Source organism: Peromyscus leucopus, chromosome 14 (genome assembly GCF_004664715.2).
Source record: "Peromyscus leucopus breed LL Stock chromosome 14, UCI_PerLeu_2.1, whole genome shotgun sequence".
NCBI lineage: Eukaryota > Metazoa > Chordata > Mammalia > Rodentia > Cricetidae > Peromyscus > Peromyscus leucopus.
In genome coordinates this window covers 17151365-17439722 of record NC_051075.1, presented here as the reverse complement: position 1 = coordinate 17439722, position 288358 = coordinate 17151365, and positions in this window count along the sequence as shown.

Below are 288358 nucleotides of genomic sequence, written 5' to 3'. Positions count from 1 at the left end.
CATATGGAGTAACCAGCACTAAATTGAGACTCTACATCATACCCTCTCTCCCCAAGTTTGAGAGATCAGCATGGAACAGGCAATAGAAAGACAGTTAGATGAAAAGTTGGTGGAGGGCTAAATCTATACATAAATATTTTTATTAATTTATTCTAATGTGTGTGTGTGTGTGTGTGTGTGTGTGTGTGTGTGTGTGTGTAGACAAAATGAGAAGCACTGCATTCCACAAAAGGGAATGGCAACAACACATGTAGGATAAACAAAATATTCTCAAGCTGAGTTAACTCAAGGGATAGAAGAACTTGGGATCAGAAAACAGCATGAAAATTAAATTCCGGAAACCTTGATCATCTTCTAGATAGTCATTAAGTGTCAACATTAGATTTAAGTGACTTTACTTGATGCTAGAATTATAACAGCTATCCTGAAATTAGGGGATACTAAATAAACATATCAAAAGCCATGTAATGCAGGATTGGACAGATATCTCAGTAGATTGGAAAGATATCTCTTGCAGAGTGCCTGGGCGTTTGGTTCCCAGCACCTGCATGACTGCTTACAATCTCACAACCTTCTGTAACCAGATGTGCAGGGCATCTGGTGCCTTCTTTTGACCTCCACAAACATCAGAAGTTCATGCAGAACACATACATTCAGGCAAAGCACTCATACACACTATAAAAGTTAATGAATCTTTAAAGTCATGTCATGGAGATTTAGGGCTCTGTGTATCTGTGTCTGTCTCTATCTATCTTTCTGTCATTCTGTTTATCTCTCTTTTTCTCTCTCTATCTTTATCTCTCTCCCCTCTCTTTCACTTTCTCTCTCTTTGTCTCCCTACTCAGACTTCAAGTAAAACATACTTCAAATCCCAGCATTTGGGAGGTGAAGGAAAGAGTATCTTGGGTTGGAGACTAGACACAATAAGTATATATAGAAAGACCTTGTCTTTGTACACTGGGGCTGGGGATTTGTAGCTCAGTAGTCGAGCTTTTTCTTCACATGTTAATCACCGGCACTGAAAAATAAAAATAAAGCTTCAGATACTAATGCTCACTATTTCCAATTTCTGTAGCTTGCAAGTGGACCCTCAGGAAACAGATATATATACAAAGCATAATAATAAAAAGACATGTTTAGAATTTAGAATGAATAATTTAGATATATTAAAGCTATTCATTAATTGATACTGTGTTAACAATATTGTGTCAGTGGCTCCAAATATATTCTCATGTAAGATGTTAATAATAAACTTTTGTATAGTTTAGCAATTCTGTAAGCATATAACTTTTCTCAAGTTAAAAGATTACCTAAAATTGCAAGTGAAATTAAAATTTTGCTGATGTTAAAATGTATAATATGTCCTATGTGCTTGCATTTTTACAAACATGCTCGATACAAATTAAACATCCCTCAGATATATGTATGTATGCTCAGTGGAGAATACACTAATTGGTAGTGTTGTCATATTGAGCTCTGCAGACTCTGTTTCTTAGACAAAAGGAATTGATTATCTTGTCATCTTAGAGGCTGGAACCAAGATCTAAATGTTGGTAGAGGTGGGCTGCTTGCATTCTCTGTTCCTTCTCCATGTCATGTGCAGTCTTCCCTTTGGTTTTGGCTAGTCGTCCGTGTCTGTTTATAGTGTTTTTATATCAGCTTCTTCTAAAGACAAGAACCATATTGGATTAGGACCTCCTCTAATGACTTCAAATTACCTTCATTTCTTCTGCAACAACCCTACTTCAAAACAGTCATACTCTGAGGTATCAATCTAGGCCTTTTCTGTGAATAAAATTTAGTCCACAAATGAAATGAGAGAAGACATATCAAGATACTAAGAGATACTGCTATCTAATTCATAGTAGAGGAGAGCATACAATTCTGTGTCTTTTATCTTGAATGCTTGTGGACTTAAGTAATGTATAACTCTTTGTGATTATTTTAAGGATCTTATTGGTAAAACACACAGTTCCCAACTGCTGTGAGAATAATTATTTTTTCAAAGACAGCATATGTTGATAAACCAAGAGCATTTTGGATGTATATCCCAGTTACATAAGTTAGAAAAAGTGCATCACTCTAATGTGTTCAAGTTAATAATATTAAAATCTAGAATACTAAAAATTAGATCAAGACCATTGACTATATGTAAATTTAACATCTTTCAGTAATAACCAAACTCAAAGAAAAATCTACAACTACATGTATTAGAATTCTGTCTTCCACTAGAATGAGACCATTTGCTCCAGTTCTCAGAAAAAAAAAGTAGAGTAGCCATTATTACTAGAGCAGGAGAAATGACTCTTTATCTAGGAGCTCTTACTGCTCTTCCAAAGCACTTGAGTGCATTTCCCAGCATCCAAGTCAGGTGGCTCACAGTTGCCTGCATCTCCAGCTTTAGAAAATCCCCTGGTCTCTCTGGACTCCTTGGACATGATCCCTCACATGCAAATACCTACCCAAAGAAACATAATTGAAAATAATAAAATAAATATTTTTTTAAAAAATGTTACTGATAATTAAAAGTGCATTTTGTGAGATTGTGGTTATAAGTTATTGGTAGATCTCATGCTTAGCATGTGGTAGGCCAGAGGCTGTTTAATCCTCAGCATCTCATACAAAAAGATATTTTATAACTATTGATTTGTTGTGTAATAGTTTCCCTAGAGATCGAAACATTGCATTGTTCTGAGAAGATTCATAGAAGGAAGATAGACAACTCAAAGTGGCTTCAGAAGTCCCTGAAACTGACTAGATTCACTAGGGCTCCCCCTACCAAAGTAGACAACAAAAGTTGAGAATACCTCTCAGGCCAACAAAGCAATGAAGGCTCTCAGACAAGCAAATCTGTCTGTTCAGAAACTCTGAGACCAGATGAGCTGCCTGGAAGAAACAGAAGCCAGACCAGCTCCTTAGAAGAGGTTTACACCAATATGGCACCTAGAAAGGACACTTTCCAACCTATTGAGCTGCCTGCAGACTGTGTAGTATACTCCAAGTTCCCAGGTTTGTGAGCTTTCACCCATGCTGGGGTAGGCTGTGTTGATGAAGCTGTTTTGGGTTATTTCTGCTCCGATAAGTAACCCCTCACCCAAACTCCTATAAGTAATCCCAATTAAACCCATTGGTTCACCAGGTGGGCCTTGGTGATATCCATACTTTGGAGGTCATGGACTCTATTTAAGTGTTACAGCTTTGAGGGAGAAAGCTTCCCCACTTGAGGCATTGCGGCTCTAATGGGGAAATTTCTCCAATGGAAGTGTTACAGCTTTGAAGGGGAAGGCTTCCCTGCTACAAGGATTGCAATCTGGAAGGAACGGTGTTGGGACATCCCAGAGCCCTGGATAACTGACATTACGGAATTCTTCCCTCTCCCTGGTGTTCTGCCTTCTATCAATGAAGTCAGTGCTTATGTTTCTTTTACAACAAAACATTGAGGCCAGGTCAACCAGATTCTCTGAAGCTACTAGTCAAAATTACCTTTTCCTCTTACAAAATGCTTTCTCTTGTTTTGTTTTTATTATGGTAAGAGAAAACTGACTATCAAAAGGCTGAAAATTGTGGGACATTTTTAAATAATTTGTTTAATACCTGACAGAATGAGCAGAGAAAAAAATCAATATGCATTTGAAAAACTCAACTAAACATCTTAAAGCAAGTGAAAATTGGAAGGTTGTATTAAATACTGCTTATCTTCTCTTGAAGATTCTTTACTGAAAATAAAAAATCCCACCACACTCTAACCTACAAAGCTAGCAGCAGTAATTCTCAAATGAGTGGGATATACAGGTTTTTATACCACCCTCATACACTTAACAAACCAATCACCTGTTTTTGCCTTGTTGGTGGACTTATCAAATATCCAAAGTAAGTAGTATGATGAGTGCCTTAGGTATTAGAACAGAACACCATCTGTCAGCAAATACAGCACAGTTATACAATGAAGAGAATAATACTAGAAAGGTTTTGACCTCTTGTCAAATTTATCAATTATACAGAAACATACATTCATAATATTACAAATTAAAAAAAAATGTTTACTTCTGCAAAATGGTGTCTTCTGGAGGTTATATGATCCTTGCTTACATGAATGGACAGCAGTCATGGCAGACTGTATGAGAGCATACCAAACAATACAAAAAGATGGATGAGGGAGAGGAGATCACATCTAATCTCTAAATGAGAATTATTGGCACTTGATGACTGTTTATTTTTCTTCATGGGTGTGACCTTGTGTAGGTTGCCCAAGTCCCAGTGGATAGCCCTACATCAGGACATGTATGGGCATCTCTAAGTGCAGTAAGTAGTTTACACATATAAAAGAGATAAAGAACATGAATTGGAAGGAGAAGAAGGAGTATGCTCTAAGAGAAGATTGTGGAGGGCAAATGTGGTAGATACGAGTAAAATATGTTATACATCTGTATGACATCCTCAAAGACCAAATAAAGAAAATTGAAAAAAATCTTTCTTAAAAGTAATAATGAAAATTATAAGAGAGTTAGATAGTTTGATTAATGTACACAAAGTGATATTTAAAATTAAAAAGAAAAACTAGCTGTACTATGGAAAACTTTATGATGATTGATTTCATAAGTTACATAAAAAACATTTTATGGGGAAAATGCAAATTACAGCCACTGGCACAAGAAAGGAGATACATATAAAACTCAAAAAGTTGTAAACCACAAACAAGGGGCCTGCTTATTTTATGGTTGAGTTTAAGTCATACGGGTAATTTTTAAACTAAATCTTATAGATATTATACATGTAATAAAAACTAATGTTGACCAATGTAAGTCTAGTGCTAAGAGATTGTTGACTCTAAAACTATGGGTAATTCGATGAGAAAGTACGATATAAATGTAGCAGAATAACTTTCAATTTTAAAATGTAGTAGTATATAGGAGATAATGCATTTTAATTTTTAAATTTTATTTCTGTAATGTATATGCAGTAACATTATAAAAAATAAGAAATTACTTTTAAAAATATTTTTTTTGCATTTAAAAATTGTTAAGAAACCCTACATAACCGGGATCGACCTGGTAGACTCAGTCCAGGCAGGTCCAGTCCCCCCGTCCCAGACCGAGCCAAGCGTCCCTGCGTAAGTCCCAGGATTCAAACAGCCAACTCATGCAACGAGCCCAGGACCCGGCACCAACGCACAGCTGCCTCCCAAACAGATCAAGCCAAATGACTGTCTCACCCACTCAGCGGACCTGATACAGTTGGGGGCCCCTCAGCCTTTGGTTCATAGATCCTGTGCTTCCATTCATTTGGTTATTTGTCCCTGTGCTTTATCCAACCTTGGCTTCAACAATTCTCGCTCATATAAACCCTCTTCTTTCTCACTAATTAGACTCCCAGTGCTCCACCAGGGGCCCAGTCATGGATGTCTGCATCCAGATTCCTCAGTCCTTGGATGGGGTTTATGGCACAACTATCAGGGTGTCTGGCCATCTCATCACCAGAGTAGGTCAGTTCCTGCCATCTCTCGACCATTGCCAGCAGTCTTTTGCGGGCGTATCTTTGTGGATCTCCGTGGGCCTCCCTAGCTCTCTGCTTCCTCCCCTTCTCATGTGGTCTTCATTTACCATGGTCTCCTATTCCTTGTTCTCCCTCTCTTTTCTTGATCCAGCTAGGGGAGATCTTGATCTGGAGGAGTGGGAATGGGGGTGGGCTGGGGGGAGGGGGAGGGGAGCGAGAGGGGGAGAACAGGGGAATCTGTGTCTATTATGTTGAACTGAATGGTGTTGTAAAATAAAAAAAAGAAGTGTTCTAACATAAAAAAGAAACCCTACATAAACAAAATATAAAGTATCATTATAAAAATTTAATGTCAATATATTTTATGAAATAGATGAAATTTCTTTTAAAAGACTGAGTAAAACTGACCTAAGAAAAGCAAAAAATCTATAGTGCCCTGATTACTGTAACATAAATTGTCTGTATAAGTCAAATGTCACTGGACAATATTCCCTGACTATGTTGGATCTCCACTGAGTTTTCACATTATTAAGGAGACTGTAATATCAATATGTGTGCCTGGTACAGGGCATGGTAGAAGAGGACATTGGATCCCCTTGCATGTGTGTGTGCTGGAAGTTGAACCTGCATTTCCTGGAGTAGTAGGCAGTGCCCTTCACTCACAATTCAGTTTCCAAGCCACTGTACTGAAGATTTTCGAAAATTAAAATAGAGTTAAATTCTCCTAACTTGTGTTTTGGGGTCATCTTCATCACCTTTTACCTGAAGTTGATAGATGCCAGTGCTTAGAAGGAAACTTAAAGCCCGTGTCTCTATAAACGATGTGAAACATCCCACAGAAGATAAAATGAATTCTGGTGATATATGAGAACAATAAGTCATGAGAAGCTAATATTTATTTTAGAAAAAAGATTAATAATCTTTTAAATGTTATTGTACTTCAATATATTAACAGAAAATAGGAAAATATCTAAGGAAAAAGAAGAATTTGAGATAATTAATATATTCAAAGTGTTCCAAATTATGCCAACAAAATTTTCTTAGATGAGAGAGAAAAATTATTACTTTGACAAGATTATAATAAAGCAAAAATTTAACAAGAAACTAATAATGCTGTGTTTTGTTTTGATATATTAAAAGCATTTATCACTGGTGTCAGAAGGCACCAAAGATTGTTCGCCATTTTTATACTTTTAAATATTTTATTGGAAGTAAAGTGAAAGAACTAAAATATAAAAAGAAAATTCATTGTATATGTGCACAAATTTATTGTATTTTATATTTTTACATCATTTATAAAAATATTTGAACATAAATAAAAACATCACACACACACACACACACAGGTTAATCAGATCCAAATACTATACAGCTTAATGAGCCTATACTCAACTCAGTTATAATGGGCATTCTAAACAGAAGCTGTGAAGCTTAACATTAAACAAGTTGTTATTTTCAGTTTTAAGTATGTTTTTTCAAAATTATTAAAAGATAAACCATATTAAAAGAAAAATGAATCAAATTTAAATTGTTTGAAAAATGAGGAAAAGAAGTTGCAGTCAAAGATGTTTCAATTGTCTTATACAGAATAATACAAAGAAGAGACAAAAATGTTATCAGAATAGTAACTATTAATAAGCATACATACAATGTTTTTGAATAGAAGGTGAAATAGTAATATTATTTTATATGCCTGTGATAAATAAATTGGAAATAGTAAATTACCATTTCTTGTAGCACAAATCACCAAATGCTTAGGTCTACACTTGGGTCCTGAATACCAGAGTCTAGTCCCAGCCAGCTACCATACAGAATTTCAATTGGCTTTAAACTGTATCTAGTAATCTCTGATAGGTTCCCTGTAACTGTGTGATACCTTATCTATGGCCCTTCAATTTATTTTATTATTTTCCTTCTAGCTTTGCACCAGTTATTAAAACTAGATCAAATTATTCAATCCCATGAAACCTGCAAAATCATTTATTACAAAGAAATTCTGGAGAAATTAAATGAAATAGTTGAGGAGATTCAACATAGAGCCTCTGTTCTGTGTTCTTTCTTTGCCTTTGCTGGCTTGTCCTCCTTTGCAGTCTTTGTACTCCTGTCAAATTGTCACAGTTCTTTGGCTTCCTTAGAGAGCTAAATTACTTGAACAGCTTGATTATTAAATCAGTTTGAATATTTCTTAAATGTATACCTCTAGTATTGACATGTAAACACAGGAATGGTTTCTTACTGTCTACAAAATGTGCATTTTCATATGTCTACCACCTTCGTGTCTATAAATATTCCAACTATTTTTTTTTCACTTTATCCTGTTAATCATTTCTCCCAGAAAATATTCTCTTCTAGTGTGATGCATTCGGATTCTTCATCCAGGGGACCTAGGTAATGTTCAGTTCTTATAATAATTATTTCAATGTTAAGACAAGGGAGTTGTTAGGACAGCTAACTTTCTCTTTTTATACAACTTAAAACATCCTAATGAACACAGAATGTTCTTAGATATCAGCTATTAACTGAAAATTTAAATGCACAAGTGACATCTCATTGAAGCATCAAATAATCTGTTTACTTCATTGTAGTCAGAATAAAATCCTGTCTTAAAGTGTAGGGGAAAAATGGTGTCAGGGAGCTAGCAATTTTGCTGAAAAGAATATCCAAATTCAGAGACACAAGACTACCAAGCCCTGAATATCTTAAAAAGACAATTACACAGGCTTTAGAGGTATTTTCTAGTTTGTAGTGTAGATCACGCAATCACCAGAGTCTTTGTGCATTTATAACTGCCTGGAGAATAGACTAACGTGGAATGATAATGTGTGTATATTTTAGCTAGCAATTCTTTTGATAAACCTGGGAAGAAGATGGGGAATTAGAGAGGCGAATGAGAGATCCTCTGTGTGCTGGGAATAGCAAATGAGCACACTGCTATTGCTTCCATTTGGATAATGGGGCTATCTGTGACCACTGTTATCTACTCTCCAGGCAGCTGGATGGCAGCACAGAGGTAAAGCTGCTATATTCTTCCCTGATTTTTTTTTTAAAAAAAAAGTCTTTCTAAGCTCTGTCCCTAACATCCGCGGGCTATTTCCAAATTGCAGTGAGAAACACCACTCATCTGGTATAAGCCACTTGCCATACACAGTAGCTTTGAACAATTCCAATATATTCTCCTGAAACATCCAGGCATGTGCTCACTGTCTCACAATGCTGTCATTAAAGGAAAATCATGCAAGATAAAATGCAGAATAGGTGGACCTGTAATAGCCAGCATCTTCACAATAGCCAAAGTTCTGCATGGATTAGCACTCATTTTCTGTAAAAGCTCACAATGAATAGGAAGGGAATTTAGGGCATGAAAATGAGGGTGCAGTGTACTGTGGAGTTGCTCTAAAGCAACCACGTCTGTCACATGCATCGGCTAGCTTCAACTATTTCTTCTTTAATGTGTAAGGAAAAACTTAAAACATCAAATCTGAAAAAACTGAAAAAAAAATCAAAGTGACTTGAACAGTTAAACTTTTTCCTCTTCTTGACCTTTATTTTTATGCAACCACTGCTTTTCTAATTCCACAATTGCTAAAACACTGCATATAACAATAACTACTAAAGCTTATCATCATATTAACAAAGCATGCATCCTCATTTCTGCATCTATTTATGTGTATGCATTGCTATATTTCATATACATATATTGTAAATTACAATTACTTTAAAAATATTTGATGTGAAGGAGAAATAGCACAAAATGGGGCAGTCAGAGAAAGGTAAACTCTTGAGGCTCACTGGTCAGCAAGTATAACTTGGCAAGTTACAATCCAGTATGATAATAAATCTTAAAAAAATAATGGAACTAGTACCCAAAAAACAACATCCGAATACACACACACACACACACACACACACACACACACACACACTCACACACCCCTCAGTTTCTGATTTGCTGATAACCAATTCTCAGTTTGGTTTGAAAGTCAAAACAGGAGTCACTTAGAATAGTAAAGTTTGCATGCATATCTTTAACAATCAAGCAGCCAGTTCAACATGATTACCCTAAAACAACCAACAAAATTGCAGATTTGTCAGGTCAACAATGCATATGAATCTGATTGTCTCTACCTTCCTTTCTTTGTTGTGCTATAGGCTGAAGACCTAATCCATTATATTTTTGGTAGCCCCAGCAATAAAATAACAAGAGAACAAGATTATTCTTTCAAAGTGAAAAATAATTCTCCATTCTAACATTATAATGCAGTGGTACATATTTGAAGAAACATGCACAAAGTGCTACTGGCATATTTAATTGGTGACAACCATAGAGGCATAGCTTCATTGACAGTCCTCAAGTAGACTGATTTGAGAGGCAGAGAGGCTGCTCTCAGCAAAGTAAGGAAGTGGGTGCTGCCTGTCTTGTAAACTTGTATATAGCCTAAATGTAGATAGACATACGTGTCTATATATGCATTTTGCATATAATTTCCCCTCCTCATAAAATATGAGATCCATGGACCAAAATAATTCTGCAAATTATCCAAAAAGAGATTCATAAGAACTTGGTAGTTCTTATGTTCCTCTTTCCCAAAGACAATGTCCACATGAAATGATGGAATCCACACCAAAAGCTGGAACCTTTGTTTGGCTGATACCACCTCCCCTTCTCTCTTCCAGAAAGTCACTTTATAATGATTTGAACAAATACTTTCCTGTTAGTCTGTACCCTGGAATACACACACACACACACACACACACACACACACACACACACACACACACACACTTACACTCTTTCCCCTGCCTGAGGCTATGTGTGCATGTAGTTAGAGCAGTGTTGCACACAACAGGAGGAGCAGCTGGATACCAAATAAGATGTGAACTATCATCAAACCCAACTGGAAAGTCCTTTTTTCACAAGTGGACACAGATAAAATCCCAAGATAATGTTAAGATAATGTTGTGTGGCTAAAAGGATAACCCTGCACAATAGCATATTATTTTGTTATCATTAAAAAGCAGTGAGTTTCTCTGAATAATATACAGTAGTAATCCAGATAGCACCTTCATTCTTAGTTACCTAATAAGCTAATTTAACTCCACTGCTTATTTAATTAAACCATTTTCATACAAGTGAAGTAAGTGGTGATGTCATGGCATAAATTAAAATCTGAGAAACAAAGGTTACAAACATTATCCACAGAAGCTTTTTGCTAATTTAGGTTGATAGCATTTATATTTATATTTAAGTTGTATTCATAATTATCATGATAAATGCTGAAACAGAGTGCTGGCATGCATCATCTCATATTCTATCTTTGGATTAAAAAGAAATACTTCTAAAGTGATCCTAATATGTATCTAAAGTAGAGAGCGATCAATGTCTTTACAGGATAGATTATTGCAACATCCCTTTCATTTGTAGTATTGGTTCAATAGAATGTCCAGTTTCAAATATTAGCAATTATTTTTAATTAAAACGGTCTTAATCATAGACTTTTCTGCCCAGGTGGAGTCAGCCTTGGGAAAGATCTGAGTAGAGAAAATGTCAAGAGTCTGGCTCTTGTCTGTTTTCTACCTACCTCCTTCTCAAATTCTAAGTTGTTATCTGTCCCCAACTTTCTGAAACCTAAAGGGCATTTGTTTTTAGTTCATCTATAAGCAGAATATATGGCACCTCTACTTGCAACTAATTTGCTCTTCTCCTAAATATCCCCAGAAAGACACAAGCAGTATTTACCCAGTCCAGCACAAATATGGGCCCGTTTCTCAGCTGAATTTCATGTTTGACATACATCCCAAGCTAGTGTGTCTGTTGGCTTTAAATTTCCAGACAGAAGTCAAGTACTAAGCTACTCTGTGTCCTGGAAACAGGAAATAAGCATGTGCCTAATGCTTGAGTGGTGACCTAAATGATTACTACCCTTCCAATTTGGAGTTACTAGACCACTAGGAATTCACCCAGCACCAATTCCAAGTCATCTTCATAATGGTCACTTCTCCAGACATACTGTTGATGTGGAGTTAGCAGTCATCAAGGTTCTGGAAGTAATAACTTTATATTTTTACCCTAGTATATTATCACACTGTACAACTAATAGGCACATTTCTAAATTTATCACAGAAAACAGAATGCATTTATATATACCAGGTAAAAAGCACACTATAATTATTTAGTGTAGCTTTAATAAATATAACAAATAGTTAATATTATCATAAATATTTTCATAAATGTTGCTGAAAATATTTATGTCCTGAGTGGGACTGTGTTACAAAATCAGTATTAGTGCAAACATCAGAATGACATGGAAGTAAATATGATTTCTTGGGCACTACCATCTTATAATACTCAACACAAATATCAAAGGGCTAATATTCTTACACAGATGGCACAGTTGCTTGGAGATCTCTTCCTTCTGAATGTTTTCCCCTGAGTTCAGCAGCAAAGGGATTTGCTCAAAAAGGCACCAATATCACTATAAGCTTGGCATCTCTGCCTTGCTAAAATAGCAGTAAACCATGATTTTATAATAATCTTAATTCTTTAAAGCATTTAACATCTGTTCTTGGGTGAGAAGGTAAATGAAGAGGAAATATCCACATAAGATTTTGAAGCGAAAGGGGAAATTAGCAGATGTGCATGTATTCCTCTGAAGGATGGATGGAAAAAGTCTTTCCAGATTTACATAAATTAGCCTAAACAGCTGCCTCCTGTTCCACTAGTTGATCCAATCTGAAACTGAGGAATTGGAAAGGAAGAGTAAAAGATATAAAAACCATTACTCCTCACAAATGATATTAAAAGAAACATTCTGAGTTAATCACTCATGGCAATGTATCAGGAGCAATGACTTTGATCATTTCCTTTTGTCTCTTCATAGACTTTTTCTTTTCAAAGAAAATCTTTTTTTTCCTTTGAACTGTTTTCAAATTTATAATTGAAGACAGAAAAAGCATGTTAGTGGACAAAAAAAAAAAACACTGAAAAGTTTGAAATCAATGTGCCTTTAATATTCGTGAAGGGTATTTGCAGTTTGCAGGCAAATACAGTGGGGTAGGACAGAGAACAGAAATGAGAGCAAAATCACATATAAATTGCAACATTGAGGACGCCATTTTGGTCTTCAGGGAACCATTTATCTTCTCCATTTTTAGGCATTTGGTTTGTTACATTGGTTTATAAACATTAGCTTAATGAGAAAAAGTAAGAATACAGTAATAATGTTTATGCATTGGCTACAAAAATGTACATCTTGAAATGTTTATATGCTCTCATCATTCTTCATGAACTCTTACGATAGCCTCCTGCATTACAAAGCCAGATAGATGAAGTATACAGGTAGCTTCCAGCTTGGCTACATAAACTTATTATTATTTTTTTGAAAACCGTCTATTTTTTTGTGGACAACTCTGAACAGATTTCATTGTTCACTACTCTTGAAAACATGGGCATCATGAATGTGTTACTAAGTACAACACCCTAATCAGCATTTGTCATCCTTTCCCACTAACTGTTGATACTGTCAATGTATCATTTTGTGTTGACAGTACTGTGAGAGTTTCCCAATTAGTTGTCCTGGTTTGTTTTGGTAGAGTTTTGCTATCCAAAGCCTTATGTGACAGTGTGAATTGGAAGGTTGTTAATTCATTTGAAGTACTGTGGAAATATAAGGGGCTCTGGAGACTAGTAAATCCAAGTGCATTAATTTGCTTTAATTGTCAAGTAACAAAAGTAAAAATGTGAAGTCCCGTATACTGTCAAGTCTTCAGGTTTGTGTCTGCTTCATCTTAATCATGGAGACTATTTTTTATTGTTCTTAGGACTGTCTTCATGTTACTCTTCAACTTCAGAATAATAATGTAAACCCCTGCAGGGATCTTCATTTGTGAATCTCAGTCACTATGAGGATGAGCTCCTGTCTTTGTTTGGTAGGTGGGTGCCCCACTATCGAAGCATAAAGTGGGCGCATTAGTACAGAACTTCCAGCCTTGGAGCCCCAAACTATCGTGCTCTCCAGTCCCTGATTAAAGAGCATTTTCCAAAACAGGGTAGGTTGCTTGCCTCTGAGAAAAGTCTCTACATTAAGGAATGGAATGGTATTTGGCTCCTGTAAACATCTTGAAAAACAGAACAGGAAGAGGCAGTCTGTATTCTATTGCCATTTTAATGGGTGTAAATTCAGTAATATAAAATTACTCCAATGTCTGTGAAAGATTTATTGTTTGTAAAATTAATTGACATAGTTATGGCTTATTTTAATCTTTCATCTTAAATCTTTCCCCCATTAAATTGTCTGCCTCTTTATTCATTCCAGGTCTTACTAAGATAAGTCAATTCCAGCATGGAGAAGGTGACCCTTTGGTCTGACATCTAAAGCTGAATACCCAGAATATAAATATTATTCTTACTTGAAAACATTTTTCTCTCTTCTTCTTTTGACATCTTCTTTAAAATGGTTTATAACTTCCATTTATAATTGACTTATTCTTTCCATGGTTTTTTTAATAAAAGTTATACTTAATATTTGATCAAAAATTTCTCTTATGAATCACTAGTCTATCAATACCATGAAGGGAATTCCAATTTTGTCCCTGAAAGTATATATAATATGCTATATGTTTTCTTTATCCTTTCCCATCAAGATCATTCTCGACACCAAAATCTGACAAAGGAAACTTTACTCCCCTAGATTCAAATAAAATGACAATTCCTGTTAGTAACTAGAAGGTTGTGAAGCTGCTTTATACACCAAGGATCTTATGGTTCATAAACTACTGTGAATAAACCTGGAACCAAACAACATAAGCAGAGGAAAAGCGAGTGTGGCTTTGTCTTGTGCACTCACCAGGCATTTTTCTTCCACATATGCTGTCATATTCATCAGATGAGAGGGCCAGCTGTGGTTATAGATGGATATTAAGGAAGACATTTCTAATTTTCTTCACTAGAGGAAAGCAGGTGTAACCTTACCAACATAATAACTGAAAAAAAATGAGTGAAAAGAAATCATGTTTTATAATAACATTTTTCATGTAGGACTAATATGGAATATTCTCTCATGCTGCACTGCTAAAATATAAAACCATGTTTGAAACAATTTATAATAAACTTTACAGTGAGACTTTCATTTACCATGTTAAGAAATGCTACACACTTATGATTAAATTCTGTTCTTAGAAGTTAATGCACAGTACATTTGGAGGGAATAAATATGGAAACATATGAAACTTTCAATGATACCTCAAGGCCTGTCTCACAAAGGAACAAATTGCCATTTGAATTCCATGGGCCTGCCTGTTGATAACATTCTTAGCTCACGTGGAAAAGAATTAATTAGTTTAACAAGATATTCCTTTATTGATAAAGGACACTCAGGAAAAAGAGTCAAAGGGAAGTTAGAATACTGGAAGTCTCTACAGAGGACATATTTTTATCTGCAGATTAGATTAGGATGCTGATACGGCAAGCTTTACAACATGGGGTTGGCTAATGGACTTAGGAAATATTTGAGTCTGGAGCCTTTGGGAATGAAACTCAAGAAAATGTCTGGGACAATTATCTTTCTCTTTTGTAATCTGCTCTTTGTTATTGTGTTTAGATTGATAGTGGGCTTTCTGCTAGACCAGTGGCCTATGACAACAGGCTAGGGAGATAACAGCGATGCGAGACTGTGAAGACTGCAGACAAAATGTGTAGCTGACGAAAATGACAAGTCTGTACTGATAACCAGAATCATAAAATGGAATCCATTCCCAATGTCCCTTAGCAATAAACGTTGAATCAGAACGTATAATTCTACAAGCTTGTTGGACAAAACTGATGAAAACCCCCACGTTCTGACGTTCTTTCAACCACTAAGAATTCCACAAGTGACCTTACAGCTCCAAGAATGGCTCACTTTCCCTCAGTGTATCACATTTCTTTTCTGTCTTCACTTGTACTGTTTTGTGTTTCAATGAAATAATTTTGATTCTATGATTTACTTTATATTGCGGCATGGTCAATAATGTTGCTTATCATTTTACAGCAAGTGTATTAGTCTATCAAAGCATGAACTTAATTTAAGAAATTATGGGAAGCCATTACACAGTTAACTGAGAATTTACTTCATACACAATGGTGCATTTTCTATTGTGAAATTAATCCTTTTTGTTCCCATCAGAGTACTCACTTCAAAAATAAAAAGCAATATGAAAACTCTTCATTGCACTTTAATAACCCCTAGTCCCCTTGCATTTGAGACAGATGGCTGCTATGTGATTAGTAATAGACTTATCAGTTTGATATATGTGTTAGATAAAATTATTAAATTATGAAGAATACAGGGAAGACAGTATGGTAAATTTCTTAGTTGATAATCTGCATTGGTTTTCAATTTATGTTAAGTGATTAATGTGAAAATGCAAGGTGGTTAGAGACACAGGGCCCCCACTGAATGTAGAACATATGGGTGGAAAATATCACTCAGAAATCACTAGTTCATTAATACCATGAATGGAAGTGTACACTGTCAAATCATAAAATGCTGAAAGACAAAATTCAAGTTCTATATAAGTAAGAAGATATTTTGTATCTTGAACTCAAAGCCACAACACTGTAGAAATGCCACTTCTTAATTTGTCTCATAAATTTAGTGATTGTGTTAGTTTGGCTATGAAGTACATGTGTTAAAAGCATGGTGCCTAGATGGTGATGGTATTTTGAAAGGTTTTAGAAATATTTGGAAGTGGAGCCAAGTTGAATGAAGTAAGTCACAAAAGGTGAGTGAGCACTTGGGGTATAGTATCCTTCATCCTTTCCGGCCATGTCTTCTGGTTCTTATCCAGCCACAAAGTAAATGTCTCTCCTTTCTGCGTGCTCCTGATACCACCATATTCTGCCCAAGCACATGGAGTGAGCAATCATGGAATGGAGCCTCTGAAACTGTGAGGCAATCAATCAGTCAATTAATCAATCAAACCCCCAAACAAAACAACAACAACAACAAAACCAAAACATTTCCTTCTTTTTCTGTAAGGTATTTATTTTATAACCATACTGAAAAATTAACAGTAACAGTTTCAGCACTTTTCAGATGTTCAGTTAAAAAAAAAAACCTAATCACAAATAGCAACAAACTAGTAACAAATTTTGAATGAAAGAGATACAGAATCATCAATGTAATTCTGAAAAATAGAAAGAAAAGCAGATGGAAGCCTCATTTTTTTTTTGCGTGCGTGTGCGTGTATGTGTGTGTATGTGCGTATGTGTGTGTTGTGCATGTTGTGTGTGTGTGCTGTGTATGTGTATGTGTTTGTGTTGTGTGTATGTGTGTGTGCTGTGTATGTGTGTTCTGCATGTTGTGTGTGTTGTATATGTGTGTGTTGTGTATGTGTGTGTGTTGTGTGTGCTGTGTATGTGTATGTGTGTGTTGTGTATGTGTATGTGTGTGTTGTGTATGTATATGTGTGTGTTGTGTATGTATATGTGTGTGTTGTATATGTGTATGTGTGTGTGTTGTGTGTGTATTGTGTATGTGTATGTATGTGTGTTGTGTATGTATATGTGTGTGTTGTGTATGTGTGTGTGTTATGTGTGTATGTGTGTGTGTGCACGTGATGAAATTGCAGTTATGAAGAAGGCATTCCATTTTTGAAAGACAACACACATACATTATGAGACACAAAAGGGACACCAAATGGGAATCAATAGTGGACCCAGAAGGAAGAAAACCTCTAACAAAAGAGCTAAAACAATCAATTGGAAAAGGTGTTCTTTCCTGGAGGGTGTCTGGACAATTAGACACTGATCCAGAAACAGGTAGCCTCTGTGGTATAAAGCAAAACAAAAGATTGTGCCTAAATATAAGACACAAAACTGAAAAGTTTCTAGGAGAAAAAAATAGAAAAGGATTGTGGTGTGTAATGTTTATATTTCTTAATGGACTTTTGATGTAAATTAGACAGAATTTAATGAACTTTATTGAAATTAAAACATTTACTCTGTGAAGAAAACTAGTGAGAGTAAGAAAGGTAGCGCATGCAAACAGGAGTATATGCAACATGTTTGATGAGGACCTCAGAAATAAAACACATGTAAACAGCTTCTCTCCAGGTTCCCCAAGCCCCGCAGTCCCACAATCCACTTATAAAATAATCACTCAGACGCTTATATCACTTATAAACTGTATGGCCGTGGCAGGCTTCTTGCTAACTGTTCTTTTATCTTAAATTAACCCATTTCTATAAATCTATACCTTGCCACGTGGCTGGTGGCTTACCAGAGTCTCTACATGCTGCTTGTCCTGGCGGTGGCTGCAGTCTCTCTCCCCCAGCCTTCCGCTTCCCAGAATTCTCCTCTCTCCTTGTCCCACCTACCTCCTGCCTGGTCATTGGCCATCAGTGTTTTATTTATATAGAACAATATCCACAGCACTTCCCCTTTTTTCTTTTTTTTAAAAAGGAAGATTTTAACTTTAACATGGTAAAATTACATATAACAAAACAATTACCGAGCAAGAATTATAGTTACAATATTAAAGAAGATGTCCTATCTATCTTATATTTGTGAGTCTAAGGTTTTATATCTAACTTATCTTTTATCATAACTGAGGAAATTACAACTATCTAGTTTTCAACCACATCAAAGACCTGAGAAGGAACATAATGGTACCTGAGAAATGGTAGACGGATGCAAGCAACTTCGGGAATCTTGCAAGAGTAGACCAAGACAGCTGGCAGCCTGGACAATCACCTGATGTTTCTCAGCATTGTTGGTGCATTCAAATTGGCTACAGGCCTAGAGTATCTGACAGACCATTTTCAGAAGCAGGAATTCTGAAAGACCATCTTACCCTGTCTTGGCAGAGTACAGTGGTCGCTTTCCTTGTGTCCCGCTTGTCCAGAAAGGACAGCATTGCATTTGTACTGTCAGCCGTCAAGGCAAGGGCAGTTCTTTGCCCAGTAGGCCATTTTGTGCCAAAAAGACAAACTTCCAAATGGAAATGTCTTAGAAGCCCAACATTCTCTCGGGATCAATTGGTGCAGCCAGGAGCAATTGTGTCTCACATCAACAGAATTTTAAGTTATTTAAATGCCATATTCTCTAGGTCTATGAAGTGTTTGAAGATTACCTATCTATCTGAAATATATCTATGTATACCTAGAAGACTTAACTAACATGGCTACAAATATGATTATCATAGATGACTGATTATTAATCTATTTTTAATCATCCATTACAATTTTAAATGAGTTAAACATAATACCTCAAACAAGAATAGAAATATATATATATACAGTATAACAAAATTAACTTTAAGTTTGTATTAATAAACTAAAATTTTTACCAATGTAAAACATTTTAAACATAAACTAAAATCTATACCAATGTAAAACATTTTAAACAAGTTGTTCTTTAAAAGTAGGTTCATTAATCTACCCTTTTATCTTATCATCTCCATATCCTCTTATATATCTATATTATATCCCCTTTTCTTTTTTAGAAAGAGATCACATTTATAATCAACCTGTTTTAAATAAAAATATTGGTTTCTCTCTGTCCCACACCAGAGGGCTCTTCTGATTTGGGACACAAGAATCTCTTAACCATTTTTTTTTTTTAAAGCAATATGTCTGGGTTTAGAGGGGGAATGAGCCAATTCTACCTCTAAAGCCAGCTTGGTATATTTGGGAATTTGGGCGTAGCATGTCTTACTACTTCCTGCTGGAGGGGGCGCTGTATCTTATGGGGATGCAAAGAAAATTTTAGACCTATGGGGTAGTCCGTGAGGCTGTATTGTTCAAACCAGTTGCCTTGAAACCGCTCTGGATGTTGGATCATCTGGGCCATGGTGTCATCGGAGACCTTTCAGGGGGTCTTGGCTGGTGAAACCTGATGTATCTCAATCTGGAACAAATCCATAGCCTCTGGCTTTCTGTGGAAACAAAAGCAGAACCTCTTTTCCAAAGCAACATATCCTTAAATCCAAATTTTGAAGTCAAGTTACCTTTAAAATATACATATTGGTTTAATTCAACATCTTTTTTGATCAAATGTTTTTTTGCAGTTAAAAATACCAAAGACAACACAATCCAGATTGTCTGTGTAATATTCATCTTTACGTGTCTTTTTACATTAATTTTTTGTCTCTTTCAAGCCTACGTATATTTTACACACATTGTAAACGATGTTATCTGAATCAGTCTTTTTGTGAGCCTATTGCTTTAAACTGCATCCTTCTAAGCCTGAAACAGCGCTGTGGCTGCTGGCTCCGCCCACTTCAGCTTCCCAACATGGCAGTGGTACGTTTTCCGCCAGCTCTGGGAGTCATCAAGTCTCAGAAATAGTGGGTCTAAGCTTTTATCAAAGCAGCATGTAGCCCAGAAACCTTTTTTTAAAAAAAATACTAGTAAAGACTAAATCTACTACACAGCATAATGTGCCTCTGGCAGACCCCTCATTCCCGCCATACTGCCGGTCAAACACACTCGCCAGGAACCCGCCAGTGTTCAAACCTGCGTTTTGCGGCGTCTACCTGCTCATATGAGACAAGAAGCAGGAACCTGGTTTTGGCTCTGTTTAGAATTGGTTATTAAATATTCTCAAGTTTAAGGTGGAAACTCGAGACTTTGGGCGCCATTTGTAGCTGGAGGGCTTCTCTCCAGGTTCCCCAAGCCCCGCAGTCCCACAATCCACTTATAAAATAATCACTCAGACGCTTATATCACTTATAAACTGTATGGCCATGGCAGGCTTCTTGCTAACTGTTCTTTTATCTTAAATTAACCCATTTCTATAAATCTATACCTTGCCACGTGGCTGGTGGCTTACCAGAGTCTCTACATGCTGCTTGTCCTGGCGGTGGCTGCAGTCTCTCACCCCCAGCCTTCCGCTTCCCAGAATTCTCCTCTCTCCTTGTCCCACCTACCTCCTGCCTGGTCATTGGCCATCAGTGTTTTATTTATATAGAACAATATCCACAGCAAGCACCTCTTGCTTCCATCCATCCCTGGTGCATGAGCAGGCTTTTTGGAACCCACTACCTATGATGGGACACCTTGCACCGTCTTGAGGCTGCCTCAAGGAAAGGGGCTTGGACCTGCCTTTACAAAATGTGCCTCCCCATGGGAGGTCTCACCTTCTTGTAGGAGGGGATGGGGAGTGGGTTGGGTGGGTGTGGCTGGAAGGGCGGGAGGAGAGAAGAGGGGGATCTTTGAATGGTATGTGAAAATGAATTTAAAATTTTTTCTTAGCAAAAAAAAAAAGAAAATTAAACAAACAGTTTTAACAATTAAAAAGAAACTCAAAAAATGATCAGTGATCACTTGGAAGTGGACAACACATCAGAAATGTACCTCTCACTATAACCAGTAGATGAGGCAAATTGAGAATAATATAAAAATCAGAATTAGCTGAAAATTAGTGAAAGAATTTCCACTATTAGATTGATACAAAAATAAAAAGATAAATAAATACAGAAAATATGTACAAAATGAATTTTTCTCAATCTGTGGAAATACAAGACGGTTACTGACTCTTTAAGAGTTTGACAATTTCCTAAAAAGCTAAACATAGTCTTAGCATTTTATCTAACATTCACCTTTTGATCTTTTGTAATGAATTTGAATTTACACTTATTCTTGTAAAATCCAGCATAAGTGTTACTGGCAGCTTTGTTACTAAATAAAAATCTAAGGTGGAATATTGAGAAACAAGTAAACTGTAAACAAGTTACCTCTAAAACTACTTTCGGAAACATCACACTTAACTAGAAAATATTAGTTGCATTGTGGGGGCATCATTTTGCCTTCAATGATTTTATTGTGAAACAATAATAGGATAGACACACTATGAACAGATCATGAACAGATGGCAAATTCTTATGTATTTTTAGATACTGGCAAGTGTTATGATGAAAATTAAAATGGGAAGCCGGGGTGGTGGTGGCAGCGGCGGCGGCCGGCGGCGGCGGCGGCGGCGGCGGCGGCGCACGCCTTTAATCCCAGCACTCGAGAGGCAGAGGCAGGCGGATCTCTGTGAGTTCCAGGCCAGCCTGGGCTACCAAGTGAGTTCCAGGAAAGGCGCAAAGCTACACAGATAAATCCTGTCTCGAAAAACAAAAAACAAAAAACAAAAAAAAAGAGAGAAAGAAAAAGAAAAGAAAATTAAAATGGGAGCACACATTTGAGAAAGACATAAAAAAGAGCCTCAGAGACTAACTTCAGATAAGATGGTAATCCAAATTCTATATTCAGAGAAGCAGCTGAGCAAAGGGTTCTGTTTCCTTCCTGTCTTAGTTAGGGTTTCTATTGCTGTGAGGAGACACCATGACCACGAAAGCTCTTATAAAGGAAACCATTTCATTGGCGTTGACTTACAGTTCAGAGGTTTAGTCCATTATCGTCATGGCAGTAAGCATGGCAACATGCAGGCTGGTTGGTGGTGGAGAGGTAATTTGCAGCTCTACATCTTGATCTGCAGGCAACAGGAAATGAACTGTCACACTTGGCATGGCTTGATTATATATTAGACCTCAAAGCCCACCTCCACAGTGACACGCTTCCTCCAACAAAGACAATACCTCCTAATATGTGACTCCCTATGTGCTAAGCATTCAAACACGTGAGTTTAAGGGAGCCATACCTGTTCAAACCACCACGTTTCCAAAGTGCAAAACATGGAAAAGAGAAAGAGACAAGCCTTGCAGTAGGAAAACTAAACAAATACTATCATATCCTTTGTATCATCCCCGTTATAAACTTAAATGGAATGAAATGAATAGAGTAATGAACCAGTTTTCTAACTCAAGATATTAGAAGAATAATAAGCCTAACTTATAACAAATGAAACCATGTGAGATTGGGTTTATTGGTATAAAGATATTTTTACACTGTGGTGGTTTGAATGAGAATGGCCCCATAGGCACATAGGCTTGAATAATTGGTTGCAAGTTGGTAGACCTCTTTGGGAGAGATAGGGAGGTGTGGCCTTATTGGAGGAGGTTTGCCATGGAGGCTGGCTTTGAGCTTTCTAAGGCCTCCTGCCAGTCCTAGTCTGCCCTCTACCTCCTGCTTGCAGTTTGAAATGTGAGCTCTCAGCTCTTCCCCCCACCATGCCTTCACTTGGGACATTTTGGACTCTAACCCTCTCAAACTATATTCCAAATAACACTTTCATTATAAGTTGCATTGATCATTGTGCTTTATCACAGCAACAGAGAAGTAACTAGTAGGTTCACAAAAATATCCAAAACCAACCAACCCAGAATGACCTCAAGAAAAGTAATGGTATTGTTAAATGACAGACAAGATTAGCTGAGAAGATTCTCTAGACAATTTTAGGAATGAATAATTTAGACATGGTGAGTGAGAGGAATTGAGAGAATAAGTAGAAATACTGCCATGTATATGGAGCATCAGATATTTTCAAAGTAATTATGGGGACTTTTTTCCATTTTTCTTAAAAACAAATTCTAGAGTATTTTAAATTTCTCTTAGGGCATAAGTGGTGTTTTTACAGATGACATTAATGTGAAATGCTTACCCAAATTAAATTGAAAAATGTGACTTAAATGGAGGCCATCAGTAAAGTATATCTTTTTGTTGTTTTGTTTTTTAAGATGGGGTTTCTCTGAGTAATAGCCCTAGCTGTCCTGGAAATCAGTTTGTAGACCAGGATGCCTTGAACTCAAAGAAACCTGCCTGCTTCTGCCTCCCAAGTGTTGGGATTAAAAGTGTACCACCATACCTGGCAAGTACATCTTATTACAGTTTTTAAACAGAAAATTCCTTTGAATTTTACTAATTCAAATTTATTAATTTCTAATTTTAGAACTTGTAAATATTCTTGCCTTATAGATCACTACAATTTGAAGATCAAAAAGTTATTCTTCACAAGTGTTTCAAATAACACCAAGAACAATGTGTTTTTATAAGTCAAGTCTTCAGACACTCCATAGATAATTATTTAATATCCTGATGTCCCATACTCCCTTGCACCTACTGAAGATAAGTTGATGAGCATGGCCAATTTTATTTGCCCCAGTGATGCTTATAGGTGTTCATTACTGTAAGGGAGACGTATAGCAGACAAATAGTGAATTGCATGTTGTGATGAAGAATCAAATAGCAACACAAGCTTGAAAGTGACCTGAAGAGACAACCTAAAAGTGCAGTTTCAGATAACTCCATAACAAGGTTAAACTACAGGCTAAGTCATCTAAAACTTTGGAAACTGAGTTCCTGGCCACAAAGGCAATAGGATAAAAATATGTTTAAGGTATTTAAATGACCAGGTCAGTATTGCAGCATAGTTGCCAGGATACAGAAGGTGAGATAAAGAGTTCATTCATCCACTAGATGAAGGAAAGGTGGAAGATTCTTGAAAGGAGAGCAAACATAGTGTAGTAGAAGAAACATGTTTTCTGACTTTCCAGCAAGAGATGGTGAATTGAAGAAAAGAGACAAGTGGTGGGAAGAAGGTTATTGTCTCAGAGGACAAAGAAGTAAGATGAATTGTGCTTACTTTTGCATTAATCCACATGTAGACTGAGAATATTTTATGTTTTCTTAGAAAAGTGCAATGATTAAACAGGATACTTCCAGGAATAGGTCTGAAATGATAAAATGCCATGAGGAGATGCCAGAGAAAATTTTCATGGCTGGTTTCACACCACAGTGCTCTTTTAGTTTCCACATAAACTTAAAGAAGGTTGTGTGGAAGCCTTCCTGTCTCAACTAGCATGATCTGTCTTTTGCTTCTAATCCTGAGAGGTCCCAGAGTAAAGTCCATTCAAATAAGAAACATGAGTCAAATGCCAGAATAGGAGACCACCCACAGATAGAGCCAATAAAATGCCACCTTAGTGTTTCAGCAGTCACATATTTTCCATTAGAGCAGGGAAAAAAAGAATGTGTAGGTAAAAAACAGGCTGTCACCTCCCAAGAAAGGAAAAGGGCATCTCAGAGATCACACTTCAACTGGAGCTTGTTCTACATCAAATTGACTTACCAGCTTTTGCCAAAATCTGCCTACCAAGTAAGTTAGGAGATTACACAGAGAGGAAAGGCATTGGGAATCACATTTAACTGCAATGTGTATTGTTAACATGAAAAGTGTTGTTTTAAAGAAGAAAGCGACAAACATTTGTGTGTCACTTTCAGAAGCATGTGATTCATACTTCATTGTCTAGTGAGAGAGAAACTGCAGCATACAGGCAGGTAAATAAAAAAAGTAGCATATGTTTTCAAAAATCTTAGAGTTAATTAATGTGTGAAATTTTGAGCCCATATAAGATGCTATCTTATGAACTATATTGCTAACTCAGACTTTTCTCCTTCCTTTTAGTCTTTCTCTGTGTCTGTTTTTCATTCTTTCTCTTAAGAGGAAAGTTTTATTTGGATTCACAATTTCAGAGCACAACCAGTAGCATATTGCCTAGGGCTTGTAACAACACCTGGTGATAGAAGCATATAAAATAATTCCGTATATATCACAGCTAGAGGACAAAGACAGGGGAAGAAAAGAGAGGTCTGGTGTCCCACAATCTCCTTTCAGGCTACACCCCCAAAGACCCAAAGGATCCTACTAGGCCAGACCTTTCCAAGTTTCACTGCCTGCCTCTGACAACAGAGAGGAATCTTCCAGATTCACACATTAACAGTACTGGGACTGTAACTTGTGAGGATAACAGCCTTCATTGGAACCTCTGCTGATTGCTTTCTACTTGCCACTTAAGCTAATTCCTAGCATTCTGAAAAAACAGTCAATGTCTACAGCTCCCCCCCCCACACACACACACAAGGAATCAGGAACTGTCCTTGTTGACTCTCCTATCCTTCTGTTGTATAGACATATTTTGATATTCTAATTAAAGTGAAGAAGTGAAACAATCATATTTCTAACTACAGTATTCTCAGAAGCTGCTCCGTTATTTTAGTGACTGCCACCAAACAGGTAAATGAGTTAAATGACAAAATCCTTCATGGGTGCCAAACAATTTGTATTTTAAAACTAGCTTCTCTGGGCCAGAGAGAGGTTGCCTCAGCAGTTAAAAAGCACTGCATATTTTTCCAGAGGATCTAGGTTCGACTGCCAGCCTCCGTGTCAGCTCACAAACATTTGTAACTCCAGGTCCTTAAGATGCAATGCCCTCCCCTGGCCTCTACAAGCATGGGGCATGCACATAGTCCACATCCAGTGAGGTGATAATGTGATTTTTGTCTTTCAGGCTTTTTTTTTTTAATGTACTAGATTACATTTATTGATTTATGTATGTTGAACTCGCCCTGCATCTCTGAGATGAAGCCTACTTGATCATGAAGATGATCTTGTTCAAGTATTCTTGAGTTCAGTTTGCAAGTATTTTATTGAGAATTTTTGCATCTACGTTCATGAAGGAAATTGGTCTGTAATTATCTTCATTTGTTGGATCTTCATGTGGTTTACGTATCAGTGTAATGGTGTCTTCATAAAATAAATTGGGGTATTGTAGCTTTGTTTTGAATTTATAGAATTAATTTGAGAAGCATTGACATTAACTCTTCTTTGAAAGTCTGGTAGAATTCTTCCCTAAAACCAACTGCCCCTGGCCTTTTATTTTTGGTTAGTAGACTTTTAATTCCCGTTTCTATCTCACTGGTGTTATAGGTCTATTGATATTGATTATCTGATCTTACTTTACTTTGGTAGGTGGTATGGATTAGTTATCCATCATTTTTTTTGGCTTTCTAATTTAGTGGAGTATAGGTTCTTAAAGTATGTCCTTTAGATTTTCTATTGTATGTGTTGTTATGTCCCTATTGTCATCTCTAATTTGGTTAAATTGGATCTTCTGTATCCACCTTTTAGTTAGTTTGGTTAAATGTTTATCAATGGCAATGATTTTCTCAAAAAATGTTTGTTTTATTGATTCTTTGTTATTGTTTGTTTCTAGTTAATTGCTTTAAGCTCTAAGTTTGATCATTTCTTGCCATTTACTTCATTTAGATATGATTTATTCTTTTTGTTCTAGAGCTTTGAATTATCTTATTAAGTTACTAATATGTGATCTCCCCAAATTTTTATTTATTAATTTTTATGTAGGCACTTAATGCTGTGAACTTTCCTCTTAGAACTGCCTTCACTGTGTCTCATAAGTTTAGTTATGTTGTGTTTAATTTTAATTCAATTATACCAAGTCTTTATTTCTTTCTTGACCTATTTTTCCTTCATTAATGAGTTGTTCAGTTTCTATGACTTTTTAAAGTTTCTGTTATTGTTAATTTCCAGCTTTAATCTATGGTAAGTGGATATGATGCATGGTGTAATTTTCAGTTTATCGTTGTATCTATGAGACTTGATTTGCATCCAAGTATGTGATCAATTTTGTAAAAAGTTCCATGAGGTGCTGAAAAGAGGGTATATGCATTTGCATTTGGGTTGAAATATTCTATAAATATCTGTTAGGTTCATTTTGGTTTATAAAACTTAGTTACCTTAAACATTTCTCTATTTTTTTTCTTTATGACCTATCTATTGATGAGGGTGGAGTTACTGAAGTCTCCCACTATCAGTTTTGTGGTTGTCAATATGTGATTTTAAGCTGTACTAGTGTTTCTTTTATGAACTGGTGTGTCCTTGTTTGGTACACAGATGTTAAAAATTGCAATGTCCTCTTGGTGGTTTTTTCTTTGATGAATATGCAGTGTTCTCCCCTATCTCTTCTGATTAGTTTTGGTTTGAAGCATATTTTGTCAGATATTAAAATGAACTACACCAGCTTCTTTTCTCAGGTCCATTTTCTCAGATTATCCTTTTTCCAACACTTTTAGCTTGAGTTAATGTCTATCCTTGATGTTGAGGAATATTTCTTGGTTTCAGCAGAAAGAATACATGTTTTTGCACCCATTCTGTTAGGTTGTGTCTTTTTTATTGGATATTGAGACCACTGATGTTAAGAGATGTCAAAGACTAATGATTGTTGATTCTTGTTATAATTTTTTCCCTCTTGACTTCTTATCTAGGATTATTTATTTCTTTTGCTTACTTGGATGTGGTGAACCTCCTCAGGTTGAAGTTATCTTTCTAATACCTCTTTGGGATTAGATCTGTAGATAGACATTGATAAATTTGTTTTTTGTTTGTTTGGTTGATTGGTTTTGGGTTTTTTGAGGCAGGGTTTCTCTGTGTAGCTTTGTGTAGCCCTTCTGGGAACTCACTTTGGAGACCAGGCTGGCCTGGAACTCATAGAGACCTGCCTGCCTCTGCTCTCCCGAGTGCTGGAATTAAAGACATGTGCCACCACTGCATGGCTTAAATTTGTTTTTTTGTTTTTGTATTTTGTCATGGAGTGTCTTTTTGTCTCCATGTATTGTGATTGAGAGTTTTATGGAGTACAGTAGCCTGGAATGGCATCTGTGGTCTCTTTTAGTTTGTAGAATGCTTGTACAGACCCTTATGACTTGGAGAGTCTTCACTGAGAAGTCAGGTGTTATTCTAAAAGGTCTGTCTTTATATGTTACCTGGTCTTTTTCCCTTGAAGCTTTTAATATTCTATCTTTGTTCTGTATGTTTAGTGTTTTGTTTATTTTGTGCTGAGGGGAATTTCTTTTCTGTCCAAGTCAGTTGTGTGCTTGTTATCCTTCTTACATCTTTATAGACATCTCCTTCTTCAGATTAGAGAATTTCTCTTCTATTACTGTGTTATATTACTATTTTCTGTGCCTCTGACTCAGAATTTTATCCTTCCTCTATTATTATTATTCTTAAATCTAGGTATTTCACAATGTTGCAAATTTCCTGAATGTTTTGTGTCTAGACTTCCTTGCATTTAATATTTTCTTTGACCAAGCTATCCATTTTTTCTATCTTGCATTTAATTCCATTTATCTCTTTTGTCTCTTGAATTCTGTTGGTGAGGCTTGCCTCCAAGGTTCCTGTTTGAGTTCCTAAATTTTGCATATCTAGATTTTCCTCATTTTTGTTAGTTCTTTCTACTTTAAGTTCTTGAGCTGTCTTATTCATTGTCTTCCAACCCTTGTCTTTCTTTTTCATAGATTTCTATAATGAATTTATTCATTTCCTCTTCAAGAATTTCTATCATATTCAGAATGGCTATCTTAAGACATTTGTCTTAGATTCAAGTTACGTTGCATTTTTCAGGGCCTATTCTAGTAGGGTTACTAGGTTCTAGTGGAGACCCTTTGTCCTGGTTGTTTTTATGTTTTTATGCTGGCACCTAGACATCTGATTTTGAAATGGTTGTAATTCTAAGTGCTGATACCTGATTTTGTCATTGTTGGGTATGTGTTTTGTTCCTTGGATTCTGTTGCCCTCTCTGGTTCTTAGGAAGCTGTAGTGGCTATGTATTGCATGGTAGGGGATTGTATTGGGATCCTCCTAGAGGTGGTCACTGAAGGATTGGGATAGAATGTGTTTCTAGGTATTAGGAGCTGACACTTCAGAATGAGAATAGACTTGGGTAGGACTGAGGGGAGGATTGAAAGCAAAGTATTCCACCAAGATCTTCTTCTTCTTCTTCTTCTTCTTCTTCTTCTTCTTCTTCTTCTTCTTCTTCTTCTTCTTCTTCTTCTTCTTCAGAATGAGACAGAAAAATAAGAAAAGATTGACCATGTAATCTGCTCTACTTGCTTCTCTGGAAGACTTGGCTTGTATGTTTCCCAGGGAATGCCTGCTGGAGTTGGACACTGAGACAAGATACACAGGGAAGAAGTTTGAAAGAGAAGATATGGCTGATCTAGAGAAAGGAGGAGGAGGTGTGTGTTTATGGGGAGAGCTGCAGCAGGTGGTCAGTTATAGGACTGTGGGCCATTATTGGGAACTGAATTTGAGGAAGTGGGGGGAGAGGTGAATATCTGCAGTTAGCCTACTGGCTTCCACAGTGGTATGGCAGGTGAGTTTGCAGGGAATGCCTGCTGGAGTTGGGGTTGCTGCTAAGTTTCTAATGGTCTTGATCCTTCATATAACTGGACAGTCAGTCCCATTTCTCATGCCTTACCATGAGCTACCAGATAATTGAATGCCCCTAGCTTCTCCAGGCACCCATAGTATAACAGATGATTTGTGCTCTTTACACACAATCTCTGTCCTACTTAGGAAAACTGATTTAATTCTAGTGTTATCATGATTGACAATGAGCACAGTATCAACACAATGGAAGAAAAGGCTGATACAGTCTTTATTAGTTAGTGTAAGACAGTTAAAGAAACTGAGCAATTTAACAAAGGAGTTAAATTATGAAATTACTTGTACCAAGTAGTTAAGAAAAAAGTTGGGATAAAAAATGAAAATATAAAGGTCATTACTGAAGTTGTCTGACAAGTTTGTTGGCTTTCTGTACTTGTGAGTTTGCAGTTGCATTCTATAGGCAAACTTTTAATTATGTAGAAATATTTTCACATATTAACATATTTTGTCTTAGCATTTATTTTTTTTTCTGTTTTTCTCTTTCTCTTTGTTTAAACCAATTAAAAAGTGAAGTAAATCTTACTCTTTTGCTATGATAGTTTGTAGAACCGAAAGTCAGACTGAGTTAAAATATGCTGCTGATGTCATGATAATAAAGTACCAAGGTTTAAATAGTTTAAATACTAGAAGTTCATTTTCTTACTGTGGAGTCTGAACACCTGATATTGAGGTGTTGTCAAGAGTTCTTTGGTAGATGATCTTGGCTGATAGGTGGGTGATTTCTTTCTTTGTCTCATACTGCCTTCCTCTAGGTGGGTGCCTAAAACCCTCTTCTTTTGGTAATAGCAGTAATATCAGAATAGTGTCCTTCATCAACAATATCTTAGTTTAGCTTAAAAACTGCTTTAAAGATGTGATCTTCTAATTCATATTCAGAGATATGGGATATTTATGACTTTGTATGTAGAGGAGGAAGACATTCTACAGTTTATTGTAGGGTTTCTACCTGCATCTGGCATGTATCCAGTGCATGTATCTACATGCAAACAAATACACAAGCACATAAAATTAAAAAGTCTAGAGACAAAAGAAATTAATATGTACTGAGTTGAAATCTGTTGAGATACACAGTACAGAGTCATGCCTCTTAATCCTGTGCTCAGACATCAAGTGTTGTAAATCATGCACAAACTGTCCACTGTGGTCACAAGATCCTTTGCCCACCGAGCATAAGATCCTCAGGAGTCTTGTAGCTAAAGTTTTAGAATTTGGAATTCTCAAGAGAATACAGGGTGTAGTGGTCAGCAAAGGATTAGCTGCTGGTCATGCTAGCTGCAGATGCTGATAAGAAGAAACAGAGGTAACTCTTGACTCTGTTCTAGAAACATGCAGAAATCATTAAAACTCAGACCTTAAGACACACTGTGAACACTGCTGACCTCATGTACATTTACTCTTCTTTCACTGTGGGTTAATTTGAATTCCTGGTATGTTGATGGACATATTTGTGGTCCAGAAGTTCAAGGGAAAGAGTCAACCCCTTCAAAAACACCAAAAAATTTGTCTGTCTTGGGAGGAAGTGTTAGGGAGGGAGACCATAGTGAATAAAAAGCAGCACATCCCTCCAAGATAGAGATCAATTCATTTCAGACGAATACAAGCAATTCCAAAATTATTACTTAGGACTCAAACTGTGAATGTAATCAAAGCAATAGTCTAATGTTAGAGATATTAATGTGGTCTCTAAATCCTACCCATGTTAAGAGTTCTGAATTATTTACCATTTTTAGAGATGATGTTTTTTGAACTGAATTATTCTTAAACAAAACCACATATGTTTGTTGGTTTACTATAAACTTCTTCGAGATAGCCAGATTTCATAGTCAAATAAACATATTTACATAAAATACCATTTTAAACTTTTTATTAATTCTATACTAGCCTTCTTTGAGATCTTAAATGCTCACCATTCTCATAACTTGTTACAGTAGATATTGTGAGCTATCAAAAGTTTTTCTAGATATAGAAACTCTGTGAGAATTCCACATCCATAGAAATGGAAATATTTGGAAAATCTCTCTTTTAGCCAAGAGACAATTATGTAACATCAAGGATACTCACCAACTTCAGATGCTTTTCAGCACTCACTCCTCAGATTTGACATTATTCAATGAGTTAAATGCCATATAATAAGATGACCTTTTGCTCCTAGGGGCAGAATTTCAAAACATTTATGTATTTTTGAAACAAATATCATGCTTTCAGCCATTTTGTTGTTTAGGGAGAAGGGGGATATTTCTATGGTAGGCTGATTTTGCTGAACAGGGAAATAAATACATGGGCTTAATTTTCAGAGGAAGCTAATGAACATATGACATATTTGAAAGAATGGAATGCATAGGAAGTTGACCCAATGGTAACCAGGCCTGTGGAATTTGTGTTAGTTACTTTTGGATTAGCTTTGAGAAGATACCTGACAAAACAGAGATTCAGTGAACTTTTCAGTCTTCAGTGTCACTGGGTTCAATCTGTGGTCATGTGGGTCAATGTGGTTAAGTACGATATCATGTTGGTGGTGGCAAAAGCATGTGCAGAAGATAATTGTTTACATCACAGAGAGAAACAAGACACAGAATAAGGCTAGAATTAGGGGCCAGGCTACAACCTCCAAAGTATTGCTGCTAGCAGATATCACTTCCATCAGTCAGACCATACTTTTAAAGGCTCCAGGTCCCCACTTCAATGATACCACTAGGCAGGAAAGAAGCACTAAAAGCATGAGCCTATTGAGGGCATATCAGATTAGGCAACTCAGACTCTAACTATAGAAACATAATTGAAGATAAATAGGAGTGATGGGGAATTATCATCATTTACCTCTCTTAATACTGAATAAAACAAGCGTTTACCATAAAATAATTACCTACATCTCACTTGACCAAGATTTTGGTTACATGATGAAAGATAGAGAATAAATAGTTTGTCTTGCATCCTCTTAAAATTCAACATGCAAAGATGAGATGGATAAATGAGATTCTACCCCTTCAGTTTAGAATTGGGGAAACTAAGTGCCTGTGAGTAGACTGAGTGAAAGCAGGAAGACTGTGATACCCCCAGGAGAGGATTAGGTACAAATACTCCAGGCATAGGAGGCATAGCATAAGAAACTAGAGTTGCTGTAGAGATACTGAGAGTCAAATATTCCAGAGGAGAACTGGTCAGGAAGCAACAGCAAAGTAGATGAGTAGTATAATTAGGCCACAGCCATCAAGCCAGCAAGCATTTTAGAGTCATTTAAAATCCACTTATGGCCTAAAATGACTGTTCTCTGCATTTCTCCATCTTTTTCTGGTCTAGGATTTCCACTCCTGGTTTATTTTTAAAAATTGAGGCATGCTTCTTGATTATCTGTTTTTGTGGAATACTATTTAAAATAAGCAAAGATGTGTTAGATTTGTTTATACTCCATAATATTACTTTAACTGTATAAAGGTGTGTTACATTTGTTTATGTTGCATTTGTTTAAAAATGTAAGGTTGTGTGTTTAATGATGTAAAAATGTGGTGCATTTTTTCACCTTTCCTGCCCAAGGCACCCAATTGGTCTAATAAAAAGCTGAATGGCCGATATTAGACTAAGTTGGCAATTTTGGTCTTTCAGAGTTTGGCAGACAATCCAAGCTTTTTCGCTCTGATGTTTTGAACTGAAAAAGAAACACTTATTTTGAAGTGCCTACTTTGTATTTAAATCGGAACTTACATTTTTCAGATTTCAATATGCTTTGTTTTATATATTTAATGTTTTAGTTGTAATAATAGAGGGCTCTTCTCTCATCCTATCTGTTTTGTGTTCTGTGTGCACCTTGAATATGGATGGACTTTGGATTCTCTAAGTTTGGAGGACAACATATTATTTTATTAAACATATTTTCTATTTACTTCGCATGAATATTTTTTCTTATATGTCATTTAATGGAGTTTCCAAATTCTTGTGTTTTTTATTCACACTTTTAAATTATAAATGACATTTACCAAATGATTTAGTTCTTCTATTTTGTCCTTATATCCTGATATTCTGCCTTTCATATGATCCATTTTATTTGACCTATTTTAATTTTAATTTTCATCATCACTTAAGTTTGTTTTTTTTTTAAGTATTTCTATCTCTTTTATTAAATTCTATTCTGATATAGCAGATTGACTTCCTTATTTTATCAGTTGCGATTCTCACAGGAAACACTTGAGTCTTTTTTTTTTTTGTATTATTTTGCCATATGTCTTCTTTTGACTTTTACATCAGAAAATTCATCTATGTGATTTTGATTCAGAATAATTGCTATGTTGTTCTTGATTTTTGGAGAAGACATGTTTTCTTGTTTTCTTTTGTTTTGTTTTCTTCTTGGCTTTAGGTCTGGGATTTGCCTATCTGGAGTTAGCATATTGGTCAGGATTTTTATTTTTGCTGCTGCTTTTTAAACTCATGTTGCTTGTCTTCATCTCACAGACATGTTTGTAGTGTTCGGGAGAGAAACTGAATTACTATATAGCTATGCTAATCTACCTGTCTGTTCAACTTGTGTTCTGGTCCACCTCTGTGAGTTGAGTATTATTTGCAATAGTCACTGTCCAGCAATTAATCCACTCTGATAATACAATAGTAGGTTACCACAAAGCACAAACATTTTAAGTACCTATTTGTTTGAGGGTAAATGGATACCAAATAGTACTATGCATAATAGAGTATGATAGTTTGAGTGGTAAGGAAAAGTGCTAAGCCATCATAATGACACAAATGATAAGTACTGGGTGATAAGATGGGAAGTAGAGAAGAGGAAATTCATTGGAGTAAGACTAATTGAAGGCAATGGAAAAGTTGATGATGGGAATGTGAAGATTTTGGTTAATGATAGAATAAAAAGTTGAGGTAAGGATACATACTCAGATACGGTAAACAAGGTCAGCTTTGCGCTTTTGAAGATGTAACAGAAACAATAATGGATATGAGAAATGAGAAAGAAAGGAAAACCAAGAAAAGAAAGGACAAGGGAGCAGGAACTACAGAGGACAGTGTTGGCCTGCTACAATGACCTATCTTACTCTAGAAATAAAAAAAAAAATATATGGCTGGATGGAAATCTAGAATAATAAAATATTATGAAAATATTTGGCAGATATAAGGAATAGCTGTTTGGGGAAAGGAGACCTGGGTGGAGAGATAAAAATGAGATCACAAGCTTGAAAATTGTTTTTGTGTCCTTGGTCGATCTGTGTCTTTGGCTCCATGGTTGCTCAAGACTTTACTTTGCGTTGGTGTTTACAGTATGGTTTCTTCTGTCATAGGCCCCTGCTCCTTTTGTGGGGAGAATTTTCTTGACTTAATTCTGTGGGCTGTGGAGAGCAGAGGCAAACTCCCTATTAAACTTTCATTGTTCTCTCATAGTATCTGGAGCTGTTTGGTGGCTGTGCCATGACCAAAACAACTGCTTGGAGTTGTATTGAGAGCCACAGTTTTGCCTTTCTCCCTTGGTGAGAATGAGGGCTCTGGCAGCAGTCATTGGGAACCCTCTATGACATCTCTACTAGAGCAGCGTCTGTCGTCTGTCGTGTTTCTGGAAGAAGTCCTTCAATCCAGTATGTATGGAGGAAAATGTAATTATGGAAGCAACCAGCAGAGCTCAGAGTCAGTTATATAGAAAAAGAAAGGTCATGTGTCTGTTGGTAGAATAGATTTGTTGGGCTCTTGATCTAATCAATTCAGGACTGTAGAGAAATAGAATGAAGGAGTGGGGAAAAAAATCATGTTCCCTTTCTTTTCCCAAACTGTAACAAGTCACTTGTCCCTAAACTGTGATTGATTCTAGTCTCCATCTTACTTGGAAATAAAAGATGCACTCTGGAAAGGCAAGTATATAAATAGCTGGGATGATAGTTTGGCTAATGTGATTTCTAATAGACTGAATTTGTCAGTAAGATTTTTACAAACCAATCAAGTGAACTAATGCTCATTCTTAGATGCCATGAGAGCTGTACAGACACATTTAAGCTCTTATTATAATTAAGTAGTTCATACTGTGAGCTGACAGACAAAATGAACATGAGAAGAACAAAAAAGCAAGAAAACAACAACAAAAGAAGACCTTTACTTGTAGAGCACTTGCTCATTATGGTTGTCAATACACACTTTTGCCACCTTCAAGTGATCAACCACTACCATGCCTTCACTAAATGAATAGTTGGAAAAGATACAATTGACTCTCCTAGGATATGAGCTGAAAGTAGCACATTGGTGTATCTGAATTCTACAGTAACATTTATGAAAAAACGTATTATATGGTAGATTCTTTGTATTATCTCAATTAGTCTTGTAGTCAGTATTAGAAATTTAGTAATCGGCGGGTGGTGGGTGGCACATGCCTTTAATCCAGCACCCGGAGAGGCAGAGCTGGGTGGAAACTCTATGAGTTGAGGCCAGCCTGGTGTACAGAGTGAGATCCAGGACAGGCACCAAAACTACACAGAGAAACCCTATCTCAAAACCCCCCAACCCCCAAAAAAAGAAAAATTAGTATTCTTACTTTATAAACATGAAAACTGGAGATATCCAGGTAATTGACTTGCCTTCAGTTTATTAAGCTAAAAAGGAGCCAGAGCTTTATACCTAGGCCAAAGCATCTGTGCATACTATTCCAAATCCTCCATGATTATGACAAGGTAGAAGTTTTTGAACTAATTTTTACAAATTCAAATGACATTCACAGGATGGAACAGAGGCAGCAAAATAAATCTTAAGATCAAGAAATGTAAGGTAAGTATGAATCCCTTACTCTCCAAGTTATAAAAATAGGATATAAGAAAGGTAACTGTAAAAACTCTTATGAAATATTTATTTCTCTTCAATTCAAATATGAATAAAAATATCACAAGACAGACATGGTCGTTTTCATATTTTCAATAAAGTTTACACAAAAGAAACCTTTTCGTTTCAGTGCCCTGATAGAACTCTGGGGCAATGTGATGTATTTGGGACAGTCATATTTAAGAATTGAAAAGTTGCATCAGAAAAATTAATAAGGAGGAAATATGCTCTGTGTACTTGATTCATTAAAGAATAGCTAAAGGAACTAAGAATATGCTTCATGAAAAAAATTTAAAATGCAAAAACACTGTGTTGTTATGAAAATCATCATTTATGTGCTGACTATATAGCTTTGAGATATTCTCACAGTTATAAATCCAGTACATATTTTAATTTTTAGTCAGGAAGTGTCAGAGAGGAGCGACTCCCTCCTACCATATTTATGTCTACTCTCTACCCACTTTCCTTTCTCACAAGTATTCTTGCTGCCCCAGCACTACTGTATGCAGTTGCCCTGGTTCTCCAGTACCTGTCACAGAAATAGTTATTTGCCTTAGATTTTCAGGAGTCAGTGTCAGGAGAGAGAGATAGTAACAGGGAGGAGTAACATAAATGGTGTTTGGACCTAAAACCTGATCACCTAAGGTCATTTATGTCTACCTACCATACCCATTTCCTCTTGATTTCTTGCTGCCCAGCACAGCTACTGATGCAGTATGCCCTGGTTCTCCGAAGTACCTGCACAGTGACCCTGTGAAACTGAAACAGAGTTCTTCTTGCCTGGACTCAAGACGGAGCTTAGGAGAAAAGTCAGAGTCCATGGTGCTGAGGGGGCAGGAGAGAGAAGGATTAGTAACAGGGACTTGGAGTAACATAAATGGTCACTTAATTTTTTCTTCATATCTTTGAGACAGAAAATTAAGATAAAAACTGACTAAAACTATTTACTGATCACCTAATGGTCAGGTACCGTGCTGAGCAGCAGACAGATAATGTAACTACAAATGACCAAGTTTGAGATCAAGACTACAGTCTGTCACACAAGTATCAGTGTCTGGATCCCCTCAACAGAACACACATAAGTAACACACAATTCTATGCCAAGCCTGAGGCAAGTTTGACTCTGAGTAACCTGTAAAGTGCCTTGTTGATCTTTACACTGAATATGCATCCTACAGCAACATGGCATAGGGTCACTATCCTCAGCAATGGATCCCTGTTCTTGTCTAAGACCTCTAAGCGTCATGCTCAGCCAGGACAGTGTGGGGACTGAGCGCATAAAGCTGGAAGCCAGGAGAGTAAGAGCAACGAGAATCAGGACAATGGTATCAGGAAAAAAGAGTTTCAGCACTGCGGAACAGAGATGGATGCTTTGATATACACAAAATGAAGAAAATGAATGAGAGGCAACTTAAGTGGAATCTAAGATAAAAAGCACGTGGGGTTGGGGGCATCACACACACACACACACACACACACACACACACACACACACACACAAAGAAAATCATCAAAAATTGAAGTTCTAGCATATAGAATAGTGAAATAGATGGATGATAATTTTTTTTTTTTTACAAAATAAGAGGGTACAAATTTTATTATAGGAAATGGTTCTATGATTAGCATAAAAAATAAGTCTACACATCTGTCAAAATATAAGGAATTATTTACTTGAGTTCAAACAAAAGATGGAATGAGAACACTATTAAGCTCTTGCAATGGATAGCAGTCAGGAATATGTAATATCCATGCGTCATCCCCAGCAATTAGTAGAATTGGCATATTTTGAATGGGTTATTAGTAAATGTATAAATGCTCTGAAATGGAAAGTAAGATGGCTGTGATACTTAATGAACCAAACCAAGAATGATCCCATCGCAGACTCCAAAAGGTCGTTTCATACTGTACTATTCAGGCAGAAAAATGTGCGCATCTGTCCATTTTCATTGAATTTCTCATGGGCTGCATATACATGCATTGTGTGCTGGGCACGAGCATGTAAATGCAGAATGCTGTAGTGCTCACTGATAATCATTATATTCAATTGTTCTCCCTCTGTTAATAAGAGATGTAGTTGCTGTTCTTTTATGGCTGAAAATTTACTTCCAGGTCTAAGACTAAGACCAAGACTGCATTGGCTGCTGGATTTGATCCTGTGTGGTGTGTTGTGTGTGTGTGTGTGTCGTGTGTGTGTGTGTGTGTGTGTGTGTTTGCTTGATCTCACTCTCTATATATATATATGAATAGACAAATCAAAATCAGTAGTTACAGAATTATAAATTTATGATGTATACTTATGTGATTCAACATTATTTAAATGGATAATTCTTAACTTTTAGTTTAAAATTTAGAATTGTTAACTATCTTTGGTCTGGGGCTAGCATTTGGGAAGCTGAGGCAAAAGTGTGGTCACAGTTTGAGACCTGTCTTTGATATAGTGAAATTTCAGGCCAGCCTGGAGTACAGAGTGAACTATTATCTTACCTTTAAGAAAAATTGCAAATTTCCAAAGCTATTACTTAAAGAGCAATATTATAGTTGAGGTACTCCATTACATCATTGGTTTCAGATAGCTATGAAGATGTCACTCAGCAACACAAGAAACCATTAGAAAAAAAATGCAATTCAAACAAAATATAAAACAGAACACATCTGTGGAGAGTGAGTAGGTATATAATCTAGAAATATAAAGGTTTTCTTTGTTAAACATTTTGCGTGAACAATAGATATATTGTAAAATGATAAACAAAGTTAGTATTTAAAAAAGAGAAAACAATGATAATCCACTTCTCACACAGCAGAATCAGTATTTGTTGGCACATTCCCTATCAGAAAAGAAATTCCAAAAATGAAACATGAAACAGAAATTAATAAAAACTCATCTTTGAAGAAATTACATCTGTACTCCCAAACCAAAATATTTATAGCTGCCCAAAAAACAGGGGAAGTCAGATGAATGTGGGGAAAAGCAAGCCAGTGTGATTGCTGCTGATTTCAGCCACAGATGGCAGGGTGTAATTGTCAAGTAAACGGTATATCCTGAGAGTCAGTACAGACACAGTATGCACAGGCTTGAGTGGAGACGTCCCTGGACTCTGTAGGGTACACTCAGTAATAAGAAAGGTAGGGTTTAATGAGTAAACAAGAGTCAAAATCTCTTTAAAATGCAGCACACCAGGTTAGTTGGTAGATGAAGCAGGAAACAGTTCTGCACCTGCTGATCAATGAAGTAGGAGACAGAGGATTATAATAATTACTACACACATGCAAACACAGAGAGAGAGGGAGGGATTTCTGTATCATAGGGAGAGGAATGTATAGTGAAAAGTTATATAATTTTTTCTTTAATTTTTTTATATTTGAAATTATAAAATAATTACATCATCTCCCTCTCTTTCTTTTCCTCTTTCTGAACCTTCCATGTACCCCGCCTTTGTTCTCTTTCCTATTCATGCCCTCATTAATTGTTGTTACATTTATATCTGAATGTATAAATACAACCTGCTCGGTCTGCATGATGCTATCTGCTACATATAATTTCAGAGCGTGTCCTGGGTAAACAATTGGGAGCTCTTCCTTGGGGAAGACCATTTCTCCTGACCTAAGTATTTCCCAGTTGCCTGTTGTTGTCTGTCTATGAATGAGGTCCTATCATATTTCTCCCTTCTACGTTAGCATGTCCATTGGTGTTGTCATTGTTCAGGTCTCGTTAGGTAGCCATGTTGATGAGACTTCATGAGCGTAGCATCTCTGACATTTCTCGAGAACACAATCTCACAGCTAACTTCCTGTTCCCTTGGCTTTCTGCCCTGTCTTCCTCACTGATCCTTGAGGCTACAATGCAGGAGTTATTGTAGCTGTTATCTGTTGCTTTGGGACACCACACAATCTCCTGTTCTCTGCATTTTGATTGATTATAGTTTTCTGTAAAGGTCACCATCTGTTCTAAAGAGTATTTTCTTTCATGGGGATGGAAACTACACATATCTGCTGGCTTGAGGATAAATGTACAGAAGGTAATTAGGGATTATGCAGGTTTACTAAGGTGGAAGTTGTAGGTCCTTTTCCAAGGTCCATGACCTGACTAGCTTCAGGTAAGTTAGGTGGCTAGGTTCCTTGCATCACTGGAAAGCTTTTATTTCAAGTGAAAAGATGTCTTAGGGGATGGAACAATATTTCAAGAATAGAATGTTTTAATTATTATTTTTTTTAGTTTTTTTTTTTCATTTTACATACCAATCCGAGTTCTCCCTCCCCTGTGAGCTGGGGAAATAGGCATGGGACTGAACTAGGCCCTCAAATTGTGGGCAAGAATTATGTGACTAGATTTTTTTTTTTTTTTTTTTTTGTGGAGCCCCTGACAGTGGGACCAGGACTTATCCTGGGAGGAAGGAAATGGGTTTTTGGAACACATTCCCTAAAGTGGGATACCTTGTTCAGCCTTGACACAGAGGGGAGAGGCTTGGTCCTGGTGGTGGTATTCTAATTGTACTGAAATGTGATTTTGATTGTATGTTAATAAATAAAGTTGCCGGGGGGTCAGAGCTATTAGAGCCATAGACAGAGCATGGCGGTGGTGGCACATGCCTTTAATCCCATAGATCTCTGTGTGTTCAGGGATACAGCCAGCATTTGGAGACATATGCTTTTAAGACCTAGGGGGCTGTACATTCAGACAGTGAGACAGGCAGTCACATGTTTGGGTTTACAACCAATGAGAAGGCAGAATGATTGGAAAATCGACTTACACATAGGAAATATCTCTCTTTTGAGAAGCTGGGACACAGCAGGAGGAAGGGTGAGATTTTAGCTCTGAGTTCTGACCTCTTGGCTTTCTCTTTTACATTGTTTCTGGTGTTTCTTATTTAATAAGACGGTTGGTTACATCTACAGTCCTGACTCAATTTAGTATGCTAGACTTTGCTGACTCCTGATAGGAGGTCTTACCCTCTCTGAGGAGTGGATTGGTTTGGGATGGGAGAGTGAAGGGGGCAGAGGAAGAACAGAATGTTTTATTTAGTAATTATGAGCTATGTCTTTTTTAAAATATAATTTTATATAAAGCCCCTATCCTCTGATGATAAAGAGCAATTGAGATGGTGAGGCTTGTAACACATACCTTATGTTGGTTTCCTACAAGGTTGGAAAAACTAGTCCTTATTTTTCTCCCATGAAGTACAACCACTCTTGGAAAGGGTCCTCTGGACATTCTTTTCTAGATGTGAGTCTGTGGCTATTAAATGAATTGTTTGGTCCTTTCTTTGGACAGTTGTTCCCCTCTCTCAGGCACTCTGCCCCTGGGCTTTTCTCCCAAGATGGGCTCTGACCTCTCTCTGTTCCATGAATAATCTTGGCAGCTTCTAGTCACCTTCTTAACCATACATACACACATATCCACATAATGGACTGTTCAGGATTCTTGAAGTTCTTCTGTACATTGAGAATTCTTTTCCTCTTAGTTCAGGAAAAGTAATTTCAAAATACTGCAAAAGAATGATATGCAAGCCTAGAGAAGATGAATGAAATCAAATTGAAGACCCAGATATAAGTTCACACTGCTGGAGACACCTGATTTTTGACAAAGAAACCAGAAATACATACTGTAAGAAAGACATCTTCAACAAATGGTATTGGTGAAATTGGATGGCTACATGAGGAAGAATCCAAATAGATCCATATTTATCATCCTGCACAAAACTCAACTCCAAATGGATTAAGGATGTCAATATAAAATCAGATGCACTGAACTTGATAGAAGAGAAAGTAGGGTTAGCCTTGAACTCATTGAAACAAGAAATGACTTTCTGAACAGAACACCAATAGTGCAGACATTAAGATCAACAATTAATAAATGGGACCTAATGAAACTGAGAATCTTCTGCATGGCAAAGGACACCATCATTTGGACAAAATGGCAGCCTAGAGAATGGGAAAATATTTTTATCAACTACACATACAAGTGATAGAGAACTAATACCTAAAATAGATAAATAACTCAAGAAACTAGTTATCAAGAAAAAATCATTTAAACTGGATTTCAATCAGAGAATTCTAAACAGAGAATTCTGAATACAGGATACTCAATGGCTGAGAAACACTTAAAGAAATGTTCAACATCACTAGCCATCAGAGAAATGCAAATCAAAACCACTTTGAGATTTCATCTTATACCAGTCAGAATGGCCCAAATCAATAAAACAAATGTCAGCTGATGCTGGCAAGGATATGAGTTAGAGAACACTCATCCATTGCTAGTGAAACTGCAAACTTGTATAGCCACTATGGAAATTAGTGTGGCAGTTCCTTAGGAATCTGTGAATATCTACCTCAATCTCTAGCTATACCACTTGAGAATATACAAATGATTCCACATCCTACTACATAGATATTTGTTCACCTATATACATTGCTGATCTATTCACAACCACTAGAATTAGCTGGAAAGCTAGATGTCCATCAACAGATGAATAGATAAAGAAAAGGTGATACACTGACACAAATAAAAAATCATTCATCTATCGAAAAGTGAAATCTTGAAATTCACAGATAAATGGATGGGGTTATAAAAAGATCATACTGCATGGGGTGGGGGCGTGTCTCTGCATCCTGGAGGACAGCTTCATATCCAAAGTATCCATGTTTGATGCTGATTAGATGAATGATTAAAAAAAAAAAAAACTGGGCAATTGCCACTGGTGATGTAACTTCCAGGAACATTCTTAAAGACAAGAATAGCAATTCCTGCAGTGAGTCTTTGATCATCAAAGCAACGAATACCATTAAATATAAGCTGACAAACAGGAAATCTGAAATGAAGCTGGTGTTGACTGGAATAGTTTTTCTCCGCTGTGATCTGTGTTAATTCTGTCTCCAGTGGACCCAATGTTTGAAAAGTCAGATGTCTAATAAATTATTTGCATGCTCAGAATTATAGATTTTTGTACCCTAGCATAGCACGGTCTTATTCTTTATTGTAAAAATTTAACAGCATTGTGACTTAAAATTTTTTGTCTCACTTTCTAGTGGGGTGGCGAGTGACTTAACTCATAGGTACTTTTAGAACCTGATAGATAATCTCATTGACTTTATTTTTCTAATTAAAAGATTTCTAAATACTTTGAAAATTTTAAAAAAATGAAAAAATGATACTGTGTGACATGACCCAGACCAAAAAAAAATATGATATGTATTCTCTATATGTGAATGTTAGTTTTTTATTAATAATTTTTATGTATTCTTTGGGAATTTCACATCATGCACTACAATCCCATTTATCTCCTTGTTTCTCTCTATCTGCCCCTCACTCTTGTAGAGACCCACCAAAAAAAAACTGGAAAAGAAATAATAAAAATAAGAATAGAAAACAAATAAGAATATCAGAAGTACAAAAGCGAATAAACAAAAAACCACTTAGCTCCTCCATATTTGACACCTCTCCATCATATTTATTCCTCTTAGTGGCATTGGGAACTGTATTGTATCATACAGTATAACATTTCTGGTCAGGTTCAAAGTCTCTGGCTTCTAGTATACCATCTGTACTGGACACTCACTGAAACTCCTCTCAGATATTCTGCTGTTGCCAAAAATCATGGAGATCCTGTGGCGATGGTTCTTCAGAACCTGTCCCTTTTCTACACTCCAGCAGGTCATAGATTGGGTAGATGTTAGGGTGGGCCAGCTCAAAGTCTTGGATGTGTGCCTGGGTGGCACCTGAGTTGGTCAGACCTGGCTTCTGGGACCACTCCCATCAGGCGAGGGTAGAACCAGCTCTCCTACTCCTGTGGTGAGGGGTAGGGTCAGCTTTCCCAAGTATGGGGGCTAGCTTTCCTATTAGGGGCAGGGCCACCTCAGGGAGACCCTCATACTTCAACACATAGTTCAATACATTGTTGACATTGCCCCCACCCCGTGGTAACATTGGCAATGTTCATCCACTCAGACTCCAGCTGCAGCCACAGACCCAGACATGGTGATTCATAGCAGCTTGAGCACCAATGTCACCATGGCCTTCTGTGGCAGCTCAGGCTTCTCAGGTTAGCATAAGCCCAGCAGCAGCACGGTCCACTGGTTCCCAGACTCCAAAAAGGCTCCAGGTTGAGGTCCAGAGATTGAGACATTAAGATATTAAGGCACATGCACTGAGGACAGGTCCCGGTCCCACTGCTTGGGGGCCTCCCAAAGAGATCAAGCTAATCAACTTATCACTTATCCAGAGGGCCTGATCCAGTTGGGGGCTCCTCAGCTATTGTTTCATAGTTCATGTGTTTCCATTCATTTGGCTATTGTCCCTGTGCTTAGCTGCTGGCTGTTTGGAACCTGGGGCTTATACAGGACACTTGCTTAGCCTGGGAGGAGGGGACATGATCTGCCTGGACTGAATCTACCGGTTGAACTCAATCCTCAGGGAAGTCTTTGCCCTGAAGGAGATGGGAATGGCGGGTGGGCTGGGGAAAGGGGGGGGGGTGGGAGGGGGGAGAACAAGGGAATCCGTGGCTGATATGTAAAATTAAGTTAAATTATAAAATAAAAATAAAATTTAAAAAAATATTAAGGCACTCAAAAAATTACCCAACAAACTTTTATTCACACTTTCTAGCAAGTTACGAAACTAAAGGAATCCTGAGGTAAAACCTGGTAAAGTCACTTCTTTTTCCTTTAAATTTAACGTTTGAATTATTTCACTTTAGCTTAAAAATACAGAAATCATTGCTGTATGTGTTTAAAAATAGCCCAAACTCATTTATATGCACAAACATTCATAGGGTACATTTAAAAATAGAGTCAAAGTATGCCTATCATGGTTTTCAGTGAATCGTGAATTAAAACAAACAAAAAAATACATCCCAAACTGGAGTAGCTGAGGCTTCATTTCAGGACTGTTAAATACTAATTAGCTTCATTCATCTCCAGGGGTGCTAAGGAAGTAAATGCGATGTTTCCATGGTTACATAAATCATAGGAGAGATCTCCTCAATACTCTTGTCTCTCAATTTCATACAGTTTAACAGAATCCTAAGGACTCAATACAACCCTCAAGTATTTCCTGTCACATAGTGGATACTTCAAGTAGTTCAAGAGAAATTTGCTCAAAAGTATAACACAAATCTTAAAAGTTCTTATTAATAGAAAACCCAGAGCCAGACATTGGGGTGAAAGCTGAAATATCAGAGAAGCAGAACAGCCAACTACTAGCTTACCCTATGAAATCCTCAGCTCAAGAGAGTGAATTCCTGTTCTACTCATGCCTTATATACCTTTTCTGTGTCCTGCCATATTACTTCCTGGGAGTAAAGATGTGTGTCACCACTGCCTGGTTCTATTTCTTTCATGTAGCCCAGTGTGTGGCCTTGAACTCACAGAAATCCAGATGAAATCTCTGCCTCCAGAGTGGTAGGATTAAAGGTGCGTGCCACCACTGCCTGACTTCTATGTCTAATTTAGTGGCTGTCTCTGTCCTCTGATCCCCAGGTAAGTTATTGGAGTACACAATGTATCACCACACAAAAGAGCATCCACAGTGACAAGTCTCTTCTGGCAAATGGCATTATTATTATATTATGACCTGTCCCTTTAACCACAACTTCCTTCATTGTTCAAGAGAAGAACCCAAAAGACAAAGTCAGTCATCAAATGCAGCTGCCCAAAATGGTTCAACAGGACCCTGAGTTGCTCAAAAGGCAAATTGGAAGGCAATACCTAGAGTGCAACACTTGGAGAGAGATTTTCTAAGTGTCAGATTTTCTCAAGAACTCAAACAAGTCCAAACTCATTTTTGTGTTTTACCAAGGAGGGTTGAAAAGCAGTTCATGTTGGCTGTACTGGAAAAATAGAAAAATCACTGGAATAAAATACCAGCAGCTACTGAGAACTTTCATCTTTCCTGTCTGTGACTGGTTCAATGCTGACAGACACCTTAAAATGTGCCTTTTTTACCTCTGTGGTTAAAGTTTTGGGAAACTATATAACTATTTTTTATTAATAATCTATAAAAGTGTTTGTTCTTGATAGCTAAAATATTTGTCTTGTTGACATTCTGCAGACAGAAGGAGAGCATCTGACCATGGAATCTGAAGAATATTTTTGAGATACTAGAACATTTCTCACAGCACAAGCAGCTTGTACTTAAGATATACTTGGAATAAGAACCCCTCCTTTACCTTTTAGTCACTTGATTAGCTATAAACAACTGTTGGCACTCACTCTTTAAGATATGTCCCCCCATATGGGACAAAAATCACAGCAATGGGGACAAAGTTTGATTCTGGTGAAGTAATTAATCAGAAATGTATTCAGACAATGTTGTTTAAGGACAGATTGGGGTGTGGGTGTGTAAATTGCTAGGATTAAAACAAAGACAGGGTAGTTATGGGAGCACTTGCTTGAAATCACAGCATCTGACTAGCTGAGAAAGGTGAATCATATATGGATATCAATCTTGGTTTTGTGGTCACACACTGTCAAAATCAACAATGTGCAATTGCTTGTCGCAGCCTTTCCTAAAATAAAAATCAGACATTGTAGAAAAAAATGGTTCTTAGGCACAGCTACCCGACATTAACTAAATATGGTCCAACCTCTGTTCATTATTTGCATATTCTACCTCAACATTGAAGTGTTCAAATAAAACATGATGACTTGTGACTGGCCTGCTAGAAACAAAGATATCCTAAAGAGATGTTTGTATTTATCAACCTGACTATTAAGAGTATTGAAAAGATGAATTCCAAATGAGACTATACCCAGGAATCTTGAGCTGAGAAGCTGGGAGGAGGAAAAGGTGTTTGACTGAAAATTTGTCACACTGACCTCCAAGACAAAACTGAAACTCAGTGTAGAATCCACAGTGAGTGGGACAGTGGCTTGGCAGCAGTTTCTTTATGCATGGTTCTCTCCTGTTTAAACTTTACCTCCATCCACCTAGAGGGACTTGGAAATGGGTTCCTGGATCTCTCTGTTCTTTTTCCCTGTTGCACTTGAGCAATGACTTCAAAGCTCTGCATAAAAATCTGAGAATTACCAAAAGCAAAATAAAGGTTTGTAAGCCATCTGTGATACAAACATTTGAAATTGCCTAGAGATGATAAATGAATTTATTTAAATAAAAATATCAATAAATATTTCCACAAAGGTTAACAGTATAAAATAAATAAAAATAGACAAAACAATCCTTTCAAATGACTAATATGTGAATTCCTGTCAATCTATAATACAGGGAAATTTGTTAAGACATTTTCAAGAAGAAAATCATTTTCAAACATTAAATGAAAATGTCTTATTTTTTAAAGGTAAGCTTATTGGCTATATACTATAACACCACATTTTTTGTCTAAAGTAATAAAAGAAAGTTATAATCCAGCCCTTCATGTATCTTCTGATCTGTGTTATGTTGGCATAACCTAAAAACAGAATAACAATGGAACTCACTCAAAATTATAAATATACATTTTTTTTTTATAAATTAAAAACTTCTTATGGTTACATTGAAATTAATAATTTATAAATTGTTCTGGTTGATTTGTTACTATGATAAAACTATGACCAAAAGCACCGAGAAGAGTTTCTTTCAGCTTATATATTATAGTCCATCATGACGGAAATTGGGATAGGGACAAAAGCAAAAGCCTGAAGGCAGGAACTGAAGTAGAAGTCTTGGAGGATCACTTAGTGGTTTGCTCTTTCATAGACTTTCAGCTTTATTTATTATATAACCCAGGACTCCCAGCCCAGGCATGGCACTGTCCATAGGTGCTGGACCTTTCACATTCATCATTAATCAAAATGCCTCACATACTTGCCTACAGGCCATTTGATGGTGGTTTTTTTCAGTTGAGGCTTCTTCTTACAAGATGACCCAAGCTCATTTCCATTTGCCAAAAACTAAGTAGGGATGAATGCCCCAAGTGGAATTGAGGAATTATTTGTCAATTCTGCTTTCTTTGTTTTGTTTTGTTTGTTTTGTTTGGGAACTTGCATCACCCTGGCATTTATTATCATAATCAACACACCACTTTAAGTTCCCACCAAACAAAACGTTTGCAAATCACATGACTTTACAATCTCATATTTTCTCTGTTACTTATTAAAAAGGTGTTGACTTTCACTTCATTTACAATTATGTACGGGGGTACAGAGACACAGAGACACAGATAGAGACACATAAAGTAGAGACATAGACGTAGGTTGCATATGCGTGGCTCCCATGTGGATGTCAGAAGACAACTTGCAGAAGTTGGTTCTCTCCTTCCACCATCTTCGTTCCGAGGACCCCATTAAGGTTTCTAGGTTTCCTAACCACACCTTTACTTGTTGAGCCATCTTGACAGACTTGTTTGTTCTTCTGGTTTTGTTTCTTTTATTTGACTTTTGTCCTTGGAAACAATTACGTATGGTTGTCATCTTACTGAGATTGTGGTTTCCATTTCTCTACTGATTAATAATTTTGGTAGTAATGTTGAGTAGTTTTTCTTTTAAGCTAAAACATTTTTGATAGTTTCATAAATTTATATAATGAATTGTTATTACTTCTAATCACTCCGTTTTCTTCTCTCACCCCAACTCATGCTGGAATCTTTCATCTTAATACATACTCCTCCTACTTTCATGTGTGAGTTTTGTTACTCACTGAATTTGAGTTTCTTGCTCACGTGCATGTGTGGAAGGTCATTTACTAGAGGAAAGGCAACTTATCTGCCAAAATACCACTAGAGAAAATGACCCTCCTTCCCCAAACAACTGCTAACTGTGAATAGCTCTTGAGGAAGTGGAATAGCCTCCTGAGACCCTCTCCCATCTTTTATAAATGTTGAAGTACCCAAACTTGTGCAGGTTTTTGTGAAGATAACTACAGATGCAATGACTTCATGAATACAGTGGTTGTGTCATATATGGAAACATCTTTTGTGTGTGACTTTCTATCCTCTTTCTCTTACATTTTTTCTACTGCGCTTCCTCTTCTGTGGTGTCCCATGAATCTTGAAAGTGGTGGTGTAGTTGTCTTATTTAGGACTGAGTACCCCACTGTTGCTCAGTCTCAACACTATAGCCATTTATGAGATTCTGCATTACACCATTTTCCACTGCTGTAGGAAGCTTCTCTGATGAAAGCTGAGTGGCATACTCACTTATGGTTATAGCATGAATATTTAGAAGATCATTTTGACAAAATGACCATTGAACAAAATAAGAAGAGTAGGTCCCCTACTAGGGCTAATAACCACCTCAGAATAGGATTCTGGCAAGATTTACAGAAGCAGGCATATGGGATTCCCCCTGCAGAGCATGACTCAAATCCAGTTATGAAGTGATTGGTTAACCCCATTATAGTCATACCACTATTGCACTAGAGAGTGGATCTGGCAGGGCATTATTGTAGTTTGGAGGATTCAAAGCTGGACAGGACTGATGATTCATTTTATCTTCCATTAATGTGCATAGACCTTCTTGTAACTATAAAATCTGTGCAGTAGGGAAGAAGCTTCCAGCTCATTTCTAGCTCAATTCATCTGTGTCCTGTATTGAAAGTATGTTGTGTCTTCAAGAATAGGACCTTATCAAGAAGTTCTCATGTGAAAACAAGAGTGATAGCAATAGCTTGTTTTGTCTGGGGGACTTTGGGGTTCTTGGCCAGCAATATGAAGAGATGTGTCACACATGATACTGAAGTTTTAAGTCAATAGCCAATGGCTTCTGGGTATGGGCAATATTTGATCCATAAATGTTGCTTCGTTTGAATTTATTATTTTTATGATTATGTTCTCATAAGCATATAAAATAGTAGACATCCGTGTAGTGTTTTCAATAGCCTTAGTCAGGCATTACTTCTCTCCTTCCTTTGCCATATCCCTCCTCTTCCCTTCTAATATTCCCTTTCTATCTTTCTGGTTATCCTGACACACAAATTAAAGACTATATTGTGTTGCTAGATTTGCATACAAACAAGAACTTATAGCCTTTGCCTGTCTAGGTCTGAGTTGCTTCACTCAGTATACCATTTTCCATATCTCTCAGTTTCCCTGAAAATTATGTTACATTTTTTCTGTATTGCTGAATAAAATTCTATTCTGTAGATGTAACACATTTTATCCATGTATCATTTGATGGACATCAAGGCTGATTCTATTAATTTATTGTTGTAAATAGAGCTGTAATAAACGAAAGTGCTGGTATCTCTGTTGTAGGACATGGAGTTCTTTTTGGCACATGCTCAAATGACATAAGAGGATCACATGAAAGTTCTGTTTTTAGCTTTCTGAGGAACCTGCATATGGATTTCTGTAGTAGCTGTAGTAGTTTACAGTCACTCTAGCAATAGATAATATCTGGCTGTCACTACTTCTCACTAGTACTTTTAGACTTTTGTAACAATAGCCATATTAAGTAAGATGAAATCTCAAAGGAGTTTTTGCACATCTGTGTTGTTTAGGGATATTGAACATTTAAAAAATATTTACTAGGTATTTTTGTTTCTTCTTTGAGGAGAAACTGTTCAGTTTCACTGACTATTTTTAATTTTTAACTGGATTATTGGCTTTAATAATTTTTTTGAGACAAGGTTTTACAATGTAGTCCAAGTTTCCTTGTAAATCACTACATAGCCCAGTTTACCTCAAATTAAGGCCATTCCTCAAGTCTTGGTCCTCCTGAGTGCTGATATTAAAGGCACATGCCTAATGCCCCATCATGAACATCTATTTATGAGTTCATGCAACTTTTGTACATAGTCTATAGAGAGGGTTTGTCCAAGTTTTTGACATTTCTTTCTGTGTCTATGTGTACAAATGGTGTGTATGTGTCAGGTATGCACACATGCATGTAAAAGTATGTGCCTATCACATACCACATGAAGGCAGAAGCCGGAAGAAAATGTGAAGTGTCCTCCTGTATCATGATCTTAACTTTTCAGATGGGGTCTGAAAGCTTACCTTTTCATCTATGTTTGTCACCAAGCTTGTAGCATCTGCCTGTCTCTCCTACCCAGCCCTAGATTCCCTGGACATAATTAATGTCTAGCTTTTATGTGGCTGCTAATTTGTGAGGGATTTAAACTCAGGTCCTGTTCCTTGAACGACAAATACTTATATCCCTTTAGACATCTTCTCAACCCTTTTCTCCATTTTAAGTCCTGTTATAAGTCATAGAAATCCTTTTATAAAATAGGCTGCTTTGGATACACAGTTTACAGATGTTATTTCCTGTTTACTGGGTTTCATTTCACTCCATGACTTATGTGTTCTGATACCCAACAGCTTCTGATTTTGATTAAGTTCAGTCTTCTTTTTTTTGTTGTTTGTTTTTTGTTTTTCTCCTGTTGGTCCATACTCTCTGGATCCATCAAAATGTCATTGTAAATTCAATGTCACAAACCATTTCCTATTTGTTACCTTTTACAAAGTTCACAGATTGGGCATTTAGTTTGTTTATTTTTTTTTTTTTTTAATGGGTTATATATATATTCTAACTATATTATATCGTACATCCAGATTCATTAACACTATTTGGAAAAGCCAGTCATTGTACACTGCATAGTTCTGAGAAAATTGCTAGAAATTCTTTTTTTTTTTAATTTATATTTTCTTTCTTTTTTCTTATTAAGAAGGGTTTTTTTTTTTTTCATTCATTTTACACATCAATTAAAGATCCCCCTCTTCCTCCTCCCACCCCGTCAGGCTCCCCCCCAACCCACTCCCCACTCCCCACCACATTAAGGAGACACATCCAGTAAGGCAAGTCCAAACTCTTCCCCTGCCTCAAGGTTGCATGAGGTGTCTCATCATAGGTAGTAGGCTCCAAAAAGCCCACTCATGCACCAGGGATGGATTCTGATCCTACCACCAGGGGGGCCCCCAAGCAAACCAAGCTACACAATTGTCTTGCCATGCAGATGACCTAGTCCAGTCCCACGCAGGTTCCACAGCCACTGATCAAACTTTCATGAGTTCCCACTAGTTTGGTTTGGTCATCTCTACAGGTTTCCCTATCATGATCCTGATGCACTTGTTCATTACAATCCATCTTCTCTCTCTTTGACTGGACTCTTGGAGCTCTGCTATTTGTTTGGCTGTGGATCTCTGCATCTGCCTCCATCATTCATTGAAGAAAAGCTCTGTGATGACAGTTGGGTATTCACCTGTCTGATCACTGGGTAAGCCAGTTCAGTTCAGGCACCCTCTCCAAGAAATTCTTTGAACCAAGCCCTGAAAGTTCACTTCTGAAAATCTGTGTTATTATTTAGTCTCTGTATATTTAGACCAGGGTGACACTTTTAAAATGCTGTATTCTTGTACTTTTGAAATTAGGAATAATCATATCTTAAACTTTGCTTTTTATCAGGACTTCATTAGCAATTTGGGATGTCTTAATGTTCCATTTTCATTTTTTTTCTATTTCTGGAAAAATGCTAACAACTTTCCAGGATTTTATTTTTTCAATTATTTTTATATTGAATTTATGAGAGTTTTCTCTGTGTTTACATCTGTGAGTCACATTTGTGCCTGGTGCTAATCCCTTGTAGGTGTTCTTAACTGTCTAGGAACAATCTTTCAACACTGGAGAAAATTGACATGGAAGTAATCACACAAATTAAATGAAGATTTGCTATAAAAGCAACACTAGAGAGTACACAAAAATAAAACACTGAACAGAAAATTGCCATGCCAGAAGCACAGTGGCATTTCACCCAAACATCATGAGATGGAGATAAAAATGTATTGAAATGTTTCTCTCAGGTAAGCTCTAGGGAAGATCTTGGTCTCTGTGGTCAATATTGTATCCCTTGCAAACCCGTACATGTTTTCAGATAATATCTTAGTCAATAATAAACATTTTAGAAAGATGATCATTTCCAGTTATAACTCTTACTGTAATCTTTCCTTGGTGAATGCATTATGTACCTCTGCTAAACCTGTAGGAAAGTAAAACCTATCCTTGCTCTATTCCTTTAGAGTTCACCCAATATAATCAGGAACTTTTTATCTGCAAGATAAATGCTGATGGTTTTGTCTGCTCAAAAAGAAAAGAGCACTATTTGAGAGACATGATGTAAGCCTCTCTGTGAAAAAACAGAAAGCTCTAAAATAATTTTTTATGATTCCTTTTATTCCATTTTAATATCTCAAGAAGAGTATCTTAATCCTGTGGAGTCTGAAACAAGGTAGATTAAAAGGCCTTGATGGAAAATTATGAGTAGTAAAATTTACTCATAGTATTTGAAGGGTAAACCCAGTAAATTAAAAACTATACTGCTCAAGGACTAATTTTCCATAAGAGTCAGACCAGGTCTAGATGGATATTTCTGAGGAAGCATGATCTGCCAACATGTCAGCACATCTCACGGTGGAAAAATCAGTTTAGCATATCACAAAAACATATCCAAGATCTTTATAGGTTTAATATGAAGTACTGAAAACATCTAGCCCTCTTCTTTATCCTGACTGTGTGATTCCTCAGATAGACACATTTTACCATGTCCATTATATGCTGTACTTCTGTCATTTTTAGAGATGTCAAATACATGTGTATACAAAAACACACACATATATTTATTTAAAAATTTCCCTTCTTTACCAAAATATTTGATATTTGTTTTATGATTTTCCCCCTCATCGGCTATGGTCAAAACTATACTCTATACCACTTAATTAAACAAATCTTCACATGTATTAAAATACAAAAAGAAAAATAATTAATAGATGAATTGTGGGTAAACTCTTTGCATCCTGGAAGGTCTGTTACATATGTTGATTTACTTGATTATGCAGAGAATCAAAAAAAAAAAATAAACAACTTAAGAAATCAGTGAACTTAATGTGTTTTTTTTTAAACCTTCACATATAACAGAGGTAGACTGTGACATCAGTGGCTCAGTTTCTCCAAATGAGCTGAAGATAATTCAAATATCATCAGAAAAATCTAAGTGATATGATGAATCTTCTTTTGTTGTTTCTGATCCTATTCATGCAATTCTATAACACACCAAAATGGCAAGTGCTTACTTATTTTATCATGTTTTTAATTGATAAATGAAATTAACCTTTGAGCTGCATATACTATCCTGGCATTCCAGTTTCTTAGAAACAAAATCTCCATGCCACATTTTGCAGCACAGGTTACTTTTTACAAAAAAAAAAAAAAAAAAAAAAAAAGAAAGAAAAAAAAAGCCCAGGTCAAAACAGACTGCTCTAGAATACAGGTGTTTTTAGTGGGAGCAATATATAAACGACACTAATTTTTTATCTCCTGTTTGCCTTTGACAGTTAGTGCAAAAGTTTAGGAAGCATGCTTTAAATATAAAACAACCACAACCTCATAACAACTCAACATTTTAACATTTTATTCTCTACCAGGAATAGTATCACAATTTGTCATTTGATAAAAAAAAAAAAATCTTGACAAGTCCTAATTCAAATAAATTGAGTCGTATCTATATTAAATATTAGCAAACCTTTGTGATGATTTTTTATTTGTGCTGAAATGTGGTGATATTTCATTTGTGCTTTAATAAATAAAGTTTGCCTGCAGATCAGAAGAGATAGTAAGCCATTTTAAGTAAACAAAGAAGTCTTGCAGCAGTAGCACACGCCCTTAATCCTATCACTTAGCAGCAGGATCTCTGTGTGTTCAAGGCCAACTAGGGAACAGAGTTAACATGGTGACACATGCCTTTAATCCAGCACCAACCATAAAGGTCTGGAGGGTCTGTACAGATAGACAGAAAGTGACAGAGCTGTGTAGGAAGAGGAAGTGAGGTAGCTGGTCTAAGGGACCCAATGAGAGGGGAGAAAAGCAAAGCAATAAAGGTGTGGGTAGACAGGAAGTAACTCACATTTGGAAGCTACAGAGTTGGTAAGGAAGGTTGGTTGGTGGCTTTTTCCTATTCCCTGATCTCTCTAAGGCTTTCACCCTTATATTTGGCTCCATGTTTTTTATTTAATAGACCATTTAGAATTTCATCTACAAACCTTGTGTGGGTAGGGCTTCTTTTATTTGTTTGTTTGCTTGCTTGTTGCTGTTTGTTTTCTTTTTGTATTTTGAGACAGGCCCTGGATATCCTGGATCATACTCTGTAGACTGTACACAAGACTGGCCTGAATTCACAGAGATCCACCCTTTTCTGCTTCCTAAGTAATGGGATTAAAGGCATGTGCCACAACAACTTGTAACACAAACTGCTAAATGGTCTTATTAATAGAAAACTTGGAGCCAGAAATCGGGGTTAGAGTTGAAAGATCAGAGAAGCAATCTAGCCACATTCTTATCTCTATGAAATCTTCAGCCTTAAGAGCAAGACTTCCTGTTTACTCACACCTTATAAACCTTCCTGTGTCCTGCCATATTTATTCTGGGATTAAAGGCATGTGTGCTTCCCAGTACTGGGATTAAAGATGTGTGCCACCACTGCCTGGCTCTGTTTCCAGAGTGGCCTTGAACTCACAGAGATCCAGAGGGATCTATGCCTCCCATGTGATAGGATTAAGGGTGTGTGCCACCATTGCCTGACCTCTATGTTTAATTTAGTGGCTGGCTCTGTCCTCTGATCCCCAGATAAGTTTATTAAGATACACAATGTATCACCACAACAACTAGCTTGGTTTAGGGCTTCTTACAAAATCTCAAAAGTCTACTTTGATAAAATTTGTAAATTCCTGTGATTCTTCTAATACCTGAATTTTTTTTTATTATGCTAGAGCAGTCAGTTAAACAAATGATTATGTAGTTATGTATGGTTTTTCTTTATCATCTTTTACTTTTCATCTGTTTTCTGGACAGTTATGAGTTCTTGTTTTTCATTTGCATCTTGTTTAAGTTGGGCAATTGCAAACTGTCTAATCTCAATAGAATAAGAACATCTTCCATTTTTTAATGTGGTGAATATTAGGGTACTTAATGTGGTGAATATTTAGGGTACTGATCAATGGAAACTCTTAGAACTATCAAAATGTCCTGGACCACCAGGCACTCATAATAAATATATCATGTAATTATTGCACCGTGTGCTTATCATCAGGAAACAACTTAAAGATTAGTAATAAAAAATCATGACAAAATGATTGGAATTTACAAATTAGATTAGGAGGTGTCAAAGTTTGGTTGATGAGTAAAAGATACATTAGAAATGATACAACTTGTTTAACTTGAATTTTATAGAAAAATCACCTAAAACCTTGAAAACTTAAGCATATGTGTATTGAAATAACTCAAAATGAGATTTGACTACTGTCCACATGGCAGTAAGATAGAGCTGGGTGGTAGCTTTGCTTGCCCTAGTGTTTGAACATAGGAAAACATCACTGTGTTACCATTCCAATTTCATGTCCTCCTTTTTTTTCCCCTGCCACTAAGTCCAACTGATGTTGTCTATATGTACATGGCCTTCCCAGGCCCCCAAACCCTGTAATGTTAGTTATCTTTTCCACTATATACTTCTCTACTCCACCCTTTTATTCCCTTCCAACATTAAAACTTCCCCTGTCCCTCATTCAGATATAAGACAAGAGATGAAATAGAAGCAATAATTTAAAAAAATCTCTCATCAACTAAAACTTAGCATCCGGTGGATTCAATATAGATTTCTATCAGACATTCAAAGAACTAATCCAAAACTGCTCAAATTACTCTAAAAATAGAAAGGAAGGTACATTTCCAACCTAGTATTATTCTAATAAGAAAACAATATTAGAGAGAGAGAGAGAGAGAGAGAGAGAGAGAGAGAGAGAGAGAGCGCGCTATGAGTCATGGGAATTTCACTACAAACATAGATGCAAAACTTGTCAAATATACTGCAGATAGAATTCAAGATAACATCCAAGAGATCATTCATTATGAGCAAGTTGTCTTTAATCCATGGACTCAGAAATGATTCAAAGTAAATAAATCTATACATGCTATTTATCACATATGTAGATATTAGGGCATAAATTATGTATTCATCTCAATGTGTGCAGAAAATGCCTTTAATAAAATATGACACTCATGGCAAAACACTGGAAAGACTAAGGATTGTGGGAACATTTCTCAACATAATAAATACTATATATGAGAAATGTGTAGGAAGCATCATTTAAAATGAAGAAAATCTTAAGGCATTCTAATATTAGGATTCCTTCATTTTTATGTAGTATATAGGTCCTAACAAAGGCAACACAAGAAAAGGAAACAAAGGAGGTTCAAGGAGGAAAAGAAAATGTCAAAATATCAATGATATACATGAAAGATACAAAGAACCCACCAGGAAATGTCTAGACACAATAAATACTTCCATCAAGGTAGAAGAAAGCAAAATAAAAACTCATCACTCTTCAGATAAGAAACAAACTGATAAAGAAATTAAGGAAACAATCCCATTCATGATAGCTTCAAAAATCAAACTAACCACCAACCAAGCAACCAACAACCCTTGTAATAAATCAATCCAAAAGAAGAAGGAAGCATATAATGAAGACTTAAAAAATACTAAAAAAGGAGTTGAATAAGAAGACACCAGAAGATGGAATCTGCTATTTTTAATTAATAATTAGCAATTTATTAATTAGATATAACATGACTTATCTGTCCACTAACTTAATGAAAGCAATCTAGGTTCCCTCTACTTACTGATAATGATTAATAATAGATTTGCACAAGTTTGTTAGAAAAAATATGTTTCATTTTGTGCCTTTAATGGTTAGCAATACTGTATCTCTTCAGAGATGTATCTATCATTCTTATTCTTTCCTCTGTGATGAGGATTTGATAAAGATAAAAATAAGTAATTTCTTGTTTCTTTAATGTAATGTGTCTTTTATATTCAAGGGTACTTTATCTTACTTGTTCTTCTGAATATCTATGGAGAGAAGTTTGAATCACTTTAGTTTTTCTATGAGCTTTTTGATCTATATTTAAAATCTATAGTTCCAGAATTATAAGGTCATTAGAGGAAGTTTACATTGCTGAGACACTAGGAAGGTGATGAAACTTCTTTGTACTTAAACATTTTCATCAGTAAAATGGGGATCATTACAATTCCTATAAGACAAGGTTGAAGGTCAGATGAGTTAATACATGCAAAACATGTAGCTTTGATACTGGTATAATTTAAGTGTCTCATAAATATAAAATACAATGGATACTATTATAGCTATATTAGTAATAATTTATAATATATAGTATATTATATGAGTATATTAGTTATTATTAACATACTTATTATATCTTAATCATTGTTTGCCTTTGTTCACTCTTATTCACACCCATCCAAGCTCCACATCTGGATTAACTGAACCACATCCGACCCTAAAATCCAAGTTTCTCTTCTTCTCTTTTTTTCTTTTAAGGGAAAAAATAACTATTTGGGGCTTCCAAAAATTCTGAATTCAATTTTTAACTTTACACTTAATCAAGTTCATCAGCTACATATTTTTTGTCTTTTTTCCTTTATACAGGTTAGTGCCTGGGTGATAAGTTCCTTTTTTAATTCTGCCTTGTCTAGAATGCCAAATGCTCAGTCTTTTACGAGTTAATAAAATTCCTTATGTTGATGACTTTCAACTGTGGCTAAACACAATGCAATACAGGAGCACTGGACACAGCCTTCTGAGTTTCAGTGAATCAGATGGCTTAGAGCCACACTGCAACTTTGGACTCCGTAGCGTCCATAGCTCTGTATAGCCTCTCAATGGGAAAGATCTTCCAGTAGAGATATAGAATCTTATTTTCTGTATTTAAGTGACCAAAATGCACATGATTACACACACACACACACACACACACACACACACACACACACATCTCTTTTTTTTCCCCACATTTTCTTACTAAATGAGCAAGAACAAAAAGTCACAGAAAGCTAAGCATATAAACTAATTTCTCACTGCATACATCATCCAAAATTTTGATCAGAAACCAGTCACCTATTGCAATCTTTGTAAAAGATGTCATAAATATGACTCACAAATAGGTCAAGGTTTCTCTTGTTACAACTGTAGAGCAATTGATTGTTCCTTCACTTCTAAAATGGCATATGAATACTTTTTCTCCTTCCTCCAGTCTCTTCCAGGTATATACATTCATTTTGATATTCTTATATGTCATCTTGGTTTCTGAATATTTTTCTTAAAATATTTCTACTTTTGAGCATTATTCTTAGTCTCTGTATAAAATAACACTGGAATGATAATATCATAAAACCACAAATCAGTTTCATAGGCCTGACTCTGTGAGTAATCTCAAGGCAATTCTCTCCCCTGATGAGAAGGGAGGGGCACAGGATGAGGAAGTATCACAGCCTGTAATCCTACAGGAACACGGTTTTCTGTGAGATGCATAGGCAGTTGGTTGTTTTTGCTCTTTTGCTCTTTTGCTCTTTGGGCTTTTTGGAGGGACAGCCACCCAGCTCCCAAATAAGTACACTCAGAGGATTATTGCTACTTATAAATGCCTGGCCTAGCCTGGCTTGTTTCTTGCCACCTTTTCTTAAATTAGCTTATCTATTTTTTACCTTTTGGCTTTTACCTTTCCCTATTTCTGTATATCTTTCATTATTTCCTACTCCATGGCTTGATGTGTAACTGGATGACTGGCCCCTAGTGTCCTCCTCTTCTTGTTCTCTTGTTCTTTTATCTTTGCCTCTCATATTTCTTCTTCTACTGAACTCTCTGCCTGCCAGACCATCAATCCTTTCTCCTGCCTCACTTTTGGCTGTTCAGCTCTTTATTAGACCATCAGGTGTTTTAGATAGGCAAAGTAACACAGCTTCACAGAGTTAAACAAATGCAACATAAAGAAATGCACCACATCTATGCATCATTAAAGCAAATGTTCCACAGCATAAATAAATATAATACATCTTGAAGTAATATTCTACAACACACATAGCTGCAGGTTATGTGTTGGATCTACTTATGACCTGCTGTGTGATGGGTAAATTGTTACTGCATGTATATGAGGATATAAAAAAGAAATGAAGAATTCCCTTAACAGGAATTATGGACAACTTTCAGGCATAATATTAACCATTGTTCTACACTATCAAATATCAACCTTTTCACAATGTGGGAGAAATAATACATGTTTTCTACCACAACAAAATTCTGACATTTTCTAAAGACATTCTAGTGTAACTTAAAACTCTCTGCACAGTTATTTCACCTTTGAAGAGGTACACTAAATACTATTTATAGCAGGAGTTTTTGTTCAGATAAAACAATAGAATTACATGAAACTTGATATTTTCAAAGGACTTACATACAATAGAATATCAAATATGGCAAGGTGAAGATTATATGACACTTTTACGTTGAAATTTTATGGGTGAGACACTAGATGCCATTCAGGGATACTTTCAATTAACTGTTAGTAAAAAAAAAAAAAAAAAAAAAAAAAAAAAAAAAAAAAAAAAAAAAAAAAAAGCTAAAGATAAGATTCCACTTTATTCCTTTTCTAGAACTTTAACCAATTATTACACCTCTAGAAAATAAAATATTAATCATGAATATTAAATTTCGTTTTACAGTTACAAAACAAAAGTATAAGTAAATTAATAGGTAAGATCTGCATATCAATAATCAGCCTTTAAATGTCAAATGGCCTTCTCTCCATCCGTCCCTCCTTTCTTTCTTCCTCTCTTCTCTCTCTTCCTTTCTCCCCACTACATTTTTCCTTCCCCTGCCTCTCTCTTTGACTTGTCTCCTTATCTCTCTCCCTATTTCTTTTTCACTTTGACACAATTATCTCTATGATATCAAAACTTTTATTTTTCTTTTGAGACAGAGTCTCACTATGTGGCACTGGTTTGCCTGGAACTCCTTAGTGGATCAGGCTGACTTCAAACTCACAGAGATCCACCTGCCTCTACCTCTTGGCTTGGTCTTAAAACCAAGCATCACTAGGTCTGAATATGAAAATATTTTAAGCAATGATGATACCCTAATCTTTCCTTAATATACTTTAGCTCACTGGGGAAGTAATGCTACAAACTATCTGACTAAAACTTTCCAAAATTTATTACTCCCAGAAGAATCATATGAAAGTATATAGTGTCTTAAGCAAAGATATTAAAAACACCTGAAATTATTCTCAGATTTCTATACGTGGGAGTTGGAGGGAAGAGGGAGTAATTGTTGACATTATCTAAAGGCATTGTCTTCACGCATGAAATTACAAAAGAATAAATTTTAAAATTTAAGAATTGTTAAGCACTTCTATTATAAAAGACAAAATATTTTACTCATTATTTTCTTTGTAGAAAAGGGCATTCCTTCATATTTATGCATTCGAAACAAATTTTGCAAACAGAATGATTTAAGTGAATGACTACCATAGGAGTAGAGAGCTTATCACTTAGAAGCAGGAAAAAAGATATCTCAACTCTTGACAAAATTAGAGTAGTTACAGAAGATTTTCTACTAAGCTCCAAAGAGAAATTATTACATGCCATCTATAAAGGTTCTCACAAGAAGGCATTGTCTTAGTTGCCTAGTTCAAAGTGTCTGTGGTCAGGCAACCGGATAAATGATACCAGAAGCATTTGAAATTAGCTGTCTGTTCTGAATTTTTCCATATAAATACGTGCTCTATGAAACACTTCCTGGAAGTTTTGTTTATTTTACCTTGATTGGCAGATCTCATCATCCAGATAGTGATGTATGACATGCAACTTCTAAGGTGATGCCCTTTGTTTTACATTCCCTTGCACAGGAAAGCTAGGAATATGAAGCTGTAAATGGATAGAAAGTTTGGCTGTGACAAAAACAAGGTATATAACCAAGTATGACATTTCCACTGGTCTACAAAAAAACATTCCCTAATGGTGTAAATGACATCATTACTGACATCCTCACTACAAGGTACCTTGTCCAAATCATGGTTATTCAAGAAAAAGATTTTGGAGGGAGATTATCAAATTAGGATTCAGCTTCATTATCCATTTTTGTTATACTCCTTTAGTTTATCAAACCATTCTTATCATTATACTTAGAAAAATACATTGTTCATTAATATTCTGGTAAAATCATGTAATGTCTATGGCAATAAAACTCAGAAAATGCATTTAGAGTTTAACTAGAAAGGCCTGCCAGAATGTTAATGTTGTATATGCCCTTTGAACTTGAGTCTATTTTTAGGAATTCACTCTAATAGAATTATCTTTCTAAGTAACTTAAATTGTTTGAGGTATATGTAAATATACTCTTATCACATTAGTTACCACAACAAGATTAATCAGGGAAAGCTATATATATATATATCTGACAATACAGTCTATGCATGTTATTTTTTGACACCATAATACTATTTGACTTTAAACACACACACACACACACACACACACACACACACACACACACACACACACAAAGAAAACCTGCACAATAAAATAGTTGGTGTCAACATTCCAAATCTCATGTTGTATTATAGAAGAATCATGATAAAAACAGTATGGTTTTGACATAAATACATACATTGATCAATGGAATCAAAATGAAGACTGAAATATAAGTCTATCCACCAACAGTACATGATTTTCCTGCTCTCTTTCAAACTCAAGGTGTCTTTTTTCACAAATCATTATTACAGTTATGTACGTATAAGTATACACACATGTGTTCTCAAATATAACCTGCTCAGTGTGTGTAATGTTACTTATAAGTATCTTTTAAGGGCCAATCATTTATCATTGAAAAACCAGTTGGTGAACTCTTCCCATGGAAAACTATTTCTCCATCCTTACTAAAAATCTAAACATTTGTCCTTATATCCCCTCCTCAAGGAAACTTCTCTTTTCAATAGATATAGAGCATGACAAAATTCCACAGTCAATCAAAACACAGAGTTGTGAAGCCTGTATTCAATGGATACATCTACAAATCACTCCTGTAACCTAAGGCTCAGGGAACATTGTAGAAGAGAGGGCAGAAAAAATATAAGAGCCACAAGATTTTTACTGTGAGACTCTGTCTTATAGTAATGTCAGAAGCTACCCCCATAAAGTCTCACCAACATGACTGCCTAAACATGAGCTGAACGAAGATAAAACCAATAGACATACCAAAATGGAAGGTGAAAGCCCATGAGGTCTCAACAGAGGCTCTTAAAAGGAGTTTGTATTGGGAGGCTTATTGTGCATTCCTTTTATGTCTTTTCTTTTTCTGGTTTGGTAGACATCGGCAACAAGGACAGGTCAATTTTACTGACATGAACAGATATTGGAGGGATTATTGGGTGAAATACCTTGTATGATTACAAGAATCTAATAATGTTTAAATACAATATTTAAAAGACAATGTATAAGTAAGCAGAAATTTTAATTTCTAGCTCACTAAGGGAAGTAGGAAAATAAAGTCCTGAGGAGATACTGATTAAAATATTAAAGATAGCTCTCTGCTAGTATAGATTATTGTTGTTTGCTTACAACATGAATATATGTTAAATAAATATACATATTAAAATCTTATTCATGAGTTTGGAGAAAAGTATCAATATTCACAGGATTAAGGGTATAAACTAACATTACTAAAATGTTTTCTTTCAAATATTACTCATTATAAAGGAATTAACAAAGAAAATCATATATTTATTGAAGTAATAGAACTAATAAACTAAGTTTATTCCATAAGAATTGATGTGGAGAAAATTAGAAATGTGGGAATTGTTAGAGTAGTCTCAGAGTTCTATTCTAATCAGAAAAGTAAAATATATTTCCTAAGTGACAAAGAGAAACACAAGCAATTAGACTGTTATTGAGTGAATTGGATTCCTGATGCCTTTGGAGAAAATCAGTTCTTGAGCTTTGAGGTAATAACCATTAAGTGATATTTTTCTGCCCAGCAAGGTCAAAATAAAAGTTCTCATTAAACTTTTTACAGAGTAGCTTCTCCTTGAGAGGCTTGGATTATGACCAACACTATGATGGTCTGCAGGATGATGAATGTTTGCTTGCTTAGGAAAAAGGGAAAGTTGCATTTAAAAAAAAGACATACTCAGAAGAAACTGAATATGGATGATGAGTTACATGTAAAGATGATGGCCAAGACAGGATGCAGGTATATAACCCAGACAGGGAAGTCACTGGAGTTAAGCTCCACATGTATCCCAGAAAGTGATCCAGTCTCCTCTGCAGGTGAGTGAGGTCATGCAGAAACCAACAGTTCTGATCTACATTATAAACATAATTGATAAAATTCCCCTATTTCATTGGGCCACTTAAATTCTCCAAAGTAGTAAAAGATTGTTCCCTGACTTGCTTCTCTTACAAGTCACACATATCAAGCATACAAAATTAGCGAACTTTGAATTTCTATGAGAATAAAAAAGCATGAATCATTATCCTGTCACTCCAGTCAGATCATAAGTGCTTTATCATTTTAACCAGAATGTGCGAAATTTGTATAGTCTTTTTGTCCCTCTGTCCTTTCAGCACACTTGTCTGGCAAAATCATAGAGCTGAGTAAATCTAATTATCTGTCTTCCTTTGCACCTGTGCAGTTAAATCCAGATGCCACTATGAATTTGTGCTCAAACATCAACCAGGTTTCCAAAACATTTTGGCAGCTCTTCTAACTCATAGTCAGGTGTTTCTCCATTCTTCAAAATAATACTTTCAAATACTGAATTCTTCAACTATCAACTCACTCCACCATTTAGAAGATGGCATTCGTCCACTTCTAAGGGAAAAGAGAATCCAAAATGGGCACAGAAAGCTCCCAGCCTTTTGTGCTTACCAAGCCAATCACTTCTGTTCTCATTCAGTCTGCTTTCTGTGATCACACCTGGACTGCACCTTCACTTATAAGCACTTCTCATTAACACATATTTAATTCTATCAATTCATGAGTGTGACTTAAAACTCCCTTTGATCAAGCCAACATGTTTTATCTTCCAGTTTTCTCATGATTAATAGCAAAATGTATTTAAAAGATGCCTTTACCACAAATTTTCATTTGATTACTTACCTTACAGTCCTACAAAAATTACAATGTAGAATAGCACTATACAATGTAAATCTTTGTCATGCACTCACTAATTTCCAGGTGCATTTTGTATGTATGGACTTTCACTGCTGAAAAGCAACTACTCTTTCCTGGGTTCTTGTTTGTACCTGGGGATTGTTTAAAGCACACATTTTCTGTACATATAGATATATGTAAATATATAAGACAAATGAAAGTATCCCTATGACTAAGCTGTTTTTTTTTCTTTTCTGACTCAAGAGACTTGTGAATCTCTTTTCCCTTTGAGTGTCTAAATAAAGTGCACTCTGCCATTTTGTGGCTATGAAATACTATGAAAGTATAACATCAGACATTAAGATTCATCTGGCCAATAACCAGAAACACTTTCTACAAGGGATCCAGATTAGCCACACCTGCTTAGAACTCAAGTAGGTGATTTTCACTATCCATACTGTCCTTCATTATACCCAGTCCAGATTTACTATTAGTCTAATAGCAGCCAGCTTACAGGAGCCCCTCATCCAAACAGCCTGGTCCCTGGGGACTCTTCTTATCAAGTCAAACATGATGTCCCTAACTTTTTTTTTCCACATCTCCTCTCATCTTTCCACCTAAGCCAACTGCATTCCTTTCTACCCAAGGACCTGAAGATGTATGCTCTACCTAGAAATTCACAGCAATGAGATTTGCCTAGGATTCAGAGAGAGAAACCATAACCAAAGAATGAAAAAATCAACCCAACAAATAAAAGCCCATATCAACATGTTGAAAGAGTCAATCATCATAACTCCAGATGCCTAGGCTCCAGTACAAATATACAGATAGACACGAATAGCCGAAACAATATGCCTCTATCAGAACTCAGTAACCTTATCATAGCAAATCATGAGAAAAGAAATATAGCTGAAGCACAAGAAAGAACTTCAAAATAAGACTTATAGAGATCCTGTAGGACTTTAAAGAGGATATAAATAAACTCCTTATTGAAAAATTGTGAAAACACAAAGAAGTTGAATGACATAATGAAAACAGTCCAATGTATGAAGATAGAAGCAGAATATCAACAACAAAAGCAATAACAAAGATCTAAACTGAAAAACTTATGGAAATGAAGCATTTAGGAAGTTAAACAAAAAGTTCAGAGGTTAAGTCTTACCAACAGATTACCTGTGAAAGAAGAGAGAATCTCGGGTATTAATAACAAGGCGGAAGAAATGGATACCTCAGTCTAAGACATTGTGAAATCTTAAAAAAAAAAAAAAATCAGACACAAAACATCTAGGAAATCTGTGACACCATGAAAAGAATAAATCTGTGAATAATAGGGATAGAGGAAAGAAAAAAAACCTAGGTTAAAGACACATAAAATACTTTCAACAAAATCATAGAACTTTCTACCCTAAAGATGTTGCATATCATGGTACAAGAAGCATATAGAACACCAAATAGACTGGCATATAAAAGAAATTTATCAAAATACATAATGATCAAAGTACTAAACATTCAAAACAGAGAAATAATTATTGGAGAAATTATTTTGGCCACTTGGGGCTTGGGAAACCTGGAGAGAAGCCCTCCAGCAACAAATAATATTAAAAACTGAAAGGAATAAGACCAAGTAACATGCAGAGGAAGGCCTGTTAGGTTAACACCTGTCTTTTTCGTGGTGAATCTGGAAGTCAGAGGGCCTGGGCAGATGTCATACAAAGTCTGAGAGAACACAGATGCAAATTCTATTATACACAATAAAACTATTAACCACAATAGACAGAGAAAGGAAAACTTTCCAGCATCAAACCAGATTTAAGTAATTTCTATCTACCATTCTAGTTCTACAGAAGGCCCTACAGGGAAAATTTCAGTCTAAAGAAGCTAACCATAGCAAAGAAAAGCATAAAGAATCTTAGAACAGTAAATTGTAAGATATGGGGGACCATACAATTACAGCAAAAGAACTGAAATTAACAATCACTGTCCTTTGATAACTCTCAATATTAGTGGTCTAAATTCCCCCAATAAAAGACATAGACTAAGAGAAGAGAAAGGAAAACATGATTTATCCTATTGTGGCATCCAAGAAAAAAAAGCTTGACATAAGAGTAGACACCATCTCAGGGTAAAGGATGGAAAAGTTTATGTCAAGAAAATCTCCCAAGAATCAAGCAGGAATAGCCATTTTTATATCAGAAAAAAACAAGTCTTCAAACTGAAACTAATCAGAAGAGACAGGGAAGGGCACTGCATAATCATCAAAGGAAAAATCCACCGTAAGATATTGCAATTCTAAACACCGATGAACCAAGCACAGGGACACTCAGGTTCATCAAAGAAGCACTACTACAGTTAAAATCACACATTGGTCCTCACACAGAGAGTGAATGACTGCAAAAACTAAATAGAGAAATGCAGGAGTTATGATGATGTTATCATCATAAACAACATAGACATAGCCTATATCTCCAGAACATTTCACTCAAATACAAAAGGATGTATTTTCTTCTCAGCAGCTCAGACAACTTTCTTCCTAATTGCCCCACATATTTGGGAACAGGAAGTTTCAACAAGTACAATAAAATTGAAATGACACACCATGTATGTCTGGATGACCATGGATATAAAAATACACACACACACACACACACACACACACACACACACACACACATAAATTCATGGAAACTGAAGAACTTACGGTTGAATGAGAGCATAGGCCAACACAGAAATCAAGAAGGAATTTAAACATTTTAGACATGAATGTAAATGAAAATATAACACACTCAGACCAATGGGACAGACTGAAGGCAGTTCTGAATGGTGACTTCACAGCACTAAGTACCTAAGTCAAGAAATTAGACATGTCTCATACCTAAAAAGCAATAACAAAAAAATCAGAAATTATAGACATCAAGAAGTAATCAAACTCAGGTCTGAAATTAATGAAATACAGCAAAACAAACAAAATACAAATAATCAATGAAATGAGGAGTTGATTTTTTTTTAAAAAAAATCAATGAGAATGTCAAATCCATAATCAAATAGACTAAAAGATAAAGAAAGATGGTCTTTATATTATTTATATTATAAAAATAATGACAAAAATGTGGATATTACGAAAGATAGATTAAATTCAGAGAATCCTAAGAACATACTTTAAAAATCCACACTCCATCAAACTGAAAAACATAAAAGAAATGGATAAATTTCTTTTTTTTTTTCTCTTAGGGCAATTGCATGTGTGGTTTTATTTTTATTTTATTTTATTTTACAATACTATTCAGTTCTATATAACAGCCACAGATTCCCTTGTTCTCTCCCTTCCTGCCCCCCCTCCCCTTCCCCCCAGCACACCTCCCATTCCCACCTCCTCCAAATCAAGGTCTCTTTGAGGACTGAGATCGACCTGATAGACTCAGTCCAGGCAGGTCAAGTCCCCTCCTCCCAGATTGAGCCAAGCGTCCCTACATAAGTCCCAGGTTTCAAACAGCTAACTCATGCAACGAGCCCAGAACCTGGTACCACTGCCTAGATGCCTCCCAAACAGATCAAGCCAATCGACTATCTCACCTATTCAGGGCAGTGATAAATTTCTTAATATTTACAACATGCCCAAGCTAAATCAAGATCAAAATCAAATACCAATTTAAACAGACCCCAAACAACCAGGGAAATAAAGGCAATGGAGTCTAACAAACAAATACCTAAGACAAACAAAGCAACAACAAGAAAAAAATCCACAGAGCCAGATGGATTTAGCCCAGAGATATACCAGGACTTAATCCCATTAATCATCAAATTGTTTCACAAAATAAAAACTGAAGGAAAATTTCTAATTCTTTTTTGTGAGGTCATTATTACCCTCTACTAACTGATACCTAAATTGCACAAAAACCCAACAAAAAAGAAAATTATAGATCAATATCAACATGAATGTATATGCAAAAATTCTCAATGAAATATTTGTACACTGATTTCAAGAATACATCAAAAGATTATCCAGAATGATCAAGTTAAATTCATCCAAAAGATGTAGAGAGGTACAACATCCATAAATCAAAAATAATATTAATAAAAATTTACCACATAAATAGATTTAATGACAAAAATCACACAATCATCTAATAGATGCTGAAAAAGCCTTTGACATAATTCAGTATCCCTTGTTGGTAAAAGTCCCGGAGAAATGAGAAACTCAAGGGACATACCTTAAATAATAAAGGCAATTTAGAGCAAGCCAACAGCTAACGTGGGGATTTAATAAGGCAACTCCATGTAGTTAAAAAGGAGGTTTATTTTGGGGTAACTTACAGCCAGTAAAGAGGTTTTTTACAGGATCCAGGAGAGGTGAGTTGTAGCCCAGTAGAGTTCTCTGGAGAACTCTGACCGGTCTGCCATCCAGCATCCAGGATCACCAGGAATCAAGATGCCCAGCACATCTGGATCTCAGGTCTTAAGGGCTCCCATATTGGCCTGCCCCAGGGGCAGGTCATAGGTAGGCATTGCAGCTACCAGAAGCCTCACTTGGGGTAGTACTTCCAGGTCAAAGCTGGAACAGCTACCCACTACAAGCAGCTGACATTAAACAGAGAGAAATTCAAAGCATTTCCACTATGATCAGGAACAATACAATATTGTCCATTCTTTCCATACCTATTCACCATAGAATTCTCCATTCTCTTCATAACTATTGAATTCTTAGCTAGAGCAATAAGACAACAAAAGGAGATCAAGGAAATACAAGAAGTCAAAAGGAAAGAAAAAGTCAAAGTATCTTAATTTGCAGAAAATATAATTGTATAGATAAAAGACTCTAAATACTCCACCAGAAAACTTCTTCAGCTGATAAACACTTTCAGCAAAGTAGCAGGAATATAGCATTAAAGAAAAATTAAAGAAGACACCAGAAGATGGAGCATCTCTTATCCTCATTGATATGTATGATTAATGTTATAAAAATGACCATCCTACCAAAATCAACCCACAGATCCAATGCAATCTCCAAAAAAACTGTTATGCAATTCTTCACAGAAATGGAAGGCTTTATATGGAAAACACACACATACACAGGAAGAAAACCTGAACAATAAAATAATTTCTGTGGATTTAACATTCCAAATCTCATGCTGTATTATAGAACAATCATGATTAAAAGCAGCATGGTTTTGGCATAAAAACATACGTTTATCAATGGAATCACAATGAAGATTGAGATAGAAGTCTATCCACCAACAGTCAAGTGATTTTTGACAAAGTAGTAAAAAATACATGGTAGAGATAAGATAGTATCTTCAATAAATAGTGCTGGCCAAACTAAATGGCTGCATGTAGAAGAAACCACATATACTCGTATTAATCTTCCATCACAAAAGTCAACTCCAAATGGACCAAGGACCTCAACATAAAACAAAGATCCTATACATTATATAAGAGAAAGTGGGCAGCAGAAGTGAACTCATTGGCACGGGAAAAAGGGTCTTCTGAACAGACCACTTGGTAGCAAAGGCATTAAGAACAACACTAACAGGGACCTCAAGAAACTGAAAAGTTTCTGACTAGCAAAGGACACCACCATTTAGGCAAAGAAACATGCTATAGAGTGGGAAAAATCTTTACCAATTACACATCCGATAAAGGATTAATATCTAAATTATACAAAGATCTAAAACAAAGTCCACCAAAAATCAAACAACCCAATTAAAAATGGGATACAGAACAAAGCAGTGAGCTCTCATAAAATGAAAGACAAAAGATTGAGAAACAAAATATTCAACATCCTTAACCATCTTGAGAATGTAAATTAAAACTACTTTGAATTTCATCTTATACCAGCCAGAATAGTCAAATATCAACAAAACAAATTACAGCGCATACTGGCAAGGATACAGGAAAAGGTGACCACTTACTCATTGCTACTGGGAATGCAAATGTGTATAAGCCATTGTGGAAACCTGTATGTTAGTTCCTCTGTAATCTAGGAATAGATATAACTGAAAATTTAGCTATACCATTCTTGGGCATATGTCCAAAATACTCTACATTCTACTACAAAGACACTTGCTCACCCATGCTCACTACTTCTCTATTCATAGTTGTCCAAACTAGGAAAGTGCCTAGATGTCTTTAAGACTAGTGAATGGACAGTGAAAATGTGGTACATTTACACAATGAGATATTACTAAGCTATTTAAAAAAAGAAAAATATGAAATTTGCAAGTAAATGATGGAGCTAGAAAAAAAAAACAAAAACAAAAACATCCTGAGTGAGGTAAGCCATACCCCTAAAGTTAAATATTGTATGTTTTCTCTTATATGCTTTTAACTCTTCAATATTCATGCTGCAATTAATAAAAACAAGAGGGAAAATACCTAGTAAAGATTGAGGTAGGATGAGAGTATCTCAAAAGATAAGAAAAATAGAATATATTATAAAGAGAGAGAGGGAAGACTGGAACAGGAGGATTAAATAGGAAGAGAATGGAAGAGAAGGCTAACATGGGGAGTGATAGCTAACTCCATGGGCCATTTTGGGTGCCACATGGAAATCGGCTACTATAGAAACTTATATATATATGAAAGAATCCTAAATGGAGTAAACAAATAATGGGGGAGACAATGCCTCAACTAGACATCTAATGCCACTTAGTTAAACCTCCAATGCTAGAAATGGGATACATCTAGTAGAGTCATTAGCCAAAGGGGCTCAATGGAGACCCATAAACATCTTACACTATTGCCAAAGATGTTGGTACCTCTCTAAAATCTGATGGTAAGGTCCTATTCCAAAAAACAACACTTATTTATGTCATCAAACCAGGATAAGTCAAGCTGGTGATTTATAAAGGCTTCACTCAACTGACTTGTGTTCGTACTACTGGAAAAGACTGCAGAATATTAAGGAAAAAGGTAAACATGAACCCAGCTATAAATTCTGCAATCTACAACCATGATCTACCTGCCAGACATATTGATGCAATAGTGACCTAAACTTTGTGTGAGTAACCAGTTACTATAGGATTGGACTTAGGCTCACACTATGATATGGAACACATGCCTGATATTGCTCAACTGAGGGAAAATCCAAATATTATTGTTCTGCTAAAGGAATGTAGCAATAAAATTACTCCTAACAACATTCTACATACCGAAAGTCTCATTCAGTTATCATGAGAGAAGCTTCCTCCTGCAGCAGATGAGAACAAAAGACCCCAAAACTAGATAGTGTGTACGGGGTTAGAGATTTAGAATATTTTATCCTAAATGGGATATTTTTATAAAGGCCCTCCCTTCAGGGTTCAGGGATCTATGCAGATGAAAAGCAGAAAAACTATAAGAGCAAGAGATTGTGGATTACTTTTAAAAAATGTGTTGTCCATACACAATAAAACTTTTAACATATGAATTCCCTGTGATATTCTGTGGAGAGCCTGCACAAGTTCAAGCCATCACTGAGATGAGGAAGTGAATATGGGCTCTCATTTCTAACCAAGAAGCTATTGCAAATTGATATCTGCTTGCGAAGGAAAATAATTTTTGTACAATGGAGTCTCACTTAGTATATTATTCACACTTTATGGTATACACATCATGCAGGAATAGCTGGTCTACATAAAACATAAAAAAAAACAATCCAGTAGTTGCTCCAGTTCAAGATGCTGAAAGTCTCAGCAGGTCTTCAGTATACACTGGAACACCAATGAAGTAATGGAATTGCTTTCAAGGCAGGGGCAAGCCGAAAAAACAAACAAAAGCTTCCTTCTTACATGTTCTTATATAAGGTTCCAGCAGAAGATGTTACCCAGATTAAGGTGTCATTAGTCCTTCTATAAAAATACAGACTAGAAGTGAATCTACCAACTTCAAATTAAGCAAAAAACAAAACAACAATAACAAAAAACCCTCAGGTTATCCCTCCATTTGGGGATTTTAGTTAATTCCATATATAGAGCCCCCAAATAATGACATGGAGACTTATTATTCATTATGAAAGCTTATTTGGCCTTTAGATTAATTTACTTTTATTCATCTGCATTCTGCTATGTGGCTTTTTACCTCTCCTGCATGTATTCTATACATCCGGCATTCTCAATGTTTTGCTAGCATATCCGCATGCACCTAGATTCATCCTGGGTTCTTCTCACTCTCAGGAAGTTCTGCCTATTCTGTCCTGCCTAGCTGATGGCCATTCAGATCTTTATTAAACCAATCAAAAGGTGCCTTACCAAAGACACATCTTCATAGTGAACAAAAAGATTATCACTCAACATGTAGTCAAGGTAACAACCAAGAAGAGCTATCATAGATGACAAAGCCAGGTACTGTATGTAAACCTTATAGCATATCTGAAGAGCCAATTAAAACAATAAATATATAAACAAACAAATAGTAAATAAATAAATAGTAAAATAAGCATCAAGCTGTAAGACCCGAGATGTTATTTGCTATAAAATCATTTCCAAGACATATTATTATAGGTCATTCCCTCAGCAATTTCCTTTTATATTTTGGCTTCAGGCATAGAATATTTTCTTAAAATGCTAAGGATATAATTTTTTATTATTTCTTTTAAACTTTAAGCCACTGCTAGAGTATGGATCTGCCTTTTCTGAAGGACTTCTTGCTTGAAACATTCCTGATGCAGACTCTCTCAGCACCATGCTCACTGCTGAACTCAAGACTAAGTGAATCTCTCTTGTGAAGCATTATTTGTGGACTTAACTCTTTCGCTTTCTACATCGTTGTCACACAAGTCTTTCTGTTGGGCAGTGGAATTTCTAACGACAGTAACCAGATTTCTTTTTCCATGTTTCCTAATCTTTCACTCCTTCAGCCTTTATTTCTGACACTCTATGTAGAGTTTTGATAGGGGAATGTCTTTCTGTATGTTGAGAATATGTGTTGCCCTGATTGGTTGATAAATAAAGCCATTTGGCCTATAGCAAGACAGCTTAGAGGCAGGTGAGAAATTCAGAGATAGAGAGGGGAAGAAGGCAGTGGGAGATGACAGTGAGCTGCCAAAGGAGCAACATGTAATAGGACACAGGTAAAAGCCACAGAACATGTGGTGATACATAGATTAATAGTTATGGGCTAGTTTAAGTGTAAGATCTAGTCAGTAATAAGCCTGAGCTAATGGCCAAGCAGTTATAATTAATATAAGCCTCTGTGTGTTTATGTGGGGGACGGGAGTGGGAGAAATTTGTCCTGGCTGCCAGCCAGGTAGGACACAGGAAAGCTTCCTGCTACAGAGTTTTTCTCATTACTGTTCTCTCACTCCTAGTCTCATTCATTCAACTCTTTAACAGTAGGCATAGGGCTCATAGCAGATTCACAACCCCAAATGATCTTCTGCTGTTTATCCACAACTGTAGGTTTCAGTTTTATGGTCCCTGAGACTTAGACAGTTTTAGGAGTCATTGTTATAAAAAAAAATCCTAAAATTTAAATACGGGATTAGTTATAAACTACTACATACTGTGTTGAGAATAAAATCCAGATGACTGACATTTTGGAAAATCTAATGCTTTATTATATTTTAAAAATTAATTTTATTTATCTATGTTTGGTTTTATCTGTACGTATGTTTTGACTGCATGTATGGCACTATGGGTGCTGTTGATGCTTATGGAAATCAGAAGAGTATGTCAGATCCCTTAGAACAAGAATGCTGGTTAGAATGAGCCATCATGTACATGTTGAACCTAGAGCAACAAGTGTTCTGAACTGGTAAAACATCTCTCCAGCCTGTCTCTCTCCCTTGTTAAACTTACTACGAGACCTCAACTGAGCACATCACCATCTAAAACATTTTCTCCAAACTCAAAGTGTAGTTTATGGCTTTAAATAAAGAACCACAGACCCTAGCTCAGAACTCCCAGGACAGCCTGCAGATGTTGACAGGATTGTCAGGTGACACACGTGTACGTTAATGACTGAGAAATACTACATAGATCAGTGTTGCCTAGCTGTCTCCACTGGATTAAAACATTCCTTCAGGGTGGGAGCTGTGAGTCTGAAAGCTCCTGAAACTCAGTGGAAAGTTACTTGACTCATGATGATCAAGAAACATCAGACTCATAAGTTTTCTGCTGAGGTTATATAAGCAGTAAAAAAGTAGCTGGAGGAAGAGGCTATTCTTCCCTGGAGCTTCCTGCAAGCCTCCTAAGCAGCTCCCAGGCTGGGGTGGGGGTTGGGGGTAGTGTGTACTTGTCTTTATTTCTTTCTTTTTTTTCTTTTCTCTCTATGTTTTTTTTTTGTAATGGTAATTTAATTATCACATTTCTCCTTTCCCTTTTTTACAGAATGCAGCTAGCTGCCTTTGAGACAGCCAATCTCCTACAAATAACTTCAGCAAACTCACTGGTTCACGAAGCTACACTTGGATGGAATTTTTCTTTGTTCTGTTGTCTGTCGCTGTCTTGAACAAGGCACTTGAATGTCTTGAACAGGCTTTTCTGTGCATCTCTTAGAAAAAAAGAGATAATCCAACTCTACTAATTTAGAACATTTAAACAGTCTTTGCAAAAGAAGTGCCTGGTCTGTCTCTGATGAAAAAGACTTTTATCAAAATCAGCTTTGCAATAAAGTTAACTCATTCAATAATGCAGAATATTCTCTCCTTGTACATTAGCTTGGTGCTGTGCAAGATCAATACAGTCTCTTCCACCTTCTGTCCTAACAACTGCTTATTTCTCATTCAGGATGCAAAAATTAAGGCACACACAACTGAGTTTTCTTAGCAGCAGATTCCTTCGAGGCAGTAAGAGCAGTTCATTAAATGAATGATTTGATAAGTCTGCTCTGAATTGAGCCTGCAGGGCCTGGGAGTCCTCTAATCACTCCAGTTAGGAGGAAGAAAGCTGAGGCTAGTGTCTTGTGGGGAACACTCTGGAAAGAGACGTTGTGGCTTCTACTCCAAGAAGAATTCAGAGGAAAACTATTAATCCTGAATGTGATTTTGTGCGAGGTAGTTTGCTTTCTATATGAGACATAAATCCTCTCTTCTGTATCCTCACAGAATATGCTGTAAAATCTGCTTTGCTCCCTAGTGCGTTTTTGGAGTGGATTTTCTTTTTCAAGGGAAGTGCCAGGCCCTGCTGTGAAGTTAGCACAAAGCAAAGCCACAGGCTGGCCACCTGAGGGCAGCTTCCTATGGTGACTCATGCTCTGTGGCCTCTCTTACCTCCCTGCTTTGGTTGGAGTTTTGAGTCAGGCACTGCAGGCTGCCAGGCACAGAGGTTGGGGTGAGTGGAGGTCTCACTAGGTCAAAAGGTGCTCCACAGTAGTAGTAGGAGGTACAGGCGAGGCACTGGGATTTCATTAGAGTGTTTCCGTGATGGAGGCTCCTTTCTGTCTCATTTGTTCTTGATTTGGAGTTTCAGTCATTAAAAAGATGACAAACTGCTCTAGTATGCTGAGAGAAGCTAGGGTGAACACTACTTTCGGTGTTTCTCGGATTTGTTTCAGTTAGTTTTTCTCTCTTTCTTCCTATTTCCCTCTCTTTCTCTGTCTCTTTATTATAATAAATTCTCTACTTGGACACCGTGCCTGGGGTATGTATAAGTTTCCATCTTGCCACGCTGACCGATGCGCTGTGGCGTGTCTCTCTCACTCATGCGGGGCACCTTGTGGCCTAAAGGTCCCCGCAGGCCATATCATTACAGTTTCCATGAAGCCTTCATGGATGTGTCGATAGATAATTAGGAAGTATAATCAATCAGACATTACCAGCCAGAGTAACCCACTACACTTTTCAGATGGTAGGAAAGACAGCTGTTACTATTCATATTTTCTGTATTTTTAATTTTTGTATAGAGGACTAAGTTAATGGACAATACTTTCAAAGTTGAAAAGTTCATATAGAAAAATTGTCTCTGATAAACATGGTAAAAATTGAGAGCAGATTATCTTTCTCTGCCGTGATCTGGGTGGTGTACTACAGAATACACAGCTACAGAGCCTGCACAACCTGCCTTTCTTCTGAGAAGTTAGGCTGAATCTGTCTCCTTCCCTTATACTCCTTCCATAATGCCACCTTCCTGGTAAAAAAATGGATGGAAAGCAAAATAGATGGCTGTTCTCTCGCTCTCTAACACTATCCAATTTCCCCTCCAGAGCAGAGAGAAGATTCATGAGACTGAAAATCTTTTCTGCCCTGTATCAGGGGGAAGGTTCAGAGCCATCCTTTCAATGGCCAGTAGCAGAAGTTAATACCACATCACTGATTAGACAGGGAAAAACAAATCACAGAAATACCTATGTTAGAAGCTGCTTCTTATGAGATGATTTATTTTGGCACTGTTGCTGGATCTGCTTTTTCTTCTAGGCATGATAATATAAACTGTTTTTGAAGATAAGAGAAAATCCATTTTTAATATGGAGTATATTTCTTTAAACATGAAATGAAGCCGTTTCCTTTCCTACACAGTCTTCACATAGACGTTCTATGTACTACAAAAGCATGATATTTAAAAACTACTTCGTTGAAAATAAAACAATTTGTGTTTTATAACTAAGGACTAAAAAATCACTTTCTAATCTTTATGTCCTTTATTTTCCTACAGTCTACATAAAAGGAATAAAGTTTCATTTTATGACACAAACAGGATTCCTTTATTCATTCCTTTGTATTTTATTTGCATCACATCTGTGTACAGTTTTCCCATTGATTATTTTGAGGTGGCCCCTATAAGTGATTTTATAAAACCTAGCATAACATTCACCTTTAGCATGTTGTGGATGAATGCCCATTTTGTAAATATTTGTCTGAATATAAGAAATAGTTCCACATTCTTTCCATGTAGAGATTTGTCTTTTCTTAGGTCTATTATCTTATAATTATTTTAAAATTGTATTCTGAAAATGTTCTGTACCCACCTAATGAAAAAAGAGTGTCAAGCACCTATATGTAATACAATGACTCTGTTGCTTTTATATATAATCTGTGTTTAATTCCAGTGGTTAGGCGGATTTTTGTGAGTTCAAGGCCAGCCTGGTCTATAGAGCAAGATCCAGGAAAGGCACAAAGCTACACAGAGAAACCCTATCTCGAAACACCAAAAAATAAATAAATAAAATTTTAAAGTAAATCTGTCATAGCCACTTTGAAGTTTTTGGTTCAAGTATTGAATATATATAAACATGCTCTTAAAATAGACATACTCAATGTGTCATATTTATCAACGATTCAGCAGAGAAAAACAATGGCATCATGAAATTTGCAACTCAAATGGATGGATCTAGAAAATATCATCCCGAGTGAGGTAACCCAGACTCAGAAGAACAAACATGGTATGTACCCACTCATAAGTGGATACTAGATGTAAAGCAAAGAATAACCAGACAACAACCCACAACTCCAGAGAAGGTAGCTAACAAGGAAGACCCAAAGAGGGACGCATGGATCCCCCGGAAAGGGGAAATAGATGAGATCTCCATGAGTAAACTGCGAATGAAGGGTGGGCAATGGAGGGTAGGGGATAGGGGATGAGAACATAAGGGAATGAGATGGTTGAGCTGGAACAGGGATGGAATGGGAAAGCAATGAAAGAGAAACCATGATAGAGGGAGATATCATGGGGATAGAGAAACCCAGTGCTAGGGAGGTTGTCAAGAATCCCCAAGGATGACCCCAGCTTAGACTACTAGAAATAGTGGAGAGGGTGCCTCAATTGAACTGGCTTACCCCAGTGACCAGACCAGTGAATACCCTAACTGTCATCACAGAGCTTTTCTCCAATGACTGATAGAAGCAGATGCAGGGATCCATAGCCAAACACCAGGCAGAACTCCAGAAGTCCAGTAAAAGAGAGAGTAGTATTCTATGAGGAAGTGCATCATGATCATGATGGAGAAACCTTCAGAGACGACCAAACCAAACTAGTGGGAACTCATAAAAGTTGGATCAATGACTGTGGAGCCTGCATAGGACTGGACTAGACCCTCTGCATGGCAAGGCAATTGTGTAGCTTGATCTGAATTGGGGAGGGGGCTGGCAGTAGGATCAGAATCCATACCTTGTGCATGAGTGGGCTTTTTGGAGCCCACTACCTATGATGGGACCCCTCATGCAGCCTTGAAACAGGGGGAAGGGCTTGGACTTGCCTCTACTGGATGTGCCTCGCCATGGGAGGCCCTTACCCTCTTGTGGGAGGGAGTGGTAGGTAGCTTGGGAGGCAGAGAATGAGGGGGGGTGGAGGAGGGAAGAGGGAGATCTTTAATTGGTTGTAAAATGAATGAAAAAAATTCTTAATAAAAAGGTAAAATAAAATAAAATAGACATACCCAACATGTGATATCTATCAACTAAAAATTTCTTAAAATCAACCAACAGCCCAAACTATAGCCAAGGAGTTTGGCTAATAGCTCTCTCTCTCTCTCTCTCTCTCTCTCTCTCTCTCTCTCTCTCTCTCTCTGTCTCTCTCTCTGTGTGTGTGTGTGTGTGTGTGTATAGAACTGTTTAAGCTAGCTGTTAAGTATAGAACTGTTTAAGTTAGTTCATATACATACATACATACATACATACATACACACACATACACACACACACACACACACACACACACGAACTGTTTAAGTTAGATAAGAATACATACTTTGTAATAATTTTAACTGCAATTTTAAAAAGTTACTTGGGGAGGACCATTTAGTAGAGGCAGCTCCAAGCCCCTCCCCCTGCCTCAAGGCTGTGCAAGGTGTCCCATCATAGGTAGTGGGCTCCACTATTGGTTGCTTCCCTTCTTTGGAAGCTTGCATGGAGCTTTCTGGTATCATGAAATATAATCCTCAGGGATGAGGCTTTGAGGTCCTCAGATTTACCTCAGATCCTTTGGGTCCTATGTCCAAACTGCATAGTATTTTCACAAATACGTATTTTCCATCTGATTCTGGGAGGCAACCAAGGGTAAGAGCAGTAGCTTATAATATTGTAGGAGTCCTTTGGTCAACAATCACCTACATTTCAAAAGAGAGCTTCTCATTCCTGTTGTTGGGGTTTATGTTAAATAGTCTATAGCAATTGGGAGGGAGCACTGTCCAACCAGAGGGAAGATTTCACTTTAACTATATATGCATAAGAAAAATTATTTGTATATATAGACATATATGTTATATGTAATTTTAGGTAGACATATAATTATATCATCGCTTATGATGTTTTCATATATCCTTACTGTTATTTTATCCTCTTCCCTCCTTCATCTTTTGTATTTGGCTTCCTCTCTCTTCTTAAAGTCCCCCACCCCAAATTTCCCCTTTTTTCTTTCAAATCTCATATACCATGCCTCACTCTCCTCTCTATATGCTCACATCTAAAGACATGGATTTAGGAACTGTAGATGACAGAGAACCTATGACATTTGCCTCTCTGTATCTGGGTTACTACATTCAATATCTTTCCTAGTTCTAGAGGGAATGATCATGGTTGAGCAAGTATCCGTGGAGTAAGATGTTGAGGCCTTTGGGCACAGTCCAAATCTAGTACATAATCGGATCATGTGGTAGATTTATTTTTAACGTTGAGTGTTCTACACACTGAGATCCAGAGTGGATGACCCAGTTTGCAAGCCCACCGTGAGGGTTCCTTTTCCCTCGTATCTTCTCCAGAATGTGTTGCCAGTTGTTTTATTTTATTGCTGTTCTGATTAAGGTAAGAAAAATACTCAAATTTGTTTTGATTTACTTTTCTCTAATCACTAGGGACAATGAACATTTTTTTGATATATTTCTTAACCATTTTTATTTCTTCTCTTGAGAACTCACTGTTAAGATCCCAAGCCCAGATTTTGGATGGGTCTGCTTATGTTCTCTGTTCTTTGAGTTATTTATATTTTCTGGATATTAATCTTCTATCTGATGTAAAGCTGGCCATGATTTTCTCCCACTCTATGCAATTACTGTTCACTCAATTGTTTCCTTAGCTCTGCAAAGGTTTTTTAATTTTATGAGGCACCACCTGTTAATGATTGGCATCAAATTCTGGGGAAATGGTGTCCTATACAGAAAGATCTTTCCTACACCGATCTAGGACACTGTCTAGGTTTTCTTCTAGCTGTGTCAATACTTCAGGTTTCATGTTCATCTTTTATCTACTTAAAATTATTTTTGTGGCACTGTACTTGTAATCAAACATACTTTAAGACCACTTCAACTCAGTGTCCCACATGCTGGATTTAGCTGATTATTTACTTTGTGAGTTGCTCTAATTATTAGGGTATGTTCCATTTTTTTGTCATTGTTAATGATTGTGAAAGTTTTTTGTTTGTTTTGAGTGGTATGTTTTGAGACAGGGTTTCAGATAGCTCAGGCTAGCCTTTCATTTGCTTGATAGTCAAAATTAGCTGGAATTGTTGATCCTCCTGTCTCTGCCTATTCCATAGTAGAATTACAGAAGTCCTTCACTGCAGCTGGAGTTTTCTCTCCAGGTCCTGCCAAGCCCCAGCAGTCTGACAGCCCACTTATAAAATAAACACACAAACGCTTATATTATTTACAAACTGCATGGCTGTGGCAGGCTTCTTGTTATCTACTTCTTTTATCTTAAATTAACCCAATTTTATTAATCTATAAGTTGCCACATGGCTCATGGCTTACCACTACCTTACATCTCGCTTGTCATGGCAGTGGCTGGCAGGTCTCTCTGCCTCAGCCTCCACTTCCCAGAATTCTCTCCTCTGTTTGTCCTGCCTGTACTTTCTGCCTGGCTACTGGCCAATCTGCATTTCATTTATACAAAGCGATATCCACAGCGCTTCACCACAGCAGTTTCATGCAGCACTGTGGATTGAACCCAGGTCTTTGAGCATGTTATACAAATAGCCTGCAAACTAAGCTATGTACCTAACTAGGTCAGATTGTCATTTAAAGAAAGAACCACACAAACTGCCAGGTCCTTTCTATTCCACTATGCCAGGGGACAGGCAATGTTTGAAATCATAATTGGTTTATGAACGTATATATACTGGTAGTCAGTCTTTCGCCCAGGTTATATCACAAGGGCCTTTCTAAAACACTGTCATAGTGAACAGACATTATATTGCATTAGGTCACAGTGAGTTTTTTCATAAAATAATATTATTGAAGTCAAGAATAGTAACAATTTCAAAGAATAAGAAACTATTCTTAAATATACTATCATATACAAGATTCACGAACCTTTAAAATGTTGATAAAAACAGCATACAAACATTATGGGAAAATGACTGTTAAATAACCTTTCAGTAGACACAGAAAACTCAATTAAGGAGCAGTATGCAAAACTGTCCTTAGAACTGGAATGAACAACTCATTCTTTAATAGGATTAGAAGAAAAAAAAAATCCCATTGGCGAGCTGAAAAATAGAACATAAGGAACTGTCAAACTAAGACCCTCACTATGTCACTGTCTGGAGTCCTGTCCTAATGAAGCCATAGTCTCTCTCGACAACTCACAAAAACATTTTATGCTGAGGGAGAACATAAAATACAGCAGTACAGTTTATTAATTTCTCATGAAATTGCATTTTAATTACAATGTTTATTGATTTGAAAAAAGATTGTTGTTACTCATACCTCATTTATATTACATGCAAAATCAAAATCAGGTAGGGAACTACTGTTTTGAAATAACCTCTGTACAAAAAACAATGAGATTTACACACTCCAAAACAATGCATCATACCTTGACCACCAGAACAAAACCAATCATTCTTTTTATGCCTGTTTCCAACTTTTCTGTGTATATCCTAGTGTATATAATATTGCAAAACTCTTTTGAACAGATTTAGTATCCATTGAAAAGGGATATGACTTATATGATGCAATGTATAACATTCATTTTTAGCACAGCACACATTTGTTGCTGATCTATATTTTCTTGTGGTTCTACTGAAATATGAAGTTCACTATGAGAGTTACAAAGTTCCCCCTTTATCTTCTTGTCTATTAGGCAGAACTTACGCTATTCTTTTCAGCATGCAAGCAAATGTTCTGAACATTCATATTTGGCATAGGAAGAATGCACAGTGATCTATTTCTGAACCCAGGAAAATTGGTTAGTATGTCTGATGAGGAACAAGGGCCAATTTATACTTTATTCAACACAGCATTGCTAGTTCTCTGAAGAGGACCTGGTGAGTCAAATTGCTTTTCTCCTTTTTTCAAGCATGGGAGAGATTACTTTATTGTGGTGAAAACATATAAGTCAGAACATATAACTACAAACTAAGGGAAAATTGTGATGTATTTTTTTATAATTAATAGAATTTATTCATTTAATTCTAAAGTTAAAATAATAATAAATTTCCAGATCTAGAAAGAATGTTCATACAGTTTTACTTCTAAAATGTATACTAATTAGTAAGTCTACCTTAAATTAGAAAGAATTTCTTCCTATAAAATTTAGGACACAATTTGTCAAGCCTCTTTAAATCATTTTGAATATCCCAATTATCCAAATTTTGTTTTGAATGTAATCATGCAAAATGTATGAGATTTTGATACTGATTCTGGTGAGACATCATTAAGATTATAGACTTGTATTTTAAAATGGACAGTTGTTTTCCACTTATCCAAATAAATTTAGTTTATCACTTTTTAACAAATAATATAGTTTTTGTTGCCTTTTTAAATGCAGAGAACATCTATCACAGGCTTTGAATTCCTCTTAATTTTTCTTATGAATCTTCATTATGTCCTTCATTATTCTTTACCCTTTCTATGATGAGAAGGAGAGACATGGGTCGTTCTATTAGAGAACAAACTTGGGTGGCTTATATGGAAAAGATAGATAGCCTCCTCCCTTTGGTGGTGTTCCCCTGCCTCAGAATAAGATTTCCACCAGTCATCTCTATCAATACAGCAGTGATAGACAGATATGGACTAGCCACTCTGAGCAGTTCCTAATAGGATCCTAATGAGTTTCGTGCTTGTTGCTTCTTACTGTGTGTTTATTCTCTTGTGTCCTTCCACTTAGTGATGAGTAGTTTGACTGCATACTGTGTCATGTCATCATTTGCTGGGTCACACACTTTTTAAACAAAGTGTTGGTGGTTTTATTTAATTTTCTGAGATTTTATTATAACAGTATGTAATTTGTTTGTATAGTTTTTTGTTAAATAATTAATATGTTTATATGTTTGCAGGTGTATCTGCATGTGTGTTTACACTTGCATACAAGCTCCTGTGATGACCAGAAGAAGGTGTCAAATTCCCAGGTGCTGTAACTACAACAAAGATGCTAGAAACCAAACTCAAGTGTTCTGGTAGAAAAGGAAGCACTCGACTTCTGAGCTATCCAAGGCTCTAGACCAGTGGTTCTCAATCTGTAGGTCTTGACCTCCTTGGGGTCAAATGATCCTTTTGTAGGTGCTCCAAAGACCATTTGAAAACATAGATATTTACATTATATTTCATAATGTAGCAAAATTATAGTTATGAAGGAGCAATGAAAATAGTTTTATGGTGGGGAGTCACCAAAACATGAGGAGCATTAAGAAGGTTAAGAACAACTGCTATAGACTCATCTGTTAATTTTTGAAAAGTTTTGTTATGTGTTAAGTCTTAGTCTAAACATTCATATATTCCTTCTCTCAAGGAATTCACACCTTTCAGAGAAATATACTCTGCCTTTCATGTATCACGTTTTCTCTTCTGGAATGTCTATTGCAACAGAGAATAATAAACAATTCCAAATTAGACTTTCTGCACTCTGATTTCTTTCTTGGATTCCTTGCTTTAAAGATTTGTGGTTTATTTATTTCTCTTTTCATGAACATGTATTCATCCTTCAACTGTTCCTACTTTGAAGTACAATTATGCTCACCGGCTGTTTTCTTTAGAAATTTCTGTGTGTGTGTGTGTGTGTGTGTGTGTGGTGTGTGTGTGTGTGTGTGTCCCTGTTACCGTATCCTTTAGAGGTCCTAGAATCTCTCCCTGATAATCTTCACAAGCACCTCTTGATTTTCATATCTGACTGCTTTTCTTTGTGATTTCTCTTTCTTAACATGTTAATTACTGAAATCAAGATTGTTAGTTATAAAGAAGTTAACTCCTCCAGTGTACATTATTTTAATTCAAGCTTCATTTCATCTTTGTGATATATTTTTCATTCTTAGTTTATTATGTACAATGGTTGAAAAAACTTCATAGGTCCTTGTAATTTCTGTAGTCACTTGCATAAAAATTATAGTTATTTCAGGTCTCATTTTGTTTCTCACAGATTCTTTTGCTTGTCACAATCCATTTTTTATTCTTCCCATTTTCAAATTTTCATGCTGAACAAGAGCCAGTATATTCACAGCAACTGGTCTTTATTACGTAAGCTGTCTGCCCCATCATTGTTATAACTGATTTTTAGCATTTCCCATTTCTCTATCCTCTTGGAAAACTCAGGACTTTGTAGTCAGGCAGTGTCTATAAAACAGATGGATCAAGGTATATAGGTCTGTCTTATTTATGCAGACTGTAATCATCCTAATCCTAATCCAATCTTAATTCTTGACTCTAGATTGTCAGATAGATATTTTTCTACCCTGTAAAGTACTTATACATGAGAATGGGTTGATAGGTATATTTTTAAAATATATGAAAGAAAATACAATTTTATCGCTCTGAGTTGTTTTAGTAATGTAGTAATTCAAATGTATGAGTTAAGAAATGTAAGGAATATGTATCAGTCATGAACATCTTTCAATAAGTCAGAATTATACCATATTAGCACAGTTATTTAAAAAAACACTTCAAGATATAGGCATAGGTAAGAACTTTCTGAGAAGGACAAAGAAAATAGTAGTCAGAAAATTAAAAATTTGACAAATGAAATTACAAGATATTGAAAAGCTTTTATGTTGTAAATGCAGCAATTGAGTGAAGAGATAATATAAGGAATTGGAGAAAATCTTTACTAGCTATTTATATGTCAGAGGAAAAGAAAGTAGACAACTTAAAGAACTCACAACCTAAATGCCTAAAGCCAAGTAATCTAATCAGTAAATAGGTTTATGAAATGAATTGGCAGTTCTCAAAATATAAAATACAATGGCAAAAAGAAATTAAAAAGCATGTCCAAATCATTAGACAAAAGGAAATTAAATCAAAACTATTTTGAGGTTCCATAGCACACATTTGCATTGGCTTCCCCAAAGAAAACAAGTAACAACAAACCCTGGTGAGGGATAAGGTAGTAATAAAACCTTTATTAATTATTGGTGCAAATGTAAACTTGTCTATCACCTATAGAAATCTTAATGAAGATTTGTCACAATAACAAAAACAGAATCATTACATGACTCTGCTAAACCACTCCTTGTGTATATACTCAAATGACTCAACATCCTACTTCATGAAGAATGTCAATAGTCTACAGAGATACCTATGCAAAGATCGATAGGTCTGTTGTGTTCAAATTATGCAAAAAGCCTGGTATCAATTAGTAAATGAATGAATAATAAAAATCTGACATATATACACAATGGAGTTGTGTTCAGCCAGAAAGTAGAATGGAAAAAATACCTCTTACTGTTAGCACATTAAAATTAGTTGAGTAAATAAAAAAGTCATGTTTTATCTAATTTGTGGATTCTAGATTTTACATAGATAGAAACAATCATTTATATGTATGACATGAATGTAAGAGCCAGGCTTCGGTGGAATGGGAGTATGCTGGTAGAGTGGGGAGGAATGAGAGAAGGAATGGTAGGGGGAGTAAAGGTGGTTAAAATAATGATATATCGGAATGCAAATATCCCTTTTCCTCAGTCAACACAATTAATACCCATCACTACAGAATATTAAAATAATTAGATATTTTTGGTGCCTCAGAATAATCACATGACATGTCATTTCATGTTTCCTGTGAGGTAAATATTCTGTTTTAGTTTTTCAAAATAATTTCTATACAATGTATAGAGATATATGACATATGAATATTATAAACATGTAGTTGAATATGTATGTGGGTCATTATATAAATGGAAATGTAATTTCACGGTTTTTAAAAAAATGTATATGAACTTCACTAAAGTTGTCAAATTTCATTTCCAAGTAGCATTCCTTGCTGTAATTCTGTAAAATATACACTTTAGTTGCTCCCTTTTTATGTACTTGTACAAAACTCATGCCTAAACAGTGGGTGAGAAACTACTTTTTCCTATTTTACATTTATTTTTTTAAAGTAAGACAGAGCAACTTGGCTTATTATTATAGGCCTAACTGATTTTCATAAAATCTTAGTTTTCTTTTGGCTTCTTTTCCTCTACTAGTATACAGAGGCCTTAGATATGTTGGATTTCAGTTCCATAAAATTGTAAGCATTTGTGTTTAGTCTTTCAATGTGAGGGTGGGCTAATTTTGTTCTTGATAAATTCCACCATCAAAATTGGTGTTCAATGTAATTAAATTTATCATTTTTTTAATCATTGACTTATTGCATATGTACTTGCTTTTGGGTCAAGGTCCCAGATTCATCTCTAAAATATATTCTGTAGTTTTAAATGTTTTTCTTACCAAATACGTTTATGTGGAAAATACATTTTATTTGCAGTGCGATCTATTGGTTTCCTTTCCCATAAACACAGCTGACTCAGCACCATTTATTCAAAAGCTATCATTGTCCCATAAAGGAAAATTATTCCAGGTGTTTCCTCTGATTGTTGCCTTAGGGGGGAAACTCTTTTGGAGGATAGGATGGAATCAAATTTATAATGGAAAAAATTGTCTAATTTCTATCTTTTTGATAGTTTTAACAATGAGCATTTTCTACAGTATCCTATGGTATATAGAATATAGTATATAGTATCTTACAGTTTTCTATAGTATCATTTCTGTACTATCTGCATCATTGCCAACTATACCAACATGTATTACTTTCTACATTAAAATTTATGAGTTGTATTCAACTTTCATTCTTATTCTTTTAGTATTGATTTTGTAAACAGAAAGCTGCTAAAGCAGCAGTTCTCAACCTGTGGGTTGTGACCACTTTGACGGAACTCTATCTCCAAAAATATTTAAATTATGATTCATAACTAACAAAATTACAAAGTGAGGTAGCAGCAAAAGTAACTTATGCTTGTGGGGCACCACACATTAAAAGGTTGCAGCAATAGGAAAGTTGCCTATCACTGTTCTAAAATTTGTTTCATATTTTCACATAAAACTAGTTTTTTTATTTATTTATGCCAGCTTTAATTTTAAATTTCAGAGGCATGGGTAACAGTAGCATTATAAATAAAAATAACAATGGTATGATCCTTTTAGCTATACTTGCATTTTAAAATACATGGTTAATTATTAAAATAATATAGACTTGTAGCACCTCACAGTCAGATACCCTCCCAGGTTGAGCTGGGTAATTTCCAGAGGTATTAGCTTACTTGATTCTGGTGGATTAATTAAGATATTATTAGTGAAAATACTTGACAAACTAAAACATAATTTTAAAAAAGTAGTACTTTAAAATATACTTTTGAGATAAAATAATCAATTTTATTAAAAAATATAGATATATTTACTAATGTGTGTCATTTTTATAATGAACAGTTACTAATGGAGGTATGATCAAAGCATCTCACTAACTTTGTCTCATTCTCTGCATCCTTTAGCCCTTTCATTCTCTTCTTCATAACTCTCTTACCTCCATTTAAGGATATACACTTAGGATGTGTATAGTTATATTGGTACTTCCTATATGATCCTCTAGCAAGATTCTTCTGTTCCTTTATAGAGAGCTATGTTCTTGGTATGGTATGCCAATTATAAATGCGGTAAATCAGGATTCTTCTTCATGACAGTTTGTCACTAAGTTTATTGTCAGTGAGTCGCAATGTGTTAAATGATGTCAACCAACTTACAGTTGGTAGAATTATGGAACTAGTTGAACTTACGTCTACCATGCTTTTTCTATTTCCTCTGTATGATTTAACTTGTGTGTTTGTGTGTGTGTGTGCATGTGTGCGTGCGCACGCACGTGTGTGTGTGTGTGTGTGTGTGTGTGTGTGTGTGTGTTTATTTCCAAGATTCTACTGAATTCATCTTATTTTCTTAACTCAACCCCCCTTTCCCAACTACTGATCAGGAATTTGTTTGTGACTAAATTGTTTGCTTCTGGTACACAAATCAACATGGTTTTAGTTTTTATTTTTGCTGTCTGTATGCATGTAATTGTATAGGTATGCTTGCGTGAATGTGAATGTTTGCACATATATGTGTGGAGGCTAGAAGTTGGTACCAGTTGTCTTTCCCCATTGCTTTCAACCTTATATTTTCTTTAAAAAAAATCTGTTAAAGATTGCTGTAAAGTATCCATCATTGCTTCTCTATATGATGATTTCTGTGCTGTTGCACACAGAACAAAAATATTTGTTCCAGACAGACACAAAGACGAGAATCGATAGATTCAGAAGTTAGCTTTCAGACAGGCAAAGATTCAGATTCATACAACAGACAAGCAGGGCCATCAGAAGACACACGGAGAGAGTAGAACATTCAAGTGTGGCCTCATTCTTTTTTAAAAATTTCCAAGAAGAGCTATTTTCAATTTCTTTCTCATAATGCAACACTGATACAGTATTGGTGACTTTGAGTTTATCACTAATACTTTCAAACTGACACATCCAAGACACATTGTTTCCATTGTTTGTGTCTCAGTATTGCTTGTTTGATTCCTAGATTTATCAGTGACACATTCTGGGTAACTTTGGATTCCTAATAACAGAAGTGAGCTTCCCTTTCTGATTTCTTTATTTCTCCATGTTAAAATGCCCAGCTAGAATTAAAAACCAAAGCAGAGACAACACTTTAATTCATTTTATGCATATCAGATGATATGTCATTCATGTTTGCTATACTAATATTTCAGGTAATTTGCATTTTCTATAACCAAAATTATGTATGTCAAATTTATATTTTTCATTAACTTGATTTTTCACTGTAAGTTTCAATTTTTGGTCTTTTTACAAACAGCATTTTTACTAATGAAAAATAAACTTATAATATTTTTTGCTGTTATTTTTACTTTCAAGAAGAAATTAAATGGTTTTAAACTACATTATGTTGGTATGAGAGACAGAATCCTGATAATCCCACACTAGGAAATCTTTGTCTAGGTCTCTTACTACTCAAATGGTGTGGTATTACTGACTTTAATCCAGTCATTTTTTTTCACCAGATAGAATTACCATATAATAAGTTCTGGTTCCTAGGATGCCTCATAGGCAATCATAAACGTCCCTTCTTGCCTCTGCCTTGGAATGTTGGCCAAGTTGCTGACCATCGGGACTATAAAAAAATCTTTCTCATTACCACAGTAGTTTTCAACAACTGAAGCATGGGGAAAAGTCACTCTGGGTATGTTACAAACTTCATTTCTGACAGTAGTTCATTCTGTTGTGATAAGTGAGAGTGTGATTATGTTTTGCATAAGGTCTCATTTTGCAGGTTCCTTTTGATTTCATATTTAGAATCTGCATCATGTGGGAATGGAGTGGTTATGCTTTAAAGCTTTGTTCCTTTGGCTATTTTTCCCAGTGTACTGGAATGATAAAAAGCTTGTTTTAAGTGACACCATTGGTGACTAGTGAAAAGGAGAGCTGTCTTAAGATGAAAATGCTTGGGGCCAAAGGGAGGATACAAATTTGTAGATCTGTAATAGCATCAGGGATAGATGTTTCTAAATAGGACACATTGTCTGACTCATCAGATGGTCCATGTATTACACTAATAGACATTTAATAAACAATAGGCATAAAATGTGGCAGATATAGTCAGGAGAAACTTTGCATATCTTAAAAGTTCACTGGACTCTTACTTTGATTGTTCTTATTCTGACAGATCTTTTCTTCCTGGGGTTTTCACCATCATGATAGTATGCAAGGAGACGTCATCATTTAATATCACATAAGCCATAAATTTTATTATCTATATATTTTGCAAAACATATATTCAAGCAAATAACTCACTATGGTAGAAGGATATTCTATTTGAAAATGATATGCACCTCCTAGAACTGTGTTTGTACTAACACCTCTGAGCTTTAGTAAACACAAACGAAGATCAGGAAAACATACACTGTGTTTTCAGAATATATGATTGAAAACTATGAACCATTATAGCACGTAGTAATGATGGAATGAAAGCTTAACAGACATCCTAGGCTACTTTTCTTCCTGCATTCATTACTCTACTTCATTTTTAAGCAGTTGACTGGACAAGGAATGTACAGCACTTGATTATACTTTGCTAACTACAAAATCATTATAAACTTTTGAAGAGCAGTGATGTGTTACAAAAGAAGCATGGCATTGAAGTGTGTGATAGCAAATGTGTCACCCAAATAATTATTTACCTTTACTTACCATTTTTCCACAAACAGACAAACCAGAATTAACAAATTGGTATCCATTTAATAACATTGATTTTATATTTGTAACTGCACAATTATTGAACTCTTGATATTTTCATATGTATGTAGGAAACTCCTCTCTTTTGCAATTTGCCTACTCTAATTTTCCTTGTATTAAGAATGCTAATATGTGGGGAAAGTTATTTTTAACTTCAATAAACTGTAATCATATATTACTTGAGTTGAATCAATGCTTATACACAAAAAGGCATGATTTTATTTATATTTTCCATGAAAAATTTTAGAAATAAAGCCCTACCTCAGAATTATTTTTCTTTAAATATTTACTCATAAACATGTGTCAGAAAAGTGACTACAAAAAACTTGAATGATTTCAGATTAAAATTCTATTTCTGAGAACTTCACCTGGTTTATAACCAAAAATAAATAAATAAATAACAAAAATAGTAGCTAAAAATGAATAAAACAGCTTTGGTTTGGATTGCTTGAAAATCCTTCCCTCTGCTGCAATTACTGGATGAAATAGACTTTAAGCTCAGAGGAGTTCTTCACTGAGTCTCTTTTGCTTCCTGCCTCTGTGAGGGGCTGTTTTTCTGATGCCATTATTGGCAGACCGCCACATTGCACCTGCTGATCCACCTGCCTCTCACTGGCATGCAGTATTTAAAATGTTACGCAATTAAAGTAAATGAGTTTAAAGGGCTGGATTTGCACTGCACCTCCCGGAGAGCTGTTGTTCATCCTCAAAAGTGCCTGATGATGGTTAGGGAAGCTTTGCTGCCCGATTGGCCCTGGGGTGCTGAATCACTCCCCTTTGAAGAACTCTGTGGTGAATCTCCTCATAAGGATACTAAATAGGGAGGAAGCATAAAGAGAGACATTTTCTACCCTGGGATACCAGTCTTTATGGATTGAGACTAGGCAGCACAAGAAAGATTGTGAAATAACTAGACCATCTGAATGTGTCTTGAAAAAAAATAAACAAACAAAAGAAAAGAAAAACTCTATCTCCACCAAGTATAATTTGTATTTATGAGTTTAGTTTTAATTAATTCCTGAAAACATTTTTAAAATGAAAAAGAGATATTTCAAAGTGGAAAAGTCACATGTTTATTACAGAACATGCCTTAATGTCACAATGCCTTACCTGTGGTTTTTAGGTATTCTGCAGTGATGCTCTGACTGCCAAACATCATGTGAGATAAATTAAATTGGGCAGTTTATTTTAATACATTCTGTTCTTTTGAATAGGAAATTTAAGCATACCTAGGAATATTGATTGAGGTCAAAAGGACATACTTGTTCACTGAAAATAACTTTTCAGTGTAGGGCATCATCGTAATGTGAATACAAATTTCATCACCCAGAATTCAACATTTTTATCTTCCATTAGAGATCAATAGACACATAGAAGTATTTCGTTGTACACTGTGATTCTTCAAAGATGACATAGCTACAGATTATAAAGACTGATAAATGAAAAGCACACAAACTTAGAGATACCATATTTCAGGTTTCTGACATGGTAAGTAAAGAGTCTCAGAAAAATCAGGCTCCATTCTTAAGAGAAGAAAAATGTTGGCCTGAAAGTCAACTACTTGGCTCTTCTCAATGACACTAGTAGGTTCACCGGGTTATAGTTGCCTCCCAAATGAAGAAAAAAGGTTGGCATGCTGAAAGAATCAAAGCAGCACAAGTCCTTCCAAAAGCCAAAACTAGGAAAGAAAAATCTAAATTGCATGTGAAGGAGGGCTGAAAGCTCCATGCATGCAAGTTTGACATTTTAAAATTTAGAGCATCGTGCATAAATATACCAGACAGAACCAAGGATATAATAAGTGAAGAACTAATATAGAAAGTGCTATTATAAAAATGCAATAAAAGCTGGAAGAAAAGAGACAAAAACTAATATTCAATAACTGAGGTAATAAAGATACCATGTACACAATAGAAATAGAAGAGGAAAATAAAAAACAAGATAAGAGGTAACAATGGCCAAGTATTTTCCAATATTACTGATTCTAAATCATATACTTAGAAATTTCAGACAGCACCAATAATAGCAAATACAAATCAGATATGTTCTTAGGCACACTCTACTAAATTATACAATACAAAACAGAGGAAATTTTGAAGAAAGTGAGTTATGATAAGGGACCCTGGCCAATAAAAGTCAAAGGTAAGCATTAGAGATCTCTCTATAAACTACACAAGCAGGAATGGCGCAGTAGAATAAAGCTCAGATTGAAAGAGCCAATGTATAAGTCCACTTCTTCTCCAATACTTCCTTAAAAGAGAAGAATAAAGACTTGGTCATATAAACTAAAATGGAAGAAATTTGTAACCAGCAGATTTGTCTTATTTGTGTATTAGCTAATGTGTTTGTGTGTGTACATGTGCACATGCAGGAAGGGGCATACTCATGGAGGAGGCTAGATGTCAAATTCAGGCGTAATTATTTGTTTTTGACCATGGATATTGTCAAGTAGGCTATGCAGGATGATCAGTAAGTCCTAGGATTCCATCTATCTCTGTGTCTTCCATAGGGCTGAGATTACAAGTATTTGCCACCATACACTGTTTGTGTATTCATATTTTGGGGTAAGTGCTAGGTATCAAATCCAGGTCCTCATATTTGGAAGGCCATTACTTTATTTCTGAAAACGTCTCCCCATTGCTCATCAGTAGATTTGTGTGGCAAGAAATGTTAAAGAAATTATTTACAAAGTAAGAAATTAGTATAGATCTGTAGCTGGAGAGCTTCTCTCCAGGTCCCACCAAGCCCTGCAGTCCCACAACCCATGTATAAAATAATCACTCAGATGCTTATATTACTTATAAACTGTATGGCTGTGGCAGGCTTCTTGTTATCTACTTCTTCTATCTTAAATTAACCCATTTTTATTCATCTATAAGTTGCCACCGTAGCTTACTGGTACCTTACACCTTGCTTGTCATGGCAGCGGCTGGCAGGTCTCTCTACCTCAGCCTTCCACTTCCCCCAGTTCTCTTCTCTTGGTCCTGCCTGTACTTCCTGCCTGGCTACTGGCCAATCAGTGTTTTATTTATTACCCAATCAGAGCAACACATGTAACATGCAGAACATCCCACATCCCTTCCCCTTTTCTTTTTTTCTAAAAGGAATGTTTTAACTTTTGCATAGTAAAATTACAGATAACAAAACAATTATCAAGCAAGAATTATAGTTATAATATCTAGTCAATTTATACTAACTAGTTTATTTGGCAAAATTAAAGAAGATATCCTATCTATCTTATATTTGTGAGTCTAAGGTTTTTATACCTAACTTATCTTTTATAATAACTAAGGAAAATTGTAACTATCTAGCTTCAACTACATCAAAGACCTTAGAAGGATATAATATTACCTGAGAAATGGGAAAAGGATGCAAGCAACTTTCAGGAGTCTTGCAGGGTAGACAAAGACAGCTGGCAGCCTGGACAGTCACCTAATATTCCTTAGTAAAGTTGGGGCATCTGTCTTCAGCCCACAGAGCTAGAGTCTCTCTGTTGCTTTTCTCAGTGTCCTGTAGAATGTCTGGCAGTTTCCTCTGCAAAGCAGGAACCTGAAAGATCATTTTGTCAAGCAAAGTTCAGTGGTCACCTTTCTCCTGCATGTCCAGTCCATCAAGCAGTCCAGGCAAGAACAGTTTTTTGTCCAAATGGCTATTTTTGCCAAGGTGAAGATAAACTCCATATGGAGTGTCTTTGATGCCCATCCTCCTCTTTGAAGTAAATTGGTGCTGCCAGGAGCAGACATGTCTCACTGTCCAGAAAGTCTAAATTTTTAAAATATTTTAAATGCCATATTCTGTCGGTCTTTGAAGTATTTCAAAATTACCTATCTATCTGAAATATATCTATGTATACCTAGAAGACTTAACTAACATGACTATGAGTTTGATTATCATAGATGACTAACTATTAATCTGTTTTTAATTATCTATTACAATTTTGTTACAGCTTAGTATATATATATATATTATCTTAGAACATATTAAGTGTTAGATTCAGGTTCTTTAGGATAGGACACCTTTTAGAATGATCTTTGCAACATGACATTTACTTATGCTCTAGACTTCTCTAGATTTTAGTATGTTTTTCTTGCTAGATATTGTTTGCATTGGTTGTAGTTCCATCTTATCTAGGTCATTATTCCTCATTACTCCTGGACAATATTTGATAACCATTCCTTTGTATATAGTTTTATATTAGGTTAGAACCTTCTTATTTAGACAAAAAGGGGAGATGTAGTGGGTAGCCATTCCAGCTTTGATCTGCAAGTTCCAACCCCCACTGAGGCTTTGGTAACTGTCATGCCCACAAGGTGGGGCCAAGAGAGGACCCTGAAGACCCTAGATCTGGATGCACAGGCTCTCTTGGTTCCTGGACCCTGGACGCTGGAGGTAGACTGAGTAGAGTGCTCCAGAGAACACCGCTGGACTGCGCCATACCTTTTCCAGACCCTGTAAACTATCTCTTCATTTGTAAGTTACCCCACAAAATAAACCTCCCTTTTAACTACGTGGAATGGCCTAAATAATTTCACCAATGGAGATCTGAAACTTAGATCTACTAAAAGAAAGAACATTGGGGAGGAAGGATAGTATTGTGCTTTTCTAGCCTCAGTGAAGTGAATGTCAGCAATGAGACAATGTCCCAACCTGTGATCACACCTGCTTTTCTCATTAGAAAATGCATGTTTGTCTAGTATTCATCCCTAGAATATTTACATATTGCAGTTATCCCAAACACTAGAAGTATAAATGTACCTGTTTGCTAATACAGGGCAAAAAACACAGTCAGTGTGTTCATCCACAATCAGAAAAAGCAAAGAAGGGTAGATGATAAAAACCAAGTTCATGAAAATTGAGCTGAAACATATATACCAAATATTAATATGGCTACATTAATATCCACTTTAAATAGCAATATTCTCAATACAATTGATAGATAAAAACTATATTGTATATTCTTTTGGAATACAAAAGGCACAAATAGATTAAATATAGTGACATACAGAAATATATATTATGATATGTCTAATAAAAATTTGAGTAGCTATATTAATTAAAAAAATTCAGAGTAGGGAAGCCATCAGGGATAAAGTTATTACTTGATATGGTAGTCAATTCCACCAACAAACTAAGCAATGCTTAAAGTGTAGGCACTTAATCAAAAAAGTAACAAAGTGCATATTAAATTGATAGAATTACAAAGAGATATAAGTTATTCTATTAATATAACTAGGAACTTCCTTATCTGTTATCACTAAAAGATCTGTCATCAGAAAATGTCTAAGGACGACATAGTGTAATTGTACTGTACCTCAACTAACTGGATCTGTCTGCTTATGATCATTCCTTGAATACCTGAAGAAAGCATGCCCCTTTCATTTTCATGTTGAATATCAAAGAATAGTAAAATCTGAGTCAGAAGATATACTTCAATGAGTTCTAAAATACGAATCATATAAACTGTGCTCACAGACCACAATCAAATTAAAATAGAAGTCTATAACAGAAAAACAACTGGAAATCTCCAAGCATACATGGCAGTAACAGGTCTGTACATATCTCAAATGAATGAAAGAGGAAACAGCATATCAAAACCTGTGGAAAGGAGCAAAATTTATATTTAAAGGAAAATCTATAGGCATGAATATTCATTTAAAGAAAAGTTAAAAGGCCTAAATTTAATCATTTAGGCTTCCACTTTAGTAAAGAAAAAGAGCAAATGAATCCAAGTTTAAGCAAAACAACAAACATTAGAATGGAGTTAAATCTGAACAAGGCTGGAAAATACAGACGATAATGAAATTAAAAGCTCAGGACAAGTCATTAACATTAGGAAATCAGCTAGCTGGGTTAAATAAGAAAGAGAAAAGATGTAAATAACTAACGCCCTAATGCAAGAGGGCATTGCTTCTCATACTGTCACTGTTGAATGGATAATAAAGGAATATAAAAACAACACTGCTAGAAAGTATCTCTTAATTAAAAAAAAAAAAAACAAAAGAAAAGAAAAGATTTATTCACATGTAGTAAGTGCTCATGACTTATGCAGGATAATATAGCAACAGTGGGAGTAGCAAACATTGGTGAATGTCGAGATGACAGCATTAGGATACCCCCAGAGGTGTATCCAGGAAGAAGACATTTTGGATGGAGGAAACACCATTTGCAAAGATTTATTTCAACGTAAAGGATGCTATAAAGAAGAGTACCTGCAGGGCAGTGGTGGCGCATGCCTTTAATCCCAGCACTCAGGAGGCAGAGCCAGGTGGATCTCTGTGAGTTTGAGGCCAACCTGGGCTACAGAGTGAGTTCCAGGAAAGGCACAAAGCTACACAGAGAAACCCTGTCTCGAAAAACCAAAAAGAAGAAGGAGGAGGAGGAGGAGGAGGAGGAGGAGGGGAGGGGGGAGGAGGAGGAGGAGGAGGAGGAGGAGGAGGAGGAGAAGGAGAAGGAGAAGGAGAAGGAGAAGGAGAAGAAGGAGAAAAGAAGAGTAACCAATCATCGTCAGAGAGGCCTCTCCAGCAGCTGATGAGAACAGATGCAGAGACCCACATCTAGACATAAGGCAGAGCTCAGAAAACTGCAGAAAAGGGGGAAGGGAGGACTGTAGGAGGCAGAGGATTCAAGGATACCATGATAACACGACTCACAAAACCAACTAAACAGACACGAAAGGGTTCACAGAGACTGAACTGACAATCACGGAGTCTGCATGAGTCTGCCCTAGACTCTCTGGATATATGTTATGGCTATTTAGCTTTGGGTTTTTTGTGAATACTCCTAACAGTGAGAATCAAGGTAACTCTGACTTTTGTTTGCTCTTTGGAGCCTTTTCCTCCTACTGGGTTACCTTGTTCAACCTTGATATAAGGGTTTGTGCCTACTATTATTGCATCTTGTTATACCTTGTTTGGTTCATATCCTTGGGAAGCCTGTTCTTTTCTAAAGGGTAACGGAGCAGAAATGTATCTGGGGAAGAGGGGAGGTAGTGGTGATGTGGTAAACTGGAAGGAGTGGAAGGAGGAAAAGCTGTGGTTGGGATGTATCATATGAGAGAAGAATAAATAAAAACAATTTTTAAAAAATGAATGTGGTTGGGATGTTAGTAGAGAACTTTTCCCAAAGTGTCTCATCTTCCTTGCCAAGAAGCCTGGAGAGCCTGTCAATAAGGAATCAATAGCTAAGTTTGTTTCTTAGGGGGCACGGTATATTGAAGGCATTCAGATGAAAGCATTTGTAACAGTTTAAGATGGGTGAGTTCAGAAATTTCCAGAGATCGTCATTATCACATAAAAAAGAATTGACTCTTTTGAAGGCCATCATACCACCTCTGCTTATCGTGTTTCAATAACATGGCTTTTGCTTTACTCCATCTAGTCATGACCATGATTCCCTGAGTGAGTCTGAGTTTTCACAGATAAAAGTTTCTAATAGAAACAGTAGAAAATCTTAGAGACAGATACTTTACAAGACATAAATCTTAGCATCAATATCAATGCATGTTTGCAAATGACTACAAAGATTATATTTGCATATATAGAAAAAATTAAGTCTTCATATCTTAATAGCTATTAGATTTTACCCCTTATAGATTTTAGTACTGTAAGCTGGCTACATAGCACATAATACACAATTTACTCACAGCTTTTAGAACAACAGAAGAAATATCAAATAGCATTTTACTTTTTACTCTTCCAGGAAAAACAATGCACTCTTTAATAGTTCCTTCTGTGTTTGTCTGTAAGCATCCTGATGAACCGGCAAGCCTAAAATGTAGAACTTACATTAGAATAATCTGCATTTTGTATGTTAAATATAATAATTGAGTGTGAAGGTAGATAATCTTAACTAAGTTTCTCATAGTTTCAAGTTATAATAATTTGTTACTTTATGATAATTTTAAACTTGATATCTGAACCTTTAATACATCTCAATAGGAAAATTTTCACTATAAACATACTGTTTATTGTACAATATGTTATATACATTATGTTGTGTATATTCACATTATGTACATTTAGAAAAATTTTAAGATACTATTTTTACAATAGTCTTATGATGTAAATTGCATGACAAGAAAGTGGCTTTAAGTAAGATGAAGATGGGAAAGAACCATATAGTATTGATGATACATAAGGAGGGTTATTGCTGACTTTTGTAGTTATTTAGGGTACATAAGTTTTACATATGCAAAACATGTTTTTATTATGCTATTAAAATATTATTAACACATTAAAATGTTTGCAATAATATTTAGTAACTTAAAATTATGCTTTTTAAATTATTAAACATGTTTTTTGAATCCAGTATATAGCAGTAAATTATTACTTTAGTAATTATTTGAACACTAAGGTACTCTAAGATCTCAGAAAGATTGTATTACAGGCTTTTACCAACTCACATCAGTTTTCCTTCACTTCAGTCAAATAGATGTCACTTACGATAATTAGAAAATTAACTATTCACACAAAAATTTTTCTAAAAGTATAGGTTTACTTTATCTTTGTAGGGAAGATTTCGTTATTTTAGAAAAAAAAAATCTCTTGAAGCTCATTGAAGTACAGTTTGCCCAGTTTTAATTGCTTTGGAAAACAGCCTCACAAATCTTCACCCTGCTATCAAAGAGAAAATCTCAGCAGTTAATCCTGAGAGTTTCACAGGCTTGGGCAAGTTATATGATTTCTTTCACTAACCCAACAACAAAAAGGCTAAGTTTATCATTTTGTCCGGAAACTAAATCTGTCTGTGCTTGATGGGGTGTATATCCTTATTTATTCTCATTTAAGATTAAGAAAACAGACAGCTGAAGGGAAGGGACTTTCCAAAGTTAAACTTCCTGGAGAAATGAAGGTAAATCAGGATGCTCTGGATAAATGACAGCGAAGGAAGTTCTGGCAATCGACTGGAATCTCTTACTGAGCTAAGACCACTTTATATGGTGCTTCCCTTGATCTTGACTCAAGTTTATATTTTCAAGATGTTGTTTTAGTTTGAACAACTTTAAAACAGGTGTTTCTAGCTTGGTGCTCCTACTATCAATGTCTAAAATACCACCTTCAGCAGCATCTGCTTTCCTGTCTAATCAATTTTTATTTCTTTTCAGGAATCTAGAACTTTTCAAAATTACTCACATTATATCTTCCCTTCACCAATAATCTAAAACTCTGCAAATTATCCTTATGACTTCATTGACCCTCCCCTTGACAGCATTGCCATGATTTCCTTTTATCAATTCTTCACTGGGTGTTTGGAGTAAGCTTTCTAGAATATAAAATCTATCACCTTCATTGATGACCCCAATGCCTTTTTACTGAAATTAAAAGAGGCCCACAGATCTAATCTGATCCACAATTCTCATGGACTTCAACCTTAATTTTTTTCTCCAGCTCCATCTTGCACTCCCCCACTCATTTTCTCCATCCTTCTGTAATAATGAGCCTTCTCTGGCCCTTTCTCTTGGATTAACATTCAGCTCTGATTCACTCTTCAGTGTCAACAATGACTCCTCTTTAAAAATACTTCTGGATGTGATATCTTCCAAATTATTTGTGTAGTCACATTTTTTACTGAGGTGAGATATTTTCTTCCATATATATGAAAAGGTAGCAATCTGTGTCCTGAACCATGCACCATCTTCGTCAGCAGTAAACCCACAAGGCCTGTATCCTCATTCTTGATCAACATGTTATACTCAAACAGACCTCTACACTCTTGCATCATTTCTTAGCTTTTGTTACCCATGAATCGCATCTGTGTTTATAGAAATCTTCATTTTAAGCCTGGTAATTTTCTACTTATTTTTTCTCAGATTTTTCTTATAACATGAATGTCCCTCTTCTGTAATTTCTTCTTCTAGTCAATTCTGTATGATACGACATTTAATTATATTAAATTGATTCAGTCGCATTAATTTTCTTTTTCCAAATAAATGCTTTGATGACAGTGATTTATTTTTGTTTCTAAACAATTCAAGGAACTTACTCACCCTCATCATTTTTGAGATATAAATATTTATCATGTCTTAACATAAATATGCATTTCAAAAATGCTTAACACACATTTCATCTTGTTCCAGTCCTCTAATAATATCAATCAAATAGTTTAAATTATTTTCCTGATTTGAGGGGTCATTTTTTCTATCTTTTCTCAGTATTGAATAGATTATTTTGAAAACAAAGATTTAATCTTGAATGAAGAGTTCCCATTTCTCAATATTAAAGCAGTATATTTGATTATTATATAATTTGAGGAATGAAAAAAGAAGGAAAACAAAATTATAATGTGGATTTTCATCAAATAAAAGAAAGCAATTGCAACTTGAGTGATCAGTACTACAATGTATATTCATTTATTTAAGGCTTTTGAGAATAATCTATCTTGGTTGTAAATCAGCAAATATCTCATCTGTTTTTACCATCTTTACTAAATTTATTTCATTCATAAAAATAATATATGAGATATCTATGACTTAAATTGCTGGCTGCTCATGCTATTTGTTTTATTTTGTGATGCACAATTTCTCTATTCAGCCCTGGCTAGCTTCAAAATACTGATCTTGCTACCTCTAGGCTACAAGTTCTGGGTTTACAGGTAGGTATACACACAGCCCCAAGAAACTTACTGTTTTGTGGGAAGCTCCTTCCATGTCCTGAACCCCACAGCAATGTCTCGTGTTTCTGAGCATGTATAGTCTGAGAAAATTCAAGAAGAAACTATTTCTGTGACAAAATAAGTCTCTGGGTATCCCCAAAACGTTAATTGTTCTGTTACATAATACAGTAAAGAAACCTGTTCAGTACATTTGAACTTGACAGTGCCTAACTTATTTTTATTGCATCCTTTTTCATGTGTTGTAAAGCCATATGTCATTTTTTAAGTGTGTAAAAAACACACATTCTACAAAAGCACTCTCAAAGACCCATCATGATTTTTTTATGATTTTTTTTATTTATTGATACTTGTGAGATAATATCCAAATAGGAGTCACAGCCAGGAAGAGGGGTCAAGAGGTGACAATTATGTAGCAATGAACATACTATTTTGCAGGATTGGTTCTTAAAGACTAGAAACCTGAAATTTTCAGCACTTTAATAGGAAAGTATTTCCTGGTGGTAAGTACTTTCACATCCTATTGGTAAGGATAATTTTTAAAGCAGTTTATGAATGTAGTCATTATTAATGTCCTTTGACATTTTTCTTATGTGACAGATATCTGTGTGTAGGAGGGTGATACCATAATTAGTATAGACTGTTCTTTGCAAAGGACTACTTAATGTGTCAGCACATATATAACATGCTAGTTTAATAATTTACAAAGCTAATACATCAATCAAAGCATTCTTCTAAGTATAAATTTACAATCTGAACACATATCTGTAAGCTCGTCCCATTCACACTAGAAAGAAAGAACATATTACTACCAAAGGACCAAGATGAATTAAAATGACTACCTAATTTGCATTAGATTGTTGAACCCATCCTTACATGGAAACAGATTATTCGAGGTCTTTCAGTACTAAGTTAAACTGGTTTCAAACTACATTAAATTGTGTTTTGTTGTTGTAGCTTTCACAGGATGTATTGGCTCATGCAAATTAGAATTCTAAGGGATGGAACACACTTCAAGAAGAGCTTGATCTGGAAATTCAAACAATTTCATCCTGCTGAGAGTGATCACACAACCCAGTCAAGTGAACATAGTCCATCAGCAGGAAGGATGAGGCTGCTTGCTCAGAGTTGTCTTGCCTTCGCCTCTTCTTAGTATTTCCCCTTTGAAAGACTTTACCATAATGAAAGCATATTTCCATATAAGATTTTACAGCGTCAAGATAATATGCCAAACACTGTAATGCTGATTAATGTTCTTTTAATAGCTTGGTCTTCTGTGTGTGTGTGTGTGTGTGTGTGTTGTGTGTGTGTGTGTGTGTATAGAAGCCAGGTGTTGTAGCCCAGCACTAAGCTTCTTTTTCTATTCTCCCCATGACAAAAATACTGTTACATTTTCAGAGACATTATTTTAAGTGTATGAAGTTGATATTTATGACACTATGAAAATTTAAACTTATATTTCTTAAATAGACAAAACAAAATTTTATCTCCAGTCCTATTTCACAGGGTCATGAATTATCAAAGAGTACAGAATAATATCTAAGTGAAGGTGTGAGGATCTAATAACAAAGGCAATTACTATGTGTAAATTGAATGTGTGTATTTTCCTTTATCCACATTAACATATACTAAATATAGACTATTCTGATTATATACAAAGCAAGTCTTTCCTAAGCATCTTCTTTTCTTTCACAGGCTAAATACATAATGATCTGGAGGGAGATCAGTCAGTATTCTTAAAACTGAGTTTAACCTATCAAATCTATTCACTTTCCATGGCTTTTTTTTAAAACCAGGGAGATAATACAAAATGTAGCAAGATCAGCATGTGCTCAAAGAATTCTGACCTCTACATTTGAAAAGCTCTTTAGAAAAGGTAATTGCCTTCTATCATCTGTTCTATTTTTGAGTAAATAATACATAAATTACAATCTGAGCTATGAAGAGAACAATCTCAGTGCTGATTTGAAATTCCGTGAACACACCGGATTATGCTTTCAGGTGGCAGAAGCCCCAGGGTTCTCTGGCTCCTTTTGTATTCCTCTGCTTGTAGAGTCCTTGGAGCTGACAGATGCTTATCAAACATTCATGTAAACACTGCTGTCAACTCTGTGCTTCTCCAGCTCTGAGGGTCAGCATGGAACATCATTAACGCTGGACCAAAGATAGAAATGTCATGCCAGGAGCTTTGTAATGCGAGAGAACGCCTACTCTGCTGCTGGAAGATGCAGCATCCAACCTGTTAACTTTGTTGACATGAAAGACAAATTCAGAGGCAATGTTTGAAATGTTGCTCACAATTTGTTTAAGCATGGATTCTGACATGATTTTGGTTTTTGTTTCCTCAAGTGAAAGTAGAAATTAGGCTTTTGGGTTTTTGTTGATTGTTTTTTATTCAGAGGATGTGAACGTGAAGTTCAAATCTGATAACTAGAAACTAATGCTTGGATGAATATATGGAGTATCACAACTTACTCTGACAGCAATAAGACAGGAAACCGAAAGTTGAATTCTTGGGTCACTTTCTTCATATTAACCAACTTCTTTCATATTGCAGTTCCTCTGGGACTGTTGTCTGTAGCTTTCATCATGTAGGATAGTGGATTTCAGTTTTTAGGATGATTCTTTACCTTGCAGTGAGAAAGGCCCTAAACTCATAGTCTGTAAAGGGGGTCTCACTTTTTCCACAAAACCAGAAGATGTTTCTCCTCTGCTCTAAATTCAAATCTTAATTTTTACCTGAGAATTGTGTTACCAAGGCTGCTTACTCACCACCTGCCACAAGCTCTAGCCAGTCAGCTTGGATCGATAACCACCTAGTTGCTGTCATTTGCACTGGGAAGTCAGTTCTCAAGGAGTGCTCTCTGGAGCCCTGGAGTGAACATTACCCTGGTACTTGTTAGAAAAGCAAGTAAGAGCATCCTGGAGGACAAAATGGTAAAGGATGATTGGCAATCAGATGGGATAGGTGGGGAGGATCTGGGAACAGTTGGGGAAGGAGAACCCATGATAAGAATATATTGTATTGAAAAAACAAATTTTCATTAAAAGAAAAATGTAAATAATAATACTAAAAAGAAAAATCATCTAAAGAATTTTGAAAGTTACCAAACCCGAATCCCAGAGCTTTTGAAAACTATTTGAAAATTGGACCAGGCTATATATAGTCCTGAACATGAATATTTCATACATATAATAAAAATAATTAATCTAAAAGTTTTTTTTTTTTTTTTTTTTTCAGACAGTTTTCTTTTGCTTTGCCTTTCTGATCATTGGTAGTCCAGCTGCTCAACTCAAAATTCCTGCTCTGCTCCTGATGTGATTAGCGTGCGCCACCCCGCTTTAATCTAAAAGTTTTAATGTATTTCTTCATCATTACTGTTTCTGGGAAACTAAACATTTACCTGTTATTCAATATTATCCAAAGCAAGCCTAAATCAACAGAATCAGAATTTCCAGGATTATGACAAAGCATCTGTGCTTTAACAAGGCTGTTCTATTTTCAGATACACAAAGATAGAGAATCATTTTGGTGGGCTGGAGGTATTCCTCAATGATAGACACCTTGCTTGAAATGCTTTAAACACTCTCTATAGCCTTGCTGTACTCTCTGCAATAAAAGGAAAAAGCAAAAGGAGAACAGTGCCATTCAGACATTTCTTCCAAACTCACCCATTTATTTACTGTCTGGTCAATACTGGGTAAGCGTTTCCTTTCCCGTTTTGACTGTCTGTTTACAGCCTGACTTTAAACAGCAGTTTGTTCCTTTCTTCCCCTTTTTTCTTCTTCCTTGATCTGCAGTGTCTGCTAGACATTAATTTGTAATACTGTTGATCTGTAATTACTATTGCCCTAAAATCAAGAATTATAATTTGATTTTCTTTAGTATAAATGGCGTTTCTTCCTAGGTTCTCTACATAGTGTCTTACACGGCGTTGCGATTGATTTCAGGATATTTTTCAGAGTTCTAATACTTTTGCACTCTATTTGCCTTCCTTAGTTGTAGTTCTTATCAAACCACCCTAAAGTATTCGTATTTATTCACTTTCTCTATGTCTGAGTCAGTCTCATAAAGAGGCTTTGCCTTACAATATATATATATATATATATATATATATATATATATATATATGTATATATATATATATATATGGGATTCAGCCTACAACTTCCAGTCCTGCGATTTAAGACTTTTGCAACCAAATTGTTTAAATGTGTCCTATGAAAGGGAATACTTATCTTTTAGATATTCTTAGCTTGCTAAAGATATTAATCTACATATTATGTGTTATATGTAACATTAACTCTGAGTAATTTGGATTTTATTAGTATACTGTGTTATAAGCACCCCAGTCTTAATTACCTAATTTGGGTTTCTGGGTAAAATGAAGAAATGTCCATGTACCAGAATGAATTTTGTTCATGCCTAACACTCCCATTCCCTTTCTTGTTTCTATACTTACCTTTTTTTTTTATTTTTTATTTTTTTGCAAAGGGAAGTCTGCTTTTTTATGAAATAAGAAGTATTTCATATTATACAATTATGAAATAAGAAGTACTTCTATTTATTTTTATTTGATTTTCTTATAATTTGTTCATTGCCTTTGGGTCTCTGAGTCAATGAACAAAATACAAATCCAATATTTTAGGCACAAATAAACCAGTTGTTTGTAATGGAAAACATTAGCCCTGGGCGGTACTCTAGGAGTGCTGCATCCTGAAGGTGGCCATTCCAAAGGACTTTATTCATGTGGAATTCTAAAGTTTATGGTCATTTTTAAACCTATATGAAGATTAGTGTGCTTATCCACCAAATTCACTTCTAAATCTCATGGATAAAACTATTTAGCCATTATGTGATTATATAAGAAAGAGTGTGCATGTACACACATACACACACACACACACTCAGTCCTTTCATTTAAAACAAAAATATGAAACACTAATTCTATCTTAAACTAAGTGTTTTCTTTAGGTATTTAATTTAGAGTTCATTATTTAGGCATATTTCATGTCATTTGTGTGGGTTTAGATCTAAACCAGAAAACGTAAAATAAAATTACATATGCAAACATAAATGATAAATGTAAGCCAATTTTTGACTTTGAAGGTCAGGTTTGAGTACCAGAAGAGTGTACTTCTTTAGTGAGACTAAAACTAATGCTTTCTAGGAATATTTCTTTAATAAAAGAAGAAAAATCTAGATGTTTTCAGTTTTAATCCACACTATTTGTGTCAAACACACTAAATACTTTTAGTGCCTTACCATAGAATTGCCCCTCTCCATTTCTACATGTAGTGTAGAATGTTACTTTTTGCTTCATGATGTTTTTTCTAGTTAATCCATTAGCATCTCTGTAGCTAATTCTAATGCTCTGAAGCATTCTCATATCCTTCCTCTTTCCATCTTTCTTGTTCCTCAGTGTCTGTTGGACTTTTTTATGTTATTACTAATGTGTAAAGACAATTGCTTAAGAATCAAGAATTAGTTTGATTTCTTTATTATAGAGGTTTTCTCTTATAGTTAGTAATTCATTTCTTTCATTGGATTCATGATTTTGTATCCCTTCATTTTCTCGTTCCAGTAGACCTATGTATGTAGTTTCCAAATTATCTAGTGAATAATTCTTCCTGGAACCAGAGACTATCCTTCTATAGTGCTTAAACCTTCTCCTGTCTTTTAAATTTGCTCAGTAATCTTATTTGACTTCTTATTCCATTTCTCTTCTTGTCTACAAGTTTAGTCCTCATTCTTCTAGGAATCTCTGTTTCCTATATTCATCTTTGTCATCATATTTAGCATGTCCTCCAGTTGCTAATAAAGAACTGTATAAATGGTAAAGTTTGGGGATTTACAAATAATTTAAAGAAGATATAAAAATTTCTTAATGGCAGGATACACCATGATGGCACAGGATTAAAGGAATGGCAACAATCTTTTACACTTTTAGATGTGTAAGTGTTGTTTACCTGTTTCGTCCATGATTGAAAGATTCCATTCTGCAGGGAAGCCCTTTACACAGGAAGATAAACAACTCAAAATAGATCCAGGAAGTCCCTGAAACTGACCTGAATCACCCCTTACCCCTATTTCTACTTCCCTGATAGAGAAAACTGTAAAAGCTTCAAAGTTCACTCTCAGACAAGCAAAGTTTCAAGGAAGATTCTGAAACTACACCAGCTGCCTGGAAGAAACAAAAACCAGATAAGCTACCTGGTAAAGATTTCAACAAGCTGAGTCACCTCGAAAGGACACTTTCGACCTGCTTGCAGGCTGTGCAGTGTGCTCAGGGTTCCCAGGAGTGCAATAAAACAGGCAGCAATCACACACAGCAATCAAACTTTCTGAAAATCCAGAGAGAAAACAGAAAAACAATGAACAAAACACCCACTCAACAAAGACAAACTAATCATCCTAAACCCCATGCTCGGGTTATGTTGTACAACAATCTTTCTGTACATGGTGAAGATCTGTTGCTCATTGGTTTAGTAAAGAACTACATGGCTAATAGCTTGGCAGGAGGAGGTTAGGTGGAACTCGTGGACAGGGAAAGAACTCTCTGGGATAAAGAAGGGTAGAGTCTCCAGGAGACACAGGGAGAAGCAAGATGAATATGCCATGCTGAAAAAAGGTACTGTCACATGGTAGAGTATAGATAAGAAATATGGGTTAATTTAAGATGTAAGAGATAATTATTAAAAAGCGTAAGCAATAGACTGAGCATTTATAATTAATAATAAGTCTCTATGTGGCTACTTGGGAGCTGGCTGGCAGGACAGAAAATTACACCTACAGGATTGGTCTTTGAGAATGCACCTGTCTTGAGTCATTTCTGCTCCTATAAGCAACCACTCACCCGTATTTATGTAAGGAACTCAAATAAAACTCAAGTTGGATTTTGGCGGTATCCATACTTTGGTTTGTCATGGGCTCCTATCTAAGGTGAGTAGACAAATGTATTGTGTGTTCCCAGAAAAAAGTTTTGACACACAACAATAAGGCAGAAGATGCAGGATCACAAATCGGGGATAGACTTACTGACAGTTGGTTAACAGTGATCTGGAGCTTCAAGGGATTTTCACACAAGGCAAGCAGTGGAGATAGGCATTAAGCAAATTTTATGGGCACCCTGTGGATTGGCCAGTTTCCCTGGTTCTGGGCAATAATACTTCTTCCTTGTTAGCTGGTACCTGGATTCTGATTGATAGGCATGTAGCAGATTTGGGGTGTGAGACCCAGAAGAGAGTGGTTTGGGGCTGTCAAATCAGTTACTTGTTCTAAAAGAGATCATTATTATCTTCTAGCCAGAAAACATGGTTATGAATTATTAAAATCAGGTCAAGCTCCTTCACATGGTGACTTTTTCTTGGAGACAGAATGAATGAATCTATGCTGCTTTAGCACTCAGTGAATTATTTGGTGTTTGACTTTAGTATACACTTGTGCATTCTCCAACACAGTGGTTTTGTCTGATGTAAACTGAATGCTCACTTATAGGCTTCCTATACTTCATCCCCTTTCGGTCTTCTTTTCCTTTGAATGGATATGTTGGAAATGAGGTAATGACACTGATGGAATTTTCCAGTTTGCTTTTGCTGATTTCAGCCTCTTGGTGCAGCTGACCTCCTTTTCTGTTCTCTTATCACCAGTAAACAATCAGCACTCTGCAGAGTTTTGATCCCAGTCAGTTTTAATTGCTTTGGCAAGACTGTAGATAGCTTTGCACCCTGTTACCAGGAGGTGTCGACTGCTAATTTTGCTGGATTGCACGATCATCTCTTTTTGGATGTATTTGCTTTCTTACCATCATCCCACACTTTCCCCTCCCTGCCACCCTTTCATCTTTATTATGATTCTGCCAGTTGCTGGACTGCTTTCAATGTTTGTGATTTTTTTTAAATATTGACCTAAAATACACATTTGTGGGCTTTGCTATATTCTGTAATTTCCTATCCAAAGTAAAACAGTACTCGAACCTCCATACTAAAACTACCACCAACATCTTTCTCTTCTATAACTTACTCCATATACCATTGGTTTTCCTAGCTAACATGAATTCACAGTACTAATTTGTATTTTACTGTTTTGTGATTAGATAAAATATACTGTAATTTTGTAGGATCCATAGGTGCTCTGGAAGTGGAGTTATAAAAAGTTGTGGGCCACCATGTGGTTTCTAGGAACTGAACCCAGGTACTCTGTAAGTACAAGGATACTTAACTGCTAAGCCATCTCTGCATGCCCTGAATTACTTTTACATTTTTGGCATATTATTAGTATACCTTAAATATGAGATTCAAATAAAGGAGCTTTCAACATTTTTTATGTATCTTCTTGTATCTAAAATAACCAAAAAGTGAGGAAATTAACATTTTTATATATTTTAGGAAACATATTACATATCAGAAATAGTAAATACTTTTGGTAGTATGTTTTGAGATGAAGAAAGGGTTATAATTTTAATAATAAAGCATTAACTAAAACAAATTCTTTATCTCTACAGAGATTATTATAAAAATTACAATGAGATAAATTATTTTTAAATTTGGAAAACAAGAACATGGAACTGGAACATCCTGAGGGGCAAGGATTGGGAGATGAACTCTATATTTGTGCCATCTTCATGCTGGTGGGTACCTGAAGGACCAGGAGTTGGAAAGAGGATTTCACCTGGTCACAGTAGAATCACTAGAATGAAGATACAGGATTTGTAGTTTAGAGATTTGTAGTTTAGGCATACCCACAAAGAAAAACTGTAAGTAGAGAGACATCCCCTTAGGTGTACTACCAAACACAAACACAGAGGTCACATATGGAGGCTGAGATGAGAAATACCAGATGATTTAAGATGTACCATTATCTGAGCTTCTCAACAGAATAGTATTTCTGTTGAATCCAGATGGAATGAGAAGTCCTCATGAGATACTGTAGACAATTAGTGAAGAAGAAAAAAGGATTTCTGATTATAGCAGGACTAAACTTTACACTTTAAACTATAAAGAAATTTAAGTTAAAAGTGAGGGATCAAATCAAACCATAAGTTAATGACATGATAGAAATGGCATTTATTGATATTTAAAGAAAAAAAATGCTTAATGCCCAGTATTGAATAAAAAAATATGATGTTCTCTTTATCAGGAAACTGTAAGATATAACAGAAAGTAAGAGTACTGGTAATCAAATTCAAAGAGAAAAGAATTGACACACTTTGCAGAAACTGGAATTTTAGACATCCAACCAACATGAACTGCCCCAAACAAAGGAGTCACAAACAAAGCCATCCCTGGCACAACACAATCAAGTAGCTTAAATCAGATATAAAGAGAAAAATTTAAACCACCCAGAGAAAGAGACACATACTTAAACTGATATCCTTGGGAGTGTAATATAGGCTTCCCATTTCCCCTATATGTAAAATGTATAGAATGGTACCTGCCTGCCATTGCTATATGCAATCAGTAAAATGTCATGAATTGATGCCAGTCTAGTCTGGTGAGTTTTCCTGCAACCTTGCCTTCCCATAACCTTCCCAAGTCTGAGGCTCAACCTCTGTCCCCAAGCCTTTATGACTTTCATACTAGTAAGTGCTTTGCAACATCCACCTGCCACCCATAGTCCCCAATACTCAGGTCTAGCTTTGGATGCTCAGCCTCTGCACCCATACAGCATATTGAGTTCTCTGCAACCTATTGAGTTCTTTGCAACCTTACCCATCTGCACCATTCCCAATCCACATGACTTGCTCCAGTCATGCAGCCATTGTGCCTGTTTTACATGCTGGGTTCCTCAGAACCTTACCTTCCAATGTCCCTGCAGTCTCCAAGCTCAGCTGTGGGCATGCAGCATGCACACTGGGCCTAGGCTGGTGAGTACCCCAGTACCAGGCCCACATGCACCATCTTTACACTACTTACTAAGCATAGCCTAGGTAGCACACTGGAGCAAAAACAATTGGGAAGATTAGAATAAAATTAGACCCATAATGTGTCATCCTGTACAAAAGGGTACTCCAAATTCATCAAAAACCTCAATGTAAATCCTGAAATATTGAAACTGCTAGCAGAAAACATAAACACTGTCATACAAAGTATAGATGTAGGAAAAAAACTTTCTGTACAAGACTCTCATTCACAGGGCCAACTATTGATAAAGGAGACTTCATAAAACTGAAAAGATTCAATACAACAAAACCCAAACCGTGCAGAAAAAAAGGAAGTTTACAGAGCTGAAAAAATTTTTTTGCAAACTGTACTGGTGAGAACTGTTACCTAAAATATACAAAGAACTCAGAAAGTAAAGAATCAATACAATGAATATTCCAGTTAAAAACTGGCTCACCCTGTTTCATACCCTTCCTTCCCCTTTCACTATTAAGATCTTCAATTAGCTTCATTGCTTCCTTCATTGCTATTTACATTAGCTAGAAAATGAACATGTTTGATCAAGCATCTCTGGAATAGACTACTACTGAGTCCTTTCATAGTATTGGAAGGTTCCATGCAACTTCTCCAGATAGAAGAGTTATCAGTAGTTCCAGCTCACTCTAAAGCCCAGGAACCATAGGAATGACTCAACCAATAAAGTATCTCCAATGGTACAAAAGAGGTACTTTTATTCTAGTGGTAGCTAACAGCCTTTAACCTGGACTTAAGACCAGCTTAATGAGAGTGAATCCATACCTGGTACCATACACCTGGCTACTCCACAAGGCTGCTGAGACAAGGTACTCTACATGCCTGGTGAGACAACACATGCTAGAAGAGAACTTATTATTTTCATTTCCCTTATCAAACATATTTTCTGACTTCTCTAAATTCTTACCCTTATATACACTCAGATGTAGCTTGAAATCACCAAAGAAACTTGCTTTTACAGCATACAGAAACTTCTACAGCAATCTACCACTGGTTCTATTAAAGAGACTGAATACCCAGGGTGTGCTGAGCACTAACTGATTAGTGTGCTAAAGAACTCCTACACCCAAGGCTCAAAGAAAAATCTCTGAAGGGGAAGGGCAGATTGTAAGAATCAGAAAACTGGGATTCCCACTACTAGGCAGTGTTCCAAGACCAAGCAAGGACAAAGGCACCCATTAACTCTCAACACTATGGTTACCCAAAGGGGAATGGCACAATGATACCAACTGACATGTCAATGGTGGTGGGTGAAGAAAATTCCACAAGGGCCAACCCCTAGAGAAAATAACTACACGTGATAATAGCCTCTAAAAGAGGAAGAATCAGTTTTGTTCATACAGGAGATCCTACATTGTTTTTCTGACCCTAATCTAGCAACCTGGGACAAATGTACATACAAGCAATGCTAAATTGAATTAAGTTTGTTTAGGCACACACACAAACACATACATATGCATGTGTGTATGTATATGTAACATTAATATCTGAAGAAGAAAATGTCCTTAATCTGGAAGGGAGGGGGCATGAAAGGAGGTGGAGGTGAGACAGGGTTTCAGGAGTGATAAAAATTCATTACTCGAGTACGATGTTCTCAAAAGAGAAATTAATATGTCAAGAATTTGTAAAATATGCTGAATAAACATACAAACCCTACACATTTTTTCTAATATGATTTAAAGGTGTTTGTGAGTTTGCAAAAAATTAGATTTACACAAAAATATTATTTTATAGAAACATGACATAAGATCCAGTAAGTATCTAGATTCATTGTTTTTGTTTCTTTTGTTTTATTTTTCATTTTGGTTTTGTTTTTTTGGGGGTGGGGAAAAATGAGAGTAAACCTTCATAAAGACATAAAAAAGAAATTTTAGTTAGTAAGTCACTTATGAAAACTCACACCAATTTTCCCATAAAACAATTAAAGTTGATATATTTTTCTATCAGCACTGATCATACAAGTCAAAACCAAATAAGTTTGACCTTTTTTTTTGTGGAATACACAGTTCATTTTTATAATTTCAATTAAATGATAGTGTTGTGTCCCTCAAAAATTTAAAAATGAAATCAGCAAACCTCTCATACTCCTATGTTGGGTACCATGTGTACCTCAGGCTTCAAGTGTTTTCTGACTGAATTAAGAGAGTCACAGCACAAGGTCTAATGATAGGAGAACAGAACAGGAGATCTTAAAGTCAGACAATTGATGGGACCAAGCTCAACCAATGCCCCTGTCTGTGTGTTAGTGTGTGGATATACACATTGTTAGAAAATTGTGACTTTATCATCTTCAAGCACTATTTACAGGATGACCTCAGAAAGAGGATAGTTATTTCTTTAATATTAAGTGAATAAACATTTGCAGTGTTGCTGGAAATGAAAACTTGGCTGTTAAACAAGAATCATATTATTATATTAACTATCAACACTTCTCCAGAGTGAAGTTTTCATGGCAATTTCTTCCTGATCAGGCTAAGGCCAGAGTGGTATTAAAAAACTCCCTGCAAATATAATCAGTAGCAAAAACCTGAGTCATTGCATTTCCAGTATTGAACAAAATGTAAACAGGAAGCTCAACAATATATATAGTAAAGAATATGAATATGGTCTACAAGATGTTTCAATAAGTTTATAATGTTCTACTCCTTCAGAGGATCAGAGTTCAGTTTCCAGAACCCATGTCAGGTGACTCACACTGCCTGTAAGTCCAGCTTCCTGGTGATCTAATTCCTTTCTGTCTTTCTCTGGTACCACCACACAAGGCATACCTTCACAGATAGAGACAAACATATATACACACACAACAATAAAAATAATGACTATGAAATAGTTGAAATGAATAAATTCTTCCAAAATGCACAGAAAATAAGCATATGTGATAATTTGATAAACTGCAAATATTTTGAGTTTCTTAAAGCTCAGTATAATTGCTAAAATATTCACAAGAATGAAGTTTATGTATTTGTAAATTGATAGAGCTGAAATCTGTTCTTAGCACTACCACAGATGGTGTGTGTGAGAGACAGATGAGTAGGATGTGTCGGAATTTCTATGAACCATCTCATTCTCCTTCCCACGGTTAAAAAAAAAAAAAGAAAAAGAAAAAAGAGACAGGACTGTTGCTGCCATGTTCCATCCATAGAGCTCATAAGTTTGCAGATATGACAAATGTAATTGTGGTGGAGGATGAAATTCATAATGCTTAAAGTGCCGAAACAGCAAAACACATTTTTTCCATATTTTTCCCAAGTGCAATGATATCAGGAACTAATAAAACAAAAGCATGCTAACAATGATATGGACATGCTTAGTCTTTCAGCATGAAACTACACTATTTACTCAGACATATCAAGCTTTGCACTTTCAAAAGGAAAGAGAACAGTAGCTACCTTTCCATGAAAATGACAATTATTCTAAATTAGGAAAAGTCACTTGCTTGTCATTAAGGATCTCTAGTACATTTGTTGTGTTTGACATGTTACTGTTTTCAACATGTTTGGTCTTAAAAGGACTTTGGCTTTGACTAGTCTCTTACAACAATTGTGTATTACAGTGTTTGCTTCGATGTGAACAGACAGATATGTAGACTTGTACTGTGATTTATAACCTATGACTTTTATATTATTGACATTTTTATGATTACTACTTGTGTATTGTTTTTCTAAAAATTCTTGTTTTAGAGAAATCATAAGTATATATTTCATCTCAATATAAGATGGTGCAAGCACCCTTTAAAACCATAGGAAAAGGGGTTATCCAGAAAGCCAAATCATAGGAGTTCTGTTCTTTTGTTAGATATAAGTTCAAATTCACCCTTCACTCCTTCTCCTAACCCTTCCTAGATTCAGTCCCCACACTTTCTACCCTCATCTCAACTCTGTGTACTCTCCTGTTTTTCTATATTTTAAGCACCAAGCCCAGTTTCTGATTCCCATATATACATTAGTTGTCAACAGCTAAGGGCAGGGAATCATGAGCCCTTCCCTGTTCTATGCTGGAATGTTGACTCATTTGATCAAGATATACAAGTTTGAAATTCTCAAATAATTAATAAAATATTGCACTAAAATAATAATTTTTAATGACCATAAGAATCAAATGACTAAAATAAACATTTTCCTTGGGAGATATCTAGTTTTCCAACAAGGATAAGAAAATATTTTCTGCATTCAGTGGACCACTATAAATCAAAACCACAGTGACATACCATTTTACAGAAGTGAGAATGGTTATCAACACCGCAGGTTAGAATGAGAATGGCCCCTACATGAATCGTGAACCAAAAGGGTATATATAAGAATATACATCAATTAATTAATAAATGCTGTGGTAAGGCAGACTCATGGGTGCAGGATAAGGTAGACTCAGTTGCAGAGTCCTTCCACTTTGTCCATGAAAGATGGGGATCGACACATGCTGCTTCGCGCTGCGTGACTTAGTATCTATAACCCAAGGGAGAACACGACCCCCCCCCCTCCTTTTTAGAGGTCACATAGGCAGACAAGAAGCACTGCCTCTATTGGGCCATGTAGCCCAAAGTCAAGGGCAGAACAAGTACCCACTACACTCCCCCCCTTTTTTTTATCTAAATAAGAAGGTTTTAAACCTAATACAAAACTATGTACAATAAGAATGATTATCAAGTCTTGTCCAGGAGAAAGAAAGGGTAATAACATAAACAAAAGTGGAAGTACAACCAACAAGAATAACACCAATCAAGAAACACATACTGGATATCCAGAATATAGGTAAATGGCAAAATACAGAGATTACTTCAACAACTGTCCCATCCTGAGGAATCTAAGTCTAGTACCTGATACGTTTTAGCTAAGATATGAGAGGATTATAACTGTAACCATTTAGTCTTCAACCCCATCAAAGACCTGAGAAGGAACATAATATTACCTGAGTAAGCAGGAAGTGCAAGCAAGCAACTTCCAAAAACTACAAGGAATGACAGAAACAACTGGCTACCTGGACAGTTACCCAAGGTTTCTCTGCAATATTGTGGGATCCACTTTTGGCTACAGGCCTAGAATATCTTACAGACCATTTTCAGAAACAGGAAAATTTTGAAAAACTGTTCTACCCTGTCTTGGAAAGGTTCAGCAGTCATTTTTCCTTGTATCTTGCTTGTCCAGATTGGACAATGTGCTTACTGTCAGCAGTTGAGGCAAGGGTAGTTCTATGTCCAAAAGCCATATTTGCCAAGAGGAAGACAAATTCCATATGGAGTGTCTTTGATGCCCAACATCCTCTCCAGAGTGGATTGGTGCTGCCAGGAGCAATTGTGTCTTATGTCAACTGAGTTCTAAGTTATTAAAACATTTAAATGCCATATTCTCCAGGTCTATGAAGTGTTTGAAGATTACCTATCCATCTGACATATATATCTGTTGCGCATAACTATAAGTATGACAAGCATGGGTGACTTTTAATTATTATCAACCTAAATAGTCTAAAAACTAAAGCTTAACCTTATAAAAATAAACAATCTATAAATAGATGCACAGTATAAAGACAATGACTTAGAATTTGTGACAGTATACAAAACATCTCATTCAGAGGTAGAAATGTATAGTGCAATATGATAACAATATTCTTAATATATATCAATATACAAAATATTCTAAATAGAGGTAGAACAAACACACAGCATGACAAATATAATCTTATATTTGTATAAATATATGAAAATATTTTAAACTGGAGTAGGAACATATATACAATATGACAAATATAGTTTTTAATTTGTGACAATATACAAGTGATCTTAAATGGGAATAGAAATATAATTTTACATTTATATTAATATTTAAGAATCCATGCCAATGTAAATTATCTAAGGCTGATAGTTTGCTAAATTAGTTTATAAGTAGATACAATAATCTACCTTATTATCCTAGCCTATCTATTCCCCTTTTTTTTTTCCAAAGAGATTCATGAGTCTAAACTTTATTGATCCATTCCCAACCTATTTAACTTATAACCAATTCATGTTGTAAGTTAACATGATATGTTAACATACAACAACATATGACATTACCCATAACCTTGAGAAAACAAAATCTGTTGGGAGATGAGGCATTTTTTATGAATGCTTGGTTCTCAGTAGAACTGCTTGATAAGGACTATTAGGTTTTGTCTTGCTTGAGTAGATGCTGTCTTATTGGAGGAGGTATGCCATGGGAGTGGGTTTTGAGGTTTCAAAAGCCCATGCTAGGTCCAGGCTGATTCTCTCTTTCTGCCTGCAAATTTCAGACAAGAAGCAAACTTTAAGCTACAGCTCAAACACCATGCTGGCCTGCCTGTTTGCTGCCATGTTGCCTCCCACTAAGGTCATGAATTAACCTTCTGAAACTGTAAGCAAGCCCCAAACTAATGCTTTCTTTTATGTTACCTTGGTCATGGTGTTTTGTCATAGAAATTATAATCTGAAGACAAACATGGATGAGGGAGTTGTCACAAAGTTTCATTCCTACGCAAACTATGTACAATTCAAGGTTACCAAAAAAGGAAGAATTCATATTTTCACAAGCTCCCTAATAGGTTATCCAATCACAAGAAGTCATCCCTAAAGACATATTAACCAAAGTAAATGACCCCAGCAGGTCATTTGCACTTCCTGTTTACTCAGGTAATAAACACATAAAAGAAAACATGTAATTTGGAGGCTTATGGTTCCAAAGGATTAGCGTTAATGACTATCATGTTGGGGAGCACGACAACAGGCTGGCAGGGATGGTACTGGCACAGTACCTGATAGATTATCTTTGATCCACGGGTAGAGGACAGAGAGAAAGAGGAGAGAGAGAAAGAGAGAGCTAACTGGATGTGGCATTTTATTTTGAAACCTCAAAGCCCACTCACAGTGACACACCTCCACCAACAAAGCCTTGCCTCACAGTCCTTCGCAAACATTTCCATGAGTTGGGGACCAAGCTTTCAAATATATGTGCCTTAGAAGGCCATTCTCTTCAAACCAGTATATTCTATTCCTCAGCCCCATATGATAGGCTTAGAGCCACATCATATGCAAAATGTATTCAGTCCCATTTCAAAGCCTCCCATAGTCTTTCATAATCTCAACACAGTTAAAAGTCCAAAATCTTTTCTAAGACTCATAACAATCTAATTGAAACAAGCTGCAAATTTTAAAAGCAAATTATGTAGTCTAATGGACAATGGCATATAATATATATTATCATTCCAAAGGGGATGAATCAGAGCACTATGAGAAAATACTGGAACAAAGCAAGACTGAAACCCAGAAGGCAAATTTTAAATCATATAACTCCATGTCAGATTTCAAAAGGCTCAAATGGTTTCATTATTGCAGCCATGCTCTCTTGAGCTGGTTCTATTTTACGTGTAGCTCTACTTGGCATATATTCCACTACTCTGGCATCTCCAGCATCTTCAGTTCTCCAGTGCATTCCAGATTTCACTTTCACAGCAAATGGTCTTCCTGGGTCTCCATCTAAGATATCCCTGCCACATGTCTGGCTTTGGTGGCTCTTTTAACAGCTGAGGAAGATTCCTCAGCCCCTTCATGCCTGTATCCTCCATGACTGTAAAGCCAGAAATATTTAGCCAATGCTGCCAAGTTCACTTACTTTGCCTGGAACCTGGCACCCTCCTTCAATTACATTTGAATGAGCACTAATTTGCTGCTGTTCTTTACAAACAGACAATTCCTTAGGCTTCTTCTTTAAACAAGTTGTATGGTTAGCTGGGTGGACTTTTATCCTGAAAGCACCAGTCCATTAATGGTATTTCTCCTAATTTCTTTCAGCATAAAACAAGGCACCAATATTACATTTTCTTGCTCTCCTTTTCTCCTCAGATTTTACATTTTGTACTTCTTTTTGGTCCACTTCATCTTTTCAATTGCAATTTTGTATAAAAGTGATCACTAATAACAAGACAGCAGGACCAACACTCTACTGTCTTGACCTCTCATCTAACAATGAAAGTAATCGGAAACTTTTCAATTTAGAAATAGAAAGTTTCTTAGGACAAAGGCAAAAAGCAACCACATTGTTCACCAAAATATCAAAAGAATGGCCATTAGCTTAGTTGCTCATGTTGTTTCCCTCTGAAACTACTAGACCTGTGTCCATAGACCATATTGCTTTCAGCACTATTCTCTTCCAAGCTTCTACTAGTACTGGTCAATAATTCCCACTTATAGCATTCAACTGTTTTCCTAGTCCAAAGTCTTAAATCTACATTCCTCCAGAAAACAGCATGTTCAGGCATGGCACAGCAATATCACACTCCCTACCAATTTCTGTATTAATTATACTTCTAATGTTGTAAAGAGACACCATGGCCAAGGCAACTAATAAAGGAAGCATTTAATTTGTGAGTATACTGTTCCAGATGCTTAGCATCTATGATCATCATGGTGGGAAGTATGACAACAGACAGGTAGGCATGACATTAGAGCAGTGTATGAACATCTACATCTGTTCCACATACAGGAGGCAGAGAGAGCAAGAGCGAGAGTGAGAGAGAGCAAGAGAGAGGGATAACTAGTTGGACATGACATTGGCTTTTGAAGTCTCAAAGCCCACCCCTAGTGACATGACTCCTTCAACAATGCTGTAACTCATAATCCATTCTAAGTAATTCTACCAACTGGGGACCAAGAGTTCAAATGGATGTCATATCTGGGTAATACAACCAATCAAATTGCAGTAATGTAACTGAGTCCCAAAGAATATATCTACAGAACATATTTACTCTTTGGGCTCAGGGAATATTGAAAAAGAGAGACAGAAAGATTTTGAGAGTCAGAGGATCAAGTTGTTTGCTGGGAAATTGTGTTTCCTTGTAATGTTGGTGTGATGGTTAACATAATGTTGAAGTTTAAACTTATTTTGCTTCAGAGACAGAAAAGCAAAACTGCCTCTAACATGTAAGCACCTAGCTTGTACAACCTGTACTCTAGCAGCCCACTTTCCCTTTTCCCCAGATGTTGAAGACTGTTCTTAAAGCTGCTTGATCTTGTAAAACTTGCTGTTCTTGCAACATCATAAGGTTATCTGCTATTTCTGCTTTTGTAATCAAGCTTGTTTACTCTGCTCAAAAAGATGACTAGGGAAACTGCAAGACATATATGTTTAAGTCCCTGCCTGCTCATAGGCAGAATACATATAATCTTGTGGTTTTTGCTTTTATAATCCCTGAGCTGATATGATTAAATGCTGCATCTTGAAAACTCTCTCATGTATAGTCCTGGTGCCAATTAGTCCAGATGTCAGGATCTAAATAAAAAGCCTACTGTTTTTAAAATCTTACTCATTGTCAGGTTGGTGAATCTCCAAATGAACCCAGAACCATAACATTTGGAGTTTCCACTGAGATTGGGTGTCCAGCCAGATTCCCCTTTTCATCTGATCTACCTTGTGCCAGGGGCCTCTTGGTGTACTGTGAACTGAGAAATTGGATAGGTACAGAATTTGGAAGGCCCACAGATCCCCATTGCCTAGAGTCTACACAACGTCTGTTGGAACCTAAGGATTTCTGTGTACTGGGGACTGAGACATCAGTTAGGTCCTGTGTATTGGAGGAGGCCACTTACAGGTCCTCAATGCCAAGGTTGTGCGAAAGGGATCTGAAAACCTCTGGAGCTAAAGATCTATACTCAGGACTCATCTGTCTGTGATACTCATGGGGAAAGCTGGACACAGGACACCAGCCTTCCTTGTTTGCATCTGGAAGAAGTGATTCTGGAAGAAGAGGGTGGCCACTAAATTATAGAACTTTGCTGTCTTTTATGTTGTATGGATTGTTTGTTGTGTTACTTCTTGTTGTTTAAGAAGAAATTGAAATGATGTGTCAAATCTTCGACTCAGAAAGCCCCACTGAACCGTGTCCTATGGTTGTGGGTCTCAGTCTTTGCAGTCTCCGTGCCTTGTATGGGTTTCCATGCCCCCATTAATCTTTTCCAGTCATAGGCAGATGTGGAAACCAGACCAAAGGAACACGGGGAAAAAAATGAGGGAACAAGGGTGACTGCAGTTATTCACTCCTGGCTGGCTCTATCTTGGTTCTCCACTCATGGTCCTCTATCTCTAGCCAGGGCTCTTACTGTAACTCTGGCTACCACCCCAGTTCTTCTGGGCTGGAGTGGTGTGGGTGTTCACCTTCCCCTGGCATGCCAACCCCATGGGCACGGTCACTCTCAACTTTGGTCAACCTTGTGCGGTCCCATTGATCCATCTGTGACCCACCACTGCTGCTGCCACTTGCCACCACTGCTTAGGTAGCCAAGGCTCAGAACTTCTTATTTCTGAGAATTCTTAATTCTCAGCTTGTACTGGTCCCTCCCACTGGATTCAGCTTTGCAATGATTCGGGTGTCTTTTGGGTATGAATAACATTAAAATATTAATTTATTCTGTTTTACTTTATTGAAAAGCTGACTTTGGAGTTGGGTATGGCTCATTCCCCAAGAATCAAGCATGCTTGTTTAAAAGTTTCATCCTCTGTCCTATGTCATGTGGTCCACCTGTGACAAGGAAAGAAGAGGAAAAACAAAATAACAGAAGAAAAAGAAAAAAAAAAACTATATGCTAAAAAAAAAAACTTAAAAAATAGGCTAGTGGTTTCATTTAATTCTCTAAGACTTCCACTAGAGTATAAACTTTATCTCCAGATTTGTAATACGATTGTGTAATTTTATTATGTGTAGTTACATACCCATGAAAATATATAATAAAAAATTTGCTTAAAACTTAACAAAAGGATTGAGAATTAAAAATCTAAGCTTTGGTAATCTTATTTTTCTACAGTACTCTAGGTTTGTAACTTGGATTAAAGTCTTCCTTGAAAAAAATTTAAAAAGATAGATTTTTTTTTATGACAGTCATGTAACTTCACCACCATTATGGTTATGATATCCATATGATATCATAAGGAGTCAAAAATAGGTCTCCAAAATATTTTGAATTAAGATAGATTTTATATGATAATTCTTGTCCTAAGAATAAAAGTAATGGAAAAGGACACAAAGAATACCAATAAGGTTTTCTTTAAAATAAGATTTAATAACAATATATGTTTAATAAATAAAATATTAAAGTTATACCTGCATACGTTTATGTGCAAGAATTAAAAATAAAACTGGAAAGCTTTATAGATGAAGAAATATATGCAATACTCTACTTTTATAATGTTCTTTGATATAATGAGTGAGCAACCAGAAAATTTTGGAAACAGTATTAAAGAAACTATGATAATTAAAGATGTAAATAAAATCCTTTAATAATTTTATTCCTCAGTCAAGGCAAGATAAATGAGTTTTTGCTTAATGTGTCCAGTAACTCATTACTTCTTTTTTAAAAAGGCTAAATAAAATGTCTGAGTGTCAACTTCACTTCAAAAGTCATGGATTGAACCAAAATGTTTATTCTTAAATATCCACAAAATTTATTAAATCTGCATATAACAAACCACATGCTCTGTAATTTAATATACACAACTTTTTTTTCTAGCAATTTTTCCAAGTCTAGTTTCCACTTTAAAGAGAAGACTAGGCCTGAGAAATCCATTTGAAAGGGTTGAAGCAGGAGATGCTGCCAAAAGCATAACCAAATAAGAGAAAAAATACAAAAACTGTCTCAAAATATCAGCCCAGGTCACTTTCTGGCTTAGGGCTGCTTGCTTCTGGCCAGGTTTTCTTGTCCACATGAAAGTCCCCAGCAGGGACTGGCTACCCTACTTGCACCTTCTGTTAGAAAATATAACTTAGAAAAGACCAGCAGAGATTTAATGTCATGATATTTTATCTGACCAAGGTTTTAGACAGACTAAGATGACAGAGATCAGTGTTATTCTAGATAAATATGGAATTCCCAGGGGTCCAGGGGTTTAGCTACATCTGACGTGGGATATCTGAGGGGAAAAAAAAATCTACGTACACCGTGCTCTTATACCTGTTAACTTTATTTCTCTGAGACAAAATTCTATCAATACAGCTATAGCTCTGTCAGGCATTCAGGGCAGGAATAACTCTAGACATCCCACGTTCTTTATCAGTTTACTTTATTTCTCTGGTCTGAAATCCTGTCTGCATAGTTTTAGTTCCTTACAGTTCCCTCTCATAGTCCTGCTAACAACTAAGCTCTTAAGTTTCCAGCCTCATATTTGTCCTCTGTCTCCATCTCTCCTACTCTCTACTCCTGGCACTCAGAAAACTCTACATCTGCTTACCATCTATGGAACCTTTGTTTTCCTTTCTTCTCTCTCACCATGCCATTCTGTCTCTTTCTACAGAAAAATTCCTGCCCTTTCTTATCCTGGACAGGCATTTCTCTGCCTCCTCAGGAATGTTCCTCCACCCTACCTTCCACCTTGGTATGTAAAAACATCTTTTGTTCTCAGTCAATTGCTCTGGAGACCCACTAGACTTCAAGGCAAGGAGATGGTCAGGGCTTCATTAGCACAAGAAGGAAAGCTATGAGTCTCCAGCCAGTTTAACACCTAGGCTCAGCAGGGGAGTTAGTAACTTAGAAGTTCAACAGGTCTGAAAATATTTGGGCTTGCAAGAATTTTATAGTAGAAGACAGCTGAAATATTAAAGGCTGGGTAGCACAAACTATTCATAATAAATGGCTTGCCTTTAGACAGACCCTTGGCTGGTCAAAGTATAGCTTTAATACACAGCTGAATCTCTATAATATATTCTTGCAGTCTGCCAGAGATAAAGGGTAACAGATGTTCAAGAAGCAGGTAAATGATCCAGGATGAAAAAAAATTAAAATTGTAAACAGGGAGGTAAAAGCTAAAAGAATATGACTACAGCTCTGAGCACCAGCCTGAGATATTCCTATTTTATTACCCACAAGACAATGGTCGAATCTGGAAAAGGGTCTATAGAATACTTTGTTTACCTCAGGTTTATTCAGATTAACAGAAAGTGACTGAAATATGCCTGGCCTCTTTGTCTTTGATAACTTTGTTAAGCTTTTGCTATTTGGATTAAATGAGTCATATATTTTATAATTATATTATATAAAAATAAAAATAACTTTTCCAACCTCTATACATAAACTATATTTGTGGTTTTATGAAAGTTCTCATTCTCTTTATGGACTACATTTATGGTTTAAAGTTTTATTTTGATACAAAAGAGCTTCAGTTCAAAAATTGTAGTTTCTAAGGCTCAAAGTTAAAGGAGATAAAACTATTAAATCCTAATCTTATAAAAGCTGCTAATGTAAACCTTTAAAAATAATTCATACATGAAAGTTGATAGTCAGTCACTTTATAAATGATCAAATTTTTACAGTGATCAGACTATACTTATAGTCATGCTAAATATGAATAAATTTACAGGAGTAAGCTTTATTTACCTTTTAAATATGTTTTCAAATTTAAACAGAAAGCAAGTAACTAAAAGCAAATAGAGTTTATTTAAAATCAAATATACTTAATGAATGATCCTCAAAACTCTTCAGAGATCTGCTGAATATAACATTTAAAAATGCTTAATTATAAAAAGCTTCCCTTAATATACAAAATATCAGATTCTAACAGCAGTCCTAAGCTCTCCTCCAAAGGTTGTTCCATCTGGATTGTGGTAATACTATTCACTGGAGAAAAAAAACTGCACCATGCCTCTGCCTAGCCTCAGGACCCTGCCCAAACTGTGGACAAGTAGGGCACTGGAGAACTGACTGCATCTTTTTGCTTTTCCAAGGTATACCAGTCTCTCAAGTTCCTCACCCACAGGAATCTTCTGGTTCTGGCAGCCAAAGGCTGACACTGCTCTGTTTAGCAGGCAAAGAGTTTATATTGTCCTGTGTGACTGCTGAATACTGAAGACGCTCTATTCATTTAGATTACTGGGATTGCTGAGGATGAGCCTAGTGCAACCAACCAAGTAACAGGTAAGTTTCTGTCATTTTAGTTAATACATAGTTCATTTGGTTTATACTTGTTCAAATTTATCCCTCTTTATTCCTTCTGATATTGATGGCTAACTGTAGCTTTATCAGTTTAGCAGCAGCTGCTTGGCCAATGCATTTAATACATGAAAACCAGGCCTTGCTTTTTCTAGAGCGGTTAAGTCTCCAGGTGAGAAAGACAGATGGATTGTCTCACTAACAGCCCTCACATTTAAAAGATGAACAGATTCCAATGTAACTTTGAATTATGTCTTTGTTTGGAAGAACTTACTTTGTAAATCTTATTTATTTATTATGTAGACAACATTCTGCCACCATGTAACTTTGCACGCCAGAAGAGGGCACCAGATCTCATTATAGATGGCTGTGAACCATCATGTGGGTGCTGGGAATTGAACTCAAGACCTCTGGAAGAGCAGTCAGTGCTCATAACCTCTGAGCCATCTCTCCAGCCTGGAAGAACTTACTTTGCAATGACTGCTCTCAGTAATCAACCACTTATTTTTCATGGTAAAGGATTAAATACAAGTCTGGGAAAAAGCAAGTTATAAAGGCTAAAATTATAAAAATTTAATAAATTATAAAGATCTAAAAGTTCTGGGATGTCTTTCTATATACTGTGAATATGTTGCTCTGATTGATTGATTGATTGATTGATTGATTGACAAAGTCCTGATTCGTCAGTAGCCAGGCTGGAAGTATAGTATAGGTGGGACAAAGAGAGAGGATATTTCTGGGAAGTGGAAGGCTGAATCAGGAGAAGCTTCCAGCCACTGCCACCATGAGAAGTAAGATGTAATGTACTAGTAAGCCACAAGCCACATGACAACTTATAGATTAACAGAAATGGGTTAATTTAAGATATAAGAACTAGATAGCAAGAAGCCTGCTACAGCCATACAGTTTATAAGTAATATAAGTCTCTGTGTGTTTAATTGGCTGTTGGCCCTGGTGGGACTGGAGAAAACTCCAGCTGCATAAAAGAATAACTTAAGACATTTAGGAATAAAAATAATACATGATGTTGAGGCTTCCAAATTTCAAAATTGTAATGTATTAATCAGAAGAGTTCTAATAAGCTATTGATCTTAGCTCTAGTAAAGCACTGACTATTATTATCATACCTAGTAGCTCAAATTTTTTAAATTTCCTCTGGATGTCTTCAAATTTAAACTTAAAGATGCTCTCATTGTGCTAAAAAAAAAACTCTGCCGTGTGTGTGTGTGTGTGTGTGTGTGTGTGTGTGTGTGTGTGTGTGTGTGTGTGTGTGTGTGTGTGTGTGTGTGTGTGTATCTAGACCTCTGGACAGATAAAAGAATGTGCATGTTTTTAACCTCAAATTGTTTCCTTGGGTCCTCAAGCTTTAATGTGATTCAAAGGCATGAGTCTACTGCCTTTTCTACAATATGAATTTCAATACAGAAAACAAACAATGGTAATGCAAATACAGCTAAATCTTTTATCATTTTTTGTAAATGTTAAAATTTCATGTAAGGTTCAGGGTCAAGATTTGGCTCTACCTGTCACAGGTCAAATGGACTCTGGATAAGTTCTCTTGCCATCAACAGCCTAAGCTTACCTACATACTACCTAATCCCGAAGGAAGAGGAAAGTTACAAATGTAAAAATTTTCTTTAAGTTCTTAAACTTTAACTTCTGTCCCTAGTCTATATCTGTAGAATATAATACCAGCAGAATTTTACTTTCCTGAAAGACACCATCTAGGATTCAGCTATAGACTACAAACTGCTCCAAAAATGGCTATGAGCCCTAGACTTTTGAAAGCTGATGTAAATAAATCCAGCTGATGTGATCGTTCCCTGTTTTTTCAAGCTGGGTTTACCATATACTTCTGAAAAATTCCTGCCCACCTTGCTTGAATCCCTTCCTGGCCTTTGAACAATATTTCAGATGTCCAGGGCTCTGACAGTGATGTCCTAATTATAGCTGAGAAGCAATTACAAAAGAGTGTTTCACCCCTTATCCTTAACAAAAGACTGGAATAATAGGTTCAAAGGAAACTACTTCCCCTTTGCCAAAGGTTTATCATATGGCTTTAGGAATATAAACAGGTACCTACCACAGAGTTATTTGATTCAGGATACAACTCAAGGGGGAAAAGTGATGGTCAGCATTAAGTTTAAAGTTTAAGCTTCCTGTGCTAGAGAGGCAAAAAAAGCAACATATAAGCCTCTAGCTTGTGCAAGCAATACCCTAGCAGTCAACTTTTTTTTCAGATGTTGAAAACAATTCTTAAAATTGACTGACCTTGTAAAATTTGCTGTTCTTGCAAATAGTAAGTCAAAAGGTTAACCACCATTTCTACTTTTGTAATCAAGCTTGCTTACTCTGCTAAGCTTGCAAACTCTTACTCTACTAGGACAACCATAAGACACATATGTTAAAACAAGCACCTGCCTAAGTATTGGCAGAATGCCTATAATTGTGTGTCTTTTGCTTTTATAAGTCCTGTGTTGCTATGAGAGTGCTCTCAGTTTCAGTCTTTGTGTCAACCAGCCCAGGTAGCAGTATCCAAATAAAAGCCTTTTTTATTGAAAACTTATTTATTGCTGGATTGATGAATCTCTGAATGACCCCAGAATCACAACATCAGATGTTACTCCCATAAAGTCTCACCAACATGACTGCCTAAACATGAGCTGACCAAGAATGACACCAAAGGACATGACACCAATATACATGCCAAAGTAAAACGGGGGAAGAACCATGAAGATTCAATCCTATACAAGGAACTATAGGTAAAACGGAATCCTAATAGTTTGAGAAAGAGTCTTTTCCAAGGAAGAACACTCCAATTTGTTATCCAATATTAAATAGTCAGCCCTGAAAACATGTATACATGTTACATTATAGAGACTGAGAAGGCTGTATTCAGAAACACATATGTGTATAATATAGACATATGCACGTGCAAAAGCAGACCATGGATTTGAAAAAAGTAGGGATAAGTATATGGGATTTTTGGAGGGAGAGAAGGAAAAGAAGAAATAATGTAATGTAGCTGATTGAAGTTTTTTCTGGTCCTGCCCAGTCCCCTGGACCCCGCAACCACTTATAAAATAATCCCTCAGTAGTTTATGTTAATTAAAACTGCTTGGCCATTAGCTCAGGCCTACCACTGACTAGCTCTTACATTTAAACTCAGCCCATATCTGTTAATCTATATGTTGCCACATGTTCCATGGCTTTACCTGTGTACTGTTACATGCTGCTCCTTGGATGGTGGGTTGTCGTCTACTGATGTCCTTCCACTTCCCAGAATTCTCTTTGTCTGTTTATTCAGGGATACATCCAACATTGGAGACATATGCCTTTAAGACCTAGGGGACTGTACATACACACAGTGATGAGGCAGTCACGTGTTTGGGTTTACAACCAATGAGAAGGCAGAATGACTATGAAACGACTTACACACAGGGAAATAGCTCTCTTTTGGGAAGCTGGAACCACGACAAGAGGAAGGGTGAGATTTTATCTCTGATCTCTGACCTCTTGGCTTTCTCTTTTACATTTGTTCTGTGTTTCTTATTTAATAAGACGGTTGGTTACATCTACACCATAAGGAGCAAGCCAGTAAGCAGCACTCCTCCACGGCCTCTGAATCAGCTTTTGCTTCCAAGCTCCTGCCATGTTTGAGTTCATGTTCTCACCTGCTTTGATAATGAACATTGATATGGAAGTATAAGCCAAATAAATCCTTCTCTCCCAATTTGCTTTTTGGTAGTATTGTTTTATCTCAACAATAGAAACCCTAACTAAGACTTTGCCAAAAATTACATATGATAATATTTGTTTATTTATTTATTGGACTGATTGTGTCTCTTTTGATGACAATGTTTCCCCAAAGAGTTACAGATTAAATAACAGAAGTCATGATATTAGGTATGAGAAATACCCTTTTGTTTTGATGACCAGGAAAGTACAAGAGAGTCCCAAAACTATACAGCCTATTGTGGTGATATTTTATTTGTGCTGAGATGTGGTGACATTCTATTTGTATGTTAATAAATAAAGTTTGCCTGGAGATCAGAGGACATAGATAGCCAGCCATAAACAAAAGTCAGGTGGTGGTAGCACACACCCTTAATATGATCACATGGTAGGAAGAATCTCTGTGTGTTCAAGGACACAGTCAAGGGTGGTGACACACACCTTTAATCCCAGTACCAACCATAGAGACCTGGAGGTCTGTATAGACAGGCAATGATGAGGAAGTAAGGTGGCTGGGCTAAGAACCAATGAGAAGGCAGAACAACAAGGCAATAAAGGTGCAGGTTAGATAGGAAGAAGCTGGTTCTCTTGGGAAGCTATGGCAGCATGGTGAGCTAAGGTTAGTTGGTGGTTATTCCTGTTTCTCTGATCTCTGTGGCTTTCACCCCTGTATTTGGCTCTGTGTTTCTTATTTATAAGAAGGTTTAGAGTTTTGCCTACAGCCTATCGTTACTCTTTATTGGCCCCAAATTTGATGTTATGTCCTTATTGCTGGAGATATCATATACTTTATATATACCAAGTAGTCAGGAATCACAATGGATTTGACCTGAAAATTTGTTCTCCAGGGATTAGCTTCCATCTTACAGAACAGTGCTATTCAAGCTACCAAAGGAGGAAAGTATTTAATAGCTCAATTATAGTGGCATTTATAATTTGGCAGAAACAAACAACCAACAAATTGGACTTAAGGCATGATCAAGGAATATTTTTCCTGGTTCTAAAATCAAGTCGACCCCTTCTGGCTTGCAAGGCTATACATTTAAGCAGAACATGCTACATCACTTTTCTAAACCAGTATAATTTCTAACTGTGTTATAAATACTTATTCTTATGCCCATGGATAAGCATAGCTCTCAGCTTTTTTCAAAACTGAAGATCACTACATAAAGTCACAAGTGGTTAAAACACAAAGAACAAATGACTATGGGTGCCAGCTGCAATTGCCACACCTACAACACAACCTCTACGGCTCAGGGAACATCATTAAAGAGAGAACGAAAATAATGCAAGAATTAGAGAAACCAGGAGTCCTGCTGCCAGATTCTTACTATGATGTGGACACTACACTCATGAAATCTCAATAATATAGCTGCTTAAACATGATCTGAACAATGACAACACTAGTTGGCATGCTGATGTAGATTAGGGAAATCACATGAGCCCCCTCATCTAAAGGACAGACAACTAAAGACTACTGAGAGTGATAGAATTAATCTTCCTAAAGAATGCACCCTTTAAATAGTTATCTAATACCAAATTATGAATTTAGCTCTTAAAACACTCATGACCAGGTAGTACTAAATTTAGTGTACTAAGCAAGTTGCATATATAAATATATATATATATATATATATATATATATATATTATATATATATATATTAACAAAATAATTAAAGAACAAGATGCAATAAATTTAAAAAGGAATAAGTTCTGTTGTGGCCATTTTTGGTTCTCAATTTCACTACAACAATAAATAACTAAAATCCAAAATTGAAGAGCACTCTTATGAGAAATTTTTATTTAATTTGAAGCAACCAGAACCATTCTAACCTCTATCTTTATGCAGAAGACACATACCTTTGATTGGATCGTTGAGGTAGGAAGATCCACCTTTAATCTGGGCCAGGTTGTCTATTGCAAGCCAATATAGGGCATGGCAGAAGGAACCTTTGCTTGCTTGCCCTGTCCTTGGTAGAAAGTTCATTTCATTACTGGCATTAGATCCCACTTCTGCAGAATTCCCCCATCTGTTACATCCCATCTGAGCCCTCCAGCCTCATGGCCTGAACAACTTCTGGAATCTTAGACTTTCTGTGCATAGCTAGCTATAGTTGTATTAGCTACACCTCAGCCTGTAAGTTATTCTAGTAAATCCCCACTGATCACCTCTCTATGTATCTGGGTATCTACGTACCTACTATCTCTATATCTCTATCTACATAAATATATGTAAATATATATATACTACATAATATATAATATATATCTATAACTATGTTTATCTATCTATATCTATATATCTGTGTGTATGTATTCAGAGAGATTAATTTTATAAGTTCTCTTATACTAGAAAACTGTGTCTAATACAGATGCCAGGTTGTGGAAGAGATTAGATAAGGGAGAGGAAAAGGGAAATTTATGTAACTATATTTTAATTAAATAAAAGAAGAGTCACAAGTAATATCTATTCCACAATATTTCCTGTTCTTGAAATTTCTTCTGCCAAATAAATTATTCATTTATTTTACTACTTAGCTCCAGGTTAATTCTTAGGATAAAGACAGAAACTAGTCATATTCTTTGGCAAAGAATCACAGGATTGGCCTACAGCTCAGTTGCTGATGGTGTTTTTGCTATACTCTGAAACACCATATGCTAAGCCTTAACTATCCTCACTACTTTGATCCTCAGTTTCTTCTAATCAGGCTTTTAATAAGATGGCCAGTTAAGCCCTATTTATGATATTTAACCACTGTTTTAGTCCAAAGTTTTGAAGTCAAAGTTTTCCAAAACCAATAGAAATAAGATTATTCACAGCAATAATCCTACACTTGTACCAACTTCTGTCTTGACTACCTGTTTTCTTGCATTGATAAAATACCATGATCAAATGTGACATATGGAAGAAAGAACATATTTGACCTTACAGTTTCAGAATAAGAGTTTGTAATGTAACACAGCACAGCAGACAACACGATCCTGAAGCTGAGAGAAGACATCCTCAATAATGAGAAGGAAGCAGAGAATTAAATGGAATTGGGCTAAGGATGTGAACTCTCAAAGCCCAGCATTAAAGAACAAATTTCTTTCAGCAAGTCGTGCTTCCTAAAGATTCCATAACTTCTCTAAGCAGTGTCCCCAACTGAGAATTGAGTTTTCAAACCACCACAATGTAGCCCCTCTATCTATTTGCCCATCCTATCCTTTCTCATCACTTATACTCACTCTATGTTTATCTCCTTCTGAGTTTTCTAGGCTATACCCACATTTAAGCATATATACACACACACGCCAGGCAGTGGTGGTGCATGCTTTTAATCCCAGCACTCGGGAGGCAGGTGAATTTCTGTGAGTTCAAGGCCAGCTTGGTCTTCAAAGCAGTTCCAGGAAAGGTGCAAAACTACACAGAGAAACCCTTTCTCGAAAAAAAAAAAGAGCTCTACACACACACACACACACACACACACACACACACACAAACACACATCTGGGACCCTGCAAGCATCATGGCCTGTAAGAAAACAGTCTGCACAAAGAGAAATATGGAATTCAGTCTCAGGTCAGTACCACTTCAGATGGTGCTGGGTTGAAACTTGCAGAGTCTAACCTCAGTGTTTATTCTTCTCTTACACTTGTAAGCACAGCACAATTTTGGGGAAAAAAAGGTTTCTGTGTGAAAATTATCACTACAGCACTTTAGGTATAACTACTTTATACCTATACCTTAGGTATAAAGGTTCTACTTTAGGTAGAACCTCTCTAGCAAAGTAACAAAGTACCTGTGATCTTTGCAGTAAGAATGATTCTACTGACTGATAAACAATACTTAGGGAAATGGCCTAAGGAGAAAGAATTTGTTATAAGCATAAAGATAGTTTCTATTGATCGAGAATGTAACATATGTTGGAGCTCTTTCATAAAGATGGATACCATTCATGGAGAAACTAAGCTCAGGATAAGGGCCTGTCTTAGTTTGGGTTTCTGTTATGAAGAAACATCATGACCACAGCAACTCTTGTAAAATAAAATATTTAATTGGGGCTGTCTTACAGTTCAGAGGTTTAGTCCATTATCATCATGGCAGGAAGCATGGCAGTGTGCACGCTGACATGTTGCAGGAGAGGCAGCTGAGAGTTCTACATCAAGATTGTCAGACAGCAAGAAGAGAGTGAGATACTGGGTCTGGCTTGAGCATCTGAAAGCTCAAAGCCCACCCCCTAGTGACACACTTTCTCCAACAAGGCCACAGCTACTCCAAGAAGGCCACACCTCCTAATAGTACCACTCCCTATGGCCTATGGGCACCATTTTCATTCAAACCACCAAAGGCCATAAACAATATTCAGGATATTGGGTGATTTGGGAAGAATGGTTCCACGGGATATCTAAAAGATCACCAAGTTGTTAGACATTATTCAATCCAGGCTACCAGGTAACCAGCCATTAAGTCATTTTTTTCTTCCTTTGAAGAAAATAGATCTGCATGTTTAACAAGTTGAGTTCCTCCAAAGTTTTCTGAAGCTGTTCCTCCTCCTCCTCCTCCTCCACACACACACACACACACACACATACAGAGAGAGAGAGAGAGACAGACAGACAGAGACAGAGACAGAGACAGACAGAGACGGACACACAGACAGAGACGGACACACAGACAGAGAAGGAGAAGGAGAAAAAGAAAGAGAGACAGGAATCTGCTTAGGAGAGTGAACATGAGGTTTTTTACTTTCCTAGTTTGGGTCTTTAGATTTTTTTTGTGCATTCTAGATATTGACACTTTGCCATATGTACCACTGAGGAATATTTTCCTTTGCAGGATACTATTTCAGTCAGCTAACTGTTCCTTGTGCAGTGCTGTTGCTTTTAGATTTTATGAGGTCCTATTTATTTTATTTGTTGATAGGTGGATTCATTTCCAGAACAACTGGAGCCGTACCCTGAAAGTGCTTGCTTGTATCTGTATCCTGAAGTGTTTTTCTCACTGGTGTTCTTAGCAGTTTCAATTTTTGACATTTGTGGAACACTTAGGGTTGAATTTTTGTGCAAGGTGAGAGATATGGTTCTCTTTCTATTCTATTCTATCTGTATACATGGTTTTCCCAATACTATTTGTATTGTACATTCTATCTTTGTCCCAATGAATTGTTCTGGCATTTTTGTCAAAAAGCAAATTTCTATAGCTGTGTAGGCTTCTATCTGGGTCCTCTATTCTATTTCTTTGATCTATATGTGTGCTAGTACCATGCTCTATTTTTTTTTATTATGATTGTATAGTATTAATTGAAATAAAATAAACTGATACTTCTGCCATTACTTAGGCTTGTTTGAGCAATTCCAAGTCTAATGTGTTTCCAAATGAATTTTAAGATTCTTTTCTCTATTTTTGTGTAGAAAATATTGGTAGTTTTATAGTGATTGAGTTGTATATGTAGATTTTTTCATGAATATAGCCATTTTAACAGTATTAATTCTTCCAACCAAGCAGCATGGGTGCTTTTTGCATCTGTTACTGTCTTTCTGTTTTTCACTTGAGTGCTTAAAATTTTCATTATACATTATACAATTCATAAAATTATAACATTTTCTCACTTTCTGGTCATGCCATCATTTGCTCACTAGGTAATATAACAATGCTGCATGTCTTAGGAGGAGCAAAAGAGTCCTTGAAGTAGAGCAATAGAGCTGCGTGCTTGTCTGAGATCTCACCCAGAGTAATTCATATTTACTCTGATTACAAGAAAGTCACCAACAGCCAGAAGTGTGAGATTTCCCATGTCATGTTGTCATGTTGGATTTATATTGTTCAGAGAACAATGTAATATTAGTTTCTATTACATGGGATCTAAATGAACCATTTAATATGATACTTTATATATTTACATATATTTGTAAGTAATTACAGACTTCTGAGTTCTTGAAGTAATAAGAGACTACTTTTATCAATGCCTCATGTCTTAATAAACTACAGAGATGTAAATATGATGAATTTTTGAAATTAAGAGTAAAATTATATTTAATAAAATTAATTCATGTATTTTATGTGTAAGGAAGGTATAATCTAGTCATAACAAAATTTAAAAGCCCAGATGACCCCTGGCTTAAATAAAACAGAAACTTTTTATGTGATTATTCACATAGACTTTGTTCTTAAAGTTTCCATGATGAAGGGGACCCACCTAGTTTAGGCCACTTACTATAAACTTTTCATGTTTCATAAGCAGCTCATTAAATTTGTGAAAAAAAGTATGGCACATTTAATAGCATCTAAGTAATATTATTAGCAAATAATTACAAAATAAACTAAATAAATATACAAGGTAAAAATTAGAATACTTTTCCATTCATTGGTCATTAATTGAAAATGCTATGCTGGAATGTTTTTTCTCAACATGGATTAACATTTTCAGTAATTGAAAATTTTCACTGTTATGTTAAAATGATAAATTTGCTCATTTTTGTCTTATATGCCTAAATTCATTTTACTTTCTGTCGCACACTTTTCAAATTAGCACATAGTGGATAAATAATGTGATGTGACTTCTAATAAACAGAGCTGGGAAACACACATTTCTACATCCTAGGAAATCAAAAAAAATTATTATTTATTATATTACAATTTTATTTTATTAGAAGAAATGTATTTTTCAGTCCTTACTAAATCAGAGTTACAGAATAGTATATATGAAATGCACATGAAAGAACTTTTTCTCATAGCATGAAATACTTCATATAGTGTGTTATTATTTTTATATGAGATAATGCATGACAATGTCTGCATATTTGAGGAAGAATACTCTTAAAACATTCATGGAAAAACTGTTCATTTGTCGTATACAAATATACTATGCAAAAGTCAATTCATTGGTTCATATAATATCAAACTCTAAAAGTTAGACATTGAACATGACAAGGAGCTACTACCCTAGCATTATACCTCAGTTAACTAATTTATGTCTCTTGATACTGTATTCTTGATAAAATAGTGACTATTTTATCCATATTTTACAATTACAAGATGGAAATTATATGGATTGCATAACTAAGAACTGACATAGTCAGAGTTCCAACTCTATGAGTTTATATCCAATTTTGTTCTTCACTACAGTGCTCAGCTTGAATATACCTCATCAAGGACACAGATGCACATAAATTTCTTCCCATTTCTCTTGTGATTGGTATCACAATAGTCCATTTCATAGCTGAAGCTTCTAGGGAAAACAGAGATTTGAAAATGAGTAGATATTAATTAATTTTCATTCTGTGGAATTAAATTACAACTACATATAGCAAATTCTCTACTCTCTGAGGTGGAAGGCCACAACAAAGAGATTAATAAAGATTTTCACTGGCATGTAAATTACTCCTCACTCCTATATTATATCAAATGATTGCCTTGTATATATAGAAATGTGGGACTAAACTCCATGTAGAGAAACAAGGAGAGGGGGAAAAATTTGTGAGAAGTTTTTTTAAATGTGATTTTTGATCTTTTATTCAAATATGCATCAGATAATGTCTATGTCAATGAAGAAATCCACGATGATGTTTGTCACACAAGACAGTCCCCTGGTTCAAAAATCAATCATCTTTTCTAAAAAACTCATACAAAAAGTGTTTAATTATAATTGCAAGAAATCCTCAGTGGAACTTTGTGATAAATTAATCATGGTTTGCTTTGAAGTAGAATATAGGAGTAAATGAACATTGTTACAAATGGCAAGAAATTCCCAATATTATATTTTTATTATTTAAAAACAAACCTGTAAGTCTCTGGTTTTAATGCATACATCAGAATGTCAATACTTAATTATATACTCCTCTCTGGAAAGCAGTAAAATTGATGTGTGTAAACATCTTTCAAGAAAAGTCAATAGATCTAATGTCAAAGGCAATGAAATTTCAATGCATGATCTCTTTCATCTTTCCAATAAACTGGCCCTGAAGATGTCTCCTTAAAGAGAAAGAACACTTTGTTAGTAAAACTTTTGAATACCATGCCATATAATCATTCAATAAATAAAAAATATTAAAATCTATGGAAATTATATTCAGTCCTACAAATGGAGCAAAACTAGAAGAATTATTTACTTTACTGCCCTCTCTGCCCTAAACTTTTGATAAGGTTTCTAAAGAATAAAACATTTAACCATTGCATTTCTCTTGTCTCTATTTGTTTTGCTAACTTTTGACTTGTATGTCTTTCTTTTTCTCTCACTTCCACTTTTTTGCTTTCTAGTATTTATTTTTATTTTAATATGATTTTTATTTTTAAGTAAAAGTATAATCACATTTCTCTCAATTCCCTTTCCTCTCTCCAACTTATTTTATGTATTGCCTCTCACTCCCTTTCAAACTCATGACTTCTTTTTCTTTAATTTTTATTGTTATATATGTGTGTGTGTGTGTGTGTGTGTGTGTGTGTGTGTGTGTGTGTGTGTATAACTACAAACTGTAGTCTGTTTACTGTGCTTGCATGATTATGACTCAAGACCAACCACTTGGAATTGGATAACCAATTAGGGGCTCATTCCTGGAGATAATTAATTCTTCCTCTCTAGGCAGCCCATAGCTGGCTATAGTTCTTTTCTTGGGTCGGCTGTTGTGAGTTTTCCTCCTCCATTCATGACAGCATGTCTATTGATGTGGTCATTGTTACACCTTATTTTGTCATCCATGTTGCTGAGTTATCATGGGTGTAGGTTCCCTGACTTTTCTGGGAGACACAATTTCACTGCAGAATTTTTTGTCCTTTAGAACTTGTAAACTTTCTGTCCCCCCTTCCATGTTCCTCAAGATATTGGTGCAGGAGTTATATTGTAAATGTTATCTGCAGTTAGACCACATGTGGTTCTGTAATGGTTTCAATCTGGTGCAAAGAGAACTTTCTTTGATAAGGAATGAGAGCTAAAGTTATCTATAGGTATAATGATAAGTATTTAAAATATAGTTAGGAATTGTAATCATTTAGTAAAGTGGAAGTAGAAGTTTCTCCTTTACAATCCAAGAACTCATTAGCCTTCGAAAGTTAGGTTGGTATCTAGTATCAGACATGATTTTCCTCATGTTGAAAGTACCTTTAGTCCATTTAGACAGCTGTTGCTTATTGCCAAATTATGAGTATCATTTACTGCAACTTTTATAGATATCTTTCCATGCTGGTTATTGTGATTCATAGGCATCAAAGCTTGGTAGAACTACTGGTTGTTTCCTCGATTTGCTAGCTTACACAGCATCTTCTGGTATTATGATAGCTACTGCTCAAGAAGGAGATTTTCAGGTTATATCCTCTCTGGGAAGCTATATTACTGAGGAAATGAAGCTGCATGCTTCTATTTCTCTTTTTAAAGAGATTTATTATTTTAAAATAGGGGAATATTTTGGTATCTGTGTATAGATATGAATATGCAAGAGAGTGAATGTGCCCTTAGAGGCCAGAACATCAGGTCTTTCCTGGACCTGGAGTTGTTGACATTTGTGGATGTGAATGATATGGGTTGTGGGAACTGATCTTGGATCTTCTAGAGGAATACTTAAACCTGCTTTACTGCTGAGTGCAGCACTCTCCAATCCCTACCCTCCTTCCTTCTTTATATTTACAACCTATTTAATTTTCTACCTACATACACATACATCTATGATCTTTCTGTGTATATGTCCATCTATATTCCTACTTACCTACTTATATTCATCCATCCATCTATCCATGACAACTTCCCTGTGCATTGACTTGAATTGCACAAGGAGGGAATTTCTTGAGTATTTGAAGAATGACTCATTGATCTGAGAATGTTTCCTGAAAAGTTTAAAATTTAAGTCAGTAGACTATACAGAGCACTTCATACTATTTAGACCTTACTTAATATAGAAAAAAAACTGAACTATACAAAAAGTTTGATTCTCCAATTAGTAGTGGGAGTTCCTCCTCCTGGATTGTCTTCATCCAAGCCTTAGATCTATGTTTGTTTTCTTGTATTCAAGAATATCAGTTCTTCTTGACTCTTGCACTGCTTTTAAGGAGCTATACTGTGATATCCTAGCCCTTCAGACTCATACTAGCACTATTACAAGCTTCTAGAGTTCAGAAATTAATTTCTGCCTAATAATTAACAAAACTACACAAAATATGTGACTTGTAAAGACCATTAATCACAGTTCTGAGGCCTACAAAGGCCCATATCAGAGTTATTGCATAGTCAGTGTTAGGGTAGAGAATATTCTTAAATGGTTACTTCATGCTCTTTCCTCATGTGCTAGAAAGACTAAAAATCTTAATGATTTTTAACCTAGCCTGTTTTATAAGAACATTTGTGTCTATCATAAGGGCTCCTGCATAGTGAGCTAATCAACAACCAAGTATTATGACATTAGACATTAAGGTTGGCAAGGGTAACCAACATTCAGATCATAGAAACTTTCATAATCATGTAATACAGATGTTTGTTATATTTTTCTATGAATACAAACATCCTAATCCTTTTCTTCTTTCTTGAGAGAATATTTTAACAACAATTTTTTTTTGTTCAGAAAATTGTTTAAAGGAGCAGTGTCTTAAGAATGAGCTTTTAGAATAGGACCAGTGGTTGTTGGAACTAATTTCTGATTCTGTTTGATTTTAAGATATTAATGACCATGTTTCAGGTACTAAAGAGAATTCTGTCAGTCCATGGCATGATCTATATAATATGTTTTGATATTTATGTTAAATTAATGATTATGATGAAGCTTACTGTTACTTTTCACATGGTAGTTAAAGTGTGGGTAGAAATAATGAGCTGAGTGATAAATATATCCAGCTTAAATTCTACTTGAAAGGCCTGAAAGCTTACATGTTTGCTCTAGAGGCACTTATATATAATATTATCAAAACTGAGGGCTCTTAAAACATCACCCAAAACTGAGTACCATAAGAGCTTGACTTACAATGCAAGTGGAATCCATAGCTTTATAGCATATCTGGTGTTTAGAAGATGGTACTGTTGGAGAAGTATGATAGAAGTCAGTGAGTTTATTTAGAAAGACTCTGATGGACCTGGTGACACTGAAATTCTCTGTTATAAACATGTTTCCTTGAGGCAATATGTTACCATCTGAAGGGGTTGAACCCGCATCTTCTACACAAATTTAATGGTCGCCTCTAAATCATTGTCCATGTAAGGCAATGTTGAACTTCTTTGGACACACACTCCATACTTCTCTTTTCTGTAAAGATATAAAAAATACACAAGGACTAGTATCTACTTAGGGAATATGTATCCTGCTAGTAAGTACATGAACAGGAATCTGCGAAACATGTTTCTCAGGCGTAAAATGATGAGATATAACAGACAAGGAAACATAAAGTTGGATTAGGCCAAATTTATTAATATGAGTTCATCACACTCACACCCTGAGTTGAAACTTCTTATAGTTCAAATGGTAAGTAAACATGCAACCAGTTCACTTGACTAGTTGGCTGAAACATAAATCTAAAGGTAGCGTATAGTGGGTAACATGGAAACACCAAACTTCTTTGTCCGAATACAGAGGAGGAATTGACATTTTTAGGATAACTTGAATGTTAGAGTAGATGTATTTAAGACTCTTTAAAATACCAAATGGAGGTCTGAAAGATATATCTTCCTTTGTATCAGTGAGGAATCATTGTGCCTGGAATGCTAACATTTGTAAAGATTTTATGATGACTCTTTCAAGTAGCTCAGACCTTACAGCAGGTTCAGTGGGAGTACTTGAATTATGTAAGATGGATGCCCATTAGCAATCCTTAGTATCCAGAAATAAAACAGGCACTATTCTTGTGATGGATAAGAGTATCACCAAATGTGATTAGTCTGATTCCTACATGCATATAACACTGCCTGTCTGTTTGTGGCCTTACTACATTACTAGTATATTTGCTTATGCCAAATTTTTTAGGGTCAAATGAACAGATATTTTCCACCAGAATCTTAAAAACAAAGAATTTCTGCTTCTCACTGAGTTTTCAAAAGTGAGCCTGTTTATAAACACAAAAAAACCTTAATGAGAAAAAAAAAAAGCCCAGTGACTCTCTTTGGATTTTGGAAGCAACATATTATTCAGATGAATGTTGTTTCTTAGAACCATTAAGCAGAAAAGCTGCAAACTTTGTCTGGATCCTAGAACAAAAGAGAATTACAAGTGTTAGGGTGACTGTGTAAGGTGTTTTCTGTTTTGCCCATATAATCCAGCAGATCCAATGAGGCTGATATCCTATTTTTCAAATAAAGCTGGCATATCTAGTCTGCACGAGTCTTCAATGACTAGCCTTTGGACTTCATGGAGCTAGAAAACTGACATCCCTGTCTCCATCTTCCTGTGTGTATATATTGAAGTGTATATATTGAATCAGAGAAGATTGTGGAAGAGGGTTGGAAATACTGTAAGAGCCAGAAGATGAAGAAGTCTGCTACAAGATTGTGTCTTCTAGATATGTCTGGAAAACTACACTCATAATATTTCAACAGTATGTCTGCTTGAGCAAGACCTGAACAAAGACAACACCATTTGAATTGCCAGCATGGATGGGGGAACATCCACAATGCCCTACCCCTAAATAAATAGCTACAGGTAATTAACTACAGTTAAAAGAAGAATTAGTCTTCTCTAGTGATGAGGCCCTTAATTGGTTATCCATTATCAGAGTTCAAGTCTATAAACATATACATGAAAACAACACTAAATGGACTCATCAGGTTGTATTTAATTATTTGCACATATATAAACATATATATCTATTATCTATATGTCTATCATCTATCTATTTATCTATCTACATATATGTACCATAAATTTGAGAAGGAATCAGTGAGGTGCATGAAAAATATTGGATTAAATGGAAAAAATAATATGATAATATTATAATTAACTAAAAATAAAATACTTTTGAATTCTTTGAGAATTTTATATGATATATTTGAGCATATTCATCCCCTTCTCCTGATTCTTCCCAGATTCTTTCCACTCCAATATTCTGGGTTTTATTAAAAATTTTTTTAGTCTTATTTTCTAGACATATTCTAAATTCAGATAATTTGCTCTGTGGAATGACAAACCTTGTTTCCAATTTAGCTCCTGAAGTTCAGATCCTAAGACTTGTTCAAATGCCTCTAGAGAAAGTATTCACCCACATCGATTCAATTTCATTTTGTATGAAATACAAACAAAATACACCCACATCTAAGATGTTGGATTTAGAGCATTGAACATAAGAGCTCTATAGGATCATTTTCACTTGTCAATCACTGTTACCTTATTTTGCATATACTTTCCCCTCATTTTTCCCTTTTATTGAAAACAGACTCTGTTCTCATACAGTATATTCTAATTACAGTTTTCCCTCCCTCTACTCCTCCAACTTCCTGGAAATCTCACCTTCCACCTAGATCCAGTCTCTTACTGCCCCACATTAGAAAAGAATAGGCTTCTAAGAGATAGTAACCAAAAATGACAAAATAAAATATAGAACAAAACTCATCATATCAAAGTTAGAAAAGGCAAACCAAAAAAAGCAAAAGATCCTAAAAGAAGGCACAAGAATCAAAGGTCCACTCTGATACACACTCCAGAGTTCTGTAAAAATACTAATATATGCAGAAGACTGGTGCAGAGCCATGCAAACCCTGTGCTTGCTGCTTCAGTCCTATGAATTCATATGAGTCTTGCTCAGTTGATTCAGGGATCCTTCTTCTCTTGGTATATTCCATTATCTTTGGTCTTACACTCTTCCTGCCTCCTTTTCCACCAGGTTCTCTTGAGTTCTGAGGGGAAGGATTTGATAAAGATATCCCATTTAGAGCTGTGGCACCCCCCCACCCACCCAGTGTGTCTCTGTCTCTCTTTCCTCGCGTGTGTGTGTGTGTGTGTGTGTGTGTGTGTGTGTGTGTGCATGTCCATATTTTTTACCATCTGCTGCAGGAGGAAGCTTCTCTGATGATAGCTGAATAAGGCACTGATCTATGAATATAGCAGAATATCATTAGGAGTCATTTTATCACTACTGTTTTTAAAGACCAGTAGTATTTGGTTTTACACTAGATCTCTGGCCTATCTGGTCTCTGGTTTTTGGTCACCCAAGCAGTGTTGTGTAAGAGTTCCATCTCATGTGTCTTAAGTCAAACAAGACATTGGTTGGTTACTCATGAAAACTTTGTGCCACCACTACCCTAGCATATCTTCCAGATAGAATACCATTGTAGAGAAAGTGTATGTGGCCAGGTTGGTGTTTATGTTTCTCTTTTTGTAGCCTGAAGAGTTCTTTCCCATACTAAAGACATTAGAATGTCTGAGTGAGAGATGGCTCAGCAGTTAAGAGCACTGGCTGCCCTTCCAGAGGACTCAGGTTCAATACCCTGTACCCGCATGGCCCTCACAACCGTCTGTAAATCCATTTGGAGAGGATCTGGCACCCTCACATGGACATGCATACAATTTACTATTTTTAACTTCAGAAACTGATAACAAGTTATTCCATCTAACCCTTCATCCATTACATAATGTTTTCACCTAATATAGTTTATTAATATTTTGACCCCAATTCTCTATCAAAAGTTCTTATGTCAGAATATTTCACTTGAAATCTTGTCTTCAACAGCCACACTGTTTTATATGAATATATATGTGTATATATATTGTTTTATATAATTACACTATACATATTATTGTATATGTGTGTATGTGTTCACACACATCATGATAAACAACACTATACTGGGTACTGGTAAATGGTGTTATATTACTCATTTGTTCTTAAAATTCACATAAGATTTTACAAATAGGTATGAATTTTACCTTAATACCATGTTAAGCCAATCCTTAAAATGCCCCCTTTGTAATATTAAATATAAGACAAGTTAGTTTCTACAGAGTGTTGTAACCAAAGAGTTAAACATGTGTTGCCTGAAGTTACACTATGTAATTGTTGTTGGCGTTAGTCTTGGAGACCTAGAAAACTATGAAAGACAAGTGCACTGAGTTACTGTTCCAGAACACAAAGCTCTCACATGCTCTTTAATTCTCAAATGTTTCTAATGATCTTAAAATAATCTATGAACAAAGCCTGGTCTAATTTAGTTTAATAATGTTATATGCTTGAGTCTTTTCACCTCAGATCACCTAGATATTTTCTTTCAAATGCTGAGAATGGCCAAGCAACATTAGTCAATTTTCCAAAATATTCTTATGGTTTATTCTTTATATTAAAAGGCAAGATGAGTGTTTTTAAAAATGTTATTGTTTACTATTTTCTTTGTCTTTCCACAAGAGGAAAATCACGTGATATGTGAAAGGCACCAGTTCTCTTCTAGCATATATCTAATCCCCTGGGCATAGCACTTGATGAAGGTGCTGATAAGTGATAAAGGCAAAGAATTCCATATATCAACTTTTCCCTCTCATCTCCTGTAGGCATGAGGAATGCACTTTACTAAACTCAAATGTCAGAGCTGTGCTCTACATCCCAGCATGACAGCTCAGCAGTGTGCAGTTGCACACTTAAGCAAAATTGCCTGCCTAGCCAAGTGTCTAGAAGAGATTAATGGTATCCGTTTATTCTAAATAAATCTATCTTGAGGCCATGTCTTGAATTGTTTGCCTAGTTATACATAAGACTCCTTGAAAGGTCCTGGGATAAGCATAAAAAAGATAAAGGATTCTTTAAAGGTAATTATCTTCAGTCAATAATAATTAGTCAATGAGTAGATTGATTGGACACGTGTCTTGAACTCATCCTAAAGTACAAAAAAGTTAACATTAAATTAGTTTCCTTTTTTTTCTATTTCACAAGCTTTAGGGATGTTTTCCCAGGCTCAGAAAAGGAATATTTCAATAAAAAATGAAATTTTTCAATTCTAACTAGTCATTAAAACCAATAATAAGGATTTCTGTGGATACTGACTTAAGTCTGTCATGTCTCTCAGATTTAAGAACATAAAACTAAATTAATGTATGACTTCTTACTCTACTCATAAACACTATTCTAGCTCCTGACAGAAAGGATTTAGTTTTTCTTATAGTAAACATATGTAATTATCTTCTTGATATTTCTTCCTCATTTCCCTCTGCACAAATTCAATAATCTTTATTATTAGACTTATTTTTTAATTATTGAGATTGTCATTTAGTTATAACATTTTCCCATTTCTGCTCCTTTTCTCAAACATTCCCATATATCCTTCCAGCTCTCCTTCAAATTAACAACCTCTATTTTTCATCAATTATTATTGATGCAATATTGATAATATTGCATGAATATATTGCATTGTATTATATATTCGTGTGTGTGTGTGTGTGTGTTGTGTGTGTGTGTGTGTGTGTGTGTGTGTGTGTGTGTGTGTGTGTGTGTGTATTCCCAAATATAACCACATAACCTGTTGGGTCCATTTAATATTACTTGTACTTATGTTTTCAGAGATGACTGTTTGACACTAGACAACTGATAATTGTGATCTGCCCTGGGTAGGACCACCTGAACTGCTCTCAGCTTTCATTAGTGCCCATTGTTCTTTGTGTAGGGTTTTGGTCTCATGGCATTTTCTTCCATGTGTTTTTTTTGTTTGTTGGTTGGTTGGTTGGTATCCCCATTGTTCAGTTCATGTTTGGGCAGTCATGTTGGTGAGCCTTTACTTACAGTTTCTGATCTTACTAGGAGACTCAATTTTACTGAGTAGTTCAGATAAGCTATTTCTGTTCACTTAGGAATATTCCTGATAGGGTTGGTTTTGCAGTACTAACCTTCTTTGGAAACAGGTATGAGTGACTTTGACATGAGTTTCTCTTCTCCAGTTATACTGAAGAGTTACATTGAGTTGGACTTAAATCTTATGTTTTTATTTCTGATGTTTGCACAATATTGTTTCTGGTTAACTGATTTAAATATAGCTTTCCAGATTTCCACTATAGTCAAGAACGTCATTTTAAAGCATATATTATATGCAGATTTTTTCTAGCAAAGTGATGAGTTAACTTTAAATTTACAAAGAAACCTAGGCTGTAAGGGTAGAAAATTGGGGAAATCATTGTGTACTGATGAATGGTCACCATTGAAAGAGATGTAACATCTAACCCCTTTGCTGGTATTATTTCAAATAGTAGTAAGTGAATGGCACATGACAAGTTGGGACAAAGCTTACTTCTCAACCAGAAAGCAGTCCATAGGACGTTATTTGTATGTATGTTTTCAGGACTGATTGACACTAGACAACCAATAGTTGTGCACTTCCCTGGGAAGGACCGCCTCACCCTCTCCCTGACTTACTCATTTGCCTGTCCCAATATGTGGTAACACCAGATGGCTTCATGTAACTGAATGTGGGCACCTCAGCCAATTTGTTAACGGTAAAAGATTCTGATGAGGCAACAACAAACACTCACACCAATGTAAAATGTGTACAGAATCTGAGGTGTTTCTGGCAGGCTCGTCCATGTCACATCACCCAACCCACTGTAGTCTTGGTTCTACACAATGAAACATCAATCAGTGATACGTAAAACACCACATCACAGATTGACAACAATTCTATACTTCAAATTGCAGTATTTTTATTGCACCTACTTGTTTATTTTTCTCCTGTGGAAACATAACGATTTGCCTTTTCCTGCTATAATTGCTTAGAATGCATGTATCAAGTAAGTGTAATTTGAAATGTATCATAGTACCCTGTTTATTTTTTTAAATGTTGTTTGAGATAACTAATTTATGTTTCAAAAAACCATCACTCAATGAAATTTAGCTTGGGGTTAGGACAGAATGACAGAATTTCCAACAACTTAAAGAAAAAAACTTATAAGTGCTTCTACCATTTCAAATGATATATTTATATTAGATAGCATTCTTAATATTGATGGTTATAAAATTAAAATATTGATCAATTCTGAAAAACAATGCATGTGCTCTGAATCCCAGAGCATCAAAAGTTTAGCCAATATCCAATATCTAGGTAAAAAAATCAACAAGCACATCATTAGCATGCAAAATTGCTTTTATCTTTATAATAGCTGCTAAAGTATACTTGTAGCAAATAATCATCTTAAAATAAATTTTATAATTTATTTCTATATATCTCCTTTGTATAAAACATACGTTATCTGGTCACATAAAACTTTGGTGATGAAAGGGCTCATGAGTAGAAAAACTTTAAAATGACCAGAGACAAGAAGCCTAAAAACTATTTGCTAAAAGGATTCTGGTTTAAGGTTATGTGATAAATCTACTGCTGGCAACACAATGCTCACCAAATTTAAATGTCATGTCATCTGTGCAGTCCTGATGTTGGGGAAATCCAGACATAGCTTCGATTTGAGATGCGTGCCTAGTTTTATTTATTATAACTTGATATGCTATGTTCAGTGGATATCTCCTGGGAGGCCTGCTCTTTTTTGGAAGGAAATCAGAGGAGAAGTGAGCCTGGGTGAGAGGAGAGGTTGAGGTGAGAGACTGGGACAGGTAGAAAGAGGGGAAACTGTAGTTGGGATGTAATGTATGAGAGAAGAATAAAGGAAAAGTAAAAAAAAATATATAGATTAATATTCACGGAAGCTTTAGAAATTACCTAAGCATGGTATAGAAAATTTAAAAAAATGATCTGAGATTCAATATTAATTCACTTTTCATTCTTTTTATTTGGCTTCACTGGGATGGCTATTCTTGCTTGTCAACCTGACTACCTCTGGAATTAACTAAATATTTAGTAAGTGGCTAGGAACACTTTTGAGGGATTTTTCTTAATTAAATAATTTGAAGTGAGAAGACCCACCTTTAACATGGATCTTTTGAAATATGGGCTGTATTTTGTGGTGGCATCCTATATAAAGGACGTGGAAGAAGGAAGCTTTTGCTCTTTACATGCTTGCCCTCTCTTGCAGGCAAGTCCATTCCTTCAATGGCATTAGAGCCTATTCCTTTGAGAGTCAGGTATAAACTGAAGACAAGAGGAGACATCCAGCCTCACAGACTGAACAACTACTGAATTCCTGGACTCTCCTTTGGTAGGCATCTATTTGACTAGCTTGATCACAGCTTGTAAGCCACTTTAATAAATCCTCTTTCAATATATGTATAGATTCAACCTACCAGTCTTTTCTTATAGGAAACTGTGGTGATATTGTGTCCTCCAATATATTGTGCACCTTAATCAACTTATCTGGTCTTCTCTTGTAGGAAACTGTGGTGATATTGTGTCCTCCAATATATTGTGCACCTTAATCTGGGGTCAGAGAACAGAACAGCTGCTAGATAGACATAGAGGCCAGAAAATGGTGGCACACACATCTTTAATCCTAGCATTCTGGAGACAGAGATATGGATCTCTGTGAGTTCAAAGCTACACAGGAAACAGCCAGGAATGGTGACACATGCCTTTAATCCTAGGAAGTGATGGCAAGAAGCAGAAAGGTATATAATGTGTGAGAACGAGGAACTAGAGGTGGTTAAGCTTTCAGGCTTTTGAGCAGCAGTTCATCTGAGATCCATTTGGATGAGACACAGAAACTTCCAGTTTGAGGATATGAGATCAGCTGAGGAATTGGTGAGGTGAGGTTGGTTATGACTGGTTCTGCTTCTCTGGCCTTTCAGTGTTCACCCCAATACCTGGCACCGAGTTTTTTTATTAATAAGACCTTTTAAGATTCATTCTACAAGAAACTCTGACTAATACACTAACCATTACTGAGTACATCATGAAAAATAATCTCTGCCACCTCATGTATAAGAGGTTAGATAATAAGAATATTTAAACACAATTACTAAGACAGTGTTTCTTATACTAACTGTAGATGGAATTTCCTACCAGGTTATGTTTTATATATTGTTGGTAGTGATGTTTCCTTTTTATACCAAAGTATGCCATAAATTCTTTTTGTATTACAATAATATCCAAACCATAATATCTACATTATTTTCTCTGAGTTCCCTAGACTCAGGCTGATGGGGGTTCATGTTAATCCATATTTTAAATAAAGATAAGGCATAATCCTATATGTATTCAAATAGTTATTATGAAGTTCTGATACGATTACTCTAGAAAATAAGTGCTCTTATTTTTGAACAGTTCATCCTCTTCCTTTCCATTCCAGCTCCTTAAGACAGCTGATACTCTTCCAATGCTTTAAAATAGCAAGCATGTTCTGAAAGTATCAGTGCTTAGGGGATGACTCTTATCTTTAAACTAATTTGTTACTATATACTTGTGGTGGCTCTTGTTGGTTGTCAACTTGACTACATCAGAATTAACTAAATCCCAAGTGGCTGAATACATCTATAAAAGACTTTATCTTAATTAAAGTATTTGAAGTGGAAAGACCAACTTTCAGTTCAGATCTTTTGAGGCTAGAAGCTATACCTTTAATCTGGAATGCACCTTCTGCTGGCAGCCAATAGAAAAGACATAGAAAACTGAAGCTTTTGCTCTTAGCTTGCTTGTTCTCACACTCTCTGGCAAGTCCATTCATTCACTAGCATTAGAGACAAACTCTTTGGGATTCTGACATACACTGAAAACAGGCTGAGGTATCCAGCCTCACTGACTGAACACTTACTGGATCCCTGGACTTTCTGTTGTTTGACAGTCATTATTGGGCCATCTGTACCAAAAACTTGTGAGCCATTCTAATAAGTCCCCTTTCTACATACATATACATTCCTTCTATTAGTTCTGTTTCCTCTAGAAAACCCTGACTAATACAATGCTTCCTCATTTTATTAAAATATCACAGTGTTCTAGATTTTACATTAGTTCTAATTACATAGTGAAATTTTTGCTATGTGTTCTTTTGGAGTTTTTGCTGTTACTCATGTTAGTTAATTTTGTAACTTGTTGAGAATTTAGTTATGTCCTAAGGACATGGATCACAGACTTTCTTTTATCCATCTGAAAAGTTGAATCTTCTAACTCATGTTGTCTTTCTAGTTTGTGAGAGTCTATAATTGTTATTAATGATGTACTCATATTACTGTGCTAACCATTAGGATCATTAACAAATATTTTAGTTCATCATTTTCTACAGGTATATGACATTATTTTCCTTCATTCTAGAAATTAAGTGCATTTATACCATTTGCTTTGTTCAATAAAATTTATGTGCGTATCATGTGCCATCTCATGAGAATTAACAATAAATAAATCCACCATCACCCTATTGCTATGGTGGGTAACATTAAAAAGAGAATAATTCTATCAGTCTGAGTGCTAAAGTGAAGAGGAGCAAAGAAGGTTTCTCCTCTACACAGAGATTAATATGAGGAGATATAGATTAAATAATCTCTTCTTGCTATAAGCCATAGGAATGACATCTTGAGTATGTGTGTGTGAGAGAGAGAGAGGAGGGAAGAGAGAGAGAGGGAGAGAGAGACAGATAAACAGACAGAGACAGAGAGACAGAGACAAAGGGAGAAGCTATTATTATTATTATTATTATTATTATTATTATATATAAGTCATAATAAGTTACAGGAACAAAATGTGTAGCTGAAGTTTTCCTGTGTCCCACTGGTCTGTAGCCGCTCAGACCCATGTAAACACACAGAGGCTTATATTAATTAAAACTTCTCAGCCATTAGCTCAGGCTAACTACTGACTAGCTCTTACACTTAAACTCAGCCCATTTCTGTTAATTTAAATGTCACCACATTTTCCATGTCTTCACCTGTGTGCTATTACATGCTGCTCCCTGGATGGTGGGCTGGTGTCTTCTCACTCAGCCTTCCTCTTCCTGGAATTCTCCTTGTCTGTTTATCCCACCTAAGCATCCTGCCTGGCTACTGGCCAATCAGCATTTTATTAAACCAGTATACAAAAGCATTATCCCACAGCAAAAAATGTCTGGCTAAATATGATAAAATTTCAGGTTTTTTTTGGTACTGAAGCAATATAGGTTTGAAACTCTGTTTTGTCAGGGACAGTGGGTTTATGTCAATGTGGAAACTGCTCAAAGTAATGACTTATCTTAAGTGGCATAGTATTTGTATTCCATTGGCCCTAGTAAATCACACAGCTCTCTCTAATGTTGAATTAGTAGGGATGCCTGTATTATCTGTTAGCAATTGAATGAAACACCACTATATAATATTGAGGAAGCTTGGAACCACATCTCCTAGAATTCTTTTTTAGAAAGTAATGGAGCAGAGACCTCTACTGCCTGGGTGTGGTTAGGAGTGAGCAGAGATGCATAGCTGCTTCTGGTGAAAGCTGAGAACAGATACTACACTGTTTCCAATTGCGGTAAGTGAGGGGAATGTTCTTAGAAATTCCTTAAAAAGGCAACTATTCCCAGCTGGATTTTGAAAACACCTTCTTCAACATGCCATGCCAAATTGCTCAGCTCTCTTTCTCATAACATGTGGTGACACTTTCTCTGTCATATTCCAAGAGCTTCCAAAGGAGTTGTTCAATGGTCTCCTCCACATGCATATGAAAAACTTCATTATCACTCAAATTTGTGTTTGCAGGACTTAGAATGACTCTTTCCTAACTAGACACCCTGATATGTCAGCCTCTGGCAAATAACAGGTTCTTAGAAGTAGCATCCTCCAGATATTCAAGATTTCCTCTAATGACTACCTCATGGTATATTTCCACTTTTTTTTTTCTATTTCTAAACAAACAAAACACCCTATCAAGTCAAACTTCAAACTCACAGGCTTAGTTTGTGACTTATGTATTGTAATAGTCAATTGAGCACAGGAAGAATAAAACAGACATTTTAACATCAGCTCTACAGTTGCTATTTTTATTCATATCTCAGGGTCTCTTTTTTATCTGAAAATCAAAAGAAATAACAGGAAATAAAGAGTAAAGATGTGGCCTTCCAATTTCCCCACATTAAAAACAGTAACACAATAGAAACATGAAAACTACAATTATTCTACTTGCTCCTAGGGCTTTTGTTCACATCATGTTTTTGTGATTTTCCTCTCAACAAAATTTTGACCCATTAATCATATACTTTTCATAGACAATGACACACAAAAACTTCAAGGAAAAATGGTCTTTGGTTTTCAGTTATTTTGAATATTGACCTGTGTTTATGTGTGCTGTGTGCAATGTTCGTATGTGTGTGGACACTTGTATGAGTACAAGTATACATAATCATATGTGCCTGTGCATATGAATGCCCATGTTTGGAATCACTAGTCTTCCAAGATTGCACTGGACCTTACTTACAGAGGATGAGTCTTTCACCTGAACACAAAGCTTGCTGATACGGACTGATCTAGCTAGACACCCTGCTTCAGGGATTCCCTGATTATATTTGCTGAATTCTGGATTTATAATAGGACATCATGCCTTCTTCCAGTTCAGTGCTGAGGACCTGTACTTGGGTTTCTACACTTGTATGACAGCACTTTATCCAATTAACTGTCTCCCCCAAGTTTTTAAGGCATAGACTAATCTTGTATTTTCTGCCCTTTTGATTGTTGATTTTCTAGATTGTATGCACATCATTCTAAAACTTGAAGAAAATAAATGAAGCAAATCCTAGATTTAGACATGTGGTGCACCTGTGCCTTATATTGTAAGCTATTAAGGTCTGGTTAGTAAAATTGTTGTGTTTTACTGTAACAAAACAGTGATTATCTTGGTTTAAACATGTTTGGGAAATGTAATCTTTTAAACACATTATCAATTCCAGAATTTACTGAAATAGTTACCAGGATATTGATAGACATTAAATTCAAACGTTGTATTGTACCTAGTTTTATAAGTATATATCCTTATCAAGACACTGTACACTAAACCTGAAATAAGCCCCACAGTCTTATGTTATGAATGCTGGGTCCTCAGATTGTAGTGTAAATTTGAAAGCTCTGGAGCTCTAGAATATAGGCCTTCATAGTAAGAAGTAGGCCACTTAGGCCTGGCATTTGGGTTATACCAACCTCTAACTCCAGCCTGATCTGGCTGCTTCCTAGTTTACAATGGGGTGAGGAATTTCTGCCCCACATTGCTGCTGCCATGATTACCGTCAGGCCCTGGCACTGATACATTGAAAGGGTGTGCAAAAATAATCCTTTCTCCCTGAAGTCTTTTAGGTCAAGTATTTTTGTAAACATAAATTAATATTATGCTTTCTACTTCTTTAAAAATTAAGTGCCTTTTACTTACTGTATTTAGTAAATATTGCTTTCAACTGGATTCCTTTGCGTGTATCACAGGGGAGGTTTGCTTTGTATGGATTTTCTATATAACTTGACTGGGAAAATGTTTTAGAAGTTAGCCTTGGTTAATCAGGATGTTGAAAGCCAGTGGCCCCTGGGCTTAACGCCCCTGACACTTTGAAGGAAAGTTAGTATTTCTTTCCATCTGGCTCAATTCATACTTTCTCTTTCATTGTGCTCTGCCTTCTGTTTGTCTGTCAGTCAAGTTACCTGAACAACTGTGGACCAAGCCTGAAATTAATGGCTCAATAGGTGTGTTTAATTTGATGATACCATTTTTTTATTTAGAATTTGTGCACTAGAGTATTTTATAGAATAGTAATACAAAAAAAGAAGAGTGAAGGAATATTATTAAGCAGTAGTTAGGTTTTTGCAGACAGTGGAGCTGCAAATAGTTCTCATCTAACTTAGTACTTCATGAATAAAATTCAAATGGCACATTCTAGAGTAATCATTAAGGTTATTTGTTTAGATTAACTAAACACACAAATCCATTTTGAAAGACACCTCATTAATTAGAAGTCTGAATACTAAGATGAAATGGCCTCATGACTGACCTATATGCCTATGATTATTGGTGTAATATGACAAGGTTGTGAAAATTATATGGCAATGGAAATACAAAATACATCAGATATGATATTTGATGCATTCTTTTGTGAATCTCCAATTTCTTTGAAGAACAACAGTGTTGAAGGATACATGCCACCACTTGTGCAGACTTACTATAAAGTTAACTAAATGTCAAGGAATGGCTATAAATCATGACAAACCAGCTGAAATAATGTATTTGTAGATCAAATGCCCACCTGTGCATTTGTGGCCATCAGGTTGTGATGAAGAAGACATTTCAACATCATAGTGGCAAAGATGGCCTGGTAGTAAGTCTATGGATCAACTGAGTATTTACAGAGAAATAAATGTCTCATACTAAACTCCAAAATAAATGCATTAAAAACTAATCTGAATTTTCTGGGATGAAATAAGTATTTGCCTGACATTGAAAGAGGTAATTAGTTTGAAATCGATAAAAATACTAAAATACTAGTGATAATTTAAATAGTAAATTTCATTTTGTTAAATTTTCTGTTTCTCAAAAATAACAAGAAAATAAAAATAGAATATAGTAAATGGAAGGAGATATTTTCAATTATTTCTGAACAAAAGTGATTCATTTAGAATGTGTGCAAATAACTCCTAAGCATCAATAAAATTAATAACTTGCATTTTAAATTTGTCATTTTATCGACTTTCAACTATAAACTTGAAACAGACTAGAGTCATATGAGAGTAAATGCTCAGTTGAGGAACTACCTACATTAGATTGTCTGTGGATATGATCTGAGGTATTGTTTTGATTGTCAATTGATGTAGGAAAGCCCAGATTGCCATGGGAGGCACTGTTCCTTGTGCAGATCATTCTGGTCTGTACTAGAAGGTTCACTAAGGAGCGAGATTAAAAAGTAGCATTCTTCTATAATGTCTGCTTCCAGTTCTTGCCCCCTGACTTTCCCACATGGTAGACTGTAATCTATAAACTGAAATTAATCCTTTTTTTTTTTCTAAGTTGTTTTGAACACAGTATTTGCCACAGAAACAGAATGAAACTATGAGAAAATGTTTGCTTATTTTGTTATCATCATCATTATTTGTTGGTGTGTTGGTGTGTGCATGCACACTTGTGCACGCACACACGTGCCAATAGCTCAGGAATGAGAAGTAGAAACCTGTGAGCACCTCCCCCATCAGTGACTGACAGTTGATAGGGCCAGTCTTCTACAAGTCCACACCCTGTAATCCCTAGCTAAAATGAGTTTATGGCAGCAATAGCAGAGTCATGTTGAAAGAACATCATGTCACAGCCCTCTTATGAAAAATAATGATCACAGTTATCCTGTCTCCTCTTTTTCAATCTTCCCTAAGCTTTAGAGGGGGTTGCTATAAATGTGTTGTTTCAGGTGGGGTCCTCAGTTGTTCCATATTGTATGCACTCTGGGGAACCCTAAGTTTCTGCACTAATCACTGTTTACTTCTAACAGAAGCTTGTCTGATTTAGGCAGAGAGTAGTTGTATCTATGAGTATAAACAGATATTTAGAAGGCAGTTTGATGCTAAATTGATTTAGATGAACAACAGTAGCAAGTCACTTCTTTGGGCCTATGACCTACTCAGACATGTATTGTTAACTGGTTACAGTTCCAGGCATGGAATCCCTCCTGTGCAATGGGCCTTCTATCCAATCACAGGCAGTGGGTTGTCTTTATATTATTGTTATATTATTATAACAATATTATTATATTATTATAGCAATCATAATATTTTAAACAAATTGAGGATTTGGTATGATGATGAATTCATAGTGATCCATACCATTTCTAAACCCTAGAGAATTCAATGGAATTAAAAGTATCCATAAAAATTAGTATATCTTATTTACATCAATATTTGTATAATATATATAAATAACTTGATACAAACTACATATTTCAGATAAGTAAAATCAAGTGAAATGTTTCTATAAAGTTCTTCCCCAATTGTTAAAGTCAATTAGCATTCAAACAAGTTAACACACACTTGTCTGGGGTTTTCAGAACAATTTTTCTTTTCCCTTTGGGGAGAACATAGCATATAATAATTATTTCTTTTCTGGGAACTTCCAGAGGAATTTTGAACAATAACATCCACTTTTAAAGTTAAAATTCGAGAGGACAATTTTGAATTTTTGCCATCCAAATGCACATCTATTAATCTCAAGGAGCGGTGCTAATCCAGCTGTCCCTGCCTCTGGGTGATTACTTGTTTTAAGACAAAGAGCATGCCTCCAGCTCCGCCAAAATGATCAGGTCCAAGACTGTTCAAACTGGTTTTAACAATGAGGTGATAGGAAGGTGAAGGATGGAGCACAGGTATGTTATGAATTGGTATGTTTTATGTTAAAAATCTTTAAAAGGATAACAAAACAGCTACATGGCATCAGACATGTCAGTTCTAACCACAACAGCTAAAACAATGCTCTTTTGTGTTGTAGCAGCATGCTTCTTCTGTCTCTCCGATGAGCGCAATCCATTATGCAGGAAATTGGGATGAATACACGATATGCCACATAAATTAGATATGAGATCTAAAACAAATTATTCATCTTTTTTAGATAAAACAACAAAACTGATTACTTTGGAAAAAAAACTACTATAATTTGATTTACTTTTTCTTGCCTAAAATCACATGCATGGAAATTCAAACTGTTGAAGGGAAATCATCAAAATCCATGAGTGCAACAGCCGAATAACTAAAAACTCAATTTAAAATTATTTCATGGTGGTGTGCTACGCTGCCTGCTACTCTTCACTGAGAGAGGAGACAGCAAGAGAATGATTGTGCTGAGTGCAGGGTGGTTTAAAATAGATCCATATTTATTTATGTTAAAGATGTTGTTGAGTTAGAAGTCCACAAAATCTATTAGATAAAAAAGTTCACTTGAAGAGCTTGTTATGAAAATATGAGGCATCAATCACACATGCACATGCATTAATGTGACAAATTCATAATGTAATTCAGCCTTCTGAAACTTCAGTAATGAATGATTCTAAAACATTGAATGTGCAAATTGCAAATGTGTTTTTTTCCTTTGCTCAAACAGACTATTTGAAAGCCTTATATTGATAAGAATTTCAGTAATATATCAGAAATTTACTTAGTGTTATGGCTGTGTTGTTAAAGTGTACTAAAATGTTAGATTCTATTGATGTATTCTTAACAACCAGTGTTAGAGTATCCATAGTCTCTGAATCCATATATCAGGCACAGAAATGTCACCTTTAAAACATATTTTTGCTGCTAAGAAATCTACACATTAAAATGTTGTTGAAATGTAAGGATAATCAATTCATTAAACACTTTAATGGGGAGTCAATTTTCTTTTTCAGCTATTTTGTTTGTTAATAAGAATGCTAGGTTTTAGTTTAATTGCAGAAATCTTATGTATATTTCATGGGGACAATTATAAGGTAAATGCATGGTTTATTTGTAAATATTGTGATATGACATGTTCAAAGTATTTTATTCAGGCTAACAGCACATTTAATGTAGCCCTTCTATTGTTTATTTTGCTCACCGAAGTAAATGTCAACAATGCATTACTAAACTAATTAGCATTGAAAGAACTGCATTTTCTACACTGGAAATGTCAAGACTATCATATCCTATAATTCACTTTTACATGCTGAAAGACACAACTATACTGCAGTTAAACCAAATATATTCTCCAGTTGAAGTAGCAGAATTTTAACATCTAGTTTTAACACTTGCACAGATCTGGAAATAAACAGATAAAGGTACCTGTGTAAAATCTCACATGGAATCAGAATGATATTTACAAACCCACAAAACCAAAGAACCAATTACAAGTATCCCATTTCTTAGTTCCTGATTGAAGATAAATAATGAAATTCAATGTAGAATCATAAATCAAAGGTAAATAATGTCTAATAAATAATAATTAGATTTATATAATCTGGTATTGGTTTGGTGTTTTTCAAAGGAAAGTGAAGCTACTCATTGTGAGCAAGATTGGGTCAGTGTATTGAAAACTGGAAGATACTGTAAGGAATCACATTCAAATGGCAATCTAAGGTTCGAAGACAAATGGAAAGCATGTCAGGTACAAGGATTATGTGAAGAGACCAGAAAACAACTTGTGTGAGTCAATTCTCTATTAGGCCTTGAGAGTCTTCATGCCATTAGACTTATTGCAAAGTGTCTTAACCCACTGAGCCATCTTGCTGACTCTGTTTAGTAGTTTTAGCTCTGCAATGTTACTAAATTTTTAGAAAATCTGTTGTGCATCGGTGGCAGAATTTCTCTCTGTCACTTCTTTTCTTGGTTGTGCAGAAGTGTTTTAACGTGATGAAATCCTATGTCCTCTAGGGGATCAGGTCCTCCCCAAACCTCCTATACTGATGATTGAAATGTTTCTTTATTTCAGTCATTTATTAGTACTCATCCTATATTTTTGTTTTGTAGTTTCATGTCTTTTGCTGTTCTGTCTCCGTTTCTGATCCAGATCAAGATTTTTTTTTTTGTTTTGGTTTGTTTTTGTTTTTTGTTGTTGTTGTTGGTTTTTTTTTTTTTTTTGAGACAGGGTTTCTCTGTGTAGCTTTGGAGACTTTCCTGGAAGTCACTCTGTAGCCCAGGCTGGCCTCAAACTCACAGAGATCCATCTACCTCTGCATCCCAAGTGCTGGGGTTAAAGGCGTGTTCCACCACCTCTCAGGTTGAGAGGATATTTTTACAAACTGAGAGATGAAGGTAAAATATCAGTATTCTGCAACTAGACACACTGTTTTTCCAGCATAGTATGCTGATTGTTTATTCTTAGTGAATATTTTGGAAACTTGGTTAAGAATATGTTAGCTGAAGATGCATTGGGTTTGCGTACAGGATTTCCTTCCTTATGTTGACCCATGGGTTTGTTTTAAGTCCATACTACTTTTGGTCTCCATGGCTCTGTAGCATATTTTTTAATTCAGGCTTTGTTATGCTTATAACATTGCTTGTTTTATTCATTCTTTCTCTGACTGTTCACAACTTTTTTCTCTTCCGTATGCATTTTAGATTTTTTTTGTCATTAGGTTAAGCCCAAACATTACAAGTTTCATTATTGATATTTTTGGGGCAAGTGACAATTTTAATTTTCACACTTTTATGTAATTTCTTATTTTCTACATAAATGCTTTTTTATCTGAAAGTATTAGAAAAATAACTAATGGATATTACTAATTAGGAGAATGTTTGACTTCTCACTTGTAAAACTCAACTAGTCTGTAAAACTCGTTTCATACTGCATCAACGAGACTGTGTTCTGGAGCAATAATATGTTCTTATTTGCCAAAGTAAGTGAATGAAAATCGCAACTAACCAACATAACGAAGTTTATAGGTAAGAGTCATGTTTGGGGATGGGGAAATGCCTCAGCAGTTAGCAGCACTGGGTGCTATTCCAGAGGCCCTGAGTTCAGGTATCTGCACCTATCACAGGTGCCTAACAAAGTATTTGCCTCAGGATCTGTGAGTCTAATGCCTTCTCTTTTTTTCTGTAGACAACCCTGCATACATAAATTAATTTTTAAGTCATAATTTCTTTTGTTTATTCTTCTCTCATATATTCCTACCGCAGTTTCCCTTCCATTCTCTCCTCACAGTACCTCCCCTCCACTTCTTGTCTCTCTCACACCTACTCCCCCTTTCCTTTCAGAAAAGGGTAGCCCTCCCAGGGATATCAACCAAGCATGGCATATCAAGCTATAATAAGACTAAGCACATCTCTTCATATAAAAGCTTGACTCTTCTGACTCCTATAATCCATACTTGATCTCTTCTTCAGGATTCCCCAAGCTCCATCTACTGTTTGGCTGTGGGTCTCTGCATTTGCTTCCATCAGTAGCTGCATGAAGCCTCTCTGATTATGATTATGCTAGTCTCTGGTCTACAAGTATAACAGAGTATTATTAGGAATCATTTCATTAACTTTTTTCTTTCTATATTTACCCACCCCCCCAACAAGTCGTGTTTGGTTCTATGGTTCTGTCCTAGGTCTTTGGGCTGTCCACACACTCTTGTTCCTGAACCTCCAGGCAGTATCAAGTGAGGGCTTCCTCTCCTGGTATGTGGCATGTGTTTCAAGAGGGACCAGTCATTGGTTGGCCACTCCCACAAGTTCTGTGCCACCTTTACTCCAGCATATCTTGCAAGAAGGACAGATTGTTGGTCAAGGATTTTGTGGATAGGTTGATGTCCCAGTCCCACCACTGGAAGCTTTATCTGGTTACAGAAGATGACTGGTTCAGGATTGGCATTTTCCATTATTAAGAGACTTTTCTAGGGTCACCCTCATGGATTCCTGATATTTTCTATTGCTTTAGCTTTTGATCTTGACTCTAACAGCTCCCCCGCCATTCCAGTCATCTCTCCCAGTACTCTTCCCCATATTCACCCCAACCTGATCCCTTCTGTTCCTATCCCCACATGGCCCCAGTCCACCCATGAAATCTATTTTATTTCCCTTTTCCAGGGAGATCCAGGTGTCCTTCCATGAGACCTCCTTGTTTCTTAGCCTCTCTGGGTCTGTGGACTGTAGCATGATTATTCTTTACTTTACAGCTAATGTCCGCTTATACATGAGTACATACCATGTTTGTCTTTCTGGATCTGGGTTACCCCACTCAGGATGATTTTTTTCTAGTTCCATACATTTTGCCTGCAAATTTCATGATGTTAGTTTTTAACAGCTGACTAATACTCCATGTGTAAATGTATCGCATTTTTTTTTACCCACTCTTCAGTTGAGGGACATCCAGGTTGTTTCCAGTGTCCAGCTATTATGATTAAAACTGCTATAAGCATAGTTGAGCAAACATCCTTGTGGTAGGATGGTGTGTCCTTTGGGTACATGCCCAGGAGTACTGAGATTCCGTATTACACCTGTCAGAATGGCTAAGATCAAAAACACAAATGGCAGATCATGGTGGTGAAGATGTTGAACAAGGAAAACACCACTCCACTGCTGATTGGAGTGTAAACTTGTACAGTCACTTTGGAAATAAATTTTTTTTTTTTTTTTGGATTATGTGCAGATGTGGCAGGTCTGTGTGTGTTTACACATGTGAGTACTGTGCCCACAGAGGTCAATAGAGGGAGACTCAGGTTCTTGGGAAGAACAGTGAAGATGCTTAACTGCCAAATCACAACGTCTCTGGCCCAGAAAGCCATAATGTTTCACACCCTAAAAATAAATATGTTTTTCTTCTCTGAACTTCTGAAAAATAAAATCAAGTCTTAATTCACCCTCCCATAAAACTTCCTGGGCAATAACGGATGTATAATAATTCACCACATAAAATGGCTCTTGCATTATTGTGTAGAACCAACAGACACAATCTAGTTAAAAATCACTGTGAGATAATTTAGTGATTTTTTTTTCCACAGCCGACAACAAAATTACAGACCAGAAGAAAAGAATAATACTATCCAGGATTGATTCTATCACATCAGAGTATAATAAAGCATTTTGCTTGAGGATGTGAGCCCATTCAAGGAACAGTTATGTAGGTAAGTATACCACTTGGAAATGTAAAAAAAGTTTCTTATGTGGCACAGTCACAACATTTTCAAAGCAATTGTGTTAACCTATGAACCATTATTTTGACCATATTGGGGGACAACAGTCACATGAATGAAAATTGCTTTGATGACAATATTTGTAATATATTGCAGTATAACAAAAATGACATAAGAAAGCCAACTAAGTAGGATTTGCAGTGACTAGTTAAACAGAAAATTACAACATAGTGAATCAAAAGTTGTTTTCAGGAGAGAAAAAAAATACTTCTGAGAAATGAGAAAGATGAGAATAAAGAGAAGGCAAACAAAAAAAACAAAAGAAAACACAAAAATATAACGGGAATCATGTTGATAGCATTAACGATAGTAAAAATATTATTTCTCTCATATGTAGAGTCTTAGAAAAAAGAGAAAACCCCTAAAGTGTTAGAGGAAGTTAGGGAGTCTGAAAGGGAACACTAGGAAGCAGGGGCAGGGGTGAGTAGCAGGAGAGGGATAAAAGTCAAAGCTCCTTATCAACATGTGTGAATGTGTCACAACAAAACCTACCATTTTATCATTAATATGCAGGAATTGAAAACTATGACAAAGATGCCTCTAAAACTGTGCTTTTGTAAACTTTAAGGGACTCACATGACAGGTAACGGTCAAAAAAGCAAGTGCATGTGCCTCAGTTAAATATCTATAGAGGTGGAATGCAGGAGTAGAATTAGTTGAAGTAGAGGCCTTTCTTAATCCTTGTGTGCACCGACATGTAGGAGCAGCTTTTTAATATTCCACCCTGAAATATTTAATGCACTCCCAGAGCTTTCATTTAGTGATTTAATGATGAGGCAGCTCCCAGCATTCTCATGTGGCTCTCTGCCTTCAGTGCTGGACAATGACATCAATGAAGTAGGTGTATTGCATTCATATGGAATTAAGGAGATGCCACGGGGTGCGGTTACGGCTCCTGTGTCTAGTATTCATGTTTCTATGAGTCTACAGGATAGCAGTGTGCCCCTACATTCCACTGCTGTAGAGTGAGAAGGGCTTGTGTTCGAAAAATAGTTCTTCTAGCTGTCATCAACCTCAGGCTCCTCATAGCCTATGTACTTTGACATTTTCTTATTGGGATATGAAACTCTGGAAGCACAGAGAGCCACTTGGTATTTCAGAAGACAATTAAACATCATCTAGTTAAAAGTTCTGGTTGATTCTTTGTAGGCAAAGTACTGCAATTAGCATTTAACTAATTCAAAGTTAGAAACCATTTTCCTAGGATTAACAATGACTCATCCTCACACGCTGTGTTTTTAATCAAAGGGGTGAAGTGTATAGAGCATAGGATGCGAACAAAGATGTCTAGTTACCAAGTCACTCTTACAATTTGCTGGCAAAGTGTTTGCCTGCACATTTTTAAAGCTGCAGAGAGAAACATGGTATGTAGCTTATTTGGTCCTTAATGAGATTGCAAACAAAGGAGTACTGGTATTACCAGCAAATGATATTTCCTTAGAAATATTGCCTGCCCTTACTCTATTATTTTCTAACTCACAAAATATCTGAACAATAATGCACCCCATTAATGATACTGCCATTGAAACCTACTAACCATTATTAATGACAGCTGCATGCACCATGCAGAAATACTCACATTCATCACTGCATATATTAATTAACTGTAAAATCAGTCCCCTATTGTCAAGATCTCCCTGATGATAACCTGTATTTTATTAAGGATAAATTATTTTTAATGGACAATAGACAGAAGAATCATAATACATTTTGCAATAGAAACTAGTCAATTTATCTTGTCCCAAATTGCCTCACCAGAACATAGTAAATATGACAATAACTTGAAGTCTTTATTTTTTCCTCTCAGTCTCTATTAAAATGGTCTGATTGCCCTTTGTCCATTTCTACGTGATAGATAATATCCTCCTCTCTTTTGCTTTTCCCATCTATTATGTTCTTTATAGAAAATCTAAAATGAGGCATTTCCTGCAAGCCTGCAGAGAGAGAAGACTGAATAGGAGGCTGAAAGGGAGTGTAGAGACCAGGATAAAAGGCAGTTATTAAATTTGTGAACTCCATCAGAAGACAAGAAAATAAACTGTACCGCTGGCTGGAAGGGTAGTGGAGTATGACATTTCATTTTTATGCAGGTCTCAGCATGATTGAAAGAACACATTGAAGAACACTGTAAAAAAGCAGTTAGTGTATTCATTCAATGCCAGCATGGCTCCTCGGCTGCTCTTTGGTTGATCCCTTTCTATGTCTTTGTGAAAGAGTAGTTCAGAGTTTCATATAAATGAGATCAGACTCACGATCAGCCCTTTGTGAATTCTCATGACAAGTCTGAAAACCCATTCTATGAAACTCCATGAGATGCAGGTCCAGGTGTGCCTGATATTCTCCCACACTTCCCTCTCCTTCAAATTATGAACTCTCCCACCCCGCCACTGTACCATGTTTCCCCTCATACACTCATCCACAGGGCTTTACCTTCAGTATGGATAATGGTATTGTTTTTTGAATCTTAGACATTTTAGTGCACATAATTCTACTGTTTGCTTCATGAAAGTTCAGAACAATTTCCTATTCTCTTCACATTTTAATATACCAGCCAAATATGTATAAGATAAGCATATTTTGACTTACATACTTCAAATATGCAAGGTAATTCTAGTGGACTGAATAGTAGAATTGTATCTCTAGGTGTAGGGAATGGAGGGAGCCCTGAATGAATGGAGTCCTTTGTGAGTGTGTAATGGTGACATGGGCCCAACAAAAGCAAGAACGTCAGAGTCTCAGGCCCATGGAGGAATGGCAAATCTCGCCCCACTAAGCTCTCTGAGGCTCAGAGAAGAAAATGGAAAAGCCTTCCTCTGGGGTTCATGTGTGGATGTTGACAATGTGTGCAGAAAAAGGTCCACTGTAGCTTTCTCCACTGGGTTGTTTGTATGCTGCAGACTGCTCTCCTACAGAGACTGCTCCTATTTAGATTAGCTAAACTTGTCTCCTTGATCCAGCTATATACCATAAACTCTGCTTCCTTGGTTATTATCTGTTTGTAACCGCCTGTTTCCTTGTCAGTTATACATAACAACCCCATCTATGTTCAATTCTATATGATAAACATGCTGAGCATCCAATGGGCTGAGGTTTCCCCAGATGAAAGCCGAGGCCACTTAATCCCAGATTTCTGTCTGTGTGTCTGTCTATCTTTTCTTGATTCCCTCATCATCCCAGTGAGGCCAAGTCCCTGGAGGTTGTGCTTGGACCCAAAATCTAGGCAAGTCTATGTCTGATTCTTTGCAGACTAGTAAGTCTTTGGGATGCTGGTAAAGTAATGGGACTGGGAAGTCCCTCATCTTCTCCCCATCTCTTCTTCCTTCTCTTTTCCCTGTTTTCTTCCTTCAGTTTTCTCTCCAGTTCCCACTGTTGGACCCCAAAATCTAGGGTCTCAAGTGGGCACCCCAAGAACCCAGACTCCAGTCCAGTTGATGCAACAGCACGAGGTTTTTATTTAGCGACTGTACAGACGGGCAAACTCTGCTCCTAAGAGCAAGAGCCGCATCTTACTGCAGCCCCATAGGGGCTTTTAAAGGAAAAAACCCACAAAAGCCATAAGATTACAATTCCCATACAATTTCGTTTCACAAGATCATGGTTTGATCACAGAGTGGGTACAGTCACTCTGCATGTACATTCTTCCTGAAACCTCAAAGGGGGTATCAGGGCAGGAGTGGAGTTTACACAAAGGTCACAGTGGTCCTTCCTGGAACACTTCCTACTATCCCAGTCACAGTTGAGCACATCTCTTAACAGAGATCTTTTTACATTGTTACATTGTTACAGGTTGAATAATGGCTGAGTAAGGTGGCCCTTGGAACTAGATTTGTAGTTTCTCATTTCCTGGGGCTTGCGGGTGTAAGCCTGAAGGGTTAGGGTCTTTCACCTCCAAGTCTCCTTCCCTGGGTTCCCTCTCCTATACTTTACTTCTAACTGCAACCCATCATAAACATGATTATTTATATTTAGCCTTGTCCGTGTAGTGTGAAATCATCTTGTATGTTCTCAAAACTTTAAACAGTACCTTTAATACTTTCAAATTTACTTACCCAATTTGTAAAACTTTTTCACAGGATATTTTTCTTTACTTCTAAGAAGAATCATCCATATATAAAAGCAATTCTTTTAATTATAAACTGTTTTCCCTTACTACACAGAATGTCAGTATTCTTTCAAAGTCCCAAATAAATGATACTAAGGCTTAGACAAATGATATTGACTCAAATAAATCATTGCTGAAAATGGTATCCCACTATGAGTTTGGGATACCTTTTTCAAAACTGCCCTATATGTTAGTCAAATTTTTTATTAATTAACTAATTAACTAATTAATTAATTAATTAATTTTTCCAAGGCCGTTTCCTTCCCTCCTTTTCACCCAGTCTCTCTCCCCAGCCTCCTCTCTTCTCCCATCCACTCCTCCTTTCTCTTCAGAAAAGGGCAGGCGTCCCATGTATATCAAGCAGCCCTGGAATATCAAGTTGCAGTAACACTAGGGACCTCCTTTCTATTTAAGCCTGGATGAGTAAACATAGTAAGAGGAAGGGTCCCAAAATTAGATAACGGAATCAGAGACAGTTCTTGCTCCCTCTGTTAGGATTCCCAGAAGACCAAACTATGTAAGTGTGTAACATGTGAGCAGAGGGCCTAGGTCAGTCCATGCAATCTCCTTGGTTGGCGGTTCAGTCTCTCTGAGCCCAGATTAGTTGATTCTGTGGGGTTTCTTGTGGTGTCCTTGGCCCCTATGACTCCCATAATCCTTCCTCCTCTTTCACAGGATTCCCCAAGGGCCACCAAAACTTGGCTGAGGGTCAGTGCATCTGTTTCCATCAGTTGCTGGATGGAGCCTCTCTGATTGGGCTAGGCAATGATCTAAGAGTACAGCAGGATATCATTAGGAATCATTTCATTGACTTTTTTTCTTCTTCTTTTGTTGACAGTCATGTTTGGTTCTATCCTAGTTCTCTGGGCTATCCAGGTTCTGGGACCTGTCCCTCTGCTCAGTGTCAGGGGTGACTCACTCTCATAGTACAGATCTCAAGCTGGACCAAACACTGTTTGGCCACTCTGATAATTTCTGCACTGCCGAAGTCCCAGCATATCTGGCAGGCAGGGCAAATTCTAAGTCAGAGGTTATGTGTCTGGGCTGGGGTCTCAAACCCTCTGCTGGAAGTCTTGCCTGGTTACAGGAGTATGGGGGTCCACAGAGACTCCACAGTGAGGCCTTATTCCAAATTGAGTCAGGGTCAGAGAGTCCGAGTTTGCTTTGCCCCACAAGGCTGCATAATAGGATATTTTGACCAAAAGCATGGTTACCAGGTGATTTATACTTCAAGGACTAATTACAAGATGCTTTGTCATAAGGCATGCTTACCAGGTGTTTGAAAATTGAGGAAGGGTCTACACTTGTTTGTACTTTGTACCCTGACCTTGAAAAGGGGAGGTCTTTTGCCTCTGCCCTTGCTGGTGTATAAAAACCTCATTAGGAATAAACTCAAGGCGACTGTGATATTGACCCAGAGCCCTCTCAAAGCTATCCTGTATCTCTGTCTTTTGTTTCTTCTGCGTCTATATTTTTCATATCTATTGTTTCTCAATCCTCACTCCTCCCTTCAAGGACTGTTCAATAGTCATAGTTGGGCTAGGACCTGACCCAGGAGATGGCCGGTTCAGGCTCTGGGTTTTCCATTGTTAGGAGTATTTTCTAGGGTCATCCTCATAGATTCATGGGAGTTTCCACTGCATTAGTTTTTGGCTCTTCCCAGAAATGCCCCTGGTTCCAGTTCTCTTTCCCAGTACTCTCCCTCCATCCTCCCCTACCTGATTGCTCCAGTTCCCATGCCCATTCTCTCATCCAGACCTCCCCCTCCACCTGTGATGTATATTCTATTTCTCCTTCAAACTGAGATTGATGTGCCCCCACCCTGAGCCTTCCTTGTGACTTAGCTTGCTCTAATTTAATATCCCTAAATGCAAAGACAGCATCACTTACTCAAACTGCTTGTATCAAAAGCTGTGTTGGATGCGCTTGTGTAACATTAAACTCAGCCATCTTTCCTCTGGGCATGGCTTCAAATTTTTCTGAGAACCTGAACATCTTTAAAACACTGGATTCCTCTTTCCAGGAATCTCATTTACTTGGTTGCTGATTTCTTTGGTGGGTTGGTTCGTTTTAAACCATAGAAACTTTTAATTTAGAGACTTTTAAACAAGTGCACATAAATTGTTAAAAGAATGAAAATATGAAAGTTGGGACTCAAATAGCATTGAAATGGAGATACACTTACTTCATCTTTGTCTCTTCTTTTGTTTTCTTTATCAATCTTTTCCCTTAACACGAGTGAGGATAAATTTTACAAATGATATCACTTCATCCATAAATAGTTTGGGCCATATCTGTAAATGAAGATAAGTTGTTGTTTTTTTTAAAAATTTTATCAAAATTAAAAATCTTTTCTTGGGGCCCTGCCATCCAGCTTTCAAATAAATAAACACGGAGGCTTATTATTTCTTATAAATGCCCATCCTTAGCTTGGCTTGTTTCTTGCTAACTTTTCTTAAATTATCCCACCTACCTTTTGTCCCTGGCTTTTATCTTCTCTATTGTGTATTTATTTCTTTACTTCTTACTCTGTAGCTTGCTGTGTAGCTGGGAGGGTGACCCCTGACATCCTCTTCTTCTCTTCTAGTTGCTTGATTCTCTCAGATTTCTCTCCCATTTATTCTCTCTGCCTGCCAGCCCCACCTATCCTTTCCTACAAAGTCCTTGGCCATTAGGCTATTTTTTTGTTGTTGTTTTTGTTTTTCGAGACAGGGTTTCTCTGTGTAGCCTTGTGCCTTCCCTGGAACTCACTTGGTAGCCCAGGCTGGCCTTGAACTCAAAGAGATCGCCTGGCTCTGCCTACCCGAGTGCTGGGATTAAAGGTGTGTGCCACCACTGCCCAGTCCATTCAGCTCTTTATTGGGCCAATCAGGTATTTTAGACAGACAAAGCAACACACCTTCACAAAGCTAAACAAGTACAACATAAAGAATGCAACACATCTCTGCATCATTTGTTTCACAGCAAAAACAAATGTAATACATTTTAAAATAATATTCTACAACAAAGATATATTTTAGGACAACAGATAATAATTTTATACCTAATTTTAATAACATTTTTATGAAAAAAGAGGCTATAATCACAAATATGAGACATATTGAAAATAATAATGTAAGAGCACTATCAGTAATTCTCCAATAATAAATTTGAATATCTATGTCATAATAAGACTTACTAACATAGATCAAGTCCTAGAAAATGGAAAATGTCAAATATAATAATAACTTCTTAATATAATATTATGTCTTGTCAATTTGATGTGTTCTTAGCTTCCTTGTTTTTAATGAGGGCAACCTCTTTAATACTTAGAGACCACATGTCATGAAATTACAATTCATTTGCCCAGTATGTACAATATACATAGAATAGTAAACTTCCATGAAATGCATATAACATACAGAGTAAATATAAGCCCAAAACTTCAGTTTCTTCTTTTGCATCTCCCTCCTTCTATTGAACAAGTACACGTGGTTCACAGTATTTCCCAAATTAAAAAAAAATCACATTTATAAAAATGTTATTCTATTACTTCTTTCAAATATATTAAACATATTTTAATTTATAGAAATACTAGATAATTCTTGTGAAAACTTATTTGCTATACATACATCATAAAACCCTGCATTGTATCTGACCACCGTGGGTGAAAGCTGGATATCAACAACAACAGAAACAAGAGAAAGAATATAAAACCACTGAAACCAAACAGAGCACCATTGAATGGAGAGCATGTCCAGACATAAATCAGTAAGGAAAATAAAGCTTTCTAGAGCTAAATGAAAATGAAAACACAACATACTCAAACCCATCAGACACAGTGAAGACTGTTCTAAGAGTCCATAGACCTAATGCACCTACACCATATAATAATAGGACAGATCGCATGATAGTAACCCAGTGGCACACATGAAACCTCTAGAAAAGCAGGAAGAAATAACTCCCCAAAGAGTAGAAGGTAAGAAATACTTAAACTTAGGGCTGAAATTAAATAAATAGAAATAAACAGAAACAGATACAAAGTACAAAGACACAGAGTTGGGTCTTTGACAAAATCATTAAGATAATATACAGCAATGATTATGTGACTGTCTAAATATGACTGCTTATACCTTGGGCAATTCCTTCCTCAGACACTTCTCTCTGTTTTCTAATGATCAGACAAATACAGGTATATTTAATACTTAGAAATAGCTGAATAAATTCATATAAAAACCATTTATAGAACAAGATTTCTTGTGAATTCAACATGAAATGTACAAAATATATTTTTACTAATTTGTCAAAATTTGCAACCCCTTTATCATCTCTAGGACAGATATTGAGAAATTTAGACATGTTTTCCACTATATTCTATATATACATATGAGAACAAAATGCATGAACATACAGAAATGGCATCTAAAAAGGTTACACGTGAAGACACTAGCACATGACCTTTGCCACTGCAGGCCTGCCTCCTCCAGGCCAAGGAGCTAGCATAGAACATGCAGCTCAGAGAAATGCTTCACAATTCTTCTCCCAAAAGTCAGTATGTTATGAATTTTTGCAAAAAGACTTTTACATTGTGAATGCTTTCATCTCTTCATTTAATAGGCTTTGGGTACTTTAAACACCTATATAATGACCACTATGTACACAGCAAAATAAGAAACCTTCAGTTCTCTACAAACCAATGGACTAGGACATGTTATTTCATTATTTTTTAATGCAGAGACTTACATTATATTCAAGGAAATGCTGAATTTTGGAGAAAGTTTCAAGAGTTGGCTGCATGAAAGTATGTTTTTGTGTGTTTGGGTGAAATGCTCTGTAGATGTCTGCTAGGTTTATGATGATATTTAATACAGCATTTCTCTGTTTAGTTTTTTCTGATAATTTGTCTATTGGAGAGAGTGGAATGTTGAAGTTACACACTATTATTGGATGAGGATCAATATGTGAATTTAGCCATAGTAGTGATTCTTTTCTGAACTTAGGTGACTTTGTGTTGGGCATAAATATTTGGAATTGCAATATCTTGGTGGAATTTTCCTTTGATGAATATATAATGTCCTTTTCTATCTTCTCTGTATATGTTGGTTTGAAGTCTCTTTTGTTAAATATTAAAATGGTTATTCCTGCTTGTTTCTTGGTTTCTTTTGCTTGAAATAATTTTTCTATCCTTTTACCTTGAGTGTATGTCTATTTTTGGTATGGTATGTTTCCTGGATGCATTAGATCATGTTTTCTAATCCAAATATTTTAGACACTGTCTTTTTTTTATTGGGAACTGAGAATTATCAATGAGCAGTGTTTCTCAATTACTGCCGTTTTGTCATTATGGTGTGGGTTCTACTTCTCTTTTCATTTACTCTTCTGGATTACTTATATTTTCTTGGGTGTGCTTAACCTCTTTAGAGTACAGTTTTCATTCTTATTCCTTCTGTAAAACTGGATATATTGTTAGAAATTGATTAAATTTGGTTTTACCATGGAATGTTTTAGTGTTTTTAGTGTTGTAATTATTAGTATTTAAATCTCTGTACAATATTAGCCATCTTACTTCCTCTCTCCACCCAGATACATCACTTCCTCTTTGCACCCAGCTTTATCACTTCCCGTCTGTCTGTACAAACTTCCAGACCTCTATGGTTAACTAGTGCTGGGATTAAAGGCGTGTGCCACCATGCCTGCCTCTGTTCCAGAGATGCAGAGGAATCCCTGCCTCCTGAATGCTAGAACTAAAGGCATGTGCTACTGCTTCCTGAACTCTTTGTTTAATATAGCAGCTACCTTTTCCCTCTGATCTCCAGTCAAGCTTTATTTGTTAGAGCACAAATAAAATATCACCACACACTAGAATATGGATATTTTTCAGTAGTCAGTTTTTCTTAAGCAATATATTACAAGAAATGTTCACAACCTATTTTTTTTGTTTGTTTTTTGTTTTGGTTTTAAATACCAATCAAAGTTCCCCTTTCACCCTTCTTCCCAGTTTACTCCTCACCTCTCCCCATCCACTCATCCTCCACTTCTTTTCTTCAGATATGAGTGGGCTTCCCACTGATATCAGCCATCCATGGCTTATCAGTGACACACTAGGCACCTCCTTTTCTATGAAGGCTGCATGAGACAATCAATCAGTAGGAGGAATGAGTCCCAAAAGTAGGCAACACAGTTAGAGACAGCCCCTGCTCTCACTGTTAGGAGTCCAGAAACTGTTTTAAAGATATAGAAATTACTTTCTGTCTGCCTGAATTACTAACAGAATTCAGAGTCGCAATGGTGTTTATTTTAGCATACTTTAATATATTAATAGTTAAAGTATTTGCATGCTTACAAATTTACATAAAATGCATTCACAGGCTAGCTTCCAAATAACCATTCTAACCTGTTCCAAAGATCTCTTTAACTGGTTTCATTGAATTTATGTGTCAACTGTCTTATATATTTGAACTTAAAAGCTAATAAATTTAGGTCACATACTTTTTTTGATTAAAATGTTCCTCTAACATCTCAGAGATCATGCCAAAAGAGGCCCGCCTTTGTAAAGCTCCTCCTGATTCACACATGTGCACTAACCTGTTGCATGCGGAGTTAGAGTTACTTTAAGATCTATTATTTAGATGGCAATGTCATGAAGGAGTTCAGAACATACCCTTTTAATGTTCTTGGGACTCAATTCCTAGAGATAGGATTTCTTGACTGAAAAGAAAATGAAGATGGTGTGTAGCCAAATTTGTACATAGATATATATATTTTTAATTACTACCAGTAAAATAGAAACATATGGTACTAGATGGTGGTTTATTATTCAAAACAATGTGATATCAACTGTCAGCTATTTCAAATAATAATGTGACATTACATGTTACTAAGATTTCTCCTAATTATAGGAGAGCATTTTCTATATATTGGTTGTATATCCTATCTATTACATAATTATTAGTGTAGAAAGAATCTAGTCACAATGAGTTTATGAAAAGTTTCAAATCAAATTTATTTTTGTTGTTTCCTCCACACTTCTTCCTCATCTTCCATCCCACCATTATGTTTTCCACTTCCTTTTCACTTTCATGTCACATATGACCTTTGGTCCTCTCCTCTGTATCTTTCAACATCTCTTTCTACCGTCTTCTGGTCTCCTATTTTTTTTAATAGTCTATACCCACTCTCACAAATCCTTATTTACTTACATACAAACATTAAAACATAGCCTGCGGCAGTGGCACACGCCTTTAATCCCAGCACTCAGGAGTCAGCCAGGGGGATCTCTGTGAGTTTGAGGCCAGCCTGGTCTACAGAGCAAGATCTAGGACAGGCAGCAAAACTACACAGAGAAGCTCTGTGTCAAAAAACAAACAAAAAAGTTAGGGGCCATATATAAGTGATAATATGCATTTTTTTTTTTTTGTCTCTGTAAAGCTTGGTTACCTTACATAATAAATTCTTTCCCATTCCATCTATTTTCAGAGAACTCCATTATTACACTTTTCCTAACTGTGTAAAATTCTATGTGTGTCACATTTTCACTATCTATTCATCTCTTAATAGACACTTATCTCTAGGCTAGCTCTATTCCTTTGATATTGTAAATAATGCAGCACTGAGCATGCATGCGTAGGTATCTCTGTGGTAGGATACAGAGACTTTTGGTACATTCCCAGCAATGGTATAGATAAATCATATGGGAGTTCTACTTTTAATCTTTTCATGAACCACCATACTCATTCCAGGGATAATAGCATTTGTAAAGAACTGAAATACATAAGTAAGCAAGTAAATAAATAAATAAATAAACTGATAAAATAAAACTGCCAGTCAATAAGTGGACTAATGTAATGAACAGAGAGTTCTCAGAAGAAAAAAAAAGGTACCTGATGAATATTTTTAATTCAGAATCTTTAGCTTTCAGGACAAGGCCAATTAAAATCACTTTGAGATCCCATCATACACTAGTCAGAATGGCTAAGATCAAGAAATCAAAAAAAATGCTGGTGAGGCTGTGAGGAAAGAGAAATCCTTACCCATCACTGGTGGAAGTTGATGTTTCCAGTATACAAATCAATATGAAGACCATTACACCTTTTAGTATATGGTATACATTTGAATAACATATTTAGAAGTAATAGAGACACATATAAACATTTATATAGTGATAAATTTACCTCTGTATTGTGTTCACCTTTATAGTGTACTTTTATATGAGGGGCTAAGTGAGCATTGAGTTGAAGAATCTGCTAAGGTATTTCATTCAATAGGCCATATAAATTGTGTGGTAAGGACTAGTAGCCCAAGCACAGAGCCAGAGACAGTCAAAAGATGCATTAGTGGTTCCTGATATTGTCTGTCTGGAAGATACACTGAGTTGTCTGGATCTTCATCACAGGTGTAGATGAAGGAAATCCTGGGAATTCTTAACATTCATGTGCATCTGAACTTGCACTATTATTATTAGTTTAGGTTTTTATTAATTTTATTTGATATCATTATGTGTGCCTATAATATATTCAAATTACTCTCCTTACTCCCTTTTATGTCCCTTCCATTCCTATCAACTCTCTTCTTCATCTCTCACTGATATCAGTCTCATTTTCTCTCTCTGATTCGTTATACTTGGTTCAGTTTTGTGACCCATTTTGTTTAACCAGGGTATCCTCACATTTTACTCATGGTCTATACCTTATGCTACTTTCTTCTCTCACAAATGTGATCCAAATGACTGCATGTGCAGGCAACAAAGAGAATCTTAGCAAATGTACTTCACACCAAATGCATCCATGTACTGTAAAATAATGTTCCAAAATAATTTTCCTTCCCGCTCTTTCCCCACTTCCTCATCCCAGTACAAACAAGCAAGCAACTCATAAATATGCATGAAAGAGAAAACAAACTTGAGAAATCAGAGCTTCAAAGACTCATAAGCAAATGGCATAAATAGAACATCTGGAAATATGTCAAATAACTGAAAAGGAAGATTAGTTGTTATCAGAGCACAAACTCAAGTGTATCAATCAGTAGTAGACCAAAGACAGTGGGTTATGTTTTAGAAGATGCTTAAGAAGGAAAGATAACTACTGCTAGCAGACTTTTTTTTTAATGAATGAATGAATTAAGCTATTTCATAACAAAGTGTAGGAATTTGAATATTCATAGTTATTCCTAGAATATAATTATTTCTTCTCTAGAATAAGATTATTTCAGAATATTGATGTACAGCCATAATGCAATTTTTAAAAATAGTCATTATTATGGGGTTAACGCTGAAATTTATCCAAAAAGATAAATTTTAGTTTCAATTATGCTGAAAATATAATGAAAATGCTTCTATGATTTCAAGTCAGAAAGAGTTGTTTTGAATCATAAAATATGCTAGTTGTAAAGAGTAATAAATAATTTAAGTTAGAACCCTGTACCTTGAGCATAGTGACACATCTTTAATCCCAGCCCTCCTGGGGCAGAGACAGGATGTCCAGGATGTCAAGGGCAGTATAGCACACCCTGCATTAAAAAAAGAACAAAATAAAAGTGATTTATATATTATCTAAGAATAGTTTCTAGTTGGGAGTAGAGCAAATAATTGTCACTGTGGTTTCTGTTTTCTTTTTCTCTGTGTTAGAATCTAATTAACAGGGGACCTTAATTTTTGTCAGGGTTCAGCTATGTAGAGAGGTAGCATGGTAAAATAGTCTGTGATCAGACATATGTTTGCCATGTACTCCAAAATGTCATTTACTTTTCAACAGGAGTCCACCAAATCCTTTCTCTGTAGCTAGTGATACTGAAACAATGAAACCTTTTTATGGAAGTGTCTCTAGTACATTAATTTTTTTCTTTTTCTGGTTTAATTCAAAATAAATTCTTCTCTCATACAATACACCCCAACCACAGTTTCCCCACCCTCTATTCCTCCCAGCTCAGCCCATCTTCCCTCTCGCCCAGATCAACTTTCCCTCAATTTCCCTTCAGAAAAGAGCAGGCCTCCAAGAGACAACAATCAAACAGGACAAAACAAGATACAATAAGATAAGGCAAAAGCCCTCACATGGACAAGGCAAGCCAATTGGCGGAAAAGAGTCCCAAGAGCAGGGAAAGAGTCAGAGAATCACCTGCTCCCACAGTTAGGAGTCTCACAAAACCACCAAACTAATAGCCATAGGATATATGCATAGGACCTGGTGCAGACCCTTGTAGGCCCCATACTTGCTATTTCAGTCCCTGTGAGCGCATGTGATCCCTGCTTAGTTGATTCAATTTGTCTTGTTCTCCTGGTGTCCTCCATTCCCTCTGACTCTAACAATCTTTCCTCCCCATCTTCTGCAGGGTTCCTGAGCTCCTGGGGGAATCCTATAGAGACATCAATTTAGACTCTTTCCCACATAATGTCTGGCTGTGGGTCTCTCCACCAGCTCCCAATTGCTGCCAGAGGAATATTCTCTGAATGAAAACTGGACAAGGCACCAATCTATGAGTATAGTAGAATATCATTAGGAATCATTTCAGTGATTTTTTTTTCAAGTTGTTTTTTATTATTCTCTAGGTATTTGGGTTATTCAGTCTCCAGCTCCAGGACATCCAATCAGTACTGGGCATGGGCTCCCTCTCATGTCTTGAACTTCCATTTAAACAGACATGGTTGGCCACTCCCAAAATTTCTGTGCCACCATTGCCCCAGCACATCTTGCAGGCAGGTCATGTAGATAGAGGGTTTTGTGGGTGACTTGTGTCCAAGCTTCTCTTTCTATATCCTGCAGAGTACCTTCCCACACCAAAGAGACTAGAATATAGGAGTAAGGGCCCCATGCAGGCATCAGCTTGACCTCTCTATGTCCAATGAGCTATGTGGATGTTGTTCTTGACAATGGGGCCCACTGTCAGTTTTGGGAGCATGACCAGCCTAGGACCAGCCTAGGACCACCACTGTCAACAATACAACTGAATGTAAGCCAGTCCTGACACTGGATCTCAGTACTTGCTAAAACAATGAGTTTTTAAGGATAGCTAAATTTCTTGCCTAAAATTTATTTGTACCCCTGTAGTGGTGTGTGAAAAATAATCAGTAAATTGTATAATCGAGCTGTGAAGTAAACTTAGTTTTTCAGCATTGATTAACACATACATAGTGTAAGTATTGAGAATGTATTTTGTAGTCATTTGCTGACTATTCTTTTCATCAACATTTTAGATGTAAAAGATGTTTATATGACTGGCATGTTATAAAAATATTTATTATATTATGAATATGGGTATTTTGCTTGGATGTATGTCTGTGCACCAGAGGGCATCAGAGTGCTGGAATTAGAGTAACATACAGCTGTGGGTCACCTTATGGGTACTGTGAATTGAACCCAGGTTCTCTGGAAGAGCAATCATGCTATTAAACTCTCCTGAATGACTGACATGATTTTAATTTAGTTTTAATAGTTTCAGTGTGTTAAATTAATCTCATATTCCGAGGCATGCTAGACATTGCTCTATTACTAAAGTACAAACCCAGCCTTTTACTTTCAATTATAAAAAGTTAAAATACATGCTACTACAATTTCTTGCTTCAGATATTATTCCTAGTCTATGCCAGCTATATTGTAAAAACTGCAAGGTAGATTTTGCTGGTGTATGGTTGCAAAGTGTTTGGTAGAGGTAGATGTGTTATAGATCCCATTGTAAAACAAATGATATATTTTTTTTATGACTATCATCAAGAAAAGAGAAAAATGATTAAACTGACTAGGAAGAAACACAATGCTTGAGGAAATGGTTCCAAGAACACTCTAAATTCCCTATACTTATGTGTGTGCATACATATATAATATAATTATAATATATAATAATTTCCCTAGACTTCATTAAAATGATCGTATTTTTATTTTCCAATATTGATTTCATATTTTTTGTGAAATTAACAAAAAATTTAGAGCTTGACCTTTCCATTATTTTCTATCACTTACTTATTTCTATGATAACAAAATCATGTGCCTGACTTTATTTACCTGTTCTCTACTGTGACTTACTGTAATCAGGCTTACATTCTACTCTAAGTAACAAAAAACTGAGCTTAGTACATTATAAGTTTACAAAATAAGAGTTTTTCTTATTGTCATATGATACAGCAATACATTCACAAGTATTTTTTTTTTCTAAACAGTTATGCATGGATCTAAGGATCCAAAGATGAATAATTAAAATTCCCTAAGAAGATCATAGCTTAGTGTCAAGGTAAACATTTTTTCCACATATTTGTTTTTAATAATATGAAACATTTTATCTCCTAACCAATACATTCATTAAAAGGAATGCTGTCTTCATTAAAAATATCAGTGTTTACATAAGTCTTCATTAATGCTTTGGCAAATAAGAGAGAAAATCAGTGGTGTATTTTGCTGTGCATTTCCATTGTGTATGATAATCATACAAAACAAAGGAAACAAAAATAACCAACAAAAGCAGCCAGTATGAAAAGTCCAGGTGAAATCCATCCACAGTTTGATAGTGCTAGTGTTCCTGCAGTTTATTTCTATGTATTCTCTTATATCTATGGTAAGCACTTGTGATAATGCAAGCAAAAATTTTCTATCATGCTTCATGCTTAATTTCATTAGGGCTGTTTCATGGCAGTGTACTGAAACACAGAGAAAGTCTGTTGAAGCCATTTGTCTCTGTTTCTCTTTGCAGGATGCCAGCAGATTTGTTTAATCCAAAACAAAATGCATAAAGAGTAAGCTCTTTAAGCTAACTGTACAACTTAAACTTCAGAACTTATTTTTGGAGCATGCTGAAACTCAGTAACTCAAGTTTTATTTGATGCTAGAGAGGAGAATTTGCTCACAGTGAAGAATGCCATTCCCTTTACCATCCTTTATAGTCTTTCCTGCTCTTCGGATTGCTTTTATAGATTTTGTTATGCAAATACTCACTTTATTGAAAATAGAGTTTTCCTGTCAATAATAGGTTAAAGAAAGGATCTTAACAGGCTTTTATAACATCAGATGTCAAAAGTGCTGACAGGTTCCTACTATTATTTAAAATGTTGAGAACACCAACTAAAATATTCTTGCATGGATGACTAATACAAATATTTTTTTCCACAGAATTTAGCAGAGGTTACTGCCTATTCCATGTAATTTACAGACAAACAGCATCAGCACTATCTCATGCAAAGCCAACTCTCAGGTCTCTATTGTGACTGAAACAGAAATTGTACTTTAACATGCTCCCAATGTGATTGGTATGCATACAAAAGAACATGGCCTTATCATTGATAGTTAAGTCATACAAGATACTGCACAGGAAGGTGGGCCCTTGTAATTGGTCTTACTAAAGTGATTGGAAATAGTCAGGTAAGTGCTCATTTTATTCAAGGGAAAAAGCACATTGCTTGAAAGCAACCTTGAATATTATATAATCAGTAATCCTCTTACTCTACAGAGAAAATAAAGATGTACAGTTTACCATTTTCCTATGCATGGATTCCTGCATGAATTATGAGAAAACTTTATTTCCATACTGATGCAATGATCTATTTCAGAAACATTTTTTTAACTTGGCCTTATACATAAAAAGTGTGGCAAACAAATGAATATAAGAAAGAATGTACTTAGAGAAATAATTGTGGAATTTGTTGTGTGTGGAGTACCTGGAAGGAATTGAGTGAGGGGAAACCATGATCAGAATATAGTGTATGAAAATAGATATTTCCAATAAAAATAAAAATCAGGAATGTAGTAGTATAGAAACTAATAAAATATGTCCAAAATTAATATCATATTTGCCCTTATGAATTTTTGCTTTAAGAAAACAGAAGGAAAGGCAAATAAGTTGAACACAACAATAAAATCAACACAAACCATTTGTTAGTAAAATAATTAATTTATTATATAATTGCCCAAGTAGATTTCATTATGTGTAATACAATTTCATGAATTATTCCTGAAGGAGAGGCTGGTAAAAATAAACTATCTTAGGCTAAGATGTTTTACAGTGACATTAAATATCAGTTGAAATCCGTGCAGCATTGTTCTATGGGAAAAAAAAAAAACATTTATAGGCCAGAGAGATCTGACTAACCAACTTTTGTCAATCTGACTGTAAACAAAAGAAAAAAAAACTTAACTAATGATTGTATTGTGGAAAACCATTTCCTGAAACTTTTTTACCATCTCAGGTACAAAGTTTTGCTTTCATATTTGTTCACTCAGTTTAAATAAGAACAAACTTTTCTCACCAGGAATCTTGATGGATAACATATAGGATAAGATATTTGCAGTGATCTATCTTAATGTGCATATAGTGTTTATCACCTTTGGTTACCAACCCATCCTACCAAGAAAGGCATGTCAGCTAACAATAATTGGGCTGCTTTGCTTTTGTTCCCAATCTTAAGGAATTTATCACTCAACTATGTGACTTTCTAAAACTTTAGATTGTCTTCTTGGGTTTTTACGTCAAAGTTATTCAACAAAAACATCTTAGTTTAACCTTACCTTATTTTCAAAGTTTTGTATTAGCTATGATACACTCCAAAACCTGTGAACACATCTCCCAACATTAATATTAAAGAATTTAAGGCAGCTGATTACTGGAACTCAATTATTTTTCTTAATCATTAACTTAAATCACAGTCTGTATGGCTCCTCAATAGAAACTCATGTGTTCTAGCTATGTGACACTTCCTTGTTTTATTTTTCATCCTCTGCAGCCTCTGCTTTATCAGAGGCAGGAGTAAAATGTTATCCTACATTTACCTATGTTAATTTTTCACTAAACAAACTAACCTCTATCATAATTCTTTATCATGTTTATTAAAAACCCTCGGTCATCAAAATCCTCTTTAAATCAACATTATTATTATTATAATATACAATCATGACCTCAGTTAAACAAAACAGCCTGGAGGAAATCATCTTTATAATAATCCACAGGTAAAAGTGCCCAATAGAATGAGATGTTTCCAAGAGATGATTACACTACATTAAAGGCAGTGGGGATCTCCCGATGGCCATTCACACCATGCCAGATACCAGAGGAACATGGCAGTGGCAAACATGCAAAGACAGCAGTAGCAAGAATCATTCTGGGGCCAGGGTTCTTGGGGCTTTGCCTATCTGAGATTCACCCACCAGGGTTTTATTTCCTGCTAGGCTGATCCACTGACGTCAATTGCCGTCAGCTGCTCCTCTGACAAGTGAGGCTTGGTTAAACCAAACGGAACACAAAGCAACATCAAAATTCATGAGCCTCAAAAAGGGCCTGATATGGGCGTGGATTGCTATTGATGAGAAGAAGATAAGAGAAGTTTGGGTGAGAGAGCAATCATAATTCATTATATAAATGCATAAAACTGTCAAACAAAAAAATTAAATTTAAATTTTTAACAATTTTAAATTTAAAAAATTTAAAAAGATGGCATATTTATAGTAATGTTAGCTTTCTATATTTTTTTTTACAGTTATGTTGTGTCTGGAGAGATGACTAGGTCATTAAGAGCATGCACTGCTATTGTAGAGGACCTGAGTTCAGTTCCCAAAATCCACGTGGAAGTTTACAACCACCTCTTCTATAAATATCTGGAGGAACTAGCTCCATTTTCTGGCCTTCATACATACACACAGGGAACTCACATATATGCAAGAAAAATACACATAAAATAAAATAAATTTTTACTATCCATAAAAGACAATAAACAAAGCTTTTAAAAATAAAGTTATATTTTATTCATTTGTACTTCATATCTTGGCTGTCAGCCCCCTCTGCTTTTTTTCTAGGAGCTACAAATATAGAAAGGAGACAAAAAAGAGTAATATTAGATGATGAGAAAGGATGGGGGTGAGCAAAAAAAATGCACAGGACATGAAAGAAGAAAATATTCTAGCAAAACAGTAACATACACAAGATGGGCAGGAGTAGCAAGGATGTGGCAGACGTGAGGTTAAGGAAAACCACAATTTGTTAAAAAATGTCATGATTAGATCTAAAATTATACACACATTATTAAAATAAGTAATTTAAATGAACCTTTTTTGGTATAGCAAATTTATATATTCTTTATTCTTTTCCTTTGTTTATAATATGAATAGTGCTCTGAATTCCTGTTTCTTAGATATTTTATATTGCTTTTTTACTGGATAATATATATATAAAAGCAGTTTAATATAACCCATGACTTATAGGTAGATAGTGTATATATTAGACATATTTATGTATTAGAAAAGAAAAATATTAATTATTAATTGAATTAAGGTTTAGTGCAAACACTTAATGCTTGAAAGAATGTTGTATCACTCATTTCACAGTCTATACAATGATTTTCTTAGACACTGACATAAAAAATTAGTAGACTTGCCTTGAGCATTTCCAGCACTAAAGCTTCACTTATAATTTTCACTTAGTGTAGTAAGTAGGAATTCTAAGCTTATCTTATAATTTCATTATGTCCTTCTAGACTGCAAACAACCACACAGAAGACCAGCAAGGTGAGAAATCAAAGTTCCATTAAAACAAAATAAAATCTATTGAACAGTAGAATGATGGTCTGCAAAGGCTTCACTGCATCAACCTAGGAGAGAGGTCCAGGTCAGTTTTGTCCACTCTTCTGTTGCACAAGAACAGCATAGATGATTGAGTTTCAAATTCCTAGGTGGATTCAGTACTCCAGTATCAACTATAGGGTAGGCCAGTGTCTTTATCCATTTGTGCCACTAATAACTTTAATTACAAAATTATCATTTCCTATTTTTACTGAAATATGAAGTTATATCTTCCGTACTCTGTGCAATTCAGAGGTTGCACTTTTAACATATATAAAACAATGTACAATTATCACCACCTTCTAATATTAAACCATTTACAAAACCCAAGTATGAAACCATATTAATTCGCAGTCATTAAATAGTCAACATCCCCATTTTAGATTCTAGATATGGTATTATTAAAATCATTCTGTGTTTGGATGTTTGTGTCTGACATCTATCAGTTTTGTTCATGCATTAGTACATGTGAATTTATAATTTTCTGTCTTTGAGTATTATGAATTGTACTTTAAGCAAATTCTTATATGGGTATATATTTCTTGACCTCTTATGTATAAGACTAGGATCATATGCTGAAATAACATATATGCCAATAGACATGGCGTAAATATTTTAAATTTTATTTCATGTGTATGGGTGCTTTGTTTGATTACAGGTCTGTTCATGTCTAATTACTCGGGGGGGGGGTGTTAGAAGACATCATTGTGAGCTGCCATACAGGTGATAGGAATTGAACCCAGGTTCTCCAGAAGAGCATCACATGCTTTTAATCTCTGAGCTATTTCTCCAGCCACATGAAAAAGTTATATTTAATATTCAATTGCAAAAAGTAAAAGAATATAGATAACTTACCAATAGTGTATCTTACTGTGTGAGTCAGTTTTTTTTTTTTATCTTGATGGTATTCTTTAAAGCACAAAAGGTTTTGATGATGATGAAGCTCAATTGAAGTATTTCTCTTTTGTTTCTTTTGCTTTTATGCTCATATCTCAGAAACAATAACTAAATGCAATGTTTCAAAATTTGCTTTTCTATAGAATTTTATTTTTAGATATTGTATATAGGCTGACTGTCAATTTTGCAAGTGAGTATTTGATTATCAAAGAATAGTTGTTAAGTAGAATTTTATTTTTAAGTTTTCTAATTATGTGTACATATGTGGGTATGTACCTTAAGTATATTGCTCATGGAGACCAGAAAGGGAATTGGTTCTCCTGCAACTGGAGTCACAGCAGCTACTTGTTTAATATTATTTTGTCATTGAAAGTATTTAGTGTAAAAGGTGTATCTGTACACTTTGCCCATGTGGTGCCATGGAGGCCAGAGGAAAGTGCTGGATGGATATCTTTGAACTGGAATTACACATGATTGTAAGCCCCCATATGGGTGCTGAAAATCAAACTCAGGTCCACAAAAGCAGTGCATACTCTTAACCACTGATCCCTCTATCTACTCATAAAGTGACTTTTTATTCCCTTGATTATGCTGAGTTCTTATCTAAAGTCACTTTTCAAAGTCATAATTTTTATTTCTGTAGTTTTCATTGTTTCACTAGTCTGTATTCTGTGCTATGCTAGTGCTAAGATCTGATGTTAATAAACTGTGAAACTTTTAACATGCTCTCCTTTATAAAGATGATTTCTTTTGCTACACTGCACCATGTTTTCAAATTTGTGTGGATGCTCTATTCACTTAGAACATTTATGAGAACCTGAAATGTATTCCTGACTCTCACAATATGTACTGATTTTGTGAATCACAAGGCAAAGTATTTTGAGCTTAATGATATATTTCAATCATGAAAAGAAAAGTAACATTCTAGTTCAGATCTCTTTTTTTTTCAATATTGGTAAAAAAAAATGTCAAAATTGAGTACTTATTCTTATACTAATTGATTAAAATATAAAATGAGGCTGGAGAGATGGCTCATCAGTTAAGAATGCTTATTGCTGTGGTAGAGGACCTGAGTTTAGGTCTCAGCATCCACATGGTGACTTATAAACATCTGTAATTCCATTCCAGGGTATCTAACTCCTTCCTCTGGCCTTCATGGGCACCAAAAACACGTAGTGCACAGATACACCTTCCACACTAAAAACTTTCAACTCATAAAACAATATTAAACCAATAATTGATTACTTTCCCTTTAAGAAAAACATAAAATAGAACAAATTCATCTTTTTATGAATAATTCCAAAGTACACTGATGGTATAGCAATAAATAACACACTGATATTTTAAAGGGATCTTTTATGTGCATTTTGTATTTAAATTCACTGCATACTTGTGCATCTACAAATAATTGCCAATCACTACACTTATTTCAGTAAATAAGGCAAACACTATCTGGTTTCTTAACATCACTGGAAGAAGGGAGAATAGAGATATGAGCACTCAGCCCAAGTCAGAACTCACCTTCTTAGACCTGTTTAGGAAGACAAACATGAATTTTTCATTTTTGAGCTTGAATATTTGGGATGTACAACAAATGCAGCATGTTGGGAGTTCCATACTTGCAGTAGCCAGCAATGGATATTGTGGACCTACCTGGTTGGGGACTAGGTGTGACCCAGCATAATGACCACAGGTATTTAGGGAGTTCTATAATTCTTAGAAACTGGCAATGAAGCTCAGAAAGAATTGTGAATAGAGCTGACACATTATAAGGCATATGGGTACAGGGTTTTCCAAAGTTGCCAGACATAGTTTACTGACCCAGGCAGGAGACACATTTAGACCCAGGGTATGGCCCAAAGGCACACAAGAGCAATGTAAGTTTTAAGTAGACTTGGGGCTGGATCTGATAGAATACACAGCCTATAAATATATAAAGTTCTACAGATCAATGCAAGCAGCAATAGAAACTGTGGACCAGATCTGATCCAGGGTCAACCTCAAAAGGAGAAAGTGTTACACAATTTGTGTCAAGTTTCAAACCCAGCCGGAAAGTCTGAACTGACCCCCAGGATTAAGCCCATAGGTTCAGGGAGTTCCACACAACTCATGGTGGGAAAATCCATGGGCCCAGGATAGGAATTAGACCTGGCCTAGTGTAAGCCTGCAGGCACATAGGGTGGTCTACATCTCTCTGTCATAGAAGCTATGGCCCCCAGGAGGAAGCTCAAGCTTCTCCCTAATAAAGGCCCATAAGCAGTAAAATTCTCACAACTCCCAATGAAAGCTAAAGACCCAGTCAGGAGTCCTAAGCTGACTCAGAAGAGTACCTGACCCTCTGAGGAGGACTAAGAACAGAGCTCTGGCTCTAAATAACAGTCCCAAAGAGGAAAATGAAGACTAAACCCTGCTCTGATTTAGCTCTCTCCTGAACATTGCGAAACGTTCCACTATCAGAAAAAAACAAAAAAACAAACAAACAAACAAAAAAAAAAAAACAAAAAACAAAAAAAACAACTAACCCATGTTGAGGTCCATGTTCCATGCTTCCAATAGAGGCCATGTGTATGTTCCTGGTCTGGGCTGCTGTTAGAAACTACATGGAAGTCTAAAATTAGGAAAAAAAAAAGGAAAAATCACAACAGATAGTAATAAAATTAAAAAAAAAAAAAAAAAACACCAAAAACACGAGGACAACATACCCTGAAATCCTACTCCACTAAATTGGAAAAGTTAGAATAAACTGATGGATTATACATTCATATGACATATCAAATTTAAGCCAAGATAAAATTTAACCAAATCCATAAACAGTGATGAGACTGAAGTAGTATAAATAGTCTCCCAACTGAAAGAAAGAACAAACAAATCTGTTCATTGTGGAATTCTCCCAGACCTTCAACTGAATTAATGCCAGTAATCAATGCTATTTAAGTTATAAAATCTTCAAAAGTATTTTTATGAAGCCAGTTTTACCCTGCTTAAAAAAAAAAAAAAAAAAAAACAGATAAAGACGCCACACAAAGAAAATTGCAGACTAATCTCTCTTATGAACACAAGTTTTAAAATCCTCAATTAAACACTGAAAATTGATTTCAGAAACACATCAAAAAATGGGACCATTTTGGCTTTATTCCAGAGATGCAGAGATACTTCAGCATGTATAAATCAATACTTGTAATACTTCATATAAATGAATTAAAAGACAGACATCAATAGATGCAGAAGAAGCCTTTAATAAAATCTAATATTCTTTATGGTAAAAATTATGCCATGAATCGAGGAATATCACCTCAACATAGTGAAGGGTATTTATGATAAACCTATATCTAATGGCATATGAAACATAGAAAAAGCAAAGCATTACTTCTGCAGTTAGGAATAGAACAAAGATACTCATTCTCTCTACTTCTATTTAATATAATGCTTGGAACCTTAATTAAAGCAGTAAGCTTAGTAAAGGAAATAAAAAGGATACAAATAAAAAAGGAAGTAATGTATACCATTCAGAGATGATATGATTCTTTTTATAAGAGATCCAAAACACACCGCCAAAAATAAAACATCACTTTTGGAACCTATAAACATGTTCAACAAAATGTCAGGATGCAAAATTAACATACAAAAATTCTGGGTGAGTTTTTTGGGGAGCTCACAAGGGAAATCATACCAGTTGAAAACATACTAAAAAAACCAGAGAAAATATCCCATTTGCAATTTAATAAACTTTATCAAGCAATAAAAAAATCTCTAAAATTATCTAAGACATTGAAGAAAGTAGTTAAGAAAGGTGCTCTGAGCTATTAAGGCATCCCATGCTCTTGAATTTTAAGATTTTATCTTAAGAGAATGGCCATACTATCAAAAACAACTCTAAGGTCTTTCTTCACAGACATGAAAATTATATATATTTATATATAAACAAATGACCAAAGAAAACCAAGCACCCTGGTTGGACAAAGAGAACACTAGGAATATGTCACCATACCTGATTTTTAAATCATACTACAAATCAATAAAAATAGTATCAGCATAGAGCTGGTAAAAAGCAGGCACATAGATCAATAAAAAGAATTGAAGAAACTGTGTGGTGGTGGTTCATGCTTTTAATTCTAGCACTTGGGAGTCAGAGGCAGGCAGATTTCTATGAGTCTGAGTCTACCCTGTTCTACAGGGATAGTTCTAGGACAGCCAGAGCCACACAGAGAAACCTTGTCTTGAAACAACAAAAACAAAAACAAAAAGCAACCAACCAAACAAACAAACAAACAAAAAAAAAAAAACCGAAAGATCCAGAGAGCAGTTCATGCACATATAGTGATCTGATTTTTGGAAATGATGACAAACATATTGAGCAAAATACAACATCTTCAATAAATGGGAGTGGGATAACTGGATTTCAACATGCAGAAAAATAAAATTAGATCTTTATCTCTCACTCTGCACAAAACTCAGTTTCAAATAAATCAAGGATCTCCTCATAATATCTGATAACATGAATTGTTTTTACCTTCGTTACTGCTCTATTGCTGTAAAGAGATGCCATGACCAAACAATTCTTATAAAACAAAGCATTTAATTGGGGGTTTGCTTACAGTTTCAGAGGGTTAGTTCATGATAATCACTGCTGGAAGCAGTCAATCATGGTATTTGGGTAGTACCTGAGAGCTTGGATCCAAATCCCCAGGCAAGAATCCAGACAGAGAGACTCGGAGCCTTGTATGGGCTTTGGATAACTCAGAGCCCACCCCTAGTAACACATGTCTTCCAACAAGTCCACACCTCCTAATCCTTTTCAAACAGTCCATCAGCTGGGGACTTAGCATACAAATCTATGCGTCTCTGAAGGCCATGTTCATTCAAACCACTACACTGCTAGAGGATAAAAACAAGAAGTACTGTTCAACTTACAGGTGCAGTTAAGAATTTTTTAATAGCACAGGAGATAAGAACCCAAATCAGTAAATGTAAACTCATGAAACAAAAAAGTACTGAATAACCAAGGGAAATGTGAAACAAGTGGATAGACACTGGACAGAGTGAGAAAACATCTTTGCCTTATATTTGCCCAAGAGTAATTAGTGTCTGAAATATGTAACTATTAAAAAAAACCAAAAATGAATAAAATTACAACCCAATTAAAAATGACCTACAGAATGGAACAGGAAACTCGCTAAAGAAGTGAAAATGGATAACCGAAACTTTAAATGGTGCATCATATTCCTCTCCACCAAAAATACATAGTGAAATTACTTTAAGGTTTCTTTTCATACTGTATACTTAACATCATCTGCAATACAAATAACAACAAATACAAATGCTGGTGAAGATGTAGCAGAAACTTTTAAAAACTGGTAGTACAAGTAAAATGAAGCCATTTTAGAAGTTAGTCTGGTGGTATCTCAGTAGGCTACATGTAGAAATGCCCTTTGACCCCGCTATATCACTCTTGGACCCAAAGTACAGTATATCCTATTATAGAGACACTTGCCAATCCATGTCCATTACTTCTGTATTCTCAGTGGTCTAACCCAGTATTAGACTCTGCATACCCCAGTAGGAAGGTTGGAGCCCACAGTTCAATAATAGCACAACTATGATGGAGTAACTAACTACTTCATGTAGTTTATGTTATGTTGGATTAGCAACCTATAGTTGAATGGAAATCTGGGTCAAATCAGATTTATTAACAGGTAATGTCAATACAGTACATTCACAAATACAGAGCAAAGCTAAACCACTGTCTCTTCATTCCCAAAGGAGATCTACAGACCAACTGCAAGCCACTCTTCTCCTTTGCTCGCTGCTCCTCCTCCTCCGCACAGTCCAAGAGAGAGCTCCAACCTTCCCCCTCGGGTTCTTTTCTGGTCACAGTCAAGTATCTCCAGAGAAAAGCATACCCATCAGGCCAGGCTGCCCTGTACAACTGGCTATTGGACAAAATGATATTTCCCACAAGAAAGGCCTGTATCAAAGTATGTAATTTAAACTTGGTCCTATAATTCTAGTCAGAACCAATGCCTAGGGAGTCATCAAACCTGATATTGTCATTTTGTTAAGTGGATATGCTGACAAATTACTTAATAAATATTTAGGTCTATACTCTTTGACCTAGGTTGTTCTCAACCTTGGTCAGAGAAGCTATTTTTGACAGTGGGTAGCAGTCAGTACAGAGACATGTAATTGGCTAAAATGTTGAGACTGATTTCTCAGTCCTAACCTGGACATATTTTTCAGCATCCCCAACCCGTCCCATACTAAGGCTCAAGGAACATCATGGCAGAATTGACAGGAGGAATTTAAGACCTGGTGGATGGAGAGAAGTGCCATAAAATTCTGGCTTTTGGACATGACCTGATTATCACACTCCTAAACTCATAGACCTGCATAAGACTACATAAGATCAAGATAGCCAAAATTCTGGAGTTGAAAGGGGAGGAAATCTCAAGGACTGGTCCTTAAATGAGAAGCAATTGCCCACTGATCCCTTCTGGGGAGTGATAGTTATTCCTTTTCATAGAATGTTCAACTTTTGGGTTTTTTTTATTCTCCAGTGGATAGCTTTTCATGGATGAACACATGGGCAGTTTTTATTCAACTTAGTGAATTAACAAACCCAAAACAAACTCTAGTCATTAAGTTGGAAGAAGGATACATTGGGGACATATGGGAGCTATTGGAACTGGGTAGAAATAAAACACTTCATGTTATCATATGTCCTTGTGTACATGTAAGAAATTATCAAAGATAAAGAAAAATATAGTAAAAAATGAGCAAGAAGCATATACACATTTTACTTAAATGGAAAGAATAGTGTCAATTTGAATAAAAATATGTTCATGCTTGCTAGTAATCATAAAAGTATTCAAAAGGCCATAATACATCTTGAATTTACATCCAATAGATTTCAAACATTTCCAAGTGTGTGTATATGTAATAAGAACTCTCATAAATTTATGATGAAGACATAAATTGTAAATATAAAGATATAAATGTAATGTTACTCACTGAAATAAAACATGTACATATTTAAGGTGATTATTAGTCACATTCCACTGAGATAATCTTGGACACTTGTGTACACATGTATGAAAGATTAAAAAGTGCATTGTACATAATAAACATTTGTAACTGTAAGCAACCTAAAGCGTCTTAGACATGATGGCTAATAAAAATAAAATGTATCCTACAATAAACTATTTTACATGATAAAAATATGTAAACTACAGACTTAGATATATTAATAAAACATTAGAAAAGGAAAATAACATTTTATAGTATTATTTGCAAAGCCTTTCACATTTTTGGCATATTAATATATATAACAGTACAAACAAAGGAAAGGGCTTACATTGTAATATTTTTTTAAAAATTGTAATTGATGTAACTTCCCCAAAGGCAGGGGATTCTGTTAGAGATGATTGCAAAAGTATTTTAAAATTATCAGTGATAGGTTAATTTTAAATCTCGTGATGTAAGTAGATGTTCTTCCAAGGCTTAGTATTTAGAAGGTGTCTTTTGTGTGCAGACACTATGAAGTTTACTTTTAGTAACACTTTCATCGTGTCCCATAAATTTAGATATGTTGTTCATTCATTTTCATTGAGTTCTAGAAAGTTCCCACTTCTACTTTTTACTTTTCACTTGTCCCAGCTTTCATTCAATAGAGAATTGTTCAGTAGGCTTTCTGTTGTCTTTGTTGTTGTTGAAATACAGCTTTAAGCTGTGGTAGTCTGGTAGGATGGGGGGGTATTTAAATTTTCTTGTATCTACTGAGATTTGCTTTGTGTCTGAGCATTTGGTCAATTTTGTAGAAAATCCAATGCAATGCTGAAAAGAAGGTATGTTCTTTTGTGTTTGTGTAACATGTTATGTAGAGATATCTGTTCGGTCCATTTCATTTGTCTGTTAGCCCTAGTATTTCTGTTTAGTTTTTGTCTGAATGACCTATCTATTGATGAAAGTTGGGCACTGAGTTCTCTCACTATGAGTGTGTGAGGGTCGATGTGTGTTTTATGCTTTAGTAATGTTTCTTTTACAAAAGTGTATGCCCTTTGTGTTTGGGGCATAAATGTTAAGAATGGAAATGTCATCTTGGTGGATTTTTTTCCTTTGATGAACATGAAGTGTCCTTTTTTTTCCCACTATTTTTGGCTTGAGGTTTATTTTGTTAGATATTAGAATGTGTATACTAGCTTCTTTCTTAGGTCCTTTTTTTTTTTTTTTTTGGAAAAATCTTTTGTACAACTGTTATTGGAGAACACATCTAGAAGGAAGGGAATGAAAAATTGGATGTGGATACAGCCCATTTCAGAGACTCCACTTCATATACAGTCCACATTGAACCAAAATTTCCAGAGATGTAAAATCTCACATGAAACAGACATTGGATTTGAGAAAGAAAACTTTCTACCTAAAAGTAACTTTCTTCCAGAGTTCCAACAGGGCTCTTGGTGGTTTAAGTGCTAAAGTTTTCTTCTAGTGTGGCTTTGAAATATCTCTTTCTCAGGAGTGGCTGTAAAAAACAAAAAACAAGACAAAACAAACAAACAAACCAAAGCCCTGCTTGCCAGGACTCTGGACGTGTGATAATGTTTATCTTTCGTGAGGTGCTTACATAACCTGGCTGGACATTCTTAGGCCTAAGTACCTGACACAAATACAGTTTTCTTTCATACTTAATACAAAAACCCTTATTCATGTGTCTCTTCCCACAATTATATTCATTTTATTTCTGAGAAGACTATTCTTTGGAATATTATGATCAGGAATTATGTTGATATTGTGTGTAATTCAGGTGAAAAACACTGTTGGCACCTCAACAAGACAAATGATGAACATTGTCTTCCAGAGAAAGGATTTAAGATCCTTTGGAGGGAAAAGGTGTGTTTTCAAGGACATAGATAATTAATAGATGGGAATCAGGGATCTAATAGGCTCAAGTCTTCATTTGGATATCTTTTCAGACAGGTAGTTTAGATTGGTAAATTCAGATTAAGCAAAATAATCCCTTGGTGTCATGCTGTGACTGAAATGTGGCTACCATGACATATTCACATATTCAGTAAGGAGGAAGGGTGAGTAAATCTCATGTAGTATCCCAACAGTGAGCAAAAAGGTGCAGTTGTACAAGCTTCTGACCTGGAGGCAGGTAGAGGCCTGGTAAATGGGTCTCTGCTAAACTGTAATTGTGATATAGAAAGTTAAATTTCTAGAATTCCCTCCCAAGGGCAGCATACTATGCCACCCACATCTAGCATGGAAAGCTGTATACTTGTCATTTACTACATACTTCTAATACAAAGCATAAATTATATTCTATTTACAACTAAAATAATTTTATAGGAGGAAACTTTAAAAAATATTTTTACTGTGTGTGTGTGTGTGTGTGTGTGTACCTGCGTGTATGTGTTCTATGTTCACACTGTGCCTGTGGAGGCCAGAAGAAGTTCCCAAACCCAGGTCTACTGAAAAACAGTGACTGTGCTTAACTGCTGGCCTCTCAATTTCAGATTACTACTTTACAAATTCATGGAGATTATTGTATTTCAAGGAAAAATTATTACATGAGAGCCACCTACTCAGCATTAAGAAGTATCTATGATTATAAAGAACTAGAGAATTCTGAGCAGATTTAACATGCATTAAATACATTATTGTCTGAGTTAACTCATTTTCCTTCCACCATGAGCAATGTGTTTAGTATTTCAAATAATAAAATATAAATAAACATTTTATTATCTCAAATAGTTTTTAATTATGTAAACCCACAGGTGATTCTAATAATAAATGAATCTATACAATATGTAACAATTGAATCAATGTAATAAGCATTTCTTATTAATCCTCTTTAAATTTGTTGCTACTGGAGTAATTACACATGGTTGCTAGGTGTCTTTAATCAGTGCTCTATTGCTGTGAAAAGACACCATGACCACGGCCAACTCTTACAAAACAGAAGCGTTTAATTGTGGCTTGCTTACAGTTTCAGTGATTAGTCTCTTATCGTGATGGCAGGGATTGTGACAGCATGGAGGCAGAAATGGTGCTGGAGAAGTAGCTTGAGAGTTCTATATCTGGATCCACAGGCAGCAGGAAGGAGAGTGAACCACTTTGCCTGGCCTGGGCTTCTGAAACCTCAAAGCCCATTCCATGTGGCACACTTCCTCTAACAAGGTCACACCTAGTCATCCCTTCAAAGAGCGTGGTTCCCTGGTAAACAAGCACTCAAATCTATGAAATTATGGGGGGCATTCAAAACCACCACAGCTAGGTATGGTATGAAATGCATTGTAGATAAACAATATGTACTGGTTAAATCAGAGTAATTAATTTTCTCATCAATTTATCAGATAATGACATTTTTGTAGAGATGTTACCTAGAGAATTTTTCTTATATTAACATGTTATAGTAATGATTTTTATCAAGTTAATTTTAAATATATTAAACTTATTATTTTGTAAGATATCAGGCAACTAGATTTTTAAAACATCTGTTTTTATAAAAATTAATTAATTATGGTCTGTTTAGTTCTCTTTATATTTACACTCCACAAAATTAGACATCATAAAAATGTCCCCTTGTTGTTATTCTATACTTCTTTCAAGTTTTACCAATGTTGATTTTATACAAACACGATATTCTTTCATCCACTGATGATGGAAAATCTAGTATTTCAATATAGTAAGAACGGGCCATAAAGTGCAACCATCACTCATACTCAGTATCATCCTCTGTGCAAGCATGCACACAAACTAATAATGTATTTGAAACACAGTTTCTTTCTCTAGAGGGCATATTCTTTGTATGAAAAGACAAATGCTTACTACTTCTAATTCAACAATTTCCCCTGTAATTATCAAGAATTTTGATCAAATTTTTGAAAATCATGTATCCTTCACTCAAGCTATGATGACACCTTATAAAAAAGAAGTCAGGAAAAAAAAAATCCAGAAATAGTATCAAAGGGAGAATAGAGGTTCTCTGCTTTCATATTTATTTGCTTCTACTTTCATTAAGTATGTAGATTTATATGCCTGTCTGTCACTATACATGTAATCATCAAATAAGCAGGGCCTTTTTTGTACTTTTAGATCTATGCATATGTATATATGAATGCCTTTTTCTATATGTGTGGGTAAGCTTAAACAGCAAGTGTTAGATGTATAAAGATTACCTTGCATACAAATGTAGTCTGGAGTTCTAAAATTGACTTTTTTGTTTTCTCTCTTCCTCACTATACATGTTATTAAAAGAATTGCTCTAACTATCTATGTATGTATCGCTATGTTATTTAGTAAATGGTGTTAGACAAAGCATCATTACTGGGATTGACTCTATTAGTGAACTCAACTCTTTACTTTTCAGTTGATCAGTATCTGTTGTATTATTAACTTCTATTGAAATATTAGCATAATATTAACTGTAGTATTATTGACAATAAACCTAAAATTAAAAAGCTGTCTTTGGCCAAGAATGTAGCTCAGTGTTAGGGTACTTGTACTGCATATGTGATGCCCTGAACTTGAACTTCAGCACATAAAAAAATAACAAAAACAAAATAACTTTATGATTCCTTCAATGATAATCCTACTTTAGTATAAAAAAGTCTAGATTTGAACTTATTTTTATTGTATGTATAAATGCATATTTAATTTGAGGTTGACAATGAAACAGTATTCACAGTGATAAATAGTAAAATTGCTTTACTTACTTTCATTTTTATCTATTCGAGATATTATTTTTAGTTATCAAACATTTACTTTATATGGCATAACCTAACTTAGACCTCTTCTGTATAAATACCTATAGTGGTTTGACTAAGAAGGCCCCAGTAGGCTCACATATCTAAATGATTAATGATCAAGTAGTGGAATTATTTTAAAGGGTTATAAGGATTAGGAGGTGTAACTTCTGGAAGGAAGTGTGTCCCTGGAGTGGGCCTTCATGTTTTAAAAGCCCATTCCAGGCAGTCTCACTCTTTCTGTTTGTGGATCTCAGCTACTTCTCCAATACTATACCTACCTGCCACCATGCATTCTTCCATGATTATAATGAACAGATTAAACTTCTGAAACAGTAACTAAGCCTTCAAATTAAATACCCCCTTTTATAAGTGCTCTTTGTTCATGTTGCCTCATCACAACAATGAAATAGTGATTAAGATAATACCCAAAAATATCCCAAGTCATTTTTTCACAGAGGTATGCACATTCATATTTGTTATTCATTATTCACCATGGTCAAGGTGTGTAATTAGACTACATGCCCTTTAGCAGATGTAAGAAAATATTTTACGGCCGGGCGGTGGTGGCGCACGCCTTTAATCCCAGAACTCGGGAGGCAGAGGCAGGCGGATCTTTGTGAGTTCGAGGCCAGCCTGGTCTCCAGAGCGAGATCCAGGAAAGGCGCAAAGCTACACAGAGAAACCCTGTCTCGAAGAACCAAAAAAAAAAAAAAAAAAAAAAAATATTTTACATGCTCAGAGAAGAATGAAATTATATTGTGTGATGGACAATGGGTACAACTTGAGATCTTCATAGTAAGATAAATAATTCAGACACAGAAAGATGAATAACACATTTCTTTATCATTTTTGAATTTTAGAATTTATACAGATACATAAAATATGTTATAGATATATACATATATATGTATACATATATAAAATAAATATAGTTTTCTCTTCTGTTCTATATCTCCACTGATTATTTTTTCTTCTGTGCAGCTTTCATTTTCTTTTGCCCTTATACACAAAAGGTAGACAATTTATTTGACTCATACAATATAAATTCTAGGATCAGAAATTCAGATTTAAAATATATTTTCATCGGGCCGGGCGGTGGTGGCGCACGCCTTTAATCCCAGCACTCGGGAGGCAGAGCCAGGCGGATCGCTGTGAGTTCGAGGCCAGCCTGGGCTACCAAGTGAGCTCCAGGAAAGGCGCAAAACTACGCAGAGAAACCCTGTCTCGAAAAACCAAAAAAAAAAAAAAAAGTAAATAAAATATACTTTCATCATTTTAAATATACTTAGTAATACTGATAGCATATCTTATGTGATTTTTCAGTATTGTTAATAAATATTGATAACTACTACTAATTGCATGTTTGTATTGCTAGGGCTCCTTTAGTCTTTCATAATCAATACATTGACAGTGGTTCTCAATATATTTATGTTAACTAAAGTGCATAAAGTTAAATTTATATTCAAGTACAGACATTAAGATTAGTAACACAATTAGTGTCTTACATAATTTTCAAACAATTATATTTTAAAATATTTTGATGCTTGAGAAGGAAAAAATTTTCTAATCTATTGAGGTTTCAGAATATTAATATAATAAGCTACAAGGAACTATTGAAATTATAATATTCAATCTACAAATGTTTATCTTTTAAAGCTATTTAATTATTCTCAGAAAAGTATTTCTGAGGTGGATATATAACTTCCTTTATATCCATTTCTGTGTATTGAATAAGACTTCAAAAATTTTTCTTCTTGGCTAATGATTGATTTTATTAGGACAATGGAGATTTTCCATCCTTAATCATTTTTATTAAGCATATGTAAATGCCTAGTAAAAATCTCAACCTTTCTAAAATGTTTAATCATTAGCTAAGTAACTTTCAATAGCTCTTCTAAAATTTATTTTTGTAATACTGTATGTCTGTAAACTAAAATTACAAGTTACAATTAGAACAATTTCAGTGTTGCAATATAAAAAGAGATATAATATTTTTATGGAAGACATATCTACTTCTAATTCATTCAGAAACTCAATACAGACAAAAAGAATTTCAAAGAATTCTATTTTGGGGCATGCAGAAAAAATAGAACTAGTTAATTAAGTAAAACTTGATTGAGTATCTGAGATTCATATAAAGATGAACTCTTATCCAAAGAGACGTGTAGCATCATAGAAAGGATGCTGAGTGAGTAGAATTATAACGTGAAAGAAAATTATTATTCATTTTATGGTGAACATTTTAATAAGTAGCTATTCCTTTTATCAGGCAGTATTAAACAAATTTAATTACAAATGTCACAATGGAAATAGAACATGAAGAATAGAGGAGACAAGGATAAATGGGGGAACGTATTCCATTTAAATGCTATAGAGCATTTTGAAAAAAGGGAAAGCATGAAAACAAATTACACACCCTTGCACACACATAGATGAAAACAAACATAAAGAATCTTTAAAGACATTGTATATGTATTGTCAACATATGAGAATTGCATTTGGTAATCAATTAGAAGTAAGTAGATTTGTTATAAAAGCTCTAAATTTGGCTATAAATGTGAGTTGATTAATGAATAGGCTAGGATATAATTGTGATCATTATGTTAATAAAAAGATTGATGTGTTAAGTTTCTGGACTTACTATATGTAAATTATAGCAAAATATTAATAATATCTCAATAGGAAGAACAATGTAGTTACCATTAAATAACATCTTAAAAAACTTCATGACAAAGTTGTCATATGTTTATATGAAAAATAATTATTAATATTTAACTTAAACCATTACTTTTTATTGTTTATTTGTTGTCAAAATTATATTAAATATTGTTATTTTGTCATTAGTGTTTAACTTTTTCAAATCTAAAAATATTTTACATATTTAATGTAAAATTCATGTTGTCTATAATATCTACAAATGTATAATAGATACTAACTCTTTAAAACTCAGTTTTCTTCAATTTTCCTGAAGTTATAGTGTGCCATTTTTATACTTTATAACATATGCCTAATAATTTATGTATATAGAACAAAATCAATAACAAAAAATTTATACATAAACAGAAATGGTTGCTCATGCCTTTAATTCCAGAACTCAGATGGCAGAGGCAGGCAGATCTCGCTGTGTTTAAGGCCAACCTGTTCTACATAGTGAATTTCATGAGAGCTACATAGAGAAATTTTGTCTTAAAACAACCAAAAATTAATTAGTTAACTTTATTAGTTAATTAAATTAGTTAAATTTAATTAAATAAAAAATTTATCCATAGAGTAACAGTGGCTCTTCATTTAAGAGTTAAATTTGGACATTATATTCTTATGTAGAAGAAAAACTTTCATCTAAGATACACTTTCCTTAAAGTATAAACAACAAATAGTTTTGACTAAGTTATATTTTGATTAATAACCTGTGCATAGGATAAGTTGAAATATACCCTTCTTGGAGGATGATGGAGGCCCCCCAAACTCACTAAAGTTTATGCAATTACTATGGCATAGAATCTTCTTCCATCCTTAAAGTTCTTTTTTTCTTCAGTAAAATCCCTAACCCACTGTTCCACACCCCCAGTCTCCACTGCCAAGGAAACAGTGGGCCTTTTATTCTCCTGATGGAATGACAATTTTGCTTCTGTACAGATGGTTTTCCTCTGTCATTTATTTCCAAGTTGCCTCAACCAATCCTAATCTAACACTTATTCACCTCAGTAAATCCAACCTAATAGACCATACCAGGCCTATTTGATAGGAAGATACCTGGCATCCCTGAAGTATACCTCAAGATAAAGAAGTCTGGTGGTTCATAAAAAGACAGTGGATTACAGATAACTAAATAAGGTACTGTCTCCCATCCATGCTACCTTGCTGCTATACCTAATATTGGTACTGTGATGAAACAACGACAAAAAGGATAAGCATTTTTCATGTTGTATTGTAGTTTGCAAACATCTTTTTAAATTTTGGATCTCCCTATTGTCTCAATCCCAGTTGGTACTTGCTTGGAACAGACAATACTGGGTCACCGTTTGTAAAAAAGTTTCACTGAGTTGTATTAATACCTGAATGTCATGCATATCTAGAAAAGAAATGCAGAAGAGTATAAACAGCTATGAAAAACTAAGACAAGACAGCCTGTGTCCATGGAGAAAAAGCCTCCTCAGAAGGCTTACTGTTGCTGGTGATAATCTCAATAATGTGTTGGTTTGCTTTACCATGACTTACTGCACATGGAGGACTGTGTGATCCAAACCATGGAGCCTATTGCTACTGCTATTTTTTTCCATACAGAAATTCACAGTAAGATGCTAATGCTGAAGACATTCGAATTTAATTGAAGGGTGTGGGAAAATTGAAAATGCCTTCCTTGCTGGATGGCTCCATGATGCTAGAAAGAGGTATATGAGAATTTTCTATTATAGCCTCATTTGTTATGGACTGAGCATGCTATACTACTAACAAACCAGTTAGGTGCCTGTTTGTGTGAAAGTGGCATGATTACTATGTATACAAACAACTGATTTCGAACTGAATTTGTTACCTGTTCCCATAGGAGAGAAACCATGTTTGGACTATCAGTCACAGCCCAATCCTGTAGCTAGGGGAATCATCTGGCCCAGATAGAGACTGATAATATTGTTTTATTAAACAAATGTGTCATGCTTATCAAATTGCATTTCAAACATCTGCATTTAAATCCACAATTAAATCCAATGGCTACTTTGGTTAAGAAGGATGAATTCCTACAGTGGCAATGGTTACTGTGGAACTATTCACTAGTGAGGTTGCTAAAATACTATGACAGCTGAAGTGGAATAGTGGCCAAATGCTCAACCATAAATGTGAAAACTAACCCCTCACCAACAAAGTCATCACCTGCAACACCAGTGACCAACAGAGTCATAAAGCCCACCCTGCAGCAATTGGGAACAGCCACTGGAGGCCCAGGGTCCTGACAGCTGCCTATTCCCCTGCCTCCTCACCGAGGAAACAGTCCCCTGCAATACCACTGAACACTGTAGTCATAAGTCCACCCTGCAGTGATTGGGAACAGGTAAGACCTCATCTCTGGACTGGGAAGACTAGGTCCCTAGCCCACTTCCACACTAGTCTGGGAACACAGGAGAAAAATAAACATCTATATTAGCAAGACCTGGACATTCCAACACAGAAGAAACAGAAGAAAATGACCTTAAAATTACTTTAAGAAGATGATTGAGGCCTTTAAAGAGGAAATAAAAAATTCCCTTAAAGAAATTGAAGAAAAGACAAACAAAAAAAAATGGAAGAAATCAATTAAGAAATTGAGGAAAAGTCAAACAAAAAATTGGAAGAAATCAATAAATCCCTTAAAGAAAGCCATGAAAAAGCAATTAAACAGGTGAAGGAAACAGTCCAAGATTTGAAAACTGAAATAGAGACAATAAAGAAGACACAAATGAAGGGAATGCTGGAAATAGAATATCTGAGTAAAGAAACAGGAACTACCGATGCAAATAACCAAAAGAATCCAAGAGATGTAAGAGAGAATCTCTGGTGTTGAAGATACAATAGAGGAAATAAATTTGTCAGTCAAAGACAACACTAAAGCCAAAAAAAAAGTCATAACACAAAACATCCAGGAAATTTGGGACTCCATGAGAAGATTAAATCTAAGTATAATAGGGATAGAAGAAGGAGAAGACTACCAACTCAAAGGCACAGAAAAAGTATTCAACAAAATTATAGAAGAAAACTCTCACAAGCTAAAAAAGGAAATGCTTATGAAGATACAAGTAGGTTACAGAATACCAAATAGACTAGATCTAAAAAAAAAAAAAAGTGCCTTTGCTACGTAATAATCAAACCATTAAACATACAGAATAAAGAAAAAAAATAAAGAACTGGAAAGGAAAAAGGCCAAGTAACATATAAAGGCAGACCCCTCAGGATAAAATCTGATTTCTCAGTGGAGACTCCAAAAGCCAGAAGGTCCTGGCCAGACATCACGCAGACACTACAAGATCATGGGTGCCAACCCTGACTATTATATCTAACAAAACTCTCAATCAACATAGACGGAGTAAACAAAATATTGCATGATAAAACCAGATTTAAACAATACCTATCCATAAATCCAGCCTTACAGAAAGCACTAGAAGGAAAAATCCAACCTAAGGAATTTAGAAACACCCATGAAAACACAGGCAATAGATAATCCCACACCAACAAACACCAAAGAAGAGAAACACACAATACTACCACAAAAAATAACAGTAAATAATAATCACTGGTCATTAATATCAATGGTCTCAACTGGCCTATAAAAAGATACAGGGTAACAGAATAGATATAAAAACAGGATTCATCCTTCTGCTGCATACAAGAAATATACCTCAACTTCAAATACAGATACTACCTCAGAGTAAAAGGCTGGGAAAAGACTTTCCAATCAAATGGACTTAAGAAGGAAGTTGGTGTAATTATCCTAATATCTAATAAAATAGACTTCAAACTAAAATCAATCAAAAGAGATCAGAAAGGACATTACATATTTATCACAGGGAAATCCACCAAAATGATCTCTCAATTATGAACATCTATGCCCCAAATACAAAGGCACCCACATTTGTAAAAGAAATATTACTAAACCTTAAATCACACATCAAACCTCACATACTAGTAGTGGAAGATTTCAACACCCCACTCTCACCACTGGATAGATCTGTCAGACTGAAAGTTAGCAGAGAAATAAGGGACCTAGGAGAAGTTATGACTCAAATGGACTTAATAGATATTTACAGAACATTCCACCATAACACAAAAGAATATACCTTTTTTTTATCAGACCACCAAGTTAGATTTTGACAATAACAAAAAATAGAGAAGGCCTAAATTCTCATGGAAACTGAATAATGCCCAAATGAAACACCAATGGGTCAAGAAAGAAATAAAGAAAGAAATTAAATATTTCCTAAAATTCAATGCAAATGAAAGTACCCAAACTTATGAGACACTATGAAGCAGTGCTAAGAGGAAAATTCATAGCACTAAATGCCCACATAAAGAAGTTGGAGAGGCCGGGCATTGGTGGCGCACGCCTTTAATCCCAGCACTCAAGAGGCAGAGCCAGGCGGATCTCTGTGAGTTCGAGGCCAGCCTGGGCTACCAAGTGAGCTCCAGGAAAGGCGCAAAGCTGCACAGAGAAACCCTGTCTCGAAAAAACCAAAAAAAAAAAAAAAAAAAACAAAAAAAAAAGAAGTTGGAGAAATCTCATACTACTGACCTACTAACACACTTGAAAGCTCTAGAACAAAAAGAAACAAACTCACCCAAGGGGAATAGATGCCAAGAAATAATCAAATTGAGAGCTGAAATCAATGAAATAGAAACAAAGAGAACAATACAAAGAATCAATGAAACAAAGAGTTGGTTATTTGAGAAATCAACAAGATAGACAAACCCTTATCCAAATTACCAAAAGGCAGAGAGAGCATCCAAATTAACAAAATCAGAAATGAAAAGTGAGATATAACAACAGACAAAGAGGAAATCCAGAGAATCGCCAGGTATTACTTCAAAAACGAGTACTCCACAAAATTGGAAAATCTGAAAGAAAGGACAATTATCTGGATAAATACCACATACCAAAATTAAATCAAGACCAGATAAACCATTTAAATAGACCAATAACCCCTAAAGAAATAGAAATAGTCATCAAAAGTCTCCCAACCAAAAAAAGCCCAGGACCAGATGGTTTCAGTGCAGAATTCCACCATACTTTCAAAGAAGAACTAATACCAATACTCTTCAAATTGTTCCACACAATAGAAACAGAAGGGACATTACCAAACCCTTTTTATGAGGTTACAGTTACCCTGATACCCAAACCAAACAAAGAAGCAACAAAGAAAGAAAATTACAGACCAATCTCCCTCATAAACTTTGATGCAAAAATATTCAATAAAATATTGGCAAACAGAATCCAAGAACACATCAAAAAAATTATCCCCCATGATCAAGTAGGCTTCATCCCAGGGATGCAAGGATGGTTCAGCATATAAAAATCTGTCAATGTAGTACATCGTATAAACAATCTGAAAGAAAATATCCACTGGTCATCTTATCAGATGCTGAAAAAGCCTTTGACAAAATCCAACACCCTTCATGGTAAAGGGAGGCTAGCTAGCAGGGAGGACCCTAGGAAGGATTCATGCATCACCCAGCAAAGAAGAAATAGATTAGATCTCCATGAGCAAACTGGGGATAAGGGGTGGGGGTAATGGAGGGCAAGATATTGGGGATGAGAACATAGGGGAAGCGGAGGTTCGAGCTGCAACAGGGACAGGTGGGAGAGCAAGGAAAGTGATACCATGATAAATGAAAACATCATGGGAATAGGGAGAAATAGAGTTCTAGGGAAGTTCCCAGGAATCCACAAGATTGACCACACCTTAGACTACTGGCAATAGTCAACAGGGTGCCTGAACTGGCCTACTCTGGTGATTAGATGGCTGAATACCCCAACTGTCATCATAGAGCCCTCATCGAGTGACTGATGGAAACAGATGCAGAGATCCACAGCCGGGCGCCAGACCGAGCTCCAGGAGTCCAATCAATGACAGAGAGTATGGATAGTATGAGCAAGGAACACCAAGATCATGATGGGAAAATGAACAGAAACGACCAGAAAAATTAGTGGAAATGCGTGAACTGTGGATCAATAGCTGTGGATCCCCATGGTAGTGGACTAGGCTTTCTGGACAGGTGAAACAGCTGTTTAGCTTGAACTGTTTAGAGCATCCTCGGGCAGTGGGATCAGGACCTGTCCCTGGTGCATGAACCGACTTCTTAGAGCTTAGTGTCTGTGGTCGGACACTTTGCACAGCCTTGGTGCAGGAAGGATGGGCTTGGACTTGCCTCAACTGAATGGACCAGGCTGTGTTGTCTCCCCACAGGAGACCTTGCCTTGGAGGAGGTGGGAACGGTGTGTGGGTTGGGTCGGGGGAAGTCTGGGAGGCGGGAGGAGGGAGGAGAGGGGAATCTGTGGTTGGTATGTAAGATGAATAGAAAATCTCTTAATAATAATAAAAAAACTGAAAAAAAAAAAACCGCTGTCAGAAAAGGTAGAAGGTTGTAATGTTATTTCCTCCAAATTTAAGTTTATACTCTAGGTAACAAGAAGACACATGGGATTCTAGAAGCTCACAACACCTATGAGTTTCCTGAGATTATGAAAGCAGCAAACAACTACAAGGGTAAGGGGAGAAATTCTGGTGGCACTGCCTACAATTGTGAAGGTAATTCTACTGATAAAGCTTAATGACTGGTAACTACCATTCAAGATTGGCTTTGTGGTAATCCATCTGTTAATAGTAACCTCTCTTGCTTTTGTGAGAAACACTCATGCCTACTCCTGTAATACCTCCTAATATATTCATTGCTTACCAAGCCAGAGTTAGGTAGAATCATTTTGTTGGTTATCATGTCCTATCTGGTGAAAATAGCTGTTAGATAACATCCTCTGTGTACTGTGAGAAGTCATATATTATAACTCATAATCTTTATAACCATAAAGAGCAAGAGTTTATTTTCTTTCATGAAACATATTTCCTTAGGATTTCAGGAAGCCCTGATGGACTTGGCTTAAACACTTTCATTTCTAGCACCCACATTGAAATAATGAACCTCACCAATTGCTTATGGCTGAGGAAAGGGAATGTGGACAATATATGAAGTGACTCAGTGATTTTCTTCTAGCATTGGCTATATCTCTTCTGCCTAGATTCCAATAGAAAGAAAAATAAGTGATATGATCCAAGTCTCTAGTAAATGAATAGGAATATATATTCTTATCACAATAGGATTGTGGAAAGTAGTTGATACATTATAAGAATATATTCCTTGCTTATAGGAAAGGGAATAGTCCTTGGTTAGAATAGTGTGATCTCATACCTAATTCTACACATAATGCATTGATACCTAGAAATGGATGTGCATTTAAAAATGATAGTCTTTCCAATATGCAAATGTTTTATTTGGATATGGTGATGCATTTTAGTATATTAAATGTATTAACATCATTTTTTGTAGCAGAAGATTGTATATATTCTGAAAGTTTATTTCATAGATTGTTTCACATGTGTGTGAGTGTGTATGTATACACACACACAGTTGTGTGTGTGTGTGTGTGTGTGTGTGTGTGTGTGGTTACTTCATCTGAATTGCAAAATCTCTCTTGTTTTTAGAGATATTTAATATATATAACACTACAGCAGAAAAATATCAGGTTGTGAAAAAACTTCATCTATTCAAATATTTCCTTGAAATGTAATGTACTAAATATACATGATGCTTCTTGGTCATTTCTTGTCAGAAAAATAACCTGTTATCAATTCAAAGGAAAGTGACAGAGTTACAATATAATAAGACACACTCATGTCTCACTTCCTTACATCAGATTTCCATAAAATTCTCTCCATTACTATTTTACAAACATTTTTCTTATTGTCAAGGAAACAAAAAGACACACTAAGTAGAAGAGCATTGAGAAACTCGCAGATTTGCAATAATTGAATTTTGTGCCACCACTGGCCTTTTAGAAAGTCATTTACCAGGTGAGAAAGTCATTTCTATTATATGTTATTACAATGCCTTTGAGATTCATTTTCATAGAATTCTTGACACCATTATTACCTCTTCATCTTGATAGTAAAAAAAAAAAATTGTTCCTTTTCACAGATAGGCATGCAGAAATGAGTATTTATAGCTGTGGCCTTTACTGAGTTCATCTTCCTTCCTGTATATTATTACACTACTCTTTAAAAATATATGCATACATTTAAATATACCTTTTAATAAAGTTTTATCTCCCCTTAGTTTTAAAGTTCTAGAAATTACAAAATAAAGGCTGTAGCTGAGTTTGTACTTTGTACGAAGCATCTTAGTTATTTTCCTGTTACTGTAAAGCAGCACCGTGACCAAGACAAGTTACAAAAGAAGGAATTTAATTGGGGACTTTCTTAGAGTTTCAGGAGATGAGTCCATAACCATCATGGTAGGGAGATCAAGGTAGACAGGCATGGTGTAGGGGCAGTAGCTGAGAGTAGCTTACATCTCATCCACAATCAGAGGCCAAAGAAAGAGCAAACTGGGAACAGCAGTGGTCCTTTGGAACCTCAGAGCCCACCTAGTGTGTCACACCTCCCCCCACAAGGTCACACCTCTTATCCTTCCCAAAATGTTTGAAGAACTTCAGGCCAAGTATTCAAATATCTGAGCCTCTGGGAACCATTCTCATTCAAACCACCATACACACTAAAACAGATGTTATAACAAATCTATATTTAATAATATAGAATGTTATTGGACATGCAAAGGCCATTTACCTTTGGATCTTATATGTTTAAACTAAATCAACCTATTAAAATAAGATTTACTGAAGTTATTTTACATTCGCTAGGTAACAAATATCTACTCATTGTGAGCAATGTTATCCATTTGTGAATGCTAAAACGTTTCTATGGTTGACCACTTATATAAAGAGGATTTGGACTTCTCAAGTCTTAGTTAACAAACACCATTGTTTAAGACAAGAATAATGTTTAATGTCAAGGTTCATGGTCTTCTAAATATTGTGGCTAAATGTATGTGTGCTTTTAAGGTTTATAATAGATTCTTTTGGAAGGATTACTTGCCCTTTCAGTGGATATTCTCAAATTGATTGTTCTTGACTAAAATTTAATCCAGATCTTTGGGGTTCTCTCTGCAGCTATGTCCAATTTCAGCAAGAACTGTGTTCATTCAATATAGCAATAAGCTCTACCTGATGTGTGGTCATTTGTAATATCTGATTACAGACCTCAGCACCCACCTTAAAATAGGAGATACTCCTTTCAGTCTTCATCAAGCCTTGTGAAGTAGATTAGAGTGACTACTAATTAAGTAGATTAGAGTGACTACTAACTAAGTAGATTAGAGTGACTACTAACTAAGATTGATTTCTCCTTACTTTAAAGAGCTGACCAAACAAACTTTGAGAAATATTAACTCTGAAATTTGTAAGGCAAATTTGGCATTTTAGAAATTCAGTAGGAATTCCATATGGCTTTGAGGCTGATCCTCTTTGTATTGGTCAGATCTTCAGTTCATCCAATAAGGTATGCTCATGTCATTCAGCACAGTCTCCTTCACTTTGCTTCATTGATTATAAATGCACATGTATACAATTTTCACAGAAACATCTAGACAGTGTTTGATTGGACAACTGAATGCTGAAACAAAATTCATCGTCACAAATAACTCGCCTTATCAATATTCCAATGTTTGTTTATGATTGATTGATTTGTAGCTGAAAATGGACTTGGAATTCAGTAGACCACATACTTATAACATTCACCATAATCTTAAAAAAACCCCAATGTATATATTACTTACATCTAATATTCAATTCTATGTTTTAATGGAGAAAACAGTTCCTATACAACAAAATTCAACTGCAGGAGTTAACACACTTACAAATTCTGGTGTTTTGTTTTGTATTAGTAATTACAAAGTCCTGAATCCTTTTGGCAGCTCATTGGCAGACCTAAAGTCAGTATTTAATGCATTCACAACAGACAGAGGGAAATCACAAACTTTTAGGGCATTGTTGACTGAGTTTGGGGTTCTGATTAATGCTTTGTCACAGCTATGAATAGAGGGAAAATGATGATATATTATGTGCAAAATGACATAATTATTTCATTTAGTTAATATTTATTTTGTGTAAGATTTATTTGGCTTAAGGCGATTTACCATCTAAAATTAGGTAATAATAAGCTTAAAATGCATCTGATTACTTAAATGCTTCCATTATGTGAGTGAGAAAGCAGAATTTCTGGTCAAATAAATGATTATTCTAGAACTATGAAGGTCATAAAACTCCACTCAATCAAAGTCAGAGCAAAGGCAGACATAATGTGGCAGCTGATGGATCTTAAGGACAAACATGCAGAGCAAGAGAGAAATGACAGCTCTGAACACTGTTGGGGAAGAAAGATAGTTTCCATAGTAACAAAGAATAATGTTCTTTCATGCAAAAGATCCTATTTTGAATGTGTTGTTGAAGATTTAAAAAACTTTTTAAAAATACTTTAAAGAAAGTAGCACAAGAGTTCCTGTACTACATCTTAACTGCAGGGGTTAAGAATGTACTTACAGTTTTGTTGGTAGGTGGTTTGCCTCCAAGATATAAGTAGCTAGCCTTTAAGGTGACTAACATCAGTGTTCAACCATTGTAACATTTTTATATGTCATGCACCTCATAACATCATGTGTTGCATGTATGCACCAAGTGTATTTGAGAAAATAATACAAAAAATATACCTAAAATTTTGGGAAAATTGTGTATATTTATAAGTATAGCTTGCTCAACCTCAAATGTAATTAATGACAAAAATGTACATTAGAATTACCACTCATTAAATACTCCAAACCATATAGTTTAGAAGTATATTTACCTACAAAACAAAAACAATCTTTAAAAATGATCAAGCAAATCAATGTATCCTACACTAATTTGAACAAATAATTCTTAAAATCTCACCAAAACTGAGAAAATGGACAATGGTGTTTCACCGTCTCAAACACTTAATTAGGGTAAATGCAATGAGAAGCAAGATGAGTTTTTCATTAAGCACTCAGATTATTTCATTAACATAAGATCAACTGATTTGGAGATTCAATTACATCCTAATTATCCCTTCATAGAAATACCTAGACTGACAAAAATGTGTGTACACTAGGAATAAATATAACAATAAGGATAGAAATGAAATGCATTGAACTTTCCAGAAGCAGAAAATACCCCTAATGCATAAGTATCCTACTTAATAATTTGATTTTCTAAGTAAGTACTTTAATTATATTTGGGGCTGAATACATCATAGAAAAATGAGTAAGAGGTACAAAAACTCCTCGTATGATAACGTTGATGATTAATCTGAGAGAGAAAAATATCATTATCTTTATGTCACCTATAATTCTCTGCTTAATTTATTGTTTTCCATGCTTGAGTTAATATGACGATTTCTATCCAATATCCCAACTTGTAATTGTTAACATAGTGGTTTTCTATTTCTGCATACAGACATAGAAGAAATACATTTTCATTAATTTATTTATTTACAAATTTATAAGAACATGCTTGCTCTATGTGATACTAGGTTTATGGAATATAGAATTGCATGCATTCGCTCGTCAAAGTGGAAACATAAATATTAGAGTCAATGAACTTATGATTGAAAAATAGTAATATGTGGAAAAGCTTCCAATAAGGGATGGGATATGGAGTTATTCTAAAAATTAATTCTGACTGGCATAGGTGAAGAGCATGAGGAAGAACAGCCTTCTGATGGAAAGAAGAAAATTCTGGCAGTGTCCGCATCATTCAGATACCTTTTAGTTATATTGTGATTTTTTTTTTGATATTGCAAAAATTTAGAAGGGAATTAAAAGCTTTCAGAAAAAAATATTAATATGTAAGTTGACATATGTTAGTTTGCAAATTTTTAACTCAGCAATTTTCACTCCATATGTTTACTTTTAAAATGGGATGGTTTTACCTTTTTGCAGTCTTTCAATTTAAGCTTTGCATTAATAGTAGTGATGTTTTGCCTTCTTTCATGTGTTTTTTTAATTTATGTCATGAGTTATGTCATACTTTCCTCTCTGTTATGACAAAAATACGTGACAAGAAGTAATGTAAGCAAAGAAAGTCTTATTGTGACTCTGTTTGAGAGTAAAGTTTATTATGGCAAATGGTGTTACTATATCCTCAGTTAGGAAGCAGAGAGAAATGAGTGCTGTGCTCAGCTTGCTTTTAATTCAGGCCAGGGTTGCAGCCAAGCTGATGGTGCTGCCCATAGTTAAGGTGGTTTTTCCTACCTTGCTTAACCAAATTTGAATAAGCTCTAGCAGACATATCCAGGTACTTGACCCTAGGTGACTCTAAATTCTGTTAAGTTGACTACAGATATTGCTCATCACATCATGGAACTTATAATATGTGATAAATAGCACAATATTTTAATAATCTGACTCTTAATTTTTTCCCGTACTGGGATGCAAGCATAAACTGAAAAAGACCTTGTACCAGGAAACACTACAGTGCACTCTTAAGGGAAGACTTACAGCTTGATTCTTTGACCTCAGATTTACATGGAAGAGGCAGAGACATCATTCCAAAGAGCTCTTTCTGTGCAGAATAAGTAAAGGAGAAAAGTATTACAGAAAATAACTATATTGTAGATTTTCTTTTAGAGCCTCCAGCTCACAAAAAAAAAAGAAAAATGTGGAGACTTATTAATTATGAATGCTTGGCTGACAGCTTAGGCTTGTTTCTAACTAGCTCTTTTAACTTAAGTTAACCCATTTCTCTTGATTTGCTTTCTGCTACGTAGCTTTATCACCTCATCTCCATAGTGCTGATACTGCTTGCTTTACGTCTCATGGTGTCTGCCCTTTTTCTTCCCAGCATCATCTGTGCCTGGAAATATTGCTTAGCTATTGACCATTCAGCTTTTTATTAAACCAATCACAGTGACGTATCTTTACACAGTATAATCAAATATCTCACAACACAATATTAGCAGCTATTGCTTTTAGACTGCTCAAAGTCAAGGTCAAATGTAACACATACCAACCAAAGTGTCTTATCCCACTTTAGGTTTTAAGAGAGGACAATAGATTGCAAAATACAGTCTTGAAAGACTTTTTTCTTTTTGTTTTTCATAAATACAAATTGCAAAAGAAAAGGCATCAATGAAGTGACTTGACCTTTTTTTTTTTTTTTTTGGTCATTTGCCTCAGTAGAATGCTGAATGCTGTTTATTGAAAGAGAGAGGAAACCTTAAATACAGGCTTATAGCACAATGGGAGAACCCCAGAGGGCAGAAGTTCAATACTGATGTTTACAATCTTGCATCTAAGCTGTTAAAGCCCAATATGCAGGATACACAAACAAGGAACTTAAGCATTCAAGAGGGTAGAAGCCGGCAGGGAATTAGCATAGGGAGGACATCTGGTCAAGGTCGGCAAGCAGGCAACAGCTTACTCAAAATGGGAAGGCCAAATCCTATAGAGATTGAATTTAATGCTTTCATTATTGGCATATGTAAAAAGGACCATAGAAATAGAAGCTGGTGATAGAATTGCTCAATTATTATCGCTTTCATATTTTAAATGCAAAATGGCGCCTCTATGTAGAACTGGAGGCTTTGGAAGTACAGGAAAAAAGGTGTTTTGACAAACAGTTATCAATGACAAACAGCCTAAATTAAAAATAAAATAATATGTGATTGAGCTTGAAAGATTACAGGATTCTGGTGCTGGACATATCTATAATTTCATAAGAATCCTGAGATCCCAACTGGCCTCTACAAGAAGTCAGAAAAATGGCGGCTATTACAGAATCTTAGAGCTGTAAATAGAATCATGCTTCTCATGGGAGCAACACAGCCTGGTTTGCCTGCCCCTGTAGCAATTCCTAAATGGTGACTTGACCATTTTAAAGTGAGATGAAAAGAATAATTTAACTGCAGCAGATCAAGATGATGGCAGTTTGAGGGCCACAGTTTTAAATGCCCTAATGCATGTGATGTCCATATGCAAATGTGATCTAAATCTTCTCTGAGTGCTTCTTCCTGTTCAAGTTAGTCCAATGTCTCTCCTCGTTCTCTCCAACCACCACCCCAAACACCCGATCCCCACCCACAAAGGGGAAACTGTGTTTGGGATGTATTTTAAGAGAAGAATATGTTCAATAAAATTAAAAGAATTAACAGATACAGTGGGAAAAAGAATTAGTCTATTGTCTCCAAGTACTAATACAGGATAATGTAAAATTGCAATGTTTTTCTTAGCCTAATAATGCCACACACATTATTGAAGGTTAACCCTGTACTTTCCAACAGCTTAATTCATCCATTTAAACTCATTGCCTTTATTTTTATTTTTTTGGTTTTTCGAGACAGGGTTTCTCTGTGTAGTTTTGGTGCCTATCCTGGATCTAGGTTTTACTCAATTATTGAAAAAAAAAATAGCCAAATGAATGGAAATACATGAACTATGAACCAAAGGCTTAGGGGGCCCCAGCTGGATCAGGCCTTCTGAATAGGTGAGACAGCTGATTGGCTTGATCAGTTTGGGAGGCAACTAGGCAGTGGGACCGAGTTCTGTGCTCATTGCATGAGTTGGCTGTTTGAAACCTGGAGCTTATGCAGGGACGCTTAGCTCAGCCTGGGAGGAGGGGACTGGACCTGCCTGGACAGAGTCTACCAGGTTGATCACAGTCCTCGGGGGAGGCTTTGCCCTGGAGGAGGTGGGAATGGGGGGTTAGGGGAGGGGGTGGGAGGAGGGAGAACAGGGGAACCCATGGCTGATATGTAGAACTAAATGGTATTGTAAAATAAAATAAGAGGAAAAAAAGAAAAGAAAAGAAACTCAAACACTAAGAGAAAGAAGAAAGAAAAAAAATAAAGTCACTGCCTACATAAGGACTGGAAGGAAACAGATATTCACCAGACTTGGGAAAAGTGGATGAACATAGGAATGAGTAAAAGAATAATTCAGTCTAGATTTCCCTCAGATAGTATGATCCAGAAAAACTTCAATAGCAGTAACAGCAATCTGTTTTGAATCCACATTTCTTCATAGTGATTTATGCATATTTGAATTGGTGTATTAAAACTTCCCTTCCAAGGACAATGGAAAGTTGTACCACCAGTTATTCAAAGCATCACATTCCAACTTGACAGTATAAAGAGAGGAATAATAAGGTTGGAATTGACATGATGTTATATGGAACAGGAGAAGTGACATAAAGGAGCACTTTCCTTCTGGGGAACTTAAGTGATCCCTTGGTCAGTAGAAATTGTAATAGCTTTTCAGAAACCTGCTGTGGCTGAGAATGAGTTGGACATCCATGAATGGTTGCTAGTAGTCTTTCTCACAACTGCATCACACTGGCATTAGTTATATTGGCTGGCAGACTTGTCAGAGAGGTCAGGGATGAAACTCACATGGCAATTGAAGAGGACTGCAAACTAAACAGCTAATTTCAATGGTGCTTATTTGCTAGATTTACATTTATTTTATGATATTCAAGTTGCATTCCAGTTGGCCTTTCTTGTTTGAATGTTTCTTCTTATTATACCATGTGTAAGGATTATGTCCTTAATTACATCACCAGCCTGCGACAGCGTAAAAAAGCGGCATGACCTCTGTGTGTCCTCTTTTCTGCACTCTCTCCTTCTGTACTTCCCGCCTCCGCATAGCCCTTTCTTCTCTCTCTGTCTCTCTCTGTCTCTCTCTCTCCCTCTCTCTCCCCCTCCCTCCCTCCCCCCTCACAATAAAGCTCTAGAAAGATAACCAGCACCATGCATATTACACACTTTTATAAAGTGAATATTTACTTCATGAAGAAGATTACTAAAACCATAAAAATATATCTTTTCAGTTTTTTAAAAGATCTACTTTTATGTGTTTGCATGTTTTCATTGGATGTATGTCTGTGTACCATACGTGTGCCTTATGCTTTCAGAGGTCAGAGAAGATGTCAGATACCCTGGAACTGGAGTTGCAGATGTTTGTGGACCACCATATGGGTGCTCAACTCAGCTGCCCTGAAAGAACAGAAAGTGTTTTGAACTTCGGAGCCAACTCTCTCACTTCTTATTTTAGTTCGGATGTGCAAATTCAGTATGAAGTATTTTTTAAATGTTTGAACTAATGTAGATTCACTTCATTTTTTCTTATTTTCTGTTAGAAATATGAAATACACTAAATCAATATGCTTATTTTCCCTGAAAACTATTCAATTTCCTTATCTAATGGTGCACAAGATATGAAATATCTTCACCTAATATAGTCACATTCAGTCTCCTTGTTTTAAATTTTCCATTTTTCTTCTCTAGTGTCAGGTGACTTCTTGTAATGTTAATATATGAGAATAAAATGAGAGTATTTTCTTTCTTTTGGTTTTAGGAAAAAAATGAATCTCTTTTGATTTTTACAGTATGTTTTCAGTAGCAAAACAAAGAACCAAGCAGTAATACTTGGAAACTCTGGTGTGATGTTATTTTTAGGGAGACATGAACACATGTCTATGTGCTATAGTTAGGGAACCAATGAAAGACTATAGTAAGGATACAACTAAAGTTAAACTTGGTCCAATAGTGAGTTTTATTAGGATTACTTGTAAGAATATGGGTGGAGAGCAGAAATGACTCAAAGGTGATCACATGAGTGACAGCTCACAAATCTGGAAATCCATCTCAAATGCACTGCACAACCTACAGGCAGCTCAACAGGTGAGGAAGTGTCCTTTTTAGGGAGCTCAATTAGCCTGAGCCTTTTCTAGGCAGCTCGGGAGATCTTTGCATTTTCTAGACAGAATAACATCCTGAGAGTTTCTCTTAGCTATAATTACCACTTATCCACCTCTGGGGAGGTAAGTGTATTTGGTCAGTTTCAGGGAATTCCTAAATCTCCTGAGCTGTAACTTTTCATCTTATGAAAAATTATGAAGCTTTTCCTGTGAATTGGATATTTTACTTCACTCCTGTGCCTTAAGGAGCTTCTTGGGGATGTCCTAAGGAAATTTCTACACCAAAAGAAATTTATTTGTAATGGAAATCATTGGCCTATATTAATGAGTCAAACAAAATAATGAGTCAAATTTTCTGAAATTGGGACCAGAGAAGTGGCTTAGCTATGATGAGTGTTTGCTGCATTTCCAGAAGATATCAGAGTTCCTGGCACCATAGTCTAGTTGCTCACGACTACCATCTAACCCACCTCCAGGGATATGATGCCTTCTTTTGGCTTTTGATGGCATTCCAAACATGCACACACACATACATAAATTTTAAAAAACGCTCTGAAGCTGAAGTCCAGATTTCTCAATTTCAAAACATTTTCAGACATACCACATTTTGAATATGGTCATCAACTTAATAATAATTTTAGCATATTTTTTCTGAAAAAAATATAGCAAAGCCTGATTATTTTCCTCTTTTTCCTGTATTTTGAAGTAAAGTCATTAAGAGCTTTAATGTTACAAGTGAGTTTGATTGTGGGTTTATTAATTAAAGTTAATTTTATAAGCTTCCCTTCACTTTTTCATTTTCTTCTCAAAATGAGAATCCAATTGTTTCCAAAGTAAGAGTCTGAGAAGAGAAACACAAAACCCATTCAATGATATGAATAAAAGTATGAAGGTACAATATATATGTTAGTTTAAAGACAAATTACTAAAAACATTAAGTTGTAACAAATATTAAAAAGTCTATTAATGATATGCAATGAATTCTAGTATGTGTGAATTATATTTATAGTAGGCCATCGAGTGCAACCAGCACTTATAATTTGTGTATCAACACAAAATGCATATGTTCAATCATGAATAGTCCATACTCTATGACTAAGATAATATGTTACATAGTATTAGAAAAAAATGACAACAAAATCTTATTGATTCATAATTTATCCATTTATATTTTCATTGACAGAATTTAAGTTACCAACACCGTTCACTGAGGTTTTAAATACCTGTGCCTTTTATATTTTTCCTGTTTTATGAAGTGAAAATTTTAATTACATTTCCTGCTTGTATGTTGCTAAATAAGTTAATCCTTATATATTCATAGTGCTGTTAAAGTTCAATGCTGGATATTCATTATTTGTATTGCATAGCATAAATTTATATATGCTTTAATGTTAATGTCTTTGTTATATCTCTATCCCTATTTAAAAGAACTTGGGATAATGAACTTGAAGGAAAGAATCGTATGTGTACTAGTTCAGAAATCCATTTGTGGTCAACTTGCCTGCTTGCTTCTGGCCTAGAATCAGGTTGTAAATAATTGTGGGAGTAAATGACAGAGCAAACTTACTATCTTATAGCCATAAAACGAAAAGCAAATCAGAGTCAATGTGTTGCCTACAATTTTTTTAAGACAATAACCTAAGTTGCCCCCTTCATGTTCTGTCTCTTAAAGGTTTTACCATTTCCTCTATGACTCCATTCTGGAGATGCAGCTTTTAACTTATTAGTTATTGGGAAATATAAGAGTCAAAAAATCATCCAAAATTTTACAGATTCATATACATACACATTCCTATGCATATAATACTCAAACAGTCCTATGATGCAATGATATCCCTAAAAATTCAGATATGGAAATACAGCACAGAGAATAAATCAAATACTCTACAGATATTCTGTTAGTGTTTTATTTCTGTCAGATAAATTACCAACGTTTTCCAACATAATACTGTTCAAAAACACTGACTATAACTTTCATTTTTGGAGAATTACTCCAAACCCAACAACGGACAACTGGATCCACATTTCATCAATCTATAACCAAAACACTGGCCACACTAAGTGGAAGCTTATAAAGAAATCCACCATGAGCCTGTTTTCCAGTTATCAGTATAGTTTACTCTATCTCTCTCAATTGCCATGTGGCCTCCTTCACAATCAATACTACAATGACACTTTGACTATTTCTTATAACTTACAGCTCTGACTACTTCTTCTGTGACTCACTTGAGAAAAAGTCCTCCTTTTAAGGGAATGTGGCTAATTGTTGATTAATCTTCCAGGTGATTTATTAGCTTGAAATCAGCAAGGGTTTGAAAAGTCAATTACATTTTCAAAATCCATTCATGTGTTATAGTTGAAGTTTGATTTAGGAATAGTATATATTCTGCATATGAATTAAGTGTTACTTTTTCTTTAATTTCTATTTGTTTGTAACATTATCTTCGTTCACATCATCCAACATCTAACAGAGGGCAGGTTTTCATTTTGTTAGGATGAATTCTATTATTGTAATTTCTTTTTCTTTCATTGATAGGAACATCATTTATTCAACATCAGCTATGTACAAACTCTATGGTTTACTGTGATATAAACAACTCTTTCATAGCTACAACAGCCGAAGAAATAAACATAATGATTAAATTGTCATATAAGAGACAAACAAAACTGTATGGTTGATTGCAATTTTTATGAGCCCTATGTAGATTCATGTTTTGAACAAAGTAGGTGGGATCAGTTAAACAGATCAATGATAAACAACACTAAAACACAAATAAAATATTTATTAAAAAAGAAAAGTCAAGGACAGGATATATTAACTGCTAACTTCTTGCAAGATCTTTCAAGTTGTACTCTTATCAATGGTAACACCAACATTCCTCAAAGTATTCAACGACAAAAGGAAAGAACGTGCTCTGTGAAGCCAGTGTTATCCTGATGCCAAAACCAAATTAAAGGCAACACAAACAATATAACACAATTTAGTCAATTTCCTAGATGAATATATATAAACAAACAGACAAACAAACAAAAATGTCAAACATCTTTCAAGAAAATACTTGGTTTCAAAAATTCTTGCTCATATAAAACCTCCTCTTTCTCGCTAATTAGACTCCCCGGGGCCTATCCATGGATGTCTATATCCAGATTCCTCAGTACTTGGATGGGGTTTCTGGCACAACTATTAGGGTGTTTGGCCATCCCATCACCAGAGTAGGTCAGTTCCGGCTGTCTCTCGACCATTGCCAGCAGTCTTTTGTGGGAGTATCTTTGTGGATTTCTGTTGGCCTCTCTAGCACTTTGTTTCTTCCTTTTCTCATGTGGTCTTCATTTATCATGGTCTCCTATTCCTTGTTCTCCCTCTCTGTTCTTGATCCAGCTGGGATCTCCCACTCTCTTTCCCTCGACCCTCGCCGTTCATTGCCCCCACTCATGTCCAGGTTGTTCATGTAGATCTCAGCCATTTCTCCATCACTGGACAATCCTTGTGTCTTTCTTGGGGTCCTGTTTTCCAGGTAGCCTCACTGGTGATGTGAGTAGCAGTCCAGTCATCCTTGTTCCACATCTAGTGTCCTCCTATGAGTGAGTACATATCATATTTGTCTTTCTGAGTCTGGGTTACCTTACTCAGGATGATTTTTTCTAGATCCATCCATTTGCCTGCAAACCTCATGATGTCATTGTTTTTCTCTGCTGAGTAGTATTCCATTGTGTATATGTGCCACAAGGTTGGATAAAGCACAGGGACAAATAGCCAAACGAATGGAAACACATGAACTATGAACCAAAGACTGAGGGGCCCCCAACTGGATCAGGCCCTCTGAATAGGTGAGACATTTGATTGGCTTGATCTGTTTGGGAGGCATCCAGGCAGTGGTACCAGGTCCTGGGCTCATTGCATGAGTTAGCTTTTTGAAACCTGGGACTTATGCAGGGATGCTTGGCTCAATCGGGGAGGAGGGGACTGGACCTGCCTGGACTGAGTCTATCAGTTCGATCTCAGTCCTCAGTGGTGGCCTTGATCTGGAGGTGGTGGGAAAAGGGGGTGTGCTGGGGGAAGTGAAGGGGGGCAGGAAGGGGGAGAACAAGGAAATCTGTGGCTGTTATGTAGAACTGAATAGTATTGTAAAATAAAATAAATAAAATAAATTTAAAAAAAGATAATATTAAAAAAAAAGAAAATACTTAAAATCCAAATTCAATCATATATCAGAAAACTCTTGCACTATCAGGATTCAATAGAAGCAAATGGATAATCATATAACAACATATAAACAGAATCATATATAAAATATCATATAAGCTTTTCCATTCATGCTGAAAAAAGAGAAATATCTAGCATCACATCATGGTGAATACTCCCAGAAGACAGGAATAGAAGAAGTATACATCATGTTATATGTAACAACAGCCAATGTTATGCTTAAATGAGAAAAATTGAAGGAATATATTAAAAGATCAGAGACAAAAACCACATTTGCCCACTGTAGAACTGCTGTTATGTATGGACGGTGCTTGAATCCTCAGATAAAACAAAGATGCTGGAGAAACTAAGGAGAGTCTAAAGATAAAGAAGTAAGATTCCCTCATTTGTGAATGGTATGATCCTAAAATTAACAGACTGAATGATTCTGAAAACATTTAACTCCAATAAACACTTGCAGCAATGTAAGCAAACATCAACATAAAATCTGTACCTTTTCTACATGGCAACAACTAAGTCACTAAATAAAGAACTTGGGAAATAATCTCTCTTCTATTAGCCTCAAAATGAATAAAACATGTAAACATAGCCTAAGTAAAGATATTAAAGACTTTTACTATATAAAATGTAAGGTATTAGAGAAATTAGAGAAAATAAATTACCAAAAGAGACTAGAGATTCAACATAATTTCCAAGAAAATTTCAGCAATGTTCTTCATAGATACAGAGAAATTAAACTGTGTTGAAAATTCATTTGGAAAAACAACTAAAAGAAAAAGAATGCTGGACAAATCACATTATCTAACTTCAAAATATAGTAGAGAACTAGAGCCATAAAAACAACACAGTACTGGCCTGGTAGTAGATACACAGAACAATGGAATAGAATGCAAAATCTTCAAATGAAGCAAAGCTGCTACAGTCATGTGAATCTTGACAAATGAGCCAACAACACCCTTTTGAAAAAGAAATACAACTTCTTTAGCAATTAGTGTTAAAAAATATCATTGTATTTGTAGAAGATGAAAACTCGACCCATATCTTACCCTATGTAAAAATAAATGGAATAAATTCAATACTTGAATATGTGCTTTAATAGATGATACAATGGACTTTTGAAACTACTAATGGAAAGCCTAGGAGGAACGTCCAAAGATCTAGACACAGCTAATGACTTTGTGGAGCTTCAGCATCTTGTGTTGCAATGCTAAAGTGGAACAGTAGGATTGCAGAGAATTGGAATGCTTCTACACAGTAGATGTAGTCTCTAGAATGAAGGAAGCCTGCAGGAGAGAAACTCTTTCCCCACTATTCATTCAACAAAGGGTTAATATATAGTGCACATAAAAGCAAAAAATTGAATAACAAAAGAACAAATGATGCATTCACTAATTAGGCAAACAAACTTAAGTGACTTTTTTAATGAAAACACACAAATGACAAAAAAAACATAAAAAGATTTGAAATCTTTTACAATCAAGGATCTGAAAATCTAACGAACATTCGTACTTTCATATCACCCTCTCAGAATGTCTATCATTGAAAAAATAAAATGCAACAAATAGCTAAGAATCCAGGAAAAGTGAATCCAAAGATATTACCAATGTTCATGCAAGTTATAGCAGTGACTATGGACATTGCTCAAAAAATTAAAGGTAGAGCACTTGTATGATGCAACTACTTCAGTTTTAGGTACATAACCACCCCAAATGCTTACTGTGGAGATGCTTGCATATCCTATTTGGCATGTCTTCTGTGGCACTATTTTATGTAGTTTAAATTTAGTCCCAGCTGGATCAGGAATAGAGTGGGAGAACAAGGAAAGAGATACCATGATAAATGAAGACCTCATGGGAATAGGAAGAAGCAGAGTGCTAGAGAGGTCCCCAGAAATCCACAAAGATACCTCCACTGTAGACTACTGGCAATTGTCAAGAGAGTGCCTGAGCTGAACTACTCTGGTAATCCGATGGCCGAACACTCTGTCATGTTAGAACTCTCATCCAGTGACTTGCCGGGGACCAGCCTCAGCAGTTTCAGGGGTCTGAAGGATGGGATACTGCGCCTGGAAGGCACAGTAATGACTCAGAGACAGTGTTTGTACAAGGTGACAGGTCACTTCGGGCTTCTGCAGTTGCTAAGTAGCTTCTCTGCTACAGTTTCTTTAGCTTCCCTAGCTTCTCTAGCTTCTTTTAGCTTCTCTCACTTCTCTTAGCTTCCCTTACTTCTCTTAGCTTCTGCCTTTGCCCTGGTGACCTCAGTCTTTTATTACCATAAGTAAAGGGGGAACAGAAAGGAAAGGGGAAATCACCCAATACAAAATATTCTCATGATTCCAAAGGTTATTCTTAGAAAATCACCAATGTATTCTTCATCATCTCTTACTAAACACAGGAACTATCCCAGACTTAACACCAAACTAAGTATAATCTATTTTTATTATTAATGATTATACAATCTTCTGAGCACTTGGACCAGAGGCTAGCAACATGCAATTTTGAAAAAAAAAAAAAAAAAAAAGTAAAAATAAGAACAGCGGTTAATGAACCAGACAGTCATTTCCTTCTCACACAGCCTGCTCCGACCTCAAGACCCCTGCAGCCGCCTAAGTTCCTCCTCAGCCCTCTGCAAACACCAAGCCCCATGACTGGTGGGTCACCATGACGTCAGACAAGAAATCTGCCCTGAAAGTCAGCAACTTCTGTCCTTCAATATCCCAACAGTTCCAAGGAAGACCTGATCCAATGTTTAGAGTTTCCATGAAAGGAAGCTCACTTTTCTTGGCAACACTTTTAAATCTAGGAACCCAATAAAACTTGTAGCAATCACTCCACCAATTGCCACATTATCTCCACACTCCTTCAGGAGAAAAAAAAAATATCTGAGTTAAAGTTGCTATCTCCCTTTCTTGGTGGAGGCCACTATTTCCCTCCTACTTTAGGTTCCCACACTTTTAGTTTGTCATCCCATCTATATGTTACTCCATCCACAGTCTTTAGCCAGTACCCCTTAGGGTCTCAAGTTTACACAATGCCCTTGGAATATCCTCAGAAACTGAATTATTTACCATGGCCAATTTGAGTCTAATGTGTTGATACACTTGATACATATCATACCATGTACTATAGTTGACCATGTATTTGGTACAGTTTAAACAAGCCTAAAAAGCTTCCCCAGGCCATGATTGGAAAAAGCACAGGGACAAATAGCCAAACTAGCAGAAACACATGAACTGTGAACCAATAGCTGAGGAGCCCCATAGAACTGGACCAGGCTCTCTGAATAAGTGAGACAGTGATTAGCTTGAACTGTTTAGGAGGACCCCAGGCAGTGGGACCAGGACCTGTCCTTGGTGCATGAGCTGACTTTTTGGAACCTAGGGCCTATGCTGAGACACTTTGCTCTGCGTTGGTGTAGGAAGGAGGGGACTGGACCTGCCTCAATTGAATCTACCAGGCTGGGCTGACCCCCCGCAGAGAAGACCTTGCCTTGGAGGAGGTGCAAATGGGAGGTGGATTGGGGGGAGAAGGCTGGGAGTTGGGAGGAGGGAGGAAAGGGGAATCTGTGGCTGATATGTAAAATTAAATTAATTATAAAATAAAAATATTTTTTAAAAAACATCATTTAACTTGAGGCATTAAAGGATTTTATAGGATAAAAAATAAAATAAAATAAGATAAATTTGGAATCACGGTAGGTGCTCATCAGTGGATGAAGAAATATGCATATATGTTGTATATTAATAATAGTGTTAGGGATAAAGAAGAAAAAATTTCTCTTTGTGGGAAAATTATTCAATTAGAGATTTCCATATTAATCAAAGTATGTTAGACTCAGCAAAGCAGGTATTCATGTTTTCTCTCTAAGTAGAATCCAGAGGGGGATACTGAAGTACAGGAATAATTATTAATAAGTTAGAAATGGCATAAGGAGAGAGAGGATGAGAAAGAATAATAGGGTGGTGATATGGACAACTGTGTAATATACATATATGTCAATGTCAAGTTGACATTTTTAATACCTCTTATTAATTAATATTAATTAAAATATTGAAAGTGTTATAGTGTAATGTATTAATATCAAAGACTTTATTTAGCACAATAGTTATTTTATATTTTTATTTTTAAGGAATTTAAAACAACTTCTGGATATTTAAATGTATCTTAGTCTCTCATGTCCACTGTGCATCAGAGATAATTCAATGTTGGTACAATAATATCCTCCATCTTGTAGAAGTATGAATGATAACTTCATGGTGCTATGACATGACATTGGTGATGCACAAAATGATTTAAAATTTTATTTTTTCTGGGGAAAAAGTTACTTAGTAAATCTTCAGTCTATTATGTTCACTCCCTCTATACTGGAAAGAAACAATAATGTAACAATTCCATACTCTTATGATATTTATTTTGCTTCTGTATTTGTGAATTCTACATAAATGTCTTTATAAAGCCTGTTAGTTGTGAAGCACTCTTAAGGAGCTCTACTGTCCTATAAGCCTGATAAGTTTTCCTCAAACTGGCTTATCTCCTATCCTAACATGAAAAAATTCTACTTGACTTCCTTATCTTCTAACATCAATGTGACAAAATATTTAGTGCTATTTAGACATAGTAACGTGATTTATAATAAAATATTCTCAACCATGTAGCGAATGCTCTACAAATAATAATTAATGATGATGCTGAGTTATGTCTGAATTCATAGTAGGGAACTAAGCCCATGCAATAACATTAATAATGTAATAAAAGTCAAGGGCGCTGTTTTGGAGGCAACTGTACTCATTGTGAATAGAATAAATACATGTAAGTCTAATTGCCAAATGCAAAAAGGATCCGGCTGCAGCAAATGTGTGAAAAGGAATTGGTAGTAGCATTAAGGTAAAATAAAGGACTATTATAAGCATTTTCTTTACATCTATATATCATATCAACTTCTTTTCACATAAAAAGATATGAAGCTCATAAAATATAAATGATTAATAATTTCACAGTTGCATACCTGACATCCTGACAGCTACATGTGGTGGCTAAGAACTTTATTCCTTTGCCAGCTAAAATATTAATGTTACATTGACTATTTTTCCCGTGGTCTATAGTGCCCAGAAGTTGTTATGAAATTCAGGGTTGTCCTCAGGGAATTTGGTTTAGTTACTATACCTGATATACTTAGCAAGTAGTTTTTGTGTATTTGCTTTCTGAAGAATGGATAATTCTTGAAGCAAAGGTAGAGAAGTCCTAATAAATCACAGCTTTATGAAATATTCATTGCATATCTGTATTCTTCACAAGGCTTCTGTCAGGGAAATTAAAATAAAGAATCCTTAAATAACATTTAGTACTGGGTTGACAAGGCACTTTATAAGCTTGGAAGAGTTTCAGATTAGACCTAGAAAAGTTTTCAAAGGAAATTCTGTCTATTTTTCTTTTGCAGGTAGAACAAGAATGGAATACAAAAACTCAAGGAGTCCTTGATGTAGCCAGGTTTCTGTTTTGTTAAAGTGAAGCATCTGCTTTCAGCATTATCTTTTCAATGAGGGCACTGCTGAGCACTGCTGATTTTCTGAACATAGATTATTAGGAATGATACACTTCTGTACGATGAGAGCTTCAGTGTAGGGCAGCAGAAGCAATCTGAAGTGACTGCCCACCATGGTCGATGGTGCTGCATCTGAAGTGACTGCCCACCATGGTCGATGGTGCTGCATCTGAAGTGACTGCCCACCATGGTCGATGGTGCTCCATCTGAAGTGACTGCCCACCATGGTCGATGGTGCTGCATCTGAAGTGACTGCCCACCATGGTCGACGGTGCTGCATCTGAGGTGACTGCCCACCATGGTCCACTTGTGCTGCATCTGAAGTGACTGCCCACCATGGTCGATGGTGCTGCATCTGAAGTGACTGCCCACCGTGGCCCATAGGTGCAGTTAAAGAGAAGCTCCTGGGATATCTATTATTGGTTCCAATTGGAATTAATAAATTCACTTCTACTCTACATAATAATATTCATGAATATTATTAGATACCTAGTTTATTTGGTTGTTTTGAATATTAAATGAATGACACAAAGGGCTAGGGATAAAGGGCCAACTTAAGTTCTAATAAAAGACATTGGACAATTATTTTAAAATATAATAGCTTTTGAAAAATAGTAACCATTCATGAATTTGGAACAATGTAGATTAAATGTGTTTCTGGTTTTATATTGTTTCTAATCCTACATTTAATCTCCTATGTATATAGCTGAAATGACTCATGGCTTTTGGATTTTCAGATATTAAATGCCATATAAATGTGTCACATCGCCCTTTTTGCTCTGAGGTCATCTCAAATGCCTAACCTATGGCCCGGAGTTTCTGACTTCGTGAACTAGCACTTTGAAGTGTGCTGTATGCTGCCAGTTCAGCTTTGTCCAGATCATAGCTTGGGCCTCCCAGAAGATATATAATGTCATGCATGCAAAGTTCACATCTCAGGATCCATTGCTGGATAATTAATGACTGCCTTACCAGCACTCCAGTTTAAACATCTCATGGGCAACCTTCTGAGAAACACTTTATTTGGGCATAGAAATTAATGGTACAAACCATTTTATGTCTCCCTAACGTAAGGATCTATGAGAAATAAAGGGATAGTGCTGACAGGCCAAGTAAGTTATAGTAGTATCACACTGCTGGGACTATTTCAAAAAGTTTAGTAATCCCAACGTCATTTCAAAGTTCATATAATTGTTACAGAAGACTTACAGAGAGAATATGATCTTTCAATATCAGAAACCTAAGAATGTAATTTTTATTAAACATCAAATTTGGCAGACATGTAAAAGGAATTCTCATCTTAGGAAAGTAGAAAAAGAAACTTTGCAAAAATAGAAGCCTTCGTTTCCTGCAATTTCTCTAAAGGAGCATAGAATAGACTAAAGTGAGAGACATCGATGATGCCAACAAAACCCCTCCTTCAGGTTCATCTTAGCTTAAAGCAGTGTCTAAAAATACTTAATGTCATGAATTGATTGCAATTTTCAGCTATGGACAATATTGTCTGCATGGGAAAAAATGTACTAGTTTCATGTTATTTCACCCTTTTGATTTGCCCATCGTTAGGTCTAAAGTAAGAGAGGAAGGAAGCGGTATATTAATAGGAGCCACTAATTTAAAAACAAAGGGATGTATGACTCAGTGAAATAAACATAAATTCCAGGAGACTGAATTATATGCCACAATTTCAAATTACCTACAGTGCGTTAAGAAAACAAAGGTATTAATTTAGGTGGTAAATGAGGACACTGGGGACTACAATAAAGAAACTATAATATTTATGCAGCGCTATTATGCTCTAGACAGAGCTTCCCATTCTTTATAGGACTCTATAAGTTTTAAATTTGATGTGATAATCTTAAATAGGCATGTAGGGATTATGAATGTAGAGTATTAATCTGTACTCAGCAGAACAAAAATAAAATAAAATGCAAGCTACACATTTGTGGCCTAGCATCTGATTCCTACCATTTCCCATATATAATGATTGGTATGTTTGCTTTGCATCTAATTTGAAAAAATTCCATTGAAATTATCATAACTTAGAATGTGGCAGTTTTAGGACCTTATTTCAACACCCATGCACACATTTCTCAAAACTTCCAAGTGATGTAATTACATTGCTCTTTATGTTCATTTGATGTATTAGGACCTGCTACATTAGGCAAAAAACTTTATTTTCATTGATAGTGATTTTCCCCCTTCTTTGATAATTTAATTTGAAAAATAAAGTTTTGTCTGGAATGTAATTTTATATTAACAAATTAACATTTTGACTTTGTTGTTGTTTCATATATTTCTGCAGTTCTGGGGATTGAATTTAGACTTGTCTGTACTCTAGGCAAGTACTCTACTGATGAGTTACATATTCAGTCCATTTATTTGTTTTTAACACAGTATTTAGAAATTTAAATGGTAATTAAAAAGGAGACATTGTCACAAAGATAAAATAAAATTATTGTTCAACTTAGTGTTCAATATTTTTTCATTTTCTACCTAAATATACATAAATTATCAATTAATGATAAAATTATTTTAGTCCTCTACCTATACCATTATGAACCAATTTATTTTTCTATCTCTAAATTAGATATTAATGTACATATGGCTATATTCATGTAAAAGACTGTATAAAGTTTAAAATTGAAATAATAATTTTAAATAATCATAGGGGTTAGGAATATAGCAAGTATATGGTTCTGAGTTAGGTACTCAGCAGCACAAAAATACATGATATGCAAACTACCACACACACATATATAAAAATTATATATATGTTCACTATTTAAAAGAGAAGCTAGCTAATATATAGCTATGCTGTTCTTTTATTTGGTGAATAGAATACAAAGGGACATTTTCATTGCCTTCTCTCTGTGTGTATATATTTGTGTCTATGTGGTGTATATGTGTGCATACATTCATGTCTGTGAATATGTGTGCATGTGATCACATGTATATGTACAGGTATGATGGTAAGGGCAGAGTGTAGCCAGAAGGTTTCTCTGTTCTTGCCCACTCCACAGTCCTGCAGCCATTTATAAAATAATCATTCAGAGGCTTATATTAATTATAACTGCTCAGCCACTAGCTCAGACTTATTACTGACTAGCTTTTACACTTAATTAACCTCTAATTCTTATCTATGTTTAGTCACATGGCTTGTTACCTTCTCTCAGTTCTAACTTGACAGCTTGCTTCTTCTGTGTCTGGCTGGTGACTCTTGACTCAACCCTTCTTCTTCCCAGAATTCTGCTTGTCTGCTTGCCCTGCCTATACTTCCTTCCTGGCTACTGGCCAATCAGTGTTTTTATTAAACCAGTGTACAAAAAAACACTATGCCACAGCATTTCCCTTTTCCTGTCTAATTAAAAAGGAAGCTTTTAACTTTAACATAGTAAAATTACATATAATAGAACAGTTATCAAGCAGGAATTACAGTTATAATATCTAGTTTATTTGTATTTGGTAAAATTAAAGAAAATATTTTATTTATCCTATATTTGTGAGTCTAAAGTTTCATATCTAAGTTATCTTTTATCATGACTAAGGAAAATAATTGTGACTATCTAGTCTTCAACTACATCAAAGAACCCAGAAGGATATAATATTGCCTAAGTAAACAGGAAGAGCATTGTAAGCAACTTCTAAAATCTAAAATGACAGAGACAGCTGCCTGCCTAGACAGTCATCAAAAGTTCCTCTGTAATGTTGGGCCATCCTTCTTCAGCCTATTGGCCTAGAGTCTGTCAGTTGTTTCTCTCTGTGTACTGTAGAATGTCTGGCAGTTTCTTCTGTGAAGCAGGAACCTGAAGGACCATCTTTCCTTGCAAAGTTCAGTGGTCACCTTCCTATGGGTCCTGCATGTCCAGTCAATACAACATTTTGTCAAGCAGTCTATGCAAGGACACTTTTTTGCCCACTGACTAACTTTTGCCACAAAGAAAGCAAATTCCATAATGAGTTTCTTCAATGCCCATCATCCTCCTTAAAGTAATTGGTGCTGCCAAGAGCAGATGTGTCTTATTGTCCAGAAAAGTCTAAGTTTTTAAAACATTTGAAATGTCATATTCTGTAGGTATCTGAAGTGTTTGAAGATTACCTACCTAATTGAAATGTATCTACGTATACCTAGAAAACTTAACTAATATGACTATAAGTTTGATTATCGACTATGTTTGATTATCATAGAAGACTAAGTATTAATCTGCATTTCTCAACTATATACTACAATTTCAAATGAGTTGCACAAACAACATACTTCAAACAGGAGTAGAAATAAATGTACTTATAGTATAAAAATTAACTTTAAATTTGTATTAATAAACTCAAATCTATAGCTATGTAAAATATTTATCTTATTTTTCCTTTTTCTTATTTTTTTACTGTCTCAATTTTTTCTTATTTTTCTTATCTTTTCTTCTTTTATAAAGAGATTGACTATGACCAATAACAATTTGTAACCAACAACCTAAACAAAGACAAGTCATAATCTATTAATTGGAGTATGTGGGTGTAGTTTCTCATACTACTTCCTGCTGGATGGGAATGCTGGCAATCATATGAGGATACTGAGAAAATTAAGAATTATGGTCAAGTCCTGAGTGGAGTGGTCTGTGAGGCTACATTGAGAAGGGGAAATGATGGGTGATGTCACTCTGTATGTGAATATGTGTTGCTCTGATTGGTTAATAAATAAATCTGTTAGACCAATGGTGAGGCAGAATAGGGTTAGGTGGGACATTCTAACTACAGAGGAGGAAGGAGAAAGGCAGAACAGAGGAGACACTGCCAACCTCTGCCATGAGAAGCAAGATGTAAAGATACTGGTAAGCCATGTGCCACACAGCAAAGTATAGATTTGTAGAAATGGGTTAATTTAAGATGTAAGAGCTATCTAGAGAGAAGCCTGAGCCATTAGGCCATACAGTTCATAATTAATATAAACCTCTGTGTGCTGTGGGATGATCTGTATGTCAAATGTGTTGCTTTGATTGGTCAATAAATAAAACACTGATTGGCCAGTAGCCAGGCAGGAAGCAAAGGGGGGACTAACAGAGAGGAAAATTGAGAGAACAAGAAGGCAGAGGGAGACACTGCCAGCCGCCACCATGATAAGCAGCATGCGAAGATGCCGGTAAGCCACGAGCCACGTGGCAAGGTATAGATTTATAGAAATGGATTAATTTAAGATGTAAGAACTAGATAGCTAGAAGCCTGAGCCATTAGGCCAAACAGTTTAAATAATATAAGCATCTGTGTGTTTATTTTATAAGTGGGCTGTCGGACTGCCAGGGCTTGGCTGGACCCAGAGAGAAAACTCTCCAGCTACATCTGTGTGTTCATTTGGTTCTGAGCAGCTGAGGGACCGTGGGGCTGCAGGAGCCAGGTGGGACCAGAAAAACTTCAGCCACAGCAGAGGTTGACATCAGGTATCTTTTCCAATCACTCAGCTACTTTTGCTTTTGATATAAGGCCTCTCATTGAGCCTGGCTCTCAGTAGTTCAACTAGACCAGGTAACTAGTATGCTTTGTGAACTGTACTGACTCCCCAGATGGAGTTATAAATATGCGTTGCTGTCACCAAGTTATACAAAAGTGCCTCAGAATAAAACTCCAATCCTCCTGCTTGCACAGTGAGCAATTCAGGAACTGAGGAATCTCCAAGCCCCTTGTTCTCTTTTCTCTTCTCTGGCGATGCTTTTTGTTCAAAAGTAATAATGTACAGGAAAGAGTGCTAACCCAACTGGTAGTTTTCAAACACAGACAAATTGATTTTTAGTTTAAGATGAAAGAAAAAAAAAAACTCACCTGAAATCTATCATTTGGAGATCTGGTGAATCAGATTTCTGATTACTCTTTGATATTCTAAAGCACAGCAATAATTACAGAGCTGGCACCCAGTGCAGGTAATTACCTGGTTCTTCAGGAGATGGTTTTGAGGCATTTCAAAGGATTCAGCAGAAAGCAAGCAGTCGCCTTTGCTTTAAAGGCATCATGCAAGTCTTCCTCTCCATGCTGGTAGTTTGTGAAGCTCAACTTGAGCTGATGGAGATCTTGTGCATTCTATGGCAAGTGTTATGGTTTCATATATGCATCTCCCCAGCTGTGTTGGGACACACTCTGTTGCTGTAGTCATTCACTGCCTCTGGCTCTTACACAATTTATCGTGCTCCCCTTTCCACCATGATCTCTCATCATTGAAGGAGGTGTGATATAGACTTCCCAGTGAGAGATGCACATTCTTCAGTCTCTGATTTTTTGCACATTTGTGTGCCATGGGCTCTGTTTTAATTGACACCTACTGAAAAATCAAGCTTCTCCAGCAAGGTTTCAGAGATGCACTGATCTATGAGGTTAACAGTAAGTCATTAAGAGTCAGTAAAATGCAAACAATGATAGCTAAAGCATGTGCCAGTCTCTTTCTTAAGTCCTATGTGAGAAGTACAATACCTGTTCAAAACAGAATATGCACTGTAGAATGCAAGGTACATCCACAGAACCAAACAGTCAACACATTGTTTTCTTCTCAGAAAAACGACATTACTAACATTCCTTATTGAATGCTTACAAATCTCAACCCCAACTCTAAGGAAAGGTGGTCGGTTTGAGAGTCTTATAGTACAGAGAATACACACATGCTTACACATGAAAATACATTCATAGACATTACTGAAAGATAATCCTAGAGAATAATTTTATATTATAGTACAGAGTTGTACTTTATATATTCATAGTAAAAGAACCAGAAGAAGAAGCAACCAAATTTTATTGTACAGAAAATTAATTTTTAGTCTTACTTATTAATTAATTTTTAAAAGCATGTCTAGAGGTGAGTTCATTAACAGCTGAAAGTGAACATATTTTGAATTTAAAGCAAACTCTGACTTTGAAATGTCAATTATCAGTTACTTTAGCAAAAGGATGACATATAAGGGTAAGTTTTTAATTTATTTACTTCTGTGACTGTCAAACTTCTAAAAACACTAAGTTCACTTTAAATATAAGACCAGATGGTATCCAGTGAGTGGGATTCAAAACCAGCTCTACAATGACTTTATCTCCCAAGCAGCCAAAGGCTACTTGCTGGTGTCTACCTCTCTGTACATATGCTCTCCTCAGTTCCCAACTGAGAAAGGCAGCCTGAAACCATTTCCCTGCTTGAGATTAAATTATAAGTCCATACCTGAGCTAGCAGCAGAGGTTGCAGTTGATGATTGCTCTATATCTGTGACTTCTCATTTATCTTTCCAAAGACTCAAAGGTTTGCTTTTCAATAGGCCACATACCCGTTGTTATGAAGGTCAGATTTAGTGACAACAATACCCACAGTACTCTATTGGAATTGAACGGGTTCATCCATGTTAGAGACTCTTAAACTGTGTTCAGCAGAGTATCTGACAGAGAGGGGAAGAGTACCTGGAGGGCACAGCTGTGGGCCGTGGCTGTGGGTGCAGCTGCACACCCTGTCTCTTCGAATATCATTGGCATAAGAATCACGGAAACGTCTGTGTTTTCTACAGCATACACTGCTTGATGTGCATTTGTTCCACAACTTACTCTAAACACAAAGCCATTATTTATTTGATTAAATTTCAGAGGAAATATATAGAAGCTCCTCTAAGAAATTAGTAAAAATTTTTTAAGATAACTTCAGTTGAAGGACTTTTGAAGGCAGTTATTTTTTTTTTTAAATAGGTAATTGAAATGAAACACTTTTCTTAGAAACAAAGATTTAAAACTTTTTAAGTACATATTGTTACTGAACACCTTGGAAATTAATTTGAACTGTATCTGTAATTTAACATTGGTCTCAGCCTCATCTTTCTATAGCAGAATCTAATGCTCACTGAGAAAGTATGGCATATTAATTTTCCAAAGTTATCACTTATAGACTGTTCACATTTTATATGAAATCTAAACAGCTTTCAAAGAATTCATTAGTCAAACTTAACATTCAATTTGTCTGTAAAATACATGCTTTCAAGTGCTGTATGGCTGGCATCATGTCACTGCAGCTGTGTTTTCAAGGTAAACTAGTTCTAATAATGTCAATGACACAAATAAGGCTGTTTAATTTTCAAAACTTACATTGTCTAAGCCCCAGGTTCCAAACAGCCAACTCATGCACTGAGGACAGGACCCGGTCCCACTGCCTGGATGCCTCCCAAACAGATCAAGCTAATCAACTGTCTCACTTATTCAGAGGGCCTGATCCAGGACACTTGGCTCAGCCTGGGAGGAGGAGACTGGACCTGCCTGGACTGAATCTACCAGGTTGAACTCAATACTCAGGGGAGTCTTTGCCTTGGAGGAGATGGGAATGGGGGGTAGGCTGCGGGAAGGTGGGGAATGGGGGGCGGAGAGGGGCAGGAGGGAGGCTGGAAGGAGGGAGAACAAGAGAATCCATGGCTGCTATGTAAAATTAAATTAAATTATAAAATTAATAAAAAAATTTAAAAAACTAAAAAAACTTACATTGTCAAAGTTCTTATTTTTCAAATATTGGATTATTCCATGTTGTATTGGTAGATAATTATCTTTTCTGATAATTATTCTGCATCTTTATTTAATGTCAGTACTCTGAGATGTACTCTGAAATGCCATTTGAAGAGTGTTCAAAAAAGAAATTCATTCAATGATATGTAGGCTATTCAAATTTGAAGCATGTATTATTGAACTCTTTACCAATGGATACTTACAGACCTATATGACTTTTCATTTATTTTATTTATTAAGTATGCTTATATTTACTGTGTTTTGGAAGGTCATTAATTCTCATTTCTTCTGTGGCTATATCAAAATAATTTATTGTATACAAAAGCATGTATTGTTCTTCAACTTGTTATTACTATGCATAGTACTAACTTCATGATTTGTTATTTTTTTCTTTATAAATAAATAGAATAGTAGAATAGAATTTATGTTAGAAACCTATCTCAGTTAGAACTAATGGATAACCTGGTATGGGCACAATACACAAGACTTTCCCTAAGATATTGAAAAAGTTGATATTTCCAAGAGGGTGGAGCTATAATGCTGTGTTAATTAGGTTTAAGTACAAATGATAACAATGACTCCACATGTATAATGGTGTATCCACAGTAAACTTCACTCTTGCTCATATAACCATACTGTCGATATAAAGAGGAGAGGAAGTAAGAAGTCCTCAGCATAAATTTCAGAGTGAGGACATGGCTGACACTTTCAACAAATGCTTTATAGAGGTACCTCTATGTAGTTCTTGCCTAAGCTACATGTATACAAATAAGAAAGAACATAAAAAGTAAATAGTGTGGCTATGGGTTCAGTGGCTCAGATATACTTATTACCTGACAATATGGTGCCAGACACTTCATTGCCTGCAGTGATTTCATAGAAAAATATTTTTCAGCCTCAAAGAAGCAGACTGAAACCCAGGTATACACTTATTAATTAGGCAAATTGGAGCTATCAGATTTTCAAGTTCAAGTATTTGAGGCATTATCTCATGCTGACTTATTCCTACCTCAAATATTGTTATGAGACGAGATTGTCATGATAACGCTTGAGTGTAGGAAGGATATAAGTGAGAGGATGCAAGGGACTGTAATGGGAGAGGGAGGAAGATCAACAAGATCAAAGCATGTATAAAAATTCTATAATGAAACCCACTACATTGTATTATAAAATGAACATATAAAAGAGGAATACATGATAATTGATGTGATAATTTCTGTGAACTAATTTTTGAAATGACATAACGATAAACAATGTTTTAAATCCTATCTTTTCTCTTTAAACGTGTTCATGAAAGCCAGGGAGTTATGGTCTTCAATAAAACTAAGTATGAGATACGGACTTTTCTGCTCTAATTTTTTTTTTTTTTTTTTTTTAGTTTCCTAGCAGTATTTTACAAAGGAAAGGGAATTAAGATAAACATGCCTGAAAGGGTGAAGTTTTATGATAATATTTTTGCAAATTTATTCAATTTTTGCAAATTTATTCAAAATTGAAGTGGTTAAAAAATGGTAGATTTCAGTTCACAGGAGAATCTGGTCCCTATTCATGTGCTGTGATATAAAGATGGACAGATACTATAGAGTAACAGATTGTTAATCTCTAAGTAACCACACTCCAAGGAACATAAGAAGGAAACTGAACTCACATATCCAATATTCATGAGAGTAAAACAGACAATCCCAAAACATACTTCTCCTGTTTTCTTCACATTTTAGAGTGGAAGAGAATACAACTGTGTAAACACTAGGCCTTCAGTGAAAATCAATTTGGGGTATTGCTAATACCACACCAAGAGCATCTGAAGCACTTTAGAAGGTTTCCATGTTCAGAAGAAAAAACGTTCTTTTGCCTGTTATTTTTGGTAGATCAATTACCATATCCCCTTCAGACTGAGAACATTAGCTTTTCTTCAGTATTACATTGCTGTCCTTAACCATCCACATCAGTTCACAGCACAGCCACTGTATGCAGGGCAATAAAGCATACACTCAGCTGCTCTCTAAGGCTAGAATTAAGTGTTGAAGTATCAATGCAGAAGCACATCTTCAGTTTTGGGAGGATATTTAATCAGTTTAAAATGTGATAGCTTCATTTTTCATACTAATGCTGAGATCTGTGATTACTCAAAACTTGAATATATTGTTCAGTTGCATATGTATGTGTAACATTACTGATGTATAATGTGTATGTAGATTTTAGTCTGAAATAGATTATTACTTAAGATGTAGCTAGCAATCAATCATAATAATTAACTAACCCCCATTTCCTACCAAAATAAAGGTCTATCTAACTATGTAGCTTCCACAAAATAATGCAAATGTAAAATTAGCCATTGTACATAGAAGATCACATGAGAGACAGATGGATAATAGGTATATGATAGATGAATAGAAAATAGTTAAATTATTGATGAATAAATATTACAAAAAGATAAATATACATTATAGATAATTATACTATAGATGTAATTAATAGTAGATACTATAATTGTAGTAAATATGCAATAGGTCAATAATAAATGATAGACAGATACAAAATACTGACAGGTGATAAACAAACATAAGGTGATAATAACCTCAAACATTTTCATTGGATGTATTTTATTTAAAACCCTCATGATTTACTGTGAAAAAATCCTTCTTTTTTTCAACCACTGTATTAAAATTTCTATATTTATGATTATCAGTGCTGTCAGATTAGTTCTTTATATTTATTTATTATACATCCCAACCACAATTTCACCTTCCCTCTTCTTATCCCAGTCTCTCATCTCCACCTCCACTCTGCTCCTTGCCCCATCCATTCCTCCTCTATTTCCATTCAGAAAAGGTGAGGCCTCCAATGGATATTGACAAAACAAGGCATATCAAGCTGTAGTTAGACTAAGCGTCTCAGCTTGTATTAAGGCTTGACAAGGTGACCCAATATGAGGAATAGGTTTCCAAAAGTCAATAAAAAGAGTCAGACACAGCACCTAATTCCACTGTTAGAGGAACCCCACAAGAAGATCAAGCCACACAACTGTCACATATAGGCAGGGGGACTAGGTCAGTCCCATGTAATCCACCCCTGATTGTCTGTTCAGGCTCCGTGAGCTATGATGAGCCTAGGTTAGTTGATTCTGTAATGTCCTTGACTTCTCTGTCTCCTACAATCTTTATCCCTCTCTTCAGCAGGATTTCCTGAGCTTGGCCTAATTATTAACTATGGTCTCTGCATCTGTTTACACCAGTTGCTGGACAAAGTTTCTTTGATGATGATTGAGCTAGGCACAAGTCTATGAATATAGCAGAATATCATTAGTCATCAGAGACATTGACATTTTTTTCTCTCCAGTTTTGTTTTTATCTATCCTAGGTCTATGGTCCATCCAGCCTCTGGGTCCTGGTGCTCCAGGCAGTGTCAGGGGTGGGCTCATTTTTGTGGCAAGGGTCTCAAAGCTAAGCCAGTCATTCCACAATCTCTGCACCACCCTTAACCCTGAACATTCCATAGGCAAGACAGACTGTAGGTCCCATGTTATGTGTCTGGGATAGTGGCCCAATCTCTCCATTGGACATCCTACCTGGTCACAGGAAGTGGTCATTTCCACAATTGCTAGGAGTCTTAGCTGGAGTCATCCTTGCAGATTCCTAGGAGTGTCCCTTGCACCAGGTTTCTACCTGACCCTGAAATGTTCCTTTTCTAGCCAGCTCTTTTAGTACTCTGTGCTCCACTAGACCCCCACATGATGCTTCATGTTTCCATCTCCACCTGCCTCCAATCCACCAACAAAATATCTTCTATTTCCCCTTCCTAGGAAGATGTGGATGTCCCACTTTGGCCCCCTCGTTATCTAACTTCCCTGGGTCTGTTCATTACAGCATGGTTATCCTTTACACCTAATACCCACTTACAAGTAAGTACATACCATGATTGTCTTTTTGTGTCTGGTTTACCTCACCTAGAATGATGTTTTTCTAGTTCCATCCATTTGACTTCAAATTTCATTATGTCATTGTTTTTAACAAGCTGAGTACTACTCTGTACCACATTTTCATTATCCATTCTTCAGCTGAGAAACACCAAAGTTTTTTCCAGGTTTATTGGTATTTTGAATAAAGCTGCTATGAACCAAGTTTAGTGAGTGTCCTTGTGGTATAATTGAGCATCCTTTGGACATATGCCCAAGAGTGGTGTGGCTGGGCCTTGAGGTAGATTGATTCCCAATCTTTTGAGAAAACATAATTTTGATTTTCAAAGTGGTTGTACAAGTTTGCGCTCCCACCAGCAATGGAGGAGTGTTCCCTTTGCTCCACATCCTCTCCAGCATGAACTGCCACGTGTGTTTCTGATCTTAGCCATTCTGACAGGTGTAGATAGAATCTCAAAGTCATTTTGATTTGCATTTCTTTAATGGATAAGGAAGTGGAATATTTCTCTAAGTGTTTCTCGGCATTTGAGATTCTTCTGTTGAGAATTCTTTGTTAAGATCTGTGCCCCATTTTTTATTTGGATTATTTGTTTTTTATATCTAATTTCTTGAGTTCTTTATATATTTTGGAAATGAGCCCTCTGTCAGATGTTGGGATGATGAAGATTGTTTTCCATTCTGTAAGCTGCCATTTTGTTCTATTGAAAATATCCTTTGATTTATAGAAGCTTCACAATTTCATGAGGCCCCATTTATTAATTTTTATTCTTAGTGTCTGCACTATTGGTGTTCTGTTCAGGAGGCTGTCTCCTGTGTCAATGCATTCAAGGCTATTTCTCACATTCTCTTCTATTAGGTTCAGTGTATATGGATTCATGTGGAAGTCTTTGATACACCTGGACTTGAGTTTTGTGCAGGGTGACAGATATGGATCTACTTGCATTCATCTACATGTTGACTTCCAGTTATATAAGTACCATTTGTTGAAGCTGCTTTCTTTTTTCCACTGTAAAATTTTGGCTTCTTTGTTGAAAATTAAGTATCCATAAGTGTGTGGATTTATTTCTGGGTCTTCAGTTTGATTCCATTGTTCCACCTGTCTGTTTTTAAGCCAATTTCTTGTGGTTTTTATTACTCTAGTCCTGTAGTAGAGCTTGAAATCTGGTATGGTGATACATCTGGAAGATCTTTTATTGTACAGAATTGTTTTAGCTATCCTGCATTTTTTTTGTTTTGTCATATGAAGTTGAATATTGTTCTTTCAAGGTCTATAAAGAATTGTGTTGGAATTTAAATGGGAATTGTGTTAAATATGTAGGTAGCTTTTGATAAGGTTGTCATTTTTACTATGTTAATCCTCCTGATCCATAAACATGGGTTATATTTCCATGTTCTGATATGTTCTCCAATTTCTTTTCAAGTGTTTGAAGTTCTTGTCATTTTTAAGTTCTTTTCAATATGGGTCTTTCAGTTTCTTGGCTTGAGTTTTACCAAGATAGTGTGTGTGTGTGTGTGTGTGTGTGTGTGTGTGTGTGTGTGTGTGTGTGTGTGTGTGTGTGTGTGCTATGTAATTTTCCTTCCAATTTTTGAGTTATGTTAGTATTGCACAGTTCAACTATTAATAACTTTTTAGTAGTTCTATTATTAAAATTTGATTATCAAATCTAGTATAGACTGATATGTGTATTAGAGTTCTTTAGAGAACAGAACCCATAGAAAAAATATACAATTTTTTAAGATACCTGGGACCATGTTGAGGTCCATGTTTCTTGTTGTTGTTGGAGGATGTCCATGGCTTGTGCTGCTGCTGGAAACCATGTGAAATCTGTGATCCATGCTCCCACTGGCTGTTATGGACTAGGAAGCCTTTATTTTTTATTTTTTTTTTTTTAGTAGTATCAGATGACTACAGATTCATAAAGATGTGTGTGTGTGTGTGTATGTGTGTGTGTGTGTGTGTGTGTGTGTGTGTGTGTAGAATTTAGCATGACAGTAGTAACAACTGAACCACACCTGAGAGGCTGAGAACCCAGTAGTTGGTGGTCCTTAAGGATGGGTGTCTCCCTAGTAAAAGTAGTCCCAAACTGGGTTCATCACACTGGGGACACAAAGAGCCTAGAAGTTTCTCCATCCGGGATTTTGGGTACTCCAAGTCCCAGTATGGCACTGAAAATCTAGAGATTTTTCAAGAGAGCCACTGATCCGTAAACATAAATGGAAGTTTAAAAGCCTGCTGTGCTAATAAGCTTTTGTCAGTTTGTCAGTCACCTGGAAAGAGGGAACCTCAACTCAGAAACTTCCCTTATCATATTGTCTTGTGGACATGTCTGTGAGGCATTGTCTTGATTGATGCGGTAGGGCCCAGTTCACTGTGGGTGTGCTATCCCTTGGCTGGTGGTCCTGGGTTGTTTAAGAAAGCTTCTGAATATGAGTGAGCAGTGATGCAGGCCATTAAATAACTCTTCTCTGTGCCTCTGCTGCTGCCTGAGTTCCTGCTGTGACTTTCCTCAGTGATAGACCATGATCTGAATGTGTAAGTCAAAATAAACCTTTTCATTGTCACGTTGTTGTGTTTTTTCATGTTTTATCACAGAAATAGAAAGTCAATAAGAAATACTTGGAATGCTATTTTTGATAGCAACAAAGGAATCATCATCATCATCATCATCATCATCATCATCATCATCTTCAGTAGCAGCAGCAACAGTGGTGGTTACAAGGTAACTATAAGCAAAATGCAGATAAGTCTTTTTTTCTGTCACACCCTTTTTATTTGGGCTACTACCTGGAGATGTTATCAACATTTGGGGTTGGGCCTCCCCACATCAGTGAAGGCAATCTGGACAATTCTTTAGTTGATGCTCCCTACTCAGGTGATTCTTATTTGATGGGTTGACATAAAAAAAAAAAATCACAGTATCTTTATGCTACCTAGGTAACAGGAAAAGCTTTACATAAAAACATAGAAAATATATTTAAAGTAAAAAATGGAATATTTCATGCAAACTTTAACAAAAGACCATGAGTGTGGCAAAATAATTTCAGCTTACAGGTTACTTTGCAAAAGATTATGATGCCTGGGACACAAATGGGCCTCTGGGGAGGTGTAATGTTTTCCTTCCTGAGCTGGGTGTAGTTTCTGTGAGTTACCTGGCTTTGTCAAAATGCAAGGAGTTGTATTCCTGAGTTATAAAACTGCACAAATGTACATTTTAATATTATTAACTTTAAAAATGAAAAGACACCTGACACCGTATAGAATTGAGCACACAATAAAAATTAGAACACACAGGAGAAAGAATGCTTCAGTTTTGTGGAGTAATTTTTTAATGAGCACTTTATTAACATTGATAAAAGAAGTGACGATTGTGAAAGTTTTCTAAATTTACATGAACAGACTTATTCACTTTCTGGTTACCAATGCTAGAAAGTAGACAACTCTTTAAAAATATATGTCAACAACAGGGAATCTGTGGTTGATATGTAAAATGAATAGAAATTTCTTAATAAAAAAAGGAAGTAATGGACACTAAGGACTAGAAATGAAACTATATATAAATGAAACACACACACACACACACACACACACACACACATATATATATATATATACCTGTTTCCATCTGGTGTTTCCTTTCTATATTCAAAATAACAGTAAATCTTTCTCAATCTTCATTTTAGATAATGACATTTTTATTTCACTCAATGTCTATAGAAATGGTAGTACAAGCTTCTTTCCTAAGTGATTGTCCACAAGGCAACTTTCTTTCCCTTGGGAATTAGGAAAAATATACAGTTGCTATGATGGTGACTATGAATATAACAATGATTAACTTTCACTGAGAATTAATTATGGTCTAACCCTCTCTGTTTATAAACAGAAATAAGAAATGACATATATTTTTCACATTAGTAGGCACAGAGACACAAATTGAATCCAGCTTTTTGTTTGTTCTGTTTACATTTGTGTACATGTCCCCAAGTATGCATAGGTTTGTATGGATGTATGTGCATGTGTGTATACAGATGTAGTCCAGAAATTTTGTGAGTTCCTTCTTCAATCACTTTTCACCTTACTCTTTTTAAACAAATTCTGTCACTGAACCTGGAGCTCTGCTAGACTGGCAAGGCTGAGAACTGCAAAGATCCAGTTATCTTCAGCTCCCAGCTGTTGGGATCACAGGCACGAACAACCACACTTGCCTCTTTATGTGGGAACTGTGAAGTCAAACTTGGTTACCTTGCTTGTCTCCAGGCACTTAACCATTTCCCCAGACCTTTTTTGTTTTCTTGAAACAGAATCACACCGTGTAGTATAGGCTGGCTTAGAACTCATTAAAGTTGTTCCGCACCAGCCCCCCCACCCCCAACGTTTGCATTAGAAACCTAAATTGCCACCCTGCACTTCTAACTACAGGTCTTTTTGTGTCACTGTACACACTGCTCTGCCTTAGTGCCTTGCTTTGTACTTGCGTTATTCCAATTTTGAACCTTAGATATGAGTTCCTAAGCTTCTTTCACTGGATTTTAGATATTTAACATCTTTCTTATGAACAAAGAAAGTTATTTTTTAACTGAAGTTGGGAATACTGCACCGACTCACCTATATTTCATTATGAGGGTATGGGGGCAATAAAAGAGGGTAAATGGTGAATAGATACAAGTATGTTTCATTATGAACATGTACAGAGTTCTCAATAATTAAAAAAAATAAAATTTTAAAAAAACTTTAAAAATTTGAACATTGTTAAACATTTGAAAGCATGTTAAATTCAGACTTCCCCAAATTTCTAGACCACAAACTCTGATTATTTTCATAAAATAACCCTGCTGATTCATGATAAATGGTTTTTAGAAGTCAACAAAAATGATTATTTAAGGTACAAAACAGAAGCAAGTCTTTCTTTTTCTTTCTGTCTCTATGTCTGTCTGTCTCCTTTACCTTCTCTCCTCTCTCTCTCTCTCTCTCTCTCTCTCTCTCTCTCTCTCTCTCTCTCTCTCTCTCTGTTATGTGTAAGTGTATAGGCATTTAATTAATGTAATTAATGACCCGACCAGTCAGGCATGGTAATGGACAACTACAATACCATCATCTGGAAATTGAAGCAAGAAGATCACAAATTCAAAATCCGTCATGGATACATGGTGAATAGCCTTCATAAAACCAATAAATAAATTTTGCTACTTTCATTAATCATAATGTAAATATCTGAAATGCAGCATATCTGATATATGACTGATGTGAGGATCATGGCCCACTTATTAAGAACAACTGTTCTATATGATATTGTAAGCACAGAAACATGATATTAAGTATTTTCCAAATCTATAGTTTTAGAACATAAGGTTACGTTAATATAAAGTCTTTCAAAACTCTTGCTCAATTTGTTGGTTTGAAAGAGAAAGGCCCCCATAGTCTCCTATGTTTGAATACTTGATCACTAGTTGGTGGAACTATTTGGGAAGGATTGGGGGTTTGGCCTTGTTGGAAAAGGTGCATCACAGGAGGTAGGACCGACATTTCAAAAGATTCAAGATATCTTCCTTCCACACCACTCCTTACTTTCACATCAAGATGTAAACCCTCAGCTTTCCTGGCTGCTCCTTTGCTCCTCCATCATGGCACTAATATTAACATTTCCGCTGATATTGCCATTGTCCTAGTACCACTAATGTAACCATTTCTAGGAAAGACTGCTTCACAGATGTTTTTCCTGAGCATTCTGATTCTTATATTCTTTCTAACACCTCTTCTGCAATGTTCCCTTACCTATAGAAGCAATTAGTTACTTTTGAGTAAAATGGAAAAACAAAGATCATCCATATTTTCTCCTCATCTTCTTCCTTTCTTTCTTCTTTCCTTCTTGCTTTTTTCCTTTCTCCTTTGATAGTATCTAACTGCCTGAGTTTCTGATAATCCTTCACCTGTCTTCCAAATGTTGGATTGTAAGTCATGAGCTATCAGTCTTGGTTTGGTCAGGTTTTCTGTTGTTGTAGATCAGCACTGATATATTATATATCAAGAGATATGCACATATTTCTTATAGTCTTTCCAATGTTCACCCAATGCCCCTTGTTTTTCTATATATACATGTATCAGATGTGATATCTCAATTTTCATCTCTGATTCTTTTTTTCAGGTCTTGTTTTTTTGTTATTGTTCTTGATTAATGTAGATGAAATTTTCAAACTTCTTCATTTTGAAAATTGAAATATTTTGTATTATTGGAGTTAACATTTTACATTTTCGTCATATAAGTGGTTGTCTTCTTCTTGTCAATCTCATCATTTTTTTGTCTTCAAGCAATGCTGTTATTTTTGTCCATGTTTTACTAATAACCTGAACGCCATTGTTGTTTATTGGAGATTTGTCAATTTCTTTAATTTAAGCACTTATTGCTAAAAATTCCTTTAATCCAATTCCTCCCTGTCACATTAGTTTTGGTATGAATTTTACTATCTTCAAGATTATTAATCTAGGTCAGAAGCTTGCTGCCTTTGTAATATCTTCATTGACCCACTGCTCAATCATTAACATGTCATTTAATTTCCATGTGTTTGAATTTTTTGTGGTGACAATAGATTTTTAAATATATTCTGATTATGATTTTCCCTCTGCAAACTTCTCCAAAATCCTCCCAACTTCCCTATCTACCCAAATCCGTATTTTATTTCTCTTTCTTATTAAGATACAGACATCTTAAAAAATAATATTCATATAATAAAGTTATCTAAAATAAAAACAAAAAAGAATAGGACAAAAGAAACAATAAACAGAAGAAAAAGAGCCAAAGAAAAATCTCAAGAAACATACAGACTCAGAAATATTATTTTAAAAGTTCTTATTGTTGATTTCTTAAATTTGTTTCCCAATTTAGACACTGATACATATTTTAGGACTTCAATTTCTTGCATTTGTCAAGACTTGCTCTATGGCCAAATACATTGTTCTGGTAATGTACAATATGCTAATAAGAAGAATATGTAGTTTTTTTTTTTTCTTTTTCATGAAATAATCTGTAAATCCATTTGAGATACAGTAGAGTTTAATGTCTTCTTCACTTGTATGTGCCTTTGTTTCAATGATAAAAGTTTAGATTTGTAGGTGGTTGTAGCTGGAGTTTTCTCCAGTCCCAGGGTCAGGACACATCTCTCTCACCTGCCAGTCCCATAGCCTCTTAGACCCAACCAAGTAAACACACAGAGACTTATATTGCTTACAAACTGTATGGCCACAGCAGGCTTCTTGTTATCTAGTTCTTATATCTTAAATTAACCCATTTCTATAAATCTATACCTTGCCACATGACTTGTGGCTTACCAGTATCTTACATCTCACTTTTCATGGCGGCAGCTGGCAGTGTCTCTCTGCCTCAGCCTTCCTGTTCCCAGCATTCTCCTCTCTCCTTGTACCATATATACTTCCTGCCTGGCTACTGGCCAATTAGTGTTTTATTTATTAACCAATCAGAGCAACACATTTAACATACAGAACATCCCACAGCAAGTGGCAATTATTACTGCAAAGGGATCTATATTTTTCCTTTTTTTCTTTTAATTATTCCCCTTATTTTAACAAAAAAAGAAAAAAGATAAACCAAAACTGATCACATCAAAGTTATACCAGACAAACCAAGAGAAGGGAACAAAGTCCCAAGAGAAGGCATAAGAATCAGAGGCTTACTTGCTCACCCATTCAGGAATCTCATAAAGGTCCTAAATTGAAAGGTGTAATATAAATACAGAGGACCTGATATAGACCCATATTGTCCCTGTGCTTGCACTTCAGTCTCTCTGAGTTCATATGAACTTTGCTCAATGGATTTAGAGGGCTTTCTTTTTCTGGTGTCCTTTATCTCCTCTGGCTCCCACACTCCTTTTCCATGGGAGGGATTTGATGGAGATATCCCATTTAGAGCTGTGTGTTCTCAGGGCTTTCTCTTAGGCACATATACAAAGTATGCCTCATTCTACCACCAGAGCATTTGCTCAACTATGTTCATTGCTGCTCTATTCATAACATCCAGAAATTGGAAACAAGCTACACATCCCTCAATAGAAAAATGGATAAAAAAATGTAGTACATTACACAATGGAGTATTTCTCAACTGTTAAAAAAATGACATCATAAAATTTGCAAGCAAATGGGTAGGACCAGAAGAAAAGTTATCCAGAGTGAAGTAACCCAGACAGTGAAAGATAAATAGAGTGTGTGTTTGTCTATATGTGTATATTAGCCATTAAATAAAGGACAACACATTTGTAGACCCAGAGAAGTTAGGCATAAATGAAGTAACTAGGGGAAAATATGTAGATCTCCCTGGGAGAGGGAAATAGAATATATTTTATGAGTGTACTGGGACCAGAGGAGGGGCTTGGAAATAGGAGGATCAGATGGGGAGGGGGAGGAGAAATAGGGTTGAGGGAGGGAATGTGGGATTACATAGCTAGAATTGAGGGGCATTTGGTGGGGTCAGTAGAGAATTCTAGTACAGCAAAAACTTCTTAAAATAAAAGAAGAAAATCCCAATAAAGTCTCCCAATAATGAGGGGGATGGAGCCCCAAATGGCCATTTCATGTCACCAAACAAACTTCAAGTATTGGCACTGGGTTCTGTCCAACTGAATTGTGGGCCAAAGGGATCCCACATAAGTATATAAATAATCCAGGCTGTTGCCAAGACAACATTTTGCTCTCCAAACACTGACAGCAAGACCCCATTGCTGAAAATAATACCCACATAACTCATGAACTTGGAGAGGTAGAGCTAGTGCCTACATATAACCTTTGCCACCATATTCCAGTGTCCTTGGCACATGAAGGTACTCTGCAGGTCACCAAAAGATAGACACCACAATCTGTCCTGCCTGTAAGATATGCTAGGGCAATGGTAGCAAAGTTTGTGGCAGTAACCAATCAATGTCTGATCTGAGTTAAGGCCCACGAGCTGGAACTCATAACCAGTATTGCTTGGGTGACTGAGAACCAGAGACTAGATATCCTAGAGTCCTAAGGTAAAATCAAATACTACTAGTATAAAACATTTTTTAAAATAACAATAACATGATTTCCTAATGATATTCTCTTATATTCATACATTATTCAACTGTCATAAAATAGGCTTCCTCCTGAAGCAGATGGAGAACAAATGAAGAGACCCAGAGCTAGACATTACACAAAGAGTCCTATCTTTCTCTTCTTATGTACCAGAACTTATTATGGATTTGGGAACCCATATGTTCACAATTATTTGCTCTGGAAGAATGGATTCATTATTGTTATAAGGCAATCTTTGTCATCTTTCTGAAAATTTGAATATTAATCTATAAATTAACAGATTATTGTGTGATGGTATGAGTATGAATTGCTTCTTAAAACTTTCAATATTTTATAAAAGAAATAGATCAATATTATCAATTCCATATGGTTTATCTTATTACCCTGCTTATGTAAATCTAATGATACTCACATCATACAGTGAGATATTTGAAGTTAGTAAACTTCAAATCTATATAATTCATGCTACCCTTAAAATATGAATACAAGTGGGCACAACTTCCTTTTCCCATGCTCATAGGTCAAACCTCAAATTTAAATTCCCTCTTAAAGAGGATATATTCTTTTAGCTCAATTGTTATTTCTTTCCCCTTCAACTTTTTGCTGTTCATTATTGAAACACCAGAAAAAAACATCTTTAACTTCTTCCTATGTTTTTCTACATTCCTGTTACAGAGAATAATTTCTAGACATGAAGAAAATCCTATTATTTGATAAATATCTGTTCAGCATTTTATTATTCCATTTCACCTCCTCAAAAGGGTATTTATCTGAATTCTCATGAGTTCATTTTTTTTTTTTGCAGTTACTTTGGAATTATACATATCATTCTATTGTGATTCTATTTCTAAAAGCTTTACATATAATCCTAACATTACAACTAGGCAGAGATGGTACCATACTTATTTGACACAGAGGAGCCTAAGATATGAGGATACTGAGAAAAGTTCAGCAGGCCCAAGCACTAAGAAATCCCTTTCTTGATTGAAAAAGGAGTTTTCAATAAAATGAGTAGGACTGAAACTTGTGGTGTTGATTCTTCGCTCACATGAAAAAACAGGACAGGAATCTTCCTTCATTTCCATTATAAGTACAAATACTGAGACTGAAAAGAATTCTGGCTACCGAAGTCCTGATTCCATTGGTAGATCTCCCTATCCTGGAAATGCGCATGTCCTGTTTTTTTTTTTTTTTTTTTTTTTTTTTTTTTTTTTTTTTTTTTTTTTTTTATGACATTAAATACCATAATCACAATGCTAACACCTATCACCTATCATGTTATTTTATTTTTGTTTTTGTTTCCTGGATTTTTGAGACAGGGTTTCTCTTTGTAGCTTTGTGCCTTTCCTGGAACTCACTCTGTAGCCCATGCTGGACTCGAATTCACAGAGATCTGCCTGGCTCTGCCTCCCGAGTGCTGGAATTAAAGGCATGTGCCACCACTGCCTGGCTTATTATTATTTTTTATGTTATTTACTGGAAAATATATATAGTTATGCAATTTATTTCTTACTTTTACATAATAAACCAACACTAAGATTTGTAAATGCCTGTTATGTTTTGAATTTTGTCCATAAGGAGGTGTTCAATTAAACCCACTATTTACATGACTTTATTTAGAAATAGGGTCTTTCTTCGTGAGCAAAAGCATGAAAAGTGAGGTATATGAAGACACTCATAAAAACTGACAGGTGATGGTAAAGGTGAATATTGAATTTATGAATGTTATCAGTTATTGTGTGTTGGGGGTGGGGGGGTGGGGTGGGGGGAGGGCACCACGAGTGCAGGGAAACTTGCTGGGCAGATGCAGTGATGGGCTGGGCAGATGCATGCCATGCGGGCATGGCAGCAGAGGCCGTGGCCAGTAATTCACAACCCAGACGCTGCATTCACGTGGAGAGTTTATTATAAAAGAGAGATGAAGAGAAAGATAGGAAAGAGACAGAAAGAGAGGTGAGAGAGAGAGGGAGAGAGGGAGGGAGGGTACCCATCTCATGGAGGAAAAGCAGAAGAGAGAGAGGAACAGTAGTTTTTCCTTAGAATGAGGCTCTTATTTCAGGACAAGGTGGCACCAATGAGTGGGATTTCAAGGAGCAGATCAGAACATTAACAATGAATGCACAAGCCAAAGAAAATGGAGGATGTGGACCATTGCCAGAAACTAAGTCCCAAACAAAATCCCTTGGAGATTTAAGGATCCAACCTTGCCAAATTTTAATTCCATACTTGTAAGTTACAGAATTAAGAGAGAATTCATTTTTGATTTGATTGAACCATTTGTTACAGCAGCTCAAGAAAGCTGATATAGTAGTCAGAGAAAATAATTTATCTCTGTATAGGCTGAAATTTTAACAACTTTTATATAGGTTTTATTTTACTCTTTTTTTGTATGAGTTTGATATGTAATAGATCTTTGCTGAAAATTTTCTTTTTTCTTTCCTTTTTTTTTTTTTTTTTTTTTTTTTTTTTTTTTTTTTTTTTTTGAGACACTGTTTCTCGTGTGTAGCTTTGCGCCTTTCCTCACTCTGTAGCCCAGGCTGGCCTCTAATTCACAGAGATCTGCCTGCTTCTGCCTCTGAGTGCTGGGATTAAAGGTGTGCACCACCACTCTCTGGTGATAGTTTTCTTATACATCAGTTTTAGGAACTTAAAAAACCACTCATAGGAATCTTTATTCTGTCTCTAACATCCATGGAAAGAATTTGAGCACTCTCAGCAGGCAGCTGCCATCCGAAGCCACCAGCCATCTTGGATTTGGGTGAAAACTTGAAATTTTAACTCCTTCTCAAGCAGGAAGTCACTTGGCTGTGATTGTCCATTACTTGGGCTGGTTTCTTATACAACAGTGGTTGCATGCATGTATGGAGCACACGTGTGTGCTCTCGAAGCCACTATGGTGTGAAAAATGTTCAGATTTTATTTATTCCAATTCTTCAACTGCTAACAATTCAAACTCTTGTTTCTGTGAGAAAATGCTGAAATATATTATCAATAAAAGTTAAAGCACAAGGCAAATCAGTCTAATGGGAGAATCTAAATCCTTCCAGGGATCTAAATCCATAAAAAGAGTACCAGTTGATAGGTAACAGCAGGGGACTAAAGACTGAAGCAGTTTACTGCAGGCTATGAATGACCTGATCCCTTCATCCATCTGTCTTTTTATATGAGAATGTTATGCTAATTAGCTGCGTAAATTGTTTCCTGATGACATTAATTTGGTGCCTTTTTGTCATTCTAGACTTTGACTTTCAGTGCGATAAAAATATACTAAGGGACATTTCCAATTTAGATGTTTCTGATCCTGATGAATTCCAACACAGAAGCAGTGTTGTGGAGAAGGTGCATAAATAGCAAGCTTAACCCATCCCCCAGAACTGCACAGAGGACTTTGACTTTCCACATAATCATTCCCTTTAGCTTCTAAAGCAGAACATTAACACACTTGAAATGCTGCGACATAATTCAAGGAGAACTTTTGGCAAATGCAATTTTCATTGCCCCATTTTGTTTGGAGAAAATCAAGACTAGAATACTAACATTGATAAGTAATGGAACAGATAGCCGCTTTGTGAAATCTTATTAGTAAACAAGAGCTGCATCTGAGAAAATATTGTCATTAAAAGCTATGTAGTAGTTAATTGAGTTTGATATGAAATTTAGTGCTGGAAAGTTAATGACTAATACAGCTATTTCACAGAGCTTGGTTACTGCAGGCTCCATAATGATCTCCTTTTGCTTCAGAGCAACAATGAAATTAACCTCTCTTTTGTCCTGCAGGTGTTATATTCTGATAATGCATATCCTTTACAAGTTTGGGGAAATTATTTGCTTTGCATATAAATTAACCCTGAAGCTGAATCAATATTAGAATAATGAAAATGTAGAGAATATTTTTATCCTAAGGAACTGAAGATTTTTAATAAAATATATCAAATCCTGCATACTATTTCAGGATTAAAATATTTATAATCCTCCAAAAAAGAAACAAAGAGGAACAGGGAACGGGGAAGAAATTGTGTGTGTGTGTGTGTGTGTGTGTGTGTGTGTGTGTGTGTGTGTGTGTATGTGTGTGTTTTAGAGAGACAGAAAGACAGAGACAGAGAGAGAGAGATTGAGAGGGGCGTTGTAAGTATGGTGTGACTGATGGGAGGAGAAACAATTTTAGATTATTTCATTATGTTTTCATGAGGCAGAAAGTAACTGAAAACCAACCCATCCATTTCCCATATGAAAATAGTATATTGCAAATTCTTTTGTTTTTTAGTTTCCCCTCCATCCATTCCTTTGAGTCCCCCCCCATCCTATCCCCTTTCCCCCAAGATCCATTCTGCCTCAGTTTCCTCTTCAAATAAAACAGGCCTCCAAGAGACAACGTCCAAAAAGATCAAAACAAGATACACTAAGACAGGGTGAAACCCTCATACCAAGGCTTGACAGGGCAACCCAATAGGAGGAAACGAGTCCAAAGAGCAGGCAAAAGAATCAGAGACACAACCACTCCCACTGTTAGCAGTCCCACAAAACCACCAAGCTAGCACCAATAACATAGCCAGAAGACCTAACAAAAAATAAAAACAAAAATTCAATTAAATGATTCCCAATGGTATTCTCCTTTGTCCAGTCATCATCAGAGAGAGATGGGAGCCAGTACAGAGACACATACAACACTATGCAGAGAAAGTCTAAATGATGGAGACCTCCCTCCTCTTGGAGACCTGGAACCCAGAAGAAGCGCAAGAGGAAAAATTGCAGGAGTCAGAGGTGGTAAGGGATACCAGGAGGATATGGCCCACCAAGTCAACTGAGCAAGTTTCACATGGGCTCACTGAGAATGAAGCTGCCAGCATGGGATCTGTAGGAGTCTGAACCAGGTCCTTTGTGTATGTTCCAAATTCTTATTCGACAGCATCTGAGTTCTACTCTATCACTTATGAGCTCTTCTTTATTGAGTATGAATTGTTTCTTAGTTCAATTTTAGCTTCAAAATATTGTACACTATGGTTATTGAATAAAGGCCTAAAATTCACTCAGGTACAACAGATTGTTATATTCTATTAACAGCAATTTTTTTCCTGTTCTTCCAGAGACTTTTTTCCTTCATATACTTATCTCTACATCTTTCAAGGGTTTCCTTAATTAAAATATTTATTTGCTTTATCATGTTAAGTGTGAGTTTTCTTTTAAATGCCAGTTATATTCAAACAGATTGGGATTTATTTAAAACTCAGTCAATTTTAGTTATAGCCTACTGAACATTTGATCATGTATTCTGATACATGAAATTTTGTGACTAAGGGGAAAAAGGGCAATCTTTGCCTCTGTGTGTTTAAAGAATGTGTTTAATAATGGATATTGTGTAAAAATCAACTTGATGCTTAAAAAGAAAATATGTACAAATGATATTATGATCACTCAATCAAGTGATAGACAGACTTAGTCCTTCATTTTTTCTTCTGCTTAACTGTTTATAGAAACAATCCTACTCTGTTAATTCTAAAATATGCATTATTCTCTTCTTTGATAGTTGAACATTGGGTGAACTTTGATACTGGTACTGATATCGGCTCAATGTTAATCTTTGTTTCTTAATTCTGAAAACAAAGTAAGTTCTAAAGTATAATAATGATAATTAATAATTTATAGAATGCCCAGTTCCAAAACAGAGTCCAGAATGCTATAGATAATAATAAGCACACATTAAACTAACTGGGCACTGTGCCTAGAAACTCAGCCAAGTGCACACAATAGGCAAGAAAATATCTGTTGTGTGTGTGAAAAGAAACAAGAAAGGCAAAACAATCCATGAAAGACTCCCAAACAGAATATCTGGGGAGTCTACGGATTTCTAAAGTTCCCTTGGAAACAAAGGTATTTTGAACTCATTTCCCCCGATTTACTAGTTCAGCTGCCTCACACTGTCTGATCAATGTGACTTCAGCAGAAGAGACCAAAACAAATTGAATACACTGTAAATTTTCAAAACCATATAATAAATTTCAGGTCTTGCCAGCTAACTCGTGATAAAATCAAAGGCTTACAATACATTATAAGTTCACAGGGTTTTTCTCCAGTTGATATGACTTAAGCCAATCAATTTTACCTCCCAAGTTATTGAAATCATAGTGTTTAACTGTGGATGCACAATTTTAACAAGGGGGACGATGAGTCTCAGCTGTGTGTTTTCCTATAAAGCAGCACCTGGCCTTTTATAGGTCAGGCTTCTCCTTGCAAATTAAAGCAGAAAAATGTTCCTGTAAAGAAACTTATTGAGGGAGCTTATCAATGTGTTCCCAGAGGCTTCATTTAGAGTGGATTTCACAGATGGTAGAGTTGAAGAGTAATAAAAATAGTTAAAGTCTGTACATATGTATGTATGCATACATGTTTCTGTGTGTACTCTGCTGCATGAAGGGACAAGTTTCTCCAAAGTCCTGAGATTTGAATATTAACAGCTGATACTAATATTTATTATTATTATTATATTGTGTATAATAATATTATTAACAAATATTAACATTTGATAGCTTGTTGGTGGTGTTCACATTATAATATAATTATATCATTTTCCCTCTCATTTTTCTCCCTCTGACCCATCTCAAGTATTCCCCTAGCTCTCTTGCAACTTTATGGCCATCTTTTCTTTAATTGCTGAGATATATATTCCTAAATATATAAATAAAACATGCTCAAGCTTTACAACATCTCACACACACACACACACACACACACACACACACACACACACACACTCAGGGCTCGAAATTAACAACTGACACACCTATGACACTGTTCCTATACCTAAGGCCAGGGGATCATTGCAGAAGAGGGGGAGTAAGAAGAATACAAGAGCCAGAGCAGCAAGAACTTACTCTGAGAAATCATCTAGAAACGTCAGAGTGGCTATATCCATGAAGTCTCACCATCACGGCTGCCCAAACATGACATGAACATGGGTGACATCATGCAAATGTAGATGAGGAAAAGCTCAGGAAGCTTCAACCCTAGTCCACTAACTATAGGAAACTTACAGAATGCTGAGGGTGAGAGAAATCGTCTCCCCCAGGAAAGAGCATAATTAGTTACCCAATGCCATGTGCTAATTTTAGAACACTACTTAGACATAACCCATCCTAAGTTAGCAAGAGGGTAACCAGGGACCTCCAAATGAGAGCATGAATCTGTGGGAAAAAATAATTAGGAATACAATTTATTGCAATGCACTCATTCAATTAAGCCTACTCAATCTAAATACCATTTGCTAGATTAGAAAATTATTAAATATTCTATCTCTGAATTTGTAACCAAGGGAGTTGACAGTATAAATCTTAGGAGGAGCCAGATAAACAATCATAAAAACTTACCTTCCATTGTCTAGAGTGGGAATATATGGTGAACTAAGACATAGGTACCATTAGATTCAATACTAATTCCACCAACCTACATAATTAGATTTAAAAATTATCTGAAAAAATGAAGACACAGGACATTGTACTCTTTATCACTTATGATATGCTAACGTTTTCATTCTGCTGAACAACTAGCATGGCCACAAACAATATGGTATTTTCACACAATGTAAAAAAGACTGATTTCAGTGCCACTTTGTCTTACTATATAGGCAAAAATATTTAGATACCAAATTCTGGAAATCTTTGAAAGTAAAGTTCTCAACTCATCTCAACATAACTTTTCTTCTAGAAGCCTCTGAGTGGATAAGCAAAGTGATTATAACTATATTGGCAGTAAGATGGAATGGTCACCACCTAAAAATTTACCTCTTGCTTAAATTCGAGGAAGTAACATTATTGCTTAATAGCTCATTTCTGTGGGGCCTCTGGATGCTTCAAGGAGCCTGAGAGAGAAACAGAATATGAGCCTACAGTCTGGCATAATCTCCAAAACAATTAAAAAAGGCAGATCTTATGGGAGGGTGCTTTAAAAAAGTGGTTTCATTTTTGGAGTTCGAAAGAAGGATAGCTGAACGGTGCAGCAGAAGGCAGTAAACTCGAGACCGGGCAGGGGCAACAGGTATAGGAGCAGGCCATGACAGGACAATTGAACATGTTCTTGCTGAATAGGGCCAGTCCTTGGGCCTCCAGGAGGCTCAGGCCACCACTGGCCCTCCTTACCCCATTGCTGGCTACAAAGCCAGTCCTGCCACACTTGGCCTACAAGCCCAGCCATTGGCATGGCATCACCACTGCTGGGGGAAGGAGAGCACAGGATCAGGGCTACTACACTACCCTCAGGCTGCAAGCAAGATGGTCGTGCCCAGGATGATGGTTGGTCAGCCAGCCAAGGGAAGGGTGGTATGCACCAGACTCTAGCTTGTGCAGATCCTGCCCTGGACATGCTTCCCAGCTGCATTATTTCACTGACTCTGGACAGCAAGAGAATATCTGAGATGACTTTCAGCGATATTCTAATATTTGTGGTGCTTTAGAAACTTTGAGTCAGATCAATTACTCGTATTAAGTATTTGCATGTAAAGCTGCTTGGGAAAAACAGTATATTGTGTGACACACAGCAGATTGTAACATCATTTTTAATAAATGAACTCGTGACGGAGAAACAGTAAAAATAGAACAGAGCAACATAGAGATATGGCAGTGGCAGGCATGGAGCTGCTGCTGCTTTTCATGCAGTTTGCCTTGCTAAGGGGAGGAGATCAAAAGGTTGTTGTGCTGCCCGTGGCCTGCCAACACTATGGCATTCACCCGGGTACTTGCACTGAGGGTAGGGTGGTATACAGCATCCTGGAGCTCAGGACGTCCTGCCCCAGGACACACTGCCTAACTGAATGATCACCCTTACTCTGAGCAACAAGCTATTTGAGACGAAGACTGGTTCATTTTCTGGATTAAACTTCCTTGAAAGACATCCATGGTCTGTTCTGCAGCTACAGGTCTGAGCTGCAGCCAGAGACCATACGATGTCTCTGATCTGGGCTCTTGCTGGGAGCCGTGTTGGGGATCCTTGCTGCTGCTGCGGCTGTGTTGAGGACCGTGTTGATGACCATGTGGATGTCCATGGTCCAGGCTGCTGCCAGAGGGCATGTCAATATTGGTGATCTGGGCTGCCTTGGTAACCATGCTGATGTCTGAGATCCTTGCTGCTACCAGGTATTAGGTTGATGTCACTAATCTAGCTGCTGCCCACTGCTATGGGCAGGGAAGTGTCTTTTGCAGTAGTACTGATGATTGCAGACTCATAACTGAGAATGAGAGGCATTGAAGGCTTCTGTGACATCTTCCTCTCCCCACAAAAGTAATCACTTCAGCCTGGAACCTATTGAAGAGTGTCCTTAAAAACTGTGATAAAGATGCTGAAGTGAAGCTTTTCACATTTGATGGCTTCTGGCTGAGGGTCGCATGGTATGGGGAAGGACTCAATTTTCTTTATGGGGCTAAGCACTGGTAGTTTGACTGTGCTAGAAGGAGTATATGGACAGCACAAATTGGACTTGGTGTGTTTTGTTTATCTGTTTTGGTTTGGATTTTGGTTTTTTGGAAGGAGGGTGCAAGGGTGGGAGGGTGAACCTCGGAGGAGTGAGTGTGATCCAGAAGCATTGTGTGACATTCCCAAATAATTGAAATAATATTATCTTGGAGAAAATAAACACTACTCTAACTCCAGCTCTCTCAGTCTCTCTGTCTCTGTTTCTCACTCTGTGTGTGTGTGTGTGTGTGTGTGTGTGTGTGTGTGTGTGTGTGTGTGTTAAAGTTGCTGATCCTCAGAACCTCACCACTGATCTTACCTGTGACATGGACATTTACGGATATAATAGGAAAGGATCCAAGGCATGCTGGTTCTGGTAGAAAAGGCATTCTAAGCTCATTGATAAGTGTCCTCATGAAAAATAATAGGCACTGGAAAAAAAGGCCACCTGAAGCCTGAGCAGCATTTATATAGGAGTGTGCACAAAGTAAGAATTACACTACAACTTTTCAGAAATACAATCTCAATTCAAAAAGCTGAGCTATATTTTTAGCTCCTTACATATTCAGCTTTGATAAGGAATAAACAAATAATAATCAAATATATGGCTCATTTTAAGAGACTCTTTCACAGCTCCAACATTCACTCAGCCTATCTCCTTACAACTTCACTTCAGATCACTGCAGGCAACTGATGTGCTTAGTTACCTATGATCTGAAAGAACACATCATCTCTTACACACACACACACACACACACACACATACATACATACATACATACATACATACATACATACTCGTTTACACACACATACTTGATGGGTCTGCCTCTGGCATATGAAAGAATGGAGAGATAACTCCAGAAATACAGAACTGTAATTCCTGATTTCTTGAAGTAAATAGGGTAACATGGACTTGAGCCAGTTTAATAGGTAGTCCTGGCCTTCGAAAGGATATCTTCTCTTTTCCAGTACAGTTAAGTCATTAATAATTGGTCATCTATTTTCAATGGACACATAAATTTTATACTCCATAGAAAGGAGAGGGAAATGACTGATGGTTTACTTAATATACATATATATTTCAAAGATTGGTAGAAATTGTTTCGCCACATATTTATTGGAATTTGTAAGAATAGATTTCCAGCATATCCATCAGAAGATTGTTATTTTGTTTTTTCAATTTTACTTCCCTGTGTGTACAGTTTTATATCTCATCTTCCTGTTCTCTCCCTTTTGGTTTCCACCCTAAGACACAAGCATCACCGGAAACACAGCAGAGGCAGGAAAGGGTCCTGAAAGGGGTATTGTTTCTAATCTTTCCTTTGTCTTCTTCCTCCTTCCTTCGTCTTGTGTTTACTTATTTTCAATAGACATTACAGTTCTGATTCTCATAATTTTTCTCAAGGATAAGATCAATTTTAATGGTATTTTTACATAAGAGAGAAAAAAGGCAAAACATTTTGTGACCAAAACTTACCACATGCAAAGTGAACAACAACAACAGAAAGAATTCACATAAGATAATGCTACAATCCCTTTTCTTTCATCCCCTGCAGTATTTTTCTCTGACAGGATTTTCTGTTCTTCAGTTCAGCATCCTGTAGCAAGCATTGCCAGAAATACAGAATACTTTCAATTAATAGTTCCCTACTTCTCTGGTCGCTAAGCAACTGACCTATGGTGAGGAATGCATAATGATACATAGACACCTTATAGTGTTCGGGAATATGGACTTCACTGGTTGTATTTGCTGCTCTGTGTTGGTCCTATAGCAAGCAGTTATGTACATGCCACTATTTGATACTCATTTTCTCTAGTAAACTGAAAGTTTAAAATAAGCTCTAGAAAAAGGAAGAATGGATGACACCAAATACCTTCTTTTACAATTCTTTTGTGTCATTTTGTTTTTATAAGAGAAATCCAGTTAATATTTCATTACATGCAGCTATTCAAACAGTCCTTAAGTTCGTGTTCAGAATATGCAGAAATTGTGAGGTGACCAAGAAAAGAACCTCCCAAAATGGGGAAATAAAAGTGACATAATGGAAATTAAAAATGAAAATCATTAGGCCAGAAATATAAGTGGCCATTTACTGAAGCATCTTTGCATGTGTTAGAGTGGAAAAGTACCAGCTGAATCAGCAGTAAAAGGTTTATCACTTGACCAAGTGTTTTTTCCTCCATCCATCTATCATACTGCATTGCTTAAATCCTTTGAATTCTGTTTGTGTTCAGCAGAGAGGAAGACTGCATCTCCTATAGAGGTGCTTAAAAGGGCATCCCTCCATGTGTTTTCCATGTTCTTTGTCTATTTTGTACATTTAACTTTCTAAGCTTTTTTAGAGTAATAGGATAACATTCCTTTATATAGTTTAGAATTTGACATGTTTTGAAACTGAAATATGATTGTTTGAAATGTATATCTGTATTTTGTATATGCAAATGTAGCCCTAGTACTGGTAGACTGTAACTCAAATATACATTGAAAAATTGTTGAAAATTAACTGAAATCCTACATATCACCACAAGTTCATGTGAGTTCATGTTATACAATGAACACGCTTGAGAATTTGGATAAGATTTCCAGTACTTTTTATACTTCGATTTTTTAGATATTAGTTTTTAAATTATTTGTAAACTGTACACTGAATGTTTCTGTGTAAAAAAAAAAACCTACAAATAGACACTCTAACCTATTTACATATATTCAGTTGGTTCTGATGTTTTAGCAGAGCACATTTTTGTACACATCTCTTTTAATTAATGATACATAACTAGCATATACCTGCATGTGTATTCACACACACACACACACACACACACACACACACACAGAGAGAGAGAGAGAGAGAGAGAGAGAGAGAGAGAGAGAGAGAGAGAGAGACATGCACAGAGTATACCCTCCACCAAGGTCTACGTGGTATCAGAGATGATCATGTGGGCATCTTGGACTTCCTGTCACATCAATACTAGCAAAGTAACCCTCTCTTTCTTTACCTTCAGAAAACAGAAAATAAAAAAAAATCCTTGAAAGTAGTGAGTAAAACAATTCTGCCTAAAGAAGAAAAACAATTTGAATAACAGAATTCTCATTGGAAATCAAGGAGACTATCAGAATGAGACACATTTTTCAAGTACCAGGTGATAAGAACTATTAATTCAGAGCTGTATATACAACAAAACTATTTCAGAAGTAAAAAAAAAAAAAAGTCTTCCTAATATGAAGGAGGGAAAGGTTTTTAGACCTATCCTAAAGAAAAACTGTTATAGTTTCAGTCTGTTGCTGTGATAAAGTTTATTTGTTTCAAACTTCCAGGTCACAATTTAGCACCAACAGAAATCAGAGCAGAAACTCAAGCAGAATTTGAATCAAGAACCATGAAGAACTCTGCTTGGGGCTTGTTTACAGGTTTCTGCTTAGCTGTCTTTCTTTTGGAGTCCAGAAACACTCATCTCTGAAGGTGACATCCACAGAAGTCTAGGCCTTCTTGCATTAATTAGTGATCAAGATGGTTCCACACAGACTTGCTTACAGTGCATACTGATCCATGCAATTCATCCATCGCAGCTTTCAGATGACTCTACTTAAGCTGTGTCAATTTGACAATTTAAGTTAACCTGGACAATTTCAGGACATTAATAGAAAATGGGGGCAAACACTGTAAGTTATTAGAAGGGAGAAAATAACAACAGAAAGAAGAAAGAAATATCGTTAAATATACTGAATTTTTTGTTTGATTTGTGAAGCCAAATATGCAGTACTTAATACATAAAGAAAAGTTTAAAAATACATATTATAGATGGGGATTGATAAAGTGACGCTGAAGTAGGTATTTCATACCTTACTAAAAGTAGTATTTTGATAATGGTGCAACCTATAAAATTTACACATGTGGGAAAACTACTTTCTACTTTACACAAATATGTTACTAATTTCAGTTTCCTTGGGCTGGATTTGTACTGAAAATGTAACCATTCAACAAAGTAAGGGGAAGGGTTGATGGATTTCAGTGTATTAAATTTTGTTTTGTTTTCTCCCTAATAATCTGGCTCTTAGAATCATTCTACCTCCTCTTCCTGAGGTTGCCTGAGTCATAGGTTCTAGAGTAGTTTGTAGATGTATTCACTGGGACTGGGCTCCACACCTCTGCATTTGGGTGGGTGGTGGTTTTTAATGATATAGTGTTTCTTATCTATTGCAAAGAGAAGTCTCTTTGATGGATGGTAGGGACTGCATTTATATGTGGGGATAAGGACAAACTTTATAGGTTGTTGTTAGGAATTAAGCTAGTTTAATAAATTAGTGTTTGTAGATTCCCCTCCAATAATCATGACTTCACCAGCACTGTGTACTACTTTTTGGTGGTCTATAAATCTATAATTATTTCAAAATTGTAAGTTAAAATTATTTAAAAGAAATATATGTTTAGGTAGAAGCCCTACCATCACCATAGACCCAAGGAGTCTGGGACATTTAGGTGGAAGCCCCACCTTGGTCCCACCTCTTTCTCTCCCAGACCCTGCCACAAAGAAAGCCTGCCTAGGGTCAGTTCCTCCCTGTGGGGCTGCTCAAGACCATGCCTACAGGCTATTTAAGATCTGGTCACCAGACCTGCCATGTGCTCTCCCTCCTGCCTTCCTGAGGGTCACCCAGGAGTTGTTTCTCTCTGTTTATTAAACCTGGACTTATTAATTCGGCTAGACTGGTTTATTGCATCAGTGGAGGAATAACCAGGGATTCAATACTTATCAATTTAGTGTAAATCCAAGTTTTATATTAAGGGAGGACTAACAAGATCCTGTCTCAGAAGAAGAACAAAAAGAAGATTCACCATTATGTAAACAATTGCAGGCACCCACAGGAAGATTTAACATTTTCAATCCATCAGTTTCAATGATGAAAGAAATAACTATGTTATATTACATTTTTATAAGGCCTTAATCATCCATAAGTAATAATTTCTATATTTATAAAAACAAGTTACCCAAGAGAGTTCTCAATTTCCAAAATTAAGCAATTCCAATAAAATAGTTAATATTTTCTTCATCCTACAGTTTTTTATAGATACATAAAATCATAGATGTGTGACATGAAAGCAGAAGGAACAGGAAGGGAAGGGAAGAAGAGAGTGGGAGAGGGAAAGGATAGAACACCAAACGAAGGGAGTGGAACTCAGGGAGGAATATGATCAACAACATGGTAGACCTGAAAGAGACTGACTAGATGAACCAACATGATGTACAATAAACAGAGACTAATAAATATCTTTACAAACCCATTACCCTAAGTCTCTCATAGTTGCTGACTTAGCTATAAAAATAAAGCTAAAAAAAATAAAGATGAGGCGATAATACTCAATTTTAAATACTTCCTCAGAGTTGTAGTTTAAGATAGGCAAATTTTAAGTGCAAGTCTGAATTTGAATTTTACTATTTTACTATTGTTATTATGCTACTTATATTGCTTTACCTAGACAGGAATTATGCATATGGCAGGACAATCTCTTTCAATGCTCTCAGTCCTGGGCCTTTCTGTGCCAGTGTCCTGGGGGCTGAACTGGCATGTCTTGAGGGTTCTAACTCCAAACACAAAAGGTCAGGCTCCATTGTTTCAACCTTTAGGAACTGGAGAATGATTCTGGGCTTTTACACTGGAGGCGTATTGCTCTGGGCTGTGCTACTTGTAGTCCCAGCTCTAGTTAGCTCTCACAATCCCTCAACTTCAAAGTAGCTTTAAGGGGCAGCAGTAGATAACATCAAGTGATAGCAGGCAGCACCTGACAGTGTTCCAGCTTTCAAAACTTCTCCAAGCTAGGATCTCTGCCCTACTCTGACAAGTGCCGTGACACTTGGAATAGGTGTTCTGAATCCTGCAGCCTTTAGGTTCTTAAGTTCCTTGGAAATGACCCTTGGCTTCTTTTCAGTCTTTTACAATTCTCTCTCTTTCATTTTTTTCTCTTCCTCTTCTTTTTCTTTCCTTTTATACTGGTGAAGAAAAGCTTTTCATTATGGGCAAGGAATAACACAGCAAAACACAAAGAGAGAAAGACCCTCTCCAAAGCAAATGAATGCCTCTGGAAGCCAGCCACTGAAGCTTGGTGTCTCCTAGAAGGATGGGAATTTTGAGTCTTTGGGGTGTCTTCCTCACCCAATTTAGGGCTGATTAGCTTGAACAAAAGCAGTGAGGTTGATAGGTCTGCAATTTTTGAGGTAAACACATCCTGATCGGGCTGTGATCATATAAGATCAATTCACAGGCAGGGGGCCCTAGTAGTTGGGAAAAAGCCCACCATGCCTTTGTTTTGAGCTGCAAAGATACTTTGCTCAACTTTGCTCAGGTCAGGAGGATGAGGAAGAAGCCATCCATATGACAGTTTACTATCTTTAATATCTCGTCACGACCTATCTGTCTTCCTATCAGTGAATCTGTCTAACTCCTACTCCACCATGCTCTCCTAGAAGAGGAGCACCCTTAAGCGCTATTAGGATTTGGGAAACTGACAACATTAACTGCTGCTGAGGATGCCAGCTGAGGATGGGAAAAGAACAACAGTGCCTCAAAGGAGGATCAGAGAGAAAGGTCATGAGGAAATGTAACAGATGGCAAAGGTCCAGAACCTAAAGGAGTCATTTGATGACACTGATCATCCTTGGAGCATGCTTTGTGAGTGAGGTAGCATGTATAACATACAAAAAGTGAGACTGTTAGCATTAGTATAATCCCTGTTGAGAGTGTAGTTAGGAAGGTAGTTGAAGGGGTTTTATCTTTATTAGAAAAAAAAAGAGAGAGAGAGGCAAAGCCATCCAAAGAGCCCTTCGAAGTCTTTGATGTCATCAATAACAAGACTGGGGATTTCTTGGCCATGTTGTTCATTAGAAGATGCACAACATGAAGAAAACAGTATGTTTGGCTCAAGGCACTATCAGCTGTCTGGTGTTAAGTTCAAAAACAGGCCATCCAGTCTCCTCTGTTTCAAATTCATAGGGATCATTAAGAGACAACTCCAGTTACGAAAATTGCTAGATATTATGATTAATATAAGTCTTGATAACTAAGGTGAAATATAGTTGTGAAGTTTTCTGTACTGTACAAGCACCCTTTAGAAGAATAAAGTCAGAAATGGTCTTCTCTATATTTAGGTTGATTAAGGCTTTTTGAGGGGGGTTTGACCAAAGTATTATTATGTAGTCAGTAGTTTGTTACCTCAGACTCCTACATAAGGAGTGAATGCCTAGGAACTTTGTAAGAACAATAGTTAAAGTACTCATCTCACTGGACCTTCTTTTCCAGCACTAGGTATCCCTGACAATGTACCACATATGCTATCCAGGGGGAGTATGCACTATGGGTCAAATCTGAGTAAAATCCAGATTATTATTCTATTTATTGATCACAACCAGATGTCAGTACCTAACTGACAAAAACTAACAGAAAAATACAATTCTGTCAGTGCATTTTTAATAAGATTGCATTGGATATTCTGAATAATTTTCCCCATAGTGTGAGTTTGAAAACAGCAACTGATAGCCTCCTTTACTCATGGAACATGGACATTTAGGGTACAGCACAACATTACAGTTGTGAGAAGCATTCTTTTACAGAGTAGTTTATAGACGATATATTTTTTTGATATTTGACTTTAGCATTTAAGAAGATAGGCCAATTTTTCTCCTTTGTGGTAGATATTACAACATTTAGTTGATCCAAGCTTTTGTCCTATATCTGGGCAGCACTTTCTTCTTCTTATTTAATCATGAAGAGAATAATTAGTGAGAACAGTTGTCCAAATAATGCCTTCTATACTTAAGAACATTGTCTGAGGTGTGCAGTTCCTTAGACCGTTAAAGAAACATGGCAATCATTTTAATCCTCATTATGTTTTCCTGCTGAATGTCCAAGATGATGTAGGTAGCCAAAATTAGTCACTTTCTTTTACTTTCAAGGCTGTTTTGGGATCTGGTGTTTCCATATCACTTGAGCTTAGAAAGAACCCCTGAATCTTGTAGTCATTATTTTACTAGTCAATCTATTTAAGGTTAACTGCCTTGGTGAAAAATTGCTTCACTTGGAAATGTGGAAGAAATTTTTCCTCTGTGTTGATCTGCCTTTATGTACACTGGAAACTAGTTAGAAGACATCCAGTGACATCTCCATGGTCTCCCTGAACAAGAGACCAGGTGACCCCCACACAGTTACAAGACATTTTGAGAGCTGCTCCACAGTCCCCTGGGACTTAGCTGACCTTAAAGAGCAAGGGCAAACATTCTCTCTTTTAATAGCCCTGACCACATATGTATGAGCCTCCCAATGTGGTAACCGGACCAGAAAATCAGCTCTACCTGTCTAGACAACTCAATGTTAGGTTATGAGGGGAGCGGGTGCTTCGGGTGTCGCCGGTTATGGGACTTTCTGGAAAATCTCCCTCATTTTCAGTGTAACCTGTGCTTCGTGCAGTTTCTGACCTGGTTGCTCTGCGGAGCTCCTCACCAGCCTTCTCACTGCGAGTGCTTCTGTCCCTACTGCAGTTGCAGGGCGCGTCATTGCTGCCACCTCGACTGTCCCGTGGCTGTCCCCGTGTCACTGCCATCATTCTGCTTTTCTGTTCTTGTTCTTATGCTACTAGCTCAGTTTAATCAACTCTCTTAGTTAGGGTTTCTACTGCTACAAAAAGACACCACCACCATGGCAGCTCTTACAAAGGAAAGCATTTAGTTGGAGCTGGCTTACAGCTTTAGAGGTTTCCATTACCGTCATCATGGGAAGTGTGGTGGCACCCAGAGAGACAAAAATACTGGAGAAGGAGCAGAGAGTGCTACATCCAGATGGGCAGGCAGCAGGAAGAGAAGGTATACTGGGCCTGGCTTGCTCATCTGATACCTCAAAGACCACCCCAGTGACATTCTTCTTCAAACAATGCCATACCTACTCCAACAATGTGCCTACTCCTCCTAACAGTGCCACTTCCCATGAGTCAATGGTGGTCATTTTTCTTTCAAACCACCACATCAACTAATGATAAAGATTAAATATGTGCAAACAAACCTTTATAGATATGGAGGCCAATGTCTATTATCTAAGCACTTGAGGGTTGAGGAAAGGTATTGCCACTAGCAGAGGAGGCTTTCTATGAAGGACTCAGAAATTTAACCAGTCTGTTTATATAGCCAGGAAAGGGCAAAGGGTGTCCAGACCAACTGGGGAAGATCTTCGTGATAGTGGAAGATTGTGTTTGTACCAATCACGGCACAATGCTTCATGTAAAGGATGAACAACAATTGAACCTGTCTATTCTCTTATACCAAGAATATTTGCCCCACTCATAGGCCCTATGTGCTCACCCTTCAACCTGAGCAGAAATGACAAAAGGAACAGTTCATTAACTAAGGCTTGTGAGGGCAAAAGTGTTGAGTACGGGCTGTTTGAAACAGTCTTATGTGGGAGAATGCAGCAAGTAGCTGTGGTTTTTATGCAGATTATGCAGATTGTCCAAAGATTATTCAAAGCATCTGGCAACAGCAGGAAAGCAGTCTTATTTGTTATTTGAACAACTGTCTTTTGCTCAAGACAGCCAGGAACCTTGAGAAGCTTTAACTGCTGCCAACCAAGGAGTCTAATATCCCTGAATGTCCACTCCAATACATTAGCACATTTGAAGGAAAATTCAACATTGCAAGAAATACTTACAATAAAGACTCACTGTTAATATTAGCAGCCATTTAGCTGTATTCAACACTACTCAGACAAACCCTAATTGATGTTCTGATGCCCAAGAGAATGAGGGTTTCTCAGTTTCTCTCAAATGCATTTTAAGAACACAACTATAAACTGTTATTTCCAAATCAGGTCCCCAAAATGCCAGTGTTGGTGACAATGTCCTAAACAGCAGGCCTCTGACCAGGTAAACAAAAGGATTGTTATTTGTAAACAGAAGCATAAATTCAGCATTCCTCAGGAATCTTATAAGGCTGGCTTCTGTTTACCAGGAAAAACACAACTTCCCTTATGCATTCCAGTGATCACTTACACAGGGCTAGGGCTTCTGGTTCTCTATTAATCCTAACAACCTGAATCAGTGCAAAGACCCTCCATCTTCCTGAGGATCGTATCAAACCTGCTTGTTTTCCTACCACGTTTCTGCCCTCTATTCTCTAAGGCAGACTGACAGTTTATTGCTGCAATAAACTCAGTATTTCATTGTGCCCTTGCTTTCATTTGGTGCCAAAATCTGGCAAGAACACTTGGATTCCAAGTAAGCCCAGTCCCTCCTAACAGATCTAAAATGCTGATTTGGCCCTCCTTGGTACAGATCATTTGTTTTTGCTGGCTTCTGCCATCCTTGATTTTTGACTCCAGAATTTAGGGTCTATCTCTTCATAGAAGTATGCTGCTTCTCTCCCTTAGTTGTTCTACCCACTCATCTTCTCTTGTCTACTTGGATAAGCGTGCTCTTGTGTGAAGGCAATACAGACTCCATCTTAGGAAAGGGCCACTGTCTTATACCACCTGCTGTACTCAGTTCAAGAAAGGACCTCAAGAATGTGCCATGACAACTCAAACAGATACAGGGCAGTATGCTCCTGCAGACATAAACTGTCTGCAGTTTATGACCCTTGAAGCTATCTAGATAATCCTGCTGAGCAGCCCAGATAATCCTGCTCAACAAGTTGTGGTTCCCCACCAAAAAGTCTAACCCAATGGTTTTAAATGTGGTTTCATGCCCAAAGTCTAGACCAATAGTATCAAAAAATCACCTTGCCCCATATCCCTTCTACCCAATCCCAAGTTGCCAAAGCATGTAATTCCTGGCTTGCAATTTTTCCCTATAAAAATTCTCTAACCCTGGGCCCATGGCCACTGCTGCCACAGCAGCATTTCCCTCCATCTGCCTGGTGGTGGCCCAGGTTGAACCTGACAATAAAAGGACCCTTATGTGCTTGCATCAGAAACACCTCCTTGGTGGTCTCTGGGGGTTTGGCAAAACAGGTACAATACTTGGAGCTGTCTACTCCTGTCTTGCTCAACTCACTGTCTCAACAAAAGTCATAACAGTAAGCCAGGCAGTCTCCATATTCCTGTCTCCACACCCCATTTTGTGCATTGAAATGCTTCTCCACTGTGATCCTGTATATCTCTTTGACACGTCTCATCCCTTGGAATGCCTTTGGATTGAGACTCTTCCTTATAGCACTTACCCTTTACCATGTTGCGATCTCTGTGTCTCCATTCCTATGCTCTTGGAATCCTCTATTTACTGGCCCCAATACCTAGACATGGGAGGAAAAAAATCTTTCCTAAGTCTCTCTTACCATGTCCTTGCTTTGCTCCTGGGAATTCTTTACTGCCACCCTTTCTGTAAGGGCATCTTCCTTCCTCCCTCAAACTAAACACGGGATTTTCCAACTCTGACTTTCTTTTTCTGGCTCCTTAAATCTCTTTCTATCCTTGTACTCATATACCATAAAGTCTTGCTGCTTTATTTATTTACATATTTTTCTTCTTACTGCAATATAATTGTACTCAACACAAATTGACAATCAGTCACAATGACTAGAAAATGGCACATTCTATTTCCAAGTTTCCTAGGTGTCACAACATTTGCCACCATGCTAACAAATAATGCAAAAATCACTTTACCTCTAAGGTTCTTTGCTAGCCATTGTTGTCTCTTCCTTTGACAACTGGGTTTAGTCTTACGGAGATTATATATATATATATAATTTATATATATTATACTTATATATTATATATATATATATATATATATATATATATATATATATATATATATATGAAATTTGTCACATGCTGTTTTACTCTACTAAAAAGCTAGCTCTGGAGATTGAATTCAGCCTGCCAATTCTAGACTCAAAAATTTTTATCTAAAAGCTTCTTCCAAAGCTGCACTCTGACTTTCCTTTGGGCCACCAGCTCACAAAAAAATGACACAGATTTAGTATTAATTACGAAAGCTCAGCCCATAGTTTAGGCTTGTCCCACTAGCTCTTAAAACTTAAATTAACCCATTTATATTAATCTATGTTTTGCCTCATGGTTTTTTACCTCTCTTTCATCTTGTACCTCCTATTTCCTCTCTGTATCCTCTGGTATCTCTTCAGTGCCTAGATTCACCTCCTCTTCTTCTCTATGTTTAAATTAAAATTCCTAATCTAACCTATGTAGCTAGAGTTTTCCTGCCTTGCCCACAGTCAGGACAAATCTTTGTCACCCGCCAGTCCCACAGCCGCTCAGACCCAACCAAGTAAACACAGAGACTTATATTGCATACAAACTGTATGGCCGTGGCAGACTTCTTGCTAACTGTTCTTATAGCTTAAATTAATCCATTTCCATTAATCTATACCTTGCCATGTGGCTGGTGGCTTACTGGAGTCTTCACATGCTGCTGGTCATGGCGGTGGCTGGCAGTGTCTCTCTGCCTCAGCCTTCTGCTTCCCAGAATTCTCCTCTCTCCTTGTCCCACCTACTTCCTGCCTGGCCACTGGCCAATCAGTGTTTTATTTATTGACCAATCAGAGCAATTTGACATACAGACCATCCCACAGCAAACCTAACCTCTCCTGACCTAGCTATTGACCATTGAGTTCTTTATTAAACCAATCAGAAGGCACCTTGGCAAAGACACATCTTCACAGTGTATATAAACATTATTCCACTATACAAAGCCTCTCCTGGGTCAGGCTGATCTCCTGGCTCTCTGACAAGGAGAAAGAGATCAACAGGGAAGGCCGGAAAAAAGACACTGCACTTAGAAATATCTAAGATGTAAAGTATTTCCAATAGAGGTTATCATTACTTATTTCATGACACTTCAAATTTTTAATCAAGAGAAATTTAGGTATAAGTTTAAAATGGCTATTTATAATCAGATGATTAACTTTTTGAATAACCCTCCCCTTTTCCTTGGTTTTGTTTATTAAAATGTTCCCATTAAACGTCATGTTTGTCTTTAAAGCTTTTACTCAACATACATGCTTCCAAACAAAAGACATCTTCTAACTATGGTAGATGCTTTCTCAGAATGGGTAGTAGCTGTCTCTAATATGGATGAGACTGCAAAAATAGTCTGTTCCCTCCTCATATGCTATTTTGCCAAGATTTGAATGCCCTAGATCCATATGATTGGATAATGGGTCAGTATTCATCTCCAAAGTCACTTTGTCTAAAGGGCCTTAGGGGTACAATGGCACCTTCACGTTCCATACTGCCTCAAGTCCTTGGGAAAGATAGAAAAAGCTAATGGACTTATTAAGACTCTCTTATCAAAGCTGTCTTCTGAACTTTTCTTTCCATGGACTCAACTTCTACCTCTAATCCTAACTTACCCTTGGGAAAAAGACTAATCCCACTCTACCATCAGGCCATACTAATATTTCAAATTTTGGAACATTCCCTGTTACTTCCCCAATTTACTCTGTTATCTAGGGAGAGTTCTACACTCTCCTCCAAATCACACACAGGGACCAATGGGCTGTGGTTCTCCCATTCATTACTAGGATCACTTTGGCAGGCTCGATGCTACATGTTTGGCCATGGGAAGATTGAGTCACAGGCAGTTTCTGTCTCAGATTTCCACCAAGCTAATAGACACTATTCAGGAATCAACCTTTGACCTACAACTACTCCAAAACTAGCTTACCTCCAGTGCCTTGGTGATCCCACAAAACCAAAGGGTCCTCAGCTTGCTGACCACTAAAAAGGAGGTACTTGCTTTTTCTTCCATGGCTAGTCTGGATTAGAAATTTATATGAACTGCCTTACAATCTGTGGCTTCTAGGACTTGACTCCAATGTGGGGATCTAGCAATGGTTCTTTGTGGAGGCCTGGTTTCTAGTCCTCCTCAGCCTACTCCTCACTATCCATTTCAAAATGACACATGTTGCTTTTTGGCTGGAATCTCCAGCTGGACCTCATTTCTTTCTCTCCAAACCCCTCCCTCTCAGAAAAAAGAAATAAAAAACAAAAGACAAACAAAAACCCCAAAAGAAAACAAAAAACAAAACGGACAGACAAGCAAAAGCCAAAAAGTCTAGTTCCACATTCGGGGCAGTTGTGGTGGCTCTTCCCCTGAAGCTGCTAGCTGCCATGACCCCACCTAAAAACATACCATACTTGGGCACAAACTCAGCTTGTGGCTGACCCATCATCATGCCTTCATGTGTTTTTTGTTTGTTTGTTTTTCTTATTTTTTTAATTAAGAAAACGTTTTATGAATTTTACATAACAATCAAAGATTCCCCTCTTCCGTGTTCCCACCCCTCCAGCCTTCCCCTTCCATCCCACCCCCATTCCCTCCTACACAACTGTTATGCTATGCAGAGGGGCCATGTGGTTTTTCCTGCCCCTATTCCTGCCTTGATCTCTAGGGGCTAGAGGAGTCACCCAGGAGCTGCTTTGCCCAGGGGCGGGGGTGGGGGGGGAACAAAAAAACTAGTCTTTTACTTTTTAATTCTGCTTGATCTGGCTAACTGTGTCTGCAGAGAAACCTTTTCTTGGGCTACAGAAAACCTGTTAGTTCCCTGTCTCTTTTAGGAAAGAATTAGTGAAATAACCTGTCAGTCCATAAACTAGCTGCTTTTGATTCCCCACATCTCCTACTATTGCCTGCCAGTACTGAGCTCTAGACCAGTATTCCAGAGGCCCCCTTTATCAAGCACCTAGTTAACCAGAAGTAGCTTAGGGACTTTTGTCACCTCTTATCATTAACAAAAGGCTTGAATGTTAAGTTTAATGAAGACCCCCAAATGGCAGTGCTGATATCAGTAACCTGAACAGAAGGACTGGATCCTGTAAACACAAGGGTTGTTATTGGAAAGCCTAAAGTCAACATTCCTCTGGAACCTTGTAAGGCTGGTTTCTGTTTACATGGAAAACCACTACCTCCCTTATCTGCCAAGAAGGTCTTTTACCTAGGATCAAGGCTTCTAGTTCCTCATCAGTCTGAACAGGCTGCATCATCTCAAACACTGCACTTTTGCTGAGTATAATATAAACCACTCTTTCTTGAAGAGATGCTGTCTTCTATTTTTGAAGGCAGACCAGCAGTTTATTTCCCCAGTAAGTTTTCTTTCTGCTCATGGTGGGGTCCAGTTCTTGATTTCAGTGCACTGTCACTTACGTAAACATTATACCCAGTGCAGCTATCTATAATAGGATAAAAAAATCCAAAATGAATCCATTTCAGTTGTCTCTATAACAGGGACTTCTTTAATGTCTTATACTATTACATAAAGAGCTAAGAAGCATAATTCTAATAGAGACTATTTTAATTTAGAGAATGTTCAATAGATAATATTTTAAATAATTTCAATAAATATTCTGCCACATCAAAAAAAAAAAAAAAACAAACAGAAAGCGTCCTTTATATTATCTGTAATTTATTCAAAATGGTGATAAAATTGAAGGAAAATGTTTTCATCTATATTTTAGTTTCTGGAGAAACATTGTTAATAAAATATTTATGTGTCTGCATGTTCAAATCAAGGAGATTTGAAATGCTATCTTTAATATTATTTCCTGAAAAATAAAGTTCACAGATGGTGTGTACATAGCATTCAGTATAGATTATGCATATATATGATAGATTATCCTACTGAGGATCTTTTGGTATTCATAACACTGCAGTGAAAATATTTCTTTTGAGAGGCAGGCAGATTTCTGTGAGTTCAAAGCCAAGCTGGTCTACCATGCAAGTTCTGGGATACCTGGAGTTCAGCACAGAAACCCTTTTTAACAAAAAAAAAAAAAGAAAAAGAAAAAAGAAAAAATATTTCTTTTATATAATGCTTGATCATGTCTCCACAAAGAGAATTCAAACACTCTTAAACATGATCACATTACTTTATTCTTACCAAGAAGAGGGTTATGAATCCTGATTTCTCCAGAGGGTCAAATAATTTAAATTAAGTGATTTTAAGTATGTCACTAGGGCAAAGACATCATATAGAGAAGACAACTTCATGAGCAAATAATAGGGATTTAGTCATGTCCTTGGTTTTCTATGTATGTGAATACTTTCTAATTGTTCTTTATTCAGCTTTCTGCCCACACTCTTCAAAAACATTTAAAAAATAAATATGCATTTTTATTTTAGGTGTATGGATGTTTTGTCTGCATATATGTCTTTGTACTATGTGTGTACCCAGTGCCTGCAAAAGACAGAAGAGGGCATTTTGTCCCCTGGAATTAGGGACAGTTATGTGCTTCCATATGGGCACTGATCCATTTATCCAGCCTTCAAACTATGAAATTTAATGTTTTTGCAGACATTGGGAATGTTCCTGTTGTTGAAAGCAGGGTTTCAATTTGTAGCCCTGACTGTACTGAAACTTGCTATGTAGAACATGATGTCCTTGAATTCAGAGAGATCATCTACCTGCCTCTGCTTCCCAAGTGCTGAAATTGATGACATGCACCACCAGACTGGGGTTGATTGGTTCTCAAAACTTATAAACACTGTTTTATATTTCCATAACTTTAAGTGCTATTAATTTGTATTAAAATTATGACTTATATTCACATAAATAAATAACTATAGTGTCACTTCTGAGTATTGTTAATTCTTAAATAATATCAATTTTGGGCTTAATGTGATTTTTTTCATTATATAAATTCTTTTTAAATTTTTCATTGTGTTTGTTAAACAAAGTACTTTATAAAGTAAAGATATATTCATGAAGGTATATATTGTACATTGATTATATTCTCTTCCTGCATACTATTATTTTCCTCCTTTGCTCCCATAAACATAGTTGTACATATATACATACATTGTTTTACATATTTCTATAAAATCTAGGAACAACAAACATAAAAAAATACAAAAGAAATTTCTTTCTGATACTTCGTAAATTCACTTAATATGATTTGACTATCTCTAGTTGTACCAATTTTCCTGAAAATAATATACACAATATTTTATTTCAGATATTATGGGTTACAGCTTCTAAGGCTGTGTCTAACTTGACCATAATTTGTAAATTTGAATTTACTTCTTGAATAAGTTACTCTAAACCCTCAAAGTAGACAATAGGTGGACAGATGTAGATAGATAGATGATTAATTGGGGATTATTGTAGGATACATATTATACATATATATTACATCTAAATGTAAAAGTAAAAATAAAAAGATACAGAAAAAAAAAAAACTGACATGACATTATTATGAAACAAGAAACTGCCAAAGATGCTACTGAATTTTTTGTCTGACGATCATCTAGTGTTGGCCATGAGGCCTACCCTTAAGAGTAGTTGGTTCCCCAGTGAGACTCCCTGGCAGAAAATAAATTTTCATTTGCAAGTGACTACAGTTAGAGATAGAGATAGCTTTTAGGTTTTGCCAATATAATTATGAACATTTGATGAAGGTAGAATGAATTGTATGAGCAGTAAGATACAGACAATAAATGAGCTAGTCCTATTTGTTCAGAGTAAGGTATGGGGAAATTTACTCCTTGAGTGGACTATTAAACTAAACTTCTGGTGTCCTATCATAGCAGACTTATTATTATACATTATGTTGCTGTTATTCCTGTTTCAATAAAATTTCGACTGGTTTTAGGAAAAGTGAAAAGCAGTCATAAAAACATGCGCAGTAAAGTTTCAGAGGAAAATTCTTTAAGGTAAAAGGGAGGTTTGTCACAATGGCAATTCCGCAGTAAGTACAGAAGAAATCAGAGAATATAAGCAGCTTAAAGTTTCTGGATCAAGAAAATCTAATGCTAAAGATGAAAGGAGGAGAATAGGGTTCAGGTGTAAGGTTCAGTTTCTATAATTCACCTTAGAATTTCAAGATTAGAAGGCAGAAAATGTTGGGAAAATATGATAAGGAAAGCTGTAAGCACATGAAGGAGCTTTCTTGTATGATCACTGAAGGCCTCAATAAAACACAAGTGTATTCCTGCCAAGAATAAGGCAACTGGGAGAATTGGAAGCTATGAATTCCAATCCTTTAACAGCCGCTAACAAGTGGCATTTGGGGGTTTTGCTACATCACCTTCATCAAGTAGCTTCCTATACTACTAAAGCCAGTTCCAAGTTTGCCCTCTATAACATTGAGTTTAGAATGACATACATGTTAGAGAATAGCAGGACTGTATCATTTCCATTTATATCTCTTCTTACAGTAGTCTTCCCACCATATAAAAAAATTCAGTGTATGTTCTGAATCAATCTTGGAGTTTGATGTTTACTGATGACATATTCTCATTTGGAGCTGCAGCCAACTTTCATTATGGACCAATGCAGTTTTTGAGATGGTTTAAGCAACATTCTTACTTGAACATTCCAAACTTTCTTTAAAGTATTTGACAGTAGTTTGGGTCAACTTTATTCCAAACATAGAAATCCATGTTTTAATGGATTTGTATCTGTGACTTGTTTCTGTAGTTCCAATCCATAATCAATACCTTGTATATTTTGTATATTTTAAACACTGAGGAAGCTGAAAAAAAAGAAGTAAAGGTGGTAGATATAAATGTACATATCTACCATGGCCTATTTTGGTATTCATAGAAACTTCTTTCATTCTCTATAGTTCTTTCTCTTCCATTTTTATGTGATTATTATACTTGATTTGTAATTTGTTTGGATTGAGAAATGTCTAGAAGATCTTAAAAACAAATTTTTTTCTGTGTGACTGTTATAGCATTTCCAAACATAATTAGTTTATGGCATCTTTAATCTAAATAATTGTCCTAGCCACTGAATCAAAGGTTGAGTAAAGGAACTGGAAGTGAAAGACTTGTGGCAAGTAGGTCAAGGTTAGAGGAAGTTGATGCACGGGAGCATGTTCTTGCATGCTACATCTTCCTCTGGCAACTTTCTGTTACCTTTTCCCCCTACTTTCTGGCTTCTATGATGTGTGCTGCTCTGCTGCTCCCTTGAAAGTATGGATTGAATCCCTGAGCAAAATAAATGTTTGGTCTCTTCAGTTGTTTCTGGCAGGCATTCTGTGACAGCAACATGAAAATAACAAGCATAACATGTCCAGCTTCTCTTTGTTTGTGATATTTTATGTTTTTCTCAGAAAGAAGGCATACTCTGTTAATACCCCATCTTATCATACAAAGATTAGCTCCAACCATTCTAAAATTTTTACAATATTCTAATCTCTGAGGTTTATTTTCTACTTTAGCTACCCCAGCTTATTAAAGAATTCCTTTGAATTCTTTTAAAGTGTCAGGAATGTAATCAATCCATACTTGGCCAAAGTCTGGCCAGGTGAGTCTTTCTTAGTCTTCTCTTTGTGCATCCTCCTCAAACTATAGGATATAGCTTTGGTACCACATCCATTTCTTGGGTGTAGTCTAGCAATTTTTACCTCTAGTCTTCATCCAGGAAACCCTCTGCTGATCATCAACCCACTGGCCTCTTGCATGCCATATTTCAAAGTCTTAACTCAGGCAGATTTTGTCCATTCATTTTTAGGCTGTATCCTGATAAGCACCCTCCTCCATGCACATTCCTCAATCACCATATATATCTCTTACACTCTATGTTTTGACCAAGATATGCCTCCAGAACACTGGCCAGGCCCCTTTGTCCAACTAGCATCAATACACATAAGCCATATTGAACCTTTAGGCCCAATCCAACCCATTCACCATGAATTCAACCCCAACTTGATCTGTTTATATCAGACACAAAAATTCACATGCCTAGATATCACTGTGGAATATAGACAATATGGAAGACCAAGGCAGTATCCCACTTCCAGTGGTATAGAAACATTTAACAATGAGAATTACTCATGTGAATCTCACAATCTAGAATTTAAAAGAACAATCATAAATGTCATGAAAGAATTCAAGGAGTTTAAAGAAGACACAAAATAATAGCTCATTGAACTTAAAGAGGTTAAAAGCTTTAGTGATCTTCCCTCCAAAAACCCACAAACATAAGGTCCATGGAAAAGATGAAGATTATCCAGGATGTGAAAACTGATGCAATAAAGATATGGAAACATAAAAGAATTGATGCTGAAATGAAGATGGAATTGAAAAACCCATTAACCCAATTACTGAACTTAAGGAAAATACTTCAAAATAGACTGCAAGAAATAGAAGATAGACTATCAGGACTCAAAGGCAAAGTACATAATCTAGATGAAATAAATAGTACTTGAGGTATAAAAAAATACTGTAAAAGAATGTGTAGGAAATGTAAGATACCATGTGAAGACCAAACCTCAAATTATAGAAATAGAAGGAGATGAATAATGATATAAACAAGGTTTCTAGAAAGATCATTGAAAAAAGCTTTCCCAAGCTAAGAAACACATACTCATACAGATTCAAGAAGCACAAAGAAACTCCAATAGACAAGACCAGAAAAGAAACCTTCCATCATGTATCATAGTGATAATATTATGGATACTGAACAAAGAAAGAGTATTGAAAGCTGTAAGAAAATAGAACACACATCACACATAAAAGAAAACCCATCAGAATACAGATGATTTCCCAATGAAAATGTTGCAAGACTGAAGAGCTGGAGGAATATATTTCAACTCCTAAAAGACCATGACTGCAAACCTAGACTAACTTAACAAGAAATACTGTCTTCTGTAGTTGAAGGAGAAAGAAAAACTTTCCATGTTATAAACAGCCTAAAAATTTATTGCCAACAGAACAAAATGAAAGAAAATAAAGGAAGCAATATTTCAGGCTGAAGAGAGGAATGGACACAAATAAGACTAGAGAGAAAAGAGACAAATCTAGAATCATAATTACTTAAACAGAAAATAACACTGAGTACACAAACAATAACACCTCAAATCAACAACACAATGACGTCAATAAACCTATGCCTTTCAATAATAAGTATAAAATTTATTGGTCTTAATAATCCATTCAAGAGATACAAACTGCCTGAATAGATCATGAAACAAATCCATCTATTTCTTCTTAAAAAAAATCACATCTTAGTTTAGAACATAAGCATTGTCTTAAAATAAAAATAGTGAACAAAATATTCCAATCAAATGGCACCAGGAAGGAAGCAGTTCCTGGCTTCAAATCTTCAGATGTGAGTATACAACACAGAATAACTGAAGATACCATGAAAGTAAAGAAAGGACATTGGTAGTTGAAAAAGAATACATATGGGACTATTAGGGTACAAGTGACTTGAAGGGAAAATGGGAAAACACAGAAAGGGGCTTTAACTAAGTTAGAGAGGCAGGTAAAATACCAAGGATCATGTCTGTAAACTTCATAATATATTACTATTTATCAAAACTTATGCATAATACATAAATCTGTGTATTCATATATATACATAATTTAATTGAAAATTTATTAACTGGGCTGGCATTGCTTGCCCCAAGAACCATAGGCTTTATTATCTCTGATATTATATAACAAAGATTCTACAACAAAGGGTGAAACTATTTTGAGTTGTTAGTTAGGGCCATTCAAGAGATTCCCTAAACATAGGCTATTGTTGTTCCCTTTGGCTCCCAGAAGTTGAAGTTAGCATTCCATTGCTGAACACACCATGTACTTCAAACACAGGACTTAGAAGATTAGAGCTGTTTTAGATCTAGAAGCCTCCTCTCCAAAGACTAGAAGGCTAGCTTTTATGATATTATAAGGAACCATTCACGTTTCTAAGGGAGGGAGGCAACCATAAGCACTACCTGGGTATGATACCTATGAATTTAAACAATGACCAGCATGGCATGATTTACCTAAGAGCATAATAGTGGCATGCATACCTTGGTGGTAAGTAATAGTCCTCTAGCTGGTCTTAAGGTCAACTCAACAAAGGGAAATCATGCCTGGTACTAGATACTTGGATCTAGGGAAGTTGTGGTTCTACAATTTCCACTGAACTAATCCAGAATAATTTTGAATTACATTTTCAATATTGATTCTTATATCAACAAATAAGTATAAGACTCACCCTCCTGAAAAAAATTTCTCCTTGAAACAGACTGAGATCGTTACAGAAACCCCAAACAGGTGAAAATCCAGAGAACAAGTGACTATGTGGTACCGAGCTTCACCTAATACATCTACACCACAATACTGAATTTAAGGCCCAGTAATTAGAACAGAAGGGTGTGGACAATTTGTAAAAACCAGAGGAACAAGAAGTTTTCAATGAGATTGTATCTCTTAGAAACGTCAGAGAAGCTATACCCATAAAATATCAAAATCATGGCTGTTTAAAGAAAATCAGCAAAATGACAGCACCACTACATATGAAACGGAAAGGGGAATCCTATGAAGCCTCAACCCTACACAAAGAACAATATGTAACTAAGGAATCCTGAGAATATGAAAAATAGTCTTTCCTAGGGAAGAACACACCAATTAAGACTCATTACTCTTTGTTAAAACTTATTAGCTGTTCCCAAATTAGAAGTAAATCACAATTCAGAGAAATAAGAAATTTTGTGTCTAAAATTTATAGACCTCACATTTGTTTAATTCTAACATTATCTACTTTATATTTTGTAATTTTTATTCTACATTTCTAGACAGTAATTGATTTTGATTGCACAAATTGTTCTCTAAATCTCAGGGAAACAAGTCAGTAAAGAAAAACAAAGATAAACGGAAAATAGCATTCAATTCACATAGACATCTAAAGTCTGAGATTTATGTAAAATCTTCCTTTTGGTAGAGGATATAGAAAAGAAAAAGGAATATTGAATTTCTAACAGCATACATCCTTAGTGGTTAGACTACCAGTAAGCAGATATTTATTTTTCCTTCTGATGTTTGTGAATTGGAAAAAGTATTTTCTAAGCCTATCATACAAATGGTTAAAAATACTTAGCATTTATTTCCTGTTGGTTTCCTCTGTCCTGAGATTACTGCCCTACACGGAATCATTTTAATTTCTTACTGTCTTTGCTGGAAAGAAAACCTTAATATGACTCCAATGACAATTCTGATACAGGATCAGAATAACAAACATGCTTATTTTAAACTTTAAAGCATGTGAATGACACCATAGAAAAATCTAACTTAAGACATGTTTCCTCTTTTCAGTTTTGTTAACGTATTTCTGCATGACTTGGAGACAAAAATCTTACTGGGTGTAGGCTGCTCTTGTAGCAACTGCCACTGCCAAGGGGCAAGGCAAACCCAGGTATTTCAAAAACCGTGGCAAACAGAGAAGCTGCCGATTGCTGGTCCATTCATCTCGTACATCTTGGTTTGTTGTGTTTTTCTTTCTCTGTCTAAGTATGTAATGAAAGCCCATGCTCTGTGTTGTCATCAATAGGCAAACGTGTACGGAATGAAGCAAAAGCCTGCCACAGCACTGGTTTGCAGCCATCTCCTCTGGGCAGTCAGCAACAGCAGGATGCTTGTTTGCATCCCCATTGGAAGGTGGCTTCTGTGCATCCTCATGGATCCAGTAAAGTGGAGCTTGTGTTCTGGTGCTGTCTGGCCTAAGTAAGTATCTGTAGCAAGAGGACTTTTGCAGGTCAGTGGCGGGACAAACCTTGTTTGCCTGGCTTCTTGGCTTCCTGGCTGCCTTCACTTCCTCAAGTACATAGAGGGAAGAAGTAACAGGAGAAACACGCCCAGAATGCTTATTCCTGTAGCTGGGACCCTTCAAACAGGCATAGGCAAATCAAATCTCTTATACTGTGCAAGTGTCAAACGGAAGACTGGTTCAAATATGTATTTGAAAGTCTGTTTATTTTGCTACAAGTGGACTTTCTTTTCCCGATGCTCCGTTGATTTGAACTGAAGTAGAAATGAGCTCATAAAGTCAAGAAAGGCTTGTATTTTCCTCCTTCCTCTCAGGATTAGAATTTGCTTACCTCAGTTTCTGATGTAGAGGCCATGACATGTGAACCTATGGTGAAAAGCCACAGAAGAAGGGGAATTCATCAGCAAGAAGGGCATGCAGGATTTTGCTACTTGCCTGACCTCTATTGCAAAAATTACTCACAGCATCAGTAGCATTGAAAATGCTGACAGAAAGACTGTGAGGGGTTAGCAAAAGGTGGATCTGCTTGAGCATCTAGGGACCAAACCTTTAAGAATTTGGATAAACTATTTGCTGTAGATTGTCCACAACAGAAATGTAGCTGTTCCTTTAGCTCCATTTTTTCTTTTTTTTTGCTTTTTGACAAGTGTTCCAATCAATATAAAGAATTTCCTTGTGTGTAAAAAAATATGTATAAGTCTCAGAAGGCAACCTCAGAGATGTCTTAGCATATAACTGACAGTAAATTAAATACACACATTTAAATATGTTTGAAATATTTCTCTTTACATGAATATGTGTGTGTAGATAGGTAGAGAAATGGGTGGATAGATAAATAGATGTGAGATAGATAGATGATATATTGATAAGTGATATTTGAAAAGTCAGTCTAAGTATCTCCCATCTTTGTTCTGTTTTGATTCCTTCTTCCTGTGTAGTTTTAGCCTAGAGACTTAGGCCACCAAACAGTGTAATCAATATGTTTACTTTCAGTTCTAGGTAGCCCTATCTAGTGTTATTTTACAGTGTTTTTTTTCTATGTGTAGGGAAACAGTGCAGAGCAATGTTAATTCATTGAATGTATGCATGTTTATTTGCAATTACTAGAATCATGGCAGACTCTGTATGGGTTAGTTTTAAATGCCCACTGCTTACAACCTAGAGTGACGTGACAAGGGGGTCTCAGTTGAGATTACCTGGATGGCCTCTCTACACACCTGTGAAGAATTGTCTTCAGGTTAATTGATGTGGGGGGACCACCCTAAACATGGGTGCATGGGCTAGGCCTTGAGCCGAACAATAGTGAAGAAAGCTAACTGAGAATAACAAGCCAGAAAGCGAGTATATATCTATTCTCTCTTTGCTCTTGATCATGAATGTGTTGGGACTAGCTCCTTGGGGTCCTTTCTTGACATCCCTTAAAAATAACCTGCCCCTGCAACTGTAAACCAAATTGAACCTTTCATCTCTTAAGTAGCTTTGGTCAGGGTCTTTGATCCCAGCAGCAGAAATGAAACTGGAAGTGCTCCTTATTCTCCTAAGTTCAATGAATGAAGGGAAATGAAGCTTCAAATGAAATGTGTATTTGTTGCATTTTGTAATATATTGTGCCACTGTAGTTCCAATCTTTTTCTCTTCCAAACCAGTTGCCCCTGACAGTGAGAAGATTCACCCATGAGTAATTGATAAATCTTCAAAGCACACTCATTTATCATGGTCTACTCTGACTTCTTCATGAGCAGAAGATAGTTTAATACTAACTCCAAATAAAGTTAAACATTTTGTCTTGGTTATTTTTAATTTTCAAGAAAATTAATTCACTCCTAAGTGTCTCTATAGACTGCATCATTGAAGTTTTAGAGAGAAAAGTTTTTCTCAAAAATTGAAACATTTGTATAATATTTTATAAGCAAAATTATACTAGAATACATAGTTAAAGTAAATTATGCATCTGCAAATATGTTAAATGAATAAAATACAAGAAATAAAAGTGAAAAACATGAAAGAGTAAATCACAACTAGTAAGAGTTATTATATGAAAAATGGAAATTTGAATTTTCAACCATTAAAGCCTAAGCAAAGTCCAATAAGCATATACATACAAATAAATTCACTTGCATGTTTTTTATTTTCTTTTGGTTTTTGTTTAATTTTTGAGACAGGGTTTCTCTGTGTTGCCTTGGCTGTCCTGGAATTCACTCTGTAGATAAGGCCAGCCAGGAACTCAGACATCCACCTGACTCCCAGGTGCTGGAGTTAAAGGCATGTGCCACTACCACCCAGCCATTTAGTTCCTTTAATATCTTATTTATACATATAATTATTCAAGTATATAGACAAGATCCCAATCCCAATAACTAAAATCTCATGATACCATCCCCAATACTATAAATTTTTGACATAGTTTGATCCTAGGAAAATATTTAGGATCAACAGAAGAATGTTTTAGAAATTTTAAGTTTAAGGGCTTTAGAACTTGGCTCCATGACTAAGAGTTTATGTATAGGCCGAGCAGTGGTGGTGCACACCTTTAATCCTAGCAGATGCAGGTGGATCTCTGTGAGTTCAAGGCCAGCCTGGGCTACAGAATGAATTCCAGGACAGGCTTCAAAGCTACACAGAGAAACCCTGTCTCGAAAAACAACGACATCATCAACAACAACAACACAATAACAACAAATGAGTTTATGTGTAGCAAGCATAAAGACTTGAATTAGAATCCCCAGCACATACATTAAAAAGCCAAGAATGGCTGCCTGTGTCTCCAACGTCAGCATGAATTTAAGAACCAAACAAGCAGATGTAGATGAATTTCTAAATGGTCTTATTAAATAAGGAACACTGAGTCAAATATAGAGGTGAAAGCCTTAGAGATCAGGGAAATAGTGAGAGCCACCAGCTAACCTTAGCTCACCATGCTGCCACAGCTTCCCAAGAGAGAGAGCTACTTCCTGTCTACCCAGGCTTTTATTGCCTTGCTCTTCTGCCCTCTCATTGGCTCTTAAACCAGCTACCTCACTTCCTTGTCACTGCCTCTCTATACAGGCCTCCAGGTCTCTATGGTTGGTACTGGGATTAAAGGCATGTGTCACCATGCTTTGTTGTTTCCTAGTGTGTCCTTGAACACAGAGATTCTGCTTGCCATATGATCAGATTGAGGGCATGTGCTACCACCACCTGACTTCTGTTTATGGCTTGCTATGTCCTGTGATCTCCAGGCAAACTTTATTTATTAATGTACAAAAAAAAATATCACCACATTTCAGCACAAATAAAATATCACCACAGGCAAATATTCTTGGAGTTCACTGGCCAACTAACCTTATTGAAATGGCAAGTAACCAATTTAGTTAGAGACTGTCATAGAGGTCCTCTTCTGATCTCTGCATGTTCATATTATACTCATGTATACATCACACAGACACACACAAAAATGAATGAGTGAATTAAAACATAAATAAGTTAAAATTTAAAAAATATAGATTACCATATTTGAGATCAACTAATTCACTTCATCAGAAAAAAAAAAGTGACATTTGGTTCTTTCAATGGTTTATAAGCCTCATGGGAAGTGCTCTCTTATTACATTCTCTTCTCATGTGGAAAGATACTAAAATATGCTTTCTATAATAGTTAATTAAATGGAAAGTCTTTCATACGTAACATTTGTGAAGGATATATACATATAAAAACGTGACATGTGCCGGGCAGTGGTGGCACACGCCTTCAATCCCAGCACTCGAGAGGCAGAGCCACGCGGATATCTGTGAGTTCGAGGCCAGCCTGGGCTACAGCGTGAGTTCCAGGAAAGGCACAAAGCTACACAGAGAAACTGTGTCTCGAAAAAAAAAAAAAAAAATGTGACATGTGACTTTCTGATCATCAGTGTAGCATTATGCTAGTGATATAGTTTTATTAAAACAAACAGCATCCTGGATATCAGTACAGAGATAAAGAAAAACATGCCAACATTGTAACAGTTTCCCACCCTGTTCCTATTCCCACCTGCTGCCATCCCTGTCACTGAACACACAGTAACTTGGAGTTTTAACAACACAGATTCAGACTTCATTTTTCTTGGTGAGTGAGGGTGTGAGTGTGTGTGTGTGTGTGTGTGTGTGTGTGTGTGTGTGTGTGTGTATGTGGTGTGTGTGTGTGTGTGTGTGTGTGTGTGTGGTGTAGTGATGATAACTCCACTTTCATATGATTTTAAACATAAAAAGAAGGTAGAAGTAGCGTCCACACATCCTAGGAGCCAGCCTTTCCTAGCTGCATTTTGATGTAGCATTAGATCTCTATTTGTCTAACTTTTCTGAATCATTTGGAAGTTGGTGTTACATACATCCTACATGCGCGCATACTCTGCTACATGTTTCCTAGGCACTTAGATATTTTCTGATATAATCTCAACCATCAAAATCATAAAATTTTATATCATATTTTAGTGGATTTTCTTTCAAAATCTATGTGACAGTGGTTATTTGTCCATGAATGAAGCATGCATTTGGCACTGAAAGACTACAACGAGGACACTTTTCTTTGAGGGAATCTGAAATATTCTGCAAGAGAATTAATCTAACTTAATCATTGTGTGGAGGGATGAATCATTCAATACGAGAAACATCTAGTAGATGTGATTCATCAGTGGGGGCATCTATGTCAATAATTTTTAAATTGATGATAAATTGAGTCATTGATTCTTCCTTCATTTTTCCTAATAGATTTATTCTAAGTTTGCTAAAAATTTTACTGAAAGTTATCTTGCTTTCTCTTCTATTCAGCAGTCAATTGGTTCATTAAAGCAATTGCTTTTGCTATTGATATCTTCATTAAAATATAAAGAAGATTCAACTTCACATTCCATTTTGTTGCCTTTCCATTTTACGTTTACAAGTAGGTATGAGATCTGTCATTGAATACTGTATATGATACATAAAAAATAAAGTTTTATAATAAGAACCTTTGCTGTAAAAGATCTTCAAAGACAGAAATGGTTCTCTCCTTTAAGAAGAATATGTTATTTAAAATAGTGAGCACAAGAGTAGTAGGGATTTTCATGATAGAAAAAAAAAATAATTTCTGTTCTGGTGATTCGAGGTGCTTGTTGAAAGAGTTAGCATTTGAGATGTGTTCTCAAAGAGCTGTAGCATGACCACAGAACACATAACAAAGAGCATATTAAGAGAGATATTTGGGCAATATTATTGTGGTGGTTTGAATAAAAATGGCCTCCATAGGCCCATAAGGACTGTCACTGTTAGGAGGTGTGGTCTTGTTGGTACAGAAGGCTCCCTGTCTCTTCCTACTGACTGAGGATCCAGATGTAGAACTCTCAGTTACTTTTGAAGCACCGTGTTTACCTGCATGCCACCATGCTTCTCACCATCATGATAATTGACTAAACCACTGAATTGTAAGCAAGCCCTAATTAAATGTTTTCCTTTATAAAGGTTGCAGTGGTCATAGTGTCTCTTCACAGCAATAAAATCCTAAGATAGAATTTTGTACCAGGGGTTGGAGTACTGCTGCCAAAGGCCTGAATACACTTTTGTGTGGACAACTGTAGACTTTAGGGCTTTGAGGTTTCAGGACATCAAGCCAGGTCTAGTCGTTCACTGTTTTTTCCTGCTACCTGAGGATACAAATGAAGAATTCTCAGCTCCTTCTCAAGCACCATGTCTGCCTGCCACCATTCTTCCTGCCATGAAGATAATGGACTAAACCTTTGAACTGTAAGCCAGCTTCAGTGGGATGTTTTATATATATAAAAGTTGCTATGGCTCAGGCAGTGGTGGCGCAAGCTTTTAATCTCAGGAAGTAGAGCCAGGCAGATCTCTGTGAGTTTGAGGCCAACCTGGTCTACAGAGTGAGATCCAGGACAGGCTCCAAAACTACACAGAGAAACCCTGCCTCAAAACAAACAAACAAACAAGCAAACAAACGAAGAGTTGCTATGGTCATGGTGTCTCTTCACAGCAATAACACCCTAACAAAACAACTATAAATGCAATGTGTTTTAGGGCAATTTAAAAAACTGAAGAGTCTGATGAGAAGTTTAGTTTAAGAAGAAAGAAGAAATGACTTTTGAATCAACTATGGAGTTTTATACATCACTGGAAAAGGAGTCTGGGTACATCTCAAAAGGTCCAGGAATTAATCAAATATATTTTAATTTTTAAGCTGGTCACACATTCACAAGATTTAAAATAAGAATAGCTCTTCTTTCTATCTGTTTCCCTCTTCTGTCCATTTTGTCCTCTGACATAGTGTAAATACTATTCTTTATCTTAATGGTTTTATTCATATAACATATATATTATATATATTCATATATTATATAACATATATATAATATATATTCATATTATATATATATATATATATGAAATGGACTCACAAGAAACACTTAATGTAATCAGTAGGATTGTTCACATATTCATGCATTCCTATGCACATATGTAACAATAACAAAAAAATGCCACAAATTTGAGAGGGATAAAGACTGCAGTAAAGGTTGAAGGGAAAGGACATGGATGGATTGGAGAGAGAAAAGAAAAGGGGAAATGATGTAATTACATTTTAAATCAAGGAAAAATATATTCTACAAAAACCAAGGAAAAAAGAAGTGACAAAAGAAGATACTCTTTAGTTTAGAGCATGGTGTATTCTCTCACATACATTACTTGTTTTTTTTCCTTTTCTTCTCAGATTTTGTTCTTTCAATTTTATATGTATGAGTATTTTGCCTGTATGTTTGTATTTTCACCATACATGTTCCTGTGCCTGTGGAAGTCAGAAGAGAAGAGGGGGACCTATATCCTGGAATTTAACTTATTAATGATTGTGATCCAACATGAGGGTACCATAAACTAAAACCAGGTCTTCAGCAAGATCAACAGTAGCTTTTAACCACTGAGAAAACTTAACTCACACCAATCACTAGTATAGAAAGTGCCCCACAGGCTTCCTCACAGCCCAATAATGTAGGGATATTTTCTCTATTGAGGTTACATTCTTCCAAAATAATTCTAGTCTATGTTAAGTTGACATAATCTTTCATTTTTGTTCACCCCAAAGATCTCATATTAATATCACAACCATAAACATTTCAGTTTAAAAAAATATAATAGTCTTTACAATTCTAAACATTTTAAAAGTTTTGTCTCTTGCTGGGCTTGGTGGTGCATAGTTTTAAGCCTAACACTTGGGAGGCAGAGACAAGTGTGCCTCTGTGAATTTCAGGCCAGTCAGGACTACATAATTTTCTATGCCAGTGTGGGATACAGAGTGAGACTCTGTCACAAAATCCAACCCAATCTAAACAAGAATATTCCATCTTTTTAAAGCATGCAGAGTTTCTTTAAAAGTTCAAGGCCTCTGAATTCCACAGTTATGCTAGAAAATCCAAAGTCTTGTAACTGTGGGCTCCTGGCAGTGGTGGTGGGGATGGAATATATTCTTACTTCAAGAGGGAAAAACCAGAACACAGTCAAACTCAGATTAAAAAAACAAAAAACAAAACAAACAACAACAACAACAAAAACTAAGTTCCAACAGAGTAAGAGGTCAGTGCTTCATATTTGCAATGCATTCAAGATCCCCTGGGCTTCAAAGGGCCTTGGCGATGAGACTTTTATGGCTCTGTTACCCATACCATGCACAGCCTGTCTCCTAGGCTCGGGTTGGCTCCTCTCTGAACTGCTGCCATCCTCGTCATTAATCCCAAGGCACAGGCATCTCCAAAATGAGGCACTCTTCACTGCAACTGAGTGCACCTTCACCTAGAGTCGCCCATGGGCTCTCTTCAGGGACTTGAACCCTGTCATTTGTACCAAGCCTCAGCTTATCTCCATGAGCACCTAGTGCCTTCAAAACTAGTACCACCTTTGAAACTGTTACACATAACCAAGTTTGGTGGCCACCTCTGGAATATACAGCATCTGTGTGCTGACACCAAGAAAACACTTCCCAGAAGATTTCACTTCATGCTGCTACTGTCTTCTTAATTATAGTTGCTTCTTTAGCCCCTGCTGGCCAGTGTCAATTGCTTCAGCAAAGCACAGGTTTCACTTTAGATGTCCTGTTCTTATTGAAGGGTTTTCTGTACATCCCATTCCAGTCTATGACTGATTCATTTTTGTGTTCCTCAAAAATTTATTTGTAGAAATCAAGTTTCAGGCCATAATTCCTTGTTTTTTTGAATAGCAGTTTACTACTTAGTGAACTTCTCTAACATGATATATTTTATATCTACTAGTACATATTTCATCATTTTATATAAATAACTTGGACATTTAATTGGTTAGTCATAGCCTAAAAGTGAAATAACAGCATGTTAACCCTCTTTTATGTGATGGTACTCACACTAAGATATATTTCTTTACAATGATTGTTTAATCCAAGTCTATATTTCAAACAGTGAATACCTTGATACAGAAAATTTGCTTTTAAGAATGCATGTGTTTTCATAGCAAGGGTCACAACATTAACTTTCAAGTGAGTTTTGTTCTTTTACTACAGATAAGTTCAGTTTTACGAACGTTTAGTATCGCATCACCTCAGAATTCTTTGGAATTTAGGGCTGTTGTTCTTTATTGTATGTTTTGTGAATGTTAGCTCGTCTTATTTAACTCATCATTTCTGCAATGTCTCCTGGATGCTCTACTTCTCCAGGAGTTTTAGGCATTTTTAACTGATTTTTCTTTGCTGTTAAGAGATAAGTTCAAAACACAGTTTCCAAAGACTTCTCAATCCTAAATTTGAAAATATTGAAAGGAATAAGATGACACAGATCTTCTATGCAGGGAATTTCTTCATTTAAGAGGTGCTTAGAAATACACAACCATACTTTTGCTGCTACAAGTTCAATTAAAATCCTCTAAAACCCATATATTGAAGCTAGAGTATCATGTGTTAGTATATTTAAAGATATGGCCTTTAAAGTTGTAATTAATGAGCACATATGTGTTGAAACCAAATCTTACAGACCTAGAATCCTTATAAAAGTCAAACAAACCAGCGAGCTTCTAAATGCAGAAAAGGCCACACGAGAACAGAACAAGAATGTTGTTACCCTAAGTCAAGGAAGGAGACCCTGGAAAATTATTCAGACAAAATAATATCTTTTAAAAATACTTTTACAAAGTTTTATTTTGAGAATTTCAGGCTTGTGAAAAATTAAATAGAATCTATTATCTCTCCACTTCCCTATTTTAACTCCCGGTACCCTCAAACATTTCCCTTCCAAATGCAACTCCTTTTGTATTGCGATAGGATATCATATTAAGTATAGCTAGTTCTGCCCATATGTGCATATGTGTGCCACCATTCACTGACACATAAGAAACCTACCCATAATAGCTCCATATAGTGGTTTGAATAAGAATGGCCCCCATAGGCTCATAGATACTTGGTCATCAGGGAGTGATGCTATTAGGAGATGGAGCCTTGTTGGAGGAAGTATGTCACTGTAGAAAGGCTTTGAAGTTTCAAAAGCCCCCCCCCCAAAGTCTAGTGTCTCTCTCTCTCTCTTTTCCTGCTGCCTGCCAATCCAGATGTAGAACTCTCAGCTTCTCCAGTACCATGTCGGCCTGAACGCTGCC